The following is a 268,987-nucleotide window of genomic DNA, read 5'->3' as shown; positions in this document are numbered from 1 at the left end:
TCGGAGCTCAAGAGGGATGTTTCCCAGCAACCTGCTGTTCTCCCAGCTCGAACACCAGCTGCTGGACCTGGTGCCCCCTTGCTCAGCCCTCCCAGCTCTGGAGAGGGAAGTAGGGGCCATCGACATGGCTGGGACCCTCTGCTGGGCACCCAGCAACCAGGGCAGCCTGTGCCTGTGGTCCTCCACCAAGGCTGGTAATCAGGTCCGTTGGCATCCCCCTGCCCCTTGAAAAGCAGGCGCGACACCACTGCTTTTATTTGGAGGAGGATTTTAACTCATCCAAGCTGGGGCTGTGCCAACACGGAGGCACCAAGGGAGAAGGCCATGGGGTGGGGGGCGAGGGCAGAGCCCTGCATCCCCCTCAGGGCCAACGGAGGAACCCATCCCTCCATCCCTGGGGCTGCAGCGAGGGGGGATGGAGCTCAGGCCCCGCAGGGGCAGGGGGCGGCCACGGCCCCGCCTCGCTGTGTCTGGATGTGCTGGGCCGAGCAGGCACACAGCAAAGCTGAGAAGAACAAAACTCATCTGCAGACGACCACAGCACCCTGAGCGAGGGGCTATGGGCAGCCGTCAGGCAGTTTAACCCTTCCTGCTAGAACTGATGGCCGTGCAGACACCATAGGCATGGTGGGGTGGAGCTTTTCTACACCAAAGCCGTCATTTTTATATGAATATGTATATATATGCATATACGCACCCAGCGGCCTGGGGTGCAGTCACCTCCCCGCACAGGGTAATTGCACACGAGGGAGATGTGTTAGAGATTAAGCAAATCCCAAGGACGCTGAGGGAAATGCAGCTTGGAATAAGGTTCCTTCTCTTTGCTCCGGGTGGGAGGTCGAGTTTCTCCGGTCCGCAGAGCGAAGTGCCACAGTTTTACTGAGCTGGGTAAGAGGGTCCTTCATGGGTCCAGGGCGTGGAGGGTGGCAGGTCCCCCGGGAGAGGAGCTGGGAGCCAGCCCACCCACCAGCAACTCAATTTACAATTCATCTGTGTCTTCCTAACGGGAAAGTGTCTCTGAGTCACACTGACATTTCCCTGGGACAATGGTAATTAAGTACCTGTGTAAGTGAAATGAGCGGTAATAGAAAAGTTAAGTTTCTCTAACTACATGAGTGAAAGGCGCGTTCGGAGAGGAGGGGGCCGAGGGCGCCCGGCACCCGCGGAAGCAGGTGGGAGTTAATGACAGCTCACGTCACACGGCGCTGCCACTCTGCCCCTGAGCCCCCAGCCCCCCCGAAGGATTCTCCCTATCCCGGGATGGGGTAAATCGCCCCTGCAGCTGGTACAAGCTCTGCCAGCTACTGGGGCTGTCCCGAAGCAGAGGGACCGCGACCCAGAGCTGCCGGCGGGAGCTTCTCGAGGAAGGCAGTCGCTTCACTGTGGATCTTGGAGCTCGGTCATCTTAATCCACTAAGGGACAGGGCTTTATCAGAAACTCCCAAAACGTTTGCACTCCTGTCTGGCCTTGCCGGAGGCAGGAGAGGGAGGTGTTCAGACGCATTTTGTACGACACGAGGAGAAACGCCGAGTGGGCGATGCCCGGGGTTCTGCTCCAAACTGCCCGCGGGAGCTCCGATCGAGCGCACCCATAGCGGAGCGAACCTCCGCAAAGGGAGCATCAGAGTAGGGGACGGTCGGTGCTGCCCAGGCGGGAACACGGTGACCTCCCTGCGTGGGCAGGAGGCACAAGTGCCACTCGATAGCGGTACGAGAAGCGGCGCTCTCGTAAGGACGGCGAGTCACGCCGCTGCCACCGTCCCCGCCGCTCCAGGCTGCCGAGTGGCACCGGGGACGCAGGGCTGCGGCACGACCCCCGCAGCCTCCCCGGGAGGCGAAGTGGCTCCATTTAAAAACAAATTTAGGTCAAAACACTTGCAGGAATTGCAGCCGGCGCTGTGACACCGCGAGGCAGCCCCGCATTAGAGTCCCGGTGGCTCTGGGGATCGCCGTCCTTTCCCCGGGGGGACCAGCGTGACGCAGTCGGGAGCTGCTGGGGCTGCGTGATGGCAGCGGCACATGGCTCAGCAGTGGGGCAAGAAATCAGAAAATTTTGAGAGCTCCTCCTTGAACCGGCACTACAGACGCTGTCATTGACCAGCAGTGCCCGCTGACAACGGCACGGCGCGGGGGGCAGGAAAACGCGGGAGAGGCGGCTGGAAAAGTACATTTTGCGGGGTTGGATCGCCATTCCCTCCCCAAATCCACTGGGAGCGAGACGGCGGCGTGCAAAGCCCTGAGCCCGAGGGGCTGCCAGCCATCAGCAGCGCCAGGAACAGGATGAGACCCCGGGGAGCCCGGAGTGGACAGATACTCGTGACACCCACGGCCCAAGGGGTGAAATTTGGGAACGGTGCGTGGGACAGGGGCCTCTGTGGTCCACCCCACCTGCTCGCAGGAGAAATGCCACTAAATCAGCCCCGTGCGGAGCCAAGACTCAACCCCGCGGGGACACGGCCACCCGGGGGTACACACTGCAACCCTGCGGTCTGCCCCCGGCCCTCGCCGCCCCTCGGTGTCCCAGCGCAGGGTGATCGCCGCGTCCCGCTCTCGGTGACCAGTTCCCGTCCCACCACACGGACACCCGGTGGTACCGAGCCGCTCCACGCCACTCTGGGGTACCCCCAAAACCCTCGGTCCCGGCCCGCAGAGCAGCGGGATTCTCTCGGGATGTGCAGCCACTTTCCTAGCGAGCTTCCAGTTGGAAACTCCCCAGTGATCCCGGCAGTGGGGTCGAACCGTCAGGGTGAGCGCGGTGCGGGGAGGGGCCCCCGAATGCTGCCAGAGCTGCGCAACCGTGCCCCGGAAACCTTCCCGGTGCGGCTGCACAGCGCCGGTTCACCGGACATCCAGCACCGCGCGGCTACCGCTGGCGTAGCGGGTCCCAGGGATTTACCGGGTCCCGAGGATTTATTGGGCGCCGGGGCACCGCCCCCTCCCCGGGGAATCACCTCCCTGACGGCACCATCTCCCCGCCGGGTCATCACCTACAACGTGTGCACCGCCCCCCTCTCCGGTGCACCGTGTCCCGGAGCATCACTCCCGTGGCGGCATCACACACAGCCCTCCCCGGTGCACCGGACCCCTTGTACCGCACCGTTACTGCCGGTGCGCCGCTCCCCCGACCCACCCCGGGGCATCCCGCCCTCCCGGTGCACCGCCCGTGCCGGGGCGGTGGGAGGGGGCTGGCGGGGGCGGGTCACCCCCCTCCGTTACATAAGGGGTTACGTCAGGGCGCGCAGCCACGCTCTTATCCCGCCGCCGCCGCTCCCCCCACCCCGCCCATTCATATGCCGCCACAGCGCAGCGCCCGGCTTGGAGTCCCCGCCGCCGCTCCCCAGGTGAGCCCCGCGGGCCAGGCCCGAACCCGCACCGCCTCACCCGGGCCGCACCCGGAGGGAAGGGAGGAGGGGAGGGACAGGGAGGGGGGGGACCGACGGCGGACGCCGGGGCCCCCATGACCGGCCTGTTTACACCGGCGCGGCGCGTACCACCGTGGCGGGGGAGCGGGAGGGGCCTGCCGCCGCGCTGAGCCCCGGCCGCGCTGAGCCACGCTGGCGGCGCCGCGACACGGTTACCGCGCCCGGGGCGGGAAACCCGGACTTCCCTTTCCGAGTACGGGGCCGGTACCGGGGAGAGGCCGAGCCCCGTCACGGCGGCCACCGCCCCCCCCCAGCGCCGCGGTGGTTCGCCCCGCGCGGCCGCGATTGGTCGAGCGCTTAAAGGGGCCGGCAGCGCGCGCTTTTCCGCCCCGCGGCGCGGCGGCGGCATCGGCGCGTGCCCCCTCGCCCGCGCGGCGCTGCCCGGCACGCGGGGCGGGGGGGGCCATGGACGGCGGCCGCCGCGGGACACAAAGGACGGCACGGCGGCGGCGGGCGACGCGGCGCGGGGCCATGGCGGCGGCGGCGGTGGCTGGGCCGGGCATCGGCGGCGGCGGCGGCGGTGGCCCGCGGTACAGCCTGCTGGCCGAGATCGGCCGCGGCGCCTACGGCGTGGTATACGAGGCGGTGTCAGGCCGCAGCGGCGCCCGGCTGGCGGTGAAGCGGATCCGCTGCGACGCTCCCGAGAACGTGGAGCTGGCGCTGGCCGAATTCTGGGCCCTGACGAGCCTCAGGCGGCAGCACCCCAACGTGGTGCGGTTCGAGGAGTGCGTCCTGCAGCGGCACGGCCTGGGGCAGCGCATGAGCCACGGCAACAAGCGCAGCCAGCTCTACCTGCGCCTCGTCGAGACCTCCCTCAAAGGTACCGGCACCCCCGGGGCATCCCCGGCACGGCCCCAGCGCCTCCCGGGCACCTCCAGGGTCCCTGGCCCTGACACCCGTGTCACCCATCCCTGGCCCTGACACCTGGATCTGACACCTCCCTGCTGCCACGCCCAGATCCTCCTGCCCCACTGCCGGGTTACACCCCCAGAGCAGGTGACTGCTGGATGCCTGTGCGGGACATCCTGGTTTTGTCTCCTTCTCCATGGACGCGCTTCCACAATAACCGTACCTCAGGCACTGCTGCTGCCCTCACTGCCCCCCATCACCCTATTGCTCAAATCCCTCCTGGGCATTGCCTGCGCTTAAAAGCACCCAAAGCTCCTGCCGGCTCTCACAATGCCCTTCTTCCCACATTGCTTCACTGCTTTTTCATCGTAAAAATGGGCTCTCCCTGCTGTGCCCCTGAGCACCCATTAGCCCTACACTCTTGGGGTCCCCTCTGGGGTATCTGCTCTAGACTTGGTCCCATCACCCATCTCTGTCCTGTCCCTGCAGGGCTCCCCTATAGGGTTTCTTTGCTGCCACTCACCCTGAGGGATCCTCATTCTGGACCCAGTTACCCCATGCTGTGCCATCTCCTCCACTCTCCCTGTATGATGCTCCCAGGAAGCCATTCCCTAAACCCCACCCATGTCTTGCAGCTCTGCCAGTGGGGTCCCTCCATGCACCCTGCAGTCCCACCCCCGTCCTGAGGGGCCCTGTTGTCACCTCCAGGCTCACACCTAATCATTGGGGGTCATCCCTGTGTGTTGGACTCCTGGCCAGCACTGACTTGTCCTCCCTTACACCCCAAATCCTGAGGCTCCATCTACTACCCTGACCTGTGACACAGCCCACACACATCCCCTGGGGACCTTCACAGCCTGTGCCCCAGTCACACCAAGGGGACATCTGCCCAATGTACCGTCCCATCTCTGAGCACCCCAAGGCTGCAGCTCAAGATCTCACAGCTTTAGGACTGTCGCCATGTCCTGTTGCTGGCTCTGTGGGAACAGCCCTGGAAGCACTAATGCCTGTAGCCTGAGCTGATACCTCCATTTTCCCCTGAGGTCCCTCAGCAGCATCACAGGGCTGTCAGGGGTCACCTTCTCCTGTCACAGCTGGTAGTTGTGGTGATGGCATCTCCAAAATGCTCCCTCCCTTTGCTCCCTTGGCTGCTTGTCAGACCTAGCTTTGCCAATGTACTGTGAAGATGTGGAAAAATACTGGAGCCCTGTGCCCTCAATGCCCCTGTGCCCCCCAGCCTGCTATGAGCAGAGCCAGCTCACCCCAATCCTTCCTTCCCCACACTTGTGTGCAAGTATTCCTGTCAGTTCTTTGGGGTACTCAGTCTCCTGCAGCCCCCACACCCTGTGCCAGGCACAGAGTTCATGCAGAGCTCCTGAGAGCCATGCTCTGAGCAAACCTGTGGCTCTGACTGTCCCTGCCTTACCTGTCCCCTCTGTATCTCTGGTGGGTGGACATGTCCAGACCTGCCTGGCTCTCCCCATGCACCCCAGCTCCTGCTCTTCCTTCACACAGCCACCCAAGGGAGGCTCCCTGAGAAGGGCAGCGTCCAAATTCCTGTATAGCCAGAGCACACAGTGCCCTGGGAGAGGAGCCAGATCTTCCCTTTGGGTGTGTGTCCAGCTGTAGCAGGAATGATGAGGGGTCCTGCCCCCCTTCTGTCATTTTGCACGCCCTGAGGAGAGGTGGCTTGGCTTGGGGAGAACTCTTGGGTGGCTGGAGGTGCCCTCATCCAGGTGGGGAAGGGTGCCCCATTGCTAGGTGAGGGTTGAGCCTCCTGAATTCCCAGCAGTGGGCAGAGCTTTGCCTGCCCTGGTCCTCCTGCAGCCTCTCAGAGGGGAGCTGTGCATCCCCAGCCTGGACAGGAGTAGTTTGACTCCCAAAACCAAGCTGGAGCACATTCTCCTTTCATCTGCCTGGCTGCCCTCAGGGCTGTGCTGTGCCAAGCAACCTTTGCTTGCTGCCTTCCCAAACCTTGGGTCTGCTAGATGTGGATAAATATTTTCCAAACCAAAGCTGGAGCTGGATGAGCCCTGCAGGTCTCCTGCTCTCCCTCCCTGCTGGAGCAGAGCAGGGGCTGTGGAGCTGTGCTGCCATTCTGCCGTGCCATTCTGCACGACCGCAGCTGGGCTATTTACGGGCCAGCGCAGATGCTGTGCCAACGTGCCGGGGCTCAGGGCATGGCCAGGATTAATCTGAGACTTGCTGAATTGGGAGCACAACTGTCGGGATACCAGGCGGGCTTTGGTCTCAGCTACGGCGCAGAGCCTGAACCTTTATCATTTTAACGAGATGTGGAGTAATTAAATTTGAGGGTAGGGTGTGAAGAGGAAGGTGAAAGCTCGGCACTGAGCTGGAGGAGAGGCGTGTACCCGTGCAATGTGCTCACAGCCCTGACATGGGAGCACCTCCAGTGCTTGTGTGCATCCCATGCCCCTCTTGTTCCTAACTTAGAGTTGTCACCTATGTGTGTTGCCATCATTCCAACTGCCTGGAATTCTATGCTGCCAGCTCCCATCTCTCTGGTGCAGCCTCCTTGCTCAGAGGGAGTCAGAGGTTACATGTGATGGTGGGCACTGGGATGCTGTTTCTGCTCTCACTGGATTTTTATTTCCCCTGTGAAGCTGAGCAAATTAGCACGCTGCTAATGAGCATTGAGGATGGGGTGGGGGAGGTGTGTGTGTGTGTGTGCTGCTGGGAAAGATGGAGTGTGAGTGTGTGCCATCCTGTGTTTGGGCAGGGAGCACATGGGGATGCTGGCTTGGTGATAGAGAACAGGTCCAGCCTGTCATTGGCATCTCCTCAGCTCTTGACTGCTTGTCTTCAGTTTGCTAACATCTCATCTTTATGGAGTGTCTTGCCAGCTCTTTATGTTTAAAGCTGTTTGTTTTGAAGGCAGGAAGATGATTTAACAACTAAAACACTCGGATTATAGAAGGAAAATGAGGAAATATTACTTTTGGCTTAAGCATCTACTCGCAATGCTCCACCCAAAGTGAAGTGCCCGGTGCTCGCAGCTACTGGATTCCCATCATCTTTCCCGTGCTCCCTGAGGTTCAGGGGCCAAGTTTTAAATCAGAGCCTTCCTTATGCTAAAAACAAACCTTGGCTTGTCAGAGTTAACAGGTCCTGCTGCTGAACCAGTGTTTGAGCCACTTCCTGTGGCTCCAGCCAGCAGTTCTGTGTGGATGCTCCCACCTGGCTGTGTGTGAGGGATGTGCCATGCTCTCTGGCATGGTTTTGATTCCTGGCAGAGAAGAGACAGACACTCCTGCTCCCTGTGTTGGGGCTGTATGGCTGCAGAGGGAAGAAGGAAAGCCGAACCCTGTGTCCTGCTGTGATGTTCCTGGGGTTTAACAAATCAAAGTGGTGGTTGCTGTGTGAGCTGGGGCTGTCCTGGCTGTGCTGGGGTCTCTGCTCCCAGGATAAGCATCCTCTCCTTCAGTTCCCATGCTGTCATGCCAAAGGTGGCTTGCACCAGAGAAGATGCTTTTCCTGGTCAGCATTTTGGTCTCCAGAGCCAAGCTGTCTTGTGCTGCTCCCAGCTGGCCCTTGGGCTTTCATGGTGAGCCTCTTTCCAGCCAGATGAGGCACCCTGTACCCTATGGAGCTGCACCCTGTTCTTTCATCCCCCAGATCTAACCTTCAGACCTAATCTCAGCACAAGATTGCTGAAGATGGGGAGGTGCAGCCAAATCCTTCTGTTGTGCATATTTCCATTTCCATAGCAGTAGCCATGGATACAGACTGTTTGTGCAAATAACCAATATCCCCACCCACACCAACTGCTGACCAGTGCAGCCCAGGGCTGGGTGTCCCTGGTAGTCCTTGGCTTTACCTGATGCTGGAAGTTTTTTGCTTTCCCAGATGCTCTCTAGGGCTTTGCTCAAACAAAACCCGACTTTGTCAAATGGGTGGAGTTATTTAACTTTTCAAAAACACTTTAGTTTGGCTGTGGGACATTTTAACTGTGGCAGAGGTGAGTGGTATCCTCTAGCTTCTCTCTTATGGTGCTTAAAGATAAAAAAAAATAAATTTCTAGAGCAAAATGATGCTCTGGTGGTGTGTGCAGGCTCTGCCAATCACCTGGGTGCTGTCTGGAGGAGACTTGGGTCTGACCGTGGGGTTTGCAGTCCTGGCATCAGCTGAGAGGGATGGGTGTGTTGTCAGTGCTCCCTAGGGCATCCTGGCATCCCTGGGGAGCACCAGTGGCAGATCTGGCCCCATTAGCTGATATGATGCTGTTGTGTTCTTCACGAGTCTAACTGATGTGCAAGAGAGTGCATCCTTAGGCAGGAGTTTTACAGAGTAATGCCTGAGATGCTCTGGGCTTGAAGAGCTCAGTTTGATGTCTGGTGAAGGAAGAGGCTGTTCGGAGTGTAATACTGACTAGTAGGAGTACGTATAGTCACAAGCGTGACTGAGATTACACTTAGCAAACATTGTTTGCAGCTTGGACCTCCAGTTTCCTCTCATTAAAGGCTTGTTGGCACTTAATGAAAGCTGGATGGAGTGGCAGAGTTTCCCCAACACAAACGCAATCCTTACATGCAAAAATTTGATCTGGGAAGACCCAGTGGGCCATAGGGCTGAGACACTGGTGTGACCACTCTTGGCAAGACTGTGCTGGCACAGTGTTAAGGGCTGTGATTTACTCACTGTGTGCAGTTCCAGTAAGGTGTATGGAATAAGCCAGCCTTTGCCTCCTGCAGCAGAGCTCAGGTGGGAGAGGAGGCATTCACAGAAGTGTTGGGGTTTTTTTTTTTCCTGTAGACTCATTGCTAATTGTGCTTTTAGCCTCTGCTGTTTTGGCCATCAGAGCATGGGGAGAATGGCCTGATGGTAGGACTGAAGAAGATATGTTCTCTGCACTTTGCTGGGAGGAGGCTCCTGAGCTGGCTCCCAGCAGTGGGCTTGGATAAACATGGTGCTGGTGTGTTGTGTTCAACAGGATCCCAAAGCACTTGAAACCACAGCAGTGCCAGCATCTCTGCTGGTGCCCTGCAGTGCAGTAGGTCCCAGTCACATTCCCAAAATTTTTGCTCTCCATGTATACCAGACCTGTTCCTCAGCCATCCTAGATTAGTATGGACTTTGAAATGTCTGAAAATCGCACTCCTTTATCCCTTTTGGTCAGGTGAGAGGATCCTGGGCTATGCAGAGGAACCTTGCTACCTGTGGTTCGTCATGGAGTTCTGTGAAGGGGGAGACCTCAACCAGTACGTGCTGTCCCGGAGGCCCGACCCAGCCACCAACAAGAGCTTCATGCTGCAGCTGACCAGTGCCATTGCCTTCCTGCACAAGAACCACATTGTCCACCGGGATCTGAAACCAGACAACATCCTGATAACTGAGAAATCTGGCACCCCCGTGCTCAAGGTGGCTGATTTTGGTCTGAGCAAGGTCTGCGCTGGCCTGACTGCTCGGGGCAAGGAGGGGGGGCATGAGAACAAAAATGTGAATGTGAACAAGTACTGGCTGTCCTCGGCCTGTGGCTCTGATTTCTACATGGCACCCGAGGTGTGGGAGGGACACTACACTGCCAAGGCTGACATCTTTGCCCTGGGCATCATCATCTGGGCTATGATTGAGAGGATCACTTTCATTGATGCAGAGACCAAGAAGGAGCTGCTGGGCACTTACATCAAGCAGGGGACAGAGATTGTGCCTGTTGGGGAAGCGCTGCTAGAAAACCCAAAGATGGAGCTGCACATCCCTCAGAAACGCAGGACTTCCATGTCTGAGGGGATCAAGCAGCTCTTGAAAGACATGTTGGCTGCTAACCCGCAGGATCGACCTGATGCCTTTGAGCTTGAAACCAGAATGGACCAGGTTACATGTGCTGCTTAAATTCAGGGCAGGGCACTGCTGTGCTTTGCAGCTGGGTAAGTGATTCACACTTTTTGCCTTATTTCTGTTGGCTATGCTGGTCCAACAGTGCACTTTGTAGTGACACAAAGGAGTCTTTTATGTTGCTAGAGCTATTTCTATAGTGATTCATCAGAGCACTGCTTTCCGAGGTTGTTTTCACCTATTCTACTGCAAAAATAAAGTAGAGGTGAGAAATAGAATTAGCAGTTGCACATCCTGGGCCTAAGGGCCCAGTGGAGCTGGAAGGGCTGGGAAGGAGCCTTGTTCCTCAGAAGTCCTGGCCAGTGGCTGAGACAGACTGGGGCACAGCAGAGACACCTGCAAGCACTTGGTATGAGCTTTGGGGACATCTGTCTCTCTCAGGGTCAGGGAGGGATCTGCCAGTTCTGCCTCCTCTGCTGTGTGATGTAATTTCCAGTCTGTGCTGGAGCTGCCTGTCTAGCACCATCCCCCTCCCCGTGACACTTGCACAGGGCACCTCAGGGCCCAGCTGGCTCAGTGAGTAGGCACCAAGTGGCACATCTGTCTTGGCACAAAACTCCTTGCTTTCACCTACAAGGCACGTGGGTCCATCTTGTGGCTCTGTTTCATTTCCCTATTAAAGGCAGGACTTCCCTTTGGTGTGAACACCAGTGGCCCAAACCCGGGAGATACTTTGGTCTCCAGCATCTGTGTTTGTAGACCTGGGTCTACTCAGGAAGGAAGCCTAAAAACAGCTCTGCTCAGACTGAGCTCAGCTCTGTCCAGAGTCCCCTCCCTCCTCCCCCCGCTGCTAAACAGACTCAAGCTCAGAGGTCCTGGTTCTGAGGCCTGGGTGGTCACACACAGTCTGGAAGGACCTCCAGGGATGTGGTGTAGCTGGCAGTGTCACTTACCAGTGACACAGAAGGACTGGGAGGTGTTGCCTACATGGCAAAGCTGTCTGTAAACAGGAGCTGTTACTAGGGATTCTCCCAGCCAAACATTTCAATGAAACTGAAGAATTACAGATTACTGGGGTTAGGCTGACATCTTTCCAGCCCACATCCTTTCCCAGGCTCCTGCAGAGCTGCCTGCTCATTACTGTCCCTGGAGATCTTTCACAACCTGTCTGTGTCAGGTGCTGGCATCACAGCTTGAGCCCCAGCCCTCTCTTCACCCCAAAACCACACCCAGCCAGCTAGACTGGAGCTGACCATGGATGGAAGAGGGCAAAGAGAGAGGAAATTGTCCCTGGCCAGCACTCACCAGTCCTTAGCTGATGGGTGTGCTTGCCCAGCTCTGAGAACAATCCCCCAGCAGCAGGCACTGGGGAAGGTGGAGGTATTTTGGCAGGTTTGCTGAAACCCCTCATTGCTGCTGCCTGGATTCTTGAGCTTATGGAAAATGTGGTGCCTGACCCCCCCTCTCTCTGTGTACCCGAGTACTCTCTGTGCTGTCTGTAGAGAAATAGGGATGGAAATGAAAAGATCCATTGGGTGGCTCTTCTCTGTTGATTTGTTCAAACCGGTCCACATCCCCTCTGTACTCTTCCACGCACAAAATCACACCCATCTCAAGTGATCCAAGCACTGCTGCTTAGGGCTGCATACTGGTCCCAGTGCAAGTGTGGGCTGGGGATTAGGGTGGGGGAGTGAATCTGTGGAAATGTGAGCCCTTGAGATGGGTGTGCTGCAGCCCTGGGGCAGGAGCAGACACCCTGCCTTGTGCCCCGGGGCGAGGCGTGGGGCTGTGGGAGCAGCTCTGCCGCACGTGGAGGGTCAGGCCGGGCTCTGCCATCTGCGCTGGCTCTGTGCTGACACGATGCTGCCGCGTTATGCAACCAGCCCCTGCCCTCGGGGGAAAATTCATCCTGCGCAGATCTGCGGAATAGTACATGAAGGGATAACAAACACCGAGGGGACAGTCCTACCCCGCGGCTGTTTGCTCAAACCCATCTGCCTTCTGCAGCCTTCCCCCCACCCCACTCCATCCCTGAGTCTGCACCGATCTCTCTCGGTTGTGACACAGCTGCAGCAGTGAGGGATGCTCTTACATAACCCAACCTGGCACATGCAGCAGGGGTCGCTTGGCCCAGATAGAGCCCAGCACTGGCCATATGTTCCCTGCAAACCCAGAGTATTCCTCTGCCTCACTCGTGGGGCAGCCAGAATATTTGCTGTGCTTTGCTCTATGGTTTTCCTGGTGTAGTTGTGCATTCAAATCAGCCATCTTCTGGCAGCTATTAAATGCAAATCTTAAATTGGAAACCTGCTTGAGAAGCTTAAAATGGGATTTAGAGCAGAGCCTGAAGTCTGTTCTCAGGTAATTTTAGTTGACCGAGAAACTCACATAACCTCTGCCAACTTACTTGTGGCACTGGCATATAGCTTTGCTGTGCTGGGTCATGCAGCAGGTTCTTCCCCAGGACAGTTCAGACCTGCTCAGCCTTGCTTCATGTCCTTCATAACCTGGAAAACTGCAACCCTGCCTGACCCACGGAACTGGATTTTTGCTTATTCTTTGCTGTGCCACTGACCTCTTCAGATTTTGCTTCGTGTCTCAGCAGCTTTGCCTTTAGTTCTGCCACAGCTGCAGCACACACCTGAGAGCTTAATCCTCTGTTGCCCTTCCAAAATGGGCAAATTAGGAAATGTCAGTTCTCAAACAAGAAAGTGTTTTTGGCTTGGTTTATGCTAAACACTGGGCTGCCTGAGGTGGAGATGACTCCTTATCTCCTTGATTTTTCCACTGCTGGTGGCCCCAGGCAGTAGTTCAGCAGAGGCGGGCAGCATTTCCAAAGAAATTGTGTTCTCTTTTTAGTTTGAACGTTGAATTTTTCCCTGCCTTCTGCAATTGTTTAGATATCACCAAGTTTATCTACTGCTCTCTAGAGTTGTTGGGAAAAGCTGCCTTTTGGGCCAAGAGGACAAGAGCCTTGCTAGCACAATTAGGGCTGTGCTGGATATCTGCTGACTGTGATATCCCAGCATTCTGACTGCACTGCCCACTGCGGAGTATTTCACCCTTCCTTGGAAGTATTAGAAAGCTGGAATGACTCTCCTTTCCTGCAGCTTGAACATCTCTGTTTCTGTGTCACCTTTGTAGTTGCCCTGCAGAGTCCCTGGGGATGGTAAGGGTCTCCTGGAGATGCTGCTCCAGTGGAATTCTCTAATGGGGTGGGTTTGCAATTCTTAGATGGGTTGCAGAGGAGCAAGGTAGAGTGGCAGTGTGGCCATTAACAGCTCACTGCAGTGACGCAGGGGCCTTGGCCACAGAAGCACAAAGGGTGAGTACAGCATTGCCCACTGCTGTAAATACCCAGTTACGTGTTTAAGAAACTTTGCAGTTTTGATTTACACAGAACATCAAATTATAATGGCTGTGATCAGTGTAGAGGCAGCTTGTTTTGGTAAATTGTATTCCATGATATTTTCACTTTGGGTAAAACAGTTGGTGTGATTTTGGGTGGATGCTCAAGATGAATGGAAAGAATCTGTGCAGGCTGCATCATCTCAGGGGTTGTCATGAGCAGGAAGGTGTTCAATAGCTGTAGCCAGTCTGGTTCTCTCCAGCACTCCTCTGTCACTGGGTTTGATTATTCCAGTTTCAGCTGAAAGTGGCTGTTTGTATTTGCATTGTTCTGCTCTTTGCATTTTCAACGTGCACTAGGAGCTGATGCTGAACAAGCTCATCTGCTCATCCTGCATGATGGTGTCTACCCTGGCCAGAGCTCTCTGGTGCTGTGCCCAACCACTCCCAGCACTGCTGATAAACTGCTGTCTTGTGGAATTTCAGAGTTGGAAGATTGTCAGGGATCAGGGACACAGCAGCAGCTCTGAGAGCTGTCAGTGAGCAAGTTAGATCTTGTCTGTTAGTAACACTCAGCTCAAGTTTTACTCACTGGCCAGCTAAAGGACAACAGTTTAATTCCTAAAACAATGTTGGTTTTGGCTTTGGACTGTTTTCAGTGTGGTTTGTGGATCTTGGCATGGACAAAAGCCACAGAACAGTAAAAGCAAGGTCAGTTCCTCTTCTCAGCTATAACAGTGAATGCAGCATCACAGGGGCTACCCCACAGAGTGGTGACTCCGTTCTGATCAGTGTTGATTTTACCTGAATGAAGGGTGAAATGAAGACCTGGACCATGTCACCTCTGGCCACTTGTATTAGTGTTTGTGTTTGCTCGCTGTCACCCCTACTTTGCCTTCTGGGGGAAGTCACTGCAGTTGGATTTAAGGATGCACCCAAGGAATGCATCACAAGTACAGGTACAGAGCATGAGGGAAGGCTCAGGAGATAAATCAGTTACTCAGCCCCCTTCCCTTGCACTCTGTGTTCCCACACAGGGGCAGATGACATGGTTAACAGGAAGAGGTGATGGGTTATCTAACCCTCCTCTGCACTGAGTCCTCTCTGCCATGCAGACCCCACTGCCACCACCCCTCTGTGTGACCCACGCATTGGTGTCATCTTGTGTGCTGGGTGGGGGCTCCAAGGGCTGCTGGTTCACATCCTGCTGATGCCGAATGAACATTCGAGCTGATTAAAACTATAAGTGGCATCAGTGGAGGATTAAAAGCTCTTGAACAAGCCCCTGCAAAAACGTGCGTCAGTGGGGTGAGCTCTCCTGTCTCAGAGCAGTGAGCTCAGGGCTGCTCAAGCGAGAGCCTTCCCTGAAAATGTTCCTACTCCAGGGAAGCACAAACAGAAACCCTGCCCTACTTGCTAACGAAGCTGCATAATAGGAGGAACCTTCCAGAAGAATCCTTGTGTGTTTGCCCTGACCTGATGTCTGTGTGCCTCTCGCCTCTTCAAACAGAAAGGCTTTATTCTGGTGGCAGCCTGCAAAAGTGGCATCCCTTGGTTAACCTCTCCTGGAAAGGAGTGTGCCCACGACCCTGCCTTCTGCTCTGAGCAGCCTTGTCCTTTAGAAATGTGTTCCTCAGGCAAGGATTTCTTTAATGAGATTTCCTAGGGCTAAGGAATTGAAATTTGCTGGGCAGTGGCATTTTTTCTGCAGCGGGTCTTTCCCACTGCTCACTTGGTGTCTCTGCAGAGCCCCTCACCCATCCCTGGTGGAGTGGGACCTGCCCCTGCTGAATGGGGTAGCTAAATCTACCCCCCACATTTTTTCCCATGTAACTGTCTGAGTTTAGAGCTCACAGACTACCCCCACTGCTTCCCAGCACAACCACTGCCCTGGGCTCTGCTGGTGCCTCCTTGAGTTTGGGATATCCTAAAGGATGTATTTTTAGTACAGAAGTGACATCATGTATATGTGTGTTGTTCTTCTGCTGTCCACAGGGATTTTTCTGGGTCACAGACAAATTGCGTGGAAAACGCTGGTGGCTTATGTGCAGAGCTGAGCATTCCCTTGTCCCTGAGCTCAGAGGACACGAGAGTGCCAGGGCTGTGGATGAATGGGTGCAGCACCTCTGCTGCTACAAGGACTGTGGGGGTTGTTGTGTGTTGAGGTTTTGGCCAAAGCAGGGATTGGTGCAGCAAATACTCTAAAATCCCTGGCACTTAGCATCCTTGTGGGCTGAGCTGCAAACCTCTCCTGCTCTGCTTCCAGTTGCACCAGCCTAGATTTTACTCTCCTTTTGCAGAACCACTTGTGATGCCTGAGCCGCCGCTGACGCAGCGGACGAGTGGTGCAGGGCATCTCTGGGGTTGCAGCTTGTTCCACCTTTCCTGGTGGAGTACAGGGAGCCAGCACTCACAGACACATCACATGGGCTCTCAAGGCCAGGCTCTGCTGTGGGAACACTTGTCCTTGTTCCAGCAGGGCCGTCACTGCAGGGAGCTGTGTGGGATGGGGCTGTGTTGTGGGAAGATGCTCAGCCCCAGCCAGTCCTTTCCAGGTCAGCCCCAGCCCTGGGGCAGCTGGATGTGCTGTCCTTGGCAATGTGCTCCATGCACTGCTGTCCGAGGCCCTCTGGGAAAAAAATGACTGTAAACTGAGCCCAATTCTTATCTGGATTGATAGCAAAAGCAGTGGACAGTAGAGAGATGTGACAGCACCCATTTTGGACTAACTGGGATAAGTGGGCAGGTGGCAGGAGTGGTGTCCTACACCCCTTCCATCCAGCAGCCAATGCCTGGAGTCACAATGTAGTAACTGAGACAAGTCACTGACAAACCTGACCTCTCTTTCTCCTCTCTGTTTTTTTTCTTGCAGATTTATTTACCAAGGACCCATAATCTCCATTATTTACGTGCAACAAGGAAGTCAAAGATAAGGGAAGCTGATGATGCAGAAGATCCCTGGTCTACAGGATCTCTGGCAATGTGAAATATTTGGGTGTTACTTTTTTTGCATTGGGAAGGGGTGTTGTGAGGGTGTGGGAGGGGGCTGCAGGGGCCTGTGGAAGATCTCAAGCTGGCAGCTATCACACTCACAAGACTTTGAAACAAGATCCAGAGAGCAAAGCTGCCCTTGCCCAGCCCTCCCCATGTCTCCAGAGCTGCTGTTTGACTCAGTAGATGTTTCTAGGGATGTGGTTTCATGAGGAAGTGGGAATCAGCAGCCTGATGGTGAGGTGTGCTGCCAGGCACCAGCTCCGAGCCCAGCTGGGCACAGTTTTGGGTTCAAAGCTATTGATTTTGCATAGGGAAAATGGGAGCAAAGTGGTGGCTAGGTTTGCATTGGGAGCACAGTGCTTTAGGAAAAACGAGTCTCTTGGACCACACGTTGCAAGCAGCTAAATAACTTCATAGCCAGGCAGCTCCTGCATAGGTGGTGCTGCCCAGGCTTGTGAGCAGCTGACATTAGGATAGAGTAAGATAAATAAGCTGGAAAGCCATTTGGCAAAGCAGGTCTTCCCAAGCTGGATTTCATGATGATCTTTGTTACTGTCTTTCTGTTCAGAGGCAACTGGGGAGCTGCTGAGTTCATTTTCAGGTTGTCATTATCTGAGTACAGGAGAAACAGAAAGCAGTCTACTGCTCTGATCCATTTAATGCCGAACTTCAGTCGATAGGAACAATGCTGTGGACAGAAGAAGGGTTTGGCCTTAATGAGTCATGGGCTGGGTTCTAGCCTCCCAGTGGACACTTTTCCCTGCTAGCTAATGATCTCCAGGAAGCAAAAGGCAATGCTGCTATTCAGGATGGGTTACAGTACAGTACAGCTCAGGTCAGGAGATTGGAACCTCAGGTTGAGCAGTTAATACTCAATTTTCTTGCCTATATTTAAAGCAAAACTCCTATTCTGGGGCTGCCCTGTATTGATGGTCTTTAGACTTTGCTCACTGTAAATGCAATGTGAAGCACCACCTCTTCTCTACCCTGCAGCTTCTGAACCACCTAAAATGTTTCTCAGCAGGTGAAATCACCCAGCAGTGGTTTGGGAAGTGGGCTGGTCTGACCCAGCATCACTCCTGAGCTGCCAGGGTGCTGTCTGGAGTTGGCCATGGCCACAGGCAGGAGAGGGTCCCCTGGCCCACTCATCCCTGGCTGTGGGAACTGCTCCTTGCCTGCAGCTTTCCTCTGTCATCACTGGAAGGTTCCTAACTGGCAGCACCTCCATGTATCTCCTCAGTGTACTATGTTGACCTCACAGGAATGAGTGGAAATGGAGGGAATTCAGGTGGGCTCAGGCAGAGCAGGGAAAAAATGGAGAGACTTTTTTCTTCTCTTCCATCTTTTGCAGGACAAAGCAAAAGATGTGGCTGCAGGAAGGCCTGGTCCTTCTTAGGAGGGCCAGGAGGCTCCAGACTGGCTGTCACTGACTTGTGAAATTTTGGACATCACAAATGCACTGCCAAGCCCTTCTTCTCACACTGTGCTTGCATTTGTCCCTAGGGATGCTTCTATGGGCTGCAGTTGGGTGGGATTCCTGCAGCTTCCTGTGCTGCATCCCACAGGAAGGGGAGAGTGAACCATTTAGCTCACAAGTGCAGTGTTAGTGCCCTGATTGCTGGACCATCCTTCTTCCACCTGGCAGAGCCTTTACTCCTTAAGCTGTTCCAACTGAACCCTGGCCTGAATGGATGCAGGAAGAGGGCAGGGGGTGAAGCTGGAAGGCAGTGAGTGGATTGCCCTGTTCTTAGGACAGGACTGAGTCCAGCAGGCCCTAGGAGGGTCAGCCCCCTTGGTCCACTGCTGTTTCAGGCCATCTTCAAACCACACGATTCCACCTCAGCTCTTGCATTGCAAATGTGTTTTTCAAGCAGCTTGATGTTAGTGAGCTAGACCGTAGTGCCTTACTTAGGATTTAGCAAACACTTCCAAGGAGGAGTCCTAGGGCTGCTAGCCTTTGGCCAATGTGGATGTTTCCCTGATTAGTTTGTCCTTTTAAGAGCATTTCTCTCTGATTTTGCTGCTGTTTGTGCTCAGCTCCCCAGACTATACAGGAACCTGCCTTGTGTTTACAGCTCCCCACATCTCTCCTTCAGTTACTTTGGCTGAGACCAGCACTCCTTCTAGAACAAGGTGGGAACAGGGAACAGCTCAAACCTGCATATGCTGTGGGATGGAGAATGTTTAGGCTTCTCTTCCCAGGTGGGTCTGTTGGGCCTCACCTGCCCAGCTCCTGCAGGCCAAACTTCTTCCTCTGCTGTAGATGTTTGGCACTAGGATGCAGTGCTGGGAAAATGCAAGTTTAAGAAAGCAGCACCAAGCCTGTGGCCCATTTCCCAGCCCAGGGCCATGCTGTTTGTCTCCTCCTGGCTGCAGTGAAGCTGAGCACCCAGGTGCTGGGGGTAGCTGGTTAATGTGGGGGGAGCCAAGCCACCCTTGCAGAACTCTCTGGGCTCGTGCTGCCCCAGATGGTGCCAGGGGAGTGATTGTATGAAACTGTTTACTTCTGATTTTGCTGTTTACAAGAGGGATGTTGGGTGGGTGGGGGGAACTAGCCAAGCCTCAGGAGGATTGGGAAACGTGTTATCTGCACCAGCCTGCAGCAAGGCCAACACCACCGGCATCATGCAGGTGTCACGGGGATCTCCCAGCCAGCTTTGGTCCATGGGGAGGAAAGCAGAGGTGGCTCTAGCTTAGAGGGGTTAGATTAGCTCCCCTATATCCCCTTGCTGCTGTGTTTGAGGTTCAGCAGTGCTAGTGACAGATAAGAGTTACCCCTGTGGTCTTCCTTTACTCCTCAGGACCCAGCTCCTTCACATATCACAGGCTCCCAGAGCCTTTCTGGAGCAATAAGATGTAAAACAAGCATTACCATCGTTGTGGAAATCCTCTGTTGTGTGCAGTGTCTCTCCTCCGTATGCAGTACGAGTCTGGGTTTAAGCCTGCCGAGCATCACAGGGCAGCTGCTGCAAGGCACAAACTGGGATTTGTTTCCTTGGGCTTTCTGCAGGTCAGGAGAACAGGGAAACAAAACACACTGCTGCTTTCCTTCCTTACCCCAGGCCTGTGCTGCCCAAAGCCTCACACTACAGCTGCCTGGGGCAAGGGTGCTCCTGGTCCTCTTTTTAGCAATGCCGTCATGGGATGGTGAGAGGAGCTCAGTGCTGTGCTCTGCTCCTCACAGCCCCCATCCCATCAGCATTGGGAAAGCAGAGCCCCCATTTCCCTTGCACCAGGATGCAGGCAATGTTTGTGCCACTGGGAAGAGTTGTGCCAGTGGCTCCTGTGCTCCTCAGCTGGTTACAGGCACATCCAGCGTGTGGGCCCTTCAAGTCCAGAAGCGTTTCACACTTCAGAATGTCTGGGGTGGTGGGTGTTGCTGGAAGGGAAGTGCAGGGAGCTGCTCTCTTCCAGCTGTGATCTGCCAGATCATTTCTCTGCAGCCTGCCCAAATGCTTTTAGCCCTGAGGGTGTGTCTAGGCTGCTGGAAGAGCTCACAGGGGCCACACAGGAGTGCCTGGCGTCCCCAGCCTGGTGCTTGTTCCCTCCACAGCAGCTGCCCAGGCCAGCATGGGCCTTCAGCTCACTCACCCAGCAGAAAACAGCAGCTTTGCAGGGTGAGCTTCTTCACTACCACACCAGTGGAGTTCTGGGACACCCTGCCCCAGCCCTGCTGAGGGCTCTCCCCATTCCCCACAACTCCTGTGCTGCGCTAGTAAGAGCAGAAGGTTTAAACCCAGACTCCAAACTAAAGATAATATTAGTAAAGGAATCTGTATTTTTTTTTTTTTTTTTTTTTTTTTGCACAGAAGCTGGTAATCTAGGACCTATGTGTGAACAACTTTATATAAATATTTTTTGTACTTGATTTACTTGGATTGGTATGAAATGTTCTATTTAAGTTCTTTGAACACTGTGGATCCCCTGATGTGTATGAATGGCAGAGGCTTTGTAAATTAAGGGACGTTTGTGTGAATAAAGGTATTTGATGGGGTTGAAAAACCACACACAACTTGAAACGTGAACTCTGTGTATTTGTCCTTTACTCTGCTGGCAGCAGTGGGCAGACCAAGGCCCTAAGCAGCTCTGGCTCTATCCTGGAGGACAGGTCCAGCTAAGCCCCAGCTGGAACTGGGCTAGCTGGCCTGACCTCAGGGCTTAGGTCACTAAACCAAGGCACCTCAGCCAGTGCCAACCAGAATGTGGCTCCCTGGCATGTGGCACTTGTGGCCCTTTATCCTTGCCCTGGATTAGGATTAACCCCGTTCTTGATGCAGGCACCAAGTAGGACATTGTGATTAGTGGGACAGGTAAGCTTGGCCTCTGCCTGCACAGACACCTCCCTATCCTGCCCCTTCCTCCCTGGTTCAGGAACCAGAAAGGATGAGCAGCCCCTCACCCAGCTGGCTGCCCATTCTGGAGGTGCCTGCAACACCCAGAAGGAAAATGCTCAGCAGAACTGCCACTTGAGTAGCCACAATCACTTTTTCCCTTTGCCCCAAATCCCAGATGAACAAACTGGGAGCCTCCAGTGCCATAACTGCCATCCACGATACAAAAAGCATCACGAGGCTGAGCTGCATCTTGCAGCCGCGAGAAGTTTTCTTGTGGGTGATGTCCAGAGGTGTCCAGCAGCTCGTGGCCACCCCGAGCCGCCGTGGGACGCAGGCTGTGCCGGCGCCGGTGGCCGTGCTCCGCCGCTCGCCAGCCCTTGTGTAACAGCCCTGCAGCCTCGCACGACCCGCGGCAGCCGCAGCGCCCGCGCCGGGACGTGCAGGGCAGCCAGTCCTGTCCTCCCCTGCCGCTCCCCCTGCGGCTGCCCAGCACCGCCTGGCCGTGGGCTCCCCCCGCTCGGCCGTCAGCATTGTGCTCCTTAATCGCTGCCGACAGGCACCTAAAATGGATGTTTTCAGCCCGGTGGGGCCGCAGGGAGGCTGGGTGACCGCAGCCGGAGCGATGCCGAGGGGCCAGAGCAGCCCTGCTCACTTGGCTGGCAAGGGGGCCCCAAGCTGTGCTTCCTCCTGCTTCCTGCTGGGTTACCTCGGGCACTGACTGCACAGCACTTACTGTGAGGGGCGGCTGGGGTGCTCAAACATCCCCTCCAGTCCTCCCCAGAGACTGCAGGCACGGAAGGGGCTGCACTGGCTCCAGTTACACTATCCTCCAGTGTGAGACAAACCCTGAGACTGTCCCTGTCTTGGTGACAAGTGCAGATGCAGAGACCCGCTGTGCTATGCTGCTCTTCCCCACTAAATGCAGTCACCCCCAAAATCTCTGTCACAAATGCTGCAGCACCTCCAGGAATACTTCTGCTCTTGCGGCTTCCCCCCGGATTAAGCTACACTAGTGACAAGGATCATGTTGCCTCCAGGCTCATGGCAACTTGGTCTTCTCTGTGCTAGACACAAAATGTGCTCTCTGAGCCTCATGGCCCCTGACTCCCAGCTCAGCCCTTACAAATGGGGTGAAGCTGAACCCCAGCAGGAGCTTGGGGTTGGAGCCTGGCTAACCTCTCAAGGGTGCTGCAGGTGAGGATCCAGTAAAAGGGCAGGTGACTGCACAGCAGAGCCGAAAACACCATTAACGAGGAAGTTGATGTCAGTCACCAGGAGAGATGTTTCACTCTGGATTTGTTCTCTGGAGACGTGTTTCACATTTGAAGAGGTATGCTGAACTCCACAAAGATGCTTCAAGCATTTGACAGCTGAGTCCCCCAGGAGCCCTCAGCCCTGTGCTCCTCGGGGACCAGGAGTGGGGCACGTGCTGGGGCAGAACTGCACATGGCAAAGGCCACAGCCAGGTAGCAAGGCCAGTGTGGAAGAGCAAGGACAGCCCTGGCAGCCACAATGGCTGTGAGGCCCATTCTGAGTGACAGCATCAGCCTCACCTGGTGGGATTAAGCCTCAGAGTAGATGTAAGGTGCTGCAACCATGGCTTTGTTCTCCCTCTCTCTGCTTGCAGACAGAAACATTTTCAAGAGCCCCCTCTCCTCAGAGGCTCTGTTTTACAGCTGCAGCAGTAAGTCATTCATCACAAAACCTAAGTCCATATTTCTTTTAATATCTCTTGAGCTCCTCATGCAGCAGCCACTTCAGCAGCCCTCATTGGGCCAGAGCCACACCAGCTGCTGCTGGAGCTGGTGGGAGGAGAGCAAGGTCCATTGTATCGGCAAAGGACATTGATTTGCCTCATCCCCGCACTGATGAATTGCTCCACTTGCCCGTGTCAGGCTCCAGCACAGCAGAGGATGAACAGCTAAAGCTGCAATAAGCCCACACACTCCATTGAGCTGGGAGATGACTCAGAGGAGGCTCTCAGTGCGGGCGGAGGTGACAATGAACACAAGGGACAAATGCCGAGTGAGCAGGGACTCTGCTCTCCCCACTGACCCAGTGTGAGGCAGAAGCCTGGACCCTCCTCACCTTCTGTCCCCCTGTTCGATGGCAGGACAGTCAGCTTGGACAGTCCAACCCCAGTGCTCTGCCACATGGCAGACAAAGCTGTGGATGGCACCAAGCTTAAATACCTTTCATCCCACTGCACACAATATCCCAGCAGCTCACAGCTCAGATAGGAGCAGTGCAGCCCCCAGTGTGTGTGGAATGGCCTTGTTCCCCATCTCTCCTTCTGCAGAATACCAGCCCAGGGATCCCAGAGATGGAGCAGGGGGAGCAGCATCATCCAAACCACCTCCTGATTCCACTCAAGGCTTCCAAAAATGTAATTTTTGCCTGCAATCTGTCTCAAATGCATTGTGCAGTCTGCCCACCCCACGCACACCCCACCTGCCTCTCCCCACGGTAGGGACTGCACGTGGCAGCAGCAGCAGCTTCACCCAGAGCCACTTCGGGTCAGTCTCAGTTCCGTGAATAAAAGCTGCTTCCCCAGCTCATTTCCTGACAGAGTTGATGGCCTGTGCCCCTCTGGGGACCCAGAACTTGCTGGGAGGCAGCAAGGGAAGGAATTAAGAACTATTTCCTCTGCCAGAGATAAGATCTCTAAACAAGCTTCTCAGCCAAGAACTTTAATTTTTTTATTTTACAGGTTTTGCAAGGGAATCTTATTCTCCAGAATTGCATCCGCCTCCAACCCTACTTAGAGCTGCCAAAGGCTGCACTTCCCCCGGGACCAGCCTGCAAGCAGCAGAGATGGATGGGATGACACGGGCACGACTTCACCCTTCTGTCCTGCTGCCGCAACCAGGGGCTGTCAGGATTCCCAGAGGAGCCCCCTGCTCTGGCCTTGTGCTGCAGCTCCTCCAGCCCCCTGGATCAACCCCCCAGAGCACAGCCATGGGGTGCCACAGCCCCTGCCCCAATGTTGGGGCTGGATGAGGCCCTGGGGAGAGCATCCTTGTGAGCAGCAGCAAAGCCCAACATCACTCCAAGCTCTGACTCTGAACAGATCCAGCCCCACAGTCACTCCTGTTTAAGCCAGGAAGGGCCTGTGTCTCTGGTTGTGCCCCCACAGAAAACTTTCTAGAAATCAGTGAGGGCACTAAACTGGCTGTGCAGAATTCACCTCCTCTTCTCCAGAAACTGAATTAGGTCGTTATCTCTCTGTGAGCCTCAATCCCTCCTTGTGGCACAGACATGTCCCAGTCCTGGCACTGGTCCTTCACAAAAACCACTGTAACATTCAGGAAATAAAAGCCCCTCCCTTGCTCCTGCCCTGGCAGTTTGCAGTCCCCCTTGCTTGCAGGCTGTTATGGGATCAAACGCTTCAGGCTGATTTATCCCTGGGCAATGGAAGCCCAGACAGATGGGAGGGAGCGCAAACGCAGCCGGGTGATAAATCACAGCGGGGCAGCTCTGGGTTCCGCTCTGCGGCTGTGCCGGTCACCGCGCCCCCAGCGGGATCAATGCTCGAGCCCTGAGCTGTGTCCATGCCCCGTTCCCTGGGGAGGGCAGACATCCGTCTCCCCAGGCGTGCTGCACCCCAGCATTATCCCGGCTGTGCTCCCTGCCAGGCACAGCCCCGAGCAGCGACCAGGGGACAAAGCTGCAGGCTCAGCAAGCTTCCCACTTCCCATCTTTGCTCTCCCACGTCCAAGAAAAGTGATCCCCTTGGGAAGTTTCCTGGAAAATTGCTGCTGGGATGAGGCTGCCAGCAAGGGATGTCTTGTGAGATCCGGGACAGGACAACCTGCCTTGAATTTACGCTCAAGGATGTCTGTCTTGCAAAGCTCAGCACAGCACAAGGAGATCCGAACGGGCTTTTGATGAGCTTCCAGCAAAATAAAGGGGCTCCCCTGACCCTGCTCCATCTCCCTGAGCGAGATCATCAATAAACCAGCGCCGCTGCAACCTGCGGCTCAGACGAGCTCTCGACTCTCATGTCACACGTGTCGGGTGCTTAAATTAATGTCACCGCCGGAGAAAGGAGGGGGTGTCCACCCCAGGGGTCCCCTTTGGTGCCAAGACTTGTCCGGGCTGCCCATCCATCAGCACGGGAGGAAAGAAGAGCTTAGGAGGCAAGTGCTGCTGAGGAAATACGGGGCTCTCAGCCCTGTGTGACCGCGAGGCTCAGACCACAGAAGATTTTTGTCCCAAACCAGCCTCCAAACCCCCAAATTTATTGACCTGCTGTATGCAAATAGCCTCTACAAACTCTGGCATGTCCAGGCTTTGGGGCTCCCTCCTCGGGTGCCATTAGTGGGTGTAATGAGCTGGAGATAATTGCTGCCTCGGGGACACAATTAACTCTTTCCTGTCCTGGTCCAGCTGGGGCTTTTGCATCCCACAAGAGCAATTCCCTCCCTCTCTCCTTCCCCCGGGTTCCTTAGAAAACTTCAATTCCTCTTCGTTCTCAAAGTGAGCCTCTGAATCAGAGTCTGACGAACGCCACGAGTTCACTGATGTGTGGCTGTGATTTAGAGTTGGAATATATTTGGAATGTATAATTTATTTCAAGTATCTTAGGCACCAGTGAAACTGGGAGCAAGCAGTGAGTAAATCAGTCATACCCTTGTGATGATGGGGGCTGCAGCCTTTAAATCCCGCTTCCATGCAGCCAGGTGAATATCATGAAGGATGGGTACTATTTGGGGCTGCAGGGATAACTCAGATACCCTGGGTGTTGGGAGACGTTAATGGCAGTGCTGTCATTGGGACACAACCTCTGGCAGAAAGGTCAGTGTTGCACAGCCTTCTGTCCTGAGACAGGGATCACCTTGAACCAGGTGCTGCCCAAACCCGGCACCCACCTCCACCTGCCAGGTACCACCTGGAGACAGCAGAAGAGGAACCAGGCACAAAGGTCACCCTCCTCCCTGCCTCTGTGGTTGTTGCCTTTACAGCAAATCTCTTTTTCAGAAATGCAGAAGATGTGAAATATGAAGACAGAAATTGCCAGCGACTTTTAATTTGGGTTCTGCCAATTTTTCTGTTCCAGCTATTGATTTTCCATAAAGATTAATCCCTTCTCCCAGCCTTCTCTGACAGGCACTATCTGGATGTTTTGCTTACCCTGAGTGTGGAAATATATGTTTTATTAAGTGTCAGGGCTCACTAATGAGAAGGAGGAGGAAAATCAATTGTCTTCTTATATCTTGATCTCAGATAGGACTAACAAGTTCTTTATTTTGATGCTGGACAGGACAGGCAGAGTGACAAACAGAATGACAGAGGCTGTCAGCTCTGTCACAGAGACAGCTCAGCTGATGAGAAGAGCAAAGGGAGTTGGAGGCTTCAAACACATTTGTATTTTTATTAATTCAAAGAGATTCATAGAAGGCAATAAAATCCTATAGTTCAATTGATCCCTGATGCAAAGTAATGGAAAAAACTAAAATTTCAGCTGCAGATTTATAACAGGTTTATTCTCCTGTTCCTAAAAACATGAGCTTGACCAGTAGCTCAGGGTAGGGGCAGCCAAAGGGACTCCATTGTTCCATGCTGAAGTTGGGATTCAGGTTTGTATTTATGGCAATAGAAGTACAAGCAAGCTCAGTGCAAGTCTCTGCACAGCTCCAGCCATAAACCCCATTTCTAACATGCACCGTGCTGTGTTCATAGAAAGTGCTCAGGTGGAACAAGATGAGCATTAAGGTCCTTCCAGACCCATCCATCCTGTGATTCTGTGAGTCCATTATTCCTCCTTGGGTATCTGGCACAGGGCCCAGCTGGAACAGGAGATGAACAAGGTAAGCTGGACCTCCAAAGGGCTCTTCTCATACCCTCAGGCCACCAAGACTGGTTGGGAAGGACAGCTCCGTTTCCCAGCACACACAATCCAAACAACAGGGTCAAGTCCCATGACATAAGCACAAACATTCGTTTCCCATAGAAACTGTGTAATTATCAAACATTAATCTTCGCTGGCCCTCCTCTCCAGACAAGGCTACCAACCTGCTTTCACTTGTATTTGTTATCTCCCTTGTCTGTTAGAGGATCACACCTGACAGTTGTATAGTTAATCTCTTGGTAGCTGTGAAATGAAAGGGTAAGCTCTGGCTGCCTTGAGAAGATGCATTGATTTCTTAAAATGACACATCGCCTCCTCCCTTGATGTTCAAGCAGGAGCTCAGGGCTGGTGTTATGGATCCTGCCTGTCATTCAATTAAAAAAGCTTAGTGGAGATGCTCCAGCTGAGCACACCAGACAGCATTAAGGCTAAGCCCTGACCCAAAGATTTAATAGCAGGAGTACGAAGGCACCTTCAGCCCAGAGGCTTGACCAGTTTGCTGATGAGTTCACCGGTTGTGGTATGGAGCTTGCCACTGTGGACCAGGCAAACCACTCTCCTCTCCACAGTAACAGCTGACTGGGTAGCCAGATCCCACAGGAAAGCAGAGCAGGAAAACCCCTTCCTTCCCACAAGGAAGTTCGCAGCACTTAGTGGAGCATTTTATATCCTATTTCAACACAGCTCTTTCATAAGGATTATGTGTTTAATAAAATCTCTTGACACTGTGCAACAGCCTCAGTCCCACTGTGGAGAGTGAAGCGCTGGTATCTGGCCTCAGATGGGCTTTGCAAGAAGTAAATAAGCCCCCATTTGCAGCAATGCCATAAAGCCCAGAGGCCTTTATCTGAGAGTGAGAAATTAGGAAGAAAGCCTTCCCTGTGAGGGTGCTGAGGCCCTGGCACAGAGAAGCTGTGGCTGCGCAATCCATGGAAGTGCCCAAGGCCAGGTTGGACAGGGTTTGGAGCACCTTGTTATAGAGGAAGGTGTCCCGGCCCATGGCAGGGCATGGAACAAGGCGACTTTCCAGCCCAAGCCATCCTGCGAACCTGTGATTTCATGGTTCCATCATGCTACATCCACCTTCCTGGTTCCAGCATCCCATTGTGACAAAGCAGCAGGCACCGAGTGCCGCGGTGCTGCCCCGTGTCACTGCGGTGTCACCGCTCCACAGACGCCGCAGACACGTCTGGTTGCAGGGCAGAGCAGACTCGCTCTCCCCAGGACGCCGGTGTCACCGAGCCTGAAGCCCCCGGAGGTACGAGGGACCCGGGCGGGGGGAAAGCGGCTGGGAAGGAGATGACAGGGATTTACTGGTGAATGGAACAGGATGAGCCTTAAGGTCTCCCCAATCCAAACGATTCTGTGAATCGCGGAGGAGAGTATATGAACCATCCCAGGCGTTGTCCCGGCTCGGCCGCAGCTCCCCGGGCTGAGGGGTCGCCGTGGCAACGGCCGCGTCCTGCGGGGCCGGGCCGGGCCGGGCCGCGGGTGGATCCGGCCGGGCCGCGCCGGGACCGCAGCACCGGGGCACCGTCCCGGGGTCTGAGGAGCCCCTGGGCACAGTGCCGGGGTCTGAGGAGAGCCTGGACGCAGGTGCCGGGGTGTGCCAAGGTGGGCCGGAGCCCGAGGGGGCGGCCCTTTGGCCTCTCCACAGCGCGGCCTGGGTGAACACACAGCCCCTCCTTGGGTGCCGCAGCCTCCCCGTCTCCAAACAGAGCAGCGCTGCAGGGAATACAGCCAGCCCTCCCTGGCAGGAGGGAAAAAAAGGGATGTAAAAACATGGGGGAAAGCAAGGGAAAACAAGCACAATCACAGCTCGGTCTGTGGGCAAACACATTGCTCGGCAGAGCCAAATCCCTCCTAGAGTGGGGAATGTCACCTGGCACATGTGCTGGTCCTGCTGCTTCGTGCACGATGCCGGGAGCTGGCATTGCTTTGGTTTAGGTCGGGTTTTTTTTTGTGGAAAGAAATATGTGAAAAGGAAATACAGCTTGTTTTTCTTTTGGTTGACAGCTTTCTTGGAAGATAAAGTTGCAAATGAGTTACTTACTATGAACTGTGGTGCAGCTTAGGGCCAGACCGCTGAAAGGTTTACAAATGCTTGGAATTCCTATGAGGAAGTGTTATTAACTCTGTTATGAATTTAGGGAAAATGAGGCCAAGAAAAATGGCTTTGTTAAGTAAATCTCACCATTTGGCTTCCACAGTGCATGTAAGAATTAAGATATCTCAATTAGATCTTAGTTTCAGAATACTGTATTTATTTTGTTTTCAAATCAAATGCATTCAGCTTGTGAAAATCACCTAAATATCCATCTGGGTTCTCATTACAGTATCACTGACAACAGGGACATAGGCATTTATTTAGCTAATTGCTGTTTGTGGTACATAAGCTGTGTGAGCCACAGGCACTTCAGCTGAAGCACAACAGAGAAACACCTTCCACCTTGGCACAGATGGCACCGTCAGCCAGGGCACATCTTTGCCAGTAAATGAAGTATAAAATCATCCCAGAATGGTTTGAATTGGAAAGGACCTTGAAGCTCATTTCATTCCAATGCCCTGCCATGGGCTGGGAAACCTTCCACTAGACCAGATTGCCCCAAGCCCTGTCCAACCTGGCCTTGAACACCTCCAGGGATGGGGCAGCCACAGCTTCTCTGGGCAACCTGTGCCAGAGCTTCACCACCCTCACAAGTAAGAATTTATTCCTAATATACAATCTACCCCTGCCCTCTGTCAGTTTGAGGCCATTCCCCCTTGTGCTGTCACTCCAGGCCTCCATAAACAGCTAAGATGAAACCAGCAGAAGTGGTGCTTCAAGAAACCGCACAAACACCCGCACAGCAAACTGCCACCTGTTTACAGGTGCTTTACATGTGTGTTATCCTCTTGCTGTACATTACAGAAAAGCAAGCAGACCTCATGATCTGAGATGATGCAAACTAAACCCAAAGAAAGGGAAAGGAGCATATCACAGAAAACACTGTCAGGTTATGACTGTCAATCCACTGGTGAAGGTAGAAGCAAGGAAAACACTGTAATTCCTCTTGGAAGCTGTCATGAGGTGGCACTCAGTGGATTGTGTTGTTCTGCCTGCTGCATTCCAGCTCACATGGGGGCAGAGGGTTAATTTGATTCACCAACGTGATTATGTAGCTGTAGGAACTGGCTGAGAAGATGGGCCTCAAACCTCAACAGCCTGGCAGATTACAAAGAGAGAAAAATAGGCATCTCTAGAGAGGCAGAAGAATGGAAAGAAATTGCTTACAGGAGTACAAAGACAGCTAATTAGAATGAAACAAGATAATAAGATAGAGAGAAATTTTTGGCAGAGTGTATCAGAGAATAGTTCCTGTCAGTGAATCTATTAAGTAGAGGTAGAACCTCTCATGGGTGGGTAGAGGGAGACTAGTTGGAACACACGTAAGTAGGGGATACAAAACATTAGAAACCAGACAAGTATAAAGGAAAATTCCTCTGGAACTGCATCTAGTCTGAGAGTTCTTTATAAGCTAAGCTTTAATTAAGAGAGAAGAGTCACAGCCATGATTGTACTCCCTCACAGCTGCTTTTCCTTTGGTTCTTAATGTTACTATTGTTGCCTTCCTACACAGCCCCAAAGCTTTGGAAACATGGCTAAAGTTTTGCATGAAGCTGAAACTTCTTCGGACACAACTGCACCCAGAGAGGAACAGGACGACAATGCCAGCATGGAGCAGTACCTGAGAAACAAAAACCTTGTTCTGGACTTCCTGCGCTCTGACCTGAACCCCCACCACCTCCAGTACCACTGGAACAAAGTTCATCTTCTGAAGAAGTGTTACTTCTACTTGAAGTTTGAACCCAGACATGTGTGCGTGAGAGACCAGAACAATATGATGATTTTTGCTGACATCTTGCAAATAGCAAACCCCTGCCAACTCCAGAAGATCAAGAAGGTGGGAAAAAAACAGACTGAAATCCAGCTGGCACTTTTAACTGAGCTGTTGGAACAGTTGGAACGAGGTCGGGAGGAGCTGAGCCGTTACGTACAGATCTGTGACGTGGAAACTTTCCTCTCCCAGTGGGACTTGAATATAAAGAGAGTGCTCAAGCTCTCCATGTTTTTCAATAAGCTCATTTCCTTGGAAGAGCCAAGGAAGCTCCACGTCAAGCACAGTTTGGTGTCACAGATACATCTTGGAGGTGCTCTACACCCTCCCATTACTTTTTCTCTCTATACAAAGAAGCCGCCGATTTTTGATCGGATAGAGTCGTTTGCATGCCAGACCTGGGCCCAGCTCAAGTGGTTCACTGAAAGTCAGGAGTCCCACCTTGAACGATGGCAGCTGGAGATCAAGCTGGTGACAGATGACAGTCAGACAGAGCCAGGATACGGTCGGACCCAGGAAGTCATCTCCAACCCGTGTGTAATCAACCACCTGCTGCCTGGCAGGTTGTATGAGTTCAAAGTGAGGAGATCCGACACTCACACGCTCGTCTACTCGCAGTGGCACGACTGCATTATATTGAAGACAAAAACTCACCCTGCTGAGGACACCAAGGAGGCCCCCAACCGCAGCCTGATGAGGCGGCTCACGAGACCGACTCCCTCAGTTTAATGGTTTAATGAAAAAGATGAGTAAGAATAATTAAAAATAAATTGTTTAAACAGTTTGCTTAAAAATCAATCTCGCTCTGTTTTCAATAGCAATTGTACAGGTGCCTTCCCAAAATCTTTCCATGTTAGCAGGAACCCATTTGAAATTTCTCACAAAAAAATAACATATTTAGGCAGCATTTGGGACTCAACACTTTTGTCACACTGCCAGAGGTAATAGGTGGGAGCAGCCAGAACCAGGAAATATTGCAGGACAACTCTGAAGCAGAGCACAGGAGACAGAAGCGTCTCTACCACCCAATGCTTTCCATCCACTGAAGGATGCTTAGTGTCAGCTTCTCCAAATGATGTTTTGGGTTTTTATTGTCCTTCCTCCAAAATACCTGAACTGAACTCTTAAGCTCTTCAAATGATCCACCCAGACTTCGTCCATCACTGGTTTCTCTCACCCTCTACATCCTGTGTCATATAGGTACCTAAGCATGACTTCACCCCTCTATAGTGCATTAAAAGATCACTTTAATTAAAAAAAAAACCAACCAAAACCCAACAATAAATAACCCCCAAGCCTTCCAACAAACAGGGAAGGGTAATACATCGATATGTAAAAACTATTTTTCCGCCAAAAATCTGAAGTTAATTTTCCTTTTACCTTTTGGTTCAGTCCAAGCAGAGCTGTCCCCATACGGATTCTAGTCAAGCCATCAAATAAACAATAATTTTAGTAATAAAATTTATTATTTAAATAAATTCAAATCATTTGTACAATTATGGCTTAAATATCAAAAAAGGAATGTTGAGATTCATTCTTATGAACAGTCAAAGCAGATAAAAATATTTGTATCCAAAAGGTCATTTGAGGTTTGCTGCGAGTCACAGACATACAAAAGATAAAAACCTGCCCCATTTCAAGTTCCTTAATTCAAACTTCACAACACTTGACATTTCATTTCTAAAAACCCTAACAATTTATTGCAGTAAATTGATTGTCCTACACAGATCTGTCCAAATTCTCAAAAACAGTCCAGCCAGCCTGATGCTGGGCTCACTACTGGCTGCCTGCACAGGTTCCCCTTGTTCAATTTGTGCTCAAGTTCTAACTAGTGCTGAGGAAATTAAGTTAATGCTGTTGGATGAACTGACATTTGTGTCCTGCAGCCATGTGCTTTTGTCTTTGACTGTGGAGAACGCAGTGCCTGTGATCAGACAGATGCCCTGGGCATCATGCTGCCAGGGTGTTCCTACTGGGATTACCAAAAGTTTGGTATTTTAATAATATTGCTTGAACATAAAATTCTTCCAAAAGTGAATTCAAAACTCTGTGTGCAAATGAAACCAGGCTAATTTGAACTTTTTTTCCTCTACTGATTTCTACAATTCTCTCCGTGAGCATAAGGACAAGAACATGATACACAGCTGTCACTACAGTCTATAAAAAGTTTAATTGCACTTTCTGCTATCCCTGATTATTGCATAACTAGCTCTCCAGGAACCTGCTGACAGCACCAGCAGCCCAAGGGCCCAGCCTGGCTGTAACTGCTGCTTGGCTGCATTTCCTAATCACCAGTTATAAAATACATCCTCAGAAGAAGAGAAAATAACATGTATATTGTCTTGCAACACACAGAGGTGGCCAAGCAAAACATTTCATTCTGCCTCCATGGAGTAGAAATAAATACTTCTTTCCCACTAAGGACAAAGGGAGTTGCTTTATGAGGACTCTCTTGGCCAAACCCCCTCCAAGAGCACTGACTAAGCCACTACATGTGGGGTGAGTCTCCTTGTTTGTGTTACATGTATGAAATAACCAACACAAAACTCAGGGGAGAAACTCTTCACTTACAGGAGATCATGAAAACGAGACCCACTTCTTCTAAAGAAACCAAGGTGGCTTTGTTAAATGAAGCTGGCACCGTGCTAAAGTAGTTATCCCAATAATTTCAGCATTTTTTGCAATTCTCCAGAGCATCTCAGAGCTAGATGCATTCCAGTAGTCCACAGAATGATCTGCAGACAATCTTATTTTGGAATTGCAATAATATGTGCTAATGAGGCTGGTGCAGAATCTTTTAAGATCCCACACTGGATGACTTCAAAGAGGAACAATGAATTTTACACCTTACCAGCTTTTACAAAGCATCTTTAGAACCTGCAGGAGATACTTCCTATGGATTTTTATCCTCCATGGAACTGCCAGCCATGTACCCACTATTATACTTCAGCAGGACAAGAGCAAGCCTGGGTGGTCTTTGGCATTCAGCTCAAATCCCCCAAAGGCAGACTGCAGGAAGGTAGTTTAAACTAGGAAGAGAACAACAAAACCTTCCCATAATTTCTGGAGTCAAGTCTAACACAGAGTCATGCGAAGAAACACAGCATTAAATAGAGACTTTTCCAGACACAATACTTTCCTATTGCCATTCCTCCACACAGGAAAGAGCCATGCTGGATTTGCAAACAGGAAAAAATTCCTCCTACCATAGCACTGTGGCATCGCACGGATCCACACCACAAGGAAAACTTGTGTGATTGCATCTCAGCTCCATCCCACATGAACACCTAAGGACAGCCAAACATGTGGTTTGGGGAGAGCCGAGGCAGGCACTTCATACATTCAGAATTGAAATGAGATAAAAGACACACTCCCTCAAAACTGTCATGTTTCCAAAAGCAGCTCCATGATTTTCAGAGGGTACCATTCACCACAGTACATCTCTACCAGCCAGATGTCACTGAGTGAAAGCAGCCTCTCTGGTGAACCACAGCTTCCAGCTCACAGCAGTTTGGCTACAGAAAATATAAAAATTCATTATACACATACACTCCTTCACTGCTCTTAAAAACTCAGGCCATAAGGCTGTGAAACAAATTCAGAGTTAAAAGTTAATAAATTAAAAGCAGCTTTAAAAGAAGTGGGGTAGGAAAGGGAGGGGGGATCAACAGGAGATATCAAATAAAATTCTGAACAGTTTAAAATGGGCTGACAAATCCCAACGTTTCCTGGTAGGAGAGGTCCCCGCTTTTCATTGCTTTTATGCTGGTGAGGACAACCTCCTTTGTACAAAGAACACATAAATCTATTTACAAAATCACCTTGGCCTTGCTGCTGCGATATTTACACGCTCAGAGAACAACATTTTGGCTAGACAAAGAGTGGTGCATGCATCTCTTGTTGCTTTCCTCCTTCATTTAAAAAAAAAAAAAAAAGTAAAAAATGAGAAGTCTTAAAAATCTCCTGTCCTTGGATTTAAAATGAGAGGCAGTACTCAGAAGCTTTGGTCCTCCATGGCAAACAGCAGCTTGCTGCACCGCTCCACTGCATCCAGTCACTCCACCCTGATGAATGGACTGAGCATTTGATCCCCAAAGTGCAACCCTGACAGCTGGAGAAAATATTTGGTCCCCCCAAATTGCAGCTGCAGTGGCAGGTAGGATGAGGGTTCTGCTGAGCAACTTACAGTTACAAAAATAGTATAATCATCAGTAAAGTCATTTGCCCATCATCTATCTCCGGTGCCTTTTTGGTTTGCTAAAATTGAAAGTTCCTGCCCAAGATTGCACTGATTAAAAACACCTCAGGATGCTGAAGCAGATGCTGAAGCTGAGTTGTCACGGTGCGGGAAGCTCCCAGATCCCCCGCTGCATTTGGCTCCCTAGGTCATTGAATAATGGAAAGATTTGGTCCTTCCCAAGGCACACATAATGCAGGTCAGGCAGAGAGGGCCCATCCTCACCGGGACAGGGCTGGGGTCCTCCTGACACGGATCTCCTGGGCTGCAGTGCAGCTGTTGTGGCGGTAGTAATGCTGGAGCAGTCTCCTCCACAAAGGGTTGCACTCCAGGAGGTACCGGTTCCCTGTGGGATGGGGACAGCAGGTTAGTGGCTAGAAGAGGCTTGGCTCATACCATTTTTGTCTAGAACCTCTCGCTAAGGGGGCTGGGTCACTTGCAGGGACATATCTGTGAAATCCCAGCTCCCTTTTCCATGCTGGCATATCTGTGAGCAGCTTCCCTACACATCACAGCCTACACCTGCCTGATTAGGAGCAAAATGAGCAGCCAGATTTTTGTTAGGACAGAGCTCTAGCATGAAAGCAATAGAAACAATATGGTCCAAAACAAAGGGTGAGGAAAACTAACTATACTTGCTGTATTCAAGCTGTGGATGAGCCCTGCTTTGACCTGATTGCCCAGTTTCAAAACCCCAGATGAAAGGGCAGAAAAATAAAGCAAGACCACTGGTTGTACTAGTTTGGATCACCACCCCTTTATTGGAGAATCCTATTCCCCTGAAGGCTTGTGCATGGTCCAAGGATACCAACCTATGATGCAGAGTCCTTCCTGAGCTCGTGTGATGGCAACATTGACCTGGTTTGGGTCGGTAATAAACCCCAGGTATTTTTTCTGCCAGCTCTTTGTGGGCTTCCTATCGATCTCAGACCGGGGGCAGGAGCGTACAGTTGACAGGATCACATATTTCCATTCACTTCCTAGAAAGTGGAAGCAAACCAGATTTTCTTAGAAGGAAGCATCTGACCATTTCTCTACCCCACAGGATACTCATTTCTCTACTGCCACCCTCTGGGTTTCTCCAGCTTTGGAGGCCTTTGGACTCCTGGTCATTGCTTTCCAAAGAGAACAAATGTCTTCTCGCAGTTCTCTACCACCTTTCTCAGATATAGAAGCACAGAATCACAGAATGGTTTTGTTTGGAAGGGAAATTCTGTGATCCAACTTCCCTGACATGGACAGGGATACTTTCACTAGAAACCTTCCAGTAGAGATCCTCCACCTTCCTGCCTTCAACAGCCTCACCCTGCCCAAGCACTCCAGAGATTTATTATAATCACAAATATAATCATAAATTATTATAATCACAAATCACCCAGAAATCTGGTCTTCCGTGGCCAAAATGACCCTGGGGTAGGGTTTGCTCAAAGACTGTATGTGTGAGCAACTCCTCAGGAAGGCAGAAGGCACAGACCCAACCCTCCCCTCCTGTCCCCTCACCTTGACTCTTCATGATGGTGCAGACGGTCACCCCTCGGATGCCCTCCTTCTGTAGGCTCTTGTTGATCTCGGACACCTGGGCGTTGTAGGGGCTCAGGATGGCGATGCTGTCCGGCCGGATGGTGCCATCTAGTGTCAGCTGCTTGGCTATCCTCACCTGGGCAGAGCAGCGTCCTGCTCACCTGGGAGTCACCGAGGGACAGCCCCCCAGCACCCCTCCCCAGCCAGCGATGCCTGGGATCATGTTGCCCTACACCTGCCTCTGCCCAGGGGCATCCTGGTGTCCTCCAGACCTGGGAGGCACCAGGCAGACACTGCTATATATCTTTATATAATCTTTATATCTTTATCATCCCCCCACAATTCCAGCACAATGCCCTCACTTCTGCATCCCCAGCAATTCCCCAGGACCGTGCTCACCGCCTGTGCCACTTCCTCCAGGTTAGCTTTGGAGTTCTCGTTTCCTTCCTCAGTAGAAATCATGAGGGAGTGCTCCTTCCCTTCCACGTGCCCAAAGATGATGGGGCAGCAGTTGTTTTCCCTGTGGTGGAGCATACTGGGTTTCCGAATAAGCTGAGGACATGTTCTCAGCCGCCTGTCATAGAACTCCTGGGATGGGAACTCACAAATGCTCTTGTGCTGCCAGAGAAAAGGGGGAAACTGAGGTGAACAAAACCCAAGGAACTTCTCAGCCTGCAGCATCTTTCTGGGCATGCTTCACCCACAATGCCATTCTGCTGGAGCTGGCACTGGATATTCCTAGATATAATCCTGTGTCTAGGAAGGGGAAGCACCAATGGAGACTATCTGATGCTTAAGGCAAGCCTGTTTTTTCTGTGATGGAGAGAAGATAATCCACGGGAGGGCCTCACCATGCGGTACTGCGTGTCCAGCATCCATGCCTCCCCCTGGTAGCGCTCAAAGAGAGACGTCTCCATGCCAAGAGTCTTGCAGACATCATTGTTAACCACCGGCCGCAGCTGTTTGTGATCCCCCAGCAAAACTACCTGAAAAGAAGAGCAGACACCTCAGCTGTGAGGTGGTGGCACTGCAAAGGCCATCAGCTCTTTGAAAGGCTGATTTTACACAGACATTTGATGCTACTTATTTACATTATGCTTACAGCAACCTCAGCCAAAGACCACATTGGACATGACATAAAGATCCTGTCCTAGATAATGTTTCCATCTGATGGGAGGAAAACAAATAACCACAGAATTCTCGAATCACAGAATGGTTTGGGTTGGAAGGGACCTTGAAGCTTACCTCATTCCAACCCCATGCCATGGGCAGTGACACCTTCTACTAAAGCAGGTTGCCCCAAGTCCCATCCAATCTGGTCTTGAACATTTCCAAGGATGGTGCAGCCACACCTTCTCTGGGCAACCTGTGTCAGGGCCTCACCACCATCACAGGGAAGAATTTTGTCCTAATATCCAACCTAACTCTGCCCTCTGTCATTGTGAAGCCATTCCTCCTTGTCCTGTCATTCCATGCCCTTGTCCAAAATCCCTCTCCATTGCTCTTGGAGCTCCTTTAGGCACTGTAAGGTGCTCTAATGTCTCCCTGGACCCTTGTCTTCTCCAGGCTGAACAGCCCCAACTGTGTCTATGCTTCTTGTCACTTTAACACTTCGTACCTGGGCCAGAATATTTTTTCAGTGGCAGTGATACCCACTCCATAAAGCACAAATCTTAAAATCCTAGCAAGTCTTGTAAGAGTAGCATGGTAAAGAATGGAAAATGTTTGAGAGCCCTGAGCAGCTGTGCCAGAGACACATCTTTGGCAGGGACATACCTTCTCAGCACCATGGTGGCAGACCAAGGGGATGAGGGTCTCGGGCTCTGTGGACATGGCACACTCGTCAATGATGATCTGCCTGACATTGAGGTGCTCCAGGGAGCTGGCAGATGAGACAGAGCAGGTGCACAGGATGACATCGTGACACCCCAGCTGATACGAGCGACCGTGTGCCAACCAACCTTTGTACCTAGTGTTGATGCAGAAAACACCAGGTTATGCATAAGGGAAACACCTCCAGATTCCTCACAAACCAGGCAGAGGCTGTGTTTTCCCAAATGATTATGTCTTCACCTCCCTCCTCAGGATGAGCTGGTGTTCCCAGAAAAGGGCTTTGGATGGACGCTCTAGGAAATGTACTTTGTCCTGAACTTAACAGGGCAGGGGGTCTGAGTGAAGGATTCAAGGGTCACACAGGTAGAACAGGAATTTTGGTCCAGATGGGCAACAGCATCAGTGCAGAAGTGATTCTGAGGCTCTGTGCTGTACCTGTAACCTCGAGCTCATCACTTTTTATCATTATTCTGAATACAGAGTTTATTAATCTGTGCTTCTGAGGTGGCACACAGCAAAGTCAGCCATCTCTCACCAGGGTCTCTTCCTACTCACTCCTTTGTTTCTTCTTCTGTGATCTCCTCTCCGTTCCTCACCCGAGCGTCAAAGTTACAGATATTCTGCCAGAAGGGGCTGGGTGCCCGCCGGATGCGATGGTGCAGGATTATTTCACTGAATAAAGAGTCAATATATAAATATTTTCCCTCAACACTGAGACCTGAGTGATTTCTTCTACAGTGAAGCAGACCACACTGCCTGCCTACGTGGAGAAACCCCAGTAGCTAAAAAACTCACAGCCAAAATTTCCCATCTTTGTAGACCAAATAATTCAACCTCGAGGACATGAAATACAACTGCTTCCCTTTAGCAGCTGCAAGCAGGAACGAAGTCAGAGACATTCAGGGCTGTTCCAAAAGGAGATGAAAACATCTAGGGACTTTTTAACAACCTGGATTTCCTGACTAGGTGCTACATTAGAGTGTATACATTCACTTGAAAAAAATAATTATGAATTAATTAGAAAGCAGTTTAATAGTGTTGCTCTGCAGTGGTGGAAAGAAACTATTTGCTCTGGTTTGCTCAGTTACTGATGCAGAAGCCACCTCTCCCCACACCTAGGAGCTTGCAGGGCCAGGCTGTCCTACCTGAGCTCACGTTTTGGCTTTGCATCCCGTAGGGATTTACGGGAGATGTTCCGGTTGCTCCCCGGGTACGGGAATTCCATCGTCTCAATGGCCTCCCCATAAACTCTCAGTGGTTTCAGGTTCTTCATCTTCATCAGCATCTCTGGAGAAAGAGGGCAGGTCTGCTCAGACAGCACCAAGCACTGGTGATGCTCAGGTCTGTCTCTCCCTGCCCCTCACTCACCATCCCATCTCCACTGGTCCTCGCCCTGCAGTGCAGGGTCTTCTGTAAGGACCAGCCCCACTTTCTGCACCTCCACACCACGAGTTCTCCCCTCCCACCAGTACAAGCCACTTCAGGGGCTTAAAAGATGATAGTTACCAGCAACAACATCAACAGACTTGTTAGATGGGCCACAGTACAAGATGCACTTTCTCCTCTTGTCCTTTTCGTCTTCCAAGTATGGTGTTTTGTCCTTCTCAACACTCTCCTCATTCAGTTTATGGAACCAGTAGACAATGTGAGTTCCAACAACGGTCTTGCCTGTGCCTAGAAAAAGAAAGGAGTATGCTGAGAATATTTTAACCACAATACTCATGCTCTGGATCAGCATCCAGCTGATCAACCATGAAATAAAATCAAGAAGGGAGGGGACTGCCTTGCACAGCTGTGGGTGATGCCACCCCACACTCCCTTCTCCTGAATCCTATGGAAAGCAGCAGGTCAGCTCTCACCCGCCATTCATACCACAGCAGGTGTGTTCTGCTGTCCCCCCTTACCTGGTGGGCCTTGGATGAGCATGAAGGATTTCTTTAGAGCATCCAGAACAGCCTGGTTCTGACTCTTGTTAAGTTTCCGGTTGCTGCCAGGCATATCAAAGGATTTTTGCTGCAGGAATCTGGATTTTGTCCCTGTTACAGCAAAGAGCCAAGAAAACAAATTTAAAGAAGGTTACTGAGGGCAGCACAGAAGTGATTCAGCAAGAGGGTGCAGCAGGTACCTAGTGATGGTGGTCGATTACAAGACCACCTAGAAATATTCCTTGTCCCATGCCAAGATACTTTGCCCATCAACCATCTCTGTGAGTCCTGGGGATGACAATCTCAGCCATGCCAGCCACCAGCAGGGCATCCCAAATTACATAGTAGCTCCTCTCATTCCCTTGTCAGGGGAACCTCCTGGTGTGGGAGCATCACCCACAGAAACTGCCAGGGAACCTGCCTGGCCAGAAGCAAGTAGCCACAAGGTATTAAAGGTTCATATTTGCACTTACGGTTTTGAGGAGGTTCGTGGCCAAGGGCGATGCTTTTAGCAAGGACAGAGGCATACTTGAGCTTCCAAAGTGCTTTTTCTTTCCGTCTGGCAAGGGGAAAGTAGGAATGAATGGAATGTAGCATAAAACAGCAAAAGTTGTAATACAGCTTTGCACAACTGCCTTATTCTTTCTCTCTGCTTTGTTGTTGCATTAGCTCCTTCCATAAAGAACTTAAACCACAAATAATTTAAACTTATTCTGCTCTTCTCTCTCTGGCACCACTTCTCAACTGACTGAAGAGCTGAGCCTGAAAAGATGTTGAGAGCAAGGAACACAACTCCTGTCTCTGTTTTGTTATGGCCCGCCCCCTTTTACTGGATTAGTTTCCAATATTTACTAAAATTCATGATGCAAAAGAAAGCACATTCTGCCCTGAGAGTGCTACAGCATTGGTGTGCATAGCAGCCTATGCTGTGTATGAGGAAGGGCAAACTAGACATCAGCTCTGATTTAAAAATAGCAGAACTTACTTTGCAGCAACAAGAAAGGGGAATGATTTGAAAATCAGGAAGCTTTTCCACTAAGCAAACCCCACTACAGGGCTTCATTTGGCCTTTTATAACACAAGTTGCAGCAACCCAGTAACATAAGAAGCAGGGGATCAGGGAAATTTCAGCACCTTCCCCTATCTCCCCATTCTCAGGGACAACCAGAAGAGCACGAGACCTCTGGAGAAGAGACCTAAGCAGTGCTGCCACACCCTTCAAAAACCTACAGCCCAACATAACCAGTCAGAGTAAGGGTAAGGGCAGGTTTTTCAGGGGATCTGCCACAGCAGTGAGGAAAGCCCATGGGGGTGCAGCAGAGGGGTCCTGTGGGAAGCCAGGTTAACCAGAGCACATTGCTGGGCCCACTTACATGTCTGGCAGCATCTTTGGAATGAGCTCCACTGTGAACCTGGCAGAATCCTGTGAGATATCCACGGGGATGGTCTCCATAGACATATAGTGGATGTAAAAATTCATAGTCTGCTGACCCGACCTGTCCGACTTCTTGTCATCATTGAACTCCTCTGTGACCCCGTGAGCCACCCAGGTGTAGGTATCAGGATCAACCACAAGTTTGTTCTCTGATTTGCCTCTGTCAAGCAAAGACAGGCTCTGGAGGCCATGGCTAAGGCATTCCTCATCACTCTGGGGGCTCTTGGGAAGCTTCAGCCCACCTAAACGAATGCACAGGTAACAGTGCATGAAATCCACTTCAATGGAGCAGTCCTCCAACCACTTCTTGTTCAGCACAAAGCTCCCTTGCAGCTGTCCTTTGCTTGTCCTTTGCTTTGCCCACTTTATTTTAATATCATGGAGGACAATCGAGTCGTTCTCGGCCACGGCACACGACGCAGACTCCATGGCGCACATGGGCATCCACACCTTGTTGTACTCCACGATGCTCTTGTACCTGTCCTTGGACTGCAGCGTGGCGTAGGCTGAGAAGCAGTCGATTGGCTTCTCCATGTGCTGCAGGCAGACGTCAAAGCCCGGAGTCACACACCACAGCTGCACAAAGGGCACCAGGAAGCCGCGGCTGACGTCGGTGGTGAGCTGGAACCAGAGCGCGTCGCCGGCGCTCAGCTCCAGGGACAGCTCCATGTAGTGGGAGCAGGAGCTCTTGCGCACCCAGCCGATGTGCCGGCGGTACAGCTCCTTGCTCTGCTGCAGGAGGGACGCGGCCCTGCCAAACTCCTCGTTCCTGATGGCCGTCAGCACGTCTTGCCACGTCTGCGTGCGAAAGAGGGTGACACTCCTGTCGCAGAGGGGTCCTTCCTGCAGGCTCTGCTCCTTTGTCTCTGCAGAATACATCCTCCTCTTCCAGGTCAGCCTGATGCTGTTCCGCTGCTGGATGAACATAGGCTGCTCTATCAGCTGAAGGGACCTGTAGCTAATTCTCTGCGGATCCGGAAGGCTCTCATTGTTCAGGGGAAACAGGGCTTTAAAAAACCTGCTCATCTCTTCGACATCCACCACAAAGGCAATCTTCTGCAGGACTTGGTCCTTCAGCTGGCTGGCCATCTGCAGGGAGTGGGCTCTCTTCTCGTACGCCACTGCCTGGCTATTCTTCCTGTTGAAGTCGTGACAGAGAAACTCAATGTCGTCCACAGAATAGATGAGGGGCTTCTTGCGGAGCACAGAATGAAGGTGCCGCTGGACCACGACATCCACGTACCGGCGGATGGGAGAGGAGGCCCAGGTGTAGGAGTCAACATGCAGGGAGTAATGGCCTGCCTTCGACTGGACAGTGGAGTTGGAGCGACAGAAGTAGGAGCGGCTGAGCAGTCTCCTGAACTCCAGCACCACTGGGGCCAACTTGGGGTGGATATCATCAGTGACGACGAGGTCGAGCATCTTCTGGAAATCATGGTTTTTAGCAGCTGACTGCAGGTGCTCCCAGATGGAGCCCAGAAGACTGAACTCCACATTTTTAGGGGAGTCTTGACCAGGAGGCATTTCTCCCAGGTGATGCAAGAGATGAATGGACAAAGGAATGATGTGACTGTACTTGTTTTTCATGTGTGACAGCTGTCCAAGACTTGGCTCACACTGACACCGGAGAGGAGTGACATTTCTGGTCACCTCCTGGTTGGTGAGGAACTCGGCCACAAAACTATTGAACATGATCATTAACTCCTCTATCATCTGATGAGACCCCCGGTTACCTGGGGAACTTTCCTCATCCAGCCGGTCATAGAAACAATCCTCCTGTAGCCGAAACTTCCGATGGATCCTGGAGAAGTGATAAGCCACAGCTATGCAGTCCTCCAGGGTATCAAAACAAAGGGCCTTTGCTGCTCCCCTGTAGCAGTTCTTAATGCAGAGCTCTGCCTCTTCGTAGGACAGCTGCCTGTCTGAGCGGATCACGGAGATGGTGAAGATTCCCTTTAACATCTGATCAGTCTCCTTCTCTATGGTGACAATCAAGGAGATCACCCGTCGATCTTTCTGCGGCAGGAGGCTGCAGACATCTTGGCTGATTTTGGGTGGGAACATGCACAGAGGCTCCTGCTTGGGAGCATAGTAGGTGACACCCCGCTTCTTTGCTTCCAGGTCCAAGGCACTGCCTTTGGGAATTATGCCAGCCACATCTGCAATGTGGATCCCAATCTCATAGTGACGCCCAAGATCCCTAACGCTGATAGCATCATCCAAATCCCTGGCACCTTCGGGGTCAATAGTAAAGGTCATGTAATTCCGACAGTCCTTCAGAGTTTCCTTGGTGGGGTTTATGTTGCTGTTGGAGGTATATTTGGCTGACTCTCTGGTGACAGCAGCTGGGTATTTGTTCTCCAAACCATACTCCAAGGCGAGGATCTTTAAGCCTTCTTCCAAAGTCAATGCTGCCTGCAGGATCTCTGTTACTATCCCCAAAGGGTAGTAAAACCCTTCCCGCCAGGAGATGACCTGGACACAGAAGAACTGGCTCCTCCTGGTTTCCTGGTTGATCTTCTCACACTTGACCACTATGTACTTCCCATTGACAAGCCTGCGGATGGGAACGGCATTGGGTTTCCCCTTCAGCCCCGGGACGAATATTTTGGTGACAGTGGGATCGATGGGTATCATCACACGGGGATCAAACTCATCCATCATGCAGATGAATGTCCGTTCTCTCTCAGCACGCTTCAGGATGCCCACCACCCTCCCCTGTGGGCGGTGGCTGCTGCTGTCACCTGAGCTGTTCTGCAGGATTTCCACCAGCACCTCGTCCCCAGTGAAGGCTGTCCCACAGTTAACTCTGCCTTTGATCTGGATGTTCATGGCAGGGGAGTCATTGAGGGTGAAGGCAGAAGCTCTGTCGAACGCCTCTTTGATCAGCTCACACCTCTTGTACATTTGGGGGTGCATGTGCAGGTACTGCTGCATTGTCTGAGAAGAGAAGCTGAAATACTCCCGCTTGTCTTCCCACTGGTTTGAAGCCTCAGGCTTCACATTCAGCAGCCCTTCATCAGACACTGTCACCAGCATGTTCTTGCTCTCATCTAAGAGCTCCTGGAGGATGGGATCATCAGGATTCATGCTCTCGCCCTCAGAGCTCGAGGAGTCTGTGTCGCTGTCCTCCTCATCCTCCTCCAGGCTCCTGCTCCAGCTCTCCTTGTCACACGCAGCCTGTTTGATCTGAGCCATTGTCAGGTTCTCTGGGAAGATGCTCCCCTTATCAATGCACTGCTGGATGAACCGTTTCCACACCTTGCTGCACTGGCCATGGGAGCACAGGGCCACGGCGTCCCCCACTGCAACCACCAGGGACTGAGCCCGGGTCATGATGGTGTTGAGCGCTCTGGCCTCGTTGAAGAACTCGAGGTGGTGGGAGGCTGAGACACGCAGGCTCTCGCTGGTGTGCACCGTGCTGATGATTATCACCCGAAACTCACGCCCTGCACCAGAGGGGACAAGGGAAAAGTCACTCACAAGAACCCAACAGGGAAGACTCTGCCTGGCTGCCACCTGCCTACACTGTGTCACACGGCCATGGGCTGATGTAACCCTGCTTGGCTGAAATGTGGGGGTCACCCAATATGAGTAAAGCAGCTCTTGGGGATCATGAGATCCTCTGTGCATGAACCAGGATGGACATCACAAGGCACCACCACCTCCCACCAGGGAGGGAAGGACAGTTTGGAGATGAGATAAAGACAGAGCACTAGAGCAGTGCAGCCATGAGCACCCATAGAGTAGCCCAGTGTGCCCAGTGCCACCAGCAGCCCCTCCTTGCAAACACAGAATCTCAAATTCCCTGAGGAACTGAGGGTCTTACAGGAACAAGAGCAGTGATCATTTGCAAGGATCTCTCTCCCCTCAGGAAGAGCTCTGCTGATCACACAACAAATAACAACCAACAAGAGGCATCCTAGTGATGCCAGAACTGGGAAGAGGCTGCAAAGAAAGGGTGTGGAAATCACAAACACCCCCTGGGGTCAGTTATTCTCACCACAGGAGCCCAGGCAATATAAAAAAAAAAAAGATAATGAAAACATGGATGAGTCATAAACTAAGTCCTCGAGGACAAAACCAGCTTATCCCTCTCTTGTCATCCAGAGCAGGAGACTCCTCCTCTAGTGAGCTGTTCTATGATTGGAACCCATACTGGTTTCAATTCCCTTCTGTCACTTGCCTCCTTCACTGGTTACTTAGGGCTTCACATGATTCACACATACTCAAGTCTCTGGGATGGCACTTACAGGGTTTTTACCCTCCCACAAAGCCACATCCATATATTTGAAATGAGTTGACAGTTGGGTGCAGATTTAATTCAGTGTGAATTCACTCAGGAAAAGACAAAATCACAGACCTACCAACCAGAAGGGGATGGAAACCAGCCAAAGGAGTTCCAGGCACTCCATCCTAATGGGTGTTTTGTGGACTGCAGTGGTGGCAGAGACACCGAGAGGGCAGGGGAGCTCTGCCTGGAAGCACCTCCCAGACAGAGATTTTTCCACAGTAGCCAGTATTTTGTGTTTTAACAAGGAGAAAAATGTAAAGATGTTGGAAACTCCTCTGCTAACACCCTGTTGTCTCTTCCCCCTGCCTGTTACACAGTGGCTGTAGTTGCTATGGACCCTCCTGTCCATCAGCAAAAGCTGTGCACGACTCACGCACAGAAGACCCCAAAATGTAGCCAGGCATGAGGGACTGACTGTTGCACAAGACACAAACCTGGCAAATTTTCGTAGTTTTCCACCACCACCTCTTGTAGCTGCTTTTTCCTCAGCTCTTGTCTTATTGCAGAAACCTGGTAAGAAAGAGGCACAACTGAACTCAGCTTGGAAATGCCACCGACCAAACACCAGGGTCTCTCATCATGCCCAGCTGCAGGTTCCCCAAATTACTTGGAAGCAGCCACACATCTGGGCTGACTTCAGCCAGAGCTCCCACTGCCCTGTCATTAACCTGCCTAGAAGATGCTGATAGAAGTGTTTAACTAAGCCATCCCACTATGTCTGCTCCAACCACCCAGGACACGCTACCTAAACGGAGTGCCTCAAAAAAACACCAAAGGCACATAAGACCCCAGATTTCCTATTTTTCCTAGCACAAATTATAACGAATAGATTAAAAAGTCTTTCTTAGGGAGTGTTTAGTCAGCCCCCTCAGGTGGAATGCAGAATTCCCCTACACACCTGTGTCCCATGGGAGACCACACAGATCTTCTTCACATCCCGGACACCCCACTCATCTGGCCACCTCTGACAGATCTCCTTCACTTTCTCAATCACTTGTATTATCTCAGAGACGTTTTGCCAAGAAATCATGGAGATATCTCTTTCAGCCACACCAGCCACATGGCAGAACACGAGGGGGTAAATTTCGGGATGGGGTGGGATGTTCCCACTAGCTTGGATAGCATTGCCCTTGCCGATGTAGAAGTGCTTGGAGATGAACTCAATAATGCCGGCAGTGGAACGGTAATTCTCATTGAAGATGATCCTGCTCTTCATGGCCACCTCGTGCCTCTCCCTCTGGTAGAACTGAAAGAGCCGGTTCAGGAGGGTGTGATCAGCAGATTGCCCGCTCCCAACACAGAACAGCTTTGGGGTTATCTGCATGTGGTCCCCAGCCAGGACAATGCGGGTCTCCAAAGTGGCGTAGGAGAGCGGAACCAAAGCTTCGCACTCCAGCATCTGCGCGGCCTCGTCGATCATGATGTGGGTGAAGTAACCTCGGCGGACCTTCAGGTTCTTGGACAGCATGGAGGTGGTGATAATGATGTGGTGCTTGTTGATCTCATCCTGCGTGGGGAGGCGGAAGGAGCGCTGGTCTGGCGAGAGGCAGCAGTACATCTGTGTGATGGGGTCCGTCAGGTTGATGGGCCGGTCGGTGGAGATGATCCGCAGGGGAACAGCCCACGGGTGCCCCATGGTCACATAGTTGTGAAAATACTCCCGGATGTAAATGTCAGCAGCGCTGGAGGGGAGCAAAAGGGAAAAGAGTTGTTGGTGCTGTTCCTAAATTCTGTGACACAAAGTTCTCTCACATTGTTCTGCAACACACATCCAGTTTCTCTCCTGGCTCTGGTGACACCACACTTGTCACAGCAGACATTCACAGCTGCACAAAGGAACCAGCGCCTACGCAGCCACCAACTCCCAGTCTCTTTCAATAGTATGATTTAAAATAGGAATTGGTATTTGAGACTACGACATCTCTTGACACTCTTATGGAAAAATGTGATGTGCCCAACAAAACCTGTGGCCTTGATGCTGTCCAGGGCCAAGTGACAAGGAGCTTTCTCTGACAGCAAAGCATCCCCATCCCTGGGTGAGACAAGACCTACAGGAGAAGCTTCCGTGCAAGCAAACAGCCCGGAACAGACTAAGATTAGCAGTCGCCATCTATTATGCATTAAAAACTGAGGCAGTAACAGCCTGCAGGGTCAGATGTGGACACTCTTTTCAGTGCAACTCCTCTAATTTTAACAGTCTTGGCCTGGTTTCTCTGAAGGCAGATCCAATGGCATTCAGACCAGATCTACATTTTCTCTTCCCCAAACTCCCCCTGTCAATAGATTGGCATGTACACAGAACCAAAGTCTTCAAGGACAACTAGAGCACAATATTATCCCAGCTTGGTCAGGCAGCAGCTTTCTACTTCTTGCAGTACACAGTAAAGGCAGTAAAATTCCCATTTTATGATGAGGCAGGAATATTTTAAGTGTTCAAGGCCAGGATGGACAGGGCTTGGAGCTGGTCTAGGGGAAGGGTTGGTTTGGAACAAAAAAGCTTGGAACAAAATGTCCTTTCCAACCCAAGCCATTCACAGATTCTATGAGTCTGTGTTGCTTCTTCCACAAAGACTTCCACCCATGCCAGGCTTCCTCCTAGCAGGAACTAGAGCAGTGTAAGATAACTTCAATAAAAACTAATTTATTTAAACAAGCAATTGAAGTGCACACTGAGAAAGGGCAGCTCGGCTCTGGCTCATACACCCTGGCTCACCTTCACCCCACCCACAGTTCTTGTTGCCTCTTCCCTGCTAACCTGTTAGTGTGAGTGCAGATCAGCACCCGTGCATTGGGCTGCTTGAGGATCTCCAAGGTGGCCATGGCCAAGGTGAATGTCTTCCCTGTGCCAAAGGGCCCATAGATGAGCAGAGGTGGGACCTGCCGGCTGGTGGTGGGCTGGCCTGTGATGAAGGAGATGGCTTGTTTCTGCTTGTTATTCCCTCTCTGTGGGGACCCAAGAGAATAGGGGATGGAGCAACTGGCAACATCTGGCAGGACCAGCTTCTCATCCAACAGGCTGTCCACAGCCTGGTGCCACTGCCGGAACAACAGCTGATCTATTTGGAACTGGATCTCCACCTTGTGGGACGTGTTTGCCTTGAAGTTCAGCTCTGAACAGCACCTTCTTGGTATCTGTAGCCAGATGGTCTTCTCTGTGGTGGCTTTATGCTCCACAAAAACTTCATAAACCTGATTGTCCACAGGTGGGTCAAGCGCCAGGAAGGCAGTGGGCACAGACCTGCTCAGCAGGTACCCCTCATCCGTGTCTGGTGAGAGGTTGTAAGGGGTAGGCACTTCAGCAAACAGCTCCCCAGACACAGCAAACTTGGCCCCCATGGAGAGGCTCTGCAGCATGGGCGTCAGCGAGATGAGCACACGCAGGTTGAGTCTGAAAGGAGGAAACATCCAAATGAAGAGCAGAGAAAGGATCTGTCAGTTCCCGAGACCTCCCCCATGGAGAGAGAGAGGATTGCCACCTACACCCAGAGAGGGTCTGCCAGCCCCCCAGGCACATACAGACAGAAAGCATGCTCTAGCTAATCCACAGCCACAGGATGAAACCCAGCAAGCCAACCTTCTTGGCAAGTTTCCAGTTTTCTGGGAAGGCACCACAAGACCCAACCCAGAATGGACAGAAGACCCCAGAAGCAGCACGGCCCCAAGGTTAGCAACATGTTTGTGGTCCCCAGTGAAGGAAAGGCCCAAAAGGGCTCCCTTACTTGGCAATCAGAGCCTGCTCAGCTTCTTCCTCACGGAAGAGGAAGCTGTGCATCCTCTCCCGATAGTTGAGCCGGGTGATGGGAATGACTGCACTGCTCCCACTTTGGTAATCCAGGGCCAGAGCAGGAGGTTTGTACTTTGCCAGGAGAATCACATCGTCACTGGTCCGTGGCACGCTGGGCACGATGATGCGGTTACCGCGATCCCAGCGCACGAAGTCGACGGGGCGGCTGCTGTCCCTGCTGCTGGGGACGTGCTGGGGCGCCTCCCGCCTGCCAACCTTCACCCTGAGCTTCTGCATCAGCACGGGCCGCCTGCCGAAGTCGAACACCACCCACTGCTCGAAGATGCCCAGGATGTAGCACTCCACGCTGACCTCCACCAGCGCCGTGCGGGGCGAGGAGAGCACGGTGGCCACGTGCTCCCCACAGAGGTACTGCAGGCCCTGGGAAAGCCCGTTCCCCGAGAAGTAGAAGCTGACTCCAGGCTCCCGCTTCAGCAGGGCCACGTGCTGCAGATGCATCTGCCATTGAGGAGAAGACAGGGACACAGTGAGGGCTGCCCAGCAGCTGGTGAGATGCTCCAGCAGCATTTCCTAGAAAAAGCTGCTAGAGGAACCAAACTCTATTTCAGTCACATCACAACTCATTCCTCGTGCAACTCCACAGCCATTACTTTAAGGTCTCAGAGAACCTCAGGTTTCAGTTTAATATCAACCAGTGTGCAGTAAAAGAAAGAAATCTACTTTGGACAAGACAGACTTTTGTCCCCAACATTCACAAAATCCTGGGCAGGAAAGCAGCTGGATTGTTATTTGTGATGATACAGGGGAAGTGCTGAGTGCACCCAGGTCTACCTAGGTCTGCCCCAGCACTACTGCACAGGAGATACAGTGGCTGCACCCCCTGCACATGGCCCCAGTGCAGGCACCACCTGAGCAGCTCCTGAATACCCAACACTAGCCCTCATTTAAACATGCACAAATTCCTGCCCCCCATCCTTCTGCCCCTTGCAGAAATAACTAAAAACCTTCCAAAGAACTGAGCTTACCTGAGAGTGGACCTTGAACCGCCATTGGTATTTCCTCTTCCTGTCCTCCAGCTGCACATGCAGAGGCTGCTCACACACAACTTGGACACCCTCGACATGCTCAGCCATCTGTGGGGAGTCATGAGAGGAGAGGGACTGAAGGCAGCATCCCAGGGACACACCTCAGAGCCCTCCACAGTGCCGTCTTCATCTTTGCCTTTACACTACATCCTCCCAAGAGGGATCAAGAGTACATTCTTATATTCCATCCTCACCCACTGCTGCTCCAGGTCCCCACGCAGCAGCCTTGGGAAGCATGAGGATACACAGCATAGCCTGGGCACACCAAGCAGGCTCTCAGTTTGTCTCCAAAGAGATGAAGGAAGGAGGATGCCACATCCCTTTTTGCATCCCCATTAGGAAGGTGAGCAGTGGGCTCCATTCCCAAGCTCTCACACCACCCTGTGCCCCAACTCACAATTAACACCTCGTTGGAGCACATCCGATACTCAGCAAGGAGCCGATCCTGATAGGATAAGAGCCCATCCTTCAGGGCCTGCTTCTTTTTCTTCACGGAAATCTTCATCCTCTGGATCCACTCCTGCAGCTCCTCTTTGGAATGAGCCTTGGTGCAGCTGTTCCCCATTTCACACACCTCCGCTCTGTCGGGAGAGAGGTGTTGCAGAGAGGTGCCCGGTGGCATGGGGATCCCCTGCCCTCCTCCCTGTTGGACCTTACCTGCTACACAGCGAGAACTTGGTCAGCCCGAGCGGTGGAGCGCGGTGCACCCACTGCACGGAGCTGTCAGCCGAGAGCATCTGCACGTGCTCGATGGAGGAGCAGTGGTTCTCAAAGCTCTCCTGCGAGCTGCAGGTCACCAGGCAGATGTGGCAGTAGAACTGCACGGGCGCGGGCGCCGCCGGTTTGCCGTTGGTTCTGTCAGTGCCCACGGCCGGCAGCAGGTCGGAGCGCAGCAACCCGCGCTCCCTCTCGGCCTCCCACACGGCCATCTCCACGTCACTGTGGGCGAACTGGCAGCGCTGCGGGCCGTGCCGGCAGGGCTGGCCCCGCGACACGAACCGGCAGTAGCTGAGGGTCTCCATGAACTCGGGGCAGGGCCGGATGGCCGTGTACTGCTGCTTCTTCTGGCTGTCCAGCACCGCGTGCACCAGCAGCGGGTCCCAGCTGTGGTGGGTCTCGCAGAGCCACCCGCAGCCGCCCACGGTGATGCGCTGGGGGCAGCCGAAAAAGCAGCGCTTGCAGATCTCCTGGAAGTGCCCCCCGAACTCGCTGGTGATTTCACTGGCAGCGCTGGCAGTGAGCTGGGGGGCGGCAGCAGGATGGGCCCCCAGCTGCGCCTGCAGCACCGCCGCCTTCAGCCAGCGCCGCTCCAGCTGGTGCTCCCTCTCAAAGTTCCACACCATGGCCTCCTCCGCGCTCCAGGCGAAGGTGCACTGGTTCTTGTGCCTGCTGCAGCCCATCCCCATCACATAGTACCTGCAGACAGCGTAGCGTGCGGGGTTGGGGAAGCCGGGCCGCCGGGACACCTTCCTCCACGCTGTGCTCTTGCTCCTGCGGCCGCGGCAGCGAGCGAGCAGGATCTCGTACATGCACCTGTGCTCCACCTCCTGCGGGTGGTAGGTGATCTCGTTCTCCTTCACACTGCACTTGGAGCAGACCAGGAGCAGCTCCAGCTGCTGCTGGAGGCTGCCCAGCGGCACCTTCGGACCGTTGGCTGTTGGCATCTTTGGCAGCAGCTTGTGTGTAGCAGAATTAATGTCAGGAAGATCTTAAAAGGTGATACTGTGGGGAGGAGGTGCCATGGGGCGAATGGCCTTGTCCTAGCTCACTGCATACCTGCCGGCCATCAGTGCGAGATCATGAAGCCTGACAAAGAAATAAGGAACAAGTGACTTAGCAGAAAACATCAGGCAATCCCTGGCTGGGCACACACAGAGGCACTGGCACAGCCAGGAACCTCACCCAGGCAACCTCAGCCTCAGCACCCTCTCCCCAGCTCTGTTCCCTCACCAGCCCAGGTCCTAGGGGAGTGTTTTGCACAGGAATCAGACTGCCAAGCAGTGCTGGTTCCCAGCAGGGCTCAGCCATCAGCATTTAGCATCCAAAGTGGTAAAGCAGTGACTGCTCCAGAGGGCCCAGCATGGTCCCCACGGCAGCCACTGATCTGCCTCAGAACATGGACACATCATCCAACTTCCTCTTTCTGCTGCCAGTACCTGCCCCACCTTGTGTCCCTCCTACCCACTTTCTCTTTCTCTATCCTGTTTTCTTCCCTGAGTTGGCCAGGCCGAGGAGGAGGAACCCAGCTCCAGTCCTTCAGCTCATCTGCCCCATAGCACAAAAGATTAATTTGAATTAATTAATGAAGCAACTACCCTATTTTCTCCTGGATGAAGCACGCAAGGGCGGGAGATGGGCATGCTGGAACAGGGGCCTGCCGGCATCTCTGCAGCTGACAGCTCAGTAAACATCTAGCTGGGAGAGCTCAGCCCCGGTGGCAAGGAAGGCAACTCTCTGGAGAATGGCTCTCTGGAGGCTCACTGCCCTCTCCAGCCACCAGCTCTGGCATTTGCCATCAGTTTCCTGGGTAACCAGAGGCCAGGAGCATCCCTGGGAATGATGCTGCAGGGTTTTGTGGTTGGGCCACGTGGTCAGGGTAAAGGGAACATGCTGGGGCACATCTGTGGGCAGGGTGTGCTGCCAAGAAAAGCCACCAGCCTCGTGCTGAGCATCCAATGCAGGCTCCTGGCCAGCAGCCACCACAGACTGGTTCTCTGGCAATGCCAGGGAAGAGCAGGATTTATAGCTGAGGTCCAGTGGACAATGGAGTAGGAAGGCAAACCTTGCATTGCTTCTGCACTTTTAATTAAGAATCTTTTCCTCTCTTCTGGGATAAACACAGTGCTGTGCAAAGTGGGCAGGGAGTGCTGCGGCTGCTGCTCCAGCTGGAGCTCTAGACAGCAAACACTGAGCTGGAAGTGGCTGAAGCATCACCCACATTCTCAGCACACCCTTAAAGAGCTCCTCACCTCCCATCCCAGTGTCACAGCAGTGTCAGTGCTGCTGAGCCATGAAGGAGCCATCTAATCCTACTTCTGTGTGTGCATCAGGTCAGACACGTGCTCGGAGCATAAACACCCGCTCGGTTTATCTCTCAAGGCCTGGCAGCAAGCCTGGCGCTGGGCAGAGCTGCAGGTTTCTGTTTTGGGAAGCTGTGGGATTCCGTGGCAAACTCCCACGCCAGCGCTGGCTTGATTGGGGTCACTGTGCCACAGCATTGTGCCGTGCCACGAGCTTTGCATCCAGAACTAAATCACCCAGACTCAGCTCTGCATCTTCACTTCCAAACCTTTACTTGAAGCACTCAGTGCAGGCTGGCAGTGAAAGAAGAGCAGTGACCCCAAGCTGGCTGGGGTCAGCAGAGAGCAGGGTATTCCTATCCTCTGGCTGTAACAAGGTCATGGTTATTGGAATAAAACTTTCTGTAGTCCAGGGGTCAGGAGCTCTTTGTTTCTTCTGGTTCTACCACAAAAAAAGAAAAATTGGAGCCACAGCTGAGGTTCTGGTGCTGACTGATTGCTGACTGATGGAGATAAAATGCTTTGCACCAAAATGAAATAACTTGGGTCAATTTGAAAATAAGCACCTATAAAGAGAGGAGAGGGCATGGAACAATCTGTATCATGCCCAAGGGCATCAAGGGACGCTCCTCTGATTCCCAGCAACACAGCAAAGGCAGCACGATGCTGGTGGGGACTGAAGACCCTGGAGCTGCTCCTGTCAAACTGCTCCAGGCTGTGAGTACCAGAGAAACCGCAGGACACTGGGAATCAGGCAGAAGTCTGGGGAGACACAGCCTGCTCCGAGGGCTGGACTGCGGGAGGGAAAAACCCTGCACCTTGTGGGGGACAAAACCCCTCCTGCTTGAGCCTGGGGAGCCTGTTCGCTGGAAGGGAGCACTTCTTCAGGGATGCACTGGAGCTCAGCGGGATCTTGGGGCGCAGGGAGTGTCCCTCGCACCGCAGGGACCTCGGCACGGGCAGGGGGACACGGAGGGCGGCGGTGGCAGCGCAGGGCCAGGCTGTTCCCGAATCACAGCGGGAACGCCCGGAGTGGGACACGGGTCACGCTCAGCCGCCAAGAACCTTTCAGCTCCTTTGAAGCTGGCGAGGGCAGCACGTTCCCAGTGGAACTGACATCTGCAGTTTCGGGAACGCTTTGGTATCCCTCCGATAGCAGTTCCACCTTCCTTCCTCTAGAAATCCCCGCCTCCGGCAGAGCCCTCCTGGGAAAGGCTCTGGAGCTCAGGCTTAGTGCAACACTCATGCAACACTGTAACTGGTGAAAACTACAGTTACATACACGGGAGAGGAAGAAACCTGATCGATGGCACTCGGCTCCGTGCAGCGGGAGCCGAACCTGCCGGACCCGGCACTCCAGAGCTCACGGCACGGGAGACGCGGTCCCGCAGCACCGCCGGCACCGACCCACCCATTAAACGCCTAAGAACTGCCCACAAAGACAGCAGGACAGCCAGGGTGCCACCGCGATTCATGCCAGGCAGGGCATCCCAGCTGGAAAAAGCTAAGAGGGAATATTCCACCTTTAAAGGGGTCAATTCCTCTGCTGTTTATTTTTTTAAGAAGGCGTTTGATTTTGAGCAAACTGCCAGAACATGCTCTGGGTCTGGAGGTGGGAGGGAAGAGGAAGTGCAAACCCTGCTCGAAGTCTCTGTACAGCACTAGTGCTGACGCCAAATTAAAGCTTTTTTTCTCTCTACAGCACTATTATACTAGAAAGGAAAGAAAAAAAAAAAAAAAACAAACCCGAAAAAAAACCTAAGGCAACTTTTGCAATCCAAGCTCGGGTGGAGGGAAGACGCAAGCACGAGTAAGCTCCAGGAGGTGTGCCCCAAGACAGCTGTCCCACTGCGAATAAAACTGATGTCAACAGGGCAAAATCCAAATGCTTCAGGGAAGGTAAGAGATTTACAATTTTGATTTACAATTTTGTATATTTCAAGAAAAAAACCACCTTTTTTACATTGATCCTGAAAAGCTCAGCCTGGCATTTAAAGCCACTCACATCCTGCTGATAGGTGACAAGTCACCATGACAGACAGAGGCTGGTTTATTGTACCCCCAGCCCCATCTGGGCGAGTTCTGCCTCTCTCCCAGGCACCAACACAACTCCCATGGCACTCTGTGTCCAGCTGTGGTCCAGCCTTGCCACAAACCAAACCCAAACAGAGCACACCACGGCCTCGCTGATGGCATTTCCTCCGCGCTCAGGAAGACGCTTTGGGTCAGGGCCGGGCCACGCTGTGTCCAAGCACCGTCGCTGGCAGGCGCCTTGCAGGGCAGCCCTGCGGCCACGGATAATCACATTTCCCTGGAAATGGCGAGGGGAAGCACGACTGTGGCAGAGAAACGCTCATCCTGCTCCTGCCTCCTGATGCTCCCCACCCATCCTATCCCACCTGGAGGAACGCAGCCCTTCCCTGAGCTCTTGGCTTTGTTAATTATTGACAGAATATTAGGCAACGCGTTACGCTGGAGTAAGCCAAGTGCCCCTCGATCAGAGCAAGTGACGTAGATCAGAGTGTTGGGTGAGGGATGGGGACTGGGGACCATGTGCCTCGGGGGGCTGCAGCCCCACACCCCGCTTACAGGACCCAGCCAAGCACTGGCCCTCGGAAATTTTTCTACAGCTACAGGCAACAGCACTCAGAGCAACAGTGCAAGACCTTCCCAGCATCCCAGCACCCCACCAGCGATCACTGCAGCCGGGCCGGGAGGGTTTGGAAACAGTGGAAGAGGAGCTGCCCGGCAGATGCTGGCCAGTGCCACCCCACCTCCCGCAGACTGTACCGAAACCGCAGCCCTCTGGAATCTCCCTCCATTGCAAAAACAGCCTCTAAAGTTCTTGGCGCCCCTCTTTCCCAGCCTTTTTCAACCACACAGATCTCTCCACATCCCACCCAAGAGCCGGCACTACCAGCCTGGCTGCTGCAGTGATCGCCGCGACACCACTGCCCGAGCATGTGCAGGCACAGACCCTCCAGTTTGTGCAGAGCCCCGAGACACGTGGACCCCCAGATGCTGCATTTGCTTTTATCCGACTGTAAGAAGTTCACCAGGAGCTCCCAGATGCCATTCCCGAAGTTCAGAGGCGGCAGCAGGGTTAGAATATCGTTGTCGGGGATAGCTCACCGAAAGCAGCACCGTGCACCCCCGGGGTTCTCCCCATGCTCCAATCAGGGTTTTGCACCACAAAACCTGCACCCTGGCTATGACCCTCTCCCGAACGCATCCCAGCCCAGCTAGGGACGCTGCGATCCGGGGCGGGCGCTGAGCGGGATGCGCACCCCGCATGCCCTGCAGCATCCCGCATGCCCTGCAGCACCCCAGGGCTCGCTGCGGGGCTGCCGGGGGCACCCTCGGTCCTGCAGCCCCCCAGGGCGCTCCGCTGACCGCCCATCGCCGCAGCTCCCCCACCCCCGGAACGCTCCCCGCCGCTCTCACCGCCGCCGCCGCCGGGGTGGGGGGACCCGCGGGGACCCGGGGACTCACCGCCAGCGGCAGTTTCGCTTCTCGGGCCTCCCTGCATTCAAACCGGGGCCGGACTTCGCGGAAATTGCATCACGGCGGCCCCGCCCCGCCCCGCCCGCCGGCACCGGCGGTGAGCAGGAGCCGGCACGGGCATCAGGCGGGGGGAATCGGCACCGGCACCGGCGGGAGCTCCAGCCGGCACTGGGACCGCCACCGGGAGGGGGGAGCCGGCACGGGGCAAGAGGGACAGGCAGCGAACAGAGCGGGACCAGCACCAGGGGGAAGGGGCACCAAGGGGAGCGAGCACCGGCATCTAGGGCAGCAGGAGCCGGTGCCGGTACCGGTAGCGGCACCGGCGGGACAGCACCACCCGCATCGCGCAGCGAACAGGACGGCCGCTCCTGGGGGTACCAGCCTCACACCCCGGTCCCGTCCCATCCCCGCATCCTCGCGCATCGGAGACCGAGTCTGCCCCTGGTCCTGTCCCCCCCAAGTGCAGAGGGGCCGCTCCCGGGGCGCCGCTCACCCGCAGCAGGTCGGGATTCCCCGCGCTCAGATTCGGTCCAGAGCTCGGAGCGGCGGCACCGGAGTTTTAAGTGAATATTGAGCGGCAGCCCCGGCACTCAGCTCGCCCCCCTCCGCAGCCTCCTTTTTATCGGGGCTCGGAGCGCAGGGGGGGCAGAGCGCGGCCCTCCTTTCTGTTCATCACCACTTTCGTTTTCTGTTCGGTTTCCTGCCTGGCACACGATGCACCCGCTGCAGAGTTCAACCTCGAGCTAAAAACAAACTCAAACCTCAAATCCACCCCCCGCAGCAGCCGAGGCTCATTTGCATCGCGTTTCGTCGGGCACCAGGGACAGCCGGAGGTCAAGAGCCCGCACTCCAGTTTGTGGGCACGTGTTACCACACCAGCATCATCAGCTGATGCTCAACGCCCGAGGAATGGGACATCCTCAGCACTCGGGCTGTGGAGCCCCTTCTCAGCCTCTTTGCACCTCACCGAACCCATCCCACAACAGCTCGAGAGGCAGTGCCCTCCCTCTGTGCGGTTTGGTGATGGGGTAGATTTGCACATAGAACCAACAAACGCTGCAACCTGATATGACCCCAAAACTCACGCACCCAAGCAAAATCCCAGGAAGTTCCTCTAACAGTCCCAGTCCCAGGAACCCACACCAGCAGCCACATCTCACCAGCCTGGACACAAGGCTTCAGAAAGCCCTGACCTGTAAAGCAGGTGCTGTACCCACTGTGGTCAAGCCCCAGCATTCCATCTTAATGGAATCTTCATGCCAGAAGCCAGCTGTAAGACCTGGAAACAACTAGGGAAAACTAACACACCTCCAGCTACAAGTGGCTGTAAAAAATCGCAGGCAAAGTGTCCCTGCTGACAGGGACGCTGCTCAATCCTTCCATCGATGGACGGGCACGTCGTGCTTGGTTGCGCCACCTCAACACAAAGCCAGCCTTAGCAACAAAAGAAGTTTTTCCTGAAAGCAAATGGGAGGAGGAAACGCAGAGCCACCCTGTGGGGCACGCCGGCACTGGAGTAGGGAGGAAGGAGGGGCAGAGACCAGTTTCTGGCACGTTTGTCAACACATTGGAAGGAGGAAGAGAAACGATGTTTTTGACCTTCCTGCTTTGTGCAGTCTGAGCTGCCTCAGAGGGAACTCTCACCTGGCTCCCATCCAGCAGCACCCTGGGGATCCAAGAAAAGGATTTTCCCACCAAGGAGAGGAATGGGGCAGCCCAGGCCTGTGGGTGCTGAATGGACCCCACAGGAGCAGAGGACACTGGATGGATCCCAACAGAGCGCTGGGTGGCTGTGGAAACCAGGCATTCCTGGGCAGCAAAGCCAGCAGCTCTGTGCAACAACACCCTGGTCACTGCTGGACCCGTAGCACGATGGCCACCTGCACAGGGCTGCCAGGCTCTGCTGCACTCTGCTCTGTCAGCGAGGAGCAGTGGGTGGCTCAGCAGGATCTGACCCTATGAAGCCCCCATGCTCAGTGTTCCCATCCAGGAAAGGGCTTCCCAGCTTTGTCCTTTCAGCTGTCATGGGAACTGTTATGGTTTGTGCAGCACCAGGGCCCCAACCCTGCCTGGGAAGGAGTGACCAAGCAAAGCCCAATTCTGGTATCAGAGTGGTCCATAGTGACAGAGTCAATCCCCATTCGTTACTGCCTGCGGCAGGAATCATCCTCTCTGCAGCCCTGACTCTAAACCACATCAAAGGTCTCTGTGACCAGCATCAGACAGCAGTGTAAAACAAACAAAATACCTGGCACCACTCCCCTGAGGTGCCCGAGCCAGGACAGGCAGTGCTCTGCTCACTCAGGTGAAGCAGTCTTGGCACTGAGGCTTCACTCTGGTTTTACAGGTGGGATATCTGGAGGTTTCATTGATTTTACAGGTCGGATATTTTCCACCTAGAAGCAAACAACTTTCACTGTATTTTATAAATCTCCTGGCCCAGCTCAACACACAAGGAGCAGCGGAGCAGCCCCGGGAGCAGCCGGCTCTGCCGTCCCTCCATCGCTGGCGCCAGAGCGCAGGAAGCTGCTGCTGGAGCAGGGAGGAGGCAAAGCTGCGTCACCCCATCCACAGCGTTAGGGCGGGGGAGAGTCGAAAACCAGGATCTGCCGATTTTAGACAAACAAACACCGAGCCGAAAGCCCCGAGTTTCAGTTTCCATTCCTGCAGCGACACGGCCGACAGGCACGGAGCGGTTTCCCCAGGAAACCATTGCTGCTGTTCCCCGCCCCAGCGCCAGACACGCTGCCCTTTGTGTGCTGCGCACCCCCGCTTGTCCGAGCTGGGACACTCTTCCCGGGAGGATGCTGGAGCATCTCTGTCCCAGTAACAGCCCTAACCTGCCCGGGTTAGCAGAGAGTGAGGAACTGGTGATTTCTCACAGCCCCCAGTCCCTGGCACCCCACGGGCAGCTGCCAGGCAGGACCGTGGCAAGGCTCTGCTCGTAGCGCTGCAGGGAAGTGGAAGCCTCTGCTCTTCCCCAAACACTGCAGACTGCTCCCGTGGATACCTGGAGGAGAAAATGCAAATGGCTGAGTCTCCATCACCACATAATCCAGGGGAAAACAGGGACCTGACGTGAGTCATCTGCAGCCCTTACGTAATTTTGTCTCTGGGTGCAAGTTCTCTACACCTGGCTGTGAGCAGAGCAGCCCTGGGCTCCCCGCGGGAGGAAAGGGGAGCAGATCTCAGCCTGAACACCCAAGGGACCCCAGAAAGGCAGTGCCAGCAGCACCAGGCTGGTAGAATGGGTGCTGAGAGCCCCAGCCCTGCCCAGGGACCCCAGGCTCACAGAGCTGGGGATCCCACTGGGACCCAGAACCATGTCCCAGTTGTGGGGTGCACAACACCCACTGCAGCCTTGGGAGCCCCAGTAATGGGTGCAGCCCCCTGGGCAGGGCTTGGGGGCTCCTCCCTGCAGAACGCCAGGTCCTCCCATGGGAAGGGAGAGCTGTTCCACAGGTGGGACGCGCTGTCCATGAGCAATGCTTCACCACCCCTGCTGAAACCAGGGCTGCAAGCCCAGGATCTGCTGCCTCACTCACACGGGACTTCCCCCCGGCCAGGGAATGTTACCCAACCGCCCACGGCCGCATCCAGCCCAAGGCCATTCATCCAGACAGATAATCTCTGCATACATCTCACTGCTGACAACTTCCCTTCTTTGCTTTTCCTTCGCAGCCCTCATTCTACCCCGAGCTGCTGACTCTGCAAGCCCCCAGCTGCCCTCGGCCGGGCGGGGAAGCGCCGCTGGAGCAGCACAGCCACCCCAGGAGTGCAGCACATCACTGGGGCAGGCATTGCTGAGTGTCCCAAGTGGTCTCTCGAAGGAGACAGGGCTGTCCCACCGGCACCTCCCTGGCCTGGCTGCCCCAAATTGCACCAGCCGAAATCTGCTGGCCGAGCTTTTATTGCTTGGGGAGCTGTTTACATCCCAAGGAAGAGCTGCTTTGCAGGGTAAAGTACACCCACGCTGGGAATGCTTTGCCGGTGAGGTGATCTAAAGTCTCCAGGGCAGGTAAAGGTGCACAGAGCCAGAGAAGAGCTGCTGCCTCCTGCTTGTTCTGCTCGGCCCTTGCTGCCCACTGTAGCACCACACCAACACAGAGCTGACACAAATCCTGACCCACCCCACGCTCTGATATCACCTCTCAGACACCTTTAAAGAGGAGCCAGGAGGTCTCTCCAGCTGTCCCTTTCCACCTGAACATTCCCGCTCCCACAGCCCCTGGATAACCCGGACGAGTTTGGCCAAAGCAGAGATGGCTGCAGTGGTATGCTCAGCCCACAGCTCTCCAGGGGTGCAAAGGCACCACAGCTTTCCAGCCCTGGCACTGCTGGGTAGAGGTGTCCCTGTGTGGCAGAGGGATGTTCACTCACCCTTGCAGCACAGGAAGGGGGGAATTCGAGCTGGAAACACACCTCAGGTGTGGCTCAGCAGTGCTGCTCACGCTGGAGAGGCGAAAGGCAGCTCAGGGTGATCACAACCCTTTATATGTCCTCGGTGTGACACGCTACTGCTGTCCCAAGTACAGAGATAGGACGGTGATATCTTAGCAGCAGCCAGCTGGGAGGGAAAAACCTCTGATAAGGCAGGACTCCTCCTCATCAACTGCGGCCTCAGCTGAGTCTCGGCCAAAAATGAAACAAAATCTAATGCTTCAGAAGAATAGATCACTTTTCTTCCTGATTACGTGTCAGAACTCTCCTAAACACAGGTTGGGCACCAGTGATTATCAGCTCTGGGTGCAGCCAGGCTGTGCCAGCCGTGCCATGGACAATGAGACTTTGGAGCCATGTTTCAGGCTCCTTGCATGCCCACAGACAGAGGGAACACAGAGGATATGGGCATTTATATTTAATAAATGTGTTCTTGTCCTGCCTTAGCCCCATTTCACAATCCCAGTTGTCATACCTGGACATAGAAAACATAATAAACCAGCAACATTCTTTCAAAAAAATATTTATTACTCAATAAAGTGACCTGTCGTTGTTGCTGTTGCTGGATCAAGTTTGGAGAAATCCCAACACTCCAAGCACCCGACTCCTTCCAGCCAGAGACAGCATGAGACACACAGGCCCTGGGATGGGACCTGGTGTGAGTCACAGAGAGTGGGGTGGCTGAAGGAGAACTGGGGGGTTGAGCACCCCGTTACAGAACAGCTGCTTGAACCCAGCAGGGAGGAATGGCAGCGTCCAGCTCCCCTGGGATGCTGGGGACAGCAGGGCCCCCCCGTGAGGATGTGTGAGCTCCTTGGAGCACGGCCATGGGACTCAGCTCTGCACACTCTGCAGCACGGCTCTGCCATGCAGAACGAGCTTCCCAACCGGGGCTTTGCTTAAAAATCGCCATTGGCTTAAAAAAAAAAAAATCCCAAGAATGGATTTTTTCCTTTTTTTTTTTTTTTTTTTTTTTTTTGAGAAAACTAGAAAAAGACCCTAAATCCTCAGAAGTCACAGCTCTCTGGGTTCCTCCCTTCCTGCTCCTTTCCCAGCAGACCAGGGTAATCACCATGCCCACTGTCTCAATACTTGTTCTTGCCACCCAAAGCCAGTGTCACACACAAAACCCAACCTTCCAGGGCCTGTGCCCATGCTGCCAGAGCCCTTCCTGGTGTCAGTGATTGCACAGAGCCATGGAATTCCTGCTCTTGGCATCCCTCTCCACTCCTGCAGCCCCTAGGGATGGGGGGCAGCCAGCTCCCTGCACACCAGACCACTCGGCAGCTTCCTTTTGCTACCGCCTTCTCCCTGTTCCTGTCCACTCCTCCCAATGGACACTGCTCCAGCTGTGCCTGCCAACGAGCCTGGGCTGATGACCCAGAGCAGGAAATCTTTTCCAAGAGAACAGGGGAGGAAAGCTTTATAAAAAAATAAGCTCTTTTTTTCTTCCCTCCTCCAAACAAGGCAGAGCATTTCTGCCTTTCCCTTCTCCAGGCATCCTTCCTCCCCCCTCCTTCCCTCTGACCTGAACCTCCTCGCTCCCAACACGAGCTGCTCTGAGTCTTGTTAGCCCGTGCCCCTCATGACACCGCTCCTCGTCCCACAGCACAGCCAGAGAAGAGGCAGTTCCCCCCAGAGTGGCACGGCCAGCGTCCCTCCAGGCAAGTCCCCCCTCTCACTTCTGCTCCGCCTCATCAGCCACTGCGGTCACCTCGATGGCGGCGGCAGCGTGCTCGTCCCCGGCCACCTCGGTGGCACCGGATGGCACAGTCACGACTGTGCTCCCACTGGGAGCTATTTGTGTCACATTCTGGATGGTCGTGCCAAGTCCTGGAAGTGTCAGGAGCTGGAAGGGGCTCACCACCTTCACCACCGTGCTGCCGTCCTGGACCGCAGCCGTGCTCAGCACCGTCAGGTTGGAAGCGTCCGGGTGGATTTCCACCGTGCTGGGGAAGGTGGAGCCAGCAGAGGCCAGCACCGTGTACCCCCCCAGCAGAGGGGAGGCTGGGGAGCTCACAGCAGGGGACTGGGCTGGGCTCTTTCCAAGCACCGAAGGAGGGAGGGCTGAGACCACTTTGCTGAGAGGGAGATTGGCAATCTGGGACACTGGCATGCCGGGGGTGACAGCGAGCTGCGCTGGCTGGGACAGGACTTGGGAGGTGATGGCAGCTGGTCCAGAGGTGGCCCTGGTCAGCCTGGGGCGTTTCAGGGGCGTGGGAACGGAGACGGGCGTGAGGGTCATCAGGACGTTGTTGAGATGTTGAGATTTGTGCTTCAGCTCCTTCGCTCGCTTGCGGTGCTCGTCACACTGCTGCTCCAGAGCTGGAGAGAGAAGAGGTTTGGCTCAGCTTGGATCCTGGACAAGCTTCCCAGAGGCCTGTGACAATATCTGGTGCGGCTGGTTTAACAAATACCAGTTTTAACACAACCCCCACTTTCTCAGCCCAAAAGAAAAGGTGCTGGCAGCGATGCCCGGTGCCACCCCACTGTGCCCTGGGCATACCTGCCAAATCCCGTGTGTACTGCTCCCTCGAGCGATCCATCTGGCACTTGTGGCTGGCCAGGACCTTCTTGACCAGATCCAGCATCCCAAAGTTCTGGACTATGTTGTTGAGTAAAACAGCATCTTAAAAACAAGACACAGAATCTTTGAGGAAGCAAAACACCCTGCGCAAGCTATTTGTGGTTTGGCAAAAGACAACAAAGACGTCCAGCTGAGGCAGCCAAAATCTGAGGGAGGGTAATGCAAGAGGCTGGGGAAGACGAGAAGGGAGAAGCCATGAGAAAGGGCAAGAGGTCACTGGCATGTAAACAGTCCTCTCCTGCCTAGCAGGAGTGATAAGAAATCTGCTGGCACAGTAGCTGCTTGCTGCATCATTATTCCAATGGCCTCAATTCCACCTCAGTTCCCAAGCCAAGCATTTGTCCAGACCTAGAGCCAGCAAAGAGGAAGCTCCAGGCACAGCAAATTGGAGAACTGAGGTCACCTGAATTATTCCCAAGTGCAGCCTCACCAATCAGCCAGAAATGAGATTTTTTTATGATGATCTATATCCCTATTGTGCCATCCAGATATCCCTAAGGATAATAATAATTTCCAGGATTTCCAGGTCCTTACCCCCAAGCTGCAGTGGGGGATCCTGTGCTCGCTGCTGCAAACCCTTCATGGTCTCCACCAGCTCCTGGTGGAACTCATGGATCACTTCTTCCAGGAGACCACTGTCCTTCAGACCTTGCCAAAAAGCAAAGGTGTCATCTGGAGAAAGAGGAAGCAAGGAAGAACCTCAAAATCCTTAGCAAGGTTTAATGGCAATCTAATATGGGTTCCCTGTGGACACTCCTGGAGGGGTGCAGTCCTGCAAGGCTGGGAGAGACCCCTGGGCTCACAGGGCTGGGGCAAAGCCCACCCAGAGCATGGACCCAAAGGAGGATATGCTCTCCCCACCCCTGTCCCACACCAACAGGACACTTTGCTACAGCCAGTAGCACCAAGGAGAATGCTTTCATGATCCCTCTAATAAGAATTTTTGTCTTAGAACCACATTTGGCCCTGCCTTTGATATGCTGGTGCTTGGAAACAACTTCATCCCAAAGCTGTGCATCCAGCCCACACACCGGTGGAATGTAACACAGTGCTATTCCATAAGCAGCAAAGGAATAATCCCAGTGGAGGTTCAAGCAAGGCTGCTCTGCTAAGAGGGTCCTTCCTGCCCCTTACCCTGCTGTTTCCCTGTTTCCCCACATCTCCTCCATCCAGCGAGCCCTGTGGGATCCAAGCCATACCTCCAATGCTGGTGCTCCAATCGCTGGCATCCTCGCATGTTTCTATGGTTATTGTAGCTGGGGATCCGTTCACTGCAACCAATAGCGAAAAAGAAGAGAAAAAAATTCCCAGGTCCTGATCTTTCCCTGTATTTTCACAGGCTGTTTCCAAGGGAAGCACTCCCTTGCTGCATTTCTGTGACTTCTCCTTCATATTGCACAGGATCACATCTGTTTGAATGCAGATCCCAATGCTGAACACAGACACTTAGGTGGTTGCTGTGCCAGCTGTGCTTATTTTCCTTATTTTCCATTAGAGTGCAATCCCCAGGGATTGCTCCTGCAACCTTTGCAGCACAAGAACACATGCTTGAGAGAAGCATTTCTCTCCCATTCCCCCCTGCCAACACATCAGCACTGCTCAGGGCAGAAGTCAAACAGATTTAGAGTCTGATTTTTTTGGCAGCCCTTTTTACCCAGCCACCGTTTGTCTGGAGGATTTCTAAAGCCTCAAAGAGAAGAGCAGCCCCCACTGCAGAGGGATGCAGGGGGGATCCCTCCTTCCCTCCAGCTCTTCCAAATCTCAGCAGTTTTGTTACCATAGAGCTGGGAACAGGCGTCATTCACGCCGTGTGCAGGAGGCAGGATGGATGGGAATCTGGCCAGAGCCCCACAGAGCTGTGCAGAGCCTTTGGAATGCTCAGTTGCAGCCATTAAATCCAGTCCCTCTGCTCCTTTACTCTGAAGCTTTCAGATATCTGGTTATTTCAGCACAGCCCAGCAGCTGGCAAACATCTCACATTGGTGAGCTCATGTTTAACAAGGGAGCTTGCAGTGGGTTATGCATCAGCATCAGCTCCCTCACCACAACACCAGGATGTGGTGGATGGGTGCTCACTCTGCAGAGCCACAAAGGGGCTTATCCTGTCCCAGAGGCACCACCAGGTGTGCTTGGGGTGTGGGGAGCTGTTTTGTTTGAGGGATGCTCAGGGGCAAAAGGAGTTAAGTATAGAAGTACTTCAAAATTAGAACGCTTTCCAATGAAACAGATGCCAGCAATTACAGGTCAAATTCATAAAATCACATAATGGTTTGGGTTGGAAGGGACCTCAAAGCTCATCTCATTCCAACCCCCTGCAATGGTCAGGGACACCTTCCACTAGACCAGATTGCTCCAAGTACTGTCCAACGTGGCCTTGGACCCCTCCAGAGAGGGGCAGCCACAGGGACCTTGGTCATGTGGCATTCATGTGCTTTGATGTGTCAAAGCCTCTGCTGAGGGTGAGGAATGGTTGCACATACCATCAGCAGAGGCAGGAGTCAGAGGGATGTACTCTGTTGATGTCTGGCTGGTCAGGGACACCCTGGCTCCAGTCAGGTCAATTTTGGTGCTCCGGCAGGTGTTGGAACAGACCTTTGTGTGCTGGTAGAAATCCAGCTCTCCTGAGTCCATAATCTTCCTGAAAGACAAGGAGCAAGCACAAGGACAGGTACATCAGCAACAGCTAAGAGCTCTGAGATGCAGCTCCTGGTAGCCTTCACCCCAAACTTCTGAGTCCCAAAATGCCAGGAAAGCAGGCAGAGCCAACAGAAGCCCCTACTGGGACTGATTAACTCATTTATTGAGAAAGGAAGGAGAAGAGAGAGCCCCTATCTGGTCCCACCAGCACATCCCCTCCAAAGCTGCAGCTTCCAGCCAAAGGGTCAGCTGGAATCTCAGTTCAGGGTGAGACCACAAGGAGCTTCTTTCTTGCCTTTTTGACCCTACAGTTCAAAAGAAGACAGGACATAACCCTATTTATAAACTAAAATCAGGTCTCTCATCTCATTCAAAGGGAGTGGCAAGACTTGACACAAGATCTTCCAATCCAAGAACGTTATCTCCAAAACATTCCCAGGTCTCACCGGCCAACAACCACCTAAGCTTCCCAAGACCTGCTGGGTTTGCATTCAGACATTCCCCTGAAGTTTTTTTTTCCCCTCTCTCAAAGCTCTGCCTTGACAAAGCCTAAACCTATTATGCAAAATTTATGTGGAGCAAAAGCTGCTTAAAAGGAATACGAAAGATGCCTGCATTGAAGCAGAAGAATACAGGGAAAGGCAATGTCACCCTGTGAAAAGAGCACAAAACCAGTGACAATTCCTGGGGAAAGAGGTGATTCTTTTCTATCCTGCCCAAAGGCAGAAAAAGATTTTAATTAAATCACAGTCTCAGGCTGGTGTTCAGGAGGAACATAGAGGAATTGAATTACTGTAGTTAATACTAGAGAAGAGAAATGCTTGTAATAAAGAAGATTTTTTCTCTTTGCCAGGACTTATTTAGAAGTGACGTCAAGCAGGAGTGCTGCAACCAGAGCATTGGTGATGACCAGACATGATTTCATTTGGAGGGTCACGCTGAGAATCCACAGACAGCATGGCCCAACCATCAACAGCCATTAAAATTTCTAATGTCCCTACACCAGCTGGAAACTCAGTGTGGTCCAAACCCTGAAAAGGCTAGAGAAACATTTCTTGCCCCAAATTATTCCCTAGGCACAAGGACAGAACAAAGTCATCGGACCGACCAATTTGGGACCAGGCTGTCAATTAAGACAAACATTTGGTGGTTCATTTTCTGCAAAACCGCCATTCCAAAGGTTCTGTCCCACCCCACCACAATTCCCCAGAAAGAAGTGTCCAGAGATAAAGGCAGGGACTAACCGGAGCATGATCCCATTCATCCGGATCGCCCGCTTCCAATCCTTCAAGGTCGACTTGCCTGCCAGGTGGACAAACTCCTTGGGGCTGATTAGGTGATCATGAAACTGCAAAAGCCAGGGGTGCAACATCAGTGCCACAAGCCATAAACAAGCCAAGGGTGCCCTGTGAGCAGGGTTCAGCTGGAGCCTGGCAATGTCTCCCAGTGCACAGCAGCCTCTGTGTGCCACTGAACACCACCAAAACAGATGTCTGCCAGGCGCTCCCCCAGCACAGAGAACACTGCCCAAGTCAGAAAGATTAAAGCCAAACATTGCTGTCATGGATGGGTAGTTAGCAGCTGTTCCAAGCCAAAGGTTCAGGGTATGTGAGTTTGCCCAGCTCAGAACAGCTGAGAAAATACCCATAGATTGTGCAAAGTATCATTAACAGCAGGGAGCACACTCCCACTAACAATGGAGTCAGTGAAAGCTGGGCTGCACCGCTAACATTTGGGTCCAGGGGCATGTTATGCTCCCATAGGAGAGAGAGAAAAAGCCCATTTGGTCTTTGACCTCCTGCTCCAGAGCCCAATCATTGGTATCAAGGGAACCTCTGGCCTCTCTGGCAGTGCACACCCACTGCTACTGCAAACCAGCTTAAGGGAGCTGGCACACACCATGCCAACTTATCCCTTTCTTTTATTGCCCTACACACCCAGCCGTGCCTGAACCCACACGCTGACCTAACAGCAACTGCACGATCACATAATTATAGAATCACTAAGGGTGATCAAAATCCTCAAGTCCAACCATGATCCAGCAGTCCTCTTAAGAGCTGCCTTACAGCCCATCTCAAAGGGTTTCCCAAATCCAGGCCTCCTCTTTTCTATGGCCATGTTGGGCAACATAGAGCAACTCACTGTTACTGCATGAGAAACTGCATCTCTGAACAAGGACAAAAGGACAGATTTTAGGGGGCAGCAGCATCTATCCTCTGCCACATGGATAGAGGAGACCCATCTCTGCTGGGAAAGGCAGGGACTATCTTTTGGGAGCCCAAGGAGACTCTCCCTCAGCAGGGTATTGTTTAGGCTGTGTACAAATGCCAGCAATGACTCACTCATCGCATGTTCCTGAATTCATGTAAATTTTAACCCTGAGTTACCCAGGACACAGCAGCAACTCTTCAGTAAGTCCTTAATCAACACATTCCCCAAACTATCAACTTCCCAATTGAACAGAGACTGCAAGTGCCGAAATTTCTCACATTTTCAATAACACATTAAATTGAGGCACCATCTCTCCAGCCACAACTACACAACTTAGTCAGGACAAATATCAGGTACCCAGCACCAGGAAAATGTCATCCTTTCCTACCATGACATGGTTCTGATGCAAAGCAGCTGATCAAAGCTCATCACAACCAGGACAACCCAGGTGTCCTCACAATATGGACAAGGGGAAAGCACAAGCCCAGTGCTGGGCTCTCTGTTCTCACCTGCACACACTTCACATTAATCCCAGGGCACACAAACTTCCTCCAGATGAGGTTGGCTTTGCTGTCCCCACAGGTGATGGGGTAGACAATCTCTGCTTCCAAACTGTCCTCATCTTCAGCCATCTTCACTTCTCACAGGGATCAGAGGAAGGGACAGATCAAAGAGAAACATGAGCCACAGCTCCCGATTCATGTGCCTGAGTCACACATGCAACGACAATTTTGAAACTCAGAAATAAAAAAAAAAACAAAAGTACATGATGCATGGTGGCGTGTGCTAGGATTTGTGGCCACCACTCACTTGCACTTTGCTACAAAAGCATCCAAAAACCCAAATTTCTCAGGCAAAACAGCCCAGGCAGATTTATGCCAATCCAGCTGCAGCTGAGCACAGGGAATATGAGAAGTCATCCATTCCTGATAAAGAATGATGTTATCTGGGTGGAGCCACTCTTGGTTTTAAAGCAAAACCGGTTTTAAGTCAACTCCAGCCCAGCTGATCAGCTTTTTCTCACTAAACTCACTTTTAAAACTGCAAAACTCCCAGCCCCGTGGTAAACTGGAATGGCAGGAGGCAGGGATGGCCGGACACAGGGACTCATGTCGGACCAGGAGAGGGCAGCAGCAGCCCAGCCAGCCACTGCCAGCTCCCTGCTGGTCACCCTGGCTGCTGGGACAGCATCCCCAAGGCCCACCCCCCAGCCCAGCAGCTCTGCACAGCAGTGCTTGGACTGTCCCATTTGACAGCAGTGCAGGGCTGTGGCACACTGGGGTGGTGGAGCTGGCACAAGGGGCCATGGAAAGAGCTGACCTACCTAGAACCGCTTCCTTCAGGTCTGTGGAGGCTGTGAAGGCAGCAGCAGCTGCAGCAGCTGCATTTTCAGTCTCCAGAGTGTCTTCGTTGATGTCACCACTGGGAAGAGAGGCAGAGACATTCTTCAGCCATGTGGCTGTGCCACCCCCACACCGATGCCCTGTGGAGACGCTGCCTCAGAAGTCCCTCGGATCACATTCTCCCACAAGAGCTAAGAGTCAAGCTCTGGGCTTGGGAGGCTCAGCTCCACTTTTTCATGTGGAGATGAAGAACCCCACAGCAGGCAGGCCCCTGTCAGCAGCCTGGCCAGCTCTCTCTTGCCTCCCTTTTAATCCCAGCCCTGTGGATCTGCCTCCAGCCCAGGCCATGCTGGAGAGCTGGCATGGAGAGATGCTGTCAGCACAGCCCCTTGCTCAGAAGTCACTGCCAGCCTTTGGAAGCTTTGCCTGAGATTTCCCCAGGAAAAACATGTGTGAAACATGCTGCTGCTGTCTGGGCAATGGACTGGCTGAGTCCCCTGGTATGCAGGATGCTCCAGGGAACAGGACCTCAGTGAACCACAGAGACACTAAAAAGGAATTGGACAAACCCCAAGAGCAGATCTGTGAGCAGAGATAACATAACATGAGCTATAGACGCTTGCAATACAATCTCTGAGCCTCTTAAAACTTGATATATCCATGACATTCATTAACAGCTGATTATCCAACTGCTCCCATTGTCCCCACACTGAGATCTCCATCTTCTCTGGATGCTTTGCCCATGGAGTCACACAGTGAGTCCTGCACAGCACCCTCTCCCTCACTGTTGTCCCATCCCAACACAGAGCCCCAGGCCCCTCCAAGGAGCTCCCCACACTCAGAGGGAACAGACACTTCTGGCTGGAATGTGGGACATGCTCCTCAGCCCCTTGGCTTTGGAGTTGAGGTCCCAAAGGAAGGGAGCCCACACTGGTGCCCTTATGGATCCCACCTGCACATCACAGCCAGCGCTCAGGGGCCGAAAGGGCTGAAAGATGAGCTTAAAGCTCATCTTGTTCCAAGCCCCTCCCATGGGTAGGGACACCTTCCACTATCCCAGACTGCTCCAAGCCCCATCCAAGCTGGCCTTGAACAATTCCAGGGATCAGGAAGACACAGCTTCCCTGGACAGCCTGTGCCAGGGCCTAACCACCCTCACAGGAAAGAATTTCTTCCTAATATCTAATCTAAGTCTACCCTCCTTTTAAGATATATGTTTGGTGGTGTTATTGAAGCTGATTAATTGCTGCAGAAAGCTTGACCTGCAGGGGCAGGGGGAAGAATACAATTAGCTTTTCATATACTTTGGCATATAAACTCCCTAGGAAGACTCCACAAAGAAAATAAACCTGAAACCTCCCTCAGTTTGGTACCATTGATGAAATTAAAAGACAGTCCTAGTGACTCACTGGCAGCCACATTTCTTACCCGCAATGCCACGGGGACAAGGAAATTCAAGAGCAACTGGTTTTTCCATTCTGGGCTCCTAACACAGAGCTCCAGGGTGGAACTGTAATTTCAAAGCATCCCTCCCCTCAGCAGCTGCAGGGCAGGTACCTGTGGGGAGCAGCACGGAGATAAGGAATGGTGTGGGCGGCAGCTCAGCCTCACCAGGCTCAGAGATGCTGCTCCAGACAGAGGGGAGACAGCCCCTGCTGTGACAAAGAAGGACACAACTCTGCCTCTGCAGCTCACAGCAACCACCAGCCCAGAGCCCTGGCAGAGCATGGGGAGCATAATATGAAAGGACTTAAAAAAATAAACTCTGAGCTAAGGCACTTGCACACAGGTGATTATTACACAAGTGGCAGTCTGACAGAAGAACAGAATTCTACCCTGGGGTTCTTCATCAGTTTGATGCTGGGCTCTTGAATTTCTCCAGGTGAAAGGCCAGCACTGGCACTTCAGCAGGGTGCCAGAGGAAGCAGCCCCCTCTGGCATGCAAAGCCCAGCACCCCACAGCCCTGACCTGCCTCCAGATCAAGAACCTCCACCAACTTACCCAGAAGAAAAGTCAGCACCTTTCAGAGCTTCCTCCAGGACTCCAACACATTTGCACCGCTCCGAAAAATGACCAAAAGGCACAACTGGATGAGGAAGAATAACCCAGCCCACGCCTCAAACCTCCAGAGGAAAACAACCAAACCAACTCCCAGCTTGTATGAAAAATTCAGGCAACTGAAGTCTGCATCTGCTGTGGACATGTGGGGGAAAGAAAACCACAAAAAAGGCGAGTGTCTCCACGCTGTTTCTCCCATGCCATTCCAGGAAAACAGACTGAGGCACACGCAAGAGAAAACACAAACACCTTCCAAGTCCCAGCAGTGCAGCCCCCCAGCTGGTCCTGCCTTTGCCAGTTGCCATGACGAAGGCAGGGGAGGATGGTTCTCATCTTCCTCCCCAGGAGGATCCATAAACCAGATGGGAGGAAGAGAAGAAAGCATGTGCAGATAACTCAGCGGGCTGGCGCCTCCTTTTCTGCTCCTGCCTTGCCTGGAAACTTGAGAATGAAAAGTCTCCCCCAGAATCCTGTGCTGATCAGAAATACAAGAACCTCATCAGAGCTCCAAGCACAGGTCCCCTCCTCTCACAGACCAAAGAGAACAGCTCATTATTAATTTTCCCATTTCCCTCAGCCTTTTCCTTAAGAACACATGTGCTAATTAAGCTCTTAACAATAGGTTGTATAGAGGGGTTTTTTAATAGCAAACCCATACCCAGATGAGCACTAGAAAAAGACACCAACCCCCAAGCTGAGTTTGGTTTAAGTGTCACACAAGGCAAACTGAAAGCTCCCCATGTGAGTGGCAACCGAGCCAACACCAAGAGATCCCAGCCCATGCCTGCAGCTGCTCTCCTGACACCAGCTGGGCTGCAGAGGGAAACCAGAGGGAAAGGGAGAAGCCAGCACCACTGTGGCACTGCCCTAGAAGGAGCAGAGCCTGGTGGGGGCCACTGTCCAAGGCCACCAGAGACACCTTGGGGTCACCCACCGCCAGCCCCACTGCTCTGCTCAGTGAGGGGAGTCAGGCAGGTTTTACCCTGTGACCCCAAAATTCACATCCTTTCCATTAACCCACTACCATCCCCAAGAATGGGGAAGCAAAGAGCCTGTTCAAAGGCTCTTCTCCAAAGAGATGCATGGAAAACCCTCAGGGAATCTCTTCATACATGCCAAGACATCTCTACTCATAGCTGTGACTAAATGAAAGCGCTCCTCTCTCTGCTGTGTAGAGCTGTCCCGTTCCTGACCATCCAGGTCTGACTGGCAGGGTGAGAAAAGGCTTCCAAAGAAAAACAGGAAGGGAAGTAAGAGTGAAAGGAAACCAACTGATTGAGCCAGCCACATCTGGCTGCTTCTCCACTGAGATAGACAAATGAGTCTCCACGGGACACAAAACAAGAGGAGTAGAGCCCTTCTTCCCCATTATCACCGCACTTTTGGGAATTGAAAGTCTTGGGAACACTCACACACCCAGGGTGTGGAGGCAGAGCAGGGCAGATCCTGCCCATCCCAGCACCAACAGCTCTTACCTCTGCCTGTCTCTGCCCATTATTTACCAAAAACTCTATTAATGGGCTTTATCTCAGTTGGAGCAGCACAAGGGGAGGCACCTGGACTGGAACAAACGCTGTCACTGCCCTGCCCAAAGCCTCAGGGCACTGACACAAAGACACGCTTTAGAAAAGAAGACAAACATCTTGTGGAGAGCAATAAACAGCCATTCAACACCCACTTACTTCAGACGAGCCTGCCTGGATGCAGCTCCAGGTGTGAACTTGGATTTTTTTTGCCCAGTGAAAGAGCACAGCACAAAACAGTCTCTGGGCCCTGTCCCAGCCAAAACACCACAGGGAAACAAAGCAGAGAGTCCATTGCTATGTGGGCCTTCAAGGTACCAGCCAGGCTCTTTGGCCATGACCAACCTGCCAACGAACAGACTAGACCTGAACAAACAGCAGCACTGAATATAAAATGCCAACAGAACAGGCAGAAATTGGGTTAAACAGCAACACTTTAACAATCAGATCTTCACTGGTTTTTTTTGAGCAGTGCCTCTCCATTCAGGAGAACACGGTTTCAAGGACACCTCTCTTATTCCTATTGCTGGCAGTGGAGGCTCCTGCAGAGCTCAGCCCAAAACCAGCCAACCCCAAAACTCCTCAACCTTCAGGGAAGGAGAGCTCAGCGGCACCACCCTCAACCTGGTGAGGACAGATTTGTCTCTTGGAGTTCAGAGCTCAGCACAGCCATCATGAAATAAATAGCAGAAAAACACTGATTTAGCCACTGGTGTCCTATTCCAACTGGATTTTCATCAACTCCAACACCCAAATCCACACAGAAAAAGGTATTTGTGGTTGGCCTTTTCCCACCCCCACCTCAAAAGAGGGAAAGAGTGGAACCTGTTCTGCACACAGCTGCAGAGCCCTGGGCATGGGAAGCCCTAGCAAGGAACTGGATGCTCCATGGCCACCACTGAGATCCCCACAGTGAGCAGGAGGGGAGCAGTGGGGGATCAAATCCCACCCTACACGGGTTTCCATCCCCTCAGCGTGCACCACCCCCATCTCTTACCCGTGCTGGGACAGGTTGGTGGTGACCAGCACTGTCTTCACCTCCTCCATGCCACCATCCACGGCGCCGTCTGGCGTGGTCACCACCACCACCTCCTCCATGTGGACACTGACGTCCGGCGTGGCCATGGCAGAGGGACAGCCCTCGGTCACCAGCTGCTCGTGGAGAAATGGGGAGAAACCCAAAGTTAAAAGGTCCCCTCCCTGCTGAAGTGGGTGTGGTGGGAGCAAGGAAAGAAGGGATTGCAGGGACCCCAAACTCCTAGGGAGAAGGGGATGAGCAAATCCCCAAGCGCTCCATCCCAGGAGGAAGGATGAGGGAAGCTCAACATGCTCTGCATGATGGGCATGGGTGAGACTGGGGCGCAGGAGGTAAAGAGCAGAGTGTGAAAGAGGTCCAAAAAAAAAAATTAAAAAATTCTGGCATCCACCATAAATTCTATGAAGATACTCAGTTTGAAGGTGCGTTTCCAAATGTATTTCAAATTATCACACGATTTCACACTGTTGGAGGTGCTTGTCACTGTCTCCTCCACATTAAAACAGGGATTCTTCCCTCCTCCAAAGTCACACACACACAAAAAATCAAATTAAAAAAGCACGTCAAGCCTGCAGAAACAGTGACATCTGGAAACTATTTCAAAGTGTGCATTTCTAATAAATCAGCAATAGATGTAAGACAACACTCCTTCTCCAGCTCTCTTGGAGCCCCTTTAGGAACTGAAAGGGACTCTCAGGTCTCCTCAGAGCCTTCTTTCTCCAGCCCTCTCAGCCTATCTCCACGGCAGAAGTGCTTCAGCCCTCAGAGCATCTCCATGACCTCCTCTGGACTTGCTCCAGCAGCTCCACATCCTTCTGATGCTGAGGGTCCCAGAGCTGAATGCAGCACTGCAGGTGTGGTCTCACCCGAGGAGAGCAGAGGGCAAGGATCCCCTCCCTTGCCCTGCTGCCCACAATGCTGGGGAACAGCCCATGACCAGGTATGGAGAAATCAGTGCCTACAAAGCATCTCCTACAGCACCTATAGCACACAGAGACAGGTAATGGAACACCTGGTCCAGGTCTGGCTGCTCCAGGCTCAGACCCCCATGGAGCACTCCAAGCAGTGGCACAGAGCACAGCAGAAATGCCACCTGGCTCCCACCACTTCCCCAGGCCATGGCTGGAGCAGAGCACTGACCCAGCATGTCCAGTGTGAGTTCACAACTAAGTTCAGGCCCTGCAGAAACACCTGCCCGAGCCACAGGGACACCATGAGGTGCTCTTTACCTCCACAGAGCCTACAGGGTTTATCCAAGGTGGAATGGCCCCTCTTGTGCCAGCCTAGCACAAAGTCACCAGCAGAAGCACTTCAGTTTCCACAGCAGCACAGATGCTCAGCTGCCTCCAGCTCAACCACTCCAATTTTTGTTGTCACTCTATCCCTACCCTTGTCCTTCATTTTGGGGTAAAACCCCTCCCACAGTACTAGCATCACTCACAACACCCCTGAGCTGGGACCCAGTTTCAGGATGCTCCAGACATCCTGCCCAGCATCACGGGATTGAACCCCACGAGTGTTGCTCAGACGCCTCTGGGCAGGAACCAGCACTGAATGGAGAAAAAGCAGGCAGACAACAAAAGTAATCTAAAAAGTGGCTAAAAGCACACCAGCAGTGGGGCTGTGGAGGGGGATGAGGGGCACCACAGCTCTACCAGGACTCAGGGTGTCCATGCATGTCCCTCCTGGTGCAGCTTGTAGGGTGCTGAGTGTGTGAAAGACTTGGGGTGAAGTGAGGAAAAAAATATAAAAGGGAAAAAAAAAGCATAGCACAGCTGGGAGAGGAGAGAGATGTTTGGGGTGCAGCATCAGGAGAGCAGAGACCAGGGAGATGACACTGTGGGCAGCCAGCAAGGCTGTGCAGAGAGAGGGGATGCAGAAAGGTCTTAGAGAGAGGGGATGCATGGGGAGGGGTTAAACAGAGGTGCACAGGGTGGAGGGGCCATGGGGGTGCACAGGGGTAGATGGAGAGAGGAGATGGAGACAGCACAGGCAGCACAGGTGGGGGGGCTACACGAAAAGGGGGCGCAGGGGGGGCTGCAGTGCACGGGGGTGGGGGCACACATGCTGAGGGCTGCATGGGTGGGGGGCTGCCCGGCAGAAAAGCTGCAAGACGATGGAGAGCGGCCTCGAGGAAAGGGGGAAAAAGGCAGAGCACAGCACAGGGGGTCACAGAGAGGGGGTGCCCGGGGGGGCTGCGGCTGCACGGCAGGAAGGGGGGGCGGCTCGCAGAGTGGGGCCACGGGGATGGAGGGCGCTGCACGTGGAGCCTGCCCGGGGAGGGTCTCGGGGGTCCCGGGCGGGCAGGGGGTGCCCCGAGTGCCGTCACGGTGTCCCCGCTGTCCCCCCTCGGCCCCGCTGCGGGGCGGCGCGCAGGACGGGGGGCTGCGGGGGCGAGAGGGGCGCGTGGGCGCGCTCCCGCTGGCAGGGAGGAGGAGGAGGAGGAGGAAGAGGAGGAGGAGGAGGAGGAGGCGGGGGGGCCGCGGGGCGGGCGGGCGGCCGGGCGCTGCCGCCGCCGCCGTAACGTCCTGACGCTCCGCAGGGACCCGGGCGGCGCGTGCGGCGGAGGCCCCGCGGCGGGCGAGGCCGCGCCCGGCGCTTACCTCGGGCCGGGGTGCCGCGGGCCCCGCTCGGGCTGCGGCGGCGGCGGGCGCTGGGGCCGGTTGGGCGGCGGTGGGCGCGGGCAGGGCGGCAGCGGGCCCGGGGGGGGGAGCGGGGCTCCGCCGCGCGGCTCTCGAGCCCCGCGCAGGCGCACGGCCCGCACCGGCTACCGAGACTTATTTGGCGCGGGCGCCGCGGCCCGCGCTCCCCGTGAAATAGGGACCGGGCGGGCGCTCTGCGCCTGCGCCGCCGCCGCGCGGGGGTGGGAGGGGGCGCGGCGCGCGCTGCCGGGGGGTCCCCGCGCGCGGGGTCCTGCGGGGGAATCCCCCCGTTGTGTCCCCGCCTTGTGTCCCCGGCCCGTGCTCTCCGTGTCCTCCTCCTGGTTCCTGCTCCCCCCGGTCCCCTGTGTGTGTCCCCTGTGCCTCGCACACCCCCCATGTCTCCTGTGTGCCCCCGCACCGTGTATCCTGCGTCTCACTTTGGCGTCCTGCATGACCCCCGTGTGCCCCTCGAGAGTTCTGCACGCCCCCCGTGTCCCCTGTATGTTCCCCCCGGGCAGTGTTCCCCATGCATGTGTCCCAACCAAGCCTCCTGTGTGTCTCCTGCATGTCCCCATCTGGGGTCCTACATGGCACCTTTTCTCCTGCATGTCCCTTTCCCACATCCTGCATGCTCCCATGTCCCTTGCATGTCCTTTCTCCAGGTCCTGCATGCCTTCCATATCTTCTCTGTGTGTCCCCTGTGTCCTGCATGTCCCCTGTGTCCCCCTCCTCAGTCCTCTGTGCCCCCCATGTCCCCTGTGTATCCTTTTCCTGGGTTCTGCATCCCACCCGTGCCCCTTATATGCACCCCCATGTTCCCTGCATGTGCCCCATGTGTGTCCCTCAAGCCCTGTGTTCCTTTCTGGCTGTGTAGGGTTTTGTGAAAGCCCTCAGCTGTTCATGGCTGAGCACTTCTTTGAACACTTCCAAGGATCCAGGGGCAGCCACAGCTTCTCTGGGCACCCTGTGCCAGGGCCTCACCAACCCCACAGGGAGGAATTTCTTCCCAATGTCCATCTAACCCTGCCCTCAGTCAGTGTGAAGCCATTCCCTTGCTTTGTCACTCCATACACTTGTCCAAAGCCTCCCTCCATCTACTCTTTGAGCCCCTTTAGGCACGGGAAGGGGCTCTAAGATCTCCCCAGGGCCATTTCCAGCATTTAAAAAGTTTGATTCAGGGTCTGTTTTCATGTCTGAGCATCCCCAAGGTGCTGCTGGTCCTTATCAGCACCAAGTCTTGAGCTGTGGCTCTGCTCTCCGTGTTTCCCCAGCCACCAGAAGCTGTCACAGGTTTTGCTTAATTTCTGCTGTTTCTGTGCCTGTGAAGCTCAGGGTTTGGGAGGCACTCAAGAATTTCTCACAGAGGACTTTTTGCATGATTTTACCACATTGCACTTCTGTGAGTAGGTGGTTAACACGTTCTGGGAAGGGATGAGCGAGGCCAGAGGCCCCAAAAGTCATGAATCCCTTTTGGAAACACACTCTGTGTTTCCATTCTGTCAGCTTTTCACAGCTACTGGGTGGGTGGCTTTTCCTGACAGGTGTTCAGGTGGCGTTTGGTCTGTTTAGGATTTTTTACACAAATTTCTAATGATCCTGTCTGATACATTTAATGCTTTTTTTTTTTTTTTTCCTCCCAAGGCTCTTCCTTTTTTTTTTTTTTTTTTTTTTCCTTTAGTCCCCATGCAAACCAACCCTGCCTGATAAGCAGCTGCCACCTCTATTTTTCTCATGTTTCCCCTCACCAGTTGACCCAAGCTAATACCATTAAAGTGATATTCCACAAGGAATTGTATTTTTTTTTCCTTCTCCAAGATAACCAGCAAGGTGAAATTAGCCACTGGAAATGGGTAATTTCATGCTCCCTTTTCCATGGAAGCATGTCTGTCTCTCTACCAGTGCCACTGCTGGTGTCTTCCCTGGCAGCTGCATCTTCAGGAGCCCAGTGGGGTTGGACAGGACAGATAAAAAGTCCCCTTTTCCACTAAAACCATCTCCCTACAGTGCCCAAGTACAGAGGCCTTATCAAGGTGGTAAGAAAGCAGCAAACCCTCAGTAATGCTGCTCTGCTCCAATTTTCCCAGCAGTCAGTGGCCTCTTGGAAAGCAAAACCTGGCTTTTGCAGTCAGATCCCAGGCCACAGGAAGGTCCCTGGGCTCCTCCTAGCACAGAGAGTGGGATGATTTCACCTCCTGGCACCTAATCTGCTCCCTGCTCTGCCCCTTTATCAGACTCACTCCAGCCATGATGCCAGTGAGGCTGCTGAAACAGGGCAAGCTGTTATTTTTCAAACCAAATTTCTGGGTTTTGCCTGCCCAGGTGAGCCTTTGCATTTACCTTGGCAGAGTCTCTGATCCCCTCCCTTCCTCAGGCACAGCTCAAGCACTTTGTAGGGATCCCTTCAAGAGTTACCTAGGTATTTTGCTTTCTTGGTTTTCATTTTTTGCACAAGGAACTCTTGACATGGCATGGAGTGACAGGACAAGGGGCACTGACAGAGGGCAGGGTTAGATTGGATATTGGGAAGGAATTGTTCCCTGTGAGGTTGGGGAGCCCCTGGCACAGGGTGCCCAGAGAAGCTGTGGCTACCCCTGGATCCCTGGAAGTGTCCAAGGCCAGGCTGGACAGGGCTTGGAGCAACCTGGGATAGTGGAAGGAGTCCCATGGGAGGGGGTTGGAACCAAACCATTCTTTGATTCCGTGATTTTGTGGGTGCTGGAGTGTGGTTCAATATTCAGTATTGTCTCCATCACTCAGCCCTGCAGGGCTGCACATGGGCGGGGCTGGAAGAGGTGGGAGCCTCTCCACAATTCCTTCCGCTCCTCCCACCCCATCCTGCCCCAACACATCTCATGCCTCTGTGGTTTTCTCCTTCACATCAGAAAAGGATGAGGGATATGTCTTGAATTAATTAACTAGGAGGTGACTATGCTGGGCTTGATCAATATATCTCAAATTGGCTGGCACCAAGGACTGTGCCTGTTTTCCTAAGACAAATGCAGAGATTTACTTTACTACATCCATGTTTTAGAATAGCCTGGGCTAGTGGACTGTGTCAAATCTCAGAGGAAAAGTGAGCAATGCTGCATTTGCAGTCAGGTCTTTATCTCCAGAATCAGGAAGGTCAAGCTGCAAAAATAGAATTCCTGTTTGTGCGGGCAGCAGCGTCCTGAAGACATGTGGGGAAAACATCAGGCATGGGCTGCTTGCCACTGCCACCACTGTGATGGCCCCAGCACTGTCCTGGCACTGCCCTCCCTGCCCTTACAGAACACTGCCCTGGGAATTAAAATTTATCCCCCCTGCCTTCCCCTGGGTTTGTCCCTTGTGCACTGAGTGCTGCTGAGCTCTGTGGAAAGTCTCCCACACAGGTTATTTTGATGGGATCACAAGATGTGGGACAGCCCAGGAGGATGCTGCTATTTCAATATCCCCTCAAGGACAGGGAGGACCATGGCCAGAGGCATTGTGGTGGCAAAAGCCCTCCCCAAAAGGCGAGTGGGGGAACCTTTCCCCAGCAGTGGGAAAAGCTGCCAGGCATCCTCCCCCACATGTCCTTGTGGATTACAAACTTCCCTGTTTTCAGCTGCAGCTTTTGGACATTTTTGTGTTCCTGGCTCTAGGGATGGGATTGGGAGCGTTGGCCATGCAGGGTCTCATGGGTTGGGGTCCCATCTCCCTGAGGACTACAGCCCTGCTCCCTCCCACTCTGTCCAGCGCAGGCTGGATCCTTTCTCAGAAAAAGGTCATGAAAGAAGAATTGGAGTTTTTAATGAAGAAGCTCATGTGGTTTCTAGAACTGCATTTGTTGTATTTGTAACTGTTTTACAGCTTTTTCAATCTTCCTGTGTAAAGACTTTGCACACATTCACTCCCAGCCACAGGGGTGGCAGCAGGACTCTCATTCAATCATTTATTACTTTGTCCCTCTGAGAATGGTGATAAAATGTCAATTTCTGCCTCTTTTATGCTGTGTGAAAATGCAGTCACTGAGCATTCAGAGGATTAGGATCTATTTTGTTAAATCTTTAGGTCAATCTTCTGTTTAATGCTGTTTATTGGTATTCTCACAATACAAAGAGAAGCCTTAGAACTAAAACAACCCATTTCTGGAGAGAGACGGACACATACAGTTTCATACCAACTTTATTTCTTTTTTTTCCTTTATTTTTTTTCATGATCACTTCTTTTGCACAACAACAACCTCAAGTTGACAATGAAATGCACGTGGCAGACCAAAGGGAACCGGACAAGGCTCTGTTAGGAATGGAAAGTCTTTCCATGACACTGCTCCAGCTCCCCACCCAGCACAAGGGATGGTGAGCCCAGCTGTGGCAGGAGGAGCACATCCTGCCTGGAGGGCAGCTGGAGTGCTGAGCCCTGGGGTGACAGCTCAGCCCTGTGCCCACACAGCCATCTTCCAACCCTCTCCTGCAGCCACGGGCCAGGGCTGCTTATCCTGACTCCATACTTTGGTACTTTCCATTTCAGAGCACTTTAGAGATGTGGAGGCATCGGCTCTCCTGCGGTCCCTGTGGGGAGGGAGCATCTATGTCCCCTTCTCAAAGGGTGTGGGAAACGGAGCTGTCCCCTGCATCCCTGCACCCCGGGGACCACAAGGCACCCACTAGGCATGGGCCAGTGCCCCTCTGCTGCTTCACTTAAAGACAACTGACTACAAAGGTGGATTTATTGGTCTTACTATGTCATCTCATCCCTAGCATGGAGAGTAAGAAGTCTCTAGCACCGTAAACAGCCATTCCCTGACTCATTTCAAGTGGTATCAGAGTGTATGTGCATATATGGTTTCCACGGGCGCGTTTCTGTGCGCGTGTGCACAGCCACTGCGAGGAGGACAGCAACGCCATGGGGGGATAACACAAACCCCACAGGACAGGATTGCAGAGCCAGGGCCAGAGAGGCACGCAGGGCTAAGCTAAAGCAAGCAAGCTGAAGTTTGCATTTGAAAGGGAGCAGCAATACCGACCTACCCCTGAGGTAGGATGCACGAAACTCCTCAACTCCCACCGGCCCTGGAAGGTCAGCTCAAAGGGAACCCCACAACTAGGTTAGAGCAAGGTCTTTTAATGACTCCAAAATAATAAGACAAGAAATAGGCTCAGTCCAGAAGCAGTTGGAGGGGCCAGCATCCTTGGAAATGCCTATTTACCGGCAGAGCTGAGCTCTGTGTATGGAATAAGGTGGGCACAGAGCTGTAATTTGGGCTGTGAGGTCAGGTCCCCTGCTTTCCTACAGCTTTACCCATCACCTGGCTGTTGGTGCCAGTTAGGAGCTCATTTAGCTTCAGCTCCAACCAAAGGCTCTTCTCCAGGAGGGCTCTTGGAAGGCCTACACATGCACATGATGATGTCACCCTCCTGATTTTCCTCCCTCACACTGCTGCCACACTTGAGGTCTGGGCAGGGATGCCGTGGGTGCCCTGAGGATGCTCCCCCTACAAGGCACATTCCCATGTCCATATGCTGCTGCAAAAATGGGGCTGAAAATTATTGGTTTAGAACTCGATTCATAAACACCTTCAGGGATCAGTGGAGACCTCAAGCCCCACAATAAGGAAGGTGACCCCGAGAACTAGGGGGGTTGCATGCTGTGTCCACATCCATGGTACATGGGAATGCTCCAGGAATGACATAGGCTGGGGCAGGAAGGATGCTAATGAGGATACTTAATCAGTCTCATTTGAGGCATGAAGTATGCAGCTGCACATAGCCAACAGCATGAAGGGATATGGGAAGGCATGGAATAACCATGATCCTGGCCTGTGCCATGTGCTGCAGGCTGGGCACAGTGCTGCATGAGCTCCTGGCCACGATGGACTTGGAGCAGTGGGTGGACACCCCTCATCCAGCCAACACTGAGCAGCCAAAGCAGTCACACATTTCCCTGATAGTGCCCAGTGGCACTGGACAAGCTCCTGAACATCCCTACTCCGTCCATCTGCTCCAGGACACATGTAAAGCCTCTGGCCCCACAGGTGAGGCTGTTTCCTTGGCACAACATGTCTTGGCAGCAGCTCGCTGACATTAGGAATGCACAGCTCTCCCTGCACGTCCCTGCTCCTCTGGTGCAGGAGCTTCTCCTGCAGTAACACATTTTCCAGCCATATCCACCGTCCCTCACTGCACCAACCTGATGGAGGGGAGAAAAATTGTTTTCCCAGTGCTCACACCTGCATGAGCACCATCTGCCAGGCCATTCTGCACTTGCCATGGGAATTTTTGCCAGGAAAAGCTATTGCAAGAATAAGTCCCCACTTGAGACCATCTGGGCTCCAGGGAGGGGGAAGAGAAGGGCACAGGGCAGCACAAGGAACCAAGAGGGAAGATCCAGGCAGGAATTGAGCCTGGAGACCCAGGAGCTGTTTGGGAGGACAGCTCTGACTGGCACAACCTGTTACAGCTCTCTTCCAGCACATGCTAAACCTGACAGGTCCTCCAGCTTCCACGGGGCTGCATGGAACCACCTGGAACTTCCACACGGGGAGGTTTAGATCAACACTAAATTATATGTACCAGAATTGAAGCATCACCTCTATTCTTCCTCTCAGCCCTTCCTTCTCCTCCCAGCACGAGGAGCAGCCGTCCCCGCTCTCACCGCCCTGCCTGCAGGACTCGGCTGCCTCCAGCTCACAATTCCATCATTTTCCAGCTGCTCTCTGGTCCAGCATCCCACTGGTACCCTGCCTTCACCTGGCCCAGCCTCTGACTCCTTCTGAGCCCCCAGGAGAGAGTGAAAATGGCCATTTCTCTTGTTTTCAACTCCTGCTCATGAGTACAATATTTCTGATAATAATAATCATAATAATCATAGTACTAAAAACAGTATTTACAACAAGCTCCAGGTCAGAATTACACACCAAGCAAACACTCAGCACCACAGAGAGTAGGACAGGGTTAATATCTCGCAGATACCTTCTCAGGTCCCACCAACGTGGGACACAGACATTTGACAGTTTCAACCATTTCTTACACACAAACATTTCATTTAAATTACTTTTTAAACTTTTTTTTTAAACATTTTAAAATTTCTCGTCACTATATGGATGAGGTGATGCTGGCAGTGATGCCGCGCTCTACACAGATGCTTATCTAAGACAGCTGCTACTATAAACTGATCATTAGCTACTGTTAAGAAATTCAACCCTCAGTTTCCTTCTTTGCCCTAAATCTAGTTTTCTTTTGTCACTGACAGCACAGGAGCTTTCTAACAGCCCTGTCCTCCCCCCAGCCCAGGAGGAGGGGTTTGGGAGTAAGGTAGCCCTTCCTTTTCGGAGCAGAGTCCCCTGACATCAAGCCATGGCCATGGAGGGATCCCTCCCACATGCAGCTGGGAGTTCTGTGGAGATCAGAAAAGAGCCTCAGGATTTGGTGTCTAGCAGTCTGCCCTCTGATGGCCCCAAAGAGCCACATCCATCACTGGAAAGAGAGAAGGATTCTTCTGTTCACTAAAAGGCTTTTCACAACCATGCACCATCTCTGTTGGATTTGCTTTCCTAGCAGAGTGGAATCCTATGCTGTGGGAGCACTGGGGAGCCCACTGAGGGTCTCTCCCAGGAGCTGGGAATGCAATCATCACCCACAGCTCTCCCATGCAGAGCAGTCAAGACCTCTCAGTCCCGGCTCAGCCAGGGAGAGGGAGGCTCAGTGGCCAACCAGGGCATCAGGCAGTGCCCACCCTGACAGGGACTTGCTGTGATGTGGCACCTGGCACCAAGCTTTGGGTGGAGCCCCTTGGCTGCTTCCCCACGGGTTCCCAAAAGCCACCCCAAGGTGAGGACTGTGGTCACTGCCTACCTGGGCTGGCTCTGAGGCAGCCAAAACATGGGGGCTCTGCACACTGCAGCTCCTGAGCCATCCATCCCTCTCCTTCCTCTCTCCTACCATGGGCAAACAGGGGGCTGCTTCTTATTTCACTTCACATACAGAAATTATCACTTATTTCTCATTTTTCTGAAACTGATATTTGGCTCAGAGCAAACACTAAGAGGAGGAAAAGCCCCTGATAAGAAATCCGTATCTCTGTGACACTGCTGGTTGAATTTATTAATATCTTCTTTTGGCTTTTTTTCTTTACATCAGTTTAAGAAATTTTTTTTTAAAAAAAAAAAAGGACAAAACCCTCCAAAGAAGCTGTTTGATTGACTGATTGATTCTCTACTTGATGTGAACTAGCTGCTATTCTGCTTAGAGGTCCCTATGATCTGTGAATCCCCACAAGCACTGACGATTAGGGATGCAGAGAGAAGCGTGTAGCTGGGGGACAAACACCAGGGAGGGGGGATGGAGAACCGAATGTTGCATCTAGACAAACAAAATAAAATGTGTTGGTTGGTCGACTGGTTGGTTTGTTAACAGGAATCAGGTGCTAGATGTGTAGAAAAGCCCTTTATCCAGAGATCTCCTCCCGCTGTTCCTTGTTCCTGCGGACTTCGGCTGCGTGCAGTTCCTGCAAAGACGGGAGAAATGACACCGGGCTAACACGCCCTGGTCCTGTGATCAATATTTTCCTCCTGCACACAGGATTTGCATCAGACATTAAAAAACAGACCAGTTTCCCATCCGAAACACCCCAAGGGCAGCGGGCTACACCTGTAAGGAATGAAGAACCATCTGTGGGAGCCTGGAAGTGATGGAACCTCCAGTGAATGCACTCCTGGCTCCTCTCTCCTGCAAAACCCTTCAGCCATGCAGCCCTCAGTGGGCCTGATGCTGTGGCTTTGGACTTGCACTTCTCAGATTATCCAGGCTGACATAACCCCCCTCCTCACGCTGCTCTGGAGCAGAGCTCCTCCTCAGCAACCACCACCAAGGAAACACCCGTCCCTTCACCCATCCCACTGGGAGCAGACCCCATTTTTCTGCGCCCTGTCCCGGGGTCGCACTCGCCTTCTCGCGGAGCCGCTCCCTCAAGGCAGCCAGGTGTGCCTCACGGATCTCCCTGCTCAGCTCCATCTTGTAGTTGAGCTTCTCCTCGGCCAGGCGGCTGAAGTTGTTGTTCTCCTCCAGCGCCTTGTGCAGCACCTCCCGCTCGTGCTCCCGCTTCTCCGCCAGCTGCTTCAGCACCTGCGCCTCCTGGGTCTGCAGGGGCAGGGGGTGAGGCCACCGCAGACTCTGCCAGCCCTCACCTCCCCACAGAGGCTGCCTGACTCCCTCCTGTGCTCAAACCACCCCCTCCACCCCATAACACAATCTTCTTGCTTGGAAGATGCTTTTGATGCCTTTTTCCTGCTACTGTAGAATTGTCTATGTTGGAAAAGCCCTCTGAGATCATCGAGTCCAACAGTTCCCCCAGCCCACCACGAACCCATGTCCCCATCTACATCCCCATGCCACATCTACACAATGATGATGATGATGATGATGATGGAGTTGAATTCCCTGCCTAAATCATGCTGCAGAACCTCACTCCATGATTCCTATGTCTCACCTGACAATTTAGAGTGGAATTATGATTAGGACACTTCCCAGCTGTTTTAGATTACTCCTGCTGAGTTTTAGGGTTTGGTGCAATTAGTACCAGAAAAGTCACTGCTTCTACTGGACATCTTACCTTCCTCCTCTCTTCTGCAGCCTCCAGCCTCCTCTGAAGCTCCTCCAGGGACAGGTCCTTCTTCTTGGGAGGGGAGGAAAGGATTGGGCTCTCAGGAGATAAATCTGAAGGGGACTTCAGGATCACTTCGAAGCTCTGGCCTGATGCCCTCTTATCCAGCTGCTTCACTTCCATATCTGTGTGGGGGAAAAAACAGTGACTCTGGGAACTTGTGCCATTCAGGAAAGTGACCTGAGGTCATCAAGCTCCTCACAATTAGAATTTTCCCATGTCCTGATCTGCATGACTTTGTTTTATCTCCAGAATTTCTTGATTAGCAAACACCTTCATCCCCTCCATGCAAATGCAATTAATTTAAAGTCATGGCACAATTACAGAAAGGTCACATTGCTGTCAATACCTTGTATATCACCCCAGCATGAAGCAGAGAGACTCTGACTCTGGCAAGCTCCCACATTGCCTGTGGGAGAATTATCCAAACACTGCTGGAGCTCCTGCGGGAGCAGATTACCTACCTCCATACTGGTAGATGGTGTTGGGATGGGGCTGGGTGTGGAAACAGGAACAGATGAGGGAGAGCAGAGACAGCTCCTTCATTTTCTCCTTGTAGGCTAAAAAATATGAAATAGCAATGAGAGAGATTCTAATGGCAACAGCATATCTTTTTCATGGAGGAATTAAGGAAGTATCCCATTTGCAGCTATCACACTCTATGGAGGCTTTTCCACACTGCCAGGAAATCCCATTTGCAACTCCCAGACTCTGTGATGTTTCCATGCTGCCATTGCTTGCCAAAAGGCCCCCAAGAAGTGTTTGATCTAGAGCAGCCTAAATTAGCTGCCAGTGTGGCAAATGTTATGGGAACACACAGAGTAGGGATTTAACACATCTAGGGATATAAGTTTCTGTGCAGGGTTTTCCCTCCAAAGGAGCTGGGATGCTGCACACATTTAGTTAAACATGTTGGGACAGCTGCCCTGCCCTTCTCCACTGTAAGTGGAATTTCCAGTCTCTGAGACAAACAATGCCCACTGACACCTGGAACATTGCTCAAGCCCTGGTGAGTTGGGAATATTTCACAATCCAGCATTTGTGACGTGAGGGTGAAAAGGCAACAGGAGGTCAGCAACGTGGAGAAAAAAAGGGGCATTTGAGTGATGAAATCATTCAGGGGCTCTGCTACGAGGGGAAGAGCTGGACCCCAACTTCACAAGGTGCCCCCTGCCCTGCAGCAGCAGAACAGGAAGGATGTGAGTGGATTCTGCCACTGCAGAGGGCAGAAGGTTGGCACGGTATGTGACCACAGTAACCATCCTTCTGTAAAGGACAGGAAACACACAATCCTTTTGAGCTCTGCTGCTGTGAGCCTCAGTTTGCTCCTGCTCATTGTTCCTGGGACTGGAGGATGCACCTCAGCATCCTCGGTGATCACAAGTGCTGCCCCAATGCAGATTGCAGCCATCTGCTTCTGGGGCAATCTTCTCCTGTATTTTTGGAGTTCAGCACATTTAAGACAGTGAATTGTTTGCACACTGCTGACAAAGAATCTCAGAATAGAAGGAGTTGAAGTCAGTGAAGCGCTCTGTCAGGCTGTCACATTCTTTATCACAACAGTGAAACCCTCACAGCATCACTCCTATGTGGCAGATCATCAGCTGGGGCTTAGCAGTGGGTGCTGCTGTCTCATGGGTCCTGTGAGGATGTGGCCTGGCTCCTTGGGTGACACCCACGCTTGTGGGGACAGTGTTTTCATGGCTGCATGTCCTGACAAGCCTGCCCTGAGCGTCCTTGTGCTGCCCTTCTTCCTGCCTCTGCCACAGGCACAGGCATTCTGCTGTCCTGCCTTGGCTCTGCCTCTGGATTTCCCGCATATCCTGGCGCCTCTGGCCTTGATTTGTTCCCTCTGCAACCCAGCTTACAATGCCACCTTCAGAGCAAGACCCTCCCCTGGGCCAGGGCAGGGAAATCCCCAGAGCTTTGTGCTCTGAAGAGGCATTAGACACAGAACAGTTCTGAAAAAAGTAACATCATGTGTATCATGTGCCCTTAGGAACATCTTTCAGGTATTCTTCTCTGTCTTCCCACAGCTAATTGAGTGGGAACACCTCTGCCTGCTTCATGCTTGCACTTATTTTTCCTCCTAGGTACAGAACTTCACCCTAAATTAGCACCCTTCTTTTGCTAATCCACCATCCCTGAAGCTCAGATCTTGACTGAACACTATTTTTAGCTTGCTCCCCATTCTGATTGAACCTCCTGCCCAGTCCTGCTGTTAAATGTAAACCAAATAGGAATAGTTTACACCAGCAGTGGCAACTGGACATCTTTGATTTTGTTCTTAATGTAAAAAACCTCTGGAGAGCATCTGAGAGGCCCAAAGTCGTGGCATGGAGCAGGAAGCTAATGCATCTCCTAACGTGCTGCCAAGAGCCCTGAGGAGGATCCCTGGGAATAGATGAGAGACATTATCATTTATTATCATTTAGACATTATCATTTAATACAAACAAACCAGTCAACAAGGTCGTTGCTCCACCATTATGTCTGGTCCTGGGTATGAGGCAGATGTGCCACACCCCTGGCCTCCTCATTTCATTCAATTTAATTGCCTGACAGCGCTTGTTACAGAGTACAGTACTTTGTATTTCATGACTTGGGCTTCGGTAGTGGCACTGTGTGCAGACGATTCCATGCTGCATTCCTGCCTTTCAGGTTTGCCGTGGTGATTTCACACCTGCGTTCCATTCCATCGGGATCCCCCCTGTCCTGCTTTCCCTTCTGCACAGCAAACCGACCGACCCTCTCTGTCAATTAAAACGAAGAGGAGCAGGAGGACAAAAGACCCTGGTGGGCGCTGGGAGCGCTCTGTGTCCTTCTCCCGCCCCGCAGCCCGCAGCTGCACCCCGGCGCCAGCCGTCAGGCGCAATTAGCGGCACACGGGAGCGGGGCTGGAGCTGCCGCGGCCCCGGGGGCCGGATGGGGATGCTCCGAGCAGCCCCCACTGCGGGCACTCCCCTCTGCCGGGAGGAGCTGCGGGAAGGGGCAGCGGAGCCCCCCGGTGTGGACACTGCTAAAGGCCTAGGCAGATTTTAGCCAGGCCTTTTCTCAGGTTCTGAGTTCTTTTTCTCTTTCTCAGGCTGGGAGGATGTTTCCCAGGCTGAGACAGTTTCTCAGCTCCGGCCTGAGCCTTTTCCAGGATGATAGCTTTCTTGTAAATAGAAAAGAATTAATAAACTAGATTAGCACCTAGTGTTGACCAAGGGACAGTTTCATGATGTACGTGACAGGAGATGTTTTCTCCTATTGTCCAATGAACTATTGTCCCGTTTGAAGCTTGCGAACCACTCTATAAATATGGTTCAGTTTTTCAGCTAAATGCTTCTTTTGCTTCTCTTGCCTAAGAAGACGTTTGTGGTTATTATCCGCCGCTATCTGCGTATAGCGACACCCCGGCACTCCGAGAGCCCCGGGAAGGGGGCACTGGAGCCCCCCGGCACCCCGAGAGCTGCGGGAAGGGGGCACTGGAGCCCCCCGGCACACCCAGAGCCGCGGGCAGGGAGCACTGGAGCCCCCGGCACCCCCAGAGCTGCGGGAAGGGGGCATTGGAGCCCCCCGGCACCCCCAGAGCTGCGGGAAAGGGGCACTGGAGCCCCCGGCACCCCTAGAGCTGCGGGAAGGGGGCACTGGAGCCCCCCGGCACACCCAGAGCCGCGGGAAGGGGGCACTGGAGCCCCCCGGCACCCCGAGAGCTGCGGGAAGGGGGCACTGGAGCCCCCGGTACCCCCAGAGCTGCGGGCAGGGAGCACTGGAGCCCCCCGGCACCCCCAGAGCCGCGGGAAGGGGGCACTGGAGCCCCCGGCACGCCCAGAGCCGAGGGAAGGGGGCACTGGAGCCCTCCGGCACCCCCAGAGCCGAGGGAAGGGGGCACTGGAGCCCCCGGCACCCCCAGAGCCGCGGGAAGGGGGCACTGGAGCCCCCGGCACCCCCAGAGCCGAGGGAAGGGGGCACTGGAGCCCCCCGGCACCCCCAGAGCTGCGGGAAGGGGGCACTGGAGCCCCCGGCACCCCCAGAGCCGAGGGAAGGGGGCACTGGAGCGCCCCCCGGCACCCCCAGAGCTGCGGGAAGGGGGCACTGGAGCCCCCCGGCACACCCAGAGCCGCGGGTGTGCCGCCCCGGCCGGAGCTGTCCCTTCAGGACCGGCCCCTCGCCCGACCCCAGCCGGAGCTGTCCCTTCAGCACCTCCGCGGGGGCCGGGCATGAAGAGGGACAAGGACGGTCTCCTGAAGAGATTGTAGAGTCACAGAATCGTCACAGATTTGTTCGGATTGGAAAAGCTCTCCGAGATCATCAGGTCCGAGTGTTCCCCCAGCGCAGCCAAACTCACCACTGAACCATGTCCCCAGGTGTCCATCTACATGGCTTCTAAATCCATCCAGGGATGGTGACTCCAACTGTTCCCTGGGCAGCCTATGCCAGGGCTTGACAGCCATTTCGGTGAAAACATTTTCCTAGTGTCCAGTCTAAACCTTCTCTGGCACCCCATGACAAGAGCCATGTCCTCTTGTCCCATCACTTGTTAGTTGGGAGAGGAGGCTGAGCCCCACCTGGCTGCACCCTCCTGTTGTAGAGGGTGAGAAGGTCCTCCCGAGCCTTCCTTCCTCCAGGCTGAGCCTCCACAGCTCCCTCAGACACTCCTGGTGCTCCAGACCCTTTCCCAGCCCCGTTCCCTTCTCTGAACACGCTCCAGACCCTCAATGTCATTCATGTCCTGAGGAGCCTCTGACCCATGCCCTGAGAACTCCATGGATCCCTGAAATCGCCACCCCTGTGTTCCAGAGCCAGCTTTTGTGGGACACAGAAGCATCACAGTGATGGCCTTGTGCACATCATTCCGAGACAAATAATTGTTTTATCAGGCTAAGATGAGAAAAGGCACGCTGTGATTCAGTAACTAAAAGGAAGTCACTATTTAGGAACCTGTGTCAGTGAAGTTCAAGCCTGAGATCTCCTGAAGCAAGACTTTGGCTCAACCACAGCTGCTTAAAACTCAGGGGTAAAAGATTACCAACCTCAGCCCCAGAATTTGTTTCAGAAGTATCTGTACTCTCATCTGCAATAGATTAAAGGTTTTGAGGACAAATTTATGCCAGTGGACAAAACTTTTGAACCAGGAAAAGACACATGGCTGGCCAGAATATGACACGGCCAAGGAGTTCCTGTCCAGAAAGGATGGATCTAGTGCACAAATGCACATATTTTAAGAACAATTAGGGAATACTGAACTTTTTACTTGAGCATCTATTAGCATTTTTACTTCTGTTAACTTAGTAAAAAAACAAATTCCGCTTGCACTGAGCAAATATTTCATTTCTGTATAAATTAATCTGACTCAGGTCTTCAGGGACTTGATACCAAAGCATTGCTTCAGTCTCAGAGGTGCAGCAAGAACTCTGCCATGCTTGTGGGCAGAGGATTAGGACAGGCTGCTCACTCAGGTATGAATTACTGACATTTTACTTCTCTTTTAAGACAAACACTGCAATAGAAGGATCAGCAGCAAATTCATTCTCTCTGCCATGGTCTTCATCACTGTGTCATAACATTTCACTGCTGTCATATCAGAACTGGGGTGAAATATTACAAGTAACTGAGTTGTGTAAACCAAGAAATGAATAAGCCATAGAAGTCAGAGAAAATACATCAGTGTCCCATCCTGTAAAGTGGAGTGAACTCACATTTTGTTGGCTTTAAAGGAATTTGAGCAGTGGTTAAGCTACAATCCATAAAGGTGCAGTTAGTTCCTCAACCTTTCTGAACATTTATGCCCTGCAATCAGCACAGGCTGATTCTGGTTTGGTTTATTGCACCCCACACACCATGAGCCAATCAATCTTCATTAGAATTTTTCATCTTACTTTTCCCTGTGTATTATTATTATATTACAGTAGAATATATTGCCCGGGAAAATCACTTTCTCCCTGTTGCAAAGAGAAGAAGGGAGATGTCCTGAGCCTTCACCAAGGCACCAGGGGGCTCAGGGTGCTCCCAGCTCCCTCTAGTGCTGTAGGGAACATCCTGCATTTCCATATCCCCACTGCTTTGCAGGAGTGCTGTGCACACCATCGATCCATGTAAAGTGTTTATCTCCAAGTCAATCCCTGGAGACATTATCCAGCTGCTCCCCAAGTGCTGGTGGTGCCAGAGATGGAGGAACAGCTGGGAATGGGGTGGTGCAGGAGCAATGGGATTCATTTTCCTGCTCATGATGTGCCTGGATGGTGGGGCTTGAAACCTATTATTCATTAAAATGTTTTGTTTTCTGTTTCCTAAATACATAAAGCTAAACTGTAGCCAGGTTTTGGGGTGGTATTTAATGGCATCCAGCAAAACAGAGAGAGGCCATCTCAGCACAACACCAACATGGCATCAGTCACAGAGAACCAGAGGCAGAGCAAGGCTAATTTATGTGAAATTTAAATGGATGAGACTGGATGTGCTCTGTCTGATAGCAAGGTCAGAGGAAGGTTATTACAAGAAAATAATTTGGTTTGTGAAGATAACTTCAGAGAAGTAAGAATTGCTTCCATAATGAATATTATCTCATGAAAAAATAAGAACAGGCCAATTATAAATGCAGTCAAAGCTAAAACAGAAGGTACAGATGACAGAGAACTGAGACCTCCAGCACAGACTGCAGTGCCACATACACATCAAAAGCAACCAGAGCCCTCAATAAATTGTGAGAGTACAGCAGGCTCTAGATTTTCTCCCCTGCTATGAATCCTGTAAAAAAAATATTGGCCAGACCTTTGGTCTAATCCACTTTCACCTTCTTGGTCTCCAGCTTCCACAAACAAGTCAGCAGCAAATCTTGCAGAACCAGAAAACATTTGTAGGGGTTTTGTTTGGGGTTTTTTGGTTTGGTTTGGTTTTGGTTTTCTATTTTTTTTTGTTGTAGCCCACACTGATGGTATAGGGACACCATGAGATCCAGGCCCAGAAGTTACCATGGACTCATGTGGAATCATCCATGAGAACAGGCAGATGTGAGGTTTACCCTGCCTTCTGTCAGACATCTGCTAAACTATTGCCCAGGAATGGTTTTCAATCACCCACCTCCTTCCCCCCAGGTTTTATTGGCAGCTCATGAATGTCACAACAACCCATGCTGTGCACAGCCAATGCATCAGCAAATCACTTGAGCTGTAGCACTGGAGTATGTGGGCTGCTCCCAGGAAAATAACCAGGGAAATCTCCTCTTGTATGGGCTCAGCAACAGGGAAGGGCCCAAGCTGTGCAGCACAGCCCTGGCTGGGGGTTACTGGGTTGTTGGAAGGAGAGGAGTGAGGCCTGTGTTGCTGGATAAAGCAGAGGAAGGAACCAAATGGAAGCAGCTGACCCAGAGTGTTTGTGGATTTGAGGCAAACACAGGTTTCACAGTCAGGTTTGGGTGAAACAAAGAGCTGTGAAAGAGCTGTGGAGCTGATGAGGCAGAAGTTCATGAGACAGAGACAGCCCAGTGCCATGATGTGTCAGGTACAGATGTGCTGTGTGACCACAGTCAGTCATTTGGTTTCCTTGGATCTTGGTTTCCTTCCCATTTCCTTCCCACTGAGGATTATTGTATTTCCCCATTATATGTGGTACTATCTGTATAAACAAGTTCAGAGGAGATAAGATTCTCTAGTAGGGCAATAATCATGTAGAGGTACCTTGAAAGAATAACAGTATTATTTGGAAATATGCTGAGCAGCTCTTCACCGTTTGGGAGGTGCCATGGTTTTTGGATGTGCCATGCACATGGTCTTTTGTTGGTCTCTGGCTCTTTTGTATTTTCTAAATCATAGCCATTAACTCCCCTCTGAAGGGGAGACTTTAATTTTTAAAACATAACTCACATCTGGAGGAGTAAAGCCCATGTCAGTAGAACAACTGGGAGGGATTATCCGGGCATGTTTTTCTAGCTAATTTAGGGGTATAGAAATTTGAGTGAGCTTCAGGTCCCTCCAAAGATTGTCATGAAGAATCACTGGGGCCATTCACCCTTCTGCTGCCCACACTGCTGTCATAATGGGCTTGTCTGCAGCCTTCTGGTTGCCACATCAGACCACTAAATCTCAGCTTTTACTCAAAAGAAGGAAAATGTGTTTATCTGATAAAACAGTGCCTTCCCCAGATCTGAACCAATAGTGACAGATTCCAAGAAAAAGCTCCTTTGAGATCTCTGAAGCATCTTCCCAGAGTCTACATGGTGCCATTAAACAAGATATTATTTATACTTTAGAAATAACAAGCATTTGCTAATTATTTAGATCCCTTGTTTGGATACACTGGTGAAAAAAAAAAAAAGTAAATGCCTTCAATGATAGACTCTTTTAGCATGTAAAACTGAATTCCCAATAAAAGAACCATAATTTTTTAAGGCCACATAGACTTCTTCAACAGCCAAAGAAAAAGACAATAGTCATTTCTTGAGAACACAGAGAGAGGGAGAGCTTCATAGAGAGGACTCTGACTCTCCAGCATGGGCAGTAGAAATGGCAGGACAGGACAACACCATATGGTGTCCTTCAGTGGCACCCAGAAAAGGGATCAGGGAATAACCCAGAGCTACATGAAGTCCCTCAGCTCTCACATTTCAGTGCAGGACAGGGAAATCTCAGGAAACCTTGGGCTCTGCCAAGGCCCATTTACCATGCCCAGTCATGAGGCCAGGAATGGCAACCTGGTGTTTCCTCTTGGCTCCACCTTCTCAGACACGCCAGCGTTGAGAAAGTCGGTGGGGATGTCACCTTCTGCATCATTTCATAATCTCAGGTCTCAATTGAACCCAGCTGCTCCAAAGTGCGCAGGGAGCTCCGCAGCCCCGCAGAGCCCAGGCAGGAGCCCAGAGGCACAAAGCCCTGTGCAATGCTGCACAAGGGGAGGAGGTGAGGGCTGTGCCCTGCCCGGGCAGCGCGGCCGGCACCGCAGCCCAGCCGGCACTGAGCATGTGCGCCCATCCCGGCTCCCGCACCCAAAACAGCCCCCGGCGCCCGCAGAAACCCCCGAGGTGACAGGGAGGAGAGAGAGAGGCAAGCCAGGCTCGGGGGAGCGAGCCCTGTTCCTTTTCATCCCAAGGATTCGGTTGTTTGTTTAAACAAACCAAGCGAATCTTCCCGAGGGGGATAAGCCCCCGGGCATCAGCCGCAGATGACTGCAGCTGCCCTCCCCTCAGCAGGGATGGGCTTTTGCTGAGAATAAAGGAGGAAATAACGAAGAAAGCAAACGAGATTCATTCCTTAATTGAAGGATTCCTATATTTTTTCCCCGCCTTTCCAGGCTACTCTCCATGCTGCTGAACGAGCTGTAGGCGATGGGGAGATGGGGAGCTGCTCCTGCAAAGGCAGCTGGGCGAGGCTCAGCCCCGACCCTCCCTTGGCACACAGCGCCCTATTCTCTTCCCTCCTGCCACAGCGCTGCTTCCCACCACTTTCTACTCCTTGAAATTCCGTCTCTGCTTGATCTCCATTTCTCGCTTCTTCATGATCCTAAGTCTCTTTGACAGTAAAACTGCCTCTTTGGGAGGACGAAATGTGCTATGGGCATGCAGCGGGTTGGGAGGGTGAGAATGCACCAACTGGAAATCGCATGCTCTGCCTACTTGTGTTTCACCCACCACCTCGTCCATCTCAAGTTCGATGCAACCTTGGTTTAGAGGGCTGGTAAGTCTGAGCCTTCCCTCCCACCCCCACTCTGCAAACGAGGTCCAATCCTGCTCGCTAGGGAAGGCAGGAGATGGGTGGCACCTCCCAAGAGTGCACTGCTGCAGACGTTCATTGAGACAGGGATACTCGCAGGAATATATACAATAGCTGGGGGTTTTCTGTCATAAACACATTTTTACAATGCTGCTTTATGTCTTTAATTGCATGCAAAGCCAACTCGGGATCAGCTGCGCCCTTATACGCCCCCCACATACACACCCCTCCATGTCTCTGTCCTTCTTCCCCCCGCATCTACTGGTCTTTTAAAAGGAGCAAGAAATAGAAAATGCACGGCAGGAAACCTCGGCAAAGGGTAGTGAAAGAAGCAAGAAGTGTTGCCTGGTCTGCTGGGGGCTGGTTGCCTGCCTGGGGGGCACAAAGCACTGCCTGCTCTTCCTTTTTTTCTGTCGATCCTGCTCAGCCCTCCAGGATCTCGCTTCCCCCTCCCAAGTCCCTCTTTGTGGGCTGCAGAATTCAGAGTCGTTCCAAGAAAAAAATCGGTTTTCTAAAAGAAAAAGACCCTCTAAACCCACCCACTGTTCATTGTACCATTTCAAGCTTTTCTTCTCCTTCACCCACACTCCCAGTTTCAGCTACTTGAATCCCTCCTTCCCAGCCAAAGGGGTCTTTAGGAAGCTGGACCGAAGCAGCACAGCATCCTCGGGCTGCCATCCTGAAGCCAAACCCGAGCAGGCTCCCAGGCAGCCGCGCTGTGATTCCCGGTACTGCTGCAGGAGGGAGCAAGGGCTTCCCTTGCAGCATCTCATTTCACCCAACGCCATCAGAGGACCGCTCCCCTGTAGCATCTTCTAGCCAAAAATGAGAGCTGTGCAAGAAATCTGGGGCTGGGAAGCCTGGAGAATACACAAAACCCCATCCAGGTTCTTCTCGTTGGCTTTGGGGGATTTTTTAGGGCATTACAGACTCTTGCCTATGTCTTCCTCTCCATTACCCATTTAGGCAATACATGATGTTCAGAAAACAAAATGCAGTTTCTGATTTCCTGACATCCAGCCGCACCACGTGCAATTTTTTTTCTTAGGGGAAAAAAAAAAAAAAAAAAGCTCTACAATGTTTTAAAAATAATATTTAATTGGCAGGTAGAAGCATCTTCTAATGGCACAATGAAATGGCAGCAATACTTTAAATTGGCAAGTTTATCACACGTGTATTCATATTAAAATAAAAAGCCCACCTGCTATCTTGCATCAGAGGGGTGTGTGTGTATGGGGGAGGAAGGGGAACAATGCTGCCATACCAGCTGCCTCCTCAGCACAGAACTCCCCCAAAACCCACGGGGGAAAAAAAATCAACAAAACCTTCAGAATAATAATTAAAAAAATACATAAAACTTGATGGTTTTAGAAGTGCATTGGTGTCAAGCCCCCGAGAAGCCGCCTGTCCTACCTGAGACGGTGCTGGCCATGCTGCGGCGGGAGCGGAGCGGTGCTGCAGGAGCAGGAGGGAGCGCAGGAGCTGCGGAGGTGCTGCAATGCTGCGGGGAGGGAGGACTGACTCAGCTGGAGGGGGCTGCAGCCATCCGCGGCGGGGAGAGGCTGGAGCGCCCAGAGAAAGGCGAGGGGTGGAAAGAAAAAGAAGGGTCACTAGTTCAGAATATTAATGAGCGTATCAGGCCTCCTTTCCTGGGTGGCTTTGACGGCAGATCCCTCCCAGGCAAGACTGCCTGCCAGGAACACAGCCCCACGGCGGGGGGGGGGGGGGGGGGGGGGGCGAGACACACCCAGCCGGGCGCTGGCAAAAGAGGATTTTTTTTTTCCTCCTCTTCCTCCCTTTCTTGTCTGCTCGAGATAGGCTAAACTGCTTTTCCCCTTGCTGAAAGCAGAGTTAAGCAAAATAATTGATTTTTAATTTTATTTTTTTTTAAACCAGAAATTCCAAGGCAGCCTCACCTGCAGGGCCAGGTCAAGGGTCTGGCTTGACTGGGCTGAGGTGTGAAACCCAAACCCCAAACCTTGCAGCAGCTTTAGGCAAATAGCAAAGGGGGGAGGATCCCAGCAGGTTTTTAGGCATGGTATTAGTTCTTTTTTTTTTTTTGCACCATCACTGAGGCACTAAAGGAGCTGCAGTTTGGGGAGGAAACTGCTATAAAAGTAGAGGAGAAGGAGCAGAATGGAGCCTTTCAATTTCAGTGAAAATTCTCTGGGTTTCTCCTCCTCCCTAGGCATCAGGACCTCCTTTTTTGTATTTTTCTGTCTGTTTTCTGTAATTTCTATAATTTCCATTTGTGGCTATTGCCAGGGGCTAATGCTTCTCTGTTTCTAGAGTACACACTCAGGAGGGAAGAAGGAATCCTCCCAAACCCACACATCTCCTGGCACGCTGCAATGCAGACACTCCCAAACAATTCCAGCTGCTGCAGAGAACCACAGGTTGTTGGAATACCTGCCAGGGCTCTGGCTTGCTCAGGAGCAGAAGCCACAGACACTGCCTACTAAATTCAATTAGAAAGAACAGAGATTTTTATTTTTTCCTAATTTTTCCCCCAATCTCCCAGTGTCCTATTCTAACACTGTCATGGAAGAGAGGAAATGTCTAAGTCAGAATAAAATTAACATTGTCCACACATTTTCAATGTGTGTTTGCAACAGGAGGGTTTTTTTATGACCTTTAACTGCTCTCTGTTCTGTCCAAGTCTTGTTTTGTAGTTCCAACTCTCTCTACTTTCTCCTTGGATTGAATCTCCAGGACTTGACAGGTTATCCTGTGTTTCAAAAGCTCCTTTGCCAGGATCAAAGGCAGCCATCCCAGGCACCTGACTGCTGGAATGATTTCTCCCTTCTGTTCAGGATGAACTCTGGCTTTGATATTCCCAGTAGCCCCAAGAGGGTCTGGCTACCTCTTGCAACATTCTGGATCTTTTGGTATCAATCCAGCACACATTTTATTCCTTTTATTGAGGAAAGGATGTGGAATGATTTCAAGGTGCCACAGCCATGTGTCCCACTGGAATAACTGCATGAGAAATGGGGAGAAAAGGATTTGGAGGGTCAAGGTGGAAAGTTGTGTCGTTACTTCCCAACAGTAAATGGACTGAAAGGCTCTGGACTATCAGGATTAAAAGAAATCAAATCATTTGGGGGACAAACAAAAGACTCAGAAAGACAACAAATGGCAACTCAACCTTCCCCTATCTGAAAAGGGGAAAATAACCTTCAAGCCAACCACAGGAATTTTACAGCTAGGCATCGTGGCTCTTTTGTCCCATTCCTAAAGATTCCTGCTCCTCTGGCAGCATCTGGATCTCATCTGGGAAGGGAGATCCTGCCTGGGCAGCCTCTGAACAAACATAGCCATTATTCACTTTGCATTTCTGCACAGCACCAGTGTTCCCCTTGCTGGGGTCTCTGGTGTGGTTCAGCCACTTCCCCACAGAGGTTAAGGATCATCTTTCTCAAGGTTTTTATTTTGTACATTGGATTTTTCTTTCTTGAAAATGACAAATAGTTTATCCAAGATCTTAAACCCAGGAATGAGTGAGAAGTGGAGATGGGCTGGTTCCTCCTGGCTGGGCTGGCAGGGAGAGGCTGGTGAGGGGCTGCCACACAACTCTCTGTCCTGCTCAGACACAGTTCTGAAATCTCTCCCTCTCCAGCTTTGTGAGCACTCAGGGTTTATCCTAGGCAGACAAACACCAAGGTGACAATTCAGTGGGGGACCAACACCTTTATTTATCGTGTCTTTATCCCAACAGATGCTGCAGCTTCACTAAAGCTCCACAACAAGGAATACATTTTCCCCTCTAAACTTAGAGCCCATTTCCTCTGTTCTGTTTTTAGAAGGCCAGCAATGCTGGAGGCAGCCTGCAGCTCTGGTCAGGTGAGGTCAGTGGTGCAGAGGAGCAGCCTCCAGGAGCTGACTCATGTTTGCTGCTGGACACGGGCACCTACTGACTCACAGCCCACTCCTGCCTTGGGCTGGTCACCTCCCAGCTCCCCTCTCTCAGCAGGTGACATGGCTTCTATCAACAGCACTGAAATACGGCAAAATAATCTCCTCTGATACACTATTGATGCTGTTCTTCAAGGTAGGAAAGATGTATTTACAGAAAATAACAACAGGGTATTCCATGTATTTATGAGGAGTTCTAAATATTTTTTCTCCCCTAAAGTTATCTCACACTCTCATTTCACAATCTTTACAAACTAATTTCTTTTGCAGCTTAATTGTGCGTGGCTGGTATCACATTAAAGAGTTCATAGTCAGAAATATGAGCAAAACCAGCTGTTAAATTTTTTGTGGAGCGCACAAAGATGCACAGGAATAACTCAAGTGTTCTCCAGCCCACTCCCTGAAATTAGAAACAGTTTATGATCCAGCTGAAGGAATTTAAAGGCTGGCAACCAAAAGAGCAACACCCATGAGGGTCCCCTGACAATGACACAGGAGGTACCACGAGTTTGGGAACAGAACAGATCACACAATATTTAACTTACATAGTTTAAGATCTGTTCCTTTTAATATCAGAACTGTTCTACACACATGCTCTGCACCTGGCCAGGAGTAGAGTATTTTAAAGCTACAATAAAAGAAGCCACATCCTGTTCTACCTCCATGCAGTGAGAGCATGAGATATAGCAATAAACCACAGAGATGAGCACAAAGTATTTTCTTCCTGCCTTCTCTCTCATATAGCTGCATCAAACACTTTTACAAAATTTGGAGATACAAGTAACTATGCCTATGCATTTATTAAAAACAGATTCTTACAAAACTGGGTAATCCATCAATCCAGAGCAGTACACCACAACCACACGGCCTGAGCATCTGGAATACCGACAGAGCCGATCCTGGAAGTGCCTGGATACGCTGGCAGGGGACTGAAGGGTGGGAGCACCGCGGTTAAGAAAAGCCGGGAACAAAGGAGCGGCACATTCACCCCTAACAAAAGAGACCCGTCAGAATTCATTACCGTTCCTAACGCAGGAGCTGCGAGGCACAACATAAAGCCACAGAACCCTCCCACCTCGAACGTCGAGGGTTTCACAAAGAATCCTGCCGTGCTCTGCCCTCTCCTGCATGCAGCACCGCCCAAGGGTGGCCCACCCCAGCACAAAGCACAGCAGGGCACTGCAGACAAGTTCTGGCCAAGGGCATCGCTTATCACACGCTCCTGAGCTGTTCAGAAGGGGAGAAATGCCAGTCCCGGGCAGCCCGGTGCGGGGAATCCCTACAGGGCTGGGAAGCTTTGGAAATGCAGCTTTTCGCGAGAGAACAGCCGATATTTCGCCTCTTCGACGAAGCTCGGTCTCCGCCCCGGGGGAAGCGGCAGAACCCTCTGGCTGAACCGCCCAGGGCCTATCTGGGGAGCAGAACCGCGTCCCTCAGACCCGGCAGCGCTCAACAGGACCGGGCTTGGACCGCTCCTGCCCAGGGCCCTCATGAGACGCCACCAGTCCGCAGCCGCACCCGCTCCCCAACACCCAGACTGGGCTCCACCGGGATCCCCCGGCCCGGGCCCGCCATGGCCGCCGCCTGCCCGGCCCGTTACTGGGGCAACGCGGCCGCTCTCGCGAGAGCGCGCGCCGGAAGTGACGCTCGCACGTGGTGACGTAGCACGTGACAGCGGCGCGGGGATTCCGAACGGCGCCAGAGGAGGTGCGGGAGCGCCGGGAACGCGGGGACACGGGAACCCGGGAGCACAGGGATCCGGGATTGATGGTACACGGGAACCCTGGAGCACAGGGATCCGGGATTGCGGGTACACGGGAACCCTGGAGCACAGGGATCTGGGACTGCGGGAACACGGGAACCCTGGAGCACAGGGATCTGGGACTGTGGGGACACGGGAACCCTGGGGCACAGGGATCTGGGACTGTGGGTACACGGGAACCCTGGGACACGGGGACCCTGGAGCACAGGGATCTGGGATTGCGGGTACACGGGAACCTTGGGGCACAGGGATCTGGGACTGTGGGTACACGGGAACCCTGGAGCACAGGGATCTGGGACTGCGGGGACACGGGAACCCTGGGGACAGGGATTTGGGACACGGGGACCCTGGGGCACAGGGATCTGGGACTGTGGGTACACGGGAACCCTGGAGCACAGGGATCTGGGACTGCGGGGACACGGGGACCCTGGGGTACAGGGATCTGGGACACGGGGACCCTGGAGCACAGGGATCTGGGGCATGGGAGCCCTGGAGCACAGGGATCTGGGACACGGGGACCCTGGAGCACAGGGATCTGGGACTGGCCCCCGAGTGCCCGTGAGCCTCCCGCGGAGCCGCTGGTACCGGCCCGGCCTGAAGCCGGTAGTGACCCAATTGCTCATTCCAGTTGCTGAAGGGGTCGACAATAAAGATGGGGGATCCTATTGACAATACAAAGGGGAGTGGCTTCAGCCTGATAGAGGCAGGTTTAGATGCAATGTTGGGGAGAAATTGATCCCTGTGAGGGTGGTGACAGCACTGGCACAGATTGCCCAGAGCAGCTGTGGCTGCCCCATCAAGATGTTCAAGGCCGGGTTGAATGGGGTTTGCAGCAACCTGGTCTGTGGAAGCTGTCCTTGCCCATGGGAGGGGTTGAATGAGGTGAACTTCCAGGTCTCTTCCAGCCCTATCATGGTGTGATATCACCACAACAGCAGGGTCATCATGGTCTGCCCTTCCTTGCAGGCACCTCAGGGAAAGCACCATGCCCAAGATCACTCTGAACGGGATCACAGTGGATTTCCCCTTCCAGCCCTACCCGTGCCAGGAAGCCTACATGGCCAAGGTGCTGGAGTGCCTGCAAAAGGTTTGTGTCTAAAAATTGTGCATCGTTTCTAACTGTACAGAATGATTTCTCTAAGAAGAGGTTGTCACAATACAATTTTTCTTTATGTGCTGTGTATGCTGCCTTTCCAAATCTTCTCTGACCTTTTACTTGTATTTTTGTTTTACTCTGTGGTAATTGAAATTGTGTTTGGCAGGTAACAGTCAGTAGAAATATAGATGAGATGTTGCTGCCTAAATTGGGAAAAGAAAGAAAGGCTGAGAAAGTAGTGCTTGTATTCATAAAGTCTGTCCTTGGCTGACTGGGTCTGATGACAGAATCATGAATGGTTTGGGTTGGAAGGGACATTAAAGCTCACCTTGTTCCACCCCCTCCCATGGGCAGGGACACCTTGCACTATCCCAGGTTGCTCCAAGCCCCATCCAACCTGGTCTTGGACATTTCCAAGGATGGAGCAACCACAGCTTCTCTGTGTCAGGGCCTCAGCACCCTCACAGGGAAGAATTTCTTTCTAATCTCCAGTATAAAGCTGCTCTCTGTCAGTAGGAATCCATTTTTCCTTGTCCTGTTACTACAAGTCCTTGTAAAAAGTCCTTTTCCACGTTTCTTGTAGTCCCCTTCAGAAACTGGAAGGCTCCAGTTAGGTCACCCTGGAGCCTGCTGTCATCCAGGCTGAACAAGCCCAATTGTCTCAGGCTTTTCTCATAATTGGGGTTTGGTCTTGTCTTGTTAATATTTGGACTATCAGTATAATTTTCTGTTTACTGTGCAAGAGGATAGTTTTACTGAATGAATATCAAAATAATAAAATGGGTTTTTTTCATAGTAGTTATCTTTTTTTTCTGGATACATCTTTATGGTCCATGTTCTCCTGAGGGACCAAATAAGCTTATTGTGGAAACTTTGGCTTTCCACCAGGCTCTGCATTGCTCTGTATCACAGTGTCTGCTTGATGCCTCCTCTCATTGAACTCGAAGTGTTGTGAGCTTATGATATAAATTCCTTTCATACACTTGAGCTCAGCTGCTGCTTTTTGCAGTTTTTAGTATTGCCACACACTTAAAAATTGTAACATCCCCCCCATAGGTGTTCCAAGTGCTGACAAAGTTCTCTGCCTAAACTGACATGGGATAAAACCTTAATCCTAAAGGAAGCCAGCACTCTTGTTACCACTTTCTGGGCTGGTTTTTGATAACTTTTCATATTTCCGTGTATTTTATGGTGCAATGTGACACACTCCAATTGCTCTAAGAGTGGAGAATAGAATTCCTGTGCTAAATAAATATGATGGCAGGCTCTGGGTTTTTGATTGAGCCTCATTAAGTTAGTTAGAGAGTTCTGGAGTTGATTAGACCTCGTGTGTGGGTGTTCCTTGGTGGGGCAGCCACCTGGTGTTTCAGTGCTGCACCAAGACCTGTCCTACTGAACCCCTAAATCCCTCTTTTCTTTCTCTGCAACACAGAAGGTGAATGGCATTTTGGAGAGCCCCACAGGCACAGGGAAGACCCTCTGCCTGCTGTGCTCCACCCTGGCCTGGCGGGAGCACTTCAAGGACACCATCTCCGCCCGGAAAATCGCGCAGCGCATGAATGGGGTGGAGCTTTTTCCTGACAGACCTGTGTCCTCCTGGGGCACTGCTGCCACAGATGGAGATGTCCCAAGTGAGTACCACCACCTCTGCACTCAGGGATGATAGTCAACAGGTGCTTTTATCTCTCTTTTATAATAAATATACAATTGTAATAGTTACAGAGGTATTGCTGAGCAGCTGAAGCACAGTTTCACCATTTTATGCATTTTCAAGGGGTTTTACATAGTTTGAATTTTTCTTGGAGTTCATTTAGTTCTTTAGTTTCTTAGAAACTCATTTAGCTCATTTTAGGTATGTGAATAGTTAGATGACAGCATTTCCTGCTGTCTCTGCAAGGCAAACTGTTACCATAGTACCAGCTGGGAAGGAGGCTAAGAATATCCCTAGTTCTCCTTTCTATGCTTATAATGTCTTTGTGCTTTTTTTCTCTTCTGTTTGGCAGCTTATTACACTGACATTCCAAAAATAATTTATGCCTCCAGGACTCACTCCCAGCTTACACAGGTCATTAATGAGCTAAAGAACACAGTGTACAGGTGAGTATGATTTAGGGTAGTGTCCTTGTTCAAAGAAAAGGTAGAGAAACCCCTCTGGTGTAGTTACTGTTTGAAGTTCTGTGGATCAATGCATAAAAGATGATATCCAGAGAAATGTAGTTCCTTTAATGTGCATGTTTAGAACCTGGTTTTCTTTGTTGATGGGTTTGGTTTATTTTAATACTTCGCAGCTTCTGCTCTCTCCTTCAGTCATAGAATTTTCTGCATTTAGTCTCGTTTTGGTTTTTTACTTGACGCATTAACTTATAAGATTACCTTTTTTAATTTTCCCTCTTTATATTTTTCTGGGGGCATTTTTGGGGCAGTAGGAAGCCATTACCAAGTTGAATTCCTCAGGCTGATGTAAACCTATGAAGAACTTTGTGGTTTTGTTATACCAGTGCCAGTCCAATTTTCAGCTGAGTTCTTTGGACAGGCATAGTCATTTGTTTATGTAGCTATTGAAAAGATAAAACCTTTTAATAAGCAAAAAACCCCAAACCACGGTGAATGTTTGTAGTGAATCGGTTCTGTCCTAACCTTGGTCTGACCATCACAACCAGCTGGGCAAAGCTTGTAAAGGATGACAGGCCCCAGCTGCCTGGGCTGCGCTGTCATAACAGAACCCAGATTTTGTGGTGGATGGTGTAAATTGCTGCTTATGACTTCTTGCTGTGAGCTGCTGCTGCTTATTAGCACCCACTGCTGCCAGCAGAGATGCACTGCCTCCGAGTCCAAGAACACACACATCAGTTACAGACAGACTAATTGGCTTGTTCTGGCTCTGACACCTGCTTTGGGCTTGTCTGTTTCTCCCAAATCTTTCACTTTTGATATATTGAATCTAAGCATGTTCAACTCTGTTCTTTCTTGCCTTATTTTAAATGCCAGTTTTGTGTATCCAGGCCAAAGATTTGTGTGCTGGGATCCAGGGAGCAGCTCTGCATCAATCCTGAAGTGAAGCGACAGGAGGGCAACCACATGCAGGTGAGCTCAGAGCCTGGAGAGGATGTTCAGAGAGGACATGGAGGATTTTTTGTCATTTCTGTGCCATTCTTCACTCTGGCATTGTTTACCTACAGGAGGCTGCAGGAAAACACAGTAATTGTAAATGTGTTTTTAGGAATGTTTAGTTTCTAGTTTTGTGAGTGCAAAATGTAATTCTGAGTCTCTGGTGACATTTTCTATCCAGAGAATTATGTCACTGTATAGAACATGACAGCTAATAATTTGTAGTTTAGTTTCTGATCTGCTATTTATATGTTTGACAAGAGCAATAATAATTTCAAAACATTCCTTCAGTTATTGATTTAGCTGTTATTTTTACAATATCAAAGATTACTGCTTTGAAAATCATTAATGGTAAAATATAATGCATTTTTCTCTGAGCATGTAAGTGTTCCATGCTGCAGAAAAAGAGTCTGACTTGCAAGGTGAGCAGGACATGTGGTTTTGTAGCTGAAGAGCTGTGATTAGCATTTATTCATTAGCTAGTGTTGGAACTGATTTCACTCTTTAAGCTGCTTTCAGTGCCTGACAAGCTGTGCTGCTCTGGGCTGAAATAGGTTTTGCTTTCCAGATCTACATGTGCCGAATGAAAGTGATGGCTCGTGCTTGTCATTTCTATAACAATGTGGAAGGTGAGTCTGGCTCACCTTAGCTTCCCCTGGAAGATAAGCCCTGATTTTTGGAAAGGGAGGGATTTGCTGGGCAGCTGGAAAGGTTTGGAAGAATTGGCAGAATTCACCTGTCTGTGTTTTTTTCTCTGTTACTGGCTTTCAAGAATGAAATATAAGTGGATGAGTTTGATGATCAGGGTAACAGCAAATCTTTGTGCGATACCTTCACCTAAGCTGGTGGTTTTAATGTAATCTTTTACAGAAAAGAGTACAGAGAAAGAACTGATTGAGTCAATCATGGATATTGAAGACTTGGTTAAAAATGGAAACAAGCACAGGTGAGTGGTCCCCTCTTACCTTCCTCCCCCTGACTTTGGAAATAATGAAAATTGTTTCTCTATTCACTTTTATTAATCCATTTGTGTATCATATGCATGAATGTTGAATGCTCTCTTAATATTTCTTCAAGCATTATAGTTTGTACTGTTCGTTTGTTTGTTTTTTAAACAGGGCTTGTCCTTATTATCTCTCTCGAAGCCTGAAGCAGCAAGCAGACATTATTTTTATGCCTTACAACTATTTACTAGACTCAAAGGTAACATGTAACTCTGCTTTTAAATACAGTTGTTCTTCTGTTTGTCTTATGTTGGGTTTTAGTGGATAAACAGTGAAGAGTGATGCCTGGCAAGTGAATGAATTATATATGATTCAAAACTGACCAAACCCCATTTCAAATTCAGGACTATGGAGGATGACATTTGAGGGTTTTCTCTGTAGATTCTTTCTCATGATTTAAAAAAAAAAAAAAGTTTGAGATGTTTCTATATTAGTAGAATTAGCTTTGCAGAACATGGTGCCATTTTTAGGTGGTGTTCACCTTCTAGACATAAATCTTCAGTCACACACTTTGCAGTATTTATTTTTGCATGCAATCTGAGGCATTTTTGTTTCTGCAGCTGCTGTATGATTTTCAGAATAAGGAAGCTTTCAGTAGAGATTGGACATATCCCTTGGAAATAATTTCTGGCCTTCTGTACAAACAGTTGTAATAAGCTGTCTGTATTTCATGGATAGAAAATGAAACTTTTGAAAACTCTGTTGAGGAAACAAAGGTGATGACATCTTCATGCAACTTGGATATAATTCATGAATTATAGTAAAAGCCAGATTGCACTACGCTGCTGCAGGAAGACCGAGAGTTTAATAAATTAAAAAAGAAATTTAAAAAATCCCTTAAGCCCTATAAGCAGAGAAGCATTGTTAAATGAAGTGATGTGGTACTGGAGGGGGTATTTCCAGAATATCCACTTGCAAAGACAACACAAGCATGAAATTGTAAATACAAGGCAAATCTTCTGCTTTACACCCCACTTCTCCCAGATCTTTATTGCCAAAAAGGACTCAAAGTGACTCAAATGAATAATTAAACTTTCTCAAATTAGTTAAACTAATCCAAATATGGCAGACCTGTTTTTTTAAAAATTTATTACAAATTGTAACTTCTGTAAGCATTTACATGATACATTTTTAGCACCTTCATTTCCAGAGAAAGTGATTCTGTGGCTTCTGTAGTGGGCAGCCACAGCCATTACTTGCAGTTTTCTCAAAGGAAAAAAACCAGCTCAACTTCAAAATACATGAAAACCCAAAAGTATCTCCTCATCCACTTTTTCAGCCAATCAAATCCATATTTCTCAGTGGTCTTTTTGTCCATTTCTTTGTTCTGGTTTCGTCTTTAGAGCAGGAAATCACACAACTTGGACCTGAAGGGGACTGTGGTGATACTTGATGAAGCTCACAATGTGGTGAGTTGTTCTGGTCTTGTTACCATTTTTCAATCTGCATCCAAAGTGTAAAACAGACCCTGACCCATTACAAACAGCCTATAAAATCTCTACTCAGATGTGTGTTGCTGATGTCTGTTATCATGAACATTTCTTGTTTCTGTGACGGTTAAATTTTTGTAGTTTAATTAACAGCCTGTTGACACTACTGATTTTTTTTTTTTTTTTACAAAGTGATGGTTTCTTTCTAAAGGCTACCTCTCCAGATTTATGAGGTGCTTCCTTTCTTGGAGACTTCTAAGAAAACACTGTGTAAAAAATCATGAAAGACCCATTCTTGAAGCTCAGCTGCATCACCTCTCCCAAGTGCAGTAGACAGCAAACAGGACTCGTAATATTCCAAGTCCTCACAGAGGAAAACAAGAAAAAAAAAATAAAAAAAAAAAAATGCTGCCTTATGAGTTCTTCCTTTTAGCTGGCTTGAAACTGCAGCTCTTATCCTAAATGATGAAATGCAAAGGAACATTTGAAATATGTCCCTTTCTCTGCCACACGAAGCCTCAGTCTCCCAGTGGGATTTCTGCTGAACAGCTGTGGTTTGTTGTCTGAGTGCCTGGTGTCCTTTCAGTAAACAGCCACCCATGTCTGTTCTTCTCCACTAGAGAGACTTACATAGCTGCATTCAGGATTTGCTCCTTTCATCAGAACATCTCTCTTTCCATTGAAAAAATGTGTGGAAATCTTGTCGCAGTTGTTTGGATTTGGATTTGGTTTTCCCTTTGTAGTGTGCAGGAAGTACTAATAGATGCCTGCATGCAGAAATTAGCCAGAACAGCTTCTTGTTTTGCAATAGCTATCTGATGGTGCTGTCTCTTCCTGGTTAATATGTGGAAATTTAGTGATTACCCTGAAATAAAATTAATTTCTTTCTGATCAGATTGTTTACACATGCCACTCGCTCAGCTTTTTTTTTCTTTATAACTTATTTCTTCGTAGTTATTACAGTCAAATATTTGTGTAGATCAGACCTTATTATTTATTGTCATTCCTCAGGAGAAATGATCCTTTTTGTGAATGAAAACTTCTGGCAAAGCAATATGTGATTTAATTTTCAAATCAGAGAAAGTTTTGTTATGCTTACTAATCTTGAGTGTTTAAACCATTACTACTTTTAAAATAGAAAGTATAGAAATAGCTTTTTTGAAGAGCAAACCAATTCTCTAAGTAAAAAAATATCCTGTTTGAACATCAGAATTGCTGTCTGTACTCTCTAGAATGTTCATAATGTGGAAGGGGCAAAATCTGGTCTACATTTCAGAAAGAATGGTGCATATTAACAGTCAGAACAGCCTGAGCTGGAGATGAAAAATGAAATCAAACCTGTTCATCTGCACTCCTTCATGTCTGAAGCTGCCTGAACAAACAGCACACAGAGTGGTCAGAATAATTCTTCTATTCCTTATATTTTAGGAGAAGTTGTGTGAAGAGTCCTCTTCTTTTGATTTGACTCCCTATGATTTGGCTTCAGCAGTGGATGCAATAAATGTTGTCCTAGAGGAACAAGCCAAAGTGGTTCAACAGAATGACATCAATGCTGAATTCAACATGGAGTTGGCCAGTTCAGGTGTGTTGACAGTGGCACATCATTGTTTCTCTGGGATTATAAAGTGCCACTACCAAGAACTGGAAAATAACTTTATGGAAAGTTTCTGGGAAATTTACTCTCTCATTAGTAAATAATTTGTTGTTAATTAGTAGTTGTTGCCAGACACTGGAAGATTTGATCAAACCAATATGACATGAGGGGTTATGAAAGAGAGCAGTGAGGGGAGCACAAAAAATACCTTTCCATGCTTCCAATTCTAACCTTCATAGCCATAATTTCTAGAAAGGCATAAAGAAACTGGGAATGAAATAGATGTGAAACAACCTGAAATCTTTACTGTTTTCAACAGGTCTGAACATGGAACTGGAAGATATAGCAAAGATCAAGAGTAAGTTTTTTTTTTTTTTGTGTTGTTAAAAATTGTTGTTGAAACAGTTTCAAAAGGTCAACAATTATTAATCAAATTCATGTAGCTTTGCCATATACGTTACTTATAACTGAGACATTCATAGAGGCTTAAGTTGTTTGGCTTTTCCCAAGAGCTTTTTGGAATGTTTAGTTAGTTTTTTCCCAAGAAGAGAGATTTGGCAGATTAATGTATTTTCCTTCTTTGTTAGAAGTTCCCATGTTTTCTAATCTTGTCACTGTGCTGGAATTGCATCAGTTGCATGATTCTGCTGTTAGAACCTGAAGTTAACAGCAAGAGCTTGAGACGTCTCATATATACAAACATTTCCAAGAACAACTTTCCTTGTCTGTAAAGAAGAGTTTGACAATTAACTGTTGACTTCAGTTTCATTTAGGAGTTGAGGTCATGGAAGTTCTTAGAGTTGAATTTGAATATTTAAAGTTGATATCCAGGAAATTAGTTTTGATAATTTGGGTTTGTTTACAGAGTTGAGAGAACAGCTGGGCTGCTCTCTTTTATAATAGCCTTTGTAATAAAGTACATTTGAAAAAATTACTTAGGTGTGTCCCAGACATGACTTTCAGTGCACTTTAACGTTTTTCCTCTTAATTTTCCTAAAGAAATTCTTCTCCAACTTGAAAGTGCTATTGATGCAGTGGAGCTGCCAGCAAATGGAAGTGGAGTCACCAAAGAAGGAAGGTAAATTTCTTCTCATTAATGTGTTTAAATGTTTAAAATACAGCAAATTAGAGGAGGGTCAGCTGTTGGGGTTATAGCTCTATTCTAGTTTCTGGGAATAGTATTTATTCAAGGTTTTGGTTTTCCTTAAATCCCCTATTTGTATAAACACTATTATTGGAGGAACTCCCTTTTTTGGTGTTTCAAGGGTGGAAAATCCTCTGCTTGGGTTTCCTGAGCTGGAGGAAGCTCCTCACTGTGCTTATTTCAATTTTGTGTCATGATTTAAGCAGAGGTACCAATGCTGCAGTGATGTATCTGAGGTGCCTCTGAGCTCTGGAAGCCCATTTCTAAACTGGTGCCTCTTGTACATGGTAAAAAAATAAATAAAAATCATGGAAATTGCATGCCCATCTGCTTCTAAATTAGTAATGGATTGTATGTTGGAGAGGAATGATGGAAAAAGAGAATGAAGTGATCTGTGTGCTTTCTGCCATGGCAGTATTGTGCTCGGTCCTTATAAGCAATTACTTACTTTTATTCCTGTAAATTTTTCATTCTTATGGACACAGAAACATGTTTTGCTACTCTATGGTGAAATTGTTCTGAAAAATTAACATTATTTGTGCCTGCTTGATTCTTTACAAAGTTTACCCATTTCTGCTTTTTCTTTGTAAATTGCAGCTACATCTTTGATCTGTTTGCAGAGGCCCAAATAACATTGCAGACCAAATCGTCCCTCTTGGAGTCACTGGAGCAGATTTTACAATTTCTTACAGGCCGTAAGTGCATGAACTTTTTAGCTGTTTTACTCAGACTTTCCTCTTTAGTGGAAGTAATTAGAAATTTGTGTTGTTAAGGGAGACAATCAAATGGCAAAGCTTCCATAAGCTATAATCTGATCTTAAGGACTTGTGTCTTTTTATTAAGACTTGCAGGGTCCTCTGCTGGGAAACATATTTTATGTCTGGTTATGTAACTGAACTAATGCTAAGAACCACCTTGTGTCCAAACACGAGTGTGTACCCATGTATGGGCCCATTCACCCACATTGAGGATTTTTGCACAGACCAAATCCAAAACCACTTGGGTTGTGGTGTGAAGCTTGCTGAGTTTTTGCTGATGGTGCTTCCAGTGGCTTGAGTTTTTCCTTGGTCCTGGAGTTAAAAAACAGGAATGCAGAGAATCATATAATATGGGTTTGGGTTTTTTTTTCCTTAAGAAGCTTCTGTTCTAATATCTGTCAGCATCTTGTTCTTAAATTGCTTTCTATAAAGAAAATTTTTCAACTTCTAAATGTGTTAAGAAAATTATTTAGCTCTTACCAGAAAACTCTTCAGAAAAAAAACATTGAAGGGAGTAGAATACAGGCAGTTCTTCAAGGGCATCCTTGGATGACACATCCACCCTTCCTTTTTCCTTTGCCCAGCACCTTTCTCCTTTTAGCCATTTGCATTCTGGCCTGACAAGTGCATCTGTTGATAATTTCTGCTGCAAAATCCCCACCATCAGTGTATTTCATATGTTCTTTTAACTGCTTCTCTACTTGCTGCTTTGATTAGCTCCTTTCCCATTTTTAATGCAGAGAAGCTTTAAGAATGTAAGTATGTAATTTTTCTGGGATGACAGCTTCCCAGTGTGTCAGACACGGGATGGCAGTTTTATATTTCTCTTTGCATCTTGAATAATAGTGAAAAACATGAAATAAATTATTTGTTTCAGAAAATATTTTCAAGTTGTATTCAGAGTGTTGAGCTGTTCAGATAAGGTGTGGCTATACACAAGAGGATGTATATTTGTGTTTTAAGAGTTATCTTGTATTGCTCTCTCCAGGTACTGGAATATTTATCAATACATCTGGATTGCATAAGGTCTCAGATATTATCCAGGTAAATATTTAATGCTTCTTCTATAAAGATAGAAGAGTTGGTTTAAAAGATATGGAAAGATATTGGATCAATTTTATTCATGTTGGGATGTACACTTGTGCAGTGGCGCAAGTTTGTAATTTTTGAGGAGAAATCTGCTGCCTGATGGGATGGATTAATCTGATTTTTACCCAGGTTGTTCTTTTGTAGTTCTGGTCTCCCTTTTTGGAGATGCTGAATTTTTGGCTGGGCTTAGCATCCACCAGGTGGAGCTGGGTCATTGAACTTATTTGTAGCAGTGTTTGGGAATAGGAGATCTTCTCACGAAATAACAAGAGAGGCTAAGGAAAAAAGCAAACAAAATATAATTTAACAGTATTTTTTCATTTAGTTATTAACTTATGAGATGTCTAAAACAAAGTTTTTTTCAGTTCCATAGGAACTGAATGTGACGCTTGTGGGTATCCACATAATGCTGTCAGTTGGGCACTTCCAAAACTTTGACTATGAAAATCCCAAGCAAGCCCCATAAAATTCAGAGGTGCAGTGGGCCAGTGATCTGCCCAATATATGTGTGCAAAAAGGCACCAGAGATTAACACCTTATTTAAAAATGAAAATGAAATATATGTTCAAACCTTGCAGACCTGTGTGATAAAGACAAGTTTTTCCTGGGTGTGTTTTTAATGGTCCTGGCAGGTTTGCAACACTGAACTCTGAATGCATGGGTATTTGTGAGGGTTTGCATTCACAGTGGCACACAGGGGATTTAATTTTTCTAGCAGTGGTTAAACAAATTAAAAGCCTTCATGTGTGTTCCAATACAGTAGTAGGGATTTGTGTACACTGGTAGCAAATGGTTTGTACTGGGAGATGTTGCTGAGGGAAGGCCAGGTGAACATAATTTAAATTGGTTTCTCAGGGTTTCAATGCTGAGAGATGAGAAAATTCAGAAGTAGCAACCAGGTCCCCTGATCCCAGAGGACTGTTGTCCAAGATTGGGAATAATTGTCTGTATGTGTTCTTTTGGGCTGTGGATAGATAAAAGGAGATTTGAATTTGGAGGAGAAAGCTCAGATCCCTTTTCTGCTGCTGAGGACATGCATGTGGACAGTGACTGCAAAGGATCTGCCAGGGGATAGTTTGCAATCTTGAGATGGGTGCGACTAAGACTGAGTTTTTGTTGGGTAAACAGTGTTTGCTTCTTGCCTTTGAGTCTTAATTTATCACCAGCTTGTTTTAATTAATAGTAATTTTTTTTTCCTTTTCAAAGAACATTTAACAAAATTTCTTTTGTACGCCATATTTTTGGCTATTTTTCAGAAGTAAATATTTCCAGGAATTGTGCTTTTTTTTTTTTTTAGTCGCTGGGAAACATCTTGTTACTAGCTGATACTCTTATGAGCTTGGGTAATTCCTATCAATGTCTGGACAAATTTTGTTTAGAAAAATTAACAAAGTTGTAAATATTTGAGAACCACAGCTGTTTTCATTGAAGTTTCACTGGGATGTGTTATGTTTGCAAGAGCATCATCTGTAGTCATGAGACATCACATACAGGAAAGGGGGGAAAGTTTAATTTAATGTATGGATAATTAGATATGATTACAACTTGATTGTTTTTCTAAGCAGAGTGTTACTGGCAGAGGGACCACAGATGAAATTTTAAACTGAACGAACTCAAAAAGTTCTTCTGTGCTTGCTTGTGACTGATCTCATAAGAGTGTTTGTTTATCCACAGCCAGAGTAATGAACAGTGTGAATAATAAACTTGTTATTTGTCTAGTTTGAGTATATTTAGATACTGACTTGTAGTTTTTGGAACAATGAGAGCACCACATGGGTAGCAGGAATCGCCCCGAAGAACCATATTTATTCAAGGTTCTCTTCTTATTTGATTACAAGAATAAGGAAATACATTTAAGGTTATTGCAGCAGTAACTTTAGTAGAGATGCTTCTCAATGCAGATACATTAGGGATTTACTGGAAGCAAAAGGTGGTGGGGTTCCCATCCCTGGGGGTGTTCAAGGAATGCCTGGACATGGCACTCAGTGCTCTGGGCTGGGGACAAGGTGGGGATCAGTCACACGTTGGACTTGGAGGTAATTTCCAACCTAAATAATTCTGTGGTTGTGTTTCCCTCCATTTTCCAGACAGTATTCAGCATTGATCCCCCAGAAGGAGTCACAACAGGGTACCTGCCACGTCAGGCAGTATCTAAATATTACAAGGTATGGGAGGCTTTGTGTTCTGCACTTTTCCTCACAGCATTTAATGTCTGTGCTTCATGTGTCTGAGACTTGGAAATATGTGGATAGTATAGCAAGTGATGTTGATTACAGGGAGAAAAAAAGAAGACACAAGAAGAAGAAATAAAAAAAGGAACTGTATTGGATTTAGATTCTGAAGAGAAATACAATTTTTAAAGGAACTTATAAATTAAATTAAGAAAGTGCAGCAAATGGGAATTTCTGAAAATTTTTATATTGGATATTTAGCAAGAATTAATGTGTTCTTCCAATAATGTGTTTTTAGTTTAGCCCAGTGCTGAGCCACTAAAGCTCCTCCCTGAAGTTGAATTTTAGGAACAGATCCTTTTCTACATATCTCATTAATACTTGGTACTATTTTTGTTGCCAAATGACGCAAATCTTTCCACCACGATAGTGTTCTACATTTAATCTGTGGTTTATGCTGGTGGAAATACCCAAATAATTGGGCTCTTGGTCTCTGCTCAGGTCAGCCCATGAAAAGCTGCTTCCATCATCTGACTCAAAAATGACTGGTTGGATGATGATGCACTTTTCTGCTTCTTAGTTATGAAATATTGGAAGCAAAGTAGAAAAGAGATGGGAAATTATAGAACCATATATATATATATATAACACTATAAAAGTAACACTAATTGCATTAATCACTCTTAATGTGGGCCAGATTGTTTTGAGGGATGAAGTTCAGATTCCTTTTCTGCAGCCATTGCTAGAAATGTTTGTTACTTTTCTTCAGGTACATATTCATTTGGATAATGGTAATCAGAAAAAGAAACAAAGGACAGATCTCTGGAATTCATCAGCTTCAAAAAGACAAGGTACAGGACTTCTCTTGGGGAGGTTCATGCAAAAGCTGGATTGAAAACTCCTCAACTGCTCCTTTCTAATTCAAATAGAAGAAAACAAATGCAGCTCCATTGTGGATACAATGAATTGGTGTCTTGGTTTGAAAGACAGGTGTCTGCTAAGGAAGGCAGGAGCCTCTCGAAATGGAAAATGTAAAACCCCTCCATCCAAATCATTTTAATTTTGAAATTAGGGAGTTCTCAGACAAAGCTATGGGAATAGGAATAACAGTTCTTTACTAGGAAAATTTAAATAAAAATAGAGTAATACAAAAAGACACTAACAGAGTCAGAATCCAAGCTGACACCCCATCAGTCAGGGTGTTGGTAGCAGTCCCTTAAATGGTGGCTGCAGTCACCCTGCAGTGACAGATGTGGTTCAGTTGAAGCAACGTACCTGTAGAAAAATGCAGCTTTTCTCTGAAGGTCCAGTGGTGATGAAGATGGGCCCAGGTCTTCCTTTGGGAATCCAGTGGAAAAAGGCTGCTCTGATTTTCCAAATCTCGGATTATATACAGGCAGGAATGCTTGGCTGCTCCCCCTGGGTGGAGCATCTCCCAATGGGATAATGTAATTTTTATCAGTCAAGCAGTGGGACTCAGTGGCCCGTTAAGAGAAGAAATCTCCCTGGAGGAAGGATGGGTTAGTGGAAGAGATAAAGAAAACTGTCCCACCTGGTTTAACAGCTGGCCCATTACCAGATGATATCCCCCCCAGAGTTATGAGCAATGGCTCATGGAAGAGGTGTACCAACCATACTGCTGGTTTCATCTTGCATTGCAACCTAAGACAGTTGGGGACAAGCTTTTCACTTTCATGGTTATTTCTGAAGGGGAGGTGACACTTGCCATCTCAGTATAAAAATTTCTAGTACCATTGTTGTTTTGTGCACTGCTGGAGTTCTTTTAGGGCAATGATTCTGGTGAAAGAAGATCATCTCCGTTATGAAATTGTTGTTTGTATTGGTGTAGAGAAAATGTTCAGAGCTTCCAAGAATGGGGAACTCTCCTCCAACCCTCAGGTTGATAACAATGTTCATGACTTGTTCTGTACTCCTCATACCAGCTGGATTTCTCTGTATGACTGTGTTGAGTTAAACACAGAATTTATATTGAATAAGGCCGCAACTGCCTTTGGCAAGAACGGGATTCAGGTACAGTTATGATGGCAAAAATATTTGTTGAATTGGTATAAAGCTAAATTCCATGGAAGTTCTCATTGTCTGTTGAATGATTCATGCTGTGGAGGTGTTACAGTTTGTAACAGCTCATTTAGAGCTCTGTAGGGAAGGTTCATGTGATGTGCAAGAGGTCGGGTCCAGATCATGTGAGTTCTTAGGCAGAAAATCCCGTGCCGTGGGCATGTTTACCTTCTCTGGGATGACCTGCTTTGCGAAACTTCCTGCTTTGAGCAACTTTCTAAATTCTTCAGGATGTGTTGCCAGTTCTTGATAGTTTCAGCTTCACCTATTCTTTCCAGTTCAACTGGGGTTTCGTGCTCTCCTTCTCTCTCCTCCCACCTGTTTTGTTCATTATGCTCTGCAGAACCCAGAATCTGGAATTACCTCAATATTTCCATTCTTCAAAACCATATTTTTAGAAGAAAAGAAACTTGGCTTCTGAATCAAAGGCTTATCCTAATGCTCCTATAAAGCAGCACCAAGCTTGGCTTTGTTGGACTGCAGCATTCATTCTTTCTGATTTTTTTTTAAATTTATTTTTTTAATAATTAGATTGAAAACAAAATATTTTCAATTAGAGAAGACAGATGCAGATCCCTTTACGTAAGCCTTCTTAACACAGCACTCTTCAGGGATTTTTGTAAATACTTTGCCTCATAACTATCTACTTAATTAGTCCTTTAAGTGCTCAGGAGTATGTATCTGTTTCATGGAAGTTCTTTTAAGAACAAAAGTAAAATTTTTCAAAGAAAGAATTTCCAAGAATTTACTGGATTTGCACATAATATCCCCTTAAATGTTTCCACAAAGTTAGTGCTATTTGGTAATCTACAAATGTTTTCCTGAGATATTGCTTAATTGGAATTTTAAGATACTGGAATAATTCTGAGTAGATTTGGTTAAAGATGGGTGCAGGAAGAAGCTAATACAAACACTTAGGTTAATTGCTCCGCTTGGAGGATTTATACACAGAAATACAAAGCAGTGAGAGAATTTTGTGATTCAGTAGATGGATCCTGATATATTTGTTTTTCAAGTAAAAAGAGTTTTTGCAAGTACCTGTGTAATACACCTGAGTATGCTGAGACTTGTGTTTTATGTAAGCCTAGCAGAGGCCAGACATGATAGATTGAGTCTCTGGTTTCCTGTAGTGATACAGCAAATGGTATAGAAATAATTCAAATATTTAAGAACAGCTGTTTTCCAGGGATTTTGTGGAACTTATCCACTCAAACATCATTCTCTACAAAGTAATTGGTGCTGAGAAGGGACATAGCTTGGGACAGCTGATGAGATTCCTGCCTGAGTCATCTGGGAATAGATGCTGTTTATGTCAACAATATTGGACTGTTGCAGTTTAGCATTTAATTAAAATGCTCTTATTCATGGTTTGCTCTAAATCATCATGTTGTAAACTATTAGCAAGCCATGTCTCCTTGTATTAGCTGTCCTTTGTACCAGGAATGGAATGGAAAAAGCTGCTGCAGAGATCAGCTTTGTTTAACGTCCAACACTTCCATCTGGTGAATGGGACCTTGAAAATGGATTTATTGTTGTTAAGCTTAAAGACATAATTGCAGCACACAGGCTAAAAATGTGCAGCAGTTCCAACTTGTCCAGGAGCTGGGAACTGGTGCCTGGCAGTTGTTATGCTGGGTTATGTGGAAATGTGTTTCCAGCTGAGCACTGGAGGAGCAGACATAAGGGGTTGGTGTCCTTCCCATATCAGCCCAGTTTGGTTTTGTTCTGGAATTTCTTGGGTTCCTGGCTGAGTGATTTTGTTCTTGTCTGTAGATACTCACTGGCCTGTCCATACACAGATTGAAACTAATTTGCACCAATTGTTAGTGTGAGTTAGAAAGATACAGAATTTGCTGAATTTTGGAATGTGAGTCTTCTAGAATTTGGGCATTGTTTGGATGTGTTTGTCCAAATGAGATGGAAGGGTAAAACTTTAGTTAAGAGTAAATGTTCACTCGTCATTCAAAGCAGTAAGTGACTCACTGGGCAAATATTAATGGGGATTTCCTGAAAACGTCAGTTTTTTCTTTTGGAAATGAAGGCTTTGATTGAGATGTGTAAATCTAAAAAAAGATGCACATGATACTTGGATGAGAGGTATTTATTTTTATGACTAAAACTAATCACGTAAAGCAGAATCAGAAAGGGAAACAAAAGGTGGTGTTTTATTTGGCTGCTCTTGTTCTTGACGTGGGTATTGTTTTCATTCCTTTGTGCCTGTGTCTCTGAGAAGCTGATGCAGTTTTTAGCAAGCTTGAGCTGAGCAATGGAAAAAATGACGGATGCAATTTATTTATTGTTCTTAATATTCTGCTGATAAATTATATATTTTCAGAGTCATGCACTAAAATACATATCTGTGTATATGTCACCACATCCCACAAAAGATTTGAGCAGAAATTGAAATATTTGAGAGTTGACTGTGGGGAAAGTGGGAAGTTTAGGTGAAAGATTTATAACCTATATAGATATATAGGAAATTCCTCATAGACAAGGAGTTCTTTTTTCAAGCAAGTGCAAGCTTGGACATACTTTCTTATTAGATCATGAGGGAGGAGTGATGTTTTAATTAACAGTCATTAAATCTGGGAAGAACCAAAGCAGGACATAGCATACATCTGGAGTTTTAACTTTGGATGCAGTCTGGTTTATTCTCAGAAGTTTGGGTGCAATGTGCCCAGTTCTGGTCATAGCTTAATTTCTCCACTTTGACTGACTTCTTAGTGTTTTCTCTTTATTAAATGCAGGGAAGACTTTAAGCTATTGGTGTTTCAGCCCTGGGTACAGCATGCACGAGCTCGTTCGACAGGGAGTCAGGACAATCATCCTCACCAGTGGGACACTCTCCCCCCTCTCTTCATTTACCATGGAAATGCAGATGTGAGTACCTGGATGTGGGAACGCTGCCATTCCTGAAGTGAACATGCTGCTCTCGTGGATTTAGATTTTATCTCAGCATTTTAAAGTGTTCTGCTTGCCAAGGGAAGCTGTGGCTGCCCCATCCTTGGAAGTGCTCAAGACCAAGCTGGGTAGGATTTGGGGCACCCTGAGATAGTGGAAGGTGTCCCAGCCCATGGGAGAAGGGTGGAATGAGATGAGATTTAAGATTCCTTCCATCCAAACCATTATGTGGTTCTGGAACTGGTAGGGAATCATATTATGGATATGACTGGGATCTTCCTCTTTTTTTCTCCAGCCCTTTTCCTGTTTGCCTGGAGAATCCTCATGTTATTGATAAACACCAGCTCTGGGTTGGGATCATTCCAAAGGGGCCTGATGGAACTGTGCTTACTTCCACCTATGAAAGAAGGTAATGAACTTCCATGTGGAATCCTGCTTTGAAGTTTTGGGTTCCAATGTTTTGGGTTCTGTTAACAGGAGTATGATAGTTAGGTAAGGGATCTCTAGTGGTTTTCTTGAATTAATACTGAATAACAACACCCTTTAACCACTCCTACTGAAAATTTAGCACTGGAGGTCTGGAAGGGATCAGGTACCAAGGCACTCATAGTCTTTGATGGCCCTGACCAGCCTCAGCTGGGACCTGCACCCACAGCCATCCCCTAGGAGCCACACTAAATCCCATACAATTTTTTTTTTTTGCTGAAAGCTTAATTGACTTGAAACATGACTGGCCTTTACAATAACTATTTTTATATTTAAAGCTTGTCACCATGCCCAGCCTCTCTTTCACCTGTGGGTTTTCTCCTTAAGGAAAACATATCCAAATGTTTGACAAACTTTTCTTCATTATTTTTCTTGCTCATGTGGTCTTTGCCTCTGTCTATCTATTGTTCAGAGTTGGCACTGCTTCTGCTGCCAGCAAAGGCCAAATATTCCATAGAACAGAAAAGGGACTCAGCAATTGTAATGGGTTTTTACAGAAAAATTGTGATCTGGAACACCCTCAGACTGGATTTCTCATTTTCAATAGTTTTAATATGCCATTTCAGTGTATTTCTGTTGAAGATACTATGTTTTAAAGAAGGAGGGTTGGGGATTCCACCCCTCCAAGGCTTTAGAACACGGGGATTTTTTGAAGGAAAGGGATTCACTGTGTTTCGACAACATCTGTGTTGATACTGGTATTTGTAGGTCTTATAAAGTATATATGTTAGGTTTTTTCCCTGCATATATAAATTTTCTGGGAAAACAGTACACAAAACTACAGGGCACTGAAAAGAAAGGAACATAAAGGTATGAGAGAACAGGGGAATTTTCAGTCAGGTGTGGAAGAACATAAATATGGCTCATTGGAGAGCAGGACTTCTTCAGCCAAAGAAAGTGATTTACTAAATAATAACCATAGTAACAGAACTCACCCTTTTTGCCCTGCAGCAGCACCACACCTAATTCATCAGGCTTGGCAAACTTTTCTGGCAGAACCCTCACATGTGTCTTATTACTCACATGGTTGCCCATTTCTACCTGTATATTTTGAAGTATTGAAGTTTAGATCATCTTCAGAGCTATTAATAAGAATATTTCATAGTATCAGTAAAATGTAGTCAAGGTGTTATTAATTCCTGCCGTTGGTGTTGATGCTTGCCACAGGAGGGAGAGCAAGTGGGAATCTGGAAATGCTATTTTGGATGAATATCAAAGGAAGTCAGTGTGGATAAAAAGCATAGAAAAGGAAATATAATTATGTTATTTGATTTTTCTTCTTTTTTCTTTTTCTAGGTTTTCAGAGGATTATTTATCTTCTCTGGGAAAAACAATTGGTAAGTGAAGTGTGTGGGTTTCAGAAATGGATTCATGCCCAGGATTTTTGGAAATCTAGAAAGGGCAGTGCTAAAGAAGTGCAGTAACAAAAAGGTGAAGGATTGCAGTGCATATCTCGCTGATATCTGATTTTTCTGTGTTTCTGCTTGCTCAAGGCAACTGACTGCTGTAATAGAACACAAAATAGATTCCCTGGCTTCATATTTCCAAGTCTGAACTTAATTTTTTTTGTCAGGAGCTTGTGTTTGGGTCAAAAATGAGATTCCTAAGCACAATCAGAAAGTAGCTCAAACTAGAAAATCAGTAGCAACCAAAGAGGAGCAGAGCAATTGAGGATCACAGGAAATCAATGCAATTTCTTGTGATATTTTAAACTGTGTCAAGCCTGCCTGAAGTCAGCGTTTATTGGTTTGGTAATGTTTTATAAGTATAATAGAATTACAAAGTCATAACACATAAGGACAGAATAAAAGAAGAGCATTTGTATAGCTGGGTAACATGATTGAAAAGAATCTGTTAAATCTAGAAATGCTTGAAGAAGAAATGAAAGCTGGTTTGGCTTCTTTGTTAAAGCTTACACCTTGCCAAGATTATCAAATTATTTTAAGAAAGAAAACAACTTCTAATACACAACCATTCACATCAAGAAAGTAGAAAAACTTCAAAGTAGCTGTTGTTTTTCCTCTGCAGTCCATGTTCTCCATCCTAGGATGAAAATGCCCTCAGCTCCACACTTATCTCTCTGCAGGTAACCTGGTGCGAGTTGTGCCACATGGGCTGTTGGTGTTCTTCCCATCCTATCCTGTCATGGATAAGAGCCTGGAATATTGGAGAGTATGTTCTTTACTCTGCCCTCATTAGGTAGTTTGGATACATGGATCAGGCAGCCTGTAGTTATTCCATTTAACCATGTTAAAGACCTTCTAGTGGAAGATGTCACTGCTCATGTCTGGGGTGCACCAGCTGCAAGTAACCACTGTTAGTGCTCTTAGGGGGTTGCATGTTTCTGCTTCCATCTCTTGCTGTGTTTGGCAAGAGAGGAACACGCTGTGCTGGTGAAGTGTAGTGACCATTTCTGAGCTTTTCTGTTCTTGTGGTGTGAGCTCACTTGGCATTTCTGACCTGCTCCTTCTCTTTCTAACAGGAGCATGATTTTGCCAAAAGAATAGAAGAAGTGAAGCCAATGTTTGTAGAACCCAGGAACAAAGGAAGCTTTTCAGAGGTTGATTATTTGCATTACATAGCTCTGTCATTTTCAGAAACTGTTTCTATGTTTAATGGTCTTCTCTAAGGTGTGTTTGGGTGTGAAACATCCTAGGTTTTGGCCTAGGGTAGAAATAAAACTGAATACTTCTTTGAAGTGTAGTTTTCCTGCGCATCTTTCCTTTCCTCTCTTGTCTGGCCATGCAGGGTTTAGTCTTCATTTAAATCTGGTGATGTAACAGCAGCTAACATACACAAGTGGTGAGTAATCCCTTGGTGGAAAGCTGTCACTTCAGTAGTCAGCATTTGTGAATGTTCTGCAGGACTTTTCATCTCAGTTTATCCTGCTTTGGATGTTAAGGAATTGTGCAGTGTCATCCTGTTTATTTATAAATTTATAACATCCATTTTATTTGCTTCTTAGAATAATTAATATCTGAGATTTGCTTTCCTTTTCATGTTTTACTTAACAATCTGCAGAAATGCCCGATGGTCCATCTTCTCATCAGAAGTATCTGAATTTTTTTATTCTTACCCAGATGTGTTCTGGATTTCAGAGTGATATAAGGATTTTGCTGAGAAAATGGCTTCTCATGTTTGCAATTAGTAAAAAGTAAAGACAATTATACTAAGCCAAATTAATCACAGTTTAGATCTTAATGTACAGGTCAAATTTAATTAGTACAGGATAATACCATTCTTCCTCTTAAACTTGTTTATATTTTAGGTTATTGATGCCTACTATGATAAAGTCACCTGTCCTAAGTCCAATGGAGCTGCATTTTTGGCAGTGTGTCGGGGCAAGGTAATGTAACTGAGAATTTGTTTCATCTGAGATCAGATTATCTAATTGATAGAAAAAGACCCTTCATTTTGGATTTCAATAAATTCCTGTTATTTGACTGTAATTATATCCGGGAAAGAAACAAGTGCTCTGAAGCTTTTTCAAAATTAGGTAACATTTCTGTATGATTCACTCCTGTTTTTGTTAAAGGAACAACACATTTTGCTTTCTCTGAAGTGGATGAGCATCACACTTGTATTTCATGTTGGCTGCTTTATGAAAACATAACCCATTAGATGAGAACAGCTGTTCTGGAGAACTGTAATGAAACAAGTTAAAACAACACTGCTACAAATCAAACATAATGCTTAGCTTTAAAACACTTGCTTTATTAATTTCATGTTCTGTGGACACATTTGATGGCCTTTGCTTTGCGTCTTCCAGTGCTGGTAAATTGACTTATGTTTATCAGTGGAAATATTTGTGAAATTACTCTTAGAGCCTTTTTGCTGCTGTTTACTGTCTACCAGGAGAAGATCCAACTTCTTTTGAAATTTTGCTCCCAGCCTCCAAAAAGGCTGTTGGAATGAAGAAAAGACATAGCTCTCTCAAGTTTCATTGCTGAGATTTGTAAAAATGATTCAGCTGAAAAACAGAAGAGCTTTTTTTTTTTTTTTTTTTTTTTCCCCTATTTTTTTTCAATCTGTTCAACTTTATTAGTTTCACAAAGTGATTTGCCAACACAGTGAATTTGTACAGGGGACATGAGTGACAAATACTTGATGTCCAGCACAGCTGCTGGACATGGCACTGTGGTCTGGTGAATCTGATGGCTTGCTGTTCTTGCTTTGAAATGATTCTGTTAATTTTTATTGTCAGAGAATGTATTATGTCTTGTCAACAACTCAGGGTTCTGGAAGGTTTAAACAAAGGTGTTGACATGTCTCAATGCCGCTGTTCTTATCCAGGAACAAGACAGCCATTAAGAGGGTTGGCTGAGCTGTTCTTTGGCAGAGGAAAAAGCCAAGTTTAAACTCCTGGTAATGAAAGAAAAAAAAAATCTAGTTGAAACTATTCATTGAAACTATTGATAAACTGCACTTGGCCAGGGAATTAATTGAATGGAGAAAAATGCCAACAGCTACTGAAATGTCACTTCAAACCCTGTTGATGAAGGAAAACTCTGTCCCTGCAGGCCAGTGAAGGCTTGGACTTTGCAGACATAAATGGACGAGGAGTCATCATTACTGGGCTTCCATTTCCCCCTCGTATGGAGCCCAGAGTCATTTTAAAGATGCAATTCCTGGATGAGATGAGAAGAAGAGGTGCAGGTGCACAGGTAAGACTGGGCAGCTTCTCACTCTTGGCTGTTTGCATGTTTGTGTCCTTGGTTCTCCCTCTTGTCCCTGTGGGTTTTGGATTTTGTTGTCTTCTCAGCCTCGTGGGACCACGAATATCAAAAATTCAAACAGCCTTGGGAATTTGTCACAAATAGAGCCACTTTTTTTTGTAGTCTTTAGGGGTCCAAATTCTGGCACAGTCTTAAATATAGGCCCCAAAAAAGGATGTAATTAAATTTTAAGTCAAAATCTTGGTATGTTTGTTATCCATCCCTCTTTCTGAGGGATGTTTTTAATCCAGAGAGAGTATGGGCAAGAAGAATGGCCTGTGCTGCTTTGGGAATTATTGTTATGGAAGTGTGGTGTGTGTAGGGGTCTTTGGGTTTGGCTTCTGTTGCTTCAGGCACAAGAATAAATGATGTTGCAATTTAGTCTGTTCTGCAGATCTTAAAGAATTTGCTGAGTGTGTTGTACTGCCAAGGCTCTGAGTGCACCATATAGGAAATAGACTCTCCAGCTGGACATTGCTACTTGAGTTTTCTGTGCTCTGTAGATCAGGTGTGACTTTTGAGTCCACCTGTATTTGGTTTTCCTCAGCTCTTAAGAGATTTGTCAGTACATCTGGTTGATACTATCGAACATCTATTCTGTGACTGTAAAGAAATAGTGACTGTATGGCACAGAGAATCCATTTTACCTGGTAAATGATGTTAATTGTTCCTCCTGCCTCTGGCAGTATCTGTCTGGGCGTGAGTGGTACAGTCAGCAGGCGTCCCGGGCTGTCAACCAGGCCATCGGCCGCGTCATCAGGCACCGCCAGGACTACGGGGCCATCTTCCTGTGTGACCACAGGTAAACCCTGCCTCGGGAATCCCAGAGTATTTGGGGTTCGAAGGAACCTTACAGCTCATCCTCATCTCATCTCCAACTCCCTGCCTTCCAACCTTCCACCAGAGCAGGTTGCCCCAAGCCCCATCCAACCTGGCCTTGAGCACTTCCAGAGATGGGGCATCAACATCAACAGCTTGATATCCCAACAAAGGTGTTGGTATTTTGAATATAAACAGCTGATGTTGCTGTTTAGAAAAGGCTACAGTTCATAATAATAAAATTAATTTATATAACAAGTTATATAAATATTGCCCTCCTTCAAGAAAGTAACTGGATTGTTATCTTCTGCACCTTCAGCTGTGTAGTCTTGCAGCTGCAGAAAGAGGCTAATGATTTTAATGGAAAATAAACCAATTTTTGGAATTCATGTTTGTAATACCACAGGAAATTATGTGAATACTTATGGTCTTGCATTTTGTCCATCTTTCATTTGAGATGGCAGTCAGCAGCACTGCAGTGTTTTGAGAGAAGAAGAATGGAAAGGAGGACAGATTATATTACTGAAACAATACTATTTATAATCATATCCTATATTAATATTATACTGCATTAATATCCATTTCTGTAATGCTAATTAATAGAATGTGGATATTATAGGCAACAAGAGTTTAATTGATAGTACATGGAATCAGCAAAGCCCTTTTCTCCTGAGTGAAGGCATCACCCTATTATATTTACAGCACTGTTACGCCTTTATTTGTGTGCTGCTCCTCTCTTATCCTTTTGGATAGTGACCTAGGGTTTGTTTAATTAATTTAGCCCAACCTGGCAAATAATTCTCAGGTTTTCCCATCCTGCCCAGGTTCACAACTTGTGATGTCAGAGACAAGCTGCCTTCGTGGGTCCGTCCCTACGTGAACGTTTATGACAACTTTGGGCACGCGGTCAGAAGCGTCTCCCTTTTCTTCCGTGTTGCTCAAGAAATTGTGAGTGTCTTTAAAAAAACCCCACAAAATAAATAACTTTCCTGAACAGTGTTGGAAACTGGGAATGCTAAGCTAGGTGAGAGATGTGAGAGAATTGCAGATAATCTCAAATTGGAAGGGACACCTAAGGATCACTGAGTCCAGCTCTCTGCTCCTCACAAACCTGCCCAACGTGAGGTCACTTGTCATTTCTAGACTCTGGAAGATTTACTGGAAAGGAGGTATGCCTCATCTTTCTCCATGAGTGATCTGGGACAGGATGTTGTTCTTAGGCTCGGCAACTCATTAGGTTAGATCACAAAAATAACTTCCTCTTCCAGTTCCTCCTAAATAAATATGTATTTTTTGGCTGGTATGCAAATCCTGGAACTGATATTGGCATCTAGAAGCTTTCTGTCTCAGGGAGAGGTTGTATGTGTGGAAGAATCATACCCCAAAATTTAAATTGCAGCTGACTAGTACTAAAGAATAATAGAAACCATCAGTTGTTATTGCAGTTCATCACTGGGTCATCTTTACTAGAACAGTTTCTCTATTAGCATTAGGAAGCTGATGTTGTCTGTAATAGTTCCTTAATTTGAAAAGTAATATTGTAAAAAAGCTTCCTGATTCTCTGGAGAAAGTCATAGCAAGAAACGGGCTGGAAGCCAGAATGGGAAATTCTTTGGTTTCAACAAAATGGAGGTTAAGATTAAAATAAGCACTTGAAATTTCATATACAGACTTGGACAGCTTCCTAGAAGATGCTTTTGCCAAATACAAGTTGTTCTGGCTAATTAGTTACAGATGATAGATATTGAAGACTTGATGATCTTTTCTGATCATGAGTGAGAGTTTAATGGTAAATCAAAACCACAACCCGACGTGCTTTGTCAGGGGAAGCTGTTGCAGGGATAGCATTAGGGAGTGATTGTTCTTTAGCAGGTCATGATCCTTCTTCTGGTACCAGGTCACTTAGAGTTAAGCCTGCTTACTGCACTTCAGCTGTGTCACTTGTGAGCTGTGTGATCCTTTTTTCAAGAGCCCATAAACCCAGCGTGTGTCTTGCTACCAAAGGTTATTTGGGGAAAAGGAGATGTCTTTGGATTGTTGCTGAGATTTTTGGTCACAGATGGAGTGGAAAAGTGGCTTTTTGTAAACTGCTTGCAGATGCCTCCACCCCTGCTTCAGCGCCCTCCTGGACATACTGGTTCCCTAAGTGAAAGCAGTGCAACACCATCTACTTCCTCTGAGCAAATCCTCTCTCTGCAAAAAGCTAAAAACCTGGATGACCATGTTCCAAGTTTGAAGAGAAAAAGGAAAGGTAATGTTTGAGTCTTCACAGATAACACCATTTTGTTTTAAGGTGAACCATGAAAAGGAGAATCAAGAGGCTAGAAACTGAAATGGGAGAGAAAGCAAGGAGAGCTTAAGACTAATGTAAAAGTCTGGTCAGAAGGGACATAGTTAAGCGTTAGAAAATGGAGGGAGACAGTTGCAATTGCAGAGAAAAGATGCAGATAGGGCTGACAAAAGTGTCCCACAGAGGAAGGGGAGTTTTTTGTGGAGTATCACAGATAGTTTGGAAGATAAGAACTGGAGGTCTCTTTCTGCCTAGCACTGACTTCCGTATCTCCTCCTTCCATCTTGTTGTATAGATGACTCTTGCTTAGTAATCTATCTAAGAAAACAAAAAGGACATGGGAACAAAACAATATTTAAAATCTTGTGGGTAGCCAATGCCAAAGAATAAAGCATTTCTCGGGTCAGATATTCTTTCAGCACTCTAGACTGCTGGTTTGGAACAGAACGGTGAAGTTTGTTTAAAGCTGTGGTTCCTAATCAATTATGAGTGTGAGGGTGAGTTCACATTACATTTAATCCAGTTGTTACTGATAGGTAAGGCTTTATAAAGTTTTATAAAGCCTTACCTATTGGTAACAGCCAGTCTGAATGCTAGTTGTTGTTAAAAGGGATTACTTTGGCCACCACTTTTTTCCCTCCTCTCAGTTTCCAACTGTGCACTTTTTGCTCCTTCCTTTGATTTGAGTCCATCTTTTGTGCAGTTGCAGAGTGAGCAGCTGGGATTTGCTAAAGCAGTTTATTTACCTTTCATACACTGTAGATCCATCTCAAAGGATGGGCTGGAATGTGTGACGAGGTGAAGGGAAGAAGCTGCATTTCCTGTTTAATAGAGATTTTCAGGTGCATTGCATCAGCTGTTACATCAAACTCCCCTGTAGTAATAGTGTACGTAATACGCTCCCATTCTTCTCAAAATAATGACTTTCCTTCGTAACTGACTGTTGGAGTAATTTCGAAGTAGTGGAAATACATTTTGAAGGTAATGCCTTACAGAAATATCAAGCTCTGATACTAATTTAACCCTGCTTACAGGTCAAAATTCTTATATTTGAAACCTGGATTCTGATTAGTGAGAATATGTAATTTGGGATCTTGGTGACTTTGTCTTATGGGTATTGATACTATAAGAATTGTAGGCTTTAAGAAAACTTACTCTGTTAAAAAATAATAAATCATGTTTTGTACCAGAATCTCTTAAAACTCTGCAGCTCTGTTTTGGGAAAAATCCATAAATCTAAAACAATTGAGACAGCTGCTGCAGTAAGACTTTTCCCCATTGATCCTAAGCCATTTGGGGGTTATATGTCACCATCACTTAAGGAAAAGTTTGAGAGCAATCTGCCAGATTGTGGTAACAAATGCTTGAGCAAGTTTGGAATTGATATATAAAAGCAGTCTTCTTATATAATGCATTTTGCCGGAGGTGGAAGATCGTTTGATTCACCAACACATACTTATGGATTGCTTCATAAGACACTAAATTAAAGAAAATGCAGGAGAGAATGTGGGATGTTAATTTGCCTGCTGTGTTCTGCTGTGATGGCAGTAAATGGAGATGGAGCACCCAGCTTATGTGTGGAATATGAGCAAGAGTTTGTCTCACCCCGAAGAAAATGTGTTGGGCTCTTGGATGCCTTGGAGCGCAGTGAGAAGAGCAATGAAGATGCAGAGGAGGAAACTGATTTGCCAGGAGAGGAACAGGTAATGGCAAAATCCTTCCTTATAAGTAAAAATTGCAGGCTCTAAAGCAAAATGGTTTTGATGTCAAGAAAACCAGCTCAGCCCTCTTTCAAGAAAAGCTCACAGTAATCAGCACCAGTAGCTGCCAGTTCTCATAACTAAATTAATCAAAGGGTTTCTCTGCCACTTTCAAGTAGATAAACAGGTTTGTGCTTGTTCTTTGCTCCAATGCTGCTGACCAGGATGATTCCTGGAAGTTAACAACACTTTCTGAGGCGCAAGGAACTTTCAGAGAAGAGGTTTGTAAATACACAATTTGTCCTGGATGGAGGAGTCTGTGTCAGCACTTGGTATGAGACCAAATATTGAATTCAAAAAAGGGTGGGAGAGGATTAGAAATTGTGTTTTCATATGAAAATCTTTGATTTGCCCCAGAGAAAGAATGTTGCTGACTTGTGGAATATTTTATCTGAATCAAAAATCCACTATCACATTAAGATAAACAAAACTGCTTCTGTGCTGTTAATTTTCTTTCCTCTTGGATTGGTATTTTTGATACACCCGTGTTTGGGCTGTGTTCTTGCTTTCTCCAAGTCCCTGTTTGCAGTAGTTGGAGGGGTGGCTCCCTTACCTGGCTGGAGTATTTTACTGCTACTTGCAGACCCATTTATGGACTTCAGCAATGCCTATTGCAGCATTCCTAAGCAGTTCCCTTAGGGGAAGAATGCCTGAGGTAAAATATGTAAATGTAGGAGTATCTGGGGAATATCTGAGTAGGCCCAAGGACATGAATGGAGACACGTACAAAACAGGGAATGTACAAAGGGCAGCAAATATTTAACTTGTGTGTAGCCTAGTGGGAAGTGGGCTCTGTCACCCATTGGGGAGCCATGACATAGACACCAAAACCTATTCTTTGGAAAGCCTGGCACATTTCCAGGGACTTGGTAACTCAGCTACAGAATATTCCTAGCACAGCTGCAGTGCTTTTGGCAGAGCTCAGCATTTCCTGGAGTCAGATGAGCTGACAGACCAATGCCTTGGCAGTCTCTCAGGTCCATTTCCCATTTGCGTATTTGGCATTGATCCTTGTGGAGAGCTCTGGGGTCATCCTGTGCTGCTCCCAGATTGGTGACCTGGCCCCAGCAGTCTGGTGAGTGTAGTCCTGAGACAGGCAGTGGCTCTCAGGCAGCCAGCTTTCACTCTGAGGCCAGCACTGAGTGCTGGATTTGGACTGAGGATGGGGTTGGTGTCATTTTTTATCTTTACCATCCAGCGTAGTGTCTATGTGAAATTTTTCTTTTTATCAAAGTTACACCATATTCTTGTTTCCTAAAAAATGAAAATTTAGCTGCCCTCATTCTGAAAGAATTTGCTTAGTCACCTCAAAAATTCACAATGCAAGTAATAATTTCTCAATCTATTTAAATAATAACCGCTCCCTGTACTCAGATTCCCTTGGGAGTTACTAGGAAACTGTAACTCGTGTCTAGGAAGCCTTATTTCTGCTGAATTGTGCTTTTCAAGGTGCTGCCTATACATAGCACAGGATTAAGAAGATAGTTTTGACAATTTCTCTGACTCACTGCTTGTATCATAAATATTTTATTTATATTTGCTTTATATTCCAATTCTTCATTCCCTGACGTACAGGGAGTTCAGGCAGGAAAGTGAAGGGGATTGTGAGCCACCAGTTACACACAGGTCTGTGTACACGCTCAGGCTGCCTTGGAACAGTCTACTGTGAGTCCAGCTTTGCTTAGTCAGGACTTTGTACTCTCAAGACCAACTTTGTCTTTAATTTCTTCTGGCTTGGCCTCTATGAATTGGCCAGTAAATTTCTATCCTCTAGAAGCAGGTATGTGCCCAGGCTCTATGACACTGTTGAAGGAAGTGAAACAAATCAACCTAAATCATTGTAACAAACTGGGTTAGCAAATTTTACTGCTGGAAATACCTAAATTAAATGGGGAATAACTCTGAAAAGCATTTTTTTGTACCTTACTTTCTTTTCATTTTCACAGGCACATCGTCTGTCCACACTTTCCCTTCAGTATGAGAAGAGATTAACAGATGAGCAGAAAGGAGGAAGGAAAAAAATAAAGCTAGTCAGCAATACAGTATGTGTTTCCCTGTGCCATCCCTTTGATCTGTAGATTGCTTTAAACTGAATTGGAAATTTCCAGGCAGACAGATGCCAGAACAAGTGTGTTTTTTCTCCAGATTGTAAATATTCTTCATTGTACATCTGAAAGCCATTTGTTATGCTCTTTCCCAAATCCAGACATCTCAGACCAAATTAAGCACAGGTTCACATAGGGGGTAGGGGAAAAGAATTGTTTTCTGACACTGGTTGCTTTGTGAACAATTTGAACAGAGTGGTTTCTTTTTTTTTTTTTTTTTTTTTTTTTTAATAAAAATGAAATAGTTTAGTTGCAGGGACCTACAATGATCAGCAAGTTCAACTGCTCTGGTAGAGCCTCAAATGGTTGAACTGACCAGTTTGGGGTAAGGGATCCCATCATCCCCCTGAGGTGGGTCATGGTTGTGTGTTACTTAGCTCTGCAGCTGTGCATTATTGTTTTGCCCTGTCTCCAGACCTAGTTAACTCATTATGCAACTAATTGCTTAAGTCACAGTAAATTCAGGAGAATTCCCTGGGTGATGTGAGTGCCAGTAGTTGTCCAAGGTGCTGTCCTAACTGGATGATCCTTGTCTGTCAATCTGCCAAGCACCTGGCAAACGAAACTGATCCTGAAGCTGATAATACCTCGAGAAGACAAGGAAGAGAACAGGTTCATGGAGAAGGTTGTGTTTGCAGTTTGTTGCTATATGATGTCATGATGAGTCAGCTCAGCCTCCAGTTTTGGAGTAAATTCTCCTAAGAATAGAATTGTGCAATGATACTTGGCTGCCTTCTCTAGGAATTTTTCCCTGAAGCCGTCTGTTTTGCCAGTGGGGAAGGTGAATAATATGTGGATTATGGGGGTGACTGCCATAACCACAACCTGCTAAGTGAAAATATTCATGGTTTAGTGGCGAGCACAGTGGTGCTGCTGGCTGGGCCATTGCACTGGATGATCTTAGAGGAATTTTCCAACCCCAGCAGTTCTATGAATCCTTTCATTATCCCATGTGCTGTTGGAATTGTAGTGCATCCACCTGAAAGGAACTCCTCAAGTGGTGCTTTTTACTGAGGAGCCTTTCCTGCCTTGCAGCAGGAGCGGAGAGCGGAGCCGGCGGAGCCCAAGAAGGCGCGAGCCACGTTGTACATCGCCACGGTGAAGGACACCCTGAGCCAGCAGAACTACGAGCTCTTCTCCAAGGCCCTGCAGCAGTACAAGAAAACAGATGACTTCCATGCCATGCTGTCCCAAATGAGCTCCCTCTTCTTAGAGGATGAAAAAAAGCACATCTTGCTGCGAGGTACATCAGAATGTTTGTGTATCCCTGGTGTATTTGTAGAAGCGTCTTTCGTCTTCTGCAGTACTCAAGCGTGTTTAAAAGTGTTTTAGATGTGAAATGCAGCTCAATTAGGATGATTCACCACTTTACATCCCCAGATAACACAGAAGAATCTCATAAATCTAAATGTGTTAGCTCACATCTTGACTTGAAGAAAATGATATTCCATGGAAGTTTGTGTTATTTTAAACCTTGTCTAAAAGTACACTGACTTATTCCTGGTAATTTCGGAGATCAAGAGCGTGGCTGTGTGAGTTGGAGAGATGCCTTCATAAGGGTTCAGTGCTAAAGCAGTAAATATTCAGAATATATAGACAATTTTTCTGTTTAAATAATTGTTAGTATAAAACAAAGGAACTGGGCAAACGTGGCTAGTTACTGCATTAGCTGGTTTCTAATTACCTTTTAACAACTGTACTGACAGGAACTGAATTCCCACCAAGATTTCTTCTAGTTTAACAGTATTTTCTGTGTAATTTTTCATTACCCTCTCAGCTTGTGAACAAATGGACAGATTTTTCTGTGTCTTTTTCATCAACTGAAATAATAAATTTGTAGTTACACATCTTGTAAATTGCTTCAGGGAAGTTCTAAGGTTAAATAATGGGAAGCTCAGTCACTTGTTTTCCCAATTTGCTATTTTTTAAAACTGTCAGGTTCCTGAAACCTAAAGTTGATTTGATATTTAGGGTTCTGGTTGGCCAGCATTTTGTGGTGAGGAAGTAACATGAGGTGTAAAGTTAAGTTCATCAGTTGTTTAAAGTATCAGCCTGGCAGTTAATTGGATATGATGGTTTGTGAGGCACCTCAAGGGCTGTCTCATTTAGAGGTGAGTTACTTTATATTTACACTGAAAAAATGAATTTTTACCTACTGGTGATAATATTGCTTAATGTTTGGATGACAGCTGACCTTTGTGCAATTTCTAAATATGCTTATTGTATACATATTAGATAAAACCATTTAGATTTTAATTTATTTAGTTCCACCTTTTTATCTAACCTTGAAGTTCTGCTGTTGTAGATTTCAGTAGCATTTATTGCCACTGAATATAATAGAATATATTATTTATTAAATCAATTGTGGATTGATTTTTTTCTTTCTTTATTTTTTGCACTCTTTTCCCTTTCTCTGATGCAAGATTTTTACCAGTTTGTTCGACCCCAGCACAAAAAGCAGTTTGATGAAGCGTGCTGCAATCTGACTGGAGTGGGCTGTGGCTACAAACCTGAGCACAGCCTCCCCCGGGAGGAGAGGGAGATCCTGGCCAAGAGAATGGGTGAGGAGCTTGGTTCAGTTGTGTCATTTGAAGGACAAATGTTCACCCAGTCATAGAGCAGGATGTGTCTGATATGTAGAAATGCAGGGAAGTTGGATTTAATCCATGCTGTGCTAAGTCTCTGCTCTCCATGATCCTCTTGCCTTCCCTTGAGCTATGCAGATGCCTGAGCATTGGTTACTGCAGAGTTGATAATGATGTCATTTTGTTTCAAAAGGAGATTTTACTGATCTCCTTAAATCATTTAGTCTGGGGAACTGAAAAACCTTGTGTTTGTCTTCTTTTCTGCCCACAAAGTACCACCGGAATTGTCAACAGAGGGTGATTTTTGTCCTCACAGAACTTGAAAAATCTGTGAAATCCTGGAGCAGTAAAGTTCTGAAAAAGTGGGGTATTAGCTCAGCATCAGATACATAAATCTGTGTGGAATCCCAGACTGGTTTCGGTTGAAGGGGACCTTAAAACTCATCCAGTTCCATCCCCCTGCCACGGGCAGGGACACCTTCCACTGTCCCAGGCTGCTCCAAGCCCTGTCCAACCTGACCTTGGACACTTCCAGAGATGAGGCAGCCACAGCTTCTCTGGGTTGCTCAGATGTTTTCAGCACAGGGTGGCACACTTTGAAATGCGTCATTCCATGTTCATTCTTCCCTAAATTCATTGGTAATGGATTCGTTTCATTTAACAGAAGAAAAACAAAGCCAGCAGAAAAGTACATTCTCCAAGGCTTCGTGTGCTCAGCTGAACCCTGGGCTCCACCTGAACCAAGGAGGATCCCACTTGGCAACAGGACTGAATTCTGCAGGTACCCTCCATGTTTAATAAGAACCTAGTCTACTCTGTTTTATTTCATCACTGACTGGAAGTTCTCCTGGGGCATTCCAGTGTTCTTCATGCTCACCTAGCACATCACTCTCTGTAGGTGGGAGGGATGGTAATTCAGAATTTTCAGCAAGGATTGTGCAAAACAAAACACAAAAGTCAGTAAATTAAATGCAGGTAGATCCAGCTGAAGCCAGACATTTGTACTAGAGACTGAGCTGGGAAAGGTGGGGGTTGAGCACAGGTCTGCTGAGCTTCCTGTTTGTTCAGGGTCCATGAAAGGGAGCCTGTTAAGGAGTGTGAGTTAAGATTACATCAGTATGAATTCAGGTATGAAGAAACTGTTTCATTTTGTTCTTGATATCATGGGTACACTCCCTTTGTGAAAAGCGTGTTTTTTCTGCAGAAGCAGAGTAGTAAATGTAATCTCTCTAATGTTATCCCTCTAATCTCACTCTGGTCCAGTATTTATCTTCAAACTCATGGGTTCATTTATTATTTAATTATGGGTTTTCCAGAGAACAGCTGTGAATTTTTTGTGTTTCTCATGAGGAAATGAGTAGGATCATTGGACAGCTTAGAATTCTTTCTTTAGAGGACAAAGAATAGTCAAATGCTAATCCCTTCTTTAAAAAAGCAAAAAAAAAAAGTTTCCTGGAAAGCTTGAAATGCTTTTCATGTGTGAAACCATAATGTTTCTTTTGATTTGTTTTCCCATTTTCTTTTGTATTTTGAGAAAATTTTAATAAAAGAGTCTTTAGTAATTATCTTGCCCTGAAACCATTAGAATGGTTTCTCAGAAACTTGTTTCCATAAAAGTAATTGAGAAAATAATAGGAGTAAATGGATGTGTTATTTCTGTGCCTGACTCCTTAAGAAGATGATGCTTCTGTGGAAATATAAGAAAGCTCTATGATATGCAATAAAAGCTGATTATAAAATTCACACCCAGGTTTTTTCCCTTCCAGCAAATTGAATGGAGCTTGTGTTTTGAAACCTAATTATCCTTATCATCCAATAAATGACTATTAAAGACCCAGATACCAAGAGATATGGCAGGTTAATTTAAATCAGTTTCTTATCATATCCTGCATTTGTATTTGCATGCCTGTGATAATGCAAACCATAACTTTTTTTCTCTAAAACATACCAGAAATTGGCATTTAGCAGGATGTTCTGAGCTGCTCCTACCTTTTGCAGACTTCCTACATTGCTCTTGTGTTGTTTCAGGTTAGATAGTATTTTTGGACATTGTTTTCCTTTTGGGAAACATACACCCCATCCCTTGTCTGTTTTACTGTTAAAGAGTGAGGAATCTGTAGTTTAAAATTGCCCATTTCAGGCCAGCAGAGTTGGTTTTGGTTAACCCATCTGTTTAAGATGTTTTTGCTCCTTCAGTAGACCACAAAACCTGATTTACTGCTGACCTCCGTGCCCCTTTTCCTCATTCCCTAGTGACCTTCTGACACATTTCTCCATTATAAATGATCAGGGAGCTCCAGGAGATGCTAGAAGTGACCCCCAGAATATTTTTGCTCCCTTGCCATTTCCAGGAGCAGTTCAGGCCATGCCACAGGGAGGTGTATGGCTGGGCAGGTGGGGTTGGCTTCACCACTTCGAAGTAGTTCAGGAATTCCCTTCAAATGGAGTGAGGAGTGGATATGATGAAGGAGTGACCTGTTTGTCTCTGTTCCTCAACCCCTGCTCACATGTTCTTTGTCTCTCAGGGCAGAATGCCAGTGCAGCTCCAAGGAAAGAGGCTGAAAAGGCTCCAGGCTCCAGGAGGGAGCATCACCAGGTCCTCAGGACTGCTTATCTCAGTGATGTGCAGAGGGCTTTGGACAAAAGCAGCTACAGCCAGTTCTATGAGGCTCTGCTGGCTTACAAGAAGACAGATAATTATGATGCCATGGTGTCAGTGATAGCAGCCCTCACCACAGAGAGGCCACAGGACTTTCATCTCCTGCAGAGTAAGGCTTTATTTTAGAATAGCTCTTATTTATTTGAAAGGGAAATGTGGGTGCTGTGATCTCTTGTGAGGTCTCACCTTTTGGTTTAGCTACCCAAATCAGTGAAGCAGCAGGAACAATGTGTTCAATGAATGCCATTCAGAGAGCAAGCAATGTCAAGGTTATAAAATGTTATCTCTGTTCAGATAGAAATCGTCCATTAAAAACACAAGACCTCAGTAATTCCAATCCTAACCTTCATCCAAGCTAACCAGTCAGATGCTTCCGTGACTGTTTTTTTTTTTTCCTCAGTTACTACAATTGCTCTTTAGAAATGAATAAAATTGGGTCAGTTCAATAGTCAGTGTTGTCCTATGACCAATGATTGCTATACTGGTGCTAAGTTCTTAGATCACTTCCAGGTTTCAGGATAAGCTGTCAGGCTTTTGATTTACTATTCTTTTGCATAGCTTCAGCTGAAAAGATTTCTTTAACTGGGTCTTAATTTATTTTCTCTAAAGTGGTTTGTTTTGTTTTGTTTTATTTTCCTTTCATGGGTTTAGTGATGGGGGGCGTTTAGGGAACTACAGATTTTTAAAATTTGGAATTGGACTTAATTGTTTAAAAGAAGAAAAAGAAGAGGTATTATATGCTGATCTTGACTGCCTCAATGGTGATACCTTGTGTGATGTGATACCTCAGTTCTACCTTCTCCCATGTTTCTGGGGTAGCTATTCTGCTGGAAATGATGCATTCTGTGTATGCTGGGAAATGCTGATGGAATTTTGTTTGTTATCTCTAGCAGATAACCATAGATATTCCACTGGCCTTGAACAGATACCATAGTCTGCAGTTAGTGAGAGAATACCCCTTTTGTGGTGTGTTAACTAGTTAGATTAGTCTTAGCAAAGTGGAGAGTGGGAGGAAGATGAGCTGTGACGCCGTGAGTCATAACCTCCCCCTGAGCGCTCTTTCACAGTCACTGTCTCTACTGAGCAGATGTTTTGACCTCAGAGGATTTTGAGGCAGAATTGTCTGTGCTTGGCAGTAAGTCATAATTGGGGTTTTTTAGAATTTCTTTATTGTGTTGTGAATCCTTGTCAACCAAGCAGTAACAAGAAATTTCCTTCCTGAGAGTCTCTCTGGATTTTTTTGTGTGTACCTGATGTTCTTTGATCACTTGTCAGGTGAAGCGCTGGCGTGGGTGTTCATTCTGAGCTGTAGAGAGTAGAAGAATTTCAAGATAAATTGAGATTATTTTCAATACTAAATACTCATCTGCCTTCTGGCAAAGAAGACTCTGTAATTACAAAAATCACAAAAGCAGTAAGTGTTCCACCAAGCTGAAGATACTCAGAGGAATCTTAACTGATATTTCTCAACTTCCAAAGAATTTCTGCCCTCCAAAGGAGGGGAGACTTCCATGGCCAGGCAATGATTTTCCTATGCACTTGATACTATTTTCTTTTGTCCAGGGTTTTATATGTTCGTGCGTCCTCACCACAAAGAGCAGTTCAGAGAGCTGTGTAAGGATTTGACTGGAATGGTCTGTGGTGATGGAGAGAAGCAACTGCAACAACTGGAGCAAAGCGAAGTGAAACCCCAGAGCTTGGAGAGCTGCACAAAAGGAATCAGCCACATACAAGGTGGGGAATGAACAGTTGTCAGAAGTTTAGAACCTTATTTATTATTATGATGGGTAGGGCTCAACAGCCTTAGAGTCATAGAATCACAGACTGGCTTGAGTTGGAAGGGACCCTTAAAGCTCATCCAGTTCCACCCCTGCAATGGGCAGGGACATCTTGCATAGACCAAGTTGCTCCAAGCCCTGTTCAACCTGGCCTTGGATACTCCCATGGATGGGGCAGCCACAGCTTCTCTGGGCAAACTGTGCCAGGACCACGTTCAAACAGGGAAGAATTTCTCCCTAATCTCTAATCTAAACCTGCTCTCCTTTAGTTTGAGGCCATTTGCCCTTGTCCTATCAGTCCCCACGGCCCTGCCTGAGGCCTGTCAAGGAGAGTCAAAGCCACTGATTATCTCTACATTGGGTTCAAAATACCACACTCAAACAGGAGTAAGATAAAAGGTAACACGAGATGAGGAAGTGCAAGGAAATAAGAAAGAAATTAGTTATAGTTCTGCCATGTTTAAACTGTGAAGTGTGTTAAGGGTGAAGGCAGAATTTTGACATCTAAGTGAGATGGGAGCAGGAGGTCTCTTTCAGTAATATTGAATGTGTTAGTATCTATCAACAACATCTGGTGCCAACCAGTATGGCAAAAAACTAGTTCTTCAAATTTTTTCTTCTTCTTATACAATGACAACTGGGTGAATTTACTGTTGACTGTGTTTTGCAGAGTGTTAGTGTTTGTTCTGCATGATACAGGTTTATACACTGGTTTTCTCTTTTTCTCCCCAGATGCAGCCCCTTCTAAGAGTGGGGCACCAGAAAAAATTCAGAGTAAGATTTCCTCCTTCTGCTTTAGCCAGAAAAGTGAACTTGAGTTGCCAAAGACTGAAGTGTCCAAAAACACCAGTAATGTGAGAGCACCCACAGACTCTGGAGTTGTACCCATCTGTCCCCTAGAGATGGAACCAGAGTATGGTAGGTACAGGGGAGGTTTGGGATGTAATTTTCTAATACTTGGGAATAAAGATAAATCACAGAAATGACACTGAGACTGATGGTGTATGAAGCCACTGGTTTCTGTATTTGTTCAGGTGTGATTGGTGTGGTTTGCTGAGTAGAATCTATACTTTCCTGTACCTTGCATGTGCTCTTAAAGTGCTTTATTGTCTTCGTCACAATGCTGTAGTAGTTTCCTGAGAACTTTAGGGATTTTTTTCTTGACAACTTCCTTGTAAAGGAAGGATGTAACTCGAGTTCCTACTGGGATCTGAAGCACCAAGAGACTGTGAGGGTCACTTGAAAGAAATACCATGGCAGGGCTCTGACGTAGTCCTTTACACTCATGATCATTGTTTTCTGGACTGCACTGGAAGTGTGGATACATGAGACTTTCGCAGGTGATTACAGGAATTTAGTCATTTCCTCCCTCTCTCTCTCTCTTCCCTTCTCCTCACCCTCCCTTCTGTTCTAGGAAGATTCCACTGCTCTAACTGCAAATCCGAGGATGATGTGCCTTTTAAATGCCCATTGTGTGACTTCACTTGCTGCAAAACCTGCTGGAAGCAGTTCTTAAAGGTTCTCCTATTTATTAGTTTGGTTTTTCCCAAAACTGCTGGGGAATTTTGTGTTTTTCAGGAGAATGACGTGAACAAGCCTGGAATCGGAATTCTTCCATTTCCAGAAAGAACACTCAAATGCTGATGGAAGATTTACTGCTTGATCCATTGTTTCCCATGATTTACAATTTGATTGGAGACAGATCTCTGCCCTAAGCTGGGTTTTTACACCTTTGCATCTGTCTGAGATGCCTCCACATGTTTTCTGAACTAAAACCACAAAGGCAACAAGCTGTGGAGTCAACTTGAAAAACTCCTGGGTTTATTTAAAATACTTTAATCTTTATTTTAAATTTTTTTTTTCTTTCTCAGTTTCGTAATTTTCCCATCAAAATCCTACTGTAAAGCTCTGTCATGAGAACGAGGCAAACAAGGAACAGGCTGCCCAGGGAAGTGGTTGAGTCACCTTTGGATGCATTTATGATGTGTAGATGTGGCACTTAAGGACATAGTTGAGAGGTGGACTTGGCAGTGCTGGGTCAACCATTGGACTTCATTGTGACCTTTAGGGTCTTTCCCAGCCAAGTGATTCTGTAAATCTGTGATTCTGAATTCCTGCTCAAAGATCATGTGTGTCATCCTGTTTGTTGGTTTTCCCAGCTGAGTAAATTGGTGGTTGAAATTCTTTAGGTAAGAGGATGCAGCTGGTCCCAGGGTGCAGAATAATTCAAGAGTTGAGGGGTTTCTAAACATTCATATGTGATGAGAAGGCTGCTGATCAATGGAGCTCAGGAATATCCAAAAACAATACAGAAAGAAAAGAAACATCTTCAGCTTGTCAGTCTATAAGCAAGTACAAAATAATCGGTTATTCCAAGTTTGAGGGAAAGGTCTTTGTCTCAGGAAGAAGACATTGAATTGTCAGCTAAACATTAAAAAAAAATTGGACTGATATCCAAATAAAATATAACATCCAAGACAGAGCTGGTCCGAGAGGAAAATAGAATAATCATAGGATCAGGGTGGTTTGGGGTGGAAGGCACCTTAAAGCTTATCTTGTTCCAAACCCCTGCCATGGGCAGGGACACCTTCCACTATCCCAGGGTGCTCCAAGCCCATGAACACTTCCAGGGATCCAGGAGCAGCCACAGCTTCTCTGGGACCCTGTGCCAGGGCCCCACCACCCTCATAGGGAAGAATTTCTTCCCAATATCCCATCTAACCCTGCTCTCCTTTAAGGCTGTTCCCCCTTGTCCTGTCACTCCAGGCCCTTGTCCAAAGCCCCTCTTCATCCCTCTCAGAGTCCCTTTAGGCACTGGAAGGGGCTCTAAGGTCTCCCTACACTCTTCTCTTCTCCAAGCTGAACACCCCCAGCTCTTTCAGCCTGGCTCCAGAGAAGAGCTGCTCCAGCTCTATGATTAACCCAACAGCCTCCTCTGGATTAATTCATAATGTCCAGACTGATGTCTCAGGCACATCTCCTAGAGGGAATTACGAATAGCTGTTCAACTAAATTTCCTTCTCAGTCTGTTCTGTCATATTTCTTTAAAAATGTTAAAATCTGAAAGTATTGGATTATAAAGAACATACGTAAGAAAGTCAAAGAAAGGCATCTCATGTTTGCTGCAGATGGGACAGTCAAATTTACTGTGAAATATGTAATTTTTGCTTTTGTGCTGAATTGTAAAGGGGATGAATTTCTAACAGGCAGCATCCTCCACTGCAGAAAGGGCTCCAGCAAAGTCATGACAAGAATTTTACAAGCATGTGTTCATAATCTTTGCCATTTGAGACTTGAGTTCATTAAGGACAGAATGAGGTCTGTGGAGAGTTTTGTTTTTTTTTTTTTTGGTTAGGAAAGCATTTCAGCATCCCACAGTGTGGTTATATTATCTCAGCTAATAAATATTGACCTTATAAAGGGGGGAAATTTACTCCTTTTACCAGTAAGATGGAACTTGTTTCATCAGTTTAACAATCCACAAAATTATAACTGTTGTATATTGAGCAATTGTACTGCCCTGTTCTGGTTTTTGTCTTGAAATTGGTCATTTTACAGTCTGGATTTCTTCTTAATCCTCAAAGTGTGTTTTCATAACTCATAGATAATGAACTTGGTCAGCCTAATTCTTGTTTAATCACTCCTTTATCTGATTGTGCATTTCTCATACCAGAGATTAAAACAGTCTGGCCTGTCAGATTAGATTGTGTTTCAGATTCAGGTACTTGAGAGTGTCCAGAGGAGGGGAAGGGCTGGATGCACCTCCTAGGAGGGGTGGCTGAGGATTCTGGGCTTGCTGGTTCAGAGAAAGGAGGCTGAGGAGTGAGCTAGTGGATTTCTGCAGCTTCCAGAGGAGGGGACACAGGGAGGTGCTGAGCTCTTCTCCCTGGAATTTGATGACAGAATTCGTGGGAGCTGTCCAGAGCTTCTATCAGTGAGGTTCAGACTGGATATTAGGAGACATTTCTATACCAAGAGAGTGGACAAACACTGAAAGAGGCTTCCTAGAGAAGCCCTAATGCTCTTTAATATTACAATGCCATAACTTCTGTTCAGCCCTGAAGAGGTCAGGCACGTGGACTGTAGGATCACTGTAGGTCCCTTCCAACTGGAAGTGTTCTTTCTCTTCTATTTCAGCATCCCGTGCAAAACCATGTTTGAGGAAATGAGTCATGGGTCATTTGCTAGGAATGATTTCCATATTTGCTGCTTACCTGAATAATCTTACTTATGACAAACATAATCACTGTGTAGTGATTAATGTTCTCGGCATATGGGAGTGTTGAGCGGCTCATGATGTGATTCAGGGCTTGTTTGATTAATGAAAAGTCAAATACAGAGTCATAGATATAATAGAATTATTAATATTGGAAGGGACCTTAAAGACCATCAAGTCCAGCCATCAGCCCAGCATCACCACCGTGTTCTCCGTGCCCCCAGGTGCCATAGCCACGTCTTTTTGAACACCCAGGGATGGTGACTCCACCACTTCCCTGGGAAGCCTGTTCCAGTGCTTTACTACCCTTTCCATAGGAGAAATTCTTCCTATTGTCCAAACCTCCCCTATCCCCTTGCAGTTTAGGATATGACTTGGGCTGATGCAGAGATGCTTCTCCAGTGATGAGGCACAGCTGTGTCGGTCATGCAGCTGAGAGGGAAGCACAGGATTGCAAACAGGAAGATTATCCTGAGTTTCTCTGAAACCAATCCCAGAGGAGCCATGTCCTACCACATCCATCCCCATTCCCACTCTTGCCCTGGGAGGTTGGAGAGTTGACTCTACCCATGTGTTTGGGATAGGGGCACCTTTACCAGCAGGAAATGAGCAACCACGTCCGAGCTCTGAACTCTCATCAGATGGGATTGGGTTTGTCACCTCTGATGGGGCTGCATTTAAAACTCCTGTTTTTCTTTACTAATAACTTACTCACTATTTTTTCAGCTCAAAAAGCCCTTTGGTGCATATTGTCCCACTGAGGAAGTGACTCAGAGCATCATTCACAGCACGAGATTTGCAAAATTGATCTTGTCCAATTTGTTACTTTAGCGAAAGAGTGGTGGGGAGAGATGGTGAATAATTTTGGAAGATTTTAGAAGCTTTTGGAGGAGCAGAGTAGCTGGAATTCCCTGGAGCAAGGGGAAGATTAGGGGGATTAGCACTGGAGCTGGTGATTCAGTGTGTTAGGGAAAGCCACACAGAGATATGCTGCTTTGGGGTGTGGTTTTCTCTCCAGAAGTTTTGTTGCTGCTTCCCAGTGTTTAAATGTATCGTTTATTCATGCAGGTCTTCCAGGAAGACTGAGTTTTTCTTACTTAGACTATCTGTAATACGGGAAAATAATCAATGATTTCTCAATTAAATGTTACAGTTGAAATTGCCTTTAGCAAAGCACTGGCTGTTGGGAGATAAAGTGATTTTTCCTCTCCCCTTCCATTTATGATATTTTGGTTAATGTCTCCAGAACCAAAATCCTACTACCTGAGCCTACTTTGCAGTCTGCACCTTTTCTTGCAATGGCTCCCCACTGCCAGAGGTTAGAAGGGATATTGGGAAAGAATTCTTCCCTGTGAGGATGGTGAGGCACAAGGTGCCCAGAGAAGCTGTGGCTGCCCCTGGATCCCTGAAAGTGTCCAAAGCCAGGTTGGATGGGGCTTGGAGCAACTTGGAATAGTGAAAAGTATCCCTGCTCATTGCAGGGGTTTGGAATGAGATGAGCTTTGCTGTCCTTTCCAACCTAAACCACTCTGTGATTCTAATGATGAACTTCCACGCTGCAGGGAGGGCTGTGCAGTGCCACTGATGTAGCTGACCATCTTTTTAGGCCTCCTGAGCTGGCAATCTTTTCCCAAACACCATTTTATTTTAGCAAACAATTTACTATCTCCCTTTTGAAATAAACAGACCAATTCAGTTTTACCAGTAATTAGCAAGCTATGAGAAGACCAGTGGGGATTCATCTGCAAGTCAAATGACTTTAAAAATGATGATTGGTGAAGAAGCAAACTGAAACCTGAATGGAGAAATGATGCCTCACGTGCCTTCATGTCTCGTGCTGCTAATGAGAAAGGTGTGGGATGCTATGAAGAAATAAATGCATTTGGTTCCCCTACAAAACTCTTGGTAATAACTGTGTGTGTCATCCATGTCTGGCTATCCCCAGGAGATGTTTCCTTGTCATCTGTGCAAGAGGAAGCAGGAATTCAGGGAACTCATCAGACACTTGGCAGGATTTTATTCACAAGTGCAGCTGTACTTCACAAGAGCTCTTGCTCTTTCCTTGTTCCTGTATTTCAGTCTTCCAGATGGGACAAGTACTGTAAAGCCTGGTGCCACTTTGCATGGTGCCACAAAGCCTTATCTTCTTTTTATTACTACCAAATAATACTTGACTGCATGGTAAGAGTGAGGTTGCAAACAGCAGATACAATCTCAGGACTGACAGCTGACTGTTGTGGCTTGTAGTTCATGTTGGACAAAATATGGTAGAGATATTTAATATCAGAAATTCACAGACTGGTTTGGGTTGGAAGGGACATTAAAATTTATCTTGTCCCACCTTCTGCCATGGGCAGGGACACCTTCCACTAGACCAGGCTGCCCCAAGCTCAATCCCACCTGGCCCTGAACACTTCCAGGGCTGGAACAGCCACAGCTTCTCTGGGAAACATGTGCCAGAGTCTCTCTGCACTCTCTGAGTAAAGAATTCATTCCTAAAATTTAATCTAATGCTTTCCTATTTCAGTTTAAAACCATTGCCCCTTACCCTGTCACTATTTGCCTACATGAAAGCTCCCTTCATTTATGACACCTCCTCCACAATAAGTACATTCTCTCTGTGTTTTGTTTGTTGATTTCTGCAGGTGCTGACGAAGTGCCCCAAGTGCCACAGTGATGTGAAGAGGAAGAGGTTAATCCAAGTTTTCTTCTGGTCCTGATCCCACCCACAGAAAGGGCAGGAAGCCCTTTGTGCCAGCAGAAGGCAGTGGCTGTGCTCTGGCTCTTGCTGGGCAGGAGCAGGATGGAGGTTCCTTTAAATCCCTGTGATCCTTGATCCTTGTCTCTGGAGTATGAGCTGAGCACCAGCACAGATTGTTTTCCAACAAAGGTGATCAAACCTGAAAGGTCTCAGTGAAGGGGAAAAAGCAGAACATTGTCCTCTCTTAGAACTAAGAAAGCAAATTTATTACTTATTTTATTCTTTGAATTTTCCTGTGGCCACTCTTTTGCTGAAATTTTCTGTCCTGGAGGCAGCTGTCATTTATTGGCCCTTCAGGTAATACCAGGTTGTGGAAAAAGCCCAGGAATGCTCCCACAATGGAACTGAGCTGGCTGAGGAGGCCAGACTCCCCATCCCTACCCCACTGTGTTCCTGGAAGAGGTGATTTGCAGTCACTGTTTGGGGTTTGGCAGCAGCCACTGTAGCCAACAGCAGAAGATACTGAAAGGATCTTTTTTACAAATTCCACTGGTGGAAGATGAGCAGAAGCTCCTCATCTGCTGTGCACCCCAAAGCCTGATTCCATTATCCACCACGGTGGGGTTTTTTGGATTATCCTTCTAAGGAGTCTTTATTCTTATTCTGTACCACTCAGTGCTGGTGTTTCCTTGTGCCTGCGTTACCTGATTTGCTTTCCAAGAAAAAGAAGGAACTAAATGATTTAAAACTTTTAAATTAATCAAGTTAGATGGGTAAAAAGATAATTCCTTAATACTCCCACTCTCTGTGAGTAGTGGGTATAAGTGGTTAACCTAAAAAATTGTATCAATTCTAAATCTTCTGCAGCTGCTGTGTATTAGACTGTAAAATAAAACCATTTTGTTTAAATTTGGTTTGGTTAGGTTTAAAAAAAGGAATTTAAAAAAATAACCAGGTATAAAAACATTGGATATTGAGTCCCTAAAGGCCCTGGTAGGAGCAAGTGGAAAGACTGTACCTTGTAGGTGATTTTCATATCAATGGAATTTGGAAAATTTTATGTTAATAAAATGTTATTCTTAATAAAATTGAAAAGTGAGCTGCATTTTAACAAAGTTTCCTGTTTCCACTGGTTGTAGGATTCAAGCCCAGTGTTGCTTCAAATCTCAGAGTTGCTGGCAGTGAAATGGGAACTTTTGTACTTCATTAACTATTAAAATAACAAAAGCTTAGGCAGGAATTCAGGTAGTTCTGGGCTATTACATATTCTATCATGTTAAAGTTTGTGGATGAATGTTCCCTTTTAGCCATGTATGTATTCAGTGCAGCAAAACAAGAATAAATAATGCAGATAAAGCCCTTGATGTTTCAGATATAAGTGGGGGGAAATGACAGAAAATTGTTATATAAATATAGGTGTGTTGTAAAAATGAACAGAAAGATACTTGGAGTGAGGCTGGTAGCAGTGAGCAATGAAATGTTGTTTAGTGGTGGGTAGTTCAGTGCCAGGTCTGCTGGGAAGGTCTCTCCCAGGAAAGCTGCAGCTGAGTGCTTGTGCCACTGGAGGGAAACCACAGCACAGCCCTGAGCGTCCTCGGGGCAGTGACACCACGGCTCTGCTCGGGTGTGCTGATGGAAATTACCTGCTGTGGGCTGCAGCAGTGCTGCCAGATCCAGCAAGACAGAAGGAAGTCCTTGAGAAGTATTGTGGGGAGAAGAATCTTGTGCTTGGAAAGGGGTCACAAATACCATGATGCTGCTCTTTCCCCTCTGCTAAAGTAGTTTTAAAGCTGTGCTTTTTCCTGGAGTTGTTTTATTCTGAAGACTGTTCCAACCAGGGGATGCTCTGTTCTGAGACAGGGCAGAGAAGCAATGCTAAGATCTCAAGATTCAAGAGATTCACAGAGTGGCTGGGGTGGGAGGCAGCTCTGGGGAGCACCCAATCCACCTCTCCTGCCAAGGAAGGGTCAGCTGGAGCAGAAGATATGAGAATGTATCCAGGTGGGTTTGGAGTGTCCTGAGCAGGAGACTCCACACCTCCCTGGGCAGATGTTCCAGTGCTCTGCCCCCCTCCATGGAAAGCTCTTCCCCATGTTGAGGTGAAACTTCTTGAGTTTTAGTTCATGGCTGTTGCTCCTTGTCCTGTTTCTGAGCACCATAAAGAGTCTGGCACCCCCTGGAGATATTTATGTGCATTGAGGAGATCCTCTTAGCCTTCTCCAGATCAGCCAGGCTCAGCTCCTGCAGAGATGCTCCAGGCCCTTCATCATCTCTGTGGCCTCCTCTGGATCCTCTCCAGTAGCTCCTTGTCTTTCTTATACTGAGGGGAAAACTTGCTGAGGGTACTTTTATCCCTTCATCCAGGACATTCTACCCCTTTGTCCAGGGAACTCCTTCTCCTCACCTCTGACTCTTCAGCAGAGGGATCATCTTGCTGAATTGGTTTACAGCCCCTGCCCTTCACTAGCTGAACCCACCCAGACAAGCTCTGAAACACCCCAGTAGGTCTGCCAGAGCAGGTTGGTTTGGGATGGGTTTGGATTTGGTGCTGGTTTCTGGTGAAGTGGGAATGGCACTGCAGTGGGTCTGGAACTGATCCCTGCTATCAGTGGCTGTGGCAGGACATGGATGCTAACATGTACTGGAGATGGGAGAACTGGATGAGTTTTGGGTCCCTCTCAACACAAACCATTCTGTGATTCCATGAGACCTTGAAGAAGAGGATCCCCAGCAGTCAGGACTGTTCTGTCGTCTGGAAACTTGTTGAATTTACAAGAAGGAAAGACACAGACAGTTAATTACTTACAAAGAACAGAAAGTGAAAAAATCTGAATTACTTTAGGTGCTTAGAGGAACTGATGCAAATTACTTAAGGCTTTTGGGGGACAAAAACCTGTCCTGGGCACTCCTTGCTAATTTTCACATGCAAATGACACATGGCTTACAGATCATGAAGGAAGTAGATACTGATTTTTTGATTGCCTTTGCCTTGCAGTGCTATGACTAGACCTGGAACATTGTCTGAAATTTCAGTGGTGTGTCATTGAACAAACCTTTCCTGCTGTTTTTTTCCCCCCAAAAAAAGCTGAAAAGACTCACAAAAGAGACAAAAAACAGCAAAGCAGAATGTTTACTCTGGAAAGAGATAAGCCCTGTCTTTGGCTGGCAAAGTGGTTACTGATGGGAAGCGAGGGATTTCTTTGCCCTACAGAATTTTCTATGAATATAATAAGAAACCTTATTTTGCAAGAGCAGTTTCAGAAGGTGGTGCTGCTGGACACCCTGGAGTGTGAGACTCCAGTTTGGGGAAGTGAAGTCAGAGCCATGCTAATATGATGCTGAACTCTTTTTCTATGCTAACTCCACTTTCAGAGTCAGTAGTGAGTTGTGTTGTTGATTTCTGGTAATCAGGCAGTGACCCATAAACCCATTCTGGGAGGTTTGTTGGATTAATGAAAGAACAGACAGAAAAAGTTTAGTCGAAGGTCACTGCTCCACCAGACTCTGTTGGAGTCTGGGCAGGTTGTCTGGGGAAGCCCTTTCTGTCCTATTAATGTGGTGTTTCGCTTTCTAGGAGCATTCATCTGACACATTTTTGTTGTTATCAAATTCACAACAAAAATTGTTGATGAGGTATTGCAGCACAGCGAGGAGCTTCAGACTCAGTGTCTCCTGGTGCATTGTGTCCATCCCAGCAGTGGCATAGCTTGTAGATCTGATCTTTGAGAGTTCAGAATAAAGTCCATGAGATTCTCCATTCAAAGCCCCAGTGCCTGAGAGCTGGAGGCGAGAGGCAGAAGGCAGATGCAGAATTGTTAATTCTCTGTAGTGATCTGCAGGAGGAGCTGGCTGCTTGACTCACAAGGAGAAAAACCTCCACATCCTCTCAGGTCCTCACTGTGGTTCCTTCATCCTTGCAGAAATTTGCATTTGCTTTTTGAGCATTTGCTCTGGTTTTGACTGTTCACCTATGTCTGTTTAGAGGGAATCTGGTGAGACAGAGCAGGACAAGGTGCACGAGTCCCGGGTCTTGAAGCTGGCACTGGAGCAGTGCACTCTGCCAAGACTGTACCTGCAAGGTTAAGTCCAGTTTTCATTTGAATCCTTGGGGTCCAAGACTTACAGCACTGTCACCTGTAAGGGATTTAAATGCTGACCTCCTCAGCTGCTGGATGTTGTTGAGCCACAAAAAGGTACCTGTGTTTAATGTTACTGTTGGAGTTGGTGTCATCCTCAGTGCTCCTGAAAGGAGAGAGTTTGAGCTCGGAGCCGGCTTTAGGAATGCAGTGCCCAAGCACTGACGGTCGGGGCTGCTTTGGCAGGGTCAGTGCCCTCGGGAGGGGGGCGCGGCAGTGAGTCGGGGTCTCTGGAGGGATGCTCCGCACAGCGCCGGCTGCACTGCCCGCAACCACGGCCAGGATCGGCCCCTCGGGGCTGCCTTTGACAGAAACTGTGCCCTGACAGCGACAAGCAGCTGCTCTTACTGGGAAGTTTTTCGGCGTTTACAGCCGGGGAGCAGAACGTTCTCAGGGGAATTTCCCTGCCTTTCCCCTCGCCAGAAAATTCCTCACCAACCCCCTGTAAAACTCAGAGAGCTTTGAAAAACTGTGCGAACCCCACTCGCCTCCTTCCTCAACACAGGTAGACGAATTTCATCGCTCTGAAAACTTCACTTCTAGACGAAAACGCAGAAACGAGAGCGAAAGCGGCGCTCGGCTGAGGGAGGGCGCGGAACGCGAAGGCGGAGCCGCTGTGGCCACGCCGGGATCGGGAAAGGCTCGGGGGCCGAGATGGGGTCGAGGGGCCGGGATGGAGCAGCGATGTCACCTCCCCTTGCCCAAGGGGGGTCTTCCCCACGGGCCGCTCTATAAAGGTGCTGCCGGCCGCGGTGAGCGGCGCCGTGCGGAGGTGCGAGGCGGAGGCGCGGTGAGCGGAGCCAGTCCCGCAGGATGGGATGGGATGGATGGGGATGGGAGGGAAGGGGAGGAAAGGGAGACCTTGGCTGCTTCCCCACCAGTTCCTGCTCCCTCTGGGCTGCGGTGGGCTGGGGGTGGCTTCCCGCCCCCGGGGATTCCACGTGTCTGGCGCCGCGTGCTCGGGAGCGCTCAGAGCCTCCCACCCGCAGCCGCTATAAGGCTCCGCTGCGTCCCTGCGCTGGGGAGAGCCGGCATCTCCCTCGGAGGAAGGGCTGACTCAGGAAAGCAGGCGAGGAAACCAAATCTTTCCCAGCAGCCCTTCCCTATCAGCCTTTACCTACCAGCCTTTCCCCATCTCCCTCTGTTTTAACGCTGGCCGGTTGGGTCGAACCTGCTGCCGCAGAGAGGAGCTCTGGCCCAGGCAGCAGCAGCCTCTGAAGAACCCTCTGTCTCTCCCCAGGTTCCTGGTCCCGGCGCTCGGAAGCTCTCGGTGCGATGCCATCCTGCCACGTGCCGAGTGTGAGGCATCTATCCAAGGTAATGATCTTCTGCTTGTCAGGCTGGGCACGTGGGCTTTGAAAAGGAAAGGGAGGATAAATAAGCTCTGGGATCCAGTCATTTCCTGAGCATCTGGGTTTCCAAAAAGTGTTAAAGATCCTAGGGAGCGTGCTTTTATCTGTTTTATCTCTGTTTGGAAAACTTCTCTCCTGCTTCTTGGTTTGCGAAGGTGTCTCTTACTGCAAATGGTGGTGAACTGACCGGGGTGAAAGAGGGGAATGTGCTGGAGCTGCTTCAAGTTCTGAATGAGGGAAACTGGGTTCTGAAGGCATCACAAATGGGTTTGGGAAGGATGCTCTGTCACCTTGGATGGCAAAGGAGAGCAGCAGCTGGTCCTTGGGCTGGGAACAGCATAAGGGAGGGAGAACAATTTCTTGTATCTACAACAATAACAAGTTCTGTAACAGCAGCAGCCGCGTTTGCTGCTCCCGCCTCTGCCTGAGGATGAGCTCAGGACTCTTTGCGCTGTCTTTGCCGTAGTGGATGTTTCCCCCTCTCCTCCTTTTGCTGGCTGAGCTGGCCTGCGCTGCCCACCCCACGTACCAGTGGAAGGATGCTGTGACGAACGAGAGGATCACGTGCCAGCAGTGCCCTCCCGGGACCTTCGTGTCACAGCACTGCTCCAGGGACAAACGCACGGAGTGCAAGCCCTGCCCGGATTTGCACTACACTCAGTACTGGAACTACCTGGAGAAGTGCCGCTACTGCAACGTCATCTGCGGGGAGAAGCAGGTGGAGGTGCAGCAGTGCAATGCCACACACAACCGCGCCTGCCAGTGCCAGCAGGGCTACTACTCCAACATGGAGTTCTGCATCAGGCACTCCGAGTGTCCCCCGGGCTCTGGGGTTGTGAAGCCGGGTAAGTACCAGGTGGGAACTGGGCACCCTCACAAGGCTCTTGCCACGCCCCAAAATCTCCGCTGGAGATAGAAATCAAGGACAAATACAGCAGCCAAATACAGCAGTCAATGCTTGCCCATAGCCTGACCGACTTCCTTTTAGCTCTGGTACTGGCACACTACCATCCTTGCCAGCATGCTCCTGCTTCTTTTCCAAGGAGGAATTTGGTTGGGTTTTCCCCCAGCTATCACTTTGAAAGCTTTTGAAATCCCCAGGAGCACACTTTGATGGGTTGTGTCAATCCCAGTTACCTGCCTCACCTGCCACAACAGGCAGAGCCAGGCTGTGACTTGGCCATCCCTGGAGCAGCCACTGGCCCTGTTCCACAGGCAGGTGGGAAAGTCCAAGCTGCTCCTGATCCTTCATCAGCTCCCTTCTCCTTACATAAAGCAGCCCGGGAGCTGGGAATGCTGAATATCTGAGCTAAAAACGGTCACTGATGAGGTCACAGAGGTGGTGAATATGTATAGCTCTGGGGCCAGGTCTTGTGGTTTTTCACTGAGCAATTTGGAGAAGCTGTGTTGAAAACACACAACGGACACACAGCCAGGTTCCAAAACCACAAAACCAGCTTTGTTTTGACTCCTGAGTCTGAGACTCTACCTCCTTGTGTGATCTAAGTCCCAAGATATTTTAGGGGATTTATTTTTCTGTTGTTTCCTCAGTACAGAGTTCTCTGGTCCTTTAGTTGCTCTGAATGTGAGGACCAGGCTCTGCCTGGAAACCACAGCAGGGGACAGCAAACCAGTGTGGGCAGCACCAGCAAACCCAGCAACATCCTGCTCCCCACTTTGAAGTGGGGAGAATTTTGAAATATGAAGGCTTTTGAAGCATGGAGTCTTTTGAAGTCCTTTCATGTGTGGCATGGAAGAGCTCCAGGCTCACCAGCCAGAGGGAAAATACCTGTTGTCTTCAGCTGATGTTTATGATTGAGATTTGAGGTTTAATTTTCTATAGGACATGGCAAAATCCAGTAACAAAATGCAGCAAAGGGGGAAGATCTCCAAGCATTACAGGGAAGCACTTTGAAATTAAATACGAAATTTGTGTGGAGAGTTGGCTCTAGGACTGAGGAGTCATACAAGCAAGCTGGGTATTTGAGGAGAAGATGTTTTTTTGTTATTATTATTTATTTTTTGGAAAGGCTTTTTTTGTGGGGAGGATTGCACCCCAGCCCAACCACCTGAACACCACAGCAAGGACTGAGTGTCCAGTGTGGTGGGCAGAGCCCTGGACCTGCCAGTGCTGGTGTCAGGACGGGGAAGGTGTGGACTGGGGGCCATAGGCAGAATTTGCTGTTGTTTGGGTTGGATGAGTGTGCAATCCCCCTGGGCAAACCAACTTCTTTGGATTTCCCATTTGCAAATAGTGGCTCAGACATTGGGGGTTATGGCTGGGCCTTAGAATCGCAGAATGGTCAGGGATGGGAGGGACCTGAAAGATCAGACTTCTGGGAAAGCCTAAAGGCAACAACCTAGGAACGCTTGGGATTTGATTTGTGAAGAGGAGTTGAAAGGGGTGGGAAATCTCCTGCCCCCAGAGCCCCTCCCTCTGCTCCCAAGGAACAGGAATGTTGCCTGGTGCAATCCTGCCTGTGTGGCATCATCCCTGTGACACAATAGAAGTGCTGGCCCAGAGCCAGGGGGAGCAGTGACGGCGCAGCCAAGGACAGCTGAGCTTTCACCTCCACAGAGACTTTTACTTTCGCTTGGTCGGGAGCCTCTGGCTCTGAGAACTGAAGGGCTGGTGTGGCAGCTCAGCCACCTGCCTGGCTGCTGGCTCCTGTCTGGGAGGTGGCCTTTTGAAAGTAGATGAGATATCCTCTTGTTGTCCTCTCATGTCTGTGGGGTCTGACTATTTATCAGCATAGGCTTGGGAGAAGGCTGGGGGAAGCACTGCTGTTTGCCCTATGTGAGGACATACAATTCCCAGGGGAGGTACTAGCAGTGATCATTTCCAAAACACCACCCTCATGCTTAAATGGTGTCTGGCATCATTCCAGCTGCTGCCTCTGCTCCTGTGCAGACTTGTCACCTGATGGTCCTGTCTCCCCATGCACAGGTACCCCCTTTGAGGACACCCAGTGCCATGACTGCCCCCACGGCTTCTTCTCCTCCAACTACAGCACCAACCCATGCCAGCCACACCAGGACTGTGAGCAGCAGGGGAAGGTGACCAACGTGCCGGGCAACAAGTACCACGACACCCTCTGCACATCCTGCAGGCTGGGGAGAGGCAACAGCACACAGGGATCAGGTGAGCCACAGGCACAGCGTGCCAGGACTGATGCTGCCAGGCTGAGGGCAAACTTCCTTGCGACTTTTTCCTACTTAGATGCAAAATGTGGCTTGTAATGGCTTGTAAAAGCATGGACTGATCCATAATTAATAATTATTATTGATAAAATAGTCTGTCTCACATTCTTTTACCAGTGTTAGTCCCATAGAGCAGGGACAGGGTGCTGGGCTTAAGCAGCAGCCACTGCACAGTGAGAACAAAGAGCTGACAGTGAATTCCTGCTGGATCTTACCAGGAACAACTGGAGTGCTGGGATGGGATATTTTAGGCAGATGAGGCACCCAGCTTGGCTCCTGCACTCCCTTTTCCTGGCTTCACCTGTTTTCCAGGAGCTTTTATGGCAGCCACAGCCTGGTCACATGCAGGTTAAATGGAGCAGAGCCCAAGGTTCATTGGAGCTGAGTGTGGGGTGGATATTGATCCCATATGACTCTAAAAGATTTTCCTCTGTGATGAGTGAATGTGGAGGCTCTCCCCCACCAGCTCTCGCCTTTCCATCCTCTCCTGACACCACCAGCACAAATTTCTCCTTACAAAGCCTGACTCATACCATGAGTTCCCTGCCAGAAGTGTGATCCTGACACCCAGACTGGAAAGCTCTGTCACCAGTGGAATGCAGTCCCGGGGTGGGGGAAGGCCAGGTCAGAGCAGTGTCAGCAGCACGTGCGTCAGACACCGGCCCCCGCAGCCAGACCAGCCCTTTGCAGATATTTATAGAGAGAGGAGTCCCGAGCAAAGGGAGCTAAAGGGCTTTTTGAGCTCCAGTTTATTATGATTCCTCTTAGGAGGCACACAGGGACCTGCTCATGGTCAACCTGAGCCTGCTGGAGAGGCAGAGCCTGAGCAGTGGAGCTCAACCCACCCCACTATAACCAGTGAAGCCCTTCCCAGTTTGCAATAACATGAAACTGGGCTAATCTCTTCCTGATTGAGTAATCCTTTGGCCTTGGCCTCTTGAAAATTCTTTCTGTTTTCATTCCTTATGCTGGATGCACTCCAGCAGCTTCCACCAGCTGGGACCAGATCTGTTCCATCCCAGTGCCCTTGGGACTGTGCTTAGGGCTGATCCTGTTACAAGATTTACAGATCTGCATGGGAAAACAGAAACTTTCAGGAAAAAGAATGTGTAAATACTTACTGCAATTACTTCAGATTTGTCTGGGTTTTTCCGGTATTCCCTGATGGGGAGTAGCATTGAACACTGAACATTGGCTTTCCTCTGAATTTTACACCTTGTTTTCCAACTGCCCCGTGTAGAGTGTGTGTCACTGATGGGAAGTTCAGCCTTCCACTAGATCAGGTTGTTCCAGGGCCCATCCAACCTGGCCTTGAACACTTCCAGGCCTGGGGCATTCACCACCTCCCTGGGCAGATGTCCCACAGGGAGCCTTGGCAAGGCTGAGCCCTGCTCTCCCACACCCCTTTAACCTCCGGGCTGTTTTCCCCCACCAGCTGAAGAAGATGAAGACTGCGAACAAGCCATGATAGACTTTGTGGTGTATCAGAACATTCCCGTCAAGAAGCTGAAGCGGCTGCAGCAGATCCTGGAGCACTCGCCGAAGAAGCAGGCACCATGGACCAGGGCAGCCATCCAGGAGAAATTCCGGGCTTTCCTCACTCACAAGAAGGAGGAGGACTCTGAGGTCACCAAGGAGCTGCTGGATGCTCTGCGCATGGTCAAGCTCCACTCCATCGAGGAGAAGGTCCGCAAGCGCTTCCGGCTGCCCTGAGAGCACGACCTGGACTTTTTGGGTGCTCTTTGTTTTGGTTTTTATCTTCTGAGGCTCCATTAATTTATTCATCTTTCCAAACATAACTTGAAAAGCAGCATGAGAGATGAACGATGGAGTGGCACCGTGACATGGCTGCTGTGTTACTGCTGATGGGTTGGGATGGGATGGGATGGGATGGGATGGGATGGGATGGGATGGGATGGGATGGGATGGGATGTGTGAGCAGCAGTATTCCCTTGCTAGTGGCTGTGGCAGCTCCTGGGAGCTCACCAGGTGTTGGCCACTGATTTTCCAGCCCTTAGCAAGGGTCAATATTTTATCAGAAGAAAAACCTGCATCCAGGGTCATTATTTCTGGGGAAGAACACGGTCCCCTTTATAGACAACAGTTTGGCTTTGTTTTAGACTGTGTGAATTTGGGTTTGTTGGGAGTTTTAGTCATTTAACAGTATTTCCCACAGAGGATTTGCTTGTATTTCTTTGTCATGCTTCTGTTTGAGGAGTTTGCTGCTGAGGCACAGGAAGGAGGATGATGCCCCAAACTCACTGGTACAGCTGGCTTGAAATTTATTTCTTAACTGCCTATTTTTATACCATGTGTGAAAGACGTTTTCTAAAGAAAGAAACCAAAGAAGTTATTTTATCATACAACTCTCTGTCACCAGAGTCCTTTCCTAGTCTCACTTGGAGGTGGTGTTGGGAGTCCCAGACTCGTATCTGACCCTGCTTACCCTTGTCTGTTTTTCCCATGTGCTTTTCCACATGTTGGCATCCCTGCCCATGGCAGGGCATTGAAACAAGATAATCTGGAAGATTCCTTCCAACCTAAACCATTCAGGGATTCTGTGATCACGCACCCCAGCCATCCCCTGCCCCTGTGAGCCATGGCCAGGCTCTGTGCCAGCGGGATGCAGAGAGTTTGCACCGGGATTTATGGCCAAACACACTCATATCTCCTGGGTCAGCCCAACATGTTCCTTTGAGCCCCAGCTCTGTTCCCTGACTGTGTGCTCAGTCAGCCAAGAGCTGGCTTGGGGCAGCTGTGCTGACTGCAGGAGGTTTTTTTAAACAGATGTTGCTTAGGGAAGTCAACAAGAATGACCCCTGCAGGCATTTTCCACCCTGTAGCAATGATAATGCAGAGCAACATTTTATGCTGTGAATGAGTTTGACTTTTTATAGCTCTTTTATAGTGGAACAGATGCCAGGAAATGTTTATTGTTCAGAAGACCATGTTTTCCCCCAGCTCAGAGCTGTTCAAAGCTCTCTGAAGCGAGTGATGTGTGAAAGTGCTCCAGCACTTTTCCCGTGCAAGGAACCTGTAGGGAGAGAAAGGAATTTTACCCTCCCCTCACTGCCCACAGACACATACCAGGCTCTTCCTGCTGCAGTGGCAATCCATGACAGTCTGGATGACAGAGGATGATCCCAAGGGGTAGTGCTTGCCTCTTCACTGCTCCAGAGCTCAGGAGTCCCTGGATGCCTGCTCACACCTGCCTGGCACCACAGGCTTGAACTGATGATCCCAGGCTTGAACTGGGATCCCAGACTTGCAACACCTTACCCCAGTTTTGGGCTCTGAGGATGAAGCAGCTCAGTGACCCTGGCATTATCCTGGGTCAGTTCAGCCAGGAAAGAAGAGAAGCAAATGGCTGAAAAACAGCTAAGGGGAGCACTCACCCCTCTGCATTGAGCCTGGGGTGATCCTGGGAATCCCCTCAGTCCTGGCAATCTCCTCGAAGCTTTGTCAAGCCTGTCCTTGAAATCCTGCCAAGGAGCTTCACAGGGGACCAGAACTCCCTTTCCCAATGCTCCGTTTTTACCATGATCTCTGCCTTCCCAAGCTGCTTTATCCCTGTGGGATGCAGCTCAGCCCCTGAGCATCCCTTACTCCGAGTCCCTTGGCAGGAGCCAAGTGCCGCTGGCACGGTCCAAGAGCAGCTGGGGCAGGAGATGAGGGTTTCCATCAGAGCACTGTGAGAACTGAAGCACAGCTGCAGCACTTTGCTCCAAGGCAGAGTGCAAGGCAGGACACCAAGTGCTGATGTGTTGAAGGCTGGAGCAGCTGGAGTCTCCGGTGTTGGCTGCAGCTCCTTGAGGGATTCCCATCCTGCTGCATTGCAGTTATCCTGACTCAGCACAAAGTTTTTGGAGTCCTTGGTCTGAAGGGGAACAGGAATGGAGAGCTGTTAGTGCAGGAACTGCCTCCCACACCATCCTGGCTTCTTCAAATATATATTTGCCACAGGAGTTGAGAGGGAGGGAAAACAGGAATATTATTGGCAAGAAGTTGGATGTTGGTTTAGTAGTTTAGTTGAGTGACTTTTCCAGAGAAAAAGGTGCTTTTTCTGTGTATTTCTTGTTGGTGATAAAGGACATCAGTGCTGAGGTGGAAGTCCCTGTGGGGCCTGGTGGCTGAGCTCAGGGTCCTTGGGACACTTCATGTTGTCCCTGGAGCTTCCTGCCCTTCTCACCAGGGAGAAAACACCTGGGGTGTCTGCTGGAGGCCTCCAGCAGTTGTGCAGTGAGACCCAAGGAGTCAGCACTGTTCCCTGGGCTCCTGGGTGTTCTGGTGATATCTCATGGGCAAGGGATCAGTGAAGATCCAGGTCCAACCAGGTGCTGGCAGAAGTGGAAGGAGAGCAGTTGTGGTCCAGCTGTGCTCAGTGCTGTGCCTGCTGAGCAATGCCAGAGCCCAGCAGCTGATAAACACAGGCTGGGCAGTGATCCTGCTTCTCCTAGCACCCAGCCTCCCCCTGGGCTGCCCTGATCTGTAGGAGAGCCCAGGGAACAGATTTTCTGCTGAATGCTGATGCAGAGGAGGGAAGTTTGGGGTCCTTTTTATTATTTGGGGTTTTTTTATTTAATAACCTGAGTGCTCCATTCCACCTGGACACCAGTCAGCACAGATCCTTTGTCCCTTCAGAGTGGTTGCAGCAGATGCTTTGACAGGCTTGCTCTCACACAGAGGTTTGCCAGTGTTTATGTCCCACTGCTGTGACTCTGAGGGTCACTACCTATGTGCAGATGTAGCAGGGTGAGGAGAGCCACCAGCTCCTCCCCATCCTGTCAGGAATGCCTTGCTGACCCATGTGGCCCTGCCAGCACTGAATGAGGGTCCACCATGTCCATCCTCCTTGGGACACCATGTCTGGAACCCTTGTGCCTTGGCAGGTTGCAGTGGGGACCACAGAGCTCAGCTCGATGAAGCTGGAGAGGGGGATTAAGTAACGAGATGGGCCAGCCTGTGTCAGAGCTCTGCACTCACTGCCAGGCTTCCCCTGCCACTGCAGCAGCGAGGGGTTGGCAGGGTGCCACCAGCAGCTCCAGCTTAGTGCCACCAGCCTGACTGGCTCTGCCAGGGAATCTCCTGAGCACCCACGTGTTGTTATCATGTTCTGTTCTGGGGATTTGGAGCTTCTCCTCAGGTGTCCCCCCAACCCTAGAATCCTCATTGCCAAGCTAGCTGGAATTGCTGTGCAGGGAATTTTCTTATGTAGGCTCATAGGCAGAGTGACTGAGGAGGACCTTTCTGGTAAATATTAACCTTTATAAGGGTGGCCAAACACCCTGGTATGTGAGTCCTGCTGGGCTTCCAGGAAATGGGCTTTGCTGGAAAAGCTGGGATGAGCACTGCATGGTGCCAGCCCCAGCATTCCCCACCTCTGCTTCCACTGCCTGGCACACAAACCACAACAAGCACTCTCAAATCACCTGTGGCTCCATCAGGAGGTGCTTCACCTTTTCAGCTAATTGACATTAAGAGGATAAAAACCCCTGTTGGTTTCCCCTGAAGTTTCCAAAGCCCAGAGAGAAAGAAGAGGAAGAGTTGGCAGCCTCAGCTTTTTCCTGGTTATTTAAAAGACTTTCCTCATAAGCTGTGGCAGAGGAGAGAGCACATGGTAACATCTAAAAGTAGATGCAGTGCTATCCCAGGATGACTCAGATATTTAGTACACAGAAGATAATTTCCAAATGCTACAAGCACTACGTAAAAGGCCAAGCCCACACTGGTCATGTCAGGTTTCTCCCTGCTATTAAATGCTTAAATCCAGACAAAATCCCACAAAACCACTGGTTGGTTTCAAGTGCTGAGGTGGGTTAGGTTGGTGCCATGGGCTCCTTGGCCACCTGTTACCACAACCAGGTGTGGCAATGACTCAGGCTGGTGGTGATGCCTCAAACCCCCGGAGCACTAGCAGCAGGAGCTGACGTGCTTCCAACCTGCTCATTGCAGGAGCAGTTGGGACATGTCCCTTTTCATCCAAGGAGAGCACTGTGAGTGCTGGCCCAGCTGCAAAACTTGGAATTGGCTCAGTGAATAACTAATGTGAGTGGAAGGAGTCAGAGGGAGTTTTTCCAGTGAGGTCACACATAGCTGGCTCATGCCTTGACCTCCAAGGAGAGCTAAGACTGATAGAGGAAACCAAGAGGGGGAATTTTTGAGATGTGCAGAGAGATGCAGAGGGGATGAAACCAGTTAAAACACATAATTCATCTTGTCGAAACAGCCTGCAGCCCTCTTGGCCCTGAGGCTGCCACCTTGTCATACACAAGACAGGTAAATTCACTCTCCTGCCTGCAGATTTGGCCACCCTCCCCTGTTGCTCAGCAGCTGACAGTGGGCTGAGTCCTCCATACTCTGTGGGAGAGGACGCAGGGAGTGCTAACACACACCAAACTTGTTTGCATTCACACATCACTATTCCAGAGGTGGCAATTTTATCTTATTTTGAAGCACACTTCTATTTTTCTCCTGATAGTAGAATTTTCCCTTCTGGCTGTAATCCTGTGTAATACGTCCAGGCTGTCCCTGCTGGGATTCATCCCTCACAGCAGTCACTCAACAGTGGGACCAAATTTCCTGGTGCCAGGGCTGGAGGGGAACAGTGCCAGCCCTGTTGGATAAGCAGAGATGAGTGAGCCTGAGGAAGTCAATCCTGTCCTAGAGCAGGAGCAGAGAGGCTGAGATGTGCAGGGCAGTCCAGCCTGTGGGGCAGAGAATGCAGATGTTGGGAGGTCTCACCTGATTCCCTGCCCTCATTTCTACCCCTCCTCAGTTTATAATTTTTGTTCCTTTCTGTGTTCAAGGAGCTTTTTCCTAGGAGTGGGAAGTCTCCAAAAGCAAGCAGAAGAAGGCACAGCAGGTGACCTGTCCCAGATAGGGCCAGGGGGACACGGGGGAACTGAGGAGTGAGGACCAGGGAGCCCCATGATGAGTTGGTGTCACTTTGGCCAGGTGAGGAGATGGATCGGGTGCTCTTGGGCTGAGTGGGGCTCATACCATGGATCTGCATCCAGAGCTGGGTGAAAATGCCTCCTGAGCACACACTATATATTTCTTGATGGCAAGAGAATTTTTGCCTCCCACTGACTAAAAACAGAATATGACTGATAAATCCTTCCAATGAAACTTTAAAAATTTCCATGAAAAACATCAATAAAAGGAAACAGTTTGGCTTGTCAATATAATCCTATTAGTCTTATTAAAGAAGCTCAAATACATGATGGTGGCCTGATGACCCTATAAGCATTGCTGGAGGGTCACCAGCTTAGAGCTGTGTCTGGCCTGGAGGTGCAGGAGGGGCTGGGGAGGGGGTCACTCCCTGCCTTCACCTCACTGTCCTGTGTTGGCCCCCAAAGGGCCTTTCTGTCCCCCTTGCAAAATGGCAGAGTTGGAACTTGATGATCTTCCAGCTCAAACTGTTCTGTGATTCAGTGAAATTGGATGATCTTTCCAGGTTCCACATTCCAAAGGTGTTGGGATGTATTTCCTTCCAAAAAAGTCAATCATTGCTGCCTGCTGCTGAGTAATCTGAAAACAGATGACAGTACCTTTTATCACCATCTCCTGAAGTAAATTCAACTATTCAAGAATATTTAGTGCTCAACAGACTTGTTCAAACAATACTGTAGTGCTGAGTCAACCATTTAAAAGGCAGCTAAAGAAATACTAACATGAAATTCTCTTTTTTAACAAAATCTTGGATTTGGTTTCTTGTGGTAGTTACAGAGCACAATGCTATAGTTTTCACTTCTTCCTAGAGTTTGCTTCCAAGCAAGTGTTGGGACACCACTTGTCCTTCACAGGATAGCTTGGTCTTGCCCTGAGAGGTTTAAAGGGTCACTTACAGGGGCAGCACTGGCCTTTGCTCTCTGGTGACCAGTGACAGGACCTGAGAGAACAGCTGGAGCTGTGTGAAGGGACATTTAGGTTGGATGTTAGGAAAAGATCTTTCTCCCAGAGGGTGGCTGGGCATTAGAACAGGCTCCCCAGGGCAGTGGTCACTGGCCTAGGCCTGAACCAGAGCTCAAAGACCATTTGGACAATTCTGTCAGGCTCATGTGGGATTTTGGTGTGTCCTATGTGGGGCTGGGAGATGGACTCGATGATCTTTGTGGGTCCCTTCCAACTCAGGATATTCTGTGATTCTGTTTGGTCAGACATTGTTTGACTCCCCTCACTTTGCTCACCATTGTACTTGGGCTGTAATGATCAGGTCTGGGCAGTGCCTCCTCTTAGCTGAATAAAATTAGAATACATTAGTAAACCCTCCGGTGCCCTTTAACTTAAAAGAGTTTTCTCAGTAACAAAGCCATGGCCACAACTACAATATCCATACACAACACTCCCCCTGTTTAGAACCATGAGACCTTGATGTGGTGTTGTCTGAGTCAACAGGAGTCTTCCCTCAGCAACTCTTTGTTTACCCTAGAAAAACAATCATAACTATACAATGTTTAGGGAAAAAGGGCAGAAAAGCTGATGTGTCTAAGTAACTAAGCAGTACTGGGGATCCCAGACCTCACAGTGCCATGTGGGTGTGGGGAGAATTGAGGTCTCTGTTGTGGTGTTCTTCGTCACTGCTCACACAAGCATCACCCTGGGCCATCCAGTGCATCAGGATCCTGTGCTTGGTCTCAACATGGGGAGGGAGCTCCAGCAGTGTGGTGACTTAGCTGCAACATGGGAGTGGAGCTGGGAGACTTGATCATTTTCTTATGGAAACACAAGGAATGACAACTTCCCAGCTATCACTGTGAGGACACGAGCTCAGCGAGGATGTGTGTTAGGTGGTCAGTGCTGCTGAGCCTCAGGCATGTGGATTTCAGGGTGGTTTGGAGTGGAAAGTGTAAGGCACTAGATAAACAGTCAAGATTGGCTTCAGGGACTTGATCCAATGTGCTTGCCCAGCCTTGGTCAGATCACACAGATTCCCTGCTGCTGGTTTCTATTCGTCTCTCTCTGCTTCCTTCTGTGACACTGCATCTTGGCAGGTGATTTATTGGACTTCTTTTGATCTTCCCAGAAGCTAAGATAAGAGCTCTTTAGCTGGGAAACTTGGGAGATAAGAATAGGAGTGTACATTTCCCTCTCCATGACTCTGAACCTGAAAGGAAAAATCAGCTCTGAGAATATCAACCCCAAGTTCTCCTTTCACCCAGTTTCATGTATTGTGTGCTGCCAGGTCATGGAGGAACAACCTCGCCTGTGATTCAGCACCTTTTGTCTGCAGAGATCCCCTGCCCTTTGACACACCACATGTACTCACAGGGTACTTACTAGTCTTTCACAGCTTGTGGTGTGGGCTATCCCATGATCCTACCTCTCATGGCATGGAAATGAGCTGTCAAAATTTCCACCATGCTGAGGATGTGGGTACAGCCCTGGGAGAGTTTAATCTTTGCCACGTGGAATTGGTTGGTTTTGGTTCAGCTGCCCTTTCCCAGAAGGCCACAGCTGCCTTTGCCCCCAGTGCTGTCCCCTGCAGAGCAAAGCCCTGCTGGTGGTCAGTACTGGGGGTTTCATTGCCAATATCTCAGTTAGAAATAAGCCTTGTTTGTATTGGAGGAACAAAATCTTTCAACGGGGCAGAATACACCTCAGTATTGCCCAGGTCCTCTTGTTCCACAGGCAGAAGAGCCCATCTGAAAGCCCTTGGTCACAAAACCCAACAAAAGCTCAGCATGGACTTGAACTTGATGATTTTTGTTGTCTGTGCCCAACTCAGGATATTTAATGATTCTCTGAAATACTGAGCTGCCCATACATTCCTTTGCCTGTTGCTGTTACAGGCAGTGAGGAGGTGCTGTGCCTAACACCAGCTTCTGGGAACAGTAAATTACTTATTCCTCCTTATGACTGCCTTAAAGAATTATTTTATTCTTTGTGGGAGCCTGACTCAAAAAAAAAAAAGAAATCTAATTAAAATCTCCAATGAAATGGCATTAGGTTCTCTGACTTCTGAGAAGTGGCAGAGGAGTTCCTGGCTATGAACTGCAGAAACAATTCCAGAGGTTTCTGTTTCAGGAAAACACTTAAGAATACACTTAATTTTACAATGAATTTAATTTGCCCTCAGAGAAGTGCTTCTGGTATGTGCTGAATACAGATGACTTAAAGTTAGATGGGGTCAGAGGCTTGGGTTAGTTCCTCCAAATGTTTAGCATGAAATGCATTCAGCTGAAGGATATACTCTTCAAATGATAGAGAATTGGCAAAAGCACAGCCTAGACAAGACAGGCCAAGCACAAAAAGAAGTTACTACTCATGAATTAGCAGTATTAGTGAGAACACTACATATTGGTCCAGGTAGAGTTTTGTTTCAAGGAAAGGATCCTGTGTGTTCCTAAGTGAATGTATCCACAGCCTTACCTTCACTGCTACCGTGGGTAACACATGGGAAAGGTGGGACTGCACAGACATCCTCAAGAAAGATGTCAGCAATGTGGTATTCAAGAGGGCACTCATGAAAACATGGAAATTTTGAAACTCATTTGACATTGTCAGCTTTAAGGAAGAAGTGCAACCAAGAAGGAATGAGGAGATTCCTGCCTCCCAATTTTGTGTTTAAAAAGAATGCCAGGCAGAATTCCAGCACTGTGTAGTTAACTGCCAATGTTCCTCCTCTCCTTGCTTCCAGCTGACAAGCAGCTCATTTATGAAAAAACCTTTAGATAATTTTCTCCCCTGGTGCTATTGCATACTATGCTGTCCATGTTTTCTGCACCAGATCTGTGTCATTTTCCATGAGGTCTGATTCTTTTTAGTACTAGTTTGTTGCTTTTACCAGGAATTTTAAGCATCACTCCCTTCTGATGTAATGGGTGAAGGCTTGTGATTGGATGGAAGTTGTGCAGATGAAGTTATTTGAGAGCAGACACTGCTGAGAGCTGGGACTAGACCCACATGAATGCAGTCTGGGAATAAAATAAGCTTGACTGTGTGTAAAGAAATGAATGGAAAGCCCCCAGGAGTTGTCATGGAAGCTGGTTTTACCAGAGGAGCAGAGAAACAACTCCCTTAGGGTTTGCAGAAGCACAAAGAACAAAACCCAAGGGTAAAGTTGCAGGAAATGCCCAAGGTCAAGTCAACAGTAACTGCTGTTATCCACCAGGAATGTTTCACATGGGATTTCCAAGTGCTATTAAATTCCACTGTAAAAAGCACCTGCTCAAGATGTTCTAGCATTGATTGTAAGAGCTCAGCAGAGGGGAAAGACTCTTGCACCTTACCACTGCCCCTGATCTCTCAGGAGAGAAATTTCAGGCAAATTTGAGTAAAAAACTTTGCCAGGAGGGAATTTTGAGAGGTCACCCAGCTGAGAATTGTCTGCAGGGCAGGCACTTCAGCCTGTCTTCCTTAATTGTTCAAATTGGTTTGGGGAAATCTATAGACCAATATTCAGGAGTCTGAACACAGCCCCAAAGCTGAAGGCAAAATGAGCCTATGGTGCTGCTTTGGGTAAAAGCTGAGGAGCAGAAGCAGAGCTGGACACGGAGGCAGAATCTGCTGTCCTTCATGTATGGACACTGCTGGCTGTGGCTGCCAGGAATTACCATCCACATTAATCAGTTTTTTTTTTATTTAAAGGGGTATTTGTCAAGTGCAGTGACAGTACCACTCTGCCTTTCTCTAGAAGTTCTCTCCTTGACACCATTTGCCAGAAGAGACATCCCAGAATACTGTTAAAAATCCAGTGAAATGCCTAGATCAATTCAGAACCCTCCAGAAGTACTTTAAGGCAGGTTTCTAGCTGAGCCCTACATTTCCAAATCTGTACTAGTAGGTCAGAGTCAGTTAATCAAGAACACTTCTGGAAATCATGACTAACTCAACAATCTCATACACAGCTAAAACATCACTGCTGAAGAGACTCATTCAAGATTGTGATCTGTATTATAACAGCAGATTTTTTCCCTAAACAAACTGCTGATTTGCTGGATGTGTCAGCAGTACACAAGCAGGATGGTAAGAAAGAAAAGACTAAAAATAGCTCAGTAATAAAACCATCCTACAGCACCGGATACTAAGTCCACTTCATGATGATGGCTTGATTTCAGTTCAGCAGAGTAGGAAGGATGGCTGGGGACACAGACTCTAGAGTTTGTTTGCTCCACTTTCTGAGACAGATGTTAGCAGCCAGAGACCGGACTAAGATGCTGGACTTACTCCAAATCTGGGTCTGATTTGTCTTGGCATTTTCCATGGTTCTGTGGGACAGAATGCTGTGGGAAGTGAGAAGAGCTCTGACCTCAGCACCACTGCAAGGCAGAGCCGCAGTGCTCGCGTCACCGCTGCCTTGCGTGAGGACAGGACTGGATTAGGTCAGACCAGCCAAAGTGCTGTAATTCAGTCACTCTGTGTCCTTGCAGAGTTCCAAAGGAAGATGGAATTGCCAGCAGCCAGGCAGCTCTGGGACTCACTGGGATTCTAAATGCTGTAGAAGTGCTTTTTTAGCTCTTGCCTCCTGCTGCTACTAGTTATTGAATGTTTGCATAGGAAATTCCAGATGGGTGAGAGCAATGCAATCATCTGCCAATGCTCAAATAAGGCAAGTGGGATTCTCTGCTGAAGTTACTGAACTCTTACCTTTATCTCATGGACAGCATGCCAAAGGAAACAGAGATTGCAAAGTGCAGATGATCAATCTGTTTCCCCTTGGGAAGATAAAGAAGCTCTTTAGCCAATTTCATTGCTGTGAACAGCATGGGCAAAACAGGTCCAATACAAATGTATCAAAAATCTCAAAAACTGACTAAATTTGAACTTTTAATTCAGAAACATTCTTGCTTTGTTTGAGGTCTGGTAGAGGGGCCACTTGAAACAAAAAAAGCATTTCAAATAAGTCCGTGCCTCCTGTAAGTATAAAATGTGACAAATTATTAAATTTCTGATCAAAATATAAAAAAAAGTACCATCTGCTGGGATACTGCTGTGGAAGGTCACTTTGAATTAGAGTGAACTTTACACTGGTGGTTTCAGAGAAATTCTCCCTGACTTCATGTGGCCAGAGCACACTCATACATACCTATCCCAGCTTGGGCATATCCCTGGGAAAAGGACACTCCCACAACTGAGAATTTAAAATCCTGAGGTCAAAACATTGGTTTTAAGACCTCCTGCTGATATGGATAACAAAACAGTCTGTGTCTAGAAACTGTTTTGTCATTCTAGTTTCCCAGGGAAAAAAAGAGAGCAAGAGATCTGAAAATATCATGTGGAAGTCTTGGAAAACCCCTTCTGTCCCAAAGAACAGACATTTCAAGCTACTTGACTAAAGTGTTTTGATTCTCAGCAAGCTACTTTTGTTCATTAGTTACTGTTTCACATCTTCAATTTGTCAGTACCAACTCTGCCAACCAAAACAATGAGGGCCACAAAGTCACCTTGAAAACACTCAGCCTTTCCAAGAGTTTTCCAAGAGCCCAGTGAGAGAGATGCTCCTGATAATTGGTTCTCTACAACTTCAGTACTCTTGAAAAATCTCAGCCCTGCATCACATGCAGCACCCAACAAAAGTGCCACTTCCTACAGTGGGTGAGTGATTTCCAAGGGATCCTCCACATTCATAGAACATACAAGAAAAAATACTGGGTCACTAGGTCTGAAGGAGCCTTACTTCTCCTACTGAGAAGCAAAGATTCTGCTCTACAGTTTGCAATTATTTGCACTGGCTTCATGAACTGAATGACACAGCCCAGCAGCCCTTGTACTTTGACCCAAACATGAGAACATGAATGATGTTCTCGCTCAAAAAAACATCTGCAATGAGCTCCATGCAGAAAATTTAGCAGAAAGTTCTTTGACAGATTCCAACTGAGAGACTTTAAATGAATACTACGGACTGGCTCAAGTACAGCTGGAATAGTGGTCCCTTCATTATGTCAGCAAACAGCACAGAACGTTCACCAGTGCCAGAAGTAAATAAAACAGCAGAGAAGCAACAACACCCATTGCCAAACCATCATGAAATTCACGTAAAAACTCATTTTCAGGGAAATGATAGTGATATATCAGCAGATGTATCAGCTGAGTAGGCAGTGTAAGCACTGAGCACTGTTGTTTTTTGAGTGCTGCCTTTCTGTTTTTGCCTACATTAAAAGAAAAAACCAAGTAAGGGCTGACTACTGCTATTCCCAAATACCATTGTTTCAGCCAGGGAAGTTCAAATAAGTAGGAAGCTTTATTGCATACTGATTTCTCCCTGCCTAGAAGTTGTTTTCAGCTTAGAAAGATCACAGAGAGGGCCTTGATTTACTCCAGTTACAGAAGATCCCAATTATTCTTAGGATTAAAGAGAATGCACAGAGACTGGCAGTCAGAGCAAGGCAGTGCTTCTGGAATCTGTGTCCTGGTAGGAATATCCATTTCAACCAGCGCAGTTGGATTTCGTGAGGTCTTTTCCAGCCTTAATGATTCCATGATCCAGTGACCACTGTGCAGTTGCTGGTTTCCACATCTGCTTTTACCACAGGTCAAAGTTACCAATCAACACCCCGAGTGAAAATCAAGTTCTAATCAATGCTGTCTCTCCCCATTACACAAACAGCAGCATAACAGGGCCAGTAACACCCTGCAGGAACATGGGGCTGGAGCAGCAAGGATCTTTGCAGTTAGGAGGAACAGCCATCTCCCAGGCTGCTCCTCCCCTTCCACATTCACTACACATTTCCTTCAGGAGATCCTTCATGTCACCGGCCTCCAGCCTGTTAGACTAACAAATCAGGAATCACAAAGTAAGATAGTAGAAAATTAAGTCCTTTGCATCGGCAACAATGTGTAGGTTGCTACATAGGATGCTCTGAGGCCAACGACAATACTTAATGTAAGAGATTCCCACCCCCCACCCAGTTGGAATCCTTGGCTCAAGTATTTTTTAGACACAGAAAGAGAATATTTGTCTCCAAACTTAGGAAAGAATCAGGTGTAATAGGAATCCAGTGGATCACCTTCTTTAAAGGGAACACAGAAGTGTGTGGGAAGAGACTGTCCATGGCTTGGCTGGCTGGGAGCTCCTACGTGATGTCCTTCTTCCTTGGGGGGCGGTGGATGTTCCTCACCACGCACTTCACCATCCATTCAATTCCTTCATTCACCCCTTTGCTGAGGAGATAAGACAAGCAGACCAGGTTTTAAAATAAACCAACAACAAGAAGCAACCAAGAGCAGAAGCATGGATCATACAGGCCCTAACTGAACCCTTACATGAGAAAGGGAAGGGCTCTACTCACCCCACAGTTATTTGCTGGCATTTCTGCATTATTTCTCATGCAGGAAAACAACAGGGATCTGTTCTTTCAGCTCAGCAATATATACCTCCATCTTTTATTTTTCTGATGTCTGTGCAAGTATACACCCAACTTAGTCACCAACTCTGTGGAAATCTCGGGATGAACAAGCATAAAAACCACCTAACAGATGGTTTGAGGTTATTTTGCCACAAATTTCACACTAGGTGTATAAGATCTTGTAATCCTGGTTCCAGCTTTCTGTAACCATTTGTGCTGGGCTGCCAAGCAAGTCACCACCTTGCTGGTCTGCACAGCTCCTCAGTCATGATTTCTATGAGTTATTTATTCTTTTAGTGCAAGCTCAAACTGGAATTTTGAAAGGAAATTCCACATAGATCAAAACTAGAAATGTTCGTACCAAAAAAACCACAACTGAAAAGCTTGTTTTTCATAAGGTTATTATCTAACACTTCTCTTCCAGTCAGTGCTTGAATATTGTTCTTGTGTTCATTCACCTGCCTAATGGTATATGGTTTGTAGCAATGCAGACAACAGATTTTTTTCACAGCTCAAAAAGTTCTTGTTATCCTTTGCAGTAGCTTGTATGACAACACAGAAAAAATGTGAAAAAAAAAAAAAAAGTTCTAGATTCAGCCCAGGCAGTAAGTAGTTCAGCCAGGAGTGTTTCCACCACCTGGAACAAAACTTTTGACTTATGCCAAGGAACACTTTTCACTTAAAGAACTAAAGTACAAAGAACCAAACTCTTGCAAGACTTGATACGCAACAATGATGCTGAGACATCAAGAATCCAGTGGGCTGCTCAAAGGTTATGGCATGCAGCTGTGTAAGCCCAAATTAGGGCCTGTCTTAGTTATCAAATTTTAAACCACAGGCATCCCCATGTAAGAGGACTCCCGGAGACTGTGATATCATCCCCATCACATCATTCTCTGGCAGAGGCATCAACAGCTGCATTTTCAACAGATTTCTAACCTAAAAGCCAGGAGCTACATCAAGCCAACATCAGCAAGGATTATTGTGTAAGGAGAAGGGATGACACAGGAACAACAAATATGCCTCCAAGTCCTGCTGCTCTCAGCCAGCAGTATATTTCCATTGTGTTTTACAGGCACGAGTTACAGATGAAGTTACTGAGCTGGTGCAAGTCCAAGGTTCCCAAACAATCTGTTGGTAGGAAGCACAGCTCCCTTTCAAGCCTTAATAACTCCTGTAGTGATGCTCTGTGTGTGACACCCCACAGCTGATCTCAACCAATTCTCAGTCCACCCCTTCTCATACTCACCCAGTGAGGGCTGAGCAGGCTTGTGTCAGGCAGTCTCTCTTCCCAATTTTGTTAATGCAGTCACTAAATGCTGTCTTGATATCAGGTATTGACAGACAAGTCTGCAAAGAAAACCAAAACAGAGCTTGTTTGTGCTACAAGACATGGTGACCTTCTTCCACAATGAATCCTACCTGCTTCAGTCAGGATGGCAACACTGTGAGGTTAAACCCACTCACACACCAACACAGCAAATTCACCTCTTCGTATTCCAAAGAAAAGAACACATTCTTTTTTCACCAAAGAGAATGCTGTTTGCTGACAGTACACACACAGTGCCTCACCTCCCTGATCCTTAATCTGTACAGTTCTAAGCAAATAATCCTGAAAGTGAGCACAACCTGCACCCTCTAAGGATATCCCTTCCAAGCTGCTCAACAGCTTTTATTTACCAGGACACTACAAGAGCTTTAATATTTACAAAGCCTTTTGAAACACTGTCCCTGCAATAAGCCCAGCTGACTCTTTGCCAGCATCTTGGGCACTCTCACAAAACAGGCTGTGATTTTTCCTCAGTTCTCAGCACATTCCTTGGCACTACAGCCATGCCCCACCAGCACTTGTCTGCTTGCAGAGAAAACACTGGCAGCACTGAATGCAGCATGTTTTCTGATGCCTGATGCCCCTGTGCCCCCAACAGGTCCTGAAAGTCTGTGAGGCTGCCAGGAAGCTGCTGGGAACAACACCACAAATCATAACCCCCCCAGTAAATCAGTGGATCAATTTCCTCACATAAATCATGGTGTCATGAAAAAAATCTTAAAGCTACAACAAAAGCAAACCTGCCCAACTAAAGTCTGGACTTGCACTTCCCTGAGCACTCAGGGCTCAATTTTTCCTCAGAAGCCTTGGACAAACCATTTAAGCACTTCAGCTGGCCATGAGCCCACCTTTCCTCCTCTCTGCAAGGACATTCTGTACCTTCAACAAGTCTCAAATATGTGTTTTAAACCTTCAGTCAGGCACACATATGTGTTTTGGACAAATATTTACACAAATGCCAAACTGGGCCGTTGTGAGTCCTGAGAACTGGCCAAGAGGACGTAAACTGTGAGAGAACAAAAATATGAAAACTAATGTTACCAGCCATCCATTTGCAAAACACTGATTCTGGAGAAATTAAATACAGGAAAGTAGATTTCATTGCTTATATGTAGGAAGTGATCTTAAGAAATGGCTTGCAGGGAGTTTTAACAACAGACAATTCACCCACTGCCCTTGACTCCATTAACTGTGCAACTTCTGATGACTGTACTTTCTTAGGACCTCAGCTGCATTTTAAACTTGCCCCTTCAATCAATGACGTGGAAACTGTATCCAAAAACGTTAATGACAATCATTCCATAGAAGCCTCAACAATTCAGGTCAGGATTTTTGACAAATGAAAAATGTGCAGTTCATACAGATGAGCTGTCAGCCACAGCATAAACAGTTAATTAAAAAAACCAACAACAATTACTAACTTTAGAGGGTGCCAGACTGGATTTGGGAGCTGGAATTCAAACTAGTAGGACTGGAAGATGGGCAAGAGATTACAACCAACCAGCCAACCATTCTCTATAGGTTTGTAAAAGCTGCTCCCTTAGCCTGGTATGCTGTCCATTGCCCAGTAAGAAAGGTAGGTCCAAATGCTTGCCAGTTTAGCCCAAAGCTCTGGACAAGCCAATTACCCAACAAGTGGGAAAGAGAAGGAGCTGCATGTCAGTAATTTGAGCTATTTTTCACATCTTTGGTTTTTTCAGTCAATGATATCTGGCAGCAGGAAGGCAAAATCTCAAGGCAGCTGAAACTGAGCAAATGTTTCTTGAAATATACTTTAAGCTTCTCAGGGTTCAATATTGTATAATGATACACTTTTGAGTATATCCTTTTCTTCTTAAGTCTACCCTTTCCTTCTCCTTTTCTGAGTGATAATACATTTTAAAATATTTTAAAATAAATCAGATAAAGTGTTCAAGACACGAAGTAACAACAAAGAGCACAGTCATGCTGTCCTTGATTCCTCAACTTCTATTTGCATAGCTAGCAAAGCAATCAGGCAATGAACTTCTCAACACCACCAGCAGCCCAGGACACCTGCACATACCCAGCAGCGCAGAGAACCCACATCCTCCACCTTGCCCATCCTTGAAGCCTTTAAGAGTCCACTTTTCCCAGTGCAGCTGACAATTACAGCCCTTTTTATCTCCCAGTATAAAGCATTGTTATAACTCCCCTTTCCCACCTTCTGGTAGAGCTGTGGCCTGCCTCACCTTCCACAGAGCTGCCCAGCCATGGCTTTCCATGGAAATCTGCATCAGAAAGAGTTTTTGCTTCTAAGGAGACTGTCCCTGCCTCACCAATCCTGTTTTGAGGAACATCATTTGCCCTTTGGGATGAAGTAGAGCAGCACAGCAGAGGGGCAACACCAAACTATCAATGCCTTATTTTAGTGTTCCAGGGAAAGCCATCAACTGGAATCTCATGTGACAGCAGGGGATGAGGCAGATTATCCATCACTTCAGCAAGGGGCATCTGAGCTTCTCATGCTCAAGAAAAATGTCAGCTGTGGCTTTCAAGTTCCCCTTCTCCCCAACTACATTACAAAATATTTGTTTACAGATGTGTTTTGTTTCTCAGCTGCAAACCCGTAATCCAAGGGCAAAGAGGGGAATCTGGATCTGTGATCACATCAACAGTGCTCCATTACAGCAACACAATCCACAGTGACCTTTCAGGAATGACGGTATCTCTCAGCCAGTTCACAGGAACCTCACACACAACACATGACGAACCAGATTTCCATCTCAGCTTCCCCAAAATAACACACTGTAAAACATCTTTTGATGAAGGCTTCTCCAGGCATAATCTAGCCAGGACTGAAGCAAATTCTTCCTATGAAAGGTTCAGAATAGCATTACCCAAAGTAAGACTCTGCAATGGCACACCTAAAAATCTATCAAGCAGCAAGGCAAGTTTTAGCCAAAAAAAGGTTGCATTGTAGAGCCTTTGCCCATTTCCCAAATCCACTGGAGCAAAGACAATGCTGCTGCCTGGTCTCCTGTCAGGATAAAACTGGAAGCATGGATAAGACCTCAAGTACAGGCTCTTCAGTCATCTCAAGAGTAATCAACCATCAGAATGGAACTAAAAGAGAAACAACATCAAGGTGGATTGCCTAAATGAAACTACTTCACAAAAAGTCTGACTCACCTGACCTATGCTGTGTGCTACCCTTTTTACAAGTTTGTTTTGAATCAGAATTTAAGCTTTTTTAAATTTGAAAGCATAGTATAGCCTCAATTTAAACCATCATTTGAATTAAAAGTAATTTTACAGGGAAGTTGTGGTAGGTCTTCAGTTGGAAACTAGAATGGCTTTCATGCAGGAGGACTGTTTTCTTACAACTGTGTGGAAATGAGTATTCTGCTACTCACCATGACTCCTCACATTTTCCAAAGGCACAAGGAGGCTTTTCAACATTCTGGAGATTTCAAATTAAATTTCCAACATTTATCTTCAGATGAGGATGGCAAAACTTCCTCCCTATGGGTCATCATACAGCACCCAGTAATTTTCAGATTGTTAAATTTCAGATGCTGTTTCTGATAGGTCATGTTTTTCCAGTATTTCAAACAGTGTTGCATAATGAGCCATTCTAGCCCCAAATTGTAACAGTAAATTGTAAACCTTAGAAATATATACCTTGCATAAACTTTTCAACAGCTGCATTCACATCAGAACAGCAAATATCAATTATTTTGCTGTTTTTTCTGCAATAAGCCATATTTTCAAAAATGGCATTCTGAGTTGAAAGGAAGTTCACAGGAATTAGTAGATATTAGATATTTTATTTCTCCTACAAAGCAATAGTTCCTTTAAAAATCCCAACAAATTCCTTCCTCCAACACATATTTGACTCAGTTCTTAAATTATTTATGAAATAACCGAGCTTTGGAGCTCCTGCTGAACACAGAGCATTCTTCTGATACCATAAAATATCACATTCAGTACTGTGAGAATTAGAATTGGTGTTTTGCAGTCAATGACCATATTTAATCCCCTGGAATGACCAAACACCACTTATGCTTGGCAGTGCTGAGAGGACACAATGTACCCTTGGGCTCACAGCAGAATTCTTAACACTTTATGCAATTTCAGGTGGCATCAGCACTTTTGTTATCTTAATAACAGAATGTAAACTTAAAAGAAAAAACAACTATGTCAGATGTACTATTTCTGATGTATTTGATCACAAGCTTTCTGCTGGCTTCTACAGACATCATCATCAAGAATTACCCTTCATGTCAAAATACCAGCAAGGTTAAGATACCACTTATCCTTTTAAGGTTAAGATACCACTTAACCCTTATCATGGTTCAGGACAGAGGGATGCTGGTGAGAATTTCCTACTACAGTTTTATGTCTGGAGATCCAGAGCAGAAGAATCTCTATCAATGCTAATTATAATTTTTATTCCAGAGGTCTTCCATTCTGCTAAATCAGAGGAAAAGAAACAGGCTACTGAATTTTCTCAACCTTGTTTAAGTGAGCCTCAGTAATTACTGAAAAATAAGCCATAATCCCCTTAGTAATTTGTTAATAGCATTGATATCTCTCTGCTGGGTCCATCCAAGATCATTCTGTAGGAGTGGACCTCTGAATATCCAGTATAGGTATTTCTTACAAACATGTAAGCCTCCAGTGGGTTTAGCTTTGCTAATCTCTTGTTGTAGCCCTACAACTGCATGAAGGCACTAAGTCTGTGGGTTGGTTTTGGACACTCCAGAGGGGGCAAGAAGTCAGATTTTCTTTTGAAAGCCTGTTCCAAATACCTCTTTCAGTAATTTGAAGAAATCCACTTGTTCAATTGCTTGTCTTTAGTCTGGCTAGAGTGTTAGAAGAGCCAGTGTCTGCAGCCTGTAACAAAATATGTATATAGAACCAAAAGAGAAACTGGAACAATTTTCCAGGTCACTGCTTGGAGCTTACCCTCAACAGGTCAAGGCAAGAGTGCAGGCTGCTCCCTGCAGAAAAACTGTGGGGTTGCACAGAAGCATGAGAGTCAATATGCTGGTTTCCAGAGAAAAAAGACAGATCATTCCCCTACATTCCAGAGACCACAGCAAAGTCAGGACTATAAATCAGGAGTTCAGTCTTGATCTCATGCTTCTACACGGAATTACGTTTCTCTTATTTCTAAGACCAGATAATCTAGCTAAATTAGATCATCCAAAAACCAATCCGTGTTGTACTCATGAAGTGCATCCTCCTTTAAAGCCAAGTGATTTCTACAGAAGTCTCATGTGTTTCCATATGTGCAATTGCTTGGACAAGTGTAAAGTCCAGAGGAAGAACCTGAGAAGCGTTTGCATGCTTTGGAACAGAGACTGATCCCAGCTGCCAGGCCTGGTGCTCCAAACCCTACTGGAAGCCTCTGGCTCCATCTAGAGACGAGTCACTGGAGCTGCAGTCCTGGAATTCCAGGTACAATTTCCAGGAGGAAACCACCACCTTGGGCAATTTCTTCTCTTTTTTCCATGCTGGGGGAGGTAAGGATGGCCCGGGATGTGTCACTAAACACTGCCCCACCCATGAGCTGTCAAACCCAAACCAAGAGCTTTACAGTTCTGAATATGTTGGAAAGAATTCAAATTACATTATCAGAAAAGAACATTCCTTGCCATTCACTGCTGTCACTGATGGAATGCTCTACAACTAACAAGTGTTTTATAGAACAGATCTTATCCAATTATGGGGAAAGGATGACTTGCCTCACATACATCTGTTGTGCTATTCCTGGGTTTTAAAAGAGCAGCATAAACAAAGCGCACTAAACATTTTTTTCTGAATAAACAGGAAAAAACTGTATCAATATAGCCAGTCACAGTACAAGAAAGACCCACCATAGCTATGTAGTTTGTTCTGTTTACATAAAGAGTTCAAAACTACGTGCCTGTAGGAAGCTCTCTCATGGCACTGAAAAAGGGCTGGAGGAGAAAGGAAAAAAATACAACTAAATTCAAACCAATTATTTCCAGTGGTGGGAAAGTACCATAGGATTAGTTCAGGACTGTGGAACAAATTTAACATGAATGCAGAGTTCACCTTTCCAAGGCTTATTTGCTCATTTATGTAAATCCTCCATATTTTACCTCTACATCCTGCTTGTTGGCCAACACCAGAATGGGAACCCCTTCCAGAGCTTCACTGGTAATCATCTTCTCTACAAAGGACAGAAACAAAAGCACATTTAGCCAGTTCTGGAAGTTGTACAAATGCCTGGCATGGATTATCTGGACAGAGAGATGAAGCCAGAAGCTCATTCTTGCATTTCAGTTTCATTTGTTACAACCTTTCACGTCTTTCTCACACTGTACTTACCAAAAGCTCTTTTGGACTCAGAGAGCCTCTCCTCATCAGTGGAGTCAATAACATAGATCACCCCATGAGATTCAGCATAGTACTGGAAGGAGAACACAAATGTTGGTGTCAATCCACTAGGATCACCAGTTCTTCTTCCTGATTTTATTTTAATTTGGTACAGTTTTGGTACATGTGGAGGAGATCAACCAGTTAGAGGCTGCTGTACCCACAGTGTGCCTGGACAGAATGGAGGCACACAGCCTGTGCTGCCTGCTCTGTCTGCAGGCCTGACCAACAACACAACAGGTGGAAAAGCTCACTTGTGTCCCCCCAAAGCTTATCTCTATGGCACAACCCCACATCTGGATTAGTAACTGCTGTCTGTAACCAATAATGCAAATATTAAACACAGAAACAGGAGATTCTCTGAAAAAGTGTTAATGCTAAATACTGGGGTTATCAATAAGTCTGTGTGATTACAAAATTATCATAGTGGTTTAGTTCTAAAATAAATCATGGAATCACAGGATGGTTTGTGTTGGAAAGGGCCAACCATCTCATTCCAACCCCCTGCCAGAAGCAAGGACACCTCCCACTAGATCAGGCTGATCAGAGCTCCATCCACCCTGGCTCTGAACACTTCCAGGGACAGAGCAGCCACAGCTCCTCTGGGCAAGCTGTATAAATCAAATAAAACAAAGCCACATCTCTAACCTTGTCCCAAAGTGACTGCAGCTCCTCCTGCCCGCCAAGGTCCCAGAACATCAGCCGAGTTTTGCCAACATCAATAGTTCCAACTACAAGGAAGGAAGGAAGGGCAATCCAATGAAAAGTACAGGTGCTGTAAAGCACAGACACCTGCACATCCTACTCAGAAATCTGGGCTGGGAGAGGCTTGTAGGGGAACAAATCACAGGCAGTGGCTACTTGCAATAACAGAGCAAAACCTGCACAGAGTGATCACAAATACAGAGCAGTATCAGTGCAAATAATTCCAGAACTGGGCCAAGGAATGAACTTCAGGGAAATATAGTGTCAGGATAGCACTGAAATAGGATACCTGGAGTTTTAATAGTTCAAGAGTTTCTCCTCCTAAGCTAAGAAAGTCTATTTCATTCTCTATAAAAAGACATGGGCAGTTGGGAGATACAATCTCTACATCCAGGAACTATTCTGTCCTTCTAAATTCTTAAGTATTTCAAACAAAAAACAGCTGTTGTCTGACTGTGCAAGAAAGCTGAAAAAATTCCACATGGATTTACTTACTGTTTAAGCCTACAGTGGTTGTGATTTTGGACAAACTCATCCCTTTGTAGTTCTTGTTAAATCGAGTTTTAGTTTGTTCAAGGAAGGTCTGAAAAAGAATAAGACAAACTATTTACTGTCAAACATTTTACTGGACAAACATTGGCTGGATTAATCCTACCCCAAACCTGCCTTTTCATTTCTGCACAATCCTTCTCAAGCAGATGCTTCCCTGCCTAATTTTGGACAAACCACTCTTCTTGCTCCCTATTTTAGCAAGGAAAGAAGGGATCATAGGTGATTATGGGATTAGCAAAGCCTCAGCCACATCACTGAAAGCTTGTACTAAATTTAAGTACGGAAGGAAAGTTGATTGTTTGGTGTGACATCACTAAAGTAACTCAGGACACAGCCAAAGAAAGATTGACCCTTGTTGGAAGATTTATCCCTGGAGGATTTTTAGGACTGTGTGTGCCCTCCACAGGGTGATGAACAGCACTTACAGTTTTACCAGCATTGTCCAAACCCAGGATCAGGACACAGTACTCATCCCTCTGGAACATGTATTTATAGAGCCCTGACAGCAGCGTGTACATCCTGCTCCTGCAACAAATGCCAGGAAATCAATTAACAAACAGGTCATCCCCAAAAGTCTCTCATGCCACAAGGCAAGTGTTTCCCAACACCAGAAAAATATATGATGTTACTCCTTTATCAGTAACTCTCATATTTAGGCAATCCCAGGAAAAAACACAGATCTAAGAGAGATCATGAAAACAGCTCCAGATCAAATTTGGGGTTTAAAGGGAAATTGAGGAAGGACTTGAACACCTCCTGCAGTAAATGTAAGACCCACAGAAAATGAACTTCATACAAATACAAAGAACAGGTATTTTGAGCAAGAATCTACAGAAGCTCACGCCTGTTTTTTGCAGTGCTGGATTTTCACACACAAGGCAGAGCTGCTTTGCTGGGATGCAGGAAGCACTGGCACCAAGTGCTGCAGCTGACTCACGTGCCATTGCAACAACCCTTCTATTCGAACACAGATAAAGGGAACCTCAAGGCAGAGCCTTCGAGAGACAGCTGCCTCTGAGCAAGTGCGTGGTTAAATAACCGCTTTGAAGTCAAACACCATTACCTAAAGGGAAATAAAAGTATTCCAAAGCAGGAATCGGGAGTTTCACGGTAAGGGAGGACAGGGCACCTAAAGGCTTCAATCCCACAGGTAGGGGGTCACCCTTCGCCTCCAGCTGTGCGAGAGCGGGGGGCTCCTGCCCCACCGCCTGGGGGGAACTCCGGCCCGCTGCCCTCTCGGTACAGCGACTGACCCCGGGCACGCCCGACCGCCGGCCTGCTCCTCCCTAACCCGGGAGATCCTCCCGGACCAGGGACATGCCTCCAGATCCAGAAAATCCGGGAAATCCGGCCCTTTCCTTCCCTGCCACAGCCAGTGACGGCTGAAGGGAAACACCGGCCCTACCGCCATTTCCCCCTCATGGCCCAGCGACATGTCCCGGGCCAGTGACAGGTTCCGGGCCAGCGACAGGACCCGGCCCAAGCTCCCGAGAGCGGCGGGCGAGGAAAAGAGCCCCGAGCCCGAGGCCTGCGGCCCCTCACCTGGTCCTGGTGCCGGTGTCAGCGTTAGAGCCAGAGCCGTCCCTCACGACTCCCCAGCGCCACCGTCCGCCGCCATTCCGCGCCCGGGACTCTGGGAAGTGTAGTCCTGTTGCCGCTGCGATGGCGGTGCAGAGGGGACCTGTGGACTACATCTCCCAGAATGCCTAGCTCCGCCGGCCTCTCGGGGACCCCGAGTGCCTGAGCGAGTGACGCGTTGGCGAGCGCAGCCGGAAGTGGGGGTGCTGCGGCCGGAAGTGGGTGTGTCATGGCGGGTGTGATGGAGGCGGCTCGCAGGGGCCGAGGAAGCTGAGGGCGCGGAAGGGCCGCTGAGGTGGCACTGGCGGCTCAGGGAGGTGATGCAGCCCTGGGGCTGACGGAGCGCCCAGGCTGCGGCAGGAGCGGCGCCGTGCGCTAGCCCTGTGGGCGAGAGTGGACTCCGTGGCGGGGGAGGGCAGGGCCAGGCCCGGCCTCTTCTCGGACTCTCTTGCCGCCTGTTTCCAGCAGGAATGTCGCCCTGGTGATTTCCGAAGGAAAGAGCGGGACGGCGGGTACATGTCGCTGCTGCGGGCGAGGACTTGTTATCCAAAATGCTTGAGTAAACTCTGAATGTGTTTGGAGTTCGTGGATAAGACGCGGGCAAAAGCGCCTTTCTCGTGCTGAGAATGGATGAAGAGAGTCTGGAAGCGGCGATCCAGACCTACAACGCACAGCTGGAGCAGGTGGAGCTGGCGCTGGGGGCGGGCCAGGACCCATCGCAGCAGTCAGACCTGATCCAGCTGCAGGAGGATTTGAAGCAGCTCATAGAACTGACCGAGTCGAGCCTGGTGGCTGTGAAAAAGAGCAAACTTCTGGCCACTTTGGACACAGATGCCTCCTCCTCCTCCCCAGCAGGTCTCCCAGGGCAGGATTCCCACCTGGAGAGCTCTGCCCAAGATGAGGAATATGCTGCTTTTAAGGAAGCCATTGCTGGGCTTGGAACAGATGAGCAGCCTCCAGCTGATGACAACAAGATCTTCTCGGAGAGAGGGGGAGAAACTGGGGATAAAACCAAATCAAAGTGCAGTGAAGACGAGGAGGAGTGTGAGAGAGAGGAGGAGGAGGAGGAGTTGAGTGGGATGAAGGTTAAAGCCCCCTATTACAGCTCCTGGGGGACGCTGGAGTACCACAATGCCATGATTGTGGGGACAGAGGAGCTGGAGGATGGCAGTGCAGGGGTCAGGGTGCTCTATCTGTACCCCACCCACAAGTCCCTGAAACCGTGCCCGTTCTTCCTGGATGACAAGTGCAGATTTCAGGAGAACTGTCGGTAAAGAGAGAGGGGTGGGAGGGGCCTTGTTGTTCAGAGGGATAAACCTCCTCCTAAACTGCTCTGTGTGCCTTTCTCACCCAAAGAAATTGTGCCTTAATGTTTTTAAAATGCACTCTGGTGAGCAGTGGCAACAGTTTGCTTGTTTTCTCTAGCTAATGCACTGATGAAGTGGAAAATCCTGTGGGAAAGTTGCAGAGATGTTACATGACTGAGTGGATAAATTAACAACTGATGAAGTATTTAAAAATAAAACACCCAAGTCTGTGGATAATGCACACATTCCATTTGTACAGGGAGGTTGTATAGGCTCTGTTTTTGGGGATCTTCATCACGATCAATCTCAGTGATCTGTGGAGGTGCTAGGCTGGAGCCCTGTCTGTCTCCTGTTTATGCCCAAAGCCATGAACTTTTTATTTGGACGTGTCACTGGCAAGGAAGTTTAATTCTACAGAATGGGATGCGTTGTTTGTCCCATGACATAAATAACCTGTTTAAGGTGACACAGTAACAACTTTATAATTGCAACAGCACGTGGTCAAACTCCCCTGATTATGGTGAAGGTTCCTCACCCTGACACTTGTATGCATTTCTTTTGAAGAAGGGAGGGATTTTCATCTGAAAACTCCTGTTCCTCCTTCCCTGCAGGTTTTCCCATGGTCAGGTGGTGTCTGTGGAGGAGCTCCAGCCATTCCAGGAGCCCGACCTGAGCAGTCTGGGGGTGGGCTCAGCCTGCCTGGCCAAGCACAGTGATGGGATCTGGTACACGGCCAAAATCACCGGTGAGGGGGGCAGGGGCTTTCCCGGGGCGCAGGGGGAAGGTGGAGGCTGAGGTTTACCTGGATCTAAAACTTGGCTGCTGTAGTCAATGGCAGAAAAACATCATATGACAATATATGACAGAAAAACTATGTGGCTGCTGCCCTGAGCTCAAAATCTTGACACAGCTGAGGAAACAGTCTGTTTTGTCAGGCTAGAGGAGAGAATTGACTGGGAAACAGGAGATATAAAGAGCAAGAATGTGGAAAGGAAATGACTACGAGGTCATTAACTGCTCCAGGGAAGAGGGAGGGACTGCAGGAATTTACATGTATAGTAGGTGAGAATTGCAATAATCTGGTCTTGTTTAAACAAAAACCAGAGGAGCTGGCCCTGCCCAGTAGCTGCTGATACAGGCTTCCCTCTGTCCTGGGAAGAGGGACAGTTTATTCCTTCTTTCCATCTTTCTTTTAACTGTTCTTAAGTCAGAAGGGAGCAAGTTTAACTTCTTTTTAATTCCATGTCTCAACAGCCCATCTTTCTTGATTTGTAAAGATAAATTTTTGAGTATCAACACAGGCATTGTGGCAATAGCTTTTCATTGCAGTGGGCACTTCTCCCAGACAGAAAAATCACAGATTAAACCCAGAATTTTTTGGAATTGTTCCTTGGGACTCCCTCCTGTCCTGTGTCGTTCTGCTGGAGCTGACTCTGGTTTAGCTCCCTGTGTGCTGGAGCTCCTGTCCTGCTGTTCCCTCTGTAGATGTGGACAGTGGCTACTACACGGTGAAATTTGACTCCCTGCTCCTCAAGGAGGCTGTGGTGGAAGGGGACAGTGTCATTCCCCCCCTGAGAAATGAAGAAGCTGCTGAATCTGGCGAGTCTGATGAGGACAGTGTGGATGATTCTGGTTATGCCAAAGGTAAGGGAGTGGGGAGAATTTGAGCAAAAGTGACTTGGGATTTTGTTCTGCTTTTCTCTAGGACTGGCTGACTGTCCTAGAGCACTCACTCTGTGTCTCACCTCTGATGAAAGCAGTTGATCTCTTTATGTGTTCCTGAAAGATTTGAGAACAGTAACTGGCTGTTATGCTATAACTGCAAACTAAAATCTTTGTTTTATGCAAATCTCTGGTGTAATGCAGGCTGGAGGTTTCCATGGGAACTTCTCACACGTGGAAGAAGAGGTGATATTTTAGAGTTCCAAGCTCTGAGCCTTTTTCTTACATGTCTGGCTGAGCTGAGTTAATTAATAAGTGAATCAGATTTTCTCATCCCTGGGAGCTGCATGACCCAGGAATGTGAGACCCAAGGAAATGGGAATATTGGATCCTTCTGGTGCCTTGATGAGGCAGCAGGAACAGCCATGCCCTGTTTTACTGCTGAAGGGTGACATAGAGAATGTCCAAGTGACTTCTTGAAAGTTGCACAGGCAGCACTGTCCCTCTGGTGGTGCCACAGCTGCATCACAGGGACAAAGTCATGTCCTAGAGCTCTTTACATTTAACCTGGCAGAGATTATTGGATCCTAGTAACAAGAAATTAATGCTGTGGCTTACAGGAGCTGGAGGCAAAGGATAAGTATTAGGTGCCACTGTGCTAAGTTCTACTCAGATGTGTACATTAGTCTATATTATCATCCTGGAAGGAAGGAAAAGAATCATAAAACTCCTGGGTGATTTTGCCTGGAACTGGGAAGTGATATATTAAATTAAATCAAGTGAAACATCACATTTCAGTTACTCCCTTTGCAGTGTTCATGGAAGGGAACAAGTCAATAGGAACTAAGGCTGGAGACAAAACCAAATGCTTTTATGGTTAGAGAAGTGAATTGTACTGTTCTGTTAGGGATGCCCCACACAGCAGCTTTATTCACAATTCCTGTTTCACTGATTCTCTTTTTCTGTACCACAGTGATAGATTCAGGGGTTCCAGAGAACGGGGAGTGGACCCCTGCCTGCAGCTCCTCTTTCGGTGGCTGGGAAGCCCATACTCGTGGCATTGGCTCCAAACTGCTTGTTCAGATGGGATATGAGTTTGGAAAAGGTAAGGGGAGAGGGTGGTCCTGGGGTTGTTAAGAAAAACCCAAGATTTTGGATGAAGCCAGAATTTTGCTGTGCTGAAGGGGCAGTTGGCTGAGGCTCAAGCAATGTGATAGAACCCAGCAGTGTTGGAGGGAAGAGGGATGAGTTATTTCATGGAAGTACAGGCATGTGGGGCACCAACCCCTGTATGATAGTGGCAAACAGTGGAGGCACTTGGAAGCAAGGTCAAGCTCATGATCAAAGCCGTGAGAACGTTGTGGAGTGTTCAAAGGCTGAAGGTGGAAGGGAGCTGATCTGCAAAGCTTCTGATGTCTGTGTTAATGCATCTCCTGGCCTGGACACAGACTTCAAAGCCTGCTGAACTCCCACCCAAATTGCATTGAGCCTTGGGGGCTCTGGGAGAGCCTCTGTGTCTCCAGTCCTCCCAGAGGAACCAAACCAGTTTTCAGTAGAACCTGGCTTGAGAAGCTGAGGATGTGAGAAACAGAAACCAGCCTGACAGATGGCCTCGGGCTTGGAATCACAAATCTGCTGCTGTGCAAGGCTCCTAACCTGGCCTTTGCTGGTCCCCTTGGTTTGGACAGAAGCTCTAACTTTTGGTACCTCAAAGGCTTCTTTGCTTGTTTTAAGTTTGTGACTGTCAATGTGAGTTTGTGGTGGGAGGTGCCTCGGAGAGAGGATGCTGTAATCACTCAGAATCTCTCCTCAGGCTTAGGGAAGAATGGCGAGGGCAGAGTGGAGCCAGTGCAGGCTGTGGTGCTTCCTCGAGGGAAGTCCCTGGACCAGTGTGCTGAGGTACTTCAGAAGAAGAAGCAGGGGAAGCTGGAGCCAGGCAAATCGAGGAAATGCCGAGCAAAGGGAAGCAGCTCTGGACAGGGGGGCGGCCGTAAGGCCCCTCGCAACGTGTTTGACTTCCTGAATGAGAAACTGCGCGGGAAGAGCGCTGGGGACAGGGCTGGGGGCATGGCTCTGCCCCAGAGGAACAGCAAAGAGATCTACCACGCCAGCAAGAGCACCAAGAAGGCCCTGAGTGTCAGCCTCTTCCAGACCACTGAGAAGATTGAGCAAACCCAGAGGGATATCAGGGGAATCCAGCAGGCCCTGGCGCGCAACATCGGGCGGTAGGAAAACGTTCTTTGGGATCAAGTGTGTGCTGCTTCTGGGGAGAGGTGGGCTTGACATGGCATGTGGGAGGAATCAGTGAAATGGATTTGGGTGGGACTTAAGGGCAACTGGAGGACAGAGTTCAGTGTGTGCTTCAGGCCAGCGTGGACACTGGCAGATGTGTCTGGGGTCCTTTGGCTGGAATTCAGGCTGTGGCAAAGAGAGGAGCTCTCTGAAGAAAGAGAGTCCTTCTCTTGCACCACTGCAGCATTGCTGTTGAGCATCCCAGGAGGACATTCTCTAGCCCAGATAGTGCTGAGCATCAGGTTATTCCTGGCTTTCAGCAGGTCCCTTGGGCTAATCCTACAGAAAGGACAAACCCTCCTGGGATGGAACAACCCTTTGATCTTACCATGCAGGATGACAGTGCTTTTTGCTTTCAGGCACAGCATTGCTACAGCTCAGCTGGAGGAGAAGCTGGCTGATGCTCACAAGCAGCTGGGGCAGCTGCAGGCCCAGGAAGCCAGGCTGCAGCGGGAGCAGAAGAAAGCAGACACCCACAAGAAGATGACTGAATTCTAGGTGCTGAGGAAAGTGTTGGGCTGCAGGAGTTGTCTTTCTGGTGCTCCTGGCTTCAGAGCCTCGATGAGCTCTCCTGCTCTGCTGGGCCTCAGGCTGCCCAGCCTAAAACTGGGCAAAAAAGCAGCAGTTTCTGGATGCCTCTGAGCTCTTCTGGGAGGGGGAGGAGTGCACATCCGTCCAGCCCTGAAAGTATTCAGTGAGCTGGGCCTTGGATGAGGCCCAGCTACAAGGAATACAGTTCTCTTGCACACTTCTTTCCTTAATTTTCCCTGCAGTAGCAGCCCCATCCAGAGTCTGTGGGTGCTCAGGTGATAAGACTGCTGACTACAAACCAGCTGAGGGGGCTTGGACAGCCCCACATCCTGCCATTAACTGTGGCTTCTGTCTGTGGCCACCTGCCAAGCACAGGTGCAGGCAGGGTCCCAAGCATGGCTGGGTGAAAACATCAAAGGTCAAGTGCTTTAGCTGCTCTCTGCCTTCTGGTTTTTACTGTGGAATTTATCTGAGAACTCAGTTTTTTGGGGGGAGCAGTTCTTTGTAGCCCCAATATAAGGAAGAGACAGAAAACTCTCAGCTTTTGGGAACCAGTGGCCTGGAGCTTCAGATTTCAGCAGTTTGACTGTAAGAGTATCTCAGGCCATGCTGTAGCCAAACTCACTGGTTTGGTATGGAAAGCTGCCTGGTTCCAGTAGAGTGCCATAGCTGGGGGAATGAGCTAGCAGCATAACAATTCCCAAACCTATCCAGGAACAGCTCCAGGGAGCCTTGTGATTTTTGCCACCAAGGTGGCTCACTGGGCACAGGTCCTTTTACTAAAAAACCTCAGGACCCAGATCCAGGTTGAGCTGGGCCCTGGATGAGCACAAAGAGCAGCATCTGTGTGAGCCCTGCAGTGGGAGAGCTTGGGGCTGGGCTGGGAGCAGGCCAGACAAGCCAAATGGCCTTCCCTTCAAGGTGGGAACTGTTTGGACAGGAAGGATATCCTATCCCCTTGGTTATATTCTGTGTTGGTGGTGGCCAGTCCTCACCTCAGAGGAGGTGCTGGTTTAATCATCTGATGGGATTCTGCATTGTAAAGGCATTTTTTTTTAAAAAAAAAAAAGGTTTGCAATTCATACCAGTATCTTAAGGACACCTTTTTTTTTAACTTAAGGAACCCATTTCCTTTTATTATGTGAGTCATTTTTCTAATGAAAAAGTCCCTTTAGTCCCCCCTTTTTTATCTCTCCCTAAGAAGAGATGAAAAAACAAGCTGTCAGCCTGGGCAGGGCTGTGTCTGCCTGTGGGTCAGGCTGCAAAATGAGCAAGAAAATCTGAGACTGAAGGAGATACGATCAGAGCTGTTCAGGTCGTGTGGGATTTCACATTGCTGCAGACACACCTCAGAAACACAGTGAGACAGCAAAACCAAACAGGATGAACATCTTCAGGAAACCTGTGGGAGTGAGTCTGTGCTGCTGAAGAGCACCTGGATCCTGCTGTGATCCTCGTGGATGTGGGAGGTGAAGAGCCTCGGGCACTTCAACATCCATCGGTTCCTATTGGAATTTGCTGTACTATCCTCACTGTTCTGAATTCGTGTTCTCCACACAACTCAAGGGTTTCACAATGGCCCTTCCCTCACAAATGACTGTTTGTTTCTCACACTTGAGTGCTGAATGGTGACAAGGATTAATGTGCCCAGCTTAGCATGGATGCTCACTGAAGTGGCCCATGACTGGAGAGCTGAGCTGGGCTGAAAAAATTTGGGGTTTTATTTTGTGCTCTGAGACTCTTTAACATCATCATCTCTTTAGGAACTGTTTGTATGAACCCTGAGTCTTTGCTAAATCCTATTTTTACCCTTCCTTGGGATCTGCACAGCCTGACTTGTTAAGACTCCTATTCCAGTGGCTGCCACCTCCCACCCAGCGCAGTTCACTTCCCTGATGAATAAAGTTGGTGTTTCTTTTTCCCCTCTCTCCTTGTAAGGTGTTGTTCATTTGCAAGGTAACGATGATTTGGGGCGCCCCATTCGTTCCTTATATTGCCCTGAGCTCCCGGAGGAGCCGGGCGGGGCAGAGGCTGCTGGGGTGTGCTGGGAGCCTGGGAGCTGCGAGCACACACCAAGCCCAGCCCGGGGTGAAGGCAGCACCTCTGGGGCCAGGAAGCTGCGGTGTGTGTGCTCTGTGTCTGCTCACAGCCGGCTGCAGGGAGCAGGAGAGCTCACATCGGCATCTTGGACATGTGCGGGAGATCCTGACTGGGACTTGCTGTGGGATCAAAACTGAAATTCTCCGGGCTGGCCGGCAAGGAAGAGAACATGGTTGGATCCCTGCACTCCACGCTCACCGGATTTTGAGTTCCTGCAAGTAAGTGGTGGTGACTTTCCTGCGTGGGAAACGGGGGATCTGCAGCTAAACTGGGGGGGAAAGATTTTAAACCCACCAGTGTACAGAGAAGTCACAACATTGTTAGAGATGCTCTTGGGGCTGGATAGACTGGACAGGCAGGATTCCTGCTCTGCTTTGGGAAACCTCAGCTAGGTTCAGCTTTGTGAGTTGGGCTCCAAGCTGTGTCATTCCATGCTTTGTGCTGTGCAGCTGGGTTTGAAAGGGAAGAAAAGGTGGTGGAGCTTGGCAGTGCGCTGGGATCTCAAGGCTGGAGTCTGGAGGCTGAGTGGGAAACAATTGCTTTTGGGATTAATTAGTTTAGTTCGGAGGTGTGTGGCATTGTGGAAATTTCCAGTTGTTTTGTGGGAAGGGGGACAGGAATATTGCTGGTGTGTGCAATGGAGAAGTGCTGACCTCCTGTCTCTGGGTGAGGAGGCTTGAGAATGTGGTCACTGAAATGCTGTCTGAAAACCTAAGATGATGTAAAAGTAGTGCATTTGTGGCAAAGGAAACCACTGTGGCAGGCAGGTGGTTCTTGAGAGGTCACATCTCCTTAATACATCCATCCTGTAGTTTGGAATCTGGCTTCCCAGCAGCACTGAGCTCTCTGCTGGTCTCCTGCTGTAGTTCAGCTCAGCAGAAAACCTCTTGAGCTGATTCTTGCTTTAGAAGAGCTTTTTTCTGCCCAAGTGAGTGGTCAGCAATGAGGGAAGGGCGAGAAGAAAGAAAAGTCACCTGAAATGGTGTCAGCATCAGGCAGAGCTCTGTGGTATGGGCTGACAGTCACTCCCCCAAAGGTTTTAAAGTTGTATTTTCTCAAAAGCCCCTCCAGCACGTGAGCAGTGATCAGAGCTGCAGCTGGAAGTCTGCATCCAAGCTTTCAGACATTTGGGTCTGGCATTTAGAAGTGTGGTTGGCACTTTCTAAATGAAAAGCCCCCAGAGGTGTTTGGCCATGAAATCTCATTACAGAGATGAGTAAAGTGGGTAAGATCTTATGCCTGTTTTTTTTAAATAGTCTTAAAATTCACTAATTGCACCCATGGTCCAGAGCAGATTCAGTGTTGTGACTGGCTGTAAACAGAGCTTTCACTTTTTGTAATTGAAAAGAAAAGATCCATCTACTTCTGCTTCTTGGGCCTTTTTTGAAGCACAACTCCCTGGGGTACCTGAGCAGAGTTTGCTGCAGCTGTGTGCACAGTTGCTGATGGAAATCAGCTCAAAATGTTTCTCTTGGTTTTGTGCAAATACGCTTTGAGTAGCTTCACAGACTTTTTTTCTTGCCACCCTGCTCTGAACACTGTGTGGTTTTATCTGGGGAGATGAATCAGAAGCCAGGCAGAATCATCATCAACAGCACTTGGTTTGGCAGTGAACTTAATCTTGCTTTCAGGAAGCCCAGATGAGGAACTTGCACCTTTTGTAGGACTCACAGAATACTCCCACATCCTGGAGTAGCAGCCCATCTGCCTTTCGGGTGCCTGTGCTGGGGTGTCACACACCGGGGAGCCATCCCTGCTCGGGGGCTGTGGGTGTCGTGGCACGTACTCAACGGCTGTGACCCGCCCTCGTCTTCAAAGCCGCCTCAGCTGGCACAGCCAGCGCCTTACAAAAGCTGTCTGCTGAGTCTCCTGCCCCGGGGGCAGCCCCAGGGCTGGGAGATCGATAACTTCATTGGCAGGAAATTCAGGTGTAGGTTTCAGAAGGTCTGGCTGAAACTTTGCCTTGCAAACCTGCTCAGTCCTACCTGAGCATCTTTAGTGAGGCGCTGGGTTCTGCTCACAAAGCTGTGATTTTGGGACACCCAAGGTGTTGCCCCAAGAAGTGGCTGCTGACCCTGAACATTGAGGAGCATGTACTGCATTGTTTCACTGCTCAGAAATCCCAGAGCAACCACTGACCTGCCCTACAGAAAGTAGACCAGAAGAATTTCTCTGCATTCATTTCTACTCAAGGAAGTCTCTCCTTTCAATCTTCAAAATTCAGGGATGGAAAATCCCCCTGCTGTGGGATAAGCTGCCCCGTGTGTGCCTGCCTCAGCATGCTGAAAGCTCCCACCTCGATTCCAGCATCACAAGAGCTCCTGACCATTGAACCTCGTTAGAACTTTGCTCAACTCCAGAGCCTGCTCAGCTCTGCCCTGGTCCTGCAGCCCATGATTCCATCACTTCAATGAGCTGAACGAGTCCAGCGAGGAGCTCCAGGCTCTGTCTAACACACCAGCCCTGTTGCAGGTAATCCAAATAATTAAAATATGCTCAGACAGAAAAGCTGTGTTGTCTAATTAAAACGTTGTTGGAAAGGGAACAGCCTCCCCTTCCCAGCTCTGATCTAAGCCAGTCTGTCCAGCCTGGTTAGTCCTTAAACCTCTCTGTCTCACTTTCTACCTTGAAATAATTGCTCTCCAGGGTTCATGCTTCAATCAGGGCAGTTTCTAAAGGCATGGGAAGTTCTTAGATAAAAGGATGCTCCCAGATAAAAGGGTGCTGCTAATGGGCAGAGACCTTCTGGTTATTGGGGTAAAAATGTGCCAAAGATGCTGCTGTGTGACCTGGGGTGCAGGGGAGAGAGAAGCTCCTGTGGGTCTGCAGTAGCTTCTGAGATTTGCACAAGACAGGGTGGCTTCTCACCAGAGCTCTTCTGGGCTTTGTCATCTGGATGAAGACATGCAGGAGGGTGAGTAAGAGGTGCTCAGCATGTCCCACCAGATCTCTGGGTTCCCATCTGTGCTGGTGGAAGCTGATCCTGCCCAGCTCTGCCCGGGGACCCTACTGCTGGTCCCTTCTGGATCTTGAAGCTGTGTTTTACTCCAGGAACTGCCTCCATCTCCTTTCAGAGCAGGCATTTCCTGGGTGCTGGTACCAGACCAGCCTTTTTTTGTAGGGCAGGGTGCACAGAGCTGAGCTGTGCAGAGCTGGGAGCCGCAGGCGCCGTCGACGCCGGTGAAGGTGAAGGGGTGTCAGCTTTGGCTTTGGGTTCTCTGTGGAGCAGGAATGGGGATGGTGGCATGGGAATGATGGAACAGGGGTCACCAAAAAGCCTCCTGGGGAAGGGGGGGATCCTGACAGGCTGGGGGGCATCCATGCTTTGTGTCAGGCTCCCCAGCACCCTCCTGCCCTGCACTGCTTGCTCTGGCTCTGCTGCAGCTTGCAGGGAATGATTTTTGCCTTGAGGAAAGCACAGGGGCAAGGGCTGAATTTGGGCAAGGCACAGCTTTAGGCAGAGGAAAGGGGTGGGAAATTTGGGTGTTTTCTGCTCTGGTGTCACAGCAGAGAGCAGCTGCAGACCTGGGGTTATGGTAGCACAGGTAATGTGGGGTCCGTGTGAATCCAACAGGAGGGTGTCCTGTTATGTTCTGCTGAGCCCAGGGCATGAGGAGGGAAAGGAGGGAGACACTGAAGCTCTCCCTGTTTCCGGGAAATTGAGTCATCCTGCCTGTTCTTACTGGCCTCCATTATGCTCAGGAGTGGTGTCACCCCCATCCCACAGCCTGGAGCAGTGTTCCAGTGTCCCCAGAAAGCACTTTGTTATTTTTAGGGTGTCTCCAGAGGGTTTTCAGGGCTCCTGAGCATCTCCTTTTCACGATTTCAGCGGCAACTTGTGAGCTTGAATCCCTCTGGTTTTTGTTGGATTGTTTTTTTCAAAAGGAACCAAAATCTGTAGTTTACCCTGATGTTGGCAGAGCACTCACTGCCAAGTGTCCACACTGAGCTGGGCACTGGAAATGTTATGGTGACTCTGGGGACAGCAATCACTGGCCAGAAAATGGGACACCCAGTGAAATCCCTTCTCAGGGATTGTGCTTCAGGGGTCACAGAGCACCATTTCATGCCATGGTGAGCCCAGCACTCCTGGCTGAGCTCCAACTCATGTTCTCTTTCCTCAGAGCTCACCCTGCAGTGGTGCTGGGAGCGGCTCCCCCATGGCTGCAGCCAGCGGCGAGGGGACAGCAGGGACACAGCTGCTGCCAGCTGGCACTGCCCTGGCCCTGCTCGGTGGCCTGGTCTACCTGGGCACCCTGTGTGCTGCCTGTAAACGGTACGTGCTGCCCACAGCTCCTCCACTTTCCCTCCTGGGGCTGGGATGGGGCTGGGGATCCCTCGGTGGCGTTCGGTGGCTGCACGTGGGGATAGTGTGCAGCCATCCTGAGCTGGGACCGTGGTGATCTGCTGCTCTGCTCACCCCAAGCCCTCACCTGCACCCCAGTGCAGCTCTGGCTTGATCCTGCATCCCGGTGTGCTGCAGTCCCTACACCCAAAAACCTCAGAGGAGCAGCCCAGAGAGGGCTGAGCTGTGAGCAGGTTGGGCAATGCCAGGGGTAATGCTGAGGGTGGTGCCAGTGGTGCCTGCACAGCTCAGTGGGGTGCAGGATGCAACTGTGATGTTCCCAGCCAGCACAGACCTGCTGTGGGTCTGGGGAAGGAGCAGGATGTGGATTTTGGGGACCTGGGACACCTGCTCCTCAGCCCTGGCTCTGCCATCTGCCTTGGGCTCAGCCCCACTTCTCCCTGCAGGAAGGGCAGGAAGAAGGTCGCTCCAGATGGGGTGAAGCTTGTGGATGAGGTAAGAGCACATCTTGGGGGCAGGATCAGCCCAGGGGGATGGTCTGGGCTCTCAGCCCAGCCTGAGGGTGTCTGTTCCCCCATGGCAGGCCCAGCTCTGCCAGACACAGCTGCGGTCACTCAGCAAGTCGGACACGAAGCTGCACGAGCTGTATCGGGTGAAGGTCAGGGATGATGGTGAGTGCCTGTGGAGCAGGGGGAGCCCAAGGGGCTGGTGGCAACTGCCTGCAGTCCCCATGCTGCCCAGAGAGTCGTGGACAGATGTGCTACAGTGTTGGCACTGTGCTGGCTCTGGGGTTGGTGCCGGTTTCATCCTCTCCTTTCCTCTTCTCTCCCACAGTGCAGCGTCCAGCCAGCCTGGATCTGCCCTGTCCCACGGCCCCTGGAGGCGAATCCCTGCACAGCTCTGGCCTCCTGCACCGTGAGCTGCCCCAGATCCCAGTCCCTGAGCCCCTGGCAGCCTCCCCAGCCCCTGACCAGACCTACTCCAACCTGCTCTTCACCCCACTGCGGAAACCAGCGCCAGACACTGTCTATGAGTGCCTGGCAGTGAGAGGGGAGGACGCCCCGGTGCCCCCCATGCCAAGTGGCACCCAGGTGTCCCCTCCACGGGCTGTGCATGGGGCAGCTGATTATGCCTGTGTCCATAAAGTGAAGAAAGCAGTGTCGGTGGGGGTGCAGGATGGGGCCGTGGCAGGACCCTCTGGAGTACAGCACTGCTGGGATGGTGCAGGCAATGCCCCTCAGGCCAAGGTATGACTCTGGGGGGCAGCAGGGATGGGGCACATGGGGAGTCATTTAATTCCCTGTCTCCCTGTAGTGCCCATTTGGAGCAGGGTGTAAGTTAGGATCCACTGCCAGGATCCTCCTGGGGGCTGTCAGAATATTGGGGGGGGTACAAAATCATGAGGATACGCTGCAGTGGGCAGGGATTGCCCCCAGACATCCACCCCCCAAAAAAATTCCTTTTGCAGCTGGAGGAAATGTACTCGACAGTGTGCAAAGCCACCAAGAAGAAATCCCAGGTCCCTACATCAACCCTGAGGGCTGTGAAGGAGGTGGGTTCTGAGTGGCCACCTCCCCACCAGCAGGAGGGAGCCCCAGGAGCCCCAGGCCCCCCTGACCCCTGTTATGAGTCCATCAATGACAGAGCATGGACTGCTCAGGGCCGTGGCCCCGACCCTGACTATGAGGCTGTGGACATTAACTGGAAGAAGGCGGCAAAACGGGACAAGCCAGAGAAGCCCTGTGTCCCTGAGAACCTGTACGAGAGTGTGGTGGACATTTGGGCAGGGGGGCCTGGGAAAGCCTCTGCCCGGACAGCAGCCAACGGGCTGGAGGTTTACATCACCAACCTATAGCCCCCCAGGGGCAGGGGCAGTGCCACAAGGGGATCCCACCTGGCTGGACACCGTGGGGTGCCAAAGGGACAGGTACCAGCAGCCCTGTGCCCACCAGAGTGGCTGTGTCCCAGCACTGACTCTCTGTAGATATTTTCTGTTACTTTTCTATGAGTGTCCTTGTCCCATCCCATCCCAGCTGGTGCCAGCAGGTTGATGGTGGGGTGTCCAAAGATGGGCAGTTTGGGGGTACTGTGTGGGACCCCAGTGAGATAGGCATCAAGATGGGAACAGGATGGGGACCAGGCAGGTTTTGGGGCTGGGGGGTGATGAGGCTGCAGGATCAGATCCTCAGCAGGATGAGGATTGAAGGTCTCTGTCCTCCTCACACTGCCTGGGCCCCCTCCAGCCCCCAGGAAGCCCTGAGAAGCTTTTCTCCCATCACAGAATGTCCCTTGTTATGGGGAGATGGGGTCAGCCCTTTGCCTTCATAGAATCATAGAACATCCTGAGTTGGAAAGGACCCCCAAGGGATCATTGAGTCCATCTCCTGACCCTGCACAGGACAATACAGAAATTTCACTGGTGTGGGCTGTTGGCTCTGCTCCATCCTCCATTCCCACCCTTTCAGACCCATGCATTCAGATGCATTCAGACCCAAACACCATTAAAAGGCTGAGAGAAAGTTTACACTCTTAAACTGAGTCAAAATCATTGGTTCTGTGGCTGTTGCTGCTGCTGCAACTGGTGCTGGGAGAGCAGCTTTGAGCACAATGTGACCGTGAGTGCACCCGCCCTGGATGAGTGGTTTGGCACCTCTGAAATAGGGATACACAGCCACCAAGAGCTGCTGTATGGGGTGATGTGTGCCAGAGCAGAGCCTTGCACAGGGCTGGGGGTGGAAGCCAGGCTGTGTTTTCCCAGCATTCTCTTCCTTGCTCACCTCCCCATCACTCCTGTGGATCCTGCAGCTTCCACGTGCCAAAAAAGCTTGGCTGAGCTGGATGTGCACCAGAGTTTAAACTTGCCTCCTCTCCTCCCCGGTGGAGGGACACGGGGCGAGGCAATGACAGTGGCGCTGTTACATGGCCAGTGGCTGCCTGGCCTCATGGCACGGTGGCCTGGCGCCCGCCGGAGGCGGGTGGAACCCGCAGCCCCTGTGCCGTGCCGTGCCGGGCTGTGTGGCAGGAAGCGACGCTCCTTCCCTCAGCATCTTTGCCCCTGCACCGCGGCAGGTGAAGAGATGAAAACCGAAAACGCGGCCTCAGCAAACCCCGCTGAAGGCGTTAGAGCTGGAGGCACCCCAGGCTCGTCAGCCCCGCGCTCGACGCCAAACCACAGCAGCCCTCCAGAGCTTCTCCCATCCCCCTGCGAGATAAGGGCGCCGATAGAGCACGGCTGATGTCGCTGCTGCCGCGCTCTTCCTGCTGCCACTTGGCCACAGCCACGCGTGGGCTCCCAGCAGGCTGCCCCCGGCTGCACCCTTACCCTGCTCCACTTCTCCATCATCCCACAGCACATGGCTGGCTCCCTCCTGCACCACCTAAATCCTCTGGGAGTTGTTTTGGGCTGTGTTGCCATGCACAGGAGCACCATTTCCGTGTGGGATCAGTGTGGCTTCACTCTGGTCCCTGCGCTCCCACCTGCGCTGGGATGTGGGTACTACTGTGCCACCTCCCTGGAGAAAGGCAGGCTTGGAATGGCATCAGGGAAGAGAAAGCTCTTGCTGTGGCAGAACTGAGGTGGCCAAATTTGGTCTCCGATTTGCCCCAGAAGCAGCAGAAGCCATGCAGGGCTGCCCGCTTGCTCATAATTCTTGTGGGATTTGGGAGAACTGGACTCAAATAAGAGAACAACTGCCCAGTCCTCAGGGTGATGGAAAATGTGCCTGGAGTCCTGGCTGGAGGCTCGAAATCTGGGTGGTGAATGAAGAATCCGTCCCAAACATCACTTGGGAGTCTCAGGGTCGGGGAGGGAAGGTCGGGGTTGGGGTCAGAGCGAGGGGAGAGGATAGGGCTGTGGGAGTACCGCTCCTCATTCCCGGGGACAGAGGCGTGCGGGCTCTGTCACACCGCGAGGGGACGGTGCTGAACGGTGCCGTTCCCACAAGAGGGAGCGAGGAGGAGCCCAGCGAGCGCCGTCAGAGGCTGAACAGGGCTGCGCGTCCTATAGCCCTGCACGCTGTAGGATGCAGCGCGGGGTTTCAAGGCGCACTGCACACTGCAGGTGTGGCACCTGCACGGTGTGACACCTACACGGTGTGACACGCTGCAAAGCGCTGTACGGGGCTCTGTACTACAAGGATCCGCACCCTCCAGGTCCCTGCACCCCTTAGGGCTCCGCAGCCCGCGCAGCTCTGTGGCTGGACGGCACAGCCTCTCCATCCAAACCAGCCCCACACCTGAACAGCTCCGCAGCCCGCTTAGCCCCACAGCCCTGAGGCTCACAGCCGTGTGGCCCCGTCTCCCGGCAGCTCTGCATCCCCAGCGGGCAGCCAGGGGACACGGGCAGTGCTGGCACGGCAGCGGGTCCCTCTGCAAGACCACCTGGGCGAGGGGCATCATCACAGTCCAGCCCGCAGGCAGCCCCCGGCAAGGGCATCCAGGTACCACGGAGAGATCTCCCAGGGATGGTGATTCTCGGGGGAATCCTATTCAGGGCCAGGAGTTGGACTAAATGATCCTTGCACGGCCTTTCCAGTTAAAATGACCACGATTTTAGTTTGGGCTGCCACCCTGGCAAGCCCCCTGCCCGGGCCGGGGGTCGGGCTGGCCTCAGCCTATGCAAGGGTGGGCGATACTCGTGGAGTTGCACAACAGCGAACGGAGCTGCCGGAGCCTCCAGCTCTGCGCTTCGGCCGCCGTTAACCATTAAACCAGAGCGGGGGCGGCCGCGGAGCCTCCCCCGGGCCCCACGGGCTCCGGCAGAGCTGCGCTAACGGGGGCTGCGGCATCAGACCCCCCAGGGACGGGACAGGCTGGGGAATAAGGGCTGCTCCGGCCGTGCTCCTCCTCCCGTGCTGCCCGGGCACGTTTGTGTCCAGAGGGTGTCCCGGTTTCTAGGGGACACTGCCCTTCACCCGGTCCCCAGTTCCTGTGGCATACACAGGAGGTGTATGCGGGGTGACACACCGGGCGCTTGACCGGGTTCGTGGGGGCTTTCCCGGCTTGCTGCTCTTTTCACTCTTAGGAAAGCGCCTGGTTTGGCGCAGGGTGGACGCGGCACCCCCAGCACCCTCTCCACCAGAGCAGAGAGCGAGGGGGGGCAAGCACCCCAGGAGCCAAGCTGGGAACGTCGCCTCCCCAGGCAGGGGATCCCCGAGATGCCGCCCCAGCAACCCCACAGCCCCCGAGCCGCGGGAATCGGCCGTGTCAGGCAGCCCATGGCAGGGGCGACAGGCGGGGGAGGGGGGACAGGCGGGGGCCGCCATCCGGGACAGCCACACGGACTCTGTCCCGGCCTTCAGGCTGCGAGTCGGTCAGTCCGGCAGGAGCAGGACCTGCTGACCCCTCCCCGCCGCCCGGAGCTCGCGGCCCCGCGGGTTTTGGGGCAGGTAAGGAGCAGAACGCTCCAGCTGGAGCTCCCCAAACACCTGCTGCACCCCAAAACCTCACGCGCGGCAAGTGGGGAGCCCACATACCCCCTGCACTACAGGTACCACCTGCCACCCCGCGTACCCAGGGCACCCCAATGCACCCCAGAATCCAATGCACCCCACCCACTCCAAGCATTCCGTGCATCCCACGTGCCCAGGGTAGCCCAAGCTCCCCATGGAATCCATGCATCCCGTGTACCCCCCATGCACCTCAGTACCCCAAATTCCTTCTGTACCCCTCGCAGCCCGGGCACCCCCCCGCACACCCAGCCCCGCCATTCTGTGTGTTTTTTGGCAGTGATTCCTCCTGGTGGGCAGGACTGACGGTGGAATTAGGGACTTCTTTCCTCATGGGAACTGCGCACACACCCCGAAAACCCAGACCACACCCCCTTGCAAGCAGAAAGTGACTGTAACATTTGGGGGAGCCCTAGTGCTGATGGGGGAGCCCTACAGGCAAATTTCAGGGGATTTAAAACTTCGGAGAGCACTTTGGGGGGACCCTGTAAATTTTGGGGAGTATAACTTTGTGAGGAGCTCTGCGACGTTTGAAGAACCCCTGTAACTTATCGGCAGCCCTATAATTTGGCGGGGAACATCACTTTTGCGCGAATTCCCCAAATTTTAATGCTGCCAGTTCCACCCCGGTAAGCCCGCAGGAGCTGTAGGGAGTTTTGCGGGATGCTCCGCCGTGGAGGGAACCCCGCTTTTATTTGGGGGGCGCCCAGAATCCCGCGCCGTAATAACAAAATCAGAACTTTCGGGGGTCTTCTGCAACTTTTGGGGAGCCCCGCGAGTTTGGCGGGAAAAGAGGGGGTGACTTCACAGCGGCCTCGGGGGTGCCGGCAGGGACTCATTGGTGAGCGGGGGGTGACGCGGGCGGCCTGCTGGAGGTGGGGTGGGCTTTTGGGGGGGGTGTTGTTTTTTGGGGGGGTCCCGCGGGCAGCGCGCGCGGCGGGAGGGCGGGGCGCGCGAAGATGGCCGCTGCCGGCGGGGGCGTGGCGGGGCCGGGGGGGCGTGGCGGCCTGGCGAGGGCGGGGGCGTGGCCGCCGCCAGCGAAGTGGCAGCGCCGCGCGGCCAATCAGCGGCCGCGGAGAGCGGCGGCCGCGTTCCAGCCCGCGCGCTCCGGCCAATGGCGCGGCGCTCGGGGGGCGTGGCCCGGCCGGCGCCGACACCGGGGCCGCGCGCGGCGGAGCGCGCTCCCCCCGCCGGGCCGCGGCCGCTCCGCGCATGGACCCCCCGCGCCCGCCCGCGGTCCTAATGCCCGCCCGCCGCCGCCGCCGCCCGCCGCCGCCGCCCGCACCGCCCGCCGCCCGCGCCGCCGCCGCCAAGGTACCGCGGGGCGCCGGCGGAGACCGGGGTGGGATCCGGGGGAGGGCGGCGGGGGGGCGGTGACAGCTGACAGCGGCCCGCCCGAAAGTTTCCCCGCCGGTAAAATGGCGCCGCGATGGGATAAACTTTGGGGGGCGGGAAGCGGGGGGTTTGTGGCGGCGGGGCGCGGGGGGCGGTGGCGGTGGGGCGCGTCAGCCGCACCCCCGCGGGGATCGCCTGTCCTGGATCGCAGCCCTTTGGGATCTTCCCGGGATCTCCCGCCGCGGGATCCGCCCAGCCCCGCCCCACCGAGATCCGCTGGGAGCGGGATCCGCTCGGTGCTGGATCGCGTGGGATCTCCGTGGAGCGGGATCCGCTCGGTGCCGGAGCTCGGGCAGCCGGTGCCGGTGTCTGGGATTGGCCTGGCGGGCACGAGGGTGCTCCCAGCTCTGGGATAGCCGCTGGAGCCCGGGCGATCCGCTCAGAGCGGGATAAACTTGGGAGGTGGAGTCATGAGGTGTGCGTCTATACCGGGATGTGGGGTGTGGGTGCCGCCACCTTAGAGCTGCGTTGTCAGGAGGGTGTCAGGTCGTCTCCTGGCTCTGTGGAGATCCTGCTGGATCCCTGCTGATGCTCAGCCAGTGGGCGATGGCGCGGCCAGCAGCATCACAGCGGGATCTTGAGGGTGCTGAGGAACTCCTGGCTGGATCCCACTGCGACATGATGTGATCCACTTGGGATTTACCCCACGGAGTGGCTTGCAGGGTCCCACCACCGCCCTGCCTGGAGGCGCTGATCCAGCTCCCCAAACCCACCTCCCCATCCCACCGAGGGCACGGGGATCACCGCGGAGCTCGGTGCTCGGGGATCCCTGCTGCCCGCTGCCGTCTTTCCGCAGGCTCCGCTGGGATCCGAGGGCTGGCCGGAGGATCCGCCGTCGCGCCAGGACCCGGCCAGCCACGAGGCGATGCTGCGGGTGCTGGACGCGGGGCTGGAGCGCTGCCTGGCGCTGCACTCGGCCGTGCAGTGCATCCCCGTGCCCCGGCACAGGTAGGGACAGCGGCACGGCCGCCACCCTCCCACCGGCACCGGCCTCACCGCGGGAGCCGGCATGTTTTCCGCAGGAGGACTTTGGCCGCTGTTGGCCGCGCCGGGATCCCCGGCTGTGAGCAGCTGTCCCGCTGTGGCAGCTCTGGGGACTCCCAGATGGGAGCATCACCAGGTTATCCCTTTGCAAAATGCTTTCAGGTGCTCTTAACCTCTTGCTTTATTTTTAAATCTAAATTTTTTTATAGTCTTTTTTTCACCTCAAGGAACTGTTTGGCCTTAGGCAAGCCATGCCTGCATCCCTGGGCGGGATGCAGGTGCCAGTGCCCTCCAGCACAGTGCTGTGCATGGGCATGGAGGGTTGCCTCTGGCATGTCACTGGCAGTGGCATTTTGGCAGCCTGCCTGCACCTCTGCCTGCATTGCTGCCTGTGCCATGCCCAGGGGAATTCCAGCCAGCTGCTGGGATGATCCCTGGAGGGGTCAGCAGCATCTTGGGGTGCTGCAGGGTGTGGGAAACCGGTGGGTGCCTTTCCACCTGGTGATGCTGCCAGCATGGTGGGGCCTCTGAGATCCTGTGCCCCCACACAAACCAGCCTGGGGTGGGTGCAGACCACCGTGGGTGGAAGGTCCTGGTGCCTCAGTGAGAAAGGAAAGTGATAGAGAGTCCCAGGGGGCCGGTCCATCCTGACACAGCCCCCTCTGCTCTCGCTGGCAGGAAGCTCTCGGGCAAGGCGGGCATTGACGAGGTGATGGCAGCCGCGGTGCTCACCAGCCTCTCCGCCAGCCCGCTGGTGCTCGGGCACCCACCGCCCACTCATGCCCCAGGTGAGAGCATGTTCCTGTTCCCCCATCCCTGCACATGTGTCCCATGGCAGGACCTGACCTTCCTCTTCTTCCTCCTCACCAGAGCCCAGCAGTGAGGTCTGGAAGGAGGCTCCTGCCATGTCCTCCAGCTGCAGCAGCAGCAGTAACACCAGTGGGGACTGGAGCTGGGACCCCTCCAGCGACCGATCCACCCCCTCCACCCCGTCACCCCCTCTCTGCAGCCACGTCCCCAGCACCTTCCTGCCTGGCCCACTGCCGGATGAGGGCCCTGATGAGCCCGATGGCACCCACTTTATCTTTGGAGAGCCCACCCCACGGAAGAGGAAGGTGAGGTGAAGTTGGGGATGATGCTGGGGGTGAAGTCAGGAATAGTAAAGGTGGGGATGAAGAGGATAATGAGGTTAAAGATAGAGATGACAGCTTGGATGAGGTTTGGGAATGGGGATAGTGAGGATGGAGATGAGGAGGAGGAGGACATTTGGGGTGGGAATGAAGAGGATGAGGTTGGAGGTGGGGATGACAGTTGAGACGAGTTTGGGGGTGTGGGTGATGATGGGGGTAAGGTTGGGGATGACAATGAGGATGATATTTGGGCTGGGATGTCAGTGGGGCTGGGGATGAGGATGAGGATAGGGCTGCCATCCTGACACCTCTCTCCTGCAGAATTCCACCAAGGTGATGTTCAAGTGCTTGTGGAAGAGCTGTGGCAAAGTCCTCAGCAGCTCCTCAGGGATGCAGAAGCACATCCGAACCATGCACCTTGGGTAAGCACACAGGGTACCCCTGGACACCCCCAGACCCCCTGGTACCCTTTGCAGGGTCCTGTGGTTTTGGGGGAGAGTGTCCCAGCCAGCCTCTGCTCTCCCTGCAGCCGGAAAGCCGACCTGGAGCAGAGCGATGGCGAGGAGGATTTCTACTACACGGAGCTGGACGTGGACGTGGACGCGCTGACCGACGGGCTCTCCAGCCTCACCCCGGTCTCTCCCACCTCCTCGGTGCCTCCCGCCTTTCCCGGCCCCGAGGCTCCTCCACCACCAGTGCTGCCCATCCTCGACCTGGCCCTGGCCTCCCCCTGCAGCCCCCCGGGGCCCCCCGGCCGCTGCCATGTCCACACTGACCACGCGTACCAGGTGGGGGGACAGGGGTGGAGGGGTGACAGGGACAGAAGGGTGACAGGGATGGAATGGGGACAGGGATGGAGGTGGGATGGAGGTGAGGACAGGGATGGAAGTGGGGCTGCAGCATTCCTTCATCACCATGTCTGACGATGCTTGTGTCCTCTCCAGGGCTGCCGGACCCCCCCACGGCCACCGGTGTCCCCCACTATCCCCACCCCACCCCCACCCAAGCCACCGGCCGTGCCCAGGTGAGCCATTGCTGTCGTGCCCCACCCCGTCCCCTCTCACCCGCGTGTGTCCCCCCGGTGTGACGTGTCCCCTGTGCCCGCAGGCGGCCGCGGGGCGAGGCCAAGAAGTGCCGCAAGGTGTACGGCATGGAGCACCGGGAGATGTGGTGCACGGCGTGCCGCTGGAAGAAGGCGTGCCAGCGCTTCCTCGACTGACGGAGCCCCGCCGCTCCCTCCTTCTTGCACATTTTGCACTCGAGGTGCCTTCGCGCCCCCCCGGCCGCGCCCCCGGACTCAGGGAACGGCCCCCCAAAAAGCTTTATGCACACACACAGCCCCCCCGGCACGGAGCTTGTCCCCACCCCCCGCCTTGTTTTCCCTTTGAAAATAAGCTAAATCCAACAGCCCCACCCCGCTCCTTGCCGGCGGGGGCTGGCAGGGGGTGTCTGGCTGCTCCCAGCCCCCTCCCCACTCCGGTTTGGGGACCCCCACATGGCTCGAATAAGCTGTGCCCGTGGCTGGCAGGGGCTCAGAAAAGGGGGTGTCTGTTCCTGCCCCCCGCCTGCTCCCGGGGGGCAGCCCCAGTGCCCAGGGCAGAGGTGGGCGCCTGCCCCCCCCCGCCCCCCAGGGGGGTTTTTACTCTTTGTAAAGTCATTTCTCTCTCTCGTTTTGGGGAGCCCCCGCCGGGGCCATGCCCCGGGAAGTGCCTGCAGGAATGCGCCGATTTGCACTAAGCCAAACTGCACAAAGAGGGGTCTTTTCGTTTTCCTTTCATTTTTTTTTTCCTTCGTGTGGTTTTTATTTTTTAAATAAAATATATGAAAATTCGTATTTTTACCTACTCCCTCCCACAGCACGAGAGCGCGCGGGCCGCGGCAGCGGGGTGCCTCCAGCCCTGGGCGGGTTTCAAGGGGTTTCATTCACTTAAAACCCCCTTTTTACCCCAAAAAAAACCCCTGTTTTCCCTTCAAAACCTGTTCTCCCCTCTTGTCCTGTCATCCTCCAGCCCAGGCAGCAGCTGGGGTTTGGCCAGGCTGTGCCACCCCGCTCCTCCCCCATTAAGGGAGGGGACAGGGAGGGGTGGTGGCCCTGCCACCCTCCTGCCCTATGGGAAGGCTGGTGCTGTGCCCTCCCTTATCCCCTCTGGGGATGTGATGGTCAGATCCAAAAGAAAAAAAAAATAAATATTTGGATTTTTTTAATGATTTATGTTCTTTAGTTATGGTTAAGACAGGCACAGTGGGAACCCCGGGCTCCTTGGCACCCCCAGACCCACTGCTGTCATCCCTCTCCTACATCCCACATCCCCCAGGGATGGCATCACCCTGTGCACCCACCTGGGAGTTACTTTAATTACAGAAAATGCCCAAAAATAGGGAAATTGCCACCAACAGGCAGCAGGGGGGGAGGGAATGAGCCACAGGTGCCTGTTTGGGATGGGGAAGAGGAGGGAGGAGGGAACAGCACGCCCAGCCTGGAGGTGAGCAGAGCTCCCTGCTGGTTCTCATGTTGCCCCATCCTTCCACACAGGGTAAGGAGGAAAATAACAACAATTACGTATTCAAAAAAAGAAAAACCAGACAAAATTGTAGCAGCAATTTCCCAATTTATTGAAACTGATTGATTTTTGCAGGTATGTCTAAGCTAAATCCCATCACAAAGGTTCTATCTGAGGGGCAGCCCCCAGCAGGCGAGGAACTGGGCAGCAACTAGAAAATAAAATCAGATTTACCTGAACTACATCGACAGAAAATCAGTACAACACAGCATGTTCTCCCACTGACTTCTGGTTACGAAATCTCCTCAACCTCCCCAAAATATTAAACACATCTTCAATACAAACACAGGTTTATAATAATTAATATAAAGTCAGTATAATATAGAATATTCCCAGCAAAAAAAAAAAATCAACAATCTTCAAACACCGTCCTTTTTGTGTTTGTTCAGCTTTATTTTTGTAGACAGATTTAAAGCACGTTGAAAAATAAATATATATGAAAGCATACACACAGCACTCTGACTAGGGGGACGAAAAAAAAAAAGCTGAAATTCAAAACACGACTCAGGATCTACAAAATCAAAGGAACCATTAATTATGGCTTTTGTAGGAGTCGCACGTGTCACAGAATGAGCAAAAATTAGATTATCTTTCAAAATATTACAAAAAATTCCAGTTTTTGCATTGTTTTCATGGAGTTTCTTTCCTCGAGGGTGATGTGCAAAAGGGGGAGCTTTGAGGGGAGGGAGCTCAGGGACAGTCCCAAAACGCAGCCACCACCCCAAAGCCACAGCTTTGCTTTGGTGAGGCAGAGTGTTTAAAGGCAGGAGTGGGGAGAGGAAACAAAAGGGGAAGGAATGCTGGAGTGAGTTTCCTTCCAGACAGAAATTACTCATTTTGTTGTCCAAAAAACTGATTTTTGATTAAAGAAAAAGTAAAAAAAGGGAAAGGACAATCACTTTGCAAACGTTCATTAGAGACGTCCCCCTCTGCCTCCCTGCAAAGCCGCTCCGCGGCTGTGGGGCTTCGGGGTGACCTTAAAAACCACAAAACTGGGAAGTCATGATTTCAAGAATATTTTTGGGAATCTCAAATCAACACAAGGACCTCGTTTGTCTCCATCCTTTAAGATGTTTTCTAAGTCCATGGATCCCTGGGATGTTTTCCAGAGGGCACAGGCAGGACGGTGTCCTCTGCCCCATCCCGCTCTCTACTCCTGGCACTCAGATTTAAAATAAAAAAAAAATGAGGGTAATCAAGGAATTCAAGGAGGAACATTTATATGTACAAATGCTTTTTAAAAAATGAGTTGCAAGTTCTCAATATGGAGCATACCCATGTTTTACCTCTAAGGAAACTATTGTTTTGGAACTAAGTCTGTATATATATACACACATATATATATATTTAGAAAAAATTAAAAAAAGGGAACCTCAGTGAAGTATACAAAGCCCTGAAGGGAAATACAAAGACAAGATGCAGAACAGGCAGAATTAGTGGGGTTTTGTTTAAATCTCCAAGAGCAGAAGATTGCATAGGCAGTATATCCGAGAGACCCCGGAGAGAAGCTGGAGGGATGCGATCACCTGGAGTGACTGATGAAGTTTATAAAGTTTCAGCATAAAAAACACACCCAAATTCGGTTTTTTTCCAACCCAAGTCGGAGCGTGGAAGGTTAAAGATGAATCCCTGCAATTCCAACTCTGCACACCTCCATCAGAACAAAGCACTTCAATAGACAGCAGGTGTTGGAAGGGTTTTATTTGGTACATGGTGTGTGTTAGTGGGACAGAAGCACGTGCGAGGTTGTGACATGGGAAAAGTTAGCTTTTATGTGGATTTTCCATTTTTCTCTCCTTTTGTTTTTTTTCTTTGTTTTTTGCATCCTCAGTTCGAAGAGCCTCAAAGTGACACAATTTGGAAACACTCCTGAGAACTACCTGGCTCTCTGCCCACCTTTAATAAAAATAAGGAAAGAAAATAATAAAGTATTTCCAAGGGAATTGTGAAGAAAGCTCAGCACTCTGTAACTCTGATGATAAAACTGAGTCACCCAAGGGCAGGGAGGAAGAGGAGGGCTTGGCCCACACCTGCTTCTCCTCAGAAGGTGGATACACACACCAGCAGAGGATGGGCTATCGGAATGTGACACAAACCCAGGAGTTTGAACTGTTTGGGCTTTAAAATTCTCTTTTAAATAGATTTTAACATATAAAAAGCAAAGCTAAAGATAAATCTTTAAGTACTGTATGTATTTGTCTACATGCAACAGGTGAGGCTGCACATTCAGGACTTCAGGCACCCCCTAACCCCTCCATATTTACAGGGTAAATGACAATAAATACAGAGCCCACACTCCAGGGGGGGCCAAAATCAGGATAAGGGAACAGCCTCCTCACTCTGGGACCCCCAAAACCACTGGAAAAGGGTATATAAAAGTCTCACTGTGACACACTGGGTGGGTTTTTACAGCTTTTTAAATAGGGGAGGAGAAGGAAAAGAAGCTAAAAGGTAAAATGAGATCTTTACAAGTTAAGAAAAAAGTTCCTGCATGACTCGCTCAAGGAAGAGGGTTGTCCATGCTCACTGCCTAAAGCAACAAAGACTCCTCCAGTCCATGGGGCAGCAGCAGCAGTGCTGCTGTGGCCCCACTGAGCCACAGAGGATTTTAGGAAAGACTTGTGTTCCCACATCATTGAGCACACCCAAACTGATGGAGCTGGAGCCTGGAGGCTCCCAGTGGAAGCAATGCTGAACCAGGGAGGTGAATGCCTGCAAGGAACTGAGGAGCACAGAAAGGGAGTGAACATCATAAACCCAGGGTGCAACTGGAAGAAGGGAATGGAGGGAGAAACCAGCTCCTGCAGGTGCCAGGATCGAGGCTCCCACCACGAAATCCTGGCACCAAGTGGCTTAAATCCTTTCAGATTATTTGCTTTATGGGGGTTTATTGGACAATATACTTTTAATTGCTTTGCTGGGCGGAATCACGCTTTTCCTCACGGACCACCAGGCCTGCAGGAAGGAAAATAGCACCTTGAGTCATTTGGCTTCTGCAATGGGTTGTCTTTCGTGGCAGGTTTCAAGGTACCACAGTCACAGACACTGTAGAAAATTGCTCAATGGCAAAGATGGAGTGAGGTCTTCAGATTTTTTTTTTTTTTTTAAATTTATTTTAAAAAGCACCAGAAGCAAAGAGGTGAAGGTAGAACAAGCTGTTTCTCAGGAATAAGACAATTCCAACACATGCTGTTGCTGTTGTTATTTAGGTGTAGCTGGAAGAAGGCAACAGTGGCCAATATGAACAGGGAGAATCCAACTATCTGGAACAGCCCAGAGAGTCTGAGGAGACACTGGGAGAGAAATCTGGTTCTTATTGAAAGAAAAAATGGTTTATTAGAAAATTTACAAGGAACCAGTGCAACTCAAGCTGAAAGTTTTTGTCATGAATTAAGCAGGTGGTAGACCTACCCATGATCAATGAGAATGCTGAGATTGGCAAGGAAGAACAAGGTACCCAGGTGAAATCCTGGCCCCACAAATGTCCATGGGACGGGAGCAGCAAGATTCCACCCTGCTGGGATCTCCTCACCTTTCCCAGCTCATCCTGCACTTGGCCAAATGCCTCAGTTTTGCTACAGTTTGCATATATTTGTGAAGAAGGCAGCTGAGCAAAGGGAGAAAAGTGAAGATATTTGTGAAGAATGACAGGGACAGAACTGTGTCCTCTAGAGCAAAAGGTGCTTCCAGAAAGACAAATGCATTTCAGTGCCTGTGGATGACCAAGGCTGGAAGACAGGACATGGGTAAGATGCCAGTAGGTCCAAAAAAAGTCACAATCTGTCTTTGATGGTAATTCTTTTGGAAGCTAAGAATCCAAGAGAAGTATTTGTAAGGCTGTAATCTGACTTGCCTTTTGATCTATTTGGCTCCATAAAAAATAATTAAAACTCTTGAAATAACTTTGCAAAAGGCCTGTATCATCAGGGGAAGCCCTCCAACACATCCATCCATCTGCTTTCACAACCTTAGCTTGAAATTCCACTACTGCTGGGATTTTAGCACAGACAAGGTGTAAAAAAAACCCCAGCAACCAACAAACCTGCTTTGGACACAAAGACCTCCCTGGTGCTTAGGTTTGGAGTAGGAAGGGGAGGAGGATTCATGCCTCAGCAGCCTCCTCACTCCTGCAGAGACTCCACCTCCCTCCTGGGCAGCCTGGCTGGCTTGGCCAAAGGGGTGGCCATGGGCAGGGGGTCACAGGGGGAAAAGGGGGAAGGCGAAGTCAGTCGTGCCGCTGGAAGCGACCCTGCTAAGACAGTGTCTGAGTGGAACAGAGAAGGACTTGTTTAGAAAACACAAGAGTTATTTTGCACACATGGACACAACAAGGCTACTTAGTTTTTCCAACATACTCCTTCCTCCCCACCCTCCCTTCCCCTACAAACAACAGAGCGAAACAAAAAAAAAAAAAAAAAAACAACCCAAAAAACAACAACAAAAAATAATCCCTAAGAAATCCAGGTAAAATCCTTGTCGTTCTCCCCAGAGTTGTCCTGCTCCTGCGGGGAGTCGACATCTTTGTCATCATCTAAAATCACATCATCCTGTGACATCCCCACGTCATCCTTCCACTTGATGTCGTCGTCGTCTCCCATCTCCTCGTCTCCTTCCACTTTGATGTCATCTGGGTCTTCCATGTACTGCCCCTCCCCCGGGTAGCACTCCTCGGGGGAGCCCTCCCCGCCGTTGTGGTCCAGGTGGCCGGCGATGCCGCGGCCGGAGCAGTCGGCGCAGACGCCGTGCCGGCGCGAGCCGTGCTTGATCCCCACGCTGGCTGCCGACATGAACACCCGGTTGCAAACCTTGCAGACGTATTTTTTATCTTTGCTGTGGACCTGGAGAGGAAGGAAGACCACAGAGGTGAATGCCAACAGAGATGGAATGAGAGCTGCTCCCGTGTCCTTGCAAAGGCAAATCCACAGCTGCTACCTGAGATCACAACTGGCTTCCACCATGAACTCAAACCCACCATGGTTAATTCAACCCTGCAATGATGACACACAAAAAATCCTTTGGGATTGCCTGTTCATCATCACACTCGTAAGTCTGAGACAAACTTTTATTATAATTTTTTTTTCTTCCTTTTTTTCTTCTGTTTTTCTAGGTGCAATAGTTGTATCACACTCACCACCAAGAGGAGAATGTTAAAAGAAAAAAAATAAAAACCCACAAGCACTGGTTCTGTGAAGACCAGAGAACATCCTGATCAAACCAGTGTTAATGCCATGGTGATTTAGTGGTCTCCCTTCTGATCCCAGAGCTGTCCAGAACCAAAGAACAGGAACACTTGAAATATCTCCTGTATCTCTCAAAAAATGCATCTGAATGCACTTCTCACCTTATTTCTGACTACTCTGGTTTGACAAAAATGTTTCTCTTCCATAACTCATGCTGCAAGAATCCTGGACATATGAAGCTATCCCAGAATATGTGACCAGTTAAGAAAGCAAGGAAAATGCTCTGCAGGATAAAAGAATTCACTTCCAGAGTCAAACTGAACTATTCAATGAGCAAAATTACATACTTTGAGAAGCAAAAAACACCTGATTAAAGGTGAAATATGTCCCTGGCCACTTCTGCCCTGCATGGAAGGTAAGGAGCTTGTCAAACCATCCACCTGCTCCTCTACCAAAGGAAAGCAGAGCAGTGAGAACTCACAAACTCGAGCACAAGGAGCCTCATCAGGTGTTTCACTTACACATATATATCTACATGTAAAATACACATTGATTTTATTTAAATATAGAAAAGTTGGAAGGGACCCATGACAGTCTTCTAGTTCAAATGCCTGACTGCTTCAGGGCTGCCCAGTATGTATTATAAAAATGTATTTTTTTTTTTTTTTTCTTTATTCATTTATGTGTTTACACCACATGGGGACAGCACAGGCACTCGATGCCCTGTGTCTGTGCCTCAGGGAACACTTCAGGAAGTGGTGTGGAAGCACACAAGGATCCAGTGCCAGTGGTTTGGGGTTGTTCTGAGCAGCCCAGCAGCCACCAGAGCCTCGGGTACATATCACCAGTCCCTAACCCTCTTTAACTCGCTCCTTCTTTCCATGCTCACAACAGTCTGTGGGAAACCTTTTGCTGATTAAAGTCCTTCTTTTTACTTTAAAGCAGCTGCCTGGATGCCTGCTCCCTGCTCCTGCCTCAGCATGGGATCACCAGCTCTCACCACCTGACCCTCCACAACCCTGTGCTCTGGAATACTCAGCTGGACTAAAGCTCTTTGGGAAGAGGACAAATTGAGCCACTGCAGCCCCTCAGCCCTCACTACTGCAGGACACTGGCTCAGGCTCTGTGCTGCACCAGTCCCAGCCGTGTTCAAAGCCTGTGAGTGGCTCTGATATGCTCTGGCTGAAGCTTCCCCTGCTCCAAGCCAGTCCCCATGACATTCTTCTACTGCATCAAGCAAAGGCATTAAATTTTATTAATCTTTTTAAAGCAGCTGGACAGGGCTGCTCAGAGTTATCCAGCAGGATCTATAGGTATCACTCACTTTCAACTTGTACAAGAATGGTTTTCAGGCATCAAAAGCTAAATAGGAGAACAGAAGGTGGTCAGGGGTGCAGAGTAAGGGCTACAAGAGCCATATAAAAAAGAAATCATAGAACAGGTACTAAACCAATTTGTAATTATCACAGAATGGTTTGGGTTGGAAGGGGCCTTAAAGCTAATCTAGTTCTAACCCCCTGCCATGGGCAGGGACACCTTCCACTAGAGCAGGATGCATTTCTACTAAAAAACTGATCACCTCTCCCTCTTTTCCAATGCTGACAGTTCAGTCAGCAGGTTCAAAGTGAGCCATATTCCTGGATGCAATTGAACAAAAATTAATCTTATTCCCTTTACAGCCAAATTAGTATTAAACACAGAAACAGCATTTGGCCCTCAGTATTGGACAGTATGATGATAGTGTAACTGATTAAATGCCAGTATTTCAAGGAAGAGAAGGGGAAATATGCTGACAACATTCTAAACTTATGAAAAAAAAAATTTAAAAGGGAAAGTTCTCAGAAATAAAATGCTGGAGCAACCAGCTGGCACGACAAGTTGCTCCCTGCTGCAAAACCAGTAACAGATCTCAAAACCTGTGTGCTTGCAGCAGGACTGAGCTCACGCTGGGATCTGCCTCCCAAATTCCAAAACTCCAAGGAAAGAAGGAAAGGACATCTCTGGGAGCAGACAGTGCCCAAACAGATGGTTGGGCACTCATCCAAACAGATATGGGAGCAGCAGAGAAAGGGAAGGAGATGATGGGGATTTGGGCACTGTGGAAAACTGTCACACAGGGCTCCAGGATCCTGGTGCAGGACCTGGGGCATTGTCAGGGGGGAGCCAGCCTTGCTGCTGGAATTATTATAACTACCTGCTCTGCCACCATCCCACCTCTACACCAACCTCTTTAGGATGGCAAATAATTTCTACCCTGAAAAGAAAAATAATCAAAGTCTGGCTTAAAAGTCTGTTTCTGAAGAAGCTGTGAAGAGCCAGATCCAGCACCAGCCTCGCAGTCAGAGCTGAGGAGCCTCTTCAATAAGGTGTAACAGCATTTTTGATAACTAAGAGCGGCCAGACCAGAGTAGCTTTGCCTCAAGTTCTTGCTGAACAATGTGTTTTAAAGCTTTCTGCACCAAGTCATAGAATGACAGAATTGTTAAGATTGGGAAAGGCCTCTAGATCAAGTCCAATTGTTCCTCCATCACTGCCAAGCCCACCAGTAAATCATGTCCCTAAAAGCCACATTTAAACCTTTGTTAAACCCTTCCAGGGATGGTGACTCCACTATTGTCCTGGGCAGTCTGTGCCAGGGCTGAACAGCCCTTTCAGTGAAGAATTTTTTGCCAATATCCAACCAAAACCTTGGAAAGCCTCTAGCTGAGCTTGGAGAGCAGGAGGAGGATGAACAGGAAGTGAAGCTTTGGAAAAGCAGGGGAAAAAGATACAGGAGAAGCCATCAGATGAGCCCTGGGTGTCACACAACATCCAGAGTGCAATGAGGTGAAGCTCCTGTCTCTTTCCCTGAGGAAAGCCCGGGTGTCCCAGCTCTGCCCTTACCAGGGTGTGGCGCTTCATGTGCTCGCGGCGCGTGAACTTCTTGCCGCAGATCTCGCAGGGATAGGGCCTCTCCCCCGTGTGCGAGCGCATGTGTCTCTTCAGGATGCACTGGTGCATGGCTGAGAAGCTGCAGTACGGGCACTTGAACTTCTTCCTGATGACTGTGAACTCATTGACTGCAAGAGAGAAAGCAGAACACACAGATTAATCTCAGGATGTCTCAGAACACTTTTCTTGCTGACTATTTTACTATTAAATTAGTTCATTGTTAAATCACAGTCTTATCCCTCAACCATCTACATATTTTTAATCCTTAGACTATTGCCCATATCCTTATATTACTGCCCATATATTATTAAAGCTAAGGAATTGAGTACCTCCACCAGAGCAGCTTTTGAACAAGTTGACACACAAACATTTAGCAACAGCCTGTTACAGACATTGCTTGCTAAAGGGAAAATGAAGAGGGCTGTAAATCCCCATGAGTTCTGATTTATTATAAAGGATTATCCTAAATATCAAGATCTAAAATGCAAACAGTACTACTTGTGGAAGAAGCAGGGAGCCAGGAACAGAAGATGGCACCCAAGCAGTGCCAGTGTTATTTATGGGGTGATGCAAGAACACCATCACAGGCTCCAGGAGCATTTTGGTGAAGGAGCAGAAACTGAGGATGGCCCAGAAGAAACAGGACAGTTCCAACCACATTCTCTACATTACCCAGTGACACAGTGGCAGTGCCACACACAAAATACAGCAGGTGAAAACGGAGTACTTGCTGCTCCCTGAGGGCAACACCCATCCACTACAAGAAGTGACTGTCCTTGAGAAAATGATTTCAAGCCTCCTGTTTCTCCTTCATTCTATTGTTTCCTATCATTCATCCACTTTTCTCCTAATTATTGTTATTTCCCAAAGCAAAATATTTACATAACGAGGAGGGGGAAAAAAGAAAGCAAGTTCTGTTTAATCACTGTAACTTATGTGTGTGTAAATGGCTCCTGGTAAAGGAAACAGTCTATGGAGGAAAGCTGGGGGAATGCCAGACCTACACCCTGGCTCCTAACAGATCCAGTACTTGGCAATTTTTTAGATGCCTACTGAAATATTTATAATATAATATATAAAATAAATGCAATATATAATGGAAATACCCTACTAGGTGTGTGCACAGTCCATGCCCTGAGTATGTCACAGGTAATGCCCTGGTAATTCACTGTACACTGAAAAATGGCCTTTTAAAGAAAACTGGTAAGCCCACAGTGTCATTTCATGCTCAATTTTTGGATTGGTTTGTTGGGTTGTTTTTTTTTTTCCTGCTCTTAAAATGTACTTTGTTTTGTATATCAATACAGGTGAAATGACATGAAAAGTAACTACATTTGTCACTCATGTAGAAATGCAGGCCAGCTGGCACTACAAAGAGACACTTTTAAATAAGGTAACACCCTCCTGGGTAATCAGAACAAACATTTCAACACCAGCTCATCTTAGAGAAAGTATTTTAAGTGGTTTTCTATTGTGCTAATAAACACTAAAAGCATGATTCAAGATCTTAAAAGCTGCTGTGATATGAAGTTTATCTTACTACTCAGAATTAAAACACATAGAGATAACTTTGTGGAAGAAAGACTTCATTTGATTATTAGTTTGCCTTGAATTCTAACTCTGTTCTGTTCTTGGGCTCCAAACTCATTGCCTTGGGCTTCTCAGCACCTGTGGTGGTGCAGCCCACAGCTGCTTTTTTTGGGGGGTAGCTTGGTGTTTCTTCAGCACATTTGTAAAGCTGTCAAGAGAATTTTCACATCTACCCCCTTGGGCCAAGGCTGCAACATGGACACCAGGGAAAGCCAATGCTAAGGAATATTTTATTCAACTGTCAGCAAAGTTCTGCAATGCTTTGGGAAATAACTGCACTGCTTTAGGAACCTCCTGGAGGAGATCCCTGAGCACAGCCTGATGCCCAGAGCTTTGTGCAAGCTCTGCTTGGTGACCTGAACACCAGCCCTTCTCCTACTTCACCAATCTTCTGATTCACCAAGACCTTACTTTTTTTTTTTTTTTTTTTTTTTTTTTTTTTTTTTTTTAATCAACTAGAATATGAAAGTTCCTTGTCTTTTATTACAGGAAAGTATTTTTTTCTTTATTTTCTCCTAGGGTTTGATATTCCCTCATCTATACACTCAGAGGCAAGGAGCCCACGTTTTCCTACAACAGGTAGCATTTTATGATATATTTATAATAAACTCATTTCCACTCTGATTTTGGTGACAGGTCACACACACACTTCTAACAACCCCACCACTATGGAGTGTAGACAAGGTGAGCAAGCTGCAAGCTGAGCATGGGGAGTGGAGAAGGGACACAAACCCTCCTTCCTGGAGTCCTGCTCCACACCACTCACACTGCAGAGCAACTGGGAAACACTGACTGGAGAGGCTGACAGCAACCAGATCCTGGCACCATGAAGAAAAAGTGCTTTAAGGAGAAAAACCCACAAAATCCCTTATTCCTGCAACACCAGGTTGCAGCTGATCCTGCTGTTCCCTCTGTGACCTGGTGCCTGCTCCCTTTCCTGCCCACATTTCTCCCTTCCCTTAGGGCTGAGCTGCTGCAAAGCTGAAAAGGCAACACCCAACACTGGGAGCATCACCTGCATCCCAGCACACTCCTCCCCATCCACCTGCCTCCAACAATCCATGAATTCCCAACAGTTTATTCCTGACTGTCCAATTCCAAAATCCCTCATGTCTGCATCCACCTTAAATCACTCAAAACCATTATTTTCAGCTTCTGTATTTAAGAATACTCACAGAATACTGTTTGCAGCTATAGTTTTATTGAAAACTATTTTTGCATCAAAAGTATTATATTTATATAATATTTAGTTAGTTTATAGTTTAGCCACATATTTAGTTCTGATATCTACAAAAGGTAACACCTCAAAAACAGCAGCATGATCAGAGAAATAAGTGTATTGCAGCATTAACATTTTCACAGTCCTGCAAAATATGTGCACCCACAGTACATCTATTTAATGCACAAATACCAGCTTTGGTATGAGCATCATCCTTTGTCTAAATGACAATATTTTATAGAGCAACATTAAGTGTAGCAGCATTAAGGTCCTAAGAAATCACCTTTAACATGATCATCAAGGTGATAAACAGCAGCACCATGGGTAAAGAGCTACTGGACACAGCACCAAGAAATGGAGAAGGAAATAAAAACAGTGACACAGTAAAAATCTGTGTACTTAATGCCACTAAAATATTTATGGAAATGTGTGTTTTTAAAACCAACACAATAATGCTTTGGAAAAAAAAAATCTTTGGTATTGTCATCTCAAGTAACTTATTTCACTGAGGCTGTTTAAGGAAACAGGTTCCTACATCCCTGAGAGTGAAGGAAAAGCACCAGTGATGCCTGATGGAGCTGCTATGGATTAACTCTGTAAACTGTCATATAGTTAATAATCACTGAAATACTACATTCTTTAGGTTATTAGAAAGAATTCACAAATTTCAGGAGAATTCTTGTCTGCTAAATCCTCTTTATATTTAAGGCTATAAATAGCAAAATGCAATTTAACTGTCAGACTCACACCTCCCATCAGCTTCCCATGCCATTTCCTAAGAGTAAAATCCTGCTCCTAACACCTGTTCTACACAAACCCAATAAAGCTCTGCCCTGTTATACCCTTCAGGTCTAACAATTTAAAAACCTAGTCCTGATCCTGAAGGGAAGCACCAGAAATTCCCAGTGCTGAAGTCAGGAACCACTCTGATGCACACGCCAAGGAAAATGCTACTAAAACCTCTATTAGAAGCAGTGGTGACCTGACTACAGAAGAAGAATTCCATGTTGAATTAAATTCTAAAATACAAGAAAAATGAGCAAACATGAAACCTCATTAATTATTATCATGTAATGAAACCTTTTAAAGTTTGCTGAAATTGCTTTTGCTGGCATCTTACTTTCCTAAGTCAGAGAAATCCTTCCCTGCTGCTTCCAAATTTCCTGCTAAGATTCACTGGGTTACAACTTTGTTTTCTGGCTCGGCTTTCTCCTTTCTCACTTGCTGATTATTTAAGAGCAAAATAAATGACGAGGCAATTACTGTGACATCTGTCACAAGGGAAGGTGACACTCAGGGCTGAGCACACTCACAGACAGCCAAGATCTCTAATGCCACAGTCAGTGGGAACAAGAGCAGAAAAAATGAACCTCACTTTGCAAAACCCATAACATTTAAACCCAAATGATTAAAGAGTACTACAGTGATTACATAGGAACTTATCCTCAATTCTGAATGCAGCCTGCTCGAATGATGAGTAAGAACTAAGCCAAGCAGGGAAACTCCAGCTTCCCACTCCTGGCATGGCATGGAGCTGTCTCCCTGAACTCCCAGCAGGAAGAGGTGGAGCAGAGCTGCCCCAGAATATCCCAGTTCCTTCTCCACAAGCCCAAGGGCAGCAGGACCTATGGGCTCTCTCATTCACCTTCCCACAGGAAAGGGCTGGGGGAAAAGCTCCTCACTAAACCTACATTGTGCACGACTAAGTATTTCTCATTTTTTGTCTCCCTGAGATGCAACAGTATCATGAGAAAGAACTTCCCTGAAGAACTCTAGAGAACATTTGTAGAAGTTGGTTTTTTCCTCCTCAGCTGTCTCACACTGAGGAAAGAAACCCCACATGCTGACAAGCTGTGCTGCACACAGAGCAGCTGGGAAGCACTGCTCTTAATTATGCTACTTTCATTTCACAGTTACCATAATCTGGTTTTATATGTAAATATATAGCAAGATGCACAGAAATATTGAATCCTTTTAAAAAATAAGTTAATTTCATAGAACAAAACAGGAATTACAGATTTCTACCCACCAGGAGCAGCCATTATTGATTCTGTATGCACACCCCAAGTTACAATTAAAGCCTCCTTCCTCTGCTTCAACACCACCACACTCAGCCTGGCTAACTTAATTACAGTATATAAACCAAATGAGTAACAAAAATGCACAGAATCCCTGAAAACCACAGCCATACTCCAGAATGTTTTTTTTGTTTTTTTTTTTAAAGCCCTGAGAATACTGAAATACAGTATCAGTAAAAGGTGCAAGCCTTGCAACAACTTTCAAACCCAAATAACATACCCTACTGGACATATGAGCAAGTAATATGATTTTCTCTTTTGAAAGACATAGAAAACCACTTCACAAACAGCAACCCAGTGCTTCCAAGCTCCTAAGTTCACAGTGAAAACCCGTGAAATGCCCAAATGGTCTAATGGACAGAGCACTAGAGCAGAACTCAGAATTGAATTCTACTATTAATTCTATTGCTAGCACTTTCAACAACCTGAGGGATGTTATTTTCCTGAGGAATTGGAGGAAAACATCACAATTTCTTTTATAAAGCACTTTGAGATCTACTGATAAAGCAATTGAAGGTAGTGTCAGAACACAGAATGAGCACTCCAATAAAACAGCCAAAGTGCCTGTTTTATGGACCTAAAAAAGTTATCTTTGCACAAAAACTGCCCCAAGGCTGCAGTGACACAGCATCTGGAACCAGTCCAGCATCGACTGATCAGCTTTGGGGAGTTACTCTAGGAAACTGCACCTGTGGAACATTTATTTGCAGCACGAGAACCACGGCACAATTTGCTTTTCCTGATTCAAGGAAGCATCTGATATACAACAGCAGCTACACATCCTCAGCATCCTTGCTGGGTCCTACACTGTCCAAAAGCTGCAGCCCAGGCAGGTGGGCAGAGCCCAGGTAACACATTTTCAGGTGGCTACTGAGGTTCTTCTGGGTGCCGAAGCCCTTCCCGCAGCAGAGACAGACACGTGCACGGCCAGGAGGTGCCGGTGTAAGTCTGTCTTGTCTCGGAACAGCTTGGCACAGGCAGGACACTGCATCTTCTTACAGTGCAAGTGGACGGTCTTCTCGTGGCGCTCCATGTTGGATTTCAGAGTGAAGCTGGCGGGGCACTTGGAGCACTGGAAGCGGCCGGGTGGGAGCAGCGTGGAGGAGCTGTGCTCGTGGATGTGCTCCTTCAGCTCCTCTGCACACTGGAACACCCTCCTGCAGAAGCCACAGGGCAGCCTCTTGGCCAGGGCTGAATCCAGGAAGGTGCCATCGGTGATGTCCATGTCTTCAGACCTTGGGAAACTCGAATCTGAAACAGAACCGTGGGTGCACGCACACGGATCAGCCTCTTCTGGTACAAAATAACAACAGTTCAAAGGTGTCTTTTTCTCTCTGCTTACCTGAGTCAGAGTTATCAAACTGCCAAAGTGCCAGCAATCTGTCATAGGCGGCCTGCAAAGGAAAAGCACAGGGAAGTTAAGGCAGGCATTTACAAGAACCTGTCCTGTAGGCAGAGCTCTGACTCCTGTCGCTGTCATTGCCTCCATCCCTTCTCTAAGGGAGGCTCAGTCCTTTGACCTGGCTACTCATAGTGCCTTTACAAAGCTTTCACTGCCAGAGCAGTGAACTGGGTCTTCATCTTGCTTCAAAACACCTTATCATTTGGTATTTCAAAGACTGTAATCAACACCCCTGTTTAAGTCTTGGGTAACTACTCAGTTTTCAAGCCACTAAGCATCTACAGCTCCTGCGCAGGCCAGTAGGAAATCCTGGACAGAATATTTTTAGTTGATACAACAGAACTGGAAAATTCTCCCTTAGACCTCCACAGGTACTTTTCCTTTCCACGTAGGAGAGCCTGTAGAACACAAACACCTTCTGCATAACTCCCTTTCTGTAAATGCCCTCTGACACTGCTGATCCAAATTCTAAATAAAAGCTGATTTTATCTTTTTTTTTTTTTTTTTCTATAAATCCTTTGCAATATGCCAGCATGTGGCAGATGGCAGCCCTGTATGAGGCAGAGGCGTGCTGCAGCCTCGGCAGGTCTGTGCAGACCAGCTCACTTTGCTCTACAGGGACTGCAAAACAAAATGTGTGTTTTACACCCATTTGTTTAATAGAGCATCATTCAAAAACATTAAGAATAAGAAATGCTGCAGAAAGCTATGGATTTTAGGTCAAACTTCTGACTTCTGTAATAGAGAGCCAGCCCACTTCTGTCTGAATTTAGACAGTTACAAGAAACCCAAATGCCCAACACCAGAAGTGAGCAATGAGTAACTGAGGTCTCATGCCATTATTAAATGCTAGTGTGCAATGTTGTGTAAATGAAGAGATTTACAATAAAAAGGGAATTTATATTTTAAAAACCCCAAAGGTTTTTGGACAGAAGTTTTATTGAGGTAAGGCAGAAAGATTAAAATTGTGACAGCACCCGTCCTGACCCTCAACAGACTTCTAGTTTTAAAATAACCTGTATTTTTTTTTAAAGCTCACAGATTAAAGTATAAGGTATCAGATCTTTCAAAATACTCCTAACTGGAGAGGATTTGATCAAACAGACACCTTTGCATTTCAAATTCTTTGTATTTCCCCCTCCCCCTGATCTTACCTGGGTTGAGGAAGGCACCTCTCCTTTTATCGCAGATTCTGGTGACATGTGACCAGAAGAGCAGATCCCAGGGGGGCTCTGAGTGGCAAGGTGTGCTGAAGGCAGCGGGGGAGATGGTGCTTCCACTTTGCCATCACTTTCACCCCTTGAAGGATTCGAGTTGGTGCCAGGCCCTGGGGAACACAGGAAACGAATCTCACCCACGTGAATGAGCACCAGCTGGTGGCTTTAAAAACGGCCTCGCAAAGGCAGCGCCCCAGCACTCGCAGCTCATCTTCTGTCAGTGGGAGGGGGTGCAGCAGGACAGGGATGCCAGGCTTTTGTCTTTCTGGTTGATGGGTTGTTTGTTTGTTTTTTTTTTTTTTTTTTTGTTAAAAACCAGTCTCCCCACCCAAATGTCTGTATGTGCTGGAGTGACATTGCAGGGCTCGGTCACTACAGGTCCGTCGGGAGAAAGAAGCACAGTGCAGCACAGAGATCCACATTTCTCTTGGAGAGGCACCATTCTGAACACATACCCTTCCACCTTTAAGGAATGTACACACAAACTTCATTCCACTAACTTTCTTGAAAAGTTTATGTCACAGGTTCAGATCTCGAGATCTGTCCGTGGTGGTTTATTTAATATCAGACTGTCAGTACTTGATCTCAAAGTGCTTTACAAAAGATGGAAAAAAGGATTTCTGTCACTTTATATTTAGCAAGGATGGAGGTTCAAATATTTGTACAAAATGGTTCAATTATGCCTGACAGTCATTACAGTCTAAAAATCTCCCATAATTCAAAAGGAAAACATGCTGTGTCCGGCCCTCGCCTACACTGTAGCAACAGCCAAATGGAAAACAGTATTCCAGAAACTGCCTGAGGATCAATGAAAAAGCTAAATACAAATAAAGACTGTGTCATCAATATCACTGTACATTATATATTATTATATAAACTTTAGCACATGTCTTGACTGAATATTGGAATGACATACTGAGCAAGTTGTCCTTTTTGAGACACAAGGCAGCAAAACCAGAAGCAAATATGGCATAAAATAAACAAATTCATATTTGAGGCACTCCATGCCCTAAAGGCTTTTTCATTTCCAGCAAAAAAGAATCTGATGGAAACCTTCAGAGATACAAAAAACCACTCTTTAATGCAGCTACAAATAACAAGTCACAGTTTACTCTGTGTCCGAATACAATGCACTGTGATCTGGTGACAACAAAGCAGTCGAGTGAAACCACACCAAGGTTTCGAAATGTGAACAATCCCAAATCTTACTTTTTTATCAGCTATCAAAGGAAATTCTGCTCTTGTGCCACAAACTGGATGTTTGATTTACTTTCCTCTGCTTTGATCACAGATTGGTATCTTTCCCAACTTAGTGCTGTTCAGATGGGATAACAATGCCCCAAGGTTTCCTTCAAGTGCTGCTCATCTGTTGCTGTTGTCATTTTAAAGTAGGACAAAAAAATGCCAGAAATTCAAGATAGGAAAAGTTCAGGGGAAAGAAGGAATTTATCAGTATTTCCTGTTAGAAACTGGAATCCAGCTCTACAGGTCCATAGCAGAACTCCTGCCTAGACAGACACATGTTCCTTTTTTTTCACCCCTGAACACCCCAAACTGATTCAAACTGCCCCAAAGGCAACTCAGGGTTACACTTGATTGAGCTAATTGTATTTTAGCACACAGTAAAGATAAACCAGTGGGGCCTGACTTGATGAATTCTTTTATTAGCACCTTCCCAGAGCTTCACAGGTTCCAAAAAAGATCTCTGTACTTCTTAAAGCAAAAATTAAGGCTAACAAACAAGCAATGAAATTAAGCCCAGAGAACCAATAAACTATCACCCAAGGTGTACAAACACACAGAGATGTACAACACAACAAAGATGAGTTTTCAAACAATCAGTATTTATTTGGTTTCAACAACTGCAAGTAACACAAGAGAGAAACCCACATCAATGACCCACACTTTGTATACAAGAACACAGATTTATGTCCATTCTGACTTGGACTGTAAGAAATCGTTTTTCCTCCTAAACTTGTACTAAAATGAATTTTAACCAAACATACTTTAACTTCTAAATCAGAAATCAAAAACTCTTTCCTTCAGTCAGCTCTGCACACAGAAAATGAAGCAGGGGTTTAGCAATACATGTGTGAATACAGAATTCTTGTGACAGCTAGACAGTAAACTATTGTGGAAAACAGAAAGGCAAAGTTATTATATCTCATTTAAAACTGCATCCATTCTCCCCTAAATCTTCTTTTACCATGTACAAAAATTCCAGACCAAACTGAATACCTTTAACTTCTTCCTGGGAAAGCTGACCATTGAGTAAAATATATTTCTTAATGTGCACTGCAAGGATAAATTATTGGCTCCAATGAACCACTAACTAAAAATAACCTATTAGCTGGTTTGCCCAAAAGAAAAGGGCTCTGTGTACCATGTAATCACTTGGACTGGAAGCTTCATAGGAATTGCTTCTATAAACAGTTTCAGATGCAACAGGGTAAACAGGAAAAGCCAAACTTAGACATATAAAAAAGCCTTCAAATGTGCTATTCTGAAACATGGAAGTCGCCCTTTAAGGGAGTCGTGTGTCCCCCTCCCCCCTATGATCTGAATTTTTTTTTTTTTTTTTAAATGAGAAAACAAGGATGTAAACTAAATACCTCACTTTCTGATGAACATTAAAATCCTCATTCTCTTGATTATACTTGGCAAAACCATCTCAAAACATTCTACTGAAGCCTTTGAGAGTTCTGGCCGTGTGATGTAACCGTGCGGAACAATGCTACCAAAGTTCAGGCTCATAAATGAAATAAGACACGTTATTAAACCAAGGAGCTCTGCAGAGCAGCTCTGCTCGAGTGGAAATCACACAACAACCACCTGCTTTTAGAGGCAAACCAGGAAAACATGGCAAGACCAGAAAAACTCTCATGGTGCCTTCTCTGAAAGGCGCCCCCAGCAATAACCGAGGTTCAGTAACCAGCAGCTCCCCAGACAGCCCCAGTGTAACCCATGAGTAACTCACTTTTTTTTTTCTGCAAAGCCTGAGTGTTCCAGGTTTCTGACAAGCATATGAACAACGTCAATCTTGATCACACATCATGAACATCAAACTCTCAGAGCCCTTCAGCTGCAGGTTATCTGGCAACTGTGCTAACCAAATGGCAAGATATTAAAGTTTTCCATTCTGATTTTAAATGAGTTTGAACTGGTTAACTTCAGAAATTCACCATAGTGATACAACACCCACACACACACACATTCTGGGCTTCATTTTCCACCAGCAGAATGTCAAGTTCATACCTCATATGATCATATAATGAATCAGTTAAAAAGAACACAGGGTAAAATGAAAACCATGGGATACCCTCTAACTTCTAAACCAGGAAGAATTACGTGGAAGAGCAAGTGAAAACTTTTAATGTGTGCAGTAACTTAAGAGAGAAATATTCCCTTTAGAAATGGCTCATCCAAATTTTAAACATGTTCAACACCCTCTTTGCATCTGTCCACCTCCATTAATTTTTTTTTTCTCCAGAAAAAACACAACAAAACAAAACCTGAGTACTGCTCCTTGAGGCAGTTATATACTGCAGTGCTTTGTAAGAGAAGACAATCCAGTGATAGCAGCCAAGATTAAAAAACACTTCTTTAAAGTCAAGACAGACTGGTCACTTATAATCCCTGAAATTAGTGCATTTCTTCTTAAATCAAAACAGATGAAAACTACTGGGTTTGGTTGTCTTGTTAAATTTAATCTTTTTCACTGTGCTCCTATCTACTCCCTCCTCCTTTTTATTTTTTTTTACTATAACCCAGGACTTAAAATGACTCAACATCCTCAAATTGTTTTTGAAGAAAAATGTCAAAAACACCTACAAAGCCAGGACCAACCTCGACTGTGCTTTTACATCTCCACAATCTTCTTACCACTTGCTTCACTGTCATTTTATACACTGAAAATTCTCATCAAACTTGATGTCCTGTTCATTCAGTAATGACCACTTAAAAGGGAATCGTATATCACAAGATCTTTTTCAAGTGATTAAAATAAATTGATACCTGTGAATCTGAATAAAATGAAAGAAAAATATGTCTCTTAACTCCTGGCTTCTATAAAAATCCTCTTACCAGGCCACAGCCACATTGCTGACTGCTGTGAGAGCCACAGACCAAGCAGGAAGTCTTCCTTTTTGACTTGGGCATTTCACTTTGCTTCCATAAAGATGAGATAATTGAAACTCAGCTGAATGAAATCCAAGTAATAGAGAGAAGACTGGAAAATAAGGACCTCAAATACATGTGGGGCAGGACCTCCTGGGCCACCCCTCAATGAGCTATCAACTACTCCCTTTTCTAAATGTATCAAGGTTTATTTTAAAACCAGCTGGTCTCCTGCCTTCACCATGCTCAGCCCCAAACTCTGCTTCTCAGGTGGTTGGGCAATCTCTAATTTTTAACCCAGATTTATGACTGCTTCATGCACATTTATCTTTATGTCAAGTGCTGCTTCAGTTTTTAAGTAAAACCTACAATCCTCCAACAAGGAGAAGGATGATGGATAGAGAGCAGCCCTGTCATTATTCCAATTTATCAAGACACGATATGGAACTGCTGCCTTCACCTGTCTGGAGCCCCAGTCTGAACTCGGGGTGTATCCATCACCTGCGGTCTTGCACAGGGATGGGTGGGAGCCTGGATCAATGCCAGCTCAGGACACTCTGCTCCCTGCACCCAAACCCTGCCACTGAACTGAGCCAAATCTGTGCTATTACACTGCAACTGAGGGATTTTCAACCCTGCAGCCCAATCTGAGCCATCTAAATCAGATTTAACTGGAGATCCTTTGGGAAATGAGTTACTGCGAAAGAAACCACAACACTGCACCAGCAATTCCCCACAAATATTTAAGCTACAGGATAAGGTACAGAAACGTGAAGGTTTTTAGATTTTTTTTAAAAAACCAATCCCATTTTTCAGACATGAGAAGTGAAAAGAGACGCTAAGTCTGACACTCACGGTGCAATAATTTCCCTTTGTCACACAACTCTAGGGACCAGCTGGCCACTTGGATGGGGCATGGAGCACCCTGGTCTAGTGGAAAGTGTCCCTGCCCATGGCAAGGGGTTGGAAAAAGATGATCTTCTAAATCCCTTCCAACCCAAAGAATTCTGGGATTCTGTGACTCATTCTCTAATTCTATGACCATTAAAGTTATCTATCTTTTCTTATCAAGGAAACTAAAAGAAAACAGAATAATAGATACCTTAAGTGAACTTTTCATTCTATTTACTTGGTCAGTATTCTCAGCATAGATAAAGATAAACCTTTTCCTCTGGAAATTAACATGTATTACTCAGAAAACTGTTGCTTGCTCTATTCTGTTTCACAAATGATGTATCTTCCCAGAGTATTATTAAAATTTTGCATTAATAATTTCTTTATGCACTAGAGAATCAGGCTGCAATGAAGAAAACACAGAAATATGCTGAAAAATCAGCTGTCCACACCTAATGGCTCACATCAGCTGTCTCCAACAGATCACCAGTTGAAAAACATTCATTTCCAGGTACAAGTATAACAAAATCAATAGCTGCTCACCACTTACAGGTCTAAAATTAAACTGCAAGAAGTAAAGATCGTGCAATCTACAACAGCCCAATTGTTTCCACAGACACAGGAGCAACAGTCAAGCTGCTCAACATCAATCAAGTTTGGATTCAAAACCTTTTCCATAATGACTCAAATACTTTGTATTTTGCTTGCATATACCATTGTGCAAATGAGCGAAACAGAAATCTGAGGGCAAGCGCTACAGGATTAATATTTTCTTCTATTACTTCAGCACTTAACATTAAAGTTGGATCAATTCAGGCAAAAGTTTCCAAATTTTATGGAAAGTGGGATTAAACCAAGACTTAAACCTGGATATGAACACACCAGCAGCAACAAACGAGGTGACCTGTATTTTCTTCTCACTAAATATTTCCCCTAAAGCATCGCTAAAAGAAGAACAAATAGAAGAAGTCCAACTTACGGGAGAGCGAGTGCGTGCCTTTGGGGAGGTACTCGAAGAGCAGCGAGCTGTCCTCGCCCAGCATGTCGGCTTTCAGCGACAGCAAGCTGTTCTTGCTCATCAGAGCCGCGCGCAGGTTGGCCACGGTGGCGGCCTGCAGCGCATCCTCCTTGTCGGGGGTCAGGGGCTGCGGGATGTAGCTGGGCTCCCCGGCCAGCAGCGCCTCCTCCACGCTGCCGAAGGGCTCCGGCCGCTCCGCCCTGCTGTCCGAGCTGCTGGGCTCCGTCCCGGCCGCCTCCGCGCCTGCGGGAGGGAAGATGCGGTCAGACAACTCCAGTGCTTCGCTGTGGATCCGGGACACGGGACCCGGACTGCAGCAGCACTTGTTTTGGCTTTGCTTTTCACGTGCCAGTGCTGCTCTCGCTCCTCTTTTCCTGCCTCACACTGGGGGTTCTGTTTTTCCGGCCCGTTCCCTCCTGCCCCACCAGCCGGGCTTGGGTTCAGTGCCACACTGTGCTGTGAAGGCAGGGCACCAGGAGAGGATATCGATTTTACCCACAACCTGGATAAAACTATTTATTTATCTTAAACTAAGATTTCAGGACAATTTGCTAGCACTGAAATGACATTCAAAGGTTTAAGTTTTGTTTTTTCCCTAATTTTACACTCCAGTAGCCCAAATTTTCACTCTATTGTTTCTCCCCCATGACGAAGGTTTTGAGAAATCCAGCCTCTAAAAATGGGGTGCTGAGTATAAATCCCTTGGGGTCACTTCCCTAAAAAATAACACAGTAACCAGTGGTTCCCAGCATATATCACAGGGTGGGTTTTTATACAGAAGCGTTACAGTTAAAAAAAAAAAGATATGAAACAGCCACTTTACACCATGTAACTACAAAGAAACTGTATAAAAATGTAACATAGTAGTAACAAACACATCAATTACTGAACTCAAACAAAACCAAAAAAGCTATGATAAGGCAAACTCCTACCTGCAAAAACAGTTTATTGTTGTATTTTCGGGAAGGTCTAATTGAAGAGCCTCCTTTGTTTGAACTTTGACTCTCTTATCAGCTTAAATAATTCATGTAATTTTATGTAAAGGAAAATGACTCTCAGACTCCTCTCTATTCTTTACATGAAACAACAAATAATTACACACAAGAAGGGCTGTTAGCCCATTTTAAAAGTGCATGAAACAAATTGCAATTACCTACTCCAAAATCTGCAGCAGCAAACACAGCTGACACACTCAAAACCCAGCTGAGCACCTGGCAAACGGAGCTGAAGCTTCCCAACAAACTTATGCCTTTGTGGCATTTCTCCTATCAATGTAGGAAAAAATCCGTATCTAAAGAGAAGGTACAGATAATGAGCTATCAGATGGAGAAAGAAGCTGTTTTGCAGATCCTGAATACTTTATTGCCTCCTAGTTTAAAAGAGATTTAAATCTACTTGATGCAAGAGGGACCTACTATAGCTCAAAGCAGTGGTAGGACACTTACAGAATTAATACCCTGCTGCTTTCACAAATTCACTTGGTGCTCTTCAGGGCAAGGAATTCAGGTGTTGTCCACACTGCAATAAACTCACTCCTGTACAGAAGCTCAGAAGGGAGGAGGCAGAGTGAGACAAACCAGCACTTGGTTTCCACAACTTCAAACCAGGGCAAGACATTAATCTGCAAAGCCTTATTAAAAAATGTTAATGAGGACACTGATACCGTGCCCACCTCCTGTAACCTGGAAAACAGCTGAAGGAAGATCATTATTTTTATCTCCATTTTACAGGTGGTGGCTGCCAGAGAAAGACGTGGGGACACGCTCAAGGTGCCCAGCCTGTGGAGCCAGGAGCAGCCGGAGAATTTCCCAGTCCCAGCTCAGGGCATATCAGATTCCAGAACATGTTCAGATTGGTTTTACTGAGCTGCACTGTTCTGCCAGTACATCCTACTGCTAAATTGTTCCTTTAAAAAACAAACGGCCTCAAAGCAAACAATAAGGAAAAGCAATCACAGGCAGAGTGCTCTCACACCCCGGAGATGTAGGGAACAGGCTGGGGACTACAAACACAGTAGGAAGTTCATAAATGTGAACTGCCAGAGATGCTCTCTGTTTAAAACAAACCATTTTCCCTCCTCCATCTGTGTTTTGCTCATACAATTTCATATTATCAGTTTTCTTAAATCTCAGCCAAGCGGAAGAATTCAAATGCTTTGAATTTTTACATATTTTGTCATCCCTCTGCTAGTGGCTCACAGGATACCCACTTTTCTAGATGCTAATGAAGGTTTTTTAAAAACAAGCAAGCATACCTACATAAAGGAAAATTACAAGACAGTAAAATCCAGCAGCTGTTGCAAAAGGTGGCAAAGGAAGTATATTAAACCTTAGCCCATTAAACTGGTAAGGTAACAGAGAGCATCATCACATCAAAGACACATTAATACCACTGTCCCACTGCCCACATGGGGAATCACAGCACATAACTCGGGCCAGAAAGGGTGTTTGCCCACAAAACTGCATTCCCAAATAACCAGGCAGGCAGGGAATCACCTTGTGCTTTCTGCACTCCTTTCTCAGAGCCTGTTACAGCTGCTGATTGACAGTTGCCAGAATTGGCTGCTGCCCGCTGCACATAAACACTAATTGCTAAAACACACACAGATTAATTGTAACCACAACAAGACATTAAATGTTCCTCAAAAGCCAAGATTAGAGACAGACAGTGAAATAGATGCTTCAGAGCTTCCAGTATTTATAGCTGATGTAATCTAATCAAACACACATTATGGCAAAATAAATATCCACTTAGTCACATAAGTACTAAAATACTCTCAGCACACCAAAATCCAAAAAATGCACCAAGTTCCTCTTCACAGTGCCTCCAAAACCACTTCTCTTTTCTCTAGAATGCAGCTCCTTTTAACAAGATTTAGCCAAAGAATGATATGAATCGAAAGCAGCCGTCACTTCCCAGTAATCCAAACTGTTTACTCCAGCGCGTAAACCAGGCTTTGCTCAATGAGCTTCTATTCTGCAATTATTCACTGCCACGGGCCCCAGAGCTCCATCCCAGCCCTCCAGAGCTCCTTCTTCACCCTGCTGGGACAGCCCCTGCGACTGCAGGGCTCCACACGCAGGAAATCCCGAGCTAAACACGGGATTAATGCTGCTTGGGAAACTGAGCTCATTAGTCGCTTTAGCAAATCATTATTTTGCAGTTACTCTATTACACCAGCCTACTTTCCAAAACACGGAAGCTTTAGAAAAGCTTTCTTAAGTTTGTTGACTCGGATGAATATTTTATTGTTAGCTTTTGTTGTCAAATCAAACACTGAGCCTATTTTTGGACAATTTTGGCAACAGTATTTCCATGCAATTCTGAAAGCAAAAGTAAAGTTCTTACCTACGCATGAAGCATCGCACAACAGGAATACAAGCACCCATCCCAGATGAGCCCAAAACTCACTTCATTCCCAGCCACACAGACCAGGCTTTAACAGATCCATGAAGAGGAATAAACCTCACACCAGGACAACAGGAGCAGTACAATATTCCCAACACACCCAGGGTGGCTACTGTGTGAGCTCTGGAAGTCCTATAAACTGAGATCCTCTCACAAATCCAGCAATGGGAAAAGCAAGTTGCACCAGTGACAAAAAAATCAAACACTACAGACATCTGTCTGGCAGCCCCTTGGAAAAGGCTATGGCACAAATCAAAGTAATGCAATGTACTTAAAGTATCCAAATGTTAATGTGATAATTTATTTTCAAAGATCTAGGAGGAAGCTGACAGTAAAAAGAATTAAACCCAGTCCAACAACTAAACAAAACACACATGCCATCCCAGAAACAGCAAGGGAAAGCTCCATTTTAGAGACTCCATTTACTACCTTAATTAATTACTTTAATACACAAACCAATTTTTTTCACTTGTATTTCTTCTCCCTGCTTCTGTCATTTTTTCTTATTACAGCTTAAACTCAGCTGTTACCAAAGTACCTCCTCAGCATCTGCTTCTCTCACACCACTTATTTCTTGTTTGTACTGTGTTTTAACCTTCTCAGTAAACCCCCAGTGGGGTTTCCCAGACTCCCAATGATATTATTCTCTTTCATAGTTCTTTTTTTTTTAATTATTTTTTCCCCCTTTTCATCTTTTATTCCTGCTCTCTCATGTAGACAGTTGAACATCTAGAAACCAGTAACTGGAGAACCAAACCCGTGAGAAGAGAGAAAGGCGTGAATAAAAGCCATACAGGGTTGCATCTGCTGCTGGAAAACTCAAAGCAGAAACAAGCTTTTTCCCCAAGAACTAAGGGAAGTGCTTTTCCAGGTTTTTCTTTCTCAATATTGCTCTTTTCATGACAGTCTCAAGGTAAGAGGGGATCAAGAAATCTGTCATCTCCTCTCCAAAGCCCCGTTCATTGTGGCAGGAGCTCAAAGCAGGGATGTTTCTCCCTTGGTGTCCCGAATTTCTGGGGTTGTGTGGCAGAGGTGACCCCCAGCAGTGAGGGGGAACCAGCCACAGGCACAGGAGTCCTTCAAAGGAGGGCAACAGTGCCTCACTTATCATTTACAGAGCTTTAAAACAGCTCTTCTGTGTTTCTCCATCACCCTGGCAAATTTCAGGAGTTTTTGAGGAGCTCCCAACCCCGCTGGAATGCAGGGATGTTTCATCAGCCATTCCTCCAGCACACCTTTCTGAACTGCAGGTCTCACCACTCAGCACCTGCAGGAATCTCTCTGCAAGTCCCACAGCCTCCAAAGACAATGGCAATTCAGTGGCCAAAAGGAGCTCCTGAGCCTTTCCCATAGCTCACCCCACCTGCAGGATCCAACCTGGCAGAATTAGGGTGGAAAGGTGAACTGCAGGGAAGGCATCTCTGGCTACAGGAGTCCTGCTGTCAGCAAGGCAAGAACCTGGGAAAGCACAGTCTGGAAAGAGGAGCAGCTGGACTTAACCTGAGGTGATGTCACCATCAGACAGGGGACTGAGAATCTATCCTGACCTAGGGCAGCAGTACTGCTCTGTCACCTGGAGTCATCTTCAAGACCTGTAGAATAAATTAGGCTGAAAGTGGCTTCAGAGCTACTAAGGATTCCAGTGGCTTGTACAGCCCAGTTGTGGGTATCAGCAGGGAGGACAGAGCAGAATTTCCCCCAGGTCCCTCTTCTACCTTTTGACTACTTTATGAGAATCTCCTCCTTCCACCCTGTGACAATTTCCCTTCCTGTAACTCAGTCCATTACCTCTCATCCTTTCTCAATCCACATCTGAGAAGGATCTGGCCCTGGATAATCCACCTCCCCCTTCTCTTCCTAAAGATTTTAAACCAAGCTGTCTCAGCCTCTCTCTCCTCACACACATCATCTCCATGGCCTCAGCTGCCTGAAGCTTGTCAAAGTCTTTCTTGGCCTGGAGATTTCCAAACTGGATGCTGTACTCCAAATGCTCTCCCTAAGGCAGGCAGCCAACCTTCCCTAGCTGTGAGGGCACACAGCTCCTCTTCAGCTCCTTACTCCCCAGCAGACATTTTCTGCAAAGCTGCTTTCTCTCTCCTTGTCTGCCAACCCAAACTGCTGCACAGGGTTATCCTGTGCCACATGCAGGACTTCCCACTTGTCTTGCTGGAATTCCTGCTGTGCCTGGCACTGCTGCCTTCCAGCCAATCATCCCTCCCCTCCCAGCCTGGTGCCATCCAACAACTCGCTGAGAGTTCACAACATCCCACCACACAAGTTGTCAACGAACAAAGTCAAGCATCAGGTCTGGAAGCAGCCTGGGATGGATGCAGGCATCACACTGTCTGGGGCAGATGTTTTGAATCTCCTGCACACAGCTGGATAATTTTTAGTCTGATGGAAAACATGTATTTTTTTTAATGTTTACATCAGAAAGGGAAGAGGTCCCAGAATCAGCAACTTCTCCCACCCCAAATTCCTGCACCCTCCCCTGCTACTCCCTCTGTGGCACCAAGACCACATGCATAGTTGTGATAGAACGTGATACAGGAACTAATACATTAAAAATAAATTGATTTATGAAAAAAAGTTATATTTAACTGCAGATCCGTTCCCCTATCTGGTTCTCTGCATGATCACACAGAGATTTTCACCGGAACAACTGCAGGAGAGTGTGGGGGTGCAGTTAAGCACCAAAGGAGAGTGGGAGCCACTTAAACTCAGGTTTTGTTTCAGGTACACTGACAAAATGTGACCCAAAAAAACTTAGGTGAAATGAAAGATTTAATTTTCTGAGGTTCTTCAACCTATTTGGGTCAAGTATCTGCCTGACAGTACATTTTATCTAGAATTCCATGGATGATATTTCTTGTGTAAGTTTAGGAAGGTTTGGCTTGATCTCCTTCTGCACAAAAGGCAATTAATTTTTAAACTCTCAGGAAAAAAAGAAAAAATAGCTTTAATTTCATAGTGTGTTTTTTGACTGGGAATTAAAAAAATAAAAAGGAGCACACAGGCTGGCAGAAAAATGACAATCTTTTACCAGCTGCTAAAAATATCCTTGAAGTTTGTATTTCAGTTCCCTCCTCCTTTCTAACAGAAATCTTCCAAAAGTGTTTCACAAGTCACTATTTGCTAAGCAAACTCCAGCATTCTCACCCACTGCAATATTTACATGGGGAAGTGATGCCATGAGCTATATTGGGTTTGATTTGCACTATTTTACAACCATAACAGCAGACATGTGGATACAATAAATGTGCACAGCACTCAGAATCAGTTCCAATTTCCTAGAGCAGGAAACAATCAAGCAAACACAGATATTTAACCACAACACATATGATCATTAAAAACTGTCTTTGTGTTGAAGGCTGTAAAACATTTTAAGTGAATCTTTACAGAATCAAAAACTTGGTCTCCCTCAGGCTGTGCTTTCTCACCTCTGTTCTTCCAGTTTGAGCCCTACTACAGCTTCTCCACCATGATTCAAAGCTGGGACTGTCAGGATTTGAGCTCTGAAAAACATTGTCCTGCAGGAAAATGCCAATTTCCAATGCTGCTCCTGTTTCTGGAGGGCTCAGGAGGAGCCCATGCCAGCTGAGGCTCCAATGTAATTTTCCAGCCTACAGCCATAGGATATTCACTATCTGTATTTCACCAACAGAAACATTCTCCTCACCAGCTCTAGATAAATAAAATAAACCAGGCTTGTTCTTGACCTGGTTTTATGTTGCTATTCCTGCAGCATATTCTGAAAGCATAAGTGATCCCCATCTTTGTCCTCCTCAAAACAGTAATCAGTGTACAAATAACTGGAAAATTCCCTCCACTCCTCCAGGTACCTGGAAAAAAATGTCATCTCTTTCCCGTAATATTTGTTTTTCTACCATTGAATCAAGTTCTGCAGACACTTTTCTGTGGTCAGCAAAAGGAGCTGCTGGCCCAAACCCAGCTGCTCCCCCACCTCTTGTTACTGACCTCAACTCAACTGTTCCTTGGGCTACAAGCAAACCTGGCCAACTGCTGATCTTCCCCAAAAAAAGATAGAACAAATCCAAAAATGAGAGAAATTGTTAAACTGGGTGAGTTAATTGTTTTAGAAACTATTCTAAAAGGGGATAATACAGTATCCTTGCAGGAGCAGGAATGACTGGGCAGTGCAGAAGTACCTTTAGCTACTCTTGTTTCTCCAAAACATGCAGAGAATTGTACAGCAACTTGAGACTATCACTTTAAAAGTACTGCAAGCTTAACCTCTTTTTCCAAGTCTCTTAATTCAGGCAATAAAAGGAGTGACACTGTTCCCTGGTGCTCCTCAGGACAGAGGCAGACATAAACATGAAGGGACAGAAATAAAACATTCAAGTACCACATTAAATTTGAATATTAGCACTCGTGATATGACAGAATGGTGAGTTATAAACTCTGAAAATCCTCAGAACAAATATTTACCTTTTGAAACAAGTGCCTTGGAAGAAAAAAAAGAGAGAGAGAATAAAAAATAAATCAGAGATCTGTACAGAAAAGCTTGGGGCACTGCATCTTAAGAATTAATTCCTACTACATTTTAATGCAAAAGCAGCACTGCAAATAAGGAATTTAAAGTCCTGAACAGGGCTGATTGCAAAGAAGGAAGAGTATTTTAATATAAATTCTATAAGTTTCTTGATTTCTCACTTGTAATTTCAAAGTAAAGAACCAAAAAGGGGTAAAAAGTTTATGAAAAGCTGAGATCTCTGTGAAGAAGAGCACAAGGAACGAATGAAATAGAGAGAAGGGCAATCAGGAGAGGGGAAATGCCTCTGATCTCTGGAGTTAAAGCAGATTAACAGAATCAGAACTGCTACCACGGGAGGATGAAGAGGAGGAGGAGAAGGAGGAGGAGGGCTTGGGAGCCTGGGGAAAATGGAATGCAGGGTGGGGAAAGGAAACAGACACTGAGCATTGAGCTAAAGCTGGTTTAGGGTGGAACCATTTTAAAGCCAGGGTGTAGCCAGGGAGTAAGTGTGTCTGGGTTTAAAACGATGATTTTAGTTTCCAAACTTGAAAATAACCTGACCTAACCCTTCAATAACAGAAACTCCTAAGTTACTCCTGCAATGATTGTATCCTAATAACTCCATTAGCCTGGAGTAGTGATACAGAGAACCTGAATTATTCACTGAGCACCCTCTGCAAAATTCTTGATGTGGACACAGAGATCAGTAGTGTTTGGGGTCAATTTTTTTTGTTTTTCTTTTGGTTTTGCATTTTGAGGCAACTCTCAGCCATCTCCATGCAGTGCACTGGTGCTTCAGGCACACCAAGATTTCCAGAGAGGATCCAGAAACCTGGGCAGCTCCTAAGCCCAAGGAATGCAGGCTAAGCCGATTTTGGGCTAAGAAAGAATTCAGGGGGTGGCATAAGAGCACAGAGCTGTAACCCCTCCATGCCTGGCTGCATCATTGGCCACCAGGGTATCAAAATATCTCCCCAGCAAAACCCCTCAACTGCAGCAAAGATTTTAATGCCTTGCACCATAACTGCAACGTCATGGCTGTAAAAGAAGGTGGAAAAATGCAGTAATGAATTTAATTTTCCAAGTGGCAGGCAATTTGCAGTTTACTATTACCTACCCTCAAAAATACTCCAACACCTTTCCAATAAGCTGTTTTAATCCAAAACATCTACCCTGCTTAAAAAAGTGATCTTTCCAAAATGAGCCATAAAAAAAGGTCTAAGTAACAAACTAAAAGTAGGAAATTAATAAAATTTGAGCTTGTGTTGGTTTTTAGGACATCAGACATTCTTCTGACAACTGAAATTTTATCCAGCCCAGTTTTCAGGTCATAGCTGTAACAAACCATTAAACAGCTGAAGTTTCCCCATTGCAACCAGGACTCAGACCATAGCAGGTGGACTGGTGACTCCCTCTCTTCAAAGCAAAATCCATTTAAAGGAAGAGTAACTGACTGTATTCTGTCCCAGTGACTTTTCTAGCAGGATTATTTCAACACTGACCACTTATAAAACTTTTCTTAGCACTTCCTTCAATACATTCATTTTTGTATTGCAGAACACAGCAAAAATCTTTGAGAGTTCCTTAAACACCTGAATTCTGAGTACCAACACTATACTCATCTTTCCCCCCCTTTTCTCACTTTGCAAAATCTGGATTCCTCTAGTTGGACCAACATGCTTGCCAAATACCACAGTGGAAACAGGGGAATTTTCAGGGGAATTACTTATTTAATAATGACTTGAAAATATGAATCAAGGGAAGATCTGAAGATTTGCATTGACAAAGGGACAGTGTTACAGGAAACACAGTAACTTGCTGAGAAAAACCAATTTTGTTTGAAGAATAAAATCACCCTGTAATAAGGCAATCCACACATTCACCTTCTGTACCCAGGTCCACAGACCTCACCTGCAGAAACTTTGTTGAGTTCATCTGGAATGAGCTCTTCCTTGCCTGCCTCTGAAGCCTTTTGCAATGTAAGCTCCCTATGTGATCCAACTGTTCAGCATCTGTGCTCCCCAACAGCTCCTGTAATCATAATTTGCTCTCTGGAAACCAAGGCAGAAAAAGGGATGGGGAATGTTGATGACACCAGCTGTCTGCAGGGCTCCTGGGGAGCTCAGCAGCCACTGCAGCCACACGTGTGCCATTGGAAAATGAGGGACTGAAACATCTCCTCACCAGGAGGGAGGAAACTTGTGCATAATTAAAGACTTTGATGGGGAAAACGTTAGAAGAACTGTGAGCTCTGCAAAGTCAGAAGGATACAGCAAAATCCTGCCTGTCCTTCCCATGGAGGTCACTAGTCTGGGCTTACTCAAGCCCTGAAGCTCTTCTTAACAGAACACAGCAATTCCTCTACATGTATTAAAGAAAAGAGTTCCCAAACTGTAGCCCTTTTAGAAAGGGCTGCTCTGTTTTTAAAATAATTAGCTTCATTTCACAGTCAATTGGCACACAGAAATTCACTTGCAGCTTTTGGGTGCAAACACTCAGAAGATGTGTGGGAGTATTTCCTTGGAAATAAATTCCTGAATCAGAACTACCATGCTTGAACTAACACATTAATAAAGCCGCCAATAAATTCTTCAGAAGACACCCTTCAAGTGGCAGAGTTTTCCCTTATGTGAAGAGACAAAACCAGCAACACTTTGCTGGTTCAACAGTGAAGATATCCATTCTCTTTTCCAAACACCAACTGATCCTGTAGTCCACACACTCAGGATGTATAATCCTGTAAAAATTTTATCCAGTTAAAGGAACAGGAACCTAAGGCAAATAAAGATGTTCAAGGCACAAGACTACTTCTGAATTTCATAAGCATCTTTGATATGAAGACTAACAAAGAGCAACATGTTTCCTTAGAAAACCTATAAAATTAAAAAAAAAAAAAGGGATAAAATAAAAGGCAGACCTTCTTTTGGCAAGTCCATGGAGGAAATTATTTGTGGCTCAATTATGAAGAAAGTTATTATTTATAAATGCCCATCCTTCAGTTTACTTTGGAGAACTGCTGCTTCAAGTTAATATGTCTTGGTGAGGAAAACATATATATTAAGGTTTCCTACAAGGAATGACAGATTGACATCCTGAACACCCAAACAGGATGTGTTAGATGCTAAACAGACAGTCCAAATTAATAAATAGAAACTAGCATGTAAAGATGGTGCCCATCAAGCTTTGTGCTTGACTGACAGCACCCTGAGAAACTGAGAGCTGAATCACAGTCCCAATCCAGCACCTCAGTTTTTCATTTGCATTCTTTTGCAAATCCTATTTGATCATTCTTTCCTGGATGAAAAAGACAATCTTCATAGCAGACATTAACAATATCTTGCTATTTCCATTATGTTAGATTACCATTAATAAGATTACTCCAGACACTCCTTTTTATTTTAATCTCCAATGTCGTCAGATTCAAAGACTCTCAACAGCACCCCATCAGCATATGGGAAATGAACAGATTCACAAAGAATTTTCTTACTCTTTCAACTGAAATAAAATCTGTGTCTTTTTTTGGAGATGTCATTGATTTGTATTTAAATAATCCACTTGAATATTTGGGACACCTTAATACACCTGCCTGTACTGATAAGAACGTTTTTCCCACTGAAATCAGCATCACTGCTGAGTGTGAATGAGCTGAGTTGTTTCAAAAGCAAAGTTTCAGTGACTGCAATGTGCTTCTTTGTAATATAACAAGAATTAAATAATCCTATACATAATAGAGAAGTAGGAAACATATTTTTCATCTGTGAATATCCTGCCCCAAATAATCACTGAATTTAAAGGATGATGCAATGGTTACTTGCAAGATTCCCCTTCCAAATGCTGCTGAAATGCAGTGCTGTTTGAAACCAAGACCACAAGAGTACCTTGTACAATTTCAGGAGGAAGACTGAGCTTTGAAGAAGAATTCTCCTAAATCAGCTTTTGCATTTCCAGAATGTAATGTCCATGTTAGTCCAGCAGGAGAGAGGCATTTGTAAACCACCCCAGTGAACACAACAAGAGCTTTCAGCTTTAGCAAGCAGCATCTTAAAATAACTGATTAGATCAGAAAAGTGAAAAAGCCTCAAAGAACAAAGAGTTCTAGGTAACTTTCTTTCCTCTTAGTTACTTCTGAAAGAACATTCAACACCCATTTCCTCAGTGAGTAGCTTTCCATCCTAGCTGTGAACATTGCTGATAGGGACACTTCTAAATAAATGAGGTAAAAGAGAGCCCTAGACTATGAAGTCTGTTTTAAAAAATGAAACCTGACTTACTAAATCAAAGACAACTTCAAGCTGAAATTTAAACACAATCCATATACTTGTTACAAGTCTCTGCACTGTGTCACTACCCATTTGCACACAAGAAAATCAATTATTCTTCACACTTAGGAGTCAAGTCTGCAACGCCCTAAAGCACTGCTGAATTCTAATAGGAGAGGGAAGAACCTGGGACACCAAAATCCAGCCTAAGGACAACCCTGTAGCTCAGGATATGAAGTTTGCAGGAAAATATCTCCCATCTGCTGGATATGGGAAATACCCATTCAAGACCAGAAGACCCTACTGCTTGCAGACCCCCAGACAGGGTTGTTTTTGGGGTAGCAGGGCTGCTTTTACTCCACAGGGGAAGAGCAGCAGCCTCACCTGAACGCCCCCAAATTTCCCCCAAATCACAAGTCTGTCACACAAGAAGCTGCCTGTGGACAAGGTTTCCAAGATTAACCAAAACTGAACGTGTATGGATCTCAAAATCTTTGAAGTCATACTGAAAAATCCCCAAAGACACAACTTGACCCCTTGCAGGGACAATCCCTGCTGTTAAGCCCACGTGCATCCATTCCACAATTTCAGGCCACACAATACAGAGGAACCTCCCTATCCAGCAGGGCAGAATGGAGAATTTCACCTGCATTCAGCTCTCCAGATGGCCAATATGGGGAACCCAGGAGCAGCTCAGTCTCCACACCTCCCCTTGCTCCTCATGGACACACTGCTCTCTGCCAGTTGCCACTGCCAGCACAGGCAGCCCCTGAGCCTGCCCATACCATTCATTTTCCCTTTTTTTTTACCAGCACTGTTGGAATATTGAAACTCTTCCCTCAACCACCACCATTCAGCTGCCCTTTTCCCACCACTGAAACCACCTCCTTTATTGGAAACTGCATTTAAGGCAAGATTTGGAACAAATAATTTGATGTGCCTGCTGACGTGCTGTCTCAGCACTGTGCTGAGTCAACCCCTCGAGCCATCTTCCTCTCATCTCTGAGCAGCCACTGCAATTTAATTCCTTAACAATTAGGAATTAAACAATCTAAGTTTCATTCAGATTCCAGGAATACAATCTCTTCTGTTCTGCACTATTTTCCATAAAGACACTCAATTTTCTCCCAGCTTTCCAAGAGGATCAGAGCTGCAGTTCTGTTTCTGCAGCCACTCCAACGTGTCTGGTTCACTCCAGGTACCTGTCCAAACCCACATCCCTCAGACAGCACAAGTGGTCGAGCTGTTTTTGCCATGGAAAACGAAAAATAATTGCATAAGAACAGACACCAGGCAATCCATGCTGAGTCTTCACTCAAAACAAGGATAAAATACATGCATTGCAAGAATGAGATTCTTCATAAATCACTGTTACCTTAAATTATATCACATTTTTCTTCTAACTGACGTTGTTTAGATTTTATCATCAGCTAATTAGAATAATTATATGCAATTATCTTGCTGCAGCAGATAACCATAAAACATAATAAATCTCAAGACATTTGAAGAGTTACTGTTCAATGAAAACCACATTTAAACTCCAGTATGTGAGCAACTTCAACCTCTTTCAGACCATAAAGACTTTTAAGACTTTCAGTACCCTTTGCATTGTTTTTTTCATCCAGATTTGGCAACATGAAAGTCTATAATCTCCCACACCCTCCTCCTGGCTGACTTGGATTCTGGAATGCAATGAAACACAGGCTAACTCACAGCACAGACTAAGTTCTTGAAGTCAGCTTAAGAGAGTTTACTAACACACTCCCATAAGCCCTCAGAAAAAAACATCAAACTCCTAGTTCAGAAGCATTCCTGAATCTATTTATTGCCATTGATTAATGAATCAAACGGGACAGTTATCTTGAGACAAAAAAAATAACTAGCAAAGATTCAAAGGAAGTCAAGAAAACAATTTTCTTGTTGGCTACACACTTTAAACGCAGCCACTTGTCTCAGACCACAAGTAGTCACACATCAAAATATACTTGAAGCCATAGTGATGCCTCAGAAAAACATGTTGTTCTTGAGAGTTACTGAACACTTATCCTGCCATTACCAGCAAGAAGCTGTGGTGGTTTTCTTAGCCAAGAGAAAGTGACACCAGAATATCAAGAAATTCTGAAGATGGTATCGGTAAGACTAAATTACACCTGTGTGTGTGGTGTAATTACATCATCAATATACAGTGGAAGGAAAATTCTTCAACCTTGACATCAATGTGCACACCTGCTAAAATAAATTCCTTTAACCTTTCCTCTCATTAATTCCAACAGAGTGGTGGTTTGGGGTGATTTATGTCATTCAAAGCAAAAACAAAACCACCACTTTTACAGGAGAACCAGCCTCCATCGAGGCTCCTGACTGAACCACACAGTGCTTGGTGCTCTGAATTGCTGGCAACACAACTTTCTACATTTTTGTATTTCTAGCAAGCTCCTATTTCAGAGGCTGATAAGATCATCCCAGAAACAGACCTAATTAACTCCACGTTTTCAGTTTCATCCCCAAAAACTGGAAGAATGACTTACTTGGGTCTCGACTGCTGTAGGGCCATCCTGAAGCAGGCAAAAGGGGCAGCACAGGAGAATTTGCCCTGCTGTCATCCTCCACTTGCTGCGTAATATGTCTCACAGTTTCTTTGTTTTTCCTGTTCTTCCTGCGGCCCGTGGGCTGCCAGCCATCCCCCACTCCTTGCTCTGAGAACCCACTCTGTATTGCACTATCCTTGGCAGAATGCAGCTCGCCCCCTCCGTAATGGGACGGTGACACCTGCTCCTCTTTGATCCGCAAAGACCCATAGCCCATGTCACTAGCCCAGAGAGACTGGGACGAAATGTCTTCGTGGCTGTCTGGTTTTGGTTCTTGATCCTCTTTCCCATAACTACTCCCTCCCTCGTGGCAGCTGGCGATGGCTGAGTCCCCAGAGGAGTTTGCTGGGCTTGTTCTCCGAGCTAACCAGGGGGATATACTCCTGCCAGCCACCACTGCCGAGATCAGAGCGTCCGTGCTGCTGCTGGAAGGGGCTCCCAGCTCATAATCCACGAGGTCCTCTGAGGCATCAGACTTGATGCTGATGTCCAGAGCTGCTTTGATGAAGTTGTGGCAGGCCTGCACGATGTCTGTCATCTGCAGGTAGCTGGCAGCCGACATCACCTCGATGACGTTCCTGCTGGTCAGCGCCAGGTGTGCGGAGTACATGAAGTCAATGATTGCCTTAAAGCCCTGGGCAGTGACAATGTCCAGGTGGGTGACTGTGGCCTGGTCAGAGGTTTTCTGCACCTGGCAGTAGAGGGTTTTGAAGTAGCGGCTGCTCCCCAGGAGGACGTTTTTGTGAGCCTTGAAGATCTTGCCCTCCACGATGATGCAGACGTCGCACAGGATCCCGTGCTGCCTCTGCTCGTTCAGCTCCCGCAGCAGGTGACGGTAGTGGGAAGCAATTTCCATATCTTCCTTTCGGTTATTCATTTGGAGATCTTTATGCTTCCTCTTCCACAAGTCCTGCAGGGGAAAGGAAGTGACAGGATTACAAAATCCAAGACAAGGTTGAGATAAACCCCTGGTTATACCAAAATAAGCAACAGGTTCCTCCGGGAAGAGTGCCACAAATACAGCTACTGCCTGCGGTGCCTCCACATTTGTTACAAAATGCACCTTATTTTGACCAGACTTAAAATAATTTACATTAAAAGGACTAGATTTGAAGGCAATCATCCAGAGGCTCATAACATCCCAGAGAAACTTTTCTTTAAATTACTACAGACTTGTAAGAAAACCCATCTGAAGTAACCAGAGAACAACAGCTGTCAGTTTTTACTGTGGATTTGTTGAAGTTTGGTTTTGAAAGAGATACAGCACTTGAAACCAAGCTCAGATGCCCACAGACTACTGAGGGGCACACTGTCACACATTTTCCTTGAGGGAACACAGAAGAGCTGAAATCCTCAAACAGCAAGAGCTCATTGAACCCAGCATTTCCCTTGTGGTACTGCCATGGAGGGGCTAGAAAAATGGCTTAAAAATAAGAAGAGCAACAGGCAACTTCAAGACCACAGATCACTAAGTTTTAAGTCCCCACCCAAACTAAACTGACACAATTATGAAAATAATGTTATTTGAAGCTCAACTATTTACAAGCAATACTTTGCAATAAACATGTTATTTTCTTGCTTTACATCTCCAAGTTTACCCTGCAGCCACCCTCAGATACCAAGTAGAGAAATTCTCATGATCACCTAAAGGAAGGATCCTTTTGCCCAACATAAAGCTGAGAAAAATTCACAGAGCTTTTGACCACCTTTCATAAAATTTGGCAGTATTATCTGAAATAAAAGGCTAGTTGCTGCCAGCAGCAAGGTACCTTCTAAGTTATGCTGCAGATTATCCCCCTCTTACACTCCAAAACAGAAAAAAGGGTCCTAAATGTTCACAGTAATCAGCAGTGCAAGGACTTCCAGATCGAATATTTTCCAGTTACCGTCTTTGCAACTCCGTATTTGCCTTTGATGCCATAGCTTTACAGACCCTTTGGCATTCAAATCTCCCATTTCCTCTAGCTTATATCACTTTTTTTAGGAACTTACTATCAAGATTTATCTACCATGGAACAGTGGTTTAATGATCCAACTAATTAAGAGCATCAAGGTGAAGGATATCATACTCCTTTCTCTCAGAAGCTTAGAATTTGTTCCAATATAAAAAGTCCCAATTTAGAATTGATATGAAGGTCCACATGTCAACACACAACTGTAAAACTGGACCCAGCTCCAAATGTCATTATGTGCAGACACACTCATCAGAAACCTGGATTTAGGCTACTGGTTGTTACTTACAAAAACAAAACCTCTGAGCCTAGAAACACACATGGTTCAGTGTTAGCACTGCCATTAAGGAGGCTGTTTCCAGCCTGGAGAACCTCTCTACATCCATGGAGTTTACCCAAATTCAGCCCCATCTGCTCAAACTGGCTCACAGTACTGGGCAGCACAGCCGTGATTCAGGAACTTTCCTTGGCACATTCCAGTGTGTTTCCTGGGCTGTGGAACACTGATCCACCAGCACCCTGCCCCCTTCCCCTACCCTGTGCTATTATTATCATCAGCAGGAGCAAAATAGCTGCAGTTTAGCCAACACTGTGGGCTAGAAAAGAACCTCCCAGCCCACAGAACATCCTCCCAGAGAGCCACCTGATGATTCAAAGGTTCAAGTTATGCAAGACTGCTTCAAGGATGGAGCTGCCCCTCTGCAGCCCCAGAAATCCTCATTTGCAAGGCCAGCTGGTCCCTGATCATTGAGAAATGTTTGCTTCCCTCAAGAGAGGAAGGACCATCTCCCTGCAACACAAACAGGCTGAACTGTGCTCATCCACTTCAAAGCCATGCAGCTTTTCTGCAGAATTAAGCATAGAACACAAAGATAAACCAATCTTTTTTTTTTTTAAATTGAACTGGAAGAGGTCAATACCAGTGCAGCTGCACACACCTATTTACCACAGAAATCTGTCCAGAGACCTCAAACCAAATCCTCACTCAGACATCATCTCTGTCTCAAATAAACAAAATAAATCAATGAAAATCAAACCAAGAATCAGGGTCAGGGAGTATGGAAAGAAAAATAAATTAATTTTCAGGTGTTTGGCCTGAAAAGGTTGTGATGGCACCAGCCAGCACAGCATCCCTCTAATCAAGGCTCTGGAGGTGGCTGCCAGCACTTCCCAACATCTCCCTGTTAGACAGAACCACCTCTTAAGGCAGAGTGACAGTTCAGTTTTGTCTTTATTCCAGAAACCACTACTGCATCTACTTTTAGGAGTTGAAGAGTCAGCTTAGTCCCCTTAGGAAATACAAATTGCCACACAGGATCAAGTGAGTTGTCCATCATCAGTCATGTCTCCAACAGCTGCCATATCCACACAATTCAGGGGAAGATGCAAGAAAACCTCAGAGCCCACAGTGAGGATAGGGTCAATGTTTCGGATATGGAACTTCCTTTCACTGTTCCTTCATGGATATTAAAATCCATATTCCAAGACACCAACTCCCTGGAACTGTGGGGAGGAGGTGCAGGAAATCTCCTGCAAAGATAATTTTCTCTTCCTCAACTTCATACAGATTAGCAGCACAGTATTTGTCAATGTCTCCACTTGCTCTTGTGAATTTATGGCACAACATCTTTCCTTCTTCAACTGGAAATATTCTTCAACTTCAAATTATATCAATTCCTTGAGATTTTATTTCTTTGCTATTTCACACATTTATTCAGTTTAGTTCAGTGGGTCAGGGTCCACTTCAGATACATCTTATCCTTTTTTAAGCTGTCTGTGGCAGAAATACAGAATTCAAAATATGTCTCTTGCTACCTTTGGTTTAGACTGGAGCAATCTGAGGTTCAGGCATTGGGATGGATGGATGGATGGATGGATGGATGGATGGATGGATGGAGCTCTTGCACTTCTCTTTAGGAAATAGAAGACAAGGTCAGAAAAGATATCAGGGAATTTTTACTAAACACAAAGGCACAAAATCTGTGCTAGACTCCTTACTGGCCACTGAGGTGGGCACAGTACAGCACTTTCAAGCAAGCAGTGAGGTGGATACTCCTGGGCTCAGTGTAATCAATAAAATGGAACAGTTTCCAAATCAGGAATTATTACTGTAGATGTCTTGACCTTCCTCTGTCACAAGGTCTGCTCCCTCACACATGTCACTCCACATCCAACATCTGTCACAGCATTGTACCTTTTAAACAAGAGGTCTTTGGGGGAGAAAATTAAATATGCCTCAAATTCAGAGGAATTAATTAGTTTTCTGTCTACCCATGTCAAACCAGAACATCCGTTTAATGTCAAGGATCACCAGGGAATTAATCCAAGTTAAATTTAAGGCAATTTGCTAGTAGTTAAAAATTCAGGAAGCTTTAAAACCCTGTGCTCTTGTGTTCCAATTTCACATGCTGTTTTGTGGCTTGTTGATGGTTTGTTTTTCTTTTTTTTTTTTTTTCCTCCTTTCCCTGGTAAGGATATTTATTTCCACTTAAAAAATGTTGTGGAAAGATTTCTTCAGGAAAGCTGTACCCTTTAAACTTCTGTAGGAACACAGTGAAGATGGAATAAACTGTGGAGATTTCTTAGAAACAAATCTTGAAGATTAATGATGCATTTTTTGGTTTATCTCAGGGTTTTTAGCACATGAAGGCTTTAAAAGTTGAGCATCTACCAGAATTCTTTAGGCCACATGGCCACAACACAGCTTTCCAAGAAGCCAATGAACCAGGAAAGCCCATCTGAAGATTTTCCACAAAATAAATTTGTAGCAGATCAGGCTTTCTTCATAAGCCAGTTCACAGGCAGTACAGTAACTCAAGTCTATTACTTCTCCAAAAAGGACTAAAAAAATGTCCCAAACCAAACCATTGCACATAAGAGCAAAAAGAACACAAAGTGAGCAGATTTAGGAGCCACTTTCATGCAAACTTCTGTCGAGATACAGGGCTGCTTTTATTTCTCATATCAAAAAAGCCTGGTCTTGAAGTAAGCATTAATAATTTATACAAATTTTAACCCTAGCTAGAGTGAACCTATGAAAATGGTTTATTTTGCACTGTCAGTACAGTTATTTAAACATGAAAATAGCACCTGATGGCACAGTAAGAGTCTAAATCACACTTCACTTCTCACTGGAAAGGTTTTAAGAAGAGTAAATATTTATTTATTGGCAAATTTCTCAGCATATACCCCAGGAATGAACCTCCTAACCAAAATCTTAACGTCACTAAAATTAGGGGGCACAAATTTGTTGCATCTAAATCCCAGTGCATTACTTAAATTTTGACAAAAAATCACAGATGAGAAATGAATTGCACACAAAATCCTCTACAGAGCAGTCCCCTGGGAAATAGTAGGGACAAAAATAAACTTCCTTCCCTCAGAAAGAAAACAGGGAAAAAAAAGGCCTGGAGGTTTTGTTTTTTTTTTTTTGGGGGGGGGGGGGTGTTTGGTTGTTTGTTTACTTTTTCTTCTCTGAGAATGTAAGTGAACTGAAGATTTAAACTACATGGCACTTCATCTGTACCCATTTTCTCAGTGTGTTTCTCCACTTAACACCAAGCACCAAAGGTAAAGAGCACCAAAATGCTCACTAGTGCACTCCTCCACCACTCTGCTCCCTAGAGAAAACTTGCCAACTGGAATTTAACCAAAAATGTGTTGTTTCCTCCCCCCTCTCCCTTCAGAGAAAAGTAAAAACAGATTTAGGAACAACTCCAATTCACTCCAATGCTTTATTACACAAAAACCCAACAAACACACCCCACTTCTCTGCTTCCCCTGTGTCCTGTCCATGTTTCCACTCCCAAGACATTCCAACATTTTTTGAATTCCTCTGCAAAGGAGCTCTGTAAGGTGAGATTGGGCTTGAAATGCTTCCTTGCACAACAAGACACAATGTGCATGCAAGTTTCACTTTTATCCAATTAAAGACAACAGAAATGCCCAGGATTCCTACTCTCCATCTGCCCTGTGCTGAAAAGAATGGAGAACAAAACCCTTTAGGAACTGAAAAGGACAGTAAAGGAGAGAAAAAGAAGCCTCAGGATATTCATGGATGGTAACTCTGCAAAGACACTGCTCAGGAGATTTACAAGCACAAATCTCCACAAGTGCAGTGTTTTCTCAAAAGTGTGTTTGAGGAATAGCAGAACACAATTCTGAAAGAGCTTTAATTTCTTGATCTAAATATAATTTGGTGTTAAATAATATGATCAGCTTTGTCCAAAATTGATATACAAAAAGGAACAGCTGCCAAAAAAGAAACTCCTTTTCTGATTCTTGAAACCAATCATCCCTTGTTTTAAGTTGGTCATTCCAACCAGAGCTCTGAATGCAAGGAGGAAGAGGCAGATGTTTGTAAACAGACTAAACCAGACCCTTGAGGCAGAGGGGTCACTCAGAGCTCAGGGTTTCATGCAAACAATGTGTACCACTTCTCCCTGCTCTCCAGGGATGAGCATGTTTAATTGCAGCCCAACACTGCATGTTCAGCCTCATGGGCTGGGACTCACAGGAAGAAAAATAGAAGTTTCACCACTCACTTGAGAAGAACTATAGAAGTACAGAAAGGGCAGGGATTTGGGAGGCATGCAATCTTCAGTAAACTTAAAGAAAAATACTAATTCAATTTTCATTACCAAATTTGAAACACCTGTTGAATTGTCAGTGATTGCAGGGCAAAAAGAGCCCCAAGTTCCCACACAAATTTATTAACATTGGTCTGATCAGGATTCACTAAAATTTCTCCAACTTCAAGCCAACGTTGCCCCATCACAGACAGCATTAAAACAACATCTCTGTTGTTTTACTAAACAACATCTCTGTTTAGAATCCACAGCAGATACAATTCAGAAAGTCCAGAGTAAAGTTCAAACAGCAGAGTAGAATATGACACACTCCCAGCATTGCACCACACCATTAAAGCTTTGTTTCCACAGTCCAAACAAAAACTACAAGCAAAATCTAACTCAACAGCACAACTTAAAATAGCAGGGAGTCATCATTAAACATTTCACTCTGCTCCAAAACTTTAAACCAGAGACTTGGCTGTGGCTTTGACTTGTCAAACCATCCACCTGAAGTTATGGGTCAACCAATGTGCAGGAGCTGGACAGCATAAAAATGCAATCAAAACAGGATTTCATAGAAAAATCCATTTATTAACATTCATTAGCTTTGATGGCACATGAAAAATTTCAAGAGAAAACCTGGACTGAAAATGAGAGGCAAGTGAAAACTGCTGTCCTCCACATTTTGGGAGGAGGGCAATTAGAATTCAAAATTTAGAAACTGTAAAGTTAAAAATTTTAAGGCGAAAAAAGAAAAGACAAGATGTGCATATATTTCTATATTGTTCTTAAAAGTAACAAGTGATTTTGCTGATTTTGTTAAGTAAAATATGTAAACTGCAATATTGAATAAATAAACAAATAAAATCCAAGACAATTACTTCTTACCAGTAACAAACTGGGTTCCAGGTCTAGTGTTTCTCCTACAACAGCTGAGGACATCAACAGCCCCAGGGCAGCACAGGCAGTGCACTGTTTGTGACTTTCTGACAGCACTGGTGGGAACTCTTGTAGGAGAAAGACAGAACTATGACAAAAAACAAAACCAGAACAAATTATTAGCAATAAACTAACAGTGAAATGTTTCAAAGTCCCTTCCCTCCAAACTCAGTTATGATATCCTTAATGACTTTCAAAAAATTCAACTCCAAGCATATCAATACATTTTAATTAAAGCCTGGCTACCACTTTGTAATAATGCAAGCAAGAGTTACTTCTTAAAGGTATGGGAACAAAAAGGTCTAATTTTAGCCACTAAAACTTCAATCAGATCCTTGAACAACAGGGTTTCCTGTTTGGGAGCTTTTCAAAACATTCTCACTTTAATGACTCTTTAAAGAGACTCACCTTATCTGACCTATAAAATACAGAGCTTTAAAAGCTACCAGTACAGCTCCTGAAAGAAATTTGCAGTGGAACACTCAGGAGAATTTCCTCTTGAAACATTTAGTTGCCAGTTTCTAGTGGCTGACACCATTCTGGGTTAAGAAATGAAACAATCTCAAGATTTGTAAAGTTTTGTGTAAAATACAGATACTTAGGTCTAGTAAGACACATTTACAGAACGGCTTCTCAGACAAAACCTGAGTGTTTATGGTTACAACCTACAAGGAGTAGGAATAGTTCAACTACTCCAAGGCTTTTGTCTGTGAGGACATACCCACTAAAATTATCATCTTACATACCTGTTTTTCTTATATAAAACAGACTTCCTTTTCTTCAGAATAGCATATACACCACACTGGCAACATTTAACTTACAATCTTATACTTCTGAGTCTTCTTTTATTCAAAACTTTATATTGTTAGCCACAACAAATTCCTTTTTGATCTCTGCATTTCAAACATCTTCAACACACAGATTAGCCCTCTTAATAAAAATAAGCTATAAATCAATACTGGTGATTTCAAGACTGACCTTCTGTAGTAACAGATTGTGAAAGGAAACATCAGAAGATAAAAGTTAGGAAAGCTTTTCCAACACAAATTAATGCCACAGAAGGTGAAATAAAATATCTAATAAACAAATGAAGTTATAAGGAAAATCCAAGCATTCTTATGGCAAACAGCAGAACTGAGAATCTTGAAAACAAATATGACCCAATTGAAGCAAACACCAGTGACTTTGTTCTCAGTTTCTGTTCTGGACTGCCAAGTCTTGTCTTTCTCTATTTCTGATTGCTTCTCCATAGCAATTGTTTTGGCGAGCTCTTTTTAGTCTTGTTATTTGGACAGTTAAGAAAAAATAAAGTGATGAAGTGAGGGAGCCAGACCAACCCAGACACATGGGAAATGACTTTGTTAGCAAAGAATAACAAGGTGTATGTATTTCTACTCAGACTTGGGGCTGTTAAAACTGTCATATACACCTGTCCCAGAGCAGAAAAAGAGCCAGAACAGATTGGTAAAAATGGCAAAACTGAGCCCTGCACTTTTTCTTTTTTGCTTGGAGCTCTGCACCTGTTTCCCTTTGTGATCAAACAGATCAGAACCAAGTGACTGTGATGGATGGAGACACCTCTGCCACAAGGAAGGAGCAGAACAACCAGAGGTATTTCTCCAACTTTTGAAGATAACCAACATTTCTAAATGAGCCCTTTTTATAAATGTTAAGTTTTACGAAGAACTGTCAGCCCTCATAACAATGTTCTCTCCAGGTTCCCTTTCTCTTTCCCATACCACATGACAAAAATATCTTTAAATGCTGAGAACTTACCGATACTTGAAAGTGTTTCCTGTTAGCAAAAATAAACCTTGCAATGTTTCACAGCTGGACAGTGCATGTTTCAATGAAGACAGGAGAATGGTCTCTGGTAAGAAGCTCCAGAAGGTTCATCAGATGTCCTGTGTTTGGAAATGGAAAGAATAGGAGACAAAAATTAAAATCCAAACTTTAACTCAATACAAAGACCATCAGTCTCACATAATTACAAGCAATATTTAAAATAACTGCACGTTTAGAATACTCTTTGCCATTTTAACAAGAAACATTCTGATATATTCCTATAATTAATAATGCAGGAAAAGTTATTTACTCCTTGTGTTAATGTAAAGAAAATTTAACATACCAGTATTAAGACTGTTAACAACTTCTGACTATGCTTCCAGAAGTGCTTTGAAAATGTCACTCTAAAAAAACAGCACTTTTAACAGGATTTTTAAAAAAATTAACAACATAGTTTCAGTTGACATGCAAGTTTCAGTTAATGTTTCTGTGACCTCTGCCACCCTCAGGCTTTAAATGGGTATGGAATTCATCTCACCTCATGGTTACAGTGATTCCCCTCCAAACCAAAATATTTGCCTAAGGTCACAGAAAAATCATGTGTCCATGTTGTGTGAAAGGAAGAGATTTAAGTTTTACTCCCATCCAGCTTGACTGAATCACAGCCTTCAAAAGGCAGCATGACTCTCAGATTTTAACTACCAAGCAGCATCCACAAAGATACTGAGGAAAACACTTTGCTTCTTGTACAAACATTAAAAAAACTTTGAAGAAAACATCCAAACACAAAAATGAAGATGCAAATAACTAACAGAAGCTTTATTTTCCGTGCATGTAAAAGCTATGCAGCCTGAAATACAATATATTCCAGCAGCTAACAAGTTGCTAAAATGACAGGATGCACCTTTGAAACAGGGCACAGGTGTGAGCACCCAGTTCCAGTAATATTTCCACTGCACTTGCATTTCCCCTGCATTTCCTTTATTCATTTTCCCATAATTTCTAACTCTGACCATCTGCCTGTCTTCCCACCCTGTCTCCATCCTGGTACAGTAACAGTTGCTCAAACCATTCCCATTTTTTGATCTCTGTTCTCTCATCTGGTTGCACCAGGAGAAGAGCAGACCCAACACTACTCATGGACCCTGTGCAACACAGCAAGAAGCTGGCAGAACTGGTACAGGCTACCAGGCTTGAGAAGTCTGGTGACATTAAGAAAAAGAAAAAAAATTTAGCTACAGATATATCTGCTACTCTAGCAGTGAAGGTTAAAAAACAACCTGAAAAATTCAAATGCTTGTGGCTCATATGACACTTGCCTGTCCAAGTGCCATTAGATCTCCTTAAGATCTCCTACAAGATCTTAAGCTTTTAATTTAAAAAGTCACAAAAGAAATCTAAGCAAAAAAACCTCTGACCTTGTGGATCTATTAGTCAAAAAACAACATAAAAAGTACCTTAAAAAAAAAAGAGGATTAGAGAACTGTAAACTTATCACACTGGGAATTGCCCTGAAGAATGGTTTCCCCCAAACTTTCTCATGGTTTTTAGTTTTTTAATTAGGGGATCTTTGCCAAAGTTCCCAAACTCTATATGTAGAAAGGGAGGGAGCCAAAGGAGGAAGAATCATGAGGTAATTTTTAAAAAGAAATAAAGGAGGAGTAACAACCAAGAGAAAGATCATTTAGAAGACACACAAGGAGTCATGAATAATCTAAGAGTAAAAGAATCAACCAGTGCAAAACTAAAGATAATAAATGAAGGGCTCTGAGAACAACCTAATTCTGTTTGTGTAATCCATGGTACAAACTCTCTGTGCCTTGGGTATGGATCCTGGTTTACTTTTTAGCACAAATCTCATAATCCAGATTTGATCAACTACTATTAAAAAAAAAAAAAAAAAGTGGAGTGAAGCCAAGGACACATTGGCAACAAGAAGGAAGTCAAAAAGCTCATTTTATATTTAGCCACCACCTCATTCTCCAACCTTATAGTAGCAGGACTGTTAAGAGCTATTGGGTCCTGACTACTTCATTTATTAGCACCTAAATTAGTTGGGTTTGGATATTTTAAGCACCTAATGTCCAGTACAGACCATTGATTCTTCTGTCTCAGGCACAATCTGAGCACTAGTCAGGAAGGTATTTCTTCTGATGCTGTATCAATGCAAAAGGTGCAAATTTTGTTTAACCCCTTCCTCTAAGAGGACAAGCCAAAGCCCCGAAATATCAGTTTTCTGCAGAGCTCTTCTCCATGGAGTGAGAAACAGCAGGAAGCAAACTCACTTGGATGGAATAAGCAGTTTGTTCAACATATGACAAGGAAATAATTAGGAAGGATAACTAGATATTTCAATACACAGAGCTATAAACACATTCCTTAATATACAAAACCCTGCTCACTTTTCTAAGTAGGGTTCTTGGGCAGGTCAGGTCCTGGTACACATTGATGTTTTTGTTAAGTGTATTTTAGTCCACACACAAGCTCATAGATGTCTTTGTAGAATTTTTTTTTACATTTTGGTGCCTCTTTCCAGTACAGGAGATTCCAACTCAGAGTCACTATAAAGCAAACACAGGGCAACTTCCAACATTTGCAGAGTGTTTTTCTTCCCAAGGGCACATGAGTCAAGTGAGCAGCAGGACAAGATCACCACTGTCTGGGCTGGAATAAAATCCAGCCACATCCCCAAAAATCAAGGCAAAAAGGTGAGCTTCAGCTCTAATTCAGCACCTACCTGTCACATTTCAGTAAAGCCACCTCTCCCCTCCTGTGCTAGAGACATCCTTACCTATGCACAACCAAACACTGCCAAGTGGGACACATTTCCATCTCATTAGAATGGCTGTCAGGGATCTCACCCTGCCTCTGGAGTGCTCAGAAGCTATTCCAAACCAACATCTCAGCAGCAGCCTGATGTTTCTTAAATAAATGGGTATGAAAGAAAGCTAAAGTGACTGCTCAGAAAATAACTGCACCACAGCTGACTTGGTAAGGGACAGCAAACCCCACCCATGAGCCTCTGGACTCCACCACATCCCAGAGGGAATTCATCCAGGACTTCACACTAGTTTGCCTTTATGAAGAATAAGCACTTCTAGTATAATTTTTCATCAGTATAATTGAAAACGTTTAGGAGAGCTGAGTAAACCCCTGTTCCACAGAGGGGAGATGGGTAACAAGAAGTTACACATCAGCACGTTCAATCAACAGCTGGAGGATGGGAACTGAGTCCCTAAGAGCAGCTTTCCCTCTAAATGGGACATCCTTGTGCATCCAAACACACCAAGGCAGCACAAATCTGAAAACTATTGATATGTTTAGGGAAGTTGAGATCCTTGCCTCTTGCACCTCAAGGAAAGAAGCCCACATGAAGTGATACAGGCTCTTCTTTCTCATCCTGCCTAAAGGACTGGAGATACAGAGGGAACTGAGAAACCCAACAACTGAAGGATGCATTTAAGGGGGCTGCAAACATCAACATACAAAAAGTCCTCAGGAAAGGGATAAAGTGAAGTTTTGAAGCAACAAATTTCAACACTGGAGCCCTGACTGTTATTGTGCTTGCCCAAATATCATAAAAACTCCCACGGAGATGCTTTAGGGATGGAGTAGGATGGCAGGACTTCCCGCAGACCGAATTCCTGCCTCTGCCTCGCAGCCGCTCCTCCTGCTGTCTCCTAACGTGACCCCTGCTCTCTGCACACAACCTGCAGCACGCTCGCTTTCACTGTTACCACACTCCCAGGCTCAAATATCACACACACAAAACACAGGTGAGCTCCACACTTCCAAATATTCCAGCCAAACGCAAGCCAGGAGCGAAATATAAAAACGGAATTAATCTCTCCGAGTAAAGTGACAGAATTTTGCAGGGTAGTGCTCACAGCCAGGAATGGACACATTGCTGCCTCCTGGGAATTATAATGGACATGTGGGATAACCATTACAACTGCAGGTAGCTCTTCAAAGACTTAAACTAAGCCCTCTCCCTGCCCTTCTGTTTGCCCGTTAAACTACACGCACAGGAGCACGGAAAACCCCTGTGAATGCTCTTTACCAATTTAGGGGGAGTCTGGAAAGCGTTACAGGATGCTTTGGAGCAGCCAGCAAAACCGGCAACACGAAGGGAAAAATGTCCTGGGAAAAGACTGAGCTGTTTATGAAATAATTCTGTCCTGAAAGCAGGCAGTGGCAGTTTGGATTGGGTGTCAGCCTGCTCTGCTGCTGGGAGGAGAGGAAACTTTGCTTAGAAACTTCAAAAACATGGATCTAAAAAAAAAAAAAAAAAAAATCCACCCAAGTGGATAGCAAAGACAAAAAGAAACACGCTGAACCTCACAGCAGCACAACACATCACCAGAGGAAAAGCAGGCAATTAACAGATCTTCCAAACATGAGGCATTTTTCCTTTTGACAGGGGGCTGCTGGGGAGGGGGGAGCTGCTAAACTGGTTTTCCTCTAAGCACTTCCATATATTAAAAAAAAAAAAAAAAATTTAAAAAATCCTCTTGCGAAGAACATATCCACTGTTGTACAACTGTCCCAGAAAACAAAGACCACGGGGAGAAAGTGGCCCATTTTCTCCAGTCTCCAAGAACCTCAAGTACAGGTCATGTTTTCAAAGGCTCAGTCCTACACACTCCAGAATGGAGCAGCATTTAAAGCACAGGAATAAACACGTAAGGTGAGAGTTACTAGAGTGCCCCGTTTTCGGTAGCAGACAGAAATCGACTCAATTCCACGCAGGCGAACACACAGTCTATGAAAACAACCGCGAGAGAAGTTTCACTGTGAGTGAGTTTCCCCCTCCTGGACAGGCTGTATCCAAAGATTCGTCTTCTATTTGTTACAGTTATCCCATGAACGCACCAAACCATGGAATATTTTTCAACAACTGGAGCCCACTGAATCCTGTCCTGTAGCTCTCCCTCCAGCCCATGAGGCAGCTCCTCTGTCAGTGCCCAAAAAACACCTCAAAGCTGTAATTCCTCACCGCATGATGAAAATATTGTGACTAATAATACACTCCACCCATTTTTTCCATCACTAAGGATTTCAAAATATAAAACTCGACAAACAGTGAGAGAGTTTAGAAGGGGAAAGTCAAATTTTATTTCCAATTAAAAGAAGCTATAAAAGCATAAAAGTGAGGTATTGATTAAAGTGAAAGAGCTATCCAGCCACAGAAAGCTTTTTCTGCAAAAATTACATTTTTCTCACTCTTCTTGGGTATCATTGCCTTTTCTTATAATCCCCACAGGAAAACAAAAAGAGAAAAAAAATACTCCCTGTCTTTTTTGAGAAAACACATTTAATGCATTAGTAGCAGGGGTGATCTGTGCATACAGAGAACCTACACTCAATAAATACTTGATTGAGTCAACAAACTGAGACCTACATCTCAATGACAGCGACCAAATGCTAAAAATGATAGCGGTGATGCAATTAAAATGCACGCAAGAACTTTGGTACAGGTGTCTACAATGCCACTGTTTGCTAAACACATCTCCTAATTAGCATGGCTTTAAACAATGCTGATAATAATCCCGTTCTGTAAGGCTTGCCAAATGAATCATTGGGATTGCAAAATAAAAAGCATGAGGAATTCATTAAAGAGCTGTTAAACTCTCCTTTGTTTATCTTTCCCCGGTCAGGTGTTAAAATAAATAAATATGGATTAATGTCTCCGGATTCCATCCGAAGGCTCCGCTCCACAATAACGCGCCGGGGAAGAACCTCCTCAGGAGGTACCAGCATTTTTTTTTTCCTCTCCATTTCAAAAGAGAAATCCTCCCACTATTACAGTCCTGAAAATCTGCTCCATTCTCTATTTGTCATCTGGGATTGAGTTATCAGACACTACTTGTATTACTTTGGGAACTGACATGTCTATTTACAGAGACACAAAGGCAATCCAGCAGCACAACCCCTGCTTTTCCCAGCACCTCTCCTTCTCCCCTCTGCCAAATTCACCAGCACTTTTTTCTGGGGAGGGGGGAGGACACCTCACTAGTTTCCCAGCATGGCAGAGAACATTTCCAGCCACTTTTGCACTTGTTACAGCCTTATGAAAAATCACCTATATCCCCTCCAAAGGAACAGCATTATTTTTTCTAAGGTCTTTTTTTTTTTTTTTTTTTTTGTTTTCTTGTTGGGGTTTTTTGCATTTCTTTTTTTTGAAAGAGGGTCACTTCCCCCATTTCAGCCTGCAATTAAAATGGAGGCAAGGCCAGGCGATCTATGTCTGGCTTTAGGGGGAGACAATAACCCAAAACAGGCCTGGCTTAAAAAAAAAAAAAAAAAAAAAAAAAAAAAAAGAAAAAAAAAAAAAGGACAGGAGAGGGAGAAAGAGAAAGAGAGACAGGCAAAAAGAGAGAAATACAACATGCTTCACCAGTATTATTACCTCATCCCTTTTTCCAAGCAGTTTTGAACCACACTCCTGACAAACTCTTGGTCCAACTTGCACGGATGCTGGTTTTTAGGGGGTGGAAAGGGTTTTAATGCTGGAGCCGGGATTGAGGCTGGCTATCCGCAAGTGGAGCTGCTGTTAAAATGCCCCCTTGTCTCTTCTCCTCTCCCTTGAGCTGGGTGTTGACGCAGCAGAAATTACCAGCTGGAAAATTCCCCTTTTGGAGGTTACGGGGAGGAGGGGGGGGCGGGCGGAGGAGCGAGGGGAGGGGAGGGCCGGGGGAGGGGGGTTAAACCCGGCACTTACCAAGTTAAGCCATCCACCCACACCAAATAGGACATCGCGTCCCAAAGAAGGCTCCGTGCCCCCCTCGGCGGGCAGGGCGCGACCGGCCGCGCTGCCCCCGCGGCGGGCGGGCAGGGGGGAATAACGGGGATCAAAACGGGGATCAAAGCGGGGATAGGGATAAAAACGGAGATAATAAGGGGGATAATAACGGGGATAGCACCGGCGCGGCGGTGCGGGAGCAGCGGATGGGGCTCCCCGCCGCCCCTCAAGGGGTGGGGGGGCGGCCATGGCGACCCCCGCTCGCCCCGGGGGGCGGGGGGCGGCGCGCTTACCTGTGCCCCATGGAGGAGAGCGGGGTGTCGGAGCGGCCGGAGCGGTGGCTCCGTCGGTCACTCCGTGCCTCTCCTCCCGGGTGGGGAGGGGAAGGGGAAGGGGGGGCGGAGGGCGGAGGAGGGGGGGGAGAACCCGGCGGAGGGGGGGAAGGGGGGGGCGCCCGGGCGCGCTCCCGACGATCCCTCGGGCGCGCGGGGCGCGAGCCCGCGGCGGGCGGGGGGGGCGCGGGGGGGCGGGGCCGCGCGGCGCGTGCCGGCGCTGTCCCCGCCCACTCTCCCCCAGCGGCGGGCGGCGATTGGGCGGCGGCCCCTCAGTCGGCCACGCCCCCTTGCCACGCCCCCTCCCCTTGCGCCGGGGGAGCGGGGGCGCCGCCGGCGGCGCTGCCACTGCCGGACACCGGAAGTGAGGGAGGGCGGGGGCGCGCGGCGCGCGGGGCACGCCGGGACAGCGGGGGCTGCGCTGAGGCGGGGGCGGCGGCGGGAGCCCGGAGCGCTCCCGGTCCTTGTCCCGGTTGCGATCCCGATCCTGATCCCGGTCCTAACCCCGCTCCGGACCTCTCTGAGCCTCCCCGGGTGCCTCCTGCCTCCGGCAGGTGCGGCCGTGCGCCCTCAGCGGGGCGCGTCCCCTGAGCCCCACCACGGGATGGAGGACGGCGGGTGTTGGAGCGGGGCAGTGCCGCAGCCTCCTCCAGACCTTGCAAGGAGAAACAAAAATCACTTTCCCCCTCTTGTACGTACTGAGCTGTATTTCACACAATCCCCTGAAATGTAATAATGTAAAATAAGCGCAGTTCGGAGCCCTCTGACCCGTAATGGCCAGAGAGCGAGGCCGGTGGTCGGGGGAGGATGGAGATCACAGGCAGCTCCGCGATGGAAAACCTCCCGCTGCAACAAAGGGCAGGGCTTTGCCCTCTCGACTGTCGCGCTGAAGGATCTGACAGAAACTGCCCTATATTTCAAAGGACGGAGCTTAACAGGGCAGGATAGGTCTGGAGCGCGGGGGAAGTCGGCGCGATCGCACGATGGCTGCGGTGAGCGGGGAAATCGCTCTCGATGCCGTGCGGTCGCTGGGTTGTGAAAGCAGGAGCTGGTCCACCAGATAAAACGTTTGCAAACTGTTTTATCAACATCTGCGTGCTGTGATTGCGCCCGAAATTGGGGAAATACGTGTCTGACCAACGGGGCCGGCCGTTTGCATAGTTAACTGACTTAGGTGTGTAATCACAGTCATTGCCTGGCTAATTGCGTGCCGAAGGTTTAAAAATTTCCTCCGTGGTTTCCTTTCCCTCATCCTATATATTTCCTTCATCTCCGGCTTTCAAGTAGGCAGACCTGCTGTCGAAATCTTAGACTTTACTTTTATGCTTACTTTTCATTCAAAATCCATTTCTAAAAGGTGTTTTTAATCCCTAGGATGTCCCCTCACAAAAAGTGCATTTTCCACTTTTTAACCTGTAATTTAAATAAACGGATGTTCCATCGTGTGTTTTCCTCCCCCCGTGTTGTCTGGTGGCACCCCCGTTTCCTCCCACATACCCTAAATACCTTTAATTTTGAAAAGACTCTGAATAAACCTGATTAATGAAAACAAAATGCCTTTTCACTCTAGCATGTTTTTAATTACCTCTTCATTTTATATTGCAACAGAGTCCAAGCACCACCTTCCTAGAAAGAGTTCCATTAAAATGCAAATGAAGACTTTGCAGAAGTTGTTAATGCAACCAAGGACACAATTTCTTAGACTTGAGTAACGCAGAGTCGGGGCTGGGCGGGGGTTCCTGCTGCCACCTGCTCTTTCTGCACAATCCTGTGTAGAACACATTTTCCAGCCTCTCTCACCTGTGGGTGAGGAGCACCAGAACTGAACAAACAAAATCCCTTTTCCACCCCAAATGCTCGTGCTGATTTTCCCGTGAATTTGTCCCCCCCACATCTCCTGGTATCAAATCCTTCTGTGCTTTGAGTCTGTCCTTTTTTTAGGCTAAAATACAAAGGTTAAAGTGGCTGTTGAAAGTGGAGCTTTATGCCATTATGTCTTGTTTTGTGTGACATCTGTATCGTACCTGGTTGCAGCTGCCACCATTCCTGCCTTTCCTCACTCCTCTGTTTGAGACCAAGCTTCCCCTGTTACCCAAAGCTCCTCAGGTGCAGCATGTACACTCCCCTCCTCTCCTCCTGCCCAGGGTTTCTTCCCCAGGTCTTTGTTTTCTTCAGCATTTCTTCCTGTGGTATTTGTTTGTGTGTCAGGCTGGGCTGACTCCTCTGGAGCAGCAGCAGCTGCTGCCCGGGCACTGCCCTGGGGAATGCTCCCGAGAGGGGGAGGGTGGCAGCAGGCCCCGTTTCCCAAAGCTCTTCCACACAAAGGATTTCAGGAGGCTTGAAAAGCTTTAATATTCTTTTGCCAAGCCCTCTCTCCTTTAATTAGAAGTTTGTGTTATATTTTAGGTAAATACTGCAATAGCTCAGCGGGCTCTGAGAGGTGCTTTCTCCTCGTGAAGAAGGAAAGGATGTGCATGGAAAAATAAGAGCTTGGAGGGAAAATCGGGATAATTGGGGTCGTTCCTGTGATTTTTGGCATGCAAAGGAGAGATTAGGACTGTCAAATATTATGTCAGGGGTTACAGACCATGTGTTTCTAGCCTGAGTCCACATCCCTTGTACCCACCATACCACAGGTTCTACACTGGCAGGGACTTGTGGTATCACACGAGTGATGAGTTTTAGCCACTGGACAACAAGTAAAGATCATTTTCCTGTAGCACAAGAGTGCTTGGAGTTGCCCTGACATGTTCCCTTTGCTCTACCAAGAGCATGTGAGCACTTGGACCCCCAGCACAGCCATGCTAACACCACGTGCCAGTGCTCCATCCTCACTGAGTGGGCAAATTAAGCACCATGGGCTGTTGAATTTTGCTGCCTTTTCGGTGTCCCTGCACCTCTGTGATTGATCCCTGCACAATCTCCAGACCTCTCCAGTGCAAATAAGTCAGCACCATCATCCCACTGTCTCCTCTGCTGGGGTATGGTGGGACCAGACCCAGGGAGCAGAGGAGAGCTGGCTGGTTGCATGCCATGCATTCATACCATGTCCCAGTTGCAAAAAAATGGGATTGGTGAATTTGGAAAAGATGTCCAACATCATCAAGTCCAAGTGTTAACCCAGCACTACCAAATCCACCACTAATTTACGTCCCCAAGTGCCACACCTGCACCTTTTTTGAACACTTCCAGGGATGGTGATTCCACCACTTCCCATGGCAGAAATTCCCAAAACTTGCCAATATGGGCAAAAAAATTCCTGGCCAGAATTGCCAAGCCATCAGAAGCACTGAGCATTCTCATTTCAGCTCCTTTTTCCAGCTCTCCTCTACTTCATGTTCATTGCAGTTGTAGGAGATTCTATGTTTGATAAATTAAAATTATTTCCTGTGTGTTCTTGTCATGTGGGCAGTTTGGGAACACATTGAAAAAATCTAAATGGCCTAACTACTGTTTTTTCCTCTACTGAAGTACTGTAGAAATAGAAGTTCCAAAGCAATCCTGGACAATCTGTGATCTCTTCTCTCAGTGATTACCATTTTGTTTCCATGCTCTGTACAAGGTAGACTTGGCTATCCATCACCAATCTTGCTCTTTGCTAGGTAAAGCAGGAACAAAGCCATTTTTGCAGAGCTCTGCTTCTGCCCTTCACAGCATCTCGAATCCCTGGAAATCCCGTGACCATCAACTTTGTGCACTGCATGGAGAGCAGCTGGCAGATGTCAGAGGAAAGGGTTAAAGGACCCACATTCCTGTCCCCACTGCCCTGACCAAAGGTCAGGGGTTCCTTAGGTGGAGGAAAGGAGGGAGGTGGTGCAGCCCTGACCAGGTCATTTGAGGAGTAAACCACATCTGAGGGGAGCTAATGAAGCAGCATTTGTCTCTCTCACAGGCTCATACTCCCGGTCTGTGCCGGGCAAGTCGGAATTCCTTCTCTAGTGGGAGTGAAGATGTCGATTGTGTTTTTTCCATGATGTGTATTGAGGCATTTGCTAGGTTGTGGGAGTAAACACTTGGGGGAATTCTCCATGAGCTAGCAAGGGCAAGTCACAAGCCTACTAAATATGGTGAGTGAAGATTACAAAAAAACCCTGGAGAATAAACCTCCCTCTTTCCACCCCATCTCCCCACCACCACCACCCCCGCAGATTTGTTCTTATTATCCTGTGCTGTGTCTCACTGCTGGCTGGGTAAACCTGCTGCCATTTGTGGGACTAAACACATTGTGCTGATTTAGATTTGTTTTCTGCACCCAAGGGCAGAGCTGGGGTGGTCCTTCGTGGCTCCACCACGCACTGAGACACACAGGACTGTCCTGCTGGAGCAGAGACACCAGATACTCGACAGGGGGGAACAGCAGGAAATGCTCTCAGGTCTGTAAATACTTGAGGGGGTGAGAGATGATGGTCATGTACAAAATATTTGACCAGACACATCCCACTGACCTCCTTTGGTGCTGTTCTTGAAAAGGATTGGCCAGAGTCAAACAGTTGATCTTTAATACTCCAAAAATACATTCCCTTTCAAAGCTTCTCAAGTGGAGAAGCATCCAGGCTGTCAAATTCAGTCCCCCACTCCCAACTTCTCGTGGCCTGGGTGAGCTCAGCTCTGGGGTGTCCATTTAGGTTCCCCCACAGCTGTAGGTGACAATAAAAGACAAAGGATGCTGGGGCAGTGGCACAGGGGGTGCAGGAGGGTACAACAAGTTCTGTCCCCACCTTCTCCTGCCTGTTCCATCTCCATTGTCCTTGACTTGCTGCTGTCTCATCCTTTTCTGTTTCCCTCCCTGGAGTGGCCCAGCAGCAGTCAAACACTGATGCCTGTGGACCTCACTGGGAGCCTGGAGCCATCCTGGGCCCCTCAAAGTTCCACCCAGAAGCCACAGGCCCTTTGTGTGTTGGTTGGATCTCGAGACCCCTGTGCCCTGCTGACACCACCCTCCTCCTGCGATAAAGGATCTCCACTTTCTCTCAGCTTGGGTCCTTCTCAGACCTGTTTCCTGCTGTATTTTGCATCACAGTGCTTGGGTACTTCATCCCTCCCCAGGTTTCCTCCTATTCCAGGTACGGATCAGGAGCAGCTCACTGCTGTGCACTTTGGACTGTGCTCTTTACCCAGATCTTCTCCTTCTGCAGCTTTTTGCTGACTGTCACCTCTGTACATCTGGGAAACGTTGGTGCTTTGGCCAGGCTTTGTCCTGAGGTCAACAGCAAAATGTCAGCACATTCAGAATAAATTTTTATTCTTCCTCCTTCACTGTCACCCTCCCTTACTCCTGCAACCTTTCCTGGCCATTATCAGGGGTTTACAGCATTCCTTTAGAAACAGACAAACCCATTTCCAGGAGACAGAAGCAGGGACATCCCCATGGTCCTGCATCCTTCCAAGTCTGATTCGTCTCTCAATCAAGCCCAGCCCTCTTTACTACAACATCTACAAACCCAGGGTTTAAGAGAGATTTCACTGAAATAGATCCTTCTGTTTGCAAAGATTTGGTTTTCTTCAGAACCCAAGGAAATTGCAGGGCTGCATGTGAGTCCTTGGCTCAGTGTGATCCATGAAAGCCATGCGTGTTCATGGAGCTGTGCTGGCAACAGACAGAGGCAACAGTTTAAAAAAATATATAAATATATATATAACTCCTGGAGTTTGGGAAGTGTGGTTTGGGGTTTCAGCAGGCAATTGCTGGTTCTTCTAACGACTCAGGCCACAGCCAGGGTTTAGCTGGGTTAAACACTGAGTCAAGTTTTGCTCTGGTTGATGTGGAGCTTGGGGTGACACTCAACTCTGGGAGCATTAACCCACCTCCATTCCCAACCTCCTCAGCTCAGAGGGTGTGGAGAGCTTGTTTTCCTTTTGCTCCTGTCCTGATGCTTCCTTTTGGTTTTACCTCCAGTGTCCTGAATTTGCTCAGACAGCTCCAATTTCAGGGCTCCCCTCAGGGCTGTGCTGGAGCTGAGCTGCAGGGTGTGGGGAGCAGCACATCTCCAGTGGCTTCCCATTCTAAAATAATAACAAGAAAAATCAGGAAAACTCTGGCAAAACATTCACAAAATGTTCTTCAGTGAATAAGAAGGGTTTTGCAAGGTATTTGAATTTATATTACATTGCTTGTCAGGAGGAGTGATGAGGCTGTCAATAATTAATTTATATTTGGAGCTGTTCAAAGGCTGTTAGTGGCTTTTTGTGTCCTTCTGTGAACACCCACCTGGTTCCTGCACACCTGGGTCATGCCAGTGGCCGTGCATCACACTGGTCAGCATCTTCCTGCTGTGATGCCTTCTCCTCCCACCATTCCTAATGGAAAAATGGCTTATTTGAGTGCCACAACCTTCTTGTTGTCATGGCACATTTAGGTGACGGGTGTCCACCACGGGCATTTCATGATTGTCTCCATGCCCTTCCCTAGGTTTCTCCTGGTTCATCCCAGCCTTTCCCAGAGAAGCCTGACTGGCTGATGTGATCAGTAGGCAAAATCCCAGTGCTGCCAAGCCCTGGGGAGAGCTCGGCCGCTGTTCCCAGGCTCCAGTTCCCGCAGGATTTCCTATCTGGGCAGAGCCGGGGTCAGCAGGGAGGGGTCTGGCCAAGCACCCCGCAGCCCCCAGCCCTCGCCCTGCTGCAGGAAGCTGTGCCGGGAGCACGGGGCGGAGTGGGGGAAAGGAGGGGAGAGGAGGAAAATGGGGAGTCACAGGGGGAGCCGCCAGATAAGGCTGGGCTGGAAACGCTGGGCGGATGCAGCTCCGGGCCGGGGCTCGGACCTGCGCCCCGGTCACTTCCCTCGTGCCGCCCAGCCAGAGCTGTCACAGGAGCCCAGGGATGGAATTACAGCCAGGGAGATCCAGCACCTGAGCTGGCTCCAGCAGCACGTGGCCAGCAGGCAGCGGAAAATCCCTCCTGGAGCCAGCCGCCGTCGGGAAGATGTTTCCTGTCCTCCGGTCCGAGCTCAGCATCGCCCGGGGCCATGGCGGGGGATGAGCCCGGAGGGTTTGGGGGTCCAGGGTAGGCAGGGGCCCTGTCACCCAGAGTCTGGTGAGCCCTGGAGCCCATCCCAGCTGGAGCTGTGCCTGCAGGGCCAGCACCCACACCCAGCTCAGAGGTGCTCCCAAGCAGAGGCAGAACCACCGCTGGCCCCAGGAGAGCCGCTGATCTCTGGGAAATAGCGCAGAGATGTGGGCAAAGAAGGCAAAAAAGACAGATGCTTTATTTTCTTTCCCCATGGATTTCGTAGTTTCAACCCCCTCCAAAAATGTCTGTGTTTTCTTCTCAGCTGTTTTCTAAACCCAGCCCACTCATTTTTATTATCCCTCCAGGAGTTTGTTCCCTGTAATACATTATCTGCTCCCTCATTGTCACAGCCCTGAACTCCACATCCTGCTGGACCCAGGATCGGTTTGAGCAGCCCCGTTGTGCTCCCCCTCTGCCTTGCTCACATCCCACTCCATCCTTGCTTTTCCTAGAGAAGGCAGCGCTGGAGCTGCTGGTGTAACCTCCCCTGGCACCTGTAGCCACGTCCTAGCACCACAGTCCTTCATTTCCAACCTCCAGGGGTATTTTGGGGTGAGGAGAGCAGAGCTGCACCCAGAGATGGCTTCTTGGTCCCATCAGTGTCACACAAACCCCCAGGCAGTGTGGGAAAAGTATGATCCTGAAAACCCCCGACATCTCACAGACAGGGCTGAGGGCTGTGGGGAGTTGGGGGGACACGGAAGGATCCTGTCTGTCCCCATCCCTGCTCTTTTCCTAGCCCGGGCTTGGCTCAGTGAGCACCAGAGCAGTGTGGGTTTGGTTTAATCTGCAGGGAGATCTTCACACCTTCCTTTGCTCTTTTCCTCGCCAGCCCCTCCGCCTGCCAGTGCAGCACCTTAGCGGGGGCAGTGCCCATCTGCTGGTAATTGCGGGTGTTTTAAAATGTTTTCCCTCCCTCTCTTTCCCTCCTCCACCCTCTGCTCCTCCTCTTCTCACCCTTTGCTTTCTCCATGCACTTCTTGCTGGTGCAGCATGGATACAGCTCAGTGGGATGAGGGAGGATGGGGAGATGCTGTGCCCAGTGCCAGTGGGAATTGACTCTCTCAACCTGCAGCGAGTGCAGGTCACAGCAAGAGCAGGTCCCAGCCTTGCACACGTGTTTGCAATCCTTGCTGTGCTGCCTGGGGCTGGAGCTGTCCCTCCAAAGGACGGGGTTATGGCAGCAGAGGCTGCCTGGGCTCTGCGGGGTTAGCGGGGGTACAGCCTGCATCCGTGCAGATGCAGCGTGTTTATTCTCACCAGATAGTTTGATGGCTTTATCTGATCACAGGTTTTCCTGAGGAAGGAAGGGTGAGTCTGAGTCACTTGAAAATGGGGGCCCTTCATCTCTGGGTATGACTGGTGGGGCCGTGGATCTCAGCAGAGCCTCAGGGCAAGATGCACTCCCAGCGCTGGCACCACTCCAGGTTTGCTCTGTGGCTCTGCTGGGTGGGCAATGCCATGGTCAGTAATGGATGTAAATCCAGTGTGAGAACCCATGGGTGTTGGAGAAAGCACCCAGGACTCGATGCCACAGAGGGAAGAGGGAGCTCATTTACTGTGTCTGTGGTGAGAGAGGAGGGAGCTGCTGACATGGTGCCCCCGGTGCAGAAAACACCATCACAAGCAAATTGAAAGCAAGAGATAAAATCTGGCAGCAATTGATAAATTCAAGGGAGAGACAGGTTCATGCCCTCCTGGAAGAAAACCCAGATAATTAAACTCCCTTGTTCTGTTAATGCCTTCTGTGAAGGGCTGGAGGAACCAGCCATGGGAGAGCCATGGCTGCTGCTGGAGAGCTGGGAGGCAAAAGTGTGCTGGGAGAGTGCTGGGTGACGGGGAAGCAGAGAGGGTGGAAACAGCTCCAGCTCCTTAAAACTGGGGAGCTGGGCTGGGGGCTGCAGCACACTGGAGCTGTCCTCTGCTCCCCGACCCACCCACACACCAGCATCCTTCCCAGCTGCCTCTATGCCTGAGAAAACAAATGGATTTTCCATAAAGTGCCCTCAGAGCACTCACACTTGGCATTTTGTGGAAACCAGGGTTTCAAGCCTCCCTAAGCACAGCCAGGCTCTGGAGAGGGGAGTGGAGCAGGCGATGCTGAGCTGCTGAATGCACACAGAGCCAGGCCCCTGGGGTCCAGAATTAATAGGACAGAGCAGGGGCTGTTCCCTGCATGTTTTATTTATGGGAATCAGGCCAGTGAAGTTCCCTCAGCTCACCGAAATAGTCACATCGCCTCTGCTTTGCGCTGCCCACAGCCATGACCTTGATAAATGGGTCAATGCCCAGCCCTGCTGCGTGCCCGGGGGTGTTTGCTGAACGGGGGGTGGTTGAGCTCCCTCCTCAGACCCCAAAACTCAGCCTTGATGTGTCCAAAGGTGCTCATGCCATGGGCAAGATACCTGTGCTGCCTGTGCTGCCGGTGCTGCCTGCAGCGCTGGCTCTGCCTGCAGTAAGAGCAACCCGTGAGAAAGCACCCACGGGAACTCCACCGAAAATCCCCCAAACACCAACTGAGCTCCGGGCACCCCCCTTCTGAGAACAGTGCATGCCCAGAGCTGTGTCCCCAGCACCGAGGTGACATCAGCCTCTTGCACCAAACTGGAGCCCCGGGGCAGTGCCTGGTGGCAGAGATGAAGACCCCAAAACAGGAAGCAAAAGTGGGGCTCTGCTTGGTTTCTGTATTTTTTCTTAACCTGAGTTTTTTAGCCGTTTCCTGATGCCAGATCACAGCTGTGCCCTCACCACGCTCACCACCACGATGTAATCTCTGCCAGTCCTATTTGGCAGCTCCAAGGCCACCAGAGCATCCCTGAAGTGGTACCCAGGAGGGAGGGATGCCGATCCCGGGATCGGATTGCTCGGGTGTGATTGCCGAGGGGCGTTATCAATGTCCGTGTTTGGTAACCATGGAGCGAGGTGGCTTTCCCAGGGCTGCCGGTGAGTCAGTGGAGCTGGGAGCAGCCCGGTTCCTCTCCCCACCCTCGGCCCCGCACAGCATCTCCCTCCCCACTTCCTTCCCTTGCCGATAATTAGCCCTCTGCTTTGCGGTTCCCGGTGATTTCTCCCAGCGTGGCATTTCCCCATTTGGGTGCTGGGAGGGAGACGTGAGCCCCACACCCACTCCAGTTCCCACCACGGGAAATGACCATGGGTGGCCCCAGGAGTGGGGAACTAGGGAGGCGTTTCCCGAAAATCCCATGGCCAGGAACAGTCCAGGCCAAGGGACAGCGGTGCCCTTTGCCGGCAGGAAATCCTCCCCAGTGTTTAAAGCCCAAGGGGTCTGTGGAGCATCTCAGCAGCTCCAGGCTCAGCCCAGGCTGCAGTGGTGGGTGCAGGCAGGGACTCCTATGCCACATCCTGCTGCAGTGGGATCAGCACTTGGGGGAGGCTGCACACCCACCCCATGTTTCTGAAAGAAGGGCAGCTGCCAGCACAGCCGGTCCCTGGGGAGGGCGTGTGGGGACAGGGCCGTGTAGAGCCTGTCAAGGACCTTTGTGTGGCTGCCACCATCCAAGCCTGATAAAAGGCTCCAGACACTCTTCCTGCTGCTTCCAAATCCACAGCCCCACCCTGACCCTGACCTCTGCTGCTCCAGGTCCTTCATGGCTCAGGGTCCCCTGTGGCGCTGGGACCTGGGGCTCGGCTGAGGCTGGGGCAGGGTGGCAGGATGACATTTTGTTAGTGTCTGACTCAGATCCCTTGCCCCAGCCCCAGTGTGGGATTTTGCCATACAACCCTTTCTCCATCCCAAGGAGAGGTTTGCTGTCCTACTCTGTGTGTGGAGTTATCTCTTGGAAATGGCACAAACCTGGAAGCATTGCAGAGATGTCTGTCCACAGGGGAGGGATTTCTCCTTCTCTGCATATTCTTCCCTCCTACCTCCCCAAGGATTCGAGAGGCTTTACCCAGAGGTCCGTGTCCTCCAGCAGCATCTCAGGGGCTGGCAGTGAAATCAATAATAAAAATGATGCTCAGCTCCTGTACAGAGCATTATGTCTTCAAAGCCCTTTGC

General features: G+C 48.2%; 12 protein-coding genes across 36 annotated transcripts; 7 read left to right on the top strand and 5 right to left on the bottom strand.

The window, feature by feature from the left end:
• Positions 1 to 2,775: 2,775 nt before the first annotated feature.
• Positions 2,776 to 20,411, top strand: STK35 (serine/threonine kinase 35). The gene is made up of 4 exons (XM_056507822.1): positions 2,776 to 3,016; positions 3,550 to 4,242; positions 9,409 to 10,156; positions 16,285 to 20,411. Exons 1-3 carry the CDS (start codon positions 2,776 to 2,778, stop codon positions 10,119 to 10,121), a joined length of 1,647 nt encoding a protein of 548 aa, XP_056363797.1. The 3' UTR covers positions 10,122 to 10,156; positions 16,285 to 20,411.
• A 5,801-nt stretch (positions 20,412 to 26,212) lies between these two features.
• On the top strand, positions 26,213 to 31,558 carry FNDC11 (fibronectin type III domain containing 11). 2 transcript variants are annotated; one of them, XM_056507197.1, is made up of 2 exons: positions 26,213 to 27,849; positions 30,212 to 31,558. In XM_056507197.1, the coding sequence occupies exon 2, from the start codon at positions 30,230 to 30,232 to the stop codon at positions 31,196 to 31,198; it is 969 nt and encodes a 322-aa protein (XP_056363172.1). In that variant the 5' UTR covers positions 26,213 to 27,849; positions 30,212 to 30,229; the 3' UTR covers positions 31,199 to 31,558. The 2 variants fall into 2 exon arrangements, with proteins under 2 accessions (XP_056363172.1, XP_056363173.1); XM_056507198.1 differs by lacking the exon at positions 26,213 to 27,849 and having other exon boundaries at positions 28,832 to 31,558.
• Positions 31,559 to 33,669: 2,111 nt separating this feature from the next.
• On the bottom strand, positions 33,670 to 61,882 carry HELZ2 (helicase with zinc finger 2). Of its 3 annotated transcripts, none has more exons than XM_056507190.1 (20): positions 61,449 to 61,882; positions 51,202 to 52,350; positions 50,942 to 51,125; positions 50,485 to 50,592; positions 49,434 to 49,957; positions 48,470 to 49,102; positions 46,613 to 47,396; positions 46,149 to 46,224; positions 41,359 to 44,869; positions 40,459 to 40,544; positions 39,965 to 40,096; positions 39,567 to 39,734; positions 39,206 to 39,347; positions 38,616 to 38,732; positions 38,004 to 38,196; positions 37,079 to 37,213; positions 36,627 to 36,845; positions 36,207 to 36,363; positions 35,519 to 35,686; positions 33,670 to 35,052 (listed from the first exon to the last, which is right to left on the bottom strand). In XM_056507190.1, exons 2-20 carry the CDS (start codon positions 52,206 to 52,208, stop codon positions 34,928 to 34,930), a joined length of 8,469 nt encoding a protein of 2,822 aa, XP_056363165.1. In that variant the 5' UTR covers positions 52,209 to 52,350; positions 61,449 to 61,882; the 3' UTR covers positions 33,670 to 34,927. The 3 variants fall into 3 exon arrangements, with proteins under 3 accessions (XP_056363165.1, XP_056363168.1, XP_056363167.1); XM_056507193.1 differs by lacking the exon at positions 61,449 to 61,882 and adding an exon at positions 57,562 to 57,664; XM_056507192.1 differs by lacking the exon at positions 61,449 to 61,882 and adding an exon at positions 57,057 to 57,102.
• Positions 61,883 to 62,015: 133 nt separating this feature from the next.
• On the bottom strand, positions 62,016 to 77,670 carry GMEB2 (glucocorticoid modulatory element binding protein 2). 3 transcript variants are annotated; one of them, XM_056507194.1, is made up of 10 exons: positions 77,508 to 77,670; positions 74,866 to 75,020; positions 70,268 to 70,365; positions 69,453 to 69,583; positions 67,977 to 68,080; positions 66,576 to 66,733; positions 65,295 to 65,366; positions 64,630 to 64,767; positions 64,015 to 64,137; positions 62,016 to 63,833 (listed from the first exon to the last, which is right to left on the bottom strand). In XM_056507194.1, the coding sequence occupies exons 2-10, from the start codon at positions 74,991 to 74,993 to the stop codon at positions 63,187 to 63,189; spliced, it is 1,599 nt and encodes a 532-aa protein (XP_056363169.1). In that variant the 5' UTR covers positions 74,994 to 75,020; positions 77,508 to 77,670; the 3' UTR covers positions 62,016 to 63,186. The 3 variants fall into 3 exon arrangements, with proteins under 3 accessions (XP_056363169.1, XP_056363170.1, XP_056363171.1); XM_056507195.1 differs by having other exon boundaries at positions 69,453 to 69,580; positions 77,508 to 77,669; XM_056507196.1 differs by lacking the exons at positions 74,866 to 75,020; positions 77,508 to 77,670 and having other exon boundaries at positions 69,453 to 69,575; positions 70,268 to 70,342.
• Positions 77,671 to 85,667: 7,997 nt separating this feature from the next.
• On the bottom strand, positions 85,668 to 98,574 carry STMN3 (stathmin 3). The gene is made up of 5 exons (XM_056507155.1): positions 98,269 to 98,574; positions 87,632 to 87,727; positions 87,117 to 87,292; positions 86,453 to 86,644; positions 85,668 to 86,012 (listed from the first exon to the last, which is right to left on the bottom strand). Exons 1-5 carry the CDS (start codon positions 98,285 to 98,287, stop codon positions 85,953 to 85,955), a joined length of 543 nt encoding a protein of 180 aa, XP_056363130.1. The 5' UTR covers positions 98,288 to 98,574; the 3' UTR covers positions 85,668 to 85,952.
• A 3,841-nt stretch (positions 98,575 to 102,415) lies between these two features.
• Positions 102,416 to 148,358, top strand: RTEL1 (regulator of telomere elongation helicase 1). 5 transcript variants are annotated; one of them, XM_056507146.1, is made up of 36 exons: positions 102,416 to 102,540; positions 103,499 to 103,619; positions 105,061 to 105,259; positions 105,632 to 105,725; positions 106,631 to 106,712; positions 107,305 to 107,365; positions 107,607 to 107,682; positions 107,855 to 107,939; positions 109,084 to 109,149; positions 110,599 to 110,752; positions 111,084 to 111,122; positions 111,764 to 111,842; positions 112,506 to 112,603; positions 113,655 to 113,710; positions 115,843 to 115,920; positions 116,696 to 116,777; positions 120,753 to 120,885; positions 121,202 to 121,315; positions 122,689 to 122,729; positions 123,479 to 123,564; positions 123,875 to 123,952; positions 124,661 to 124,738; positions 125,913 to 126,056; positions 126,794 to 126,909; positions 127,751 to 127,874; positions 129,024 to 129,177; positions 130,765 to 130,919; positions 132,923 to 133,018; positions 134,120 to 134,324; positions 135,505 to 135,642; positions 136,331 to 136,447; positions 138,192 to 138,434; positions 139,889 to 140,059; positions 140,836 to 141,021; positions 141,518 to 141,621; positions 146,965 to 148,358. In XM_056507146.1, the coding sequence occupies exons 2-36, from the start codon at positions 103,518 to 103,520 to the stop codon at positions 147,037 to 147,039; spliced, it is 3,909 nt and encodes a 1,302-aa protein (XP_056363121.1). In that variant the 5' UTR covers positions 102,416 to 102,540; positions 103,499 to 103,517; the 3' UTR covers positions 147,040 to 148,358. The 5 variants fall into 5 exon arrangements, with proteins under 5 accessions (XP_056363121.1, XP_056363123.1, XP_056363122.1 ...); XM_056507144.1 differs by having other exon boundaries at positions 102,445 to 102,580; positions 134,117 to 134,324; XM_056507148.1 differs by lacking the exon at positions 141,518 to 141,621 and having other exon boundaries at positions 102,429 to 102,540.
• Positions 148,359 to 151,577: 3,219 nt separating this feature from the next.
• TNFRSF6B (TNF receptor superfamily member 6b) lies at positions 151,578 to 158,075 on the top strand. 4 transcript variants are annotated; one of them, XM_056507153.1, is made up of 5 exons: positions 151,578 to 151,661; positions 152,397 to 152,473; positions 152,975 to 153,353; positions 155,456 to 155,650; positions 157,145 to 158,075. In XM_056507153.1, the coding sequence occupies exons 2-5, from the start codon at positions 152,432 to 152,434 to the stop codon at positions 157,420 to 157,422; spliced, it is 894 nt and encodes a 297-aa protein (XP_056363128.1). In that variant the 5' UTR covers positions 151,578 to 151,661; positions 152,397 to 152,431; the 3' UTR covers positions 157,423 to 158,075. The 4 variants fall into 4 exon arrangements, with proteins under 4 accessions (XP_056363128.1, XP_056363125.1, XP_056363127.1 ...); XM_056507150.1 differs by lacking the exon at positions 151,578 to 151,661 and adding an exon at positions 151,924 to 151,928; XM_056507152.1 differs by lacking the exon at positions 151,578 to 151,661 and adding an exon at positions 151,924 to 151,946.
• Positions 158,076 to 169,872: 11,797 nt separating this feature from the next.
• ARFRP1 (ADP ribosylation factor related protein 1) lies at positions 169,873 to 181,599 on the bottom strand. The gene is made up of 8 exons (XM_056507302.1): positions 181,495 to 181,599; positions 180,378 to 180,477; positions 179,896 to 179,983; positions 179,344 to 179,426; positions 178,648 to 178,729; positions 178,419 to 178,489; positions 172,246 to 172,346; positions 169,873 to 170,811 (listed from the first exon to the last, which is right to left on the bottom strand). The coding sequence occupies exons 2-8, from the start codon at positions 180,468 to 180,470 to the stop codon at positions 170,724 to 170,726; spliced, it is 606 nt and encodes a 201-aa protein (XP_056363277.1). The 5' UTR covers positions 180,471 to 180,477; positions 181,495 to 181,599; the 3' UTR covers positions 169,873 to 170,723.
• Positions 181,600 to 181,717: 118 nt separating this feature from the next.
• On the top strand, positions 181,718 to 189,248 carry ZGPAT (zinc finger CCCH-type and G-patch domain containing). The gene is made up of 6 exons (XM_056507554.1): positions 181,718 to 182,800; positions 183,449 to 183,582; positions 184,323 to 184,481; positions 185,473 to 185,604; positions 186,313 to 186,724; positions 187,151 to 189,248. Exons 1-6 carry the CDS (start codon positions 182,157 to 182,159, stop codon positions 187,287 to 187,289), a joined length of 1,620 nt encoding a protein of 539 aa, XP_056363529.1. The 5' UTR covers positions 181,718 to 182,156; the 3' UTR covers positions 187,290 to 189,248.
• Positions 189,249 to 189,422: 174 nt separating this feature from the next.
• Positions 189,423 to 196,262, top strand: LIME1 (Lck interacting transmembrane adaptor 1). 2 transcript variants are annotated; one of them, XM_056507553.1, is made up of 8 exons: positions 189,423 to 189,640; positions 191,647 to 191,894; positions 192,544 to 192,608; positions 193,547 to 193,698; positions 194,175 to 194,223; positions 194,312 to 194,399; positions 194,563 to 194,975; positions 195,197 to 196,262. In XM_056507553.1, exons 4-8 carry the CDS (start codon positions 193,583 to 193,585, stop codon positions 195,581 to 195,583), a joined length of 1,053 nt encoding a protein of 350 aa, XP_056363528.1. In that variant the 5' UTR covers positions 189,423 to 189,640; positions 191,647 to 191,894; positions 192,544 to 192,608; positions 193,547 to 193,582; the 3' UTR covers positions 195,584 to 196,262. The 2 variants fall into 2 exon arrangements, with proteins under 2 accessions (XP_056363528.1, XP_056363527.1); XM_056507552.1 differs by lacking the exon at positions 192,544 to 192,608.
• A 2,784-nt stretch (positions 196,263 to 199,046) lies between these two features.
• Positions 199,047 to 204,892, top strand: SLC2A4RG (SLC2A4 regulator). 4 transcript variants are annotated; one of them, XM_056507305.1, is made up of 8 exons: positions 199,047 to 199,115; positions 201,367 to 201,518; positions 202,233 to 202,342; positions 202,425 to 202,669; positions 203,006 to 203,106; positions 203,214 to 203,472; positions 203,629 to 203,708; positions 203,792 to 204,892. In XM_056507305.1, the coding sequence occupies exons 2-8, from the start codon at positions 201,436 to 201,438 to the stop codon at positions 203,901 to 203,903; spliced, it is 990 nt and encodes a 329-aa protein (XP_056363280.1). In that variant the 5' UTR covers positions 199,047 to 199,115; positions 201,367 to 201,435; the 3' UTR covers positions 203,904 to 204,892. The 4 variants fall into 4 exon arrangements, with proteins under 4 accessions (XP_056363280.1, XP_056363281.1, XP_056363278.1 ...); XM_056507306.1 differs by lacking the exon at positions 199,047 to 199,115 and adding an exon at positions 199,174 to 199,804; XM_056507303.1 differs by lacking the exon at positions 199,047 to 199,115 and adding an exon at positions 200,333 to 200,489.
• A 381-nt stretch (positions 204,893 to 205,273) lies between these two features.
• Positions 205,274 to 258,141, bottom strand: ZBTB46 (zinc finger and BTB domain containing 46). 9 transcript variants are annotated; one of them, XM_056507257.1, is made up of 11 exons: positions 257,926 to 258,141; positions 257,300 to 257,480; positions 250,882 to 251,009; positions 249,055 to 249,193; positions 241,584 to 242,553; positions 226,852 to 227,133; positions 220,800 to 220,972; positions 219,586 to 219,637; positions 219,243 to 219,494; positions 213,309 to 213,484; positions 205,274 to 210,083 (listed from the first exon to the last, which is right to left on the bottom strand). In XM_056507257.1, the coding sequence occupies exons 4-11, from the start codon at positions 249,106 to 249,108 to the stop codon at positions 209,697 to 209,699; spliced, it is 2,346 nt and encodes a 781-aa protein (XP_056363232.1). In that variant the 5' UTR covers positions 249,109 to 249,193; positions 250,882 to 251,009; positions 257,300 to 257,480; positions 257,926 to 258,141; the 3' UTR covers positions 205,274 to 209,696. The 9 variants fall into 9 exon arrangements, with proteins under 9 accessions (XP_056363232.1, XP_056363231.1, XP_056363230.1 ...); XM_056507256.1 differs by having other exon boundaries at positions 257,300 to 257,509; positions 257,612 to 258,047; XM_056507255.1 differs by having other exon boundaries at positions 257,612 to 258,047.
• Positions 258,142 to 268,987: the final 10,846 nt, after the last annotated feature.

The sequence above is a fragment of the Oenanthe melanoleuca genome, chromosome 20 (genome assembly GCF_029582105.1).
Source record: "Oenanthe melanoleuca isolate GR-GAL-2019-014 chromosome 20, OMel1.0, whole genome shotgun sequence".
Taxonomy (NCBI): domain Eukaryota; kingdom Metazoa; phylum Chordata; class Aves; order Passeriformes; family Muscicapidae; genus Oenanthe; species Oenanthe melanoleuca.
The sequence above is the reverse complement of the archived record's forward strand: the minus strand, read 5'-3'. Positions and strand labels throughout refer to the sequence as shown.

Excerpts from the sequence above, each read along its gene's own strand:
- STK35 (XM_056507822.1), top strand. The coding sequence starts at position 2,776 with ATGCTGCCAGAGCTGCGCAACCGTGCCCCGGAAACCTTCCCGGTGCGG. Across the intron at positions 3,017-3,549 it reads GTGCACCGCCCCCCTCTCCG|CCACGCTGGCGGCGCCGCGA; the intron begins GTGCACCGTGTC and ends GGCCGCGCTGAG. Across the intron at positions 4,243-9,408 it reads CGTCGAGACCTCCCTCAAAG|GTGAGAGGATCCTGGGCTAT; the intron begins GTACCGGCACCC and ends CCTTTTGGTCAG.
- FNDC11 (XM_056507197.1), top strand. The coding sequence starts at position 30,230 with ATGGCTAAAGTTTTGCATGAAGCTGAAACTTCTTCGGACACAACTGCA.
- HELZ2 (XM_056507190.1), bottom strand. The coding sequence starts at position 52,208 with ATGCCAACAGCCAACGGTCCGAAGGTGCCGCTGGGCAGCCTCCAGCAG. Across the intron at positions 51,126-51,201 it reads AAGTTCTCGCTGTGTAGCAG|AGCGGAGGTGTGTGAAATGG; the intron begins GTAAGGTCCAAC and ends CTCTCCCGACAG. Across the intron at positions 49,103-49,433 it reads GAGCAGGCTCTGATTGCCAA|ACTCAACCTGCGTGTGCTCA; the intron begins GTAAGGGAGCCC and ends TCCTCCTTTCAG.
- GMEB2 (XM_056507194.1), bottom strand. The coding sequence starts at position 74,993 with ATGGCCACGCCGGACGTCAGTGTCCACATGGAGGAGGTGGTGGTGGTG. Across the intron at positions 64,768-65,294 it reads TTGGAGCACCAGCATTGGAG|ATGACACCTTTGCTTTTTGG; the intron begins GTATGGCTTGGA and ends CTCTTTCTCCAG. Across the intron at positions 64,138-64,629 it reads TCCCCCACTGCAGCTTGGGG|ATGCTGTTTTACTCAACAAC; the intron begins GTAAGGACCTGG and ends CTTGTTTTTAAG.
- STMN3 (XM_056507155.1), bottom strand. Across the intron at positions 87,293-87,631 it reads CACCATCTACCAGTATGGAG|ATATGGAAGTGAAGCAGCTG; the intron begins GTAGGTAATCTG and ends TCCCCCACACAG. Across the intron at positions 86,013-86,452 it reads GGGAGCGGCTCCGCGAGAAG|GAACTGCACGCAGCCGAAGT; the intron begins GCGAGTGCGACC and ends CCGTCTTTGCAG.
- RTEL1 (XM_056507144.1), top strand. The coding sequence starts at position 103,518 with ATGCCCAAGATCACTCTGAACGGGATCACAGTGGATTTCCCCTTCCAG. Across the intron at positions 116,778-120,752 it reads ATCAGCTTCAAAAAGACAAG|GGAAGACTTTAAGCTATTGG; the intron begins GTACAGGACTTC and ends TATTAAATGCAG. Across the intron at positions 121,316-122,688 it reads ACTTCCACCTATGAAAGAAG|GTTTTCAGAGGATTATTTAT; the intron begins GTAATGAACTTC and ends TTCTTTTTCTAG.
- TNFRSF6B (XM_056507153.1), top strand. The coding sequence starts at position 152,432 with ATGCCATCCTGCCACGTGCCGAGTGTGAGGCATCTATCCAAG. Across the intron at positions 152,474-152,974 it reads GTGTGAGGCATCTATCCAAG|TGGATGTTTCCCCCTCTCCT; the intron begins GTAATGATCTTC and ends TCTTTGCCGTAG. Across the intron at positions 153,354-155,455 it reads CTCTGGGGTTGTGAAGCCGG|GTACCCCCTTTGAGGACACC; the intron begins GTAAGTACCAGG and ends CCCCATGCACAG.
- ARFRP1 (XM_056507302.1), bottom strand. The coding sequence starts at position 180,470 with ATGTACACGCTGCTGTCAGGGCTCTATAAATACATGTTCCAGAGGGAT. Across the intron at positions 179,984-180,377 it reads TGGACAATGCTGGTAAAACT|ACCTTCCTTGAACAAACTAA; the intron begins GTAAGTGCTGTT and ends ATTCTTTTTCAG. Across the intron at positions 172,347-178,418 it reads CCAACAAGCAGGATGTAGAG|ACTTGTCTGTCAATACCTGA; the intron begins GTAAAATATGGA and ends TTTTCTTTGCAG.
- ZGPAT (XM_056507554.1), top strand. The coding sequence starts at position 182,157 with ATGGATGAAGAGAGTCTGGAAGCGGCGATCCAGACCTACAACGCACAG. Across the intron at positions 184,482-185,472 it reads TGATTCTGGTTATGCCAAAG|TGATAGATTCAGGGGTTCCA; the intron begins GTAAGGGAGTGG and ends TCTGTACCACAG. Across the intron at positions 185,605-186,312 it reads GGGATATGAGTTTGGAAAAG|GCTTAGGGAAGAATGGCGAG; the intron begins GTAAGGGGAGAG and ends ATCTCTCCTCAG.
- LIME1 (XM_056507552.1), top strand. The coding sequence starts at position 193,583 with ATGGCTGCAGCCAGCGGCGAGGGGACAGCAGGGACACAGCTGCTGCCA. Across the intron at positions 193,699-194,174 it reads CTGTGTGCTGCCTGTAAACG|GAAGGGCAGGAAGAAGGTCG; the intron begins GTACGTGCTGCC and ends TTCTCCCTGCAG. Across the intron at positions 194,976-195,196 it reads GCAATGCCCCTCAGGCCAAG|CTGGAGGAAATGTACTCGAC; the intron begins GTATGACTCTGG and ends TTCCTTTTGCAG.
- SLC2A4RG (XM_056507303.1), top strand. The coding sequence starts at position 200,388 with ATGGACCCCCCGCGCCCGCCCGCGGTCCTAATGCCCGCCCGCCGCCGC. Across the intron at positions 202,670-203,005 it reads CCACCCCACGGAAGAGGAAG|AATTCCACCAAGGTGATGTT; the intron begins GTGAGGTGAAGT and ends TCTCTCCTGCAG. Across the intron at positions 203,473-203,628 it reads ACACTGACCACGCGTACCAG|GGCTGCCGGACCCCCCCACG; the intron begins GTGGGGGGACAG and ends TGTCCTCTCCAG.
- ZBTB46 (XM_056507257.1), bottom strand. The coding sequence starts at position 249,108 with ATGTCCTCAGCTGTTGTAGGAGAAACACTAGACCTGGAACCCAGTTTG. Across the intron at positions 242,554-249,054 it reads TGGAACCCAGTTTGTTACTG|GACTTGTGGAAGAGGAAGCA; the intron begins GTAAGAAGTAAT and ends TTTCCCCTGCAG. Across the intron at positions 219,495-219,585 it reads GTTTGATAACTCTGACTCAG|ATTCGAGTTTCCCAAGGTCT; the intron begins GTAAGCAGAGAG and ends GTTCTGTTTCAG.